Source organism: Notamacropus eugenii, chromosome 7, assembly GCF_028372415.1.
Source record: "Notamacropus eugenii isolate mMacEug1 chromosome 7, mMacEug1.pri_v2, whole genome shotgun sequence".
Lineage (NCBI taxonomy): Eukaryota > Metazoa > Chordata > Mammalia > Diprotodontia > Macropodidae > Notamacropus > Notamacropus eugenii.
In genome coordinates this window covers 28,308,087-28,520,811 of record NC_092878.1, presented here as the reverse complement: position 1 = coordinate 28,520,811, position 212,725 = coordinate 28,308,087, and the positions used below count along the sequence as shown (strand labels likewise).

The 212,725-nt window shown below is 40.7% G+C and overlaps 2 protein-coding genes, 1 long non-coding RNA gene and 1 pseudogene across 6 annotated transcripts; 3 read left to right on the top strand and 1 right to left on the bottom strand.

The window, feature by feature from the left end:
- Positions 1-15,404: 15,404 nt before the first annotated feature.
- PLA2G4D (phospholipase A2 group IVD) lies at positions 15,405-61,265 on the top strand. 2 transcript variants are annotated; one of them, XM_072625059.1, is made up of 20 exons: positions 15,405-15,547; positions 25,829-25,901; positions 28,228-28,364; positions 29,917-30,048; positions 30,848-30,888; positions 31,739-31,781; positions 33,007-33,070; positions 36,022-36,158; positions 36,811-36,921; positions 37,129-37,166; positions 37,357-37,492; positions 39,060-39,196; positions 39,791-40,013; positions 45,447-45,564; positions 46,803-46,940; positions 51,345-51,452; positions 51,654-51,845; positions 52,138-52,304; positions 54,632-54,818; positions 56,575-61,265. In XM_072625059.1, the coding sequence occupies exons 1-20, from the start codon at positions 15,503-15,505 to the stop codon at positions 56,781-56,783; spliced, it is 2,436 nt and encodes an 811-aa protein (XP_072481160.1). In that variant the 5' UTR covers positions 15,405-15,502; the 3' UTR covers positions 56,784-61,265. The 2 variants fall into 2 exon arrangements, with proteins under 2 accessions (XP_072481160.1, XP_072481161.1); XM_072625060.1 differs by lacking the exons at positions 15,405-15,547; positions 25,829-25,901; positions 28,228-28,364; ... (1 more) ...; positions 30,848-30,888; positions 31,739-31,781 and adding an exon at positions 31,891-32,265.
- Positions 61,266-70,387: 9,122 nt separating this feature from the next.
- Positions 70,388-80,283, top strand: LOC140513550 (uncharacterized). The gene is made up of 2 exons (XR_011970228.1): positions 70,388-70,709; positions 78,255-80,283. It is a non-coding gene; the product is annotated as an uncharacterized lncRNA (long non-coding RNA).
- Positions 80,284-82,708: 2,425 nt separating this feature from the next.
- On the top strand, positions 82,709-205,130 carry PLA2G4E (phospholipase A2 group IVE). Of its 3 annotated transcripts, none has more exons than XM_072624674.1 (20): positions 82,709-83,015; positions 144,089-144,161; positions 153,679-153,815; positions 161,683-161,814; positions 163,521-163,561; positions 165,033-165,075; positions 166,117-166,180; positions 170,976-171,115; positions 171,298-171,390; positions 171,910-171,947; positions 175,154-175,289; positions 177,638-177,774; positions 180,570-180,792; positions 184,151-184,265; positions 186,709-186,846; positions 188,901-189,008; positions 193,704-193,907; positions 196,639-196,805; positions 201,336-201,525; positions 203,544-205,130. In XM_072624674.1, the coding sequence occupies exons 1-20, from the start codon at positions 82,833-82,835 to the stop codon at positions 203,762-203,764; spliced, it is 2,583 nt and encodes an 860-aa protein (XP_072480775.1). In that variant the 5' UTR covers positions 82,709-82,832; the 3' UTR covers positions 203,765-205,130. The 3 variants fall into 3 exon arrangements, with proteins under 3 accessions (XP_072480775.1, XP_072480774.1, XP_072480776.1); XM_072624673.1 differs by having other exon boundaries at positions 82,711-83,015; positions 170,976-171,142; XM_072624675.1 differs by lacking the exon at positions 82,709-83,015 and adding an exon at positions 134,133-134,228 and having other exon boundaries at positions 170,976-171,142.
- LOC140514160 (endothelial differentiation-related factor 1 pseudogene) lies at positions 104,686-105,115 on the bottom strand (annotated as a pseudogene).
- Positions 205,131-212,725: the final 7,595 nt, after the last annotated feature.

The following is a 212,725-nucleotide window of genomic DNA, read 5'->3' as shown; positions in this document are numbered from 1 at the left end:
TTCCCTCCTTAAGCCATATCCCATAGGAGTAAGGCTCAATTATTTCCTTTCATCTCCCCCACTTCCCCTCCAGTGTAAAAGCTCTTTCTTCCCTCTTTTATGTGATATGACTTGCTGCATTCTACCTCTCCCTTTCTCTTACTTCTAGTACATTCCATTCAACAGTAAATTTTATTTTTTTTAGGTATTCTCTCTTCATATTCAGTTCACCCTGTGGCCTTTGTCTATGCATATATATATATATATATATATATATATATATATATATATATATATATATATATATATATATATATATATACACACACACATATACATATATACACACATACACCCATGTACATATATATACCTACACGTATATAATATAAACACACATACATACTCAGAGACACCTATATATATATATATATATATATTCCCTCTAACTACCCTAATACTGAAAAAGATCTCTTGAGTTACAAATAACATCTTTCTATGTAGGAATGTAAACAGTTCAACTTTAATGAGTTCCTTAAGGCTTCTCTTTACTGTTCACCTTTTCATGTTTCTCTTGATTCTTGTACTTGAAAGTCAAATTTTCTATTCCCCTCTGGTCTTTTCATCAAGAATGTTTGAAAGTCCTCTGTTTCATTGAATGGCCATTTTTTCCCCAAAGTATTATACTCAATTTTGCTGGGTAGGTGATTCTTGTTTTTAATACTATCTCCTTTGACCTCTGGAATATCATATTCCAAACCCTTTGATCCCTTAGTGTAGAAGCTGTTAAATCCTGCGTTATCATGACTGTATTTCCACAATACTTGAATTGTTTCTTTCTGGCTGCTTATAATGTTTTCTCCTTGCCCTGGGAATTCTGGAATTTGGCTACAATATTCCTAGGAGTTTTCCTTTTGGGATCTCTTTGAGGAGGGGATCAGTGAATTCTTTCCATTTCTATTTTACCCTCTGGGTCTTGAATATCAGGGCAGTTTTTCTTGATACTTTCTTGAAAGATGATGTCTAGGCTCTTTTTTTGATCATGGTTTTCAGGTAGACCAATAATTTTAAAATGATCTCTCCTGGATCTATTTTCCAGGTCAGTTGTTCCTCCAATGAGATATTTCATATTGTCTTCTATTTTTTCATTCTTTTGGTTTTGTTCTGTAATTTCTTGGTTTCTCATAAAGTCATTTGCTTCTATCTTCTCCATTCTAATTTTTTTCTGGGTAATTAATCAATTTATTAATAATAATTAATATGTAACATAATAAGAGAATTAATAATTGAAAATAATAAAAATAAAAATAATTTTGTTAGTCAAAGAGGTCAGTGGTGTTCTTGAATGCCAATGACCTCTCATGGCAGTGGGCTCACAGTTTATATGCCCTTGGAAGAGTAGGTATTTCTGAGGGTGGCACTCAACTCCGATTGGTTAACAATTAATGAGAGAATGAATAATACAACGAGAGGTGGGCTATATTATAATGAAGGTCTTAAGGTATGTGAAACTGAGTACCCAAATCTTGGCCATAGAGACTTATCAATTTCCATATTACTTTTCTGACAAAAGGAAGAATCCACACTTCCCCAGACCCATCTGAGTAAACACGATAAGCAAGAATCCACCCATTTGTCTGAACTTAGAATATCTTTTACTGCCTTTAATTAGACCTTAGCCATCCTGGCTGGGTAAGTCTTTGAGAAAGATTTCCCATACTGATTTCTGAATGAGGAAATAGAAAAGGGGGAAAACCTTGATTCTGATTCAATAATTGGTTATTAATACAAGAGTAAAATAATAATTTCTTTCAAGGTCTTGAATTCAGGTCTTCTGACTCCAGAGACTGGTGATTCTCCATGTTCTACAATCACTACCATAAAACTTAGATTTTTTTTCCTCCTCCCTCCCTCCCTCCTCCTTCCTCCCTCCCTCCCTCCCCGAGATGGCATACAATTCTCTATAGGATCTACACATACATTCCTATTGAATACATTTTCACTATAGTCATGCTGTGTAGAAGAATTAAAATGAATGGGAGAAATTATATAATAAACCAAAACATAATTCACACACAAATGATCTGCTACATTCTGCGACTGAATTCCATAGTTTTTTCTCTGGATGTGGATTACCTTAGAAGACCATTGGAAATTTTTCTTTTCAAATCCTTGAATCACTATGAAGTTCCAAGTCTACCAGAAAAAACTCTCACACACTGTGGTCGTTGCTGTGTACAAAGTTCTCGTGATTCTGCTCCTTTTGCTCAGCATCAGATCATATAAGTCCTTCCAGGCCTTTCTGAAGTCTTCTTGTTCATCATTTCTTATAGCCCAATAGTATTCCATTACATTCATATACCACAGCTTATTCAGTCATTCCCCAATTAATGGGCATCCCCTTGATTTCCAGTTTTTGGCCACCACAAAGAGGGTTGCTATAAATATTTTCCATTCTAATTTTTAAAGAACTATTTTCTTCAGTGAGCTTTTGAATCTCCTTTTTCTACTTGACCAATTCTGCTTTTTAAAGCATTCTTCTCCTCATTGGCTTTTTGGACCTCTTTTGCCATTTAGGTTAGTCTATTTTTAAAGGTGTTATTTTCTTTAGCATTTTTTGAGTTTCCTTTAGCAAGTTGTTGACTTGCTCTTCATGATTTTCTCACATTGCTCTCGTTTCTCTTCCCAATTTTTCCTCCACCTCTCTTATATTTCTTTCTTTTTTTTGAAACTTCAATTAATTTATTTGTTTTTAGTTTTCAACATTCATTTCCACAAGATTTTGAGTTCTAAATTCTCTCCCCATCTCTTCCCTCCCCCACCCCAAAACACTGCGCATTCTGATTACCACTTCCCCCAATCTGCCCTCCCTTCTATCATACCCCTTCCTTCCCTTATTCCCATTTTCTGTCTTTTCTTGTGGGGCAAGATAGATTTCTATTCCCCATTACCTATATTTCTTATTTCCTAGTTGCATGGAAAAACAATTCTTGACATTTGTTCCTAAAACTTTGAGTTCCAACTTCTCTCCCTTCTTCCCTCCCTACCCATCCCCACTGAGAAGGCAAGCAATTCAGTATAGGCTATATATGTGTAGTTTTGCAAAAGATTTCCATAGTAGTCATGTTGTGAATGACTAACTATATTTCCCTCCATTGTATCCTACCCCCATTTATTCTATTCTCTTTTTTGACCTTGTTTCTCCCCTAATGTGTTTACTTCTAATTACTCCCTCCTCCCATTTGCCCTCCCTTTCATCTTCTCCCCCACTCCACTTATTCCCTTCTCCCCTACTTTTCTGTAGCATAAGGTAGCTTTTCATACCAAATTGAGTGTTCATGTTATTCCCTCCTTAAGCCAAATGTGATGAGAATAAGCTTCACTTTTTCCCTCTCACCTCCCCCGGCCTTTCCCCTCCATTTTTGAAAAAGCTTTTTCTTGCCTTTTCTATGAGAGATAATTTGCCCCATTCCATTTCTCTCTTTCTCATTCCAATATATTCCTCTCTCACCCCTTAATTTTATTTTTTTAGATATATGTATATACTGCGAAAAGTTTCAAGAGTTACAAATATTATCTTTCCATGTAGGAATGTAAACAGTTCAACTTTAGTAAGCCCTTTATGATTTCTCTTTCTTGTTTACCTTTTTATACTTTTCTGGATTCTTGTGTTTGAAAGTCAAATTTTCTATTCAGCTCTGGTCTTTTCATCAAGAATGCTTGAAAGTCCTCTATTTCATTGAAAGACCATTTTTCCCCCTGAAATATTATACTCAGTTTTGCTGAGTAGGTGATTCTTGATTTTAATCCTAGTTCCTTTGACTTCTGGAATATCATATTCCAAGTCCTTCAATCCCTTAATGTAGAAGCTGATAGATCTTGTGTTATCCTGACTGTATTTCCACAATACTTGAATTGTTTCATTCTGATTGCTTGCAATATTGTGTTCCTGTCCTGGAACTCTGGAATTTGGCTACAATATTCCTAGGAGTTTTTTTTTTTTGGATCTCTTTCAGGAGGTGATTGGTGGATTTTTTCAATATTTATCTTAACCTCTTGTTCTAGAATCTCAGGGCAGTTTTCCTTGACAATTTCATGAAATATGATGTCTAGGCTCTTTTTTTCATCGTGGCTTTCAGGTAGTCCCTTAATTTTTAAATTGTTTCTCCTAGATCTGTTTTCCAGGTCAGTTGTTTTTCCAATGAGATATTTCACATTGTCTTCTATTTTTTTATTCTTTTGGTTTTGTTTTGTAATTTCTTGGTTTCCCATAAAGTCATTAGCTTCCATATGCTCCATTCTAATTTTTAAAGAACTATTTTCTTCAGTGAACTTTTGAGCCTCCTTTTCCATTGACTAATTCTGCTTTTTAAAGCCTTCTCCTCATTGGCTTTTTGGACCTCTTTTTCCAATTGAGTTAGCCTATTTTTAAAGGTGTTATTTTCTTCAAAATTTTTTGGGGTCTCCTTTAGCAAGCTGTTGACTCACTTTTCATGATTTCTTTTCCCAATTTTTCCTTCACCCATCTTACTTGATTTTCAAAATTCTTTTTGGGCTCTTCCATGGCCTGAGATCATTGCATATTTTTTTTTTTGGAGGTTTTGGATGTAGAAGCCTTGACTTTTATGCCTTCCTCTGATGGTATGCTTTGTTCTTCCTCATCTGAAAAGATGGAAGAAAATGCCTGTTCGCCCAAAAGTAACCTTCTATAGTCTTATTTTTCCCCCCTTTTTTGGTCATTTTCCCAGCCAGTTACTTGACTTTTGAGTCCTTTGTCCTTTGTCAAGTGTAGGGTATACTCTAGGGATCTGTAAGTTCTCAGTTCTTCCAAAGTGGCACAATCAAGAGAAAGGAATTTCCTCTGCTCTTGTCCTGAGTTCTGATCTGTGAGCAACCACAAGCACTATTTTCTGCCCTGGATCTGTGAGTAGGGTTCCCTCTCCAGAGCTTCCACCAGTTCCACCAGGCCAGAGCTCCTCACCCCAGGACTGCCACTCAGAACTGAGATCCAGATCAGTTGCTTGGTTTCCCCCAGGGTCTTTAGGCTGAGGGCACAAAAATGGACCCTGCTGCCTCAGTGGCTGCTGCTGCCCTGGGGCCAGAATTGGGACCAAACTGAGCTTCCCTTTCCCCCAGGTGAAAGAACTTTCTTATTGACCTTTGAAGCTGTCTTTGGTGTTTGGAGGTTGAGAAATCTGGGAACTGCAGCTGCTACCCATGATTCTGTTCCCGAAAACATGCTCCACTCTTGTCCATGCTGCGTGGTCAAGGCTGGGCTGTGCTTTGCTCTGAGCCTGGTGTGATAGACCTTTCCTATCAGCCTTCTAGGCTGTCTTGGGCTGGAAATCTCTTTCATTCTGTCATTTTGTAGCTTCTGCTGCTCTAGAATTTGTTTAGGGTCATTTTTTATAGGTATTTTTATGGGTTATGGGGGCAAAGCTCAAGCAGGTTTGTCCTTCTACTCCACCATCTTGGCTCCATCCCCTGAGGGCTAGATTTAGGGCAGTTGGATAGTTTAGTTTGGTGCAATGGATAGAGTCCTCAACCTGGAGTCAGGAAGATATGGATCCAAATGCTGCCTACGATAATTCTTAGCTATATGCTCCTGGGCAAGTCACTTAACCTCTGTCTACCTTAGTTTCCTCATTTATATGAGGGGAGCAATAATACCTCCCTCCCTCCCAGAGTTGTTGTGAGGATCAAATGAGACAAAATTCGTAAAGTCCTTTGCAAAACTTAGAGTGCTATGTAAATGCTAGTTATTATATTTGAACCTAAGAAAAAGGGCTTGTCACCCATTCTTTATATCGGAAACTTCTAAGAGGCTCATTTTAAAAAGAGTTTTTATTCATTTTAAACTTAAATACAAAATAAGAAGAAAAAGAACATTTCCATGTACTCAGTAGAACATGAGAAGATTCAATTTAAAACAATAAATTTCCATTTCACAAAAACCTACGTAATAAATCCTATACATTGTTTTCAAAGCAGACCAGCTGATCTGTGCTTCTTTTTAGGTTTTTCTTTGTTCTCTGCTCTACACTTTTTATTTTAATATATTTTTCTCTCTCTCCCCTTCTGCCCTAGAGAAAGCTACAATTAAACATGAATATATATGCATATCTCTAAACATACACATATCTGTAAACGTATACACACATATACATTTATGTAAGACCATAATATGTATATTTCTATTTGTCAGTTCTTTCTCCGTAAGTAAATAGCATTTTCCTTCATAGGTTCATCATCTTTAAAAAAACAAAACAAAAACTGCTCAAAGTCAGAGGATAAGTTACTTCTATGACCCTTCTCAGAGAGGGGGGCAGTACCTGGCCCTGTTTCTCTGGTGAACAAGAAATTGCAAACTGCTCTAATATCTCTGCCAGGAAAACCCTAAATATGGTCACTAAGAGTTGTGACCTCTTAACTTCTGATAGACTCCACAGAATACTCTGTGTTATAACTCCAGGAGGTCATAGGAACATCGGTTTAAAGCTACAAGGAGCCTTAGAAGTCATTTAGGCCACACTCCTTCTTTTACAGATAAGAAAACTGAGGCCAATAGAGGATCAATGACTGGCTCAAAATCACACTGGTTGATAAGCATCAAAGGCAAGACTTAAACCAGAATTCTCTGACTCCAGAGTGAGTGTTCCTCCCACTATATCATATTAACATAATATTGCGTTGCTCAGGACTGTCGCATCTTTCCTGGGGAGTAGGTGGGGCCAGAGAAGAATGGGAATTCCATACCTTCAGAAGTGGGAGAGAGTATTCTTCCTCTCCTCAAGCTGGTGTGTTAATAGCCCTCTTAGGGTGAGGGTCATGGGGGTGATTGTTCCATTCTGTTGAATAAGGAACCAAGAGCTTGTCAGACACCGAGGGAAAGATAAAATTTCTTTTCAAAAAAATTTATTTAGTCTTTTATTTTTCCCCAGTTACATGAGAAACAATTTTTAACATTTGTTTTTTTAAGTTTTGAGTTTCAAATTCTCTCCCTCCCTCCCTCATTGAGAAGGCAAGCAATTTGATATAGGTAATACATAGGTAGTCGTACAAAACATTTCCATATTAGGTTGTAAAAGGAAAAGAGTTCATCCAAAACCCTCCAAGAAAAATAAAGTTTAAAAACAAAGTATGCTTCAATCTGCATTCAGACTTCATCAGTTCTTTCTCTGGAGATGGATGGCATTTTGTATTATAAGTTCTTCAGAGTTGTCGGATTGTATTGCGGAGAATAGCTAAGTCATTCACAGTTGATCATGGTACAGTATTACTATTTACTGTGTCCAGTGTTCTCCTTTTTCTACTCATTTCACTTTGCAGAGGTAAAATTTCAATAAGGCATATTCTTTGCCCCACAGTTTAGTAGTGAAATAAAACAAGTACAGAGCTAACTATAATAAGCTACTTGGCCCAGTGGATAGAGCACTGAACTTGGAATCAGGAAGATCTCCCTGCAAATCCTGCCCTAGGTGATCACTAGTTATGTGACACTGGGCAAGTCACTGTCTCTGAGTTATGTGACACTGGGCAAATCATCTCTCTGAGCCTCATTTTCCCCATCTGTATAATGGGGATAATAATAGCACCTACCTCCTCGGGTTATTGTGAGTGAACGAATGCATGAACGAATGACATGGTATATGAAAATGACTTAGCCAATCTTAAGTTGCAATAGAAATGGTATTTATTCTATTGTTAGTAGAAAAGCACAAAACTAAGTGCCCTGTGAAGTCTGAGGCGGAGAAGATCATTATAGGTTGGGAGGATCAAGAAAGGCAAAGAACAGCCAAAAGGAGAGTATTGGTTGTGTGGCACAAGGAGATGTCCTAGTATGTGTGGGGGAAGAAGACGGAGACTGGTCTGGGGAGGTGGCAAAATCCAAATTGCAGGAGAAAGAAGTGAGAGGAAGAGGTGAGAAAATACTCCCTAAACAGATAACTCCTTTCTGGTCCACTAGTGCTTGGGGAAGAACCTCAATCTCCCCCGCTGGCAAATGGAGGTAAAAATAGTCACCCCATTTTCCTTGGGTGGTTGTAGGGAAAAGACTTTGTGAAATTTAAAGTGCTAGAGAGATGAGGAGTTGTTCTTTTTCCAACCATTATCCTCTCCTTGTTTTGGGGTGCCTTGGGCGGACTTTCATGAGGCGGATCTTGTTTCCCCTTCTTTATCAATCACAACATTTCTGGACTGATTCATTCCTTACCTTCCTCCCTGGATCACACTCAAAGTACCACAGAGCACCGTGGACTTTCAGATCCTAGGATTACAGCTTTAGAATTGAAAAGGACCTTAGAGGTCATCAGGCCCAACATATTATAGATGATGAAACTGAGGCCAAAAAGGTTAAGTGACTCGCCCAGGGTCAAACAGCTATCAGAGACAAGATCTGAATTCAGGTTTTACTGACTCCAAGTCCTGCAGTCTATCCCTCTGCTACCTCTCTCAGATCCCATGTCCTTTCTCTGTGGCAGAGGTTAACTGTTTCTATGTCACAGACTCCTTTGGTAATTTGGTAAAGCTGATGTACTCCTCCAAATAATGTTTTTAACGTATAAAATAAAATACATAGAATCACAAAGGAAACCAATTATATTGAAATAGTTATCAAAGTATTTTTAAAAACCAACTTTACAGATCCCAGATTAAGAATCCCAATTTTTATGGCCCCCCCCCCCCCCGCCTCCTTTTTCTCAGCTTTGCTCCTTAAATTGCCATTAGGGCAATTTTTAATGGCTTACTCCAACCTGTTGGGAGTCCCTGCCTAATTTAAGTTCCAACTTGACTGGGGGAGGAATAATTTCAGTATTTCTCTTTGTAGGCAGCTTGTTGTAGTGGAAAGTGAGCTGGATTTGAAGTCAAAAGTTTTGAGTCCTAGTCATTGCCACTTGCTACCTTTACGACCTTGGGAATATTACTCGACCTTTGTGGGCCTTGATTTCCCTATCTGTTAAATAAGGGGGTTGGACTAGATGATCCCTAAATTCTTAATCCTATAATCTTTCCTTTCTTCCATATGTCACCCATCCCAGCTGAGGTCCAAGATATATGTATAATACATACATATATTATAACTAGGAAAAGCTTCCAAGGGAATAGATAAGTCAAATAGCCAGTCCAACAGCTTTGCACAGGTCACATTTGCGCGGCCCTCAGCTGTCCAGGAATGTGGTAGGAATGGCTAAGTCCTCCTGGTGTTTTCACATTTTTTAGCCTCAGCCCCTCCTAGATTATCTGATCACTAAGGAAACCTAGGCCCTGTCACTATCAGATAATCCTCCCAGACAGCTGAGGGATAGAGTGAAGATGAGAAAACCAGAAATCCTGACTTCCAATTAAGTTGATCCATCAGAACATTCCGGTTTTGTAGAGCTGAAATTGGGTGTTGCCTTAAAGACTTTAGCTTTATAGGCCCTGGCCAAAGGGATGAGCACTGTGCAGTGGATTGAGTCCTGCCCAGATCTTAGGTGAGTCTTAGGAAATGAATACTAGTATCTGGACCCAAAGCCCTGGGCTGCATGCTTGGGTTCTCTTCTCTAGTGCACTATTCCCGTCTCTGATTCCCAACTGAGTGCTGCTTTGTATATTTGAAGCAAAGGCAAATTGTAGATGGCAGCTGCCTCACAGGGCAAAATGATAAACGGACATTTAAATAGATCCTATTTTCCAACTTGCAGCTTTTGAGGAATTGTTCTTTTATTATCCCTTTGAAATAAAGTGCCCTTCATTTAGGACCAGTATAGACATCCAAGAGGTTTGGAGATCTGTTGACCTTGGTATGTGTTAGAGACCATTCTCACTGAACAAGAGTCAGAATTTTAGAGTCATAACACCTTAATGATATTCTAGCTCAACTCTCTCTTTTTGCAAATGAGGACAAGGGGCTAAGAGAGGCTGAGTTACTCGAAGTCATAGTTATTTAGGAAACTAGAACCCAAGTTTAAGGATCCCTACTCCAGGGCTCTCCTCTCTACATAACTCTATCTCCTCATTCTTTTGGTTGGGACTGATTTGGTCAGGGCTTCCTTCCTGGCAAAGGTTTAAACTAGTGGATCCCCAGAACATTGCCATCAATCCAGGCGTAACTTGCCCACTTATTGGGCATTTGGCTTGAGGAGTTGACTCGGATTCCATGTTGCAGGGTTCTGCCTTCAGTAGTTCCATCCTTTGGCACAGAAGAAACATCTCAATTTGACTGTCTCCAGGCAATAACATATTAGAGACAAAGGCAACTTTCCATCTCCATTCTTTGGTCTTTTCCATTCTATCCTTTATTCCAATGCCAGAAGAATCTTTCTTATGCATTAATCTCTTTATGTCATTCCTCTAGTGGTTCCCCATTACCTTCTGAGATAAAACCCTTTTACCATGCATGTACCACTTGGAACCACCTTCACCTTGCCTTCAAGCTTTATTTCATATTACTTTCCTGAGCACTACCTGGGGCAGCTAGGTGGGGCAGTGGGTAGGGTTCTGGATCTGGAGTCAGGAAGACTCCTCTTCCTGAATTAAAATCTGACTTCAGACACTTACTACCTCTGTGGTGATGCGCAAGTCATTTAACTCATTTGCCTCCATTTCCCCATTCTTCAAATGAGCTGGAGAAGGAAATGGCAAACCACTTCAGTAGCTTTGCCAAGAAAACCTCAAATGAGGTAACAAAGAGTCAGATATAACTGAAATGCCTGAAAAACAAAAAGTGCACTATGTGTTCCAACCAATTAGACAATTTTCTGCCCGTAAGTATACACTGTGTCTTTGCTCAGCTTGTGTCTCAGGCCTGGAATGTTTTTCCTCTTCTTTGCTTGTGGAATTTCTATCCACCCTTTAAAGTCCAACTTGGACGGCACCTCTTCAACCAACTCTTCTCTGTGTTAATGTAAACCGTAAGTTTCTTGAGGGCAGGGATCCACTTTACCTAACTACCTAACACAGTTTTCTGTAAGTAAGAGTTGCTTCCTAAATGCTTTTTGAAAGGGTAATCTCTTGGCACACCCAGAACAGAAACAGAAATAAAATAAATGTAGCAAAGCAAGATATTGGTTGCTTTGGTACATGACTGCTGGAGTGGACTAAGGAAAACTAATCCCCTTGGTGTGAGGGCTTGCTGAGTCCTCTTCAGGGCTGTTCATTGACCTTTGGTGTCTTCCTGGCACTCAACTCTCTGTGACTCCAAGAAGCTGCAGCATTTGCGGCAGCCACACTCGGGTAAAACTGTCTCAGCAGATGGGCTGAATCAGGTTGAGGTTAACTCGTGGCCTCAGGTCTGTCAGTGAGTTAGTGGGGTGTGTACCCCAAACACATGAAGACTTCCCCTGGCAGAATGACAGATGTGAACAATTTATTCCAATGGCTGTGAAGGCAGTTGAAGTAGTCTCTGTCCTTGGTCAGACATAGGAGATGATGCCAAGGTGATCCATTGCAACCCAGGTCATGGCCAATCATCCTGACTTTTGTCTTGCCACTGGACTCTGATGACTCTGGAAGAGAGAATGGCACTGATGACTTCATGCAATTCTGCCTCACTTAAATCCAATTTATGCATGAGTTAAAAGATATTGCCCACGGCATTTTTGCCATTTTTACCTACCTCAAAGTCCTGTGGTGACAGGTAAGTGATGAAGGAGCAGGTATGAGCACAGTGAGAGCTGTAATCACAATCCTGAACACAGGCAGCCCAGATCATGGGGCTGTATTTTCACTGGACTGAAACAGCAGTGGGATTTGGCAGCCCCCTTGGTGTCTGAGTGGCCTTTTTAAAGGACTGCATTGTACACCTCCTGGTATGAGGAAGAGGCTAGAAAAGGTGGCCTAAAAATTGTCTGTTTTACCCAACCCTAGCAGGAATGCTACCCTGTGGTTGAAACACACAAAAAAATATACAAAAACTTTTGTGAAGATGATTGGTACATGGAATGAGTCCATGCTTATGGACAACAAGAAATCTAAAGGATCTGAAAGTTACATAGCTCTTGTTGTGAGAGAACTCAACTGGTATCACATCCAAATAGCAGCTCTGAGTGAAAGAAGGCTGGCAAAGGAAGGCCACCTTATTGAAGTTGGAGCTGGATGCATGTTTTTCTGGAGTGGCCGCAATGATGGGGAGTACCATGAAACTGGCATAGACTTCATAATCAAAACAGTCTAGTCAATGAGCTTGAATGAATTCCAAAAGGAGTGAATGACAGTCTCATGACACTGCGATTGCCACTTGCAGGAAATTGCTATGCCGTCATCATTAATGTGTATGTTTCTACCATAATGAGCCCTGAGGAAGTCAAAGAAAAATTTTATGAAGGCCCGGAGACCTTCATCATTAATGTGCCAAAAGAGGACAAGTCTGTAATTCTGAATGACTTTAATGCCAGAATAGGTGCAGATTATCAGACATGGCAAAGAATCCATGGGAGGAGGAATGGAGTTGGAAACAGCAATAGCATTGGTTTAATACTGAAGACTTGTGCAACTCAGGACTTTCTCATCACCACTACTATCTTCCATTTACCTAAATGTAATAAAACTTCATGGATGCACCCTGACAGCAAACATTAGTATTTACTAGATACAGTATGTTATTGTGAGAAGAAGAGACAGACAGAATGTGAGAATAATGAAGGCGGGTGTGTGGCATAGAGTGCTGGACTGATCATAGACTTATCCTCTCCAAGCAAAATAGTTGCATTCAATAAAAATGGGTCCCCCAAGACAAGACAACCACCAAAAGTCTAAATGTCAATAGATCAGAGTGCTTGTCCATGTGTGAGAGTAAGCACAGGTAGTTCAGTTTTGATCTCCTTATTTCTCCATATTAATGGGGCCAGTTTCTCAGTGGTCTAGGGCAAGAGAATGAATTAAACAGATTACAGTTTCTATCACCTCCAGTTCTTTTGTTTGGCGCTTCAAGCCCTTTATAAACTGTCCCCTTCTTACCTTTCCAGTCTTCTTATACCTTACATTCCCATTTGTAGTCTGTGATTCTGTAACACTGGTCTCCTTCTTGTTTCTCCAACATGACTCCATCTCCTGACATCACTTTATCGTCTGTCCCCCATCCCCAGAATTGTCTCCTTCTTCATCTCTGCTTTTCAGGTCCCCTGGCTTCCTTCAAATCTCAGCTCAAGTCTTGCCTTTTGCAAGAAGCCTTTCCCGTCTTCCTTCATTTTAATGCCTTCCCTTTCAGATTGTCTCCAATTTATCCTAAATATATCTTATTTGTACATGGCTGTTTGCAAGTTGTTTCCCCCATTACACTATGAACCTTTTTAGAGTAGGGACTAAATTTTGCCTTTGTATCTCCAGTGCTTAGCACATAGCTTGTGCTTAATAAATGATTTTGACTGATCATTATTATACAGACACAAAAACCAAGGTCTTAGAAAGTCATTTCTTTATAAAGAAATTTTGGAGAGAAGCAGATAGTTACTTCCTTTTACAAACAATTTTTTACATATGTTTACTTTTATTTTTTCAATTTAAATATTTTATTTTTCTGATTACATATAAAAAATTTTTAATACTTGTTTTTAAAATTTTTGAATTCCAATTTTCTCTTCCCCTTTCTCTTTTCGCTTCTTCTTGAGAAGTAAAGCAATTTGATATAGGCGATATACATGTGCAGTCATGCAAAACATATTTCCGTATTAGTCATGTTATGAAAGAAAACACAGATCCAAAACAAATAATTAAGAAAAATAAAGTTTAAAAACAAGTGTGCTTTGATCTGCATTCAGACTCCATCAGTTCTTTCTCTGGAGGTGGATAGCATTTTTTTATCCTCAGTCCTTCAGAATTGTTTTGCATCATTGTATTGTTGAGAAGAGGGGCAGCTAGGTAGTGCAGTGGATAGAGCACCAGTGCTGGAGTCAAGAGGACCTGAGTTCAGATCTTACCTCAGACACTTGACACTCACTAGCTGTATGACCTTGAGCAAGTCACTTAACCCCAATTGCCTCATCCTGGGTCATCTCCAGTCATCCTGATGAATATCTGGTCACTGGATTCAGATGGCTCTGGAGGAGAAGTGAGGCTGGTGACCTGCACAGCCCTCCCTCACTCAAAATAAAGTCAAGTGCAAGTCATGTCATTATTTCTCTGATGACATGGTCTTCTTCAGCAACATAGGATGAACACACACATTGCTGACAAGAGCTAAATCATTCACAGTTAGTCATTGTGCAATATTGCTATTATTGTGTATGCTATTCTGGTTCTGCTAATTTCACTTTTCATCAGTTCATATAAGTCTTTACAGGTTTTCTAAAAGTGTCCTGTTTGTCATTTCTTACAACAAAATAATATTTCATCACAATCATACACCACAACTTGTTTAGCCATTCCCCAACTGATAGGCATCCCCTCAATTTCCAGTTCTTTGCCACCATGAAAAGCAGTGCTATAAATATTTTTGCACGTGGAAATCTTTTTTATTTTTATTTTTTATCTCTCTAGAATATAGACCTAGTAGTGGTACTGCTGCGTCAAAGGGTATGCATGGTTTTATAGCCCTTTGGGCAGAGTTCTAAAACTGTTCTCCAGAATGACTGGATCAGTTCACAATTCTACCAACAGTTCATTAGTGTCCCAATTTTTCCATATCCCTACCAACATTTGTCGTTTTCATTTTCTGTCACATTGACCAATCTGATAGGTGTGAGACGGGTTGTTTTAACTTACATTTCTCTAATCAATAGTGATTCAGAGCATTTTTCAGATAGTTACTTCCATTGGCAGTGACAGAATGAAGATGGTTCCTATTTGGAACTATTGGGTCACCATTCATCAGGACTCCTGAGAACCCTGGATTCATTTAGGATTGGCCCAGACCCTCTGGACCACAGCTGATGGGAAACATCCTCTTGGGTGAATTCCAAAATAGATTGTCCCAATGGGACCAAACTCAAAAGAACACTGGAGTTAGAATGATAAAGAGCTACTCTACCTTTGGCTCACCAAGCTCAGGACAAGGGCTAACTAGCCACTTGATCTCCAACTGGATAAAGCAGCCAATGTCTCTCCTCAGCTGGTCTGAGGGTTATCAAGATTTCAAGTGTCTTCACATTTACAGCAGAGATGCCCAGAGTGGCTCACATCAAGGGCCTCAGTTTAGAAGGTTGCTTCAGAGGCTGCTACCAGAGTGATCTTTGCCCTCCAATTCCACCCAGCACAGGCCTTTCCTCATCTTCTAGGGAGCCTAACTAATGTGGACAGTTTTCTGGTTGTACATATTTCCCTTGTCAGCTTGGCTTTGGAAGCAGCGCTCCACCCTGGAGGCCTAGGGTGGTACCTTGACGTATAGGCAAATGAATAGTAATGAAGCAAGGGGAAAGGCTCTCAAATGTGGGAGTCACCCTAAGGGTGGAGCCCCAAATTTGTTTATAGGACTCTCGATCCACTGAAGCCGTCAGATTAAAGGCACCATCCCTACCAAGATTGTCATAGTGAGCCAACCATCTGGGGAGCAGCTGTCCATGTCAGGAGCTGATTGAAGAGTACTTTCAGCCAGAGGGATTATTATGCCATGGAGAGCCTGGTGTCTGAGGGACTGTCCTGCCATCCTCAGCAGGTAACAGTGCCTACTGAGCTCACGGGCAGACCCAGTGTGGCTTCTGGAAGTCTGGGCTTGGTATAGACCAGGGAGAATTTTCAACTATCTGAAGAAAGCAGACTATGTGTCTTTGTCTGGGCTGGGGGGAGGTGTGGGATGTACAACCCACTGGGTTCTGACCTTGTTTGAATACAGTCACAGTTGCTGGTGGTACTATGTCCAGAGAAACAGAAGTGAGAGATTCAGAGACAGAGAGATATTAGTATTAGTTACCCAGTAGCTTTAGCCTGATAGTCACATCCATGTTGAGATGACTCCTACTTGCTGGAGAAAACCAGGATTTGCCTCAGGATGGGAGGTCAGCCTCTCCCATTGGAGTAGAGCAGGGAACAGGCCAGTAGCCCGTGAATCCCTCTGTGCCTCCCAAGGACTCATGAGATTCTATGTAACACTCAGTATTAATCACCCTAGCATTGAGTAGTGGACAAAGAACTAGACCTGGAGTCAGGGAGAACTGGGTTGAAATCCCACCACTGACATTTACCAGGAAGGTAATTGTGGGTAAGTCACTCAGCCGATCTGAGATTTTTTCCTAATTTGTGAAACAGGAGTGATAGCAAGAATCCCTGTAATACCTACCTTACAAGGGCATTGCGAGATCCAATAAGAAAATGTGTCAGGCATTTTGCAAACTTTAAAGAATATTGTAAATGTCAGTTATCACTATAATTCATGGAACTAAAGTTCCACTGGAGTGCCAGGGCACAACTCTCCATGGTGCTTATGTCAGATCTGACTCCATTGTGGGAAAACTGTCATCTCCCTGGCTGGTCCCAAACCGGGACCAAGGTGGTGGGCAAAATCAAATGGTAGGTACAATGGCATGGTACAAGGAAAATAGCATTGGCTCTGAGGCCAGAGGGCCTGGGTTCAAGTCTTGTCACTCATGTTTTACTTATTACCAATGTGACCTTGAGTAAGTCATTAACTGTCCTGGGTTTCAGCTTCCTTATCTGTAAAATGAGGGTGTTGGATTAGAGAGCCTCAGAGTTCAAGGTCTATGATCCTATATGTAAAGTTACTGATAATGATGTATTCTGTCTCATCCCTCAATTCTGGGCTGTTTCTGGAGCCTTTGGGGCCATGGAGGCTGTGTTCCAGGGGTCTGGCTCTGGAACTGAACTGATTAGAGACAAATTTCTCTGTTATGGAGATGCTAGAAGTTTTGGTCTTCTGGGTAGGAGAAGAATGGGGAGGTATGTGGGGATCTCTTCCTGTGATATGTGGCCTTTCTCTCCCAGAAGAGAAATCAACAGAGTTAGAGACGGAAGAACATCAGACATCTGGTTGAACCCTCACATTTTACAGGAAGAGAAAGTGAGGCCTGACTTGTCTATGATCACAGAGGCAAGTAAATGTGAAACAAAGGATTCAAACTCAGGGCTTATGACTTCAGAACCAGGACTTGTTCTACCATAATAAGGTTCCCCTAGAATCCATCCTGTCCTAGGCTGGGTCCCTCTGTATTAGGGAGATAGGAGGTGGCATCTTTCTCTAGGATTAGAACTTTAAGTGATCCATGTGGGATGAGCCCAAGCCCTGATTCCACCCCTTCCCCAACTCAGATTCCAGAAGAAAGGCAAAGGAAGGAGGTTGTGGCCTCCTCAGGATATGATCGACATGATTTCCTGCCACAGCAGTGCCCTCTAAGTCCTACCTGCCCCATCTCAGAACAACAGTACTGACCCACCTTCCTTCAATGACTTCATTTCCTACTTCACTCCATTCCCAGTCCGTATAGGCTCCTTGGACTGGGGTGCATATAATAACAGCTAGCATTTATAAAGTGTCTTAAGGTTTGCAAAATGCTTTACAAATGCTCCCTCATCTGAATCTGAGAACAATCCTGGGAGGCAGATGCTTCCATTATTGGGGCAACTAGGTGGTGCAGTGGATAGATAGGTGGACCTTAAATCAGGAAGATCTGAGTTCAGGTACTTACTAGTTGTGTGACCCTGGGCAAATCACTTAACCTCTGCCTCAATTTCCCCAGCAGTAAAGAGGGGATTTGGGGGCAGCTAGGTGGCATAGTGGATAGAGTTCTGGGCCTGGAATCAGGAAGACTCATCTTTCTTAGTTCAAATCTGACCTCAGATACTTACTAGCTGTATGACCCTGGACAAGCCATGTCTGCTTCAGTTTCTTCATCTTCAAAATGAGCTGGAGAAGGAAGTGGGAAATCACTCCAGTATCTCTGCCCAGAAAACCCTAAACGGGATCACTAAGAGTTGGACATGACTGATCAATAACAAAGTGGAAATTATAATAACACTTACTTCCCAGGGTTATTGAGAGAACTGAATGAAATAATGATTGTAAAGTGCCTAGCCCATAGTAAGTGCTGTATAAAAGTTAGCGGCTGGGTAGCTCAGTGGATAGAGTGCTGGACCTGGAGTCATGAAGACCTAAATTCCAATCTGGCCTCAGATATTTACTAGCTTTGTGACCCTGGGCAAATGGTTGAACCTGTTTGCTTTAATTCACTGGAGAAGGAGATGGCAGACTGCTCCAGTATCTTTGTCAAGAAAACAACGTGACAGTATTGGTGTGCTGGGATGTATGGGGTCACAAAAAGTCAGACATGATTCAACAACATTATTATTACTATCCCCATTTTGTAGCTGAGGAAACTAAGGTAAAAGTTAAGGGACTTGCTCAAGGTCACATTGCTAGCAAGTATCCGAGGTGGAATTTGAACTCAGGTCTTTCCGACTACAGTTTTGGGGCTCTATCCACTGCACCACCCGGTCCCTCTCTAGCTGCTTTTTATCTGCCAGGTACCATGGTCTTGGAATAGCAAGCCTCTGTTCCTTCCTGTTCTTGGATCTGCTTCTGTTGTTGGAGCATGAGACTCAGCCTAGAATATGAGTTTGAAAGCCAGGATCAGGTCTCCTACTACCTGTTCATTCAGCAGTTAGCAGAAGGCTGTACATATGGCAGTCACCCAATGGATATTTGACTACTTCTTTACTAAGGAAGCTGGCCTCTCATAGGATCATAGATTTATGGCAGCTAGGGTCCTTAGAGCCCGCTAAGCAATGCAGGTAGCTCGGCTTCAGATTTGGAGTCAGGACAATACGAATTTGAATGCTGCCTGAGGCATTTCCTAACTGTGTGACCCTGGATAAGTCACTTTATCCCTCTCAGCCTCAGTTTCTCCATTTGTAAAATGAGGGTAATAATAGGACCTAACCAGATTGTTGTGAGGATCAAATGAGACAACTTGTAAAATGCTTTGCCCACTTTAAAGATATGTTTTTTATAGTACATATAATATATCCTTTGTAATATATATTAGGTAGCAATACATAGTATACATGTAATATAGAACACCTGTACTACATATACATATATTCCTAATATACAGTATATATCATATATGCGACATATTTAATATATGCTATGTATCACACAGACTTCGTACATACGCTGCATAGTCTATATAATACCTAGCACATATATATACCAGTGTATTTACTACATAGTATACGTTATGTATAATATATGTGCATATACATATATTTAATGTGAACTACACAAATCCCCCGAATCCCAGTTTGAAACAGTCTGTTCTAGGAAAGAGACAAATGAAATTAGGAAGCATGTGTCCACGGTTAATTTCCCTCTAGCTGGCTTAACATGCATTGCATGGGAGTTACAGTACAAAGCCAAGCCCCGCTAAGGGGGCCAGTTCACAACTGACTTGATTTGGGGTTTGGGGGTACAGGTTATATGCCCTTCGAAGAATAGGTATTCCCAAAGAATGCTGATCAACTCTGATTGGTTGACATGCTAGGAAGTGAGCTATATTAAAATGAGGTCTTTAGAACTTGACTTAGGTCACTTCATTCTGATCAAAGAAACATCAATTTCCATATCCCCTGTTTTAATAACAGGGAGGAATCAACATTTTCCCAGGCCAGTCTTGGCAACTTAAAGAGTAGGATCCATTTAAATTAGATCTTAAAGTTCTCCAGAAGAAGGACTGAACTTTGAAAAAAAAAGGGGGGGGGGGTGGGGAAACTCTGAATTTCCAAGAGAATGATTACTAACAAAAATCATTTTTCACAATATATATCATATGTACCATTATTTTAGCTCCACTCTTTCTCCCCCATCCCTTATTTTAGATATGAGATAATAGAGGTCCAGAGAAATTAGGTGAATTGTCTAACATAAAACAGGTAGTAAATGGGAGCGTTGGGATTTGCACCCAGAACCTGGGACTATAAAGTCAGCCTTTCTTCTATGGTGCCATGTTGCTCTCCAACCATACCAGCCCAAGGAGTAATAGCAACTGCACTAGAATAGAAGAGAGTTAGTCTTGGAACCAGGAAAACTTGGTTCAAGTCCCACCCCAGTACATAATGGTGGGCAAGGCTGTGGGCAGAAGATTCAGTAATCTTTATTCTGTTTGTTCAGTCATTTCAGTTATGTCTGACTCTTCATGACCGCAATGAGGTTTTCTTGGCAAAGATACTGGAGTGGTTTGCCATTTCCTTCTCCAGCTCATTTTACAGATGAGGAAACTGAGGCAAACAGGGTTAAGTGACTTGCCCAGGGTCCCCCTGCTAGTGTCTGAGACCAGATTTGAACTCAGGAAGAGGAGTCTTTCTGATTCAAAGCCTGGTGAGCTGTCCAGCTGCCGTACTCAGTGCTCTAGGGAACTTTATAACTATAAATTGCAGAGTAGCGCCATCTGTATTGGTAGAGAGAGTTCCTTCCTTAGACCTCCCAATAAAATCCCAGGTCTAGTCAGAAACAAGCACAACTATTTACATTTCTATAGATTTCCAAGCACTTTCTTCAGGATAAGGGGAAATGGAGCAAGCATTTAAATCATGCCTACTGTGTGCCAGACATTGGTCTAAGCACCTTACTAACATTATCTCATTTAATCCTCACAGCAACCTTGGGAAGTAGATGCTATTATTATCCCCAATTTACAGTTGGATAAATTCTGGCACCCTGATGTAAAATGACTTGCCCAGGGTCACATAGTTAGTAAATATCTGAGGCAGGATTGGAACACAGGTCTTGTGATTCCAACACAGGTTTTGTGATTGGACTCTACAACTAGATTCTCAAGGAAAGCTTACACATTGAGCAAGACTCAGCATTAAAGATGTAAAGGAGGTTGCAGCTCCAGAAAACCCAGATCCATTGACATTCCAGGGGAAACATATTTAGACCTGTAAGACTTCTTGAAGGTTTGGGTTAGGTTCTGTATTGGTATTATTACTTAGGTATATTTTTTAGTTAAATGAACTAATCTGTCATATATAATATTGCACTGATGGGAAATTACACAATGAATTCCTTTAGACATTTCCTAGCTCCTAGACTGGTTCCTGCTGTGAGTTGAGGTGTCTTGATGATTTCATCCAACTCCTTCCTGCCAGAATGTGATGATGGGATCCTGCCCTGGCTAAAAGAACAGCTGGAAAATCAGGGAGAAACCCCAGAACTGACTGTATCACTGCAGTGATACAGGATGTCTGCTCTGCCTAACTTGGCCAGAGAGTGGGTTCAATCTTTTCTTTCCCAGTTCATTAGGGTGTGGCTTACCAATAGTTCTATCCAATGGTCTCTCCTCCCCAAATATCCAAATATGCCTAGAGAGACCAGACAGGGTAGGGTAGTAGTCATGGTAGGTTCAGGAAGAGTTATAGCTGGGCTCAGCTGGTTACTGGGAAGAGGAAGTGGTGCAGAGTAGATAGAATATCCGATCTACAGTCATGAAGATCTTAGTTCAAAACTCAACTCTAACACTTATTAGCTGGATAACTAGTCTGTCTGAGCCTCAATTTCCTTTTCTGTGAAATGGGGATGATAATATAAGTAGTTCCTATTTCATCAGGGTTGTTATAAGGATTTAATGAAGGGGAGGCAGCCTGTTTTAGTGCAAAGAGTCCTCACTGCCTCCAAGACTGGAGGGACCACTTCTGTGTTCCAGCTCTAGATCTACGATTGTAGGATTCTAAATAATGGAAGTAATCAGTCAATCAGCAAACATTTATTAAGCACCTACCATTTGTGCCAGGCACTGTACTAGGTTTTGGGGGATATAAAGATAAATAGAGGGGAAATAACATGTGCGCATATAAACAATAACAAAATTAGGGGCTGCATGGGGAACAACGCATGTGCCAAGCACTGTGCCAAGGGCTTTATGGATATCATGGGAGTGGGCATGGGGAGGGAAGATATCAGGGAGGAGGAGATGAAAGACTTTATGTAGGAGGTGGCCCTTGAGCTCAGTGTTTTGGAAGGAAACCTTTGCAAACCTTAACATAAAGTAAATGTCAGTTACTATTATTCTGGGCCCCAGGGTTTCCACTCCACTGCTTTCAGACCTGTCTCTGCGCCTGGACTCAGGCTTTCCTTGCCTTCAGTGTCTCTTAGACCTACTTGAGAACAAGAGTTTTTTGAGTTGTCCGTGGTAAAGCCCTAGCCTCTCCTAGAGCCCAAGACTCTGAAGTGTCTCAGGATTCTTAGTATGGCTCTCTCTCTCTCTCTCTCTCTCTCTCTCTCTCTCTTTCTCTCTCTGTCTCTCTCTCTGTCTCTCTGTCTCTCTCTTTCTCTCTGTCTCTCTCTCTGTCTCTCTGTCTCTCTCTCCCTCTCTCCCTCTGTCTCTCTCTCCCTCTCTCCCTCCCTCTCTCTCTCTCTCTCTCTCTCTCTCTCTCTCTCTCTCTCTCTCTCTCTCTCTCTCTCTCTCCCTCTCTCCCTCTCTTTCTCTCTCTCAGTTGTAGTTGGCATGGTGAATAGAGTGCAAGTCTTAGAGACAGAACGGCTCAAGTTAAAATCTTGCCTCAGCTACGATTACCTGTAAAACCTGAGACAGGGCACTTGGTTGGTATTCAGTCATTTCAGTCATATCCAACTCTTCATGATCCCCTTTTGGGGCTTTCTTGGCAAAGATATTGGAGTAGTTTGCCATTCCTTTCTCCAGCTCATTTTACAGATGAGGAAACTAAGCAAACGTGGTTAAGTGACTTGCCTAGGGTCACACAGGTAGTAAATGTCTGAGGCCAGATTTGAACTCAGGAAGATGTTTGTTCCTGACTCCAGCCCCATTACTCTATCCTCTGCACCACCTAAGGGACTTAACCTTTTTCAAATCCACTTGTAAAATGGGGATAAAGGTACTGATGAGACAATGTATTAAAGCTCTTTGCAAACCTTCGCGGCTATATAAATGTTAGCTCTTATTACCGAGGGAGAAAGCTGAGTCAGGGGACTTTCCATAGGAAAACCTCATGGAAGTCAGTATCAATGATCCACCATTGATTGATCCAGCAGTTTAGTTAAGTGAGGATCATCCCAGTTGAGGGGACCAGGCTATGGGAAGAAAACAGCTTAGTTCATAATTGTTTATTAGAACCCCAGAGAAGAAAAAGCAATAGCTGGGCAGCTAGGTGGCACAGTGGATAGATAGAGTGGCAGGCATGGAGTCAGGAAAACCTGAGTTCAAACTGGCCTCAGACACTTACTAGCTGTGTGACCTGGGCAAGTCACTTAAACCTGTTTGCCTCAGTTTCCTCATCTGTGAAATGAACTGGAGAAGGAAATAACAAACTCTTCTGGTAACTTTGCAAGAAAATTCCAAATGGGGCCAGCAAGAGTCTGAAACAACCGAACAACACAAAATGGAAGAACAAGAAGGAAGTGTTACAGAGGCAAAGTTCTGGTCTCGTTGCTAACTCCCTAGAGCTGGAAGAATGCTGGGAAGAGCAAGTGTCTGATGCTAAATGAGGATGACTGAGGTTCCACTTAAAAAAAAAATATCTTTCCAAGGAAAAGCTTTCTGAGGCAGAGCAGAGATGGAGTCAGAGCCAAGCAGCCCCAAACTCAATGTTGAGATTGATGGGTTAGGAAGTGGCACCAAGAGAGGACGCCATGTTGTCCCAGCATTCCTAAAGGGGTAAGTGGCCACCCAGCAGGAGAGGGAGCTGTAGAGCCCTGGGTGGCAGGAGTAGGGGTCTGTCAGGCTGGACTATCTCTGACTGAGGAGTGGCTCTCTGAATGGGTCTGGACTTTGCTATGTCCCTTCTCCCCAAGTGAATCTGGGTATTCCGGACTTTACTAATCTTAATTGTCTCTTCTCTAAAGGCAGGAAAGGCTTTTCTGATCCTGTCCTGCTAAGGCAGGCACCTCTATGTGTGCTCAGCACCTCTGACCAAGCTACCTTGGAGCAGGGTTTTGACCTCATTTTCCTTAATGAGTTTTAATTCTCACGGACTCTTTGGAGCTCTTGAAACAGACTTCTTTCTGATGCGTTTGGCACTGAGAATCTGTGAGGCTGGGAGGGGATCAAACTGAGTATTTTTTGAAATCAAGAAAACTGGGCCACCTTTGGTTGAGGGCTCATTCATGGGAAATGTTGCTCAGTGTCTTTTTGGATCATTAATCACCACAAATTGAGGAAGGAACCTACCTCATTAGGGTGTTTTCCTGACCACCCTAATGGAGCAGAAAGCTGGTAGGGACACTCCCAGGGCCACATGTTCCTGATCTCACCAGCCAGAGGCTCTCCTGGATATTGATCCATGAGCCACACAGGGAAGCTCTTCTGTTGTCTTTGCAATAGAAGGGAAGGTGCAACGTGCCCAGAGGAGGGAGGAGACAGCAGTCACTGCAGGGTGTACAGCTTGTGTTGGGACAATGATTGTTTTGTCTGGGCATGGTTCTCTGAGGGAGCAGGAGGGTAGTGGTAGGTGAAGAGAAAGGCTGACACATTTGGAATTCAGGTTAATGAGGATGCAACACACAAAGGGTGACCTCAACAGGTCTGACTGAATAGAGAGAGAGGGCCAACGATGGCTGATCGAAAGTGATAAGTGTATCAGGCAGTTAGGTGGCATAGTGGATAGATTGCCAGACATGAATTTAAATCCTGTCTCAGGTACTTCCCAGCTGTGTGACTCTGGGCAAGTCACTTAACTTTTCTCTCAGTCTCAGTTTCCTCATTGCTAAGTTGGGGATGATAATGGCACCTGCCTCACAAGGTGACTGTGAAGCTCAAATTAAGTGACATGTAAAATGCCTTGCAAATCTTAAAAGCGTTTACGTCTTCCCTTTCAGTCTTTTTCTCAGTTGTGTCTGACTCTTGGTTTTATTGGCAAAGATGCTAGAGTGATTTGCCATTTCCTTCTCTAGCTTATTTTACAGATGAGGAAACTGAGGCAAACAGGGATAAATGACTTGACTGGAGTCACATAGCTAGTCAATATTTAGGTCAGATTTGAGCTCAGGTCTTCTTGACTCCAGGCCCAGTGCTCTATCCAGCTATCTGAGACATGTATTAAGTGTCTGCTATGTGTCGGGCCTCGTGCTAATAAGTGGTAGGGATACAAAAATAGGCAAAAGACAGTTCTTACCCTCAAGGAGCTTACAATCTAATTGGGGGAAAGGGAGACAACATGCAAACAAATATATGGAAAGCATATATACAGGGTAATATATAGGGTAAGTAGGGAATAATTAACAGAGAAAACACTGGAATTAAGAGGGGTTAGGAAAGGCCTTCTGTAAAAAAAGATGGGATTGTAGCTGAGATTTAAAAGGACCCAGGGAAGTCAGTAGGTGGAGTTGAGGAAGGGGAGCATTTCAGTCATGGGAGACAGTCTGAGAAAATTCAGGAAGCTGGTATGACTTGCTCACCTCTTTTATCCTCTCCATCTCTAAACCCATGTTCTTAAGAGTCAAAGAGACTTATGGAATCATATATCTAAGAGATGGAAGGGACCTCAGAGACCCCATCTAGTCCTCATTTTACAGATGAGGAAACTGAGACCCAGGGTCATGACCTGCCTGAGGTTAGAACTCAGGACCTCTGCTTCCAGAGTCAAAGTGCATTCCTCTTCACCATGCTACTCTGGGTGGTTACTATAATGCTCTCCCTAGCTACTCTACCTGAGTTCTAATCACCACTAGTTTTTAGGACTCCTTTTTTACAGTTGAGGAAACTGAGGCAGACAATGATTAAGTGACTTGCCTGGGATCACATAGTTCATAAGTGTGTGAGGTCATATTGGGACTCAGGTGCAGCATTCTATCCACCAAGCTACCTTAGAGGTCTCAGGACAGAAGTCTCAGGAGATCTCCCGGAGCAGCTGCAACAATTCTGCACCCACAAAGGCCCCACAGAGAACAGAGGACCTCCTGGCAAGCTTTGCTGCTTTCTTGGCTTGGCTTTGAATGTTATGGTAAGGAGCCTTGTTCACGTTTCCCCTTCAGGGTGAAGCCTCTCCTTGCTGCCAACTCTCTGTGAAGATCCTGGAAGCAAGGAACTTGTTCTGGACTGACCTGTGTGAGTAGCTCCCAAGGAGGTATAGTCATACTCAAGTCTGACCTGCCCACAATTCATGGAAATGATCTAGTAGGGTATCTCTGGGTTGACACTGTGTTATTTTCCCCCCTTCAGATACAGTTCATTTTCCTTAATTTTTATTGTTATATTTCATTCATCACCTTCATTTCTGACTCTTTCCTCCACTACCCAGCAAGCGATCTGTTGTCAGTCAACCAGCATTTGTTAAGAAGTTACTATGTGCTAGGTGTAGGGACAGCTAGGTGGTGCAATAGATAGAGCACTGGGCTTGGAATCAGGAGGACTTGAGTTCAAATCTGAGCAAGTCACTTAACCCCTATAGCTGCTTGGGTGCTTGTACTTGAACCCCACACATTTCTCCTTAGCTTCAAAACACTATTCCATGACAGTTTTCTCCCCAGGCCAAGGATACTATGCCTAATAAAACTCATGAATGGGCCCCAGTAAGACAAATTACGTTTCCCCATCACAAGAACAAGCTGACCTTTAAAGAAATTCTTTTGCAAAAACAGGACTATCCTGTAACCACAGAATATCATGTATTGATCCCCAAAGTTATCAGATTCAATCCAGAGGTCAAACTATGGATGCCAACTCTCAAAGCTAACTGTAACAGACCAAAAATATACCCCTGAGAAATCCCTTCCCCTGTTTTCCAGTAGTGAATGATGCCAATGACCAAGGTGGTAAGTTATCACCTAATTAGCATTTCTGCTAGGTAATTCACTGCTTTTCCTACATAAGTTTTAGCATCATTCCTGTTAAGATGCAATTCCTTAAGGAAGGCAAGTTCTCTAAGGAGCTCTGCCCACTATATTAGCGTTACAATAAACCTTTGCCACCTTGGCTTAGAGAATGCTTGAGTCCGTGAATTCATTCCAGATGACCTCCAATACTTCAGTCTTGGAGGGGGGGTATCCCTGAACCTCTCAAACCACATCATTGTCTCAGTTTCCTCATCTGTAAAATGAGTTGGAGAAGGAAATACACACCATTCATGTCTTTGTCAAGAAAACCCCAAATGGGGTCATGAAGAGTTAGATACAATTAAACAACAATATATTCCAGGCCCTGTGTTAAGTATGGGGGTGGGGGTGGGGGTGGGGGTTACAAAGAAAGACAAAAACATGCACCCTGCCCTCAAGTAGCCCACATTAAGAATAAGAGAAAGGGGAAAAATCAGTTCATCAAAACTAACCAACACGCCAACTGATTTGGATAATATATGATGTTCCATACCCATAGTCCATCACATCTTCCATGAAGGGATGGATGTGCATTTACTTCTCCCTTTAGGGACAAACTTCAAGGATTTGTGATTTCACCAATATCGATTCTACCTCCATAGATCATAAGTCATGGTCCTTCTTTGTCTCAGCAGACAGTCTTTGTAGGGCACTGCCAAGGAAAAAATTTCCCTTCCTGAGCCAGTTTGGCAATGCACTTCTCTGATCTTTCCCAAGCTGAGGATAAGACAGCAGGCCCAATCTATTGCTAGGCGTGTGCTCTAAGCCTTCCTAAATGGTTGACAGAACTTTCTCTCTTCTGAGACAGCCTTTGGGAAGCCAGCCCCATTTCTATGCCACAGTGAAGCTTCATGATAAGACTAGACTACTCAAAGGACAATAGGCATCCCAATAAAATCATAATTTATTCATTCAACATACATTTTACTAAGTACTGGGTCTTGGGATCAAAGCCAGAAGGGACCTTGGGGTCATCTAGTCTACATCCTCATTTTACAGATAAGAAAAGTAAGACTCAGAGACTTGAAGTGATTTGCCTCAGGTCATTAAAGAACAGTCAGGATTTGAACTCTGATCCTTTGAAACCAAATCCATCACACTTTCTCACTCTACCACATTGCCTCTCTTTTGCTAGTGAAACAGAAGATACAAACTTGAGGTCCAGATTGAAAGGAACTTCCAGTCCAGTGAGCTAATAATCACGGACTCTGAGAAGTAAAGGTATCTTCAAATGGAACCTGGGAGAGGCTGCCCTCAGGCCAATAGGATATGGTTGCACTGGGGACAGCTAGGTGGTGCAATGGATAGAGCTCTGGGCCTGCAGTCAGGAAGACTCATCTTCCTGAGTTCAAATCTGGCCTCAGACACTTGACCCTGGGCAAGGAATTTAACCCTGTTTGCCTCAGTTTCCTCCTCTGTAAAATAAGCTGGAGAAGGAAATGGCAAATCACTCTATCTTTGCCAAGAAAACCCCAAATCAAGTCATAAAGAGATGGACATCACTGAAAATAACTGAAGAACAACAATACTTGACATCTTCTTCTCTCCCTTTGTGGCAGTAAGTGAGGCTGACCCATATGTGGTCCTGCGGCTGCCAACAGCATCAGCTATCACATTTAAGACCAAAACTGTTTCCAATTCGAGTCACCCCATTTGGAATGAGACCTTCAGTTTCCGGATCCAGAGGCAAGTCAAGGTAAAGACCAGGCCCCAAAGAAGGGAACTTGGCTTGTAGCTTTTTCCAAAAAGTGGGTGTACCCCCTTAACATTCCACTGCTGGGGTGGGGGGAAGGGAGACAGGGGTAGACCTTATCTAGGGTGGAGGTGGAGGCTTCTCAAGGATGGAGAGAACCTCTCTGTAGAGATCTGCCAGAAAATGAGACTCATTAAAAAAAAAAAAAGGAGATAGTTGCCATTTCTATCTCTAATAATATCACATAATACTTTAAGATTTTTAGAGAGTTTTACATATATTTCTTCATTTGATTCTCACAAAACCCCACTGAGATAATTGGTATAGTTGTTCTTGTCCCATTTACCAGATGAGGAAACTGAAGCTGAGAGAGGCTAGGGTCCATATGGTCTCTGTGTGTATGTCTATGTTTATATGCGTGTCTCCACAGAATTTTTGCACATAGAATTTTTTTGCACATAGAATCGTGAACTTTATAGTTAAAGGAACCACAGAGTTCATTTAGTCCAATCCTTTCATTTTTATAGACTGCTGTACTGAGTGTCAGGAACACCAGAACTTAAAATCCTGCCACACACACTTATTAGATGTGTGATGCTGGTCAAGTCATTTAACCTCTCTGTAAAATATAAAATCTGTGGCAGGTTCCCCACCTCTGAATTCTAAACTTATGTTCCTAAGAGATAAATGGTTTTTGGGATCTAAGAGCTGGAAGGGACCTCAGAGACCTTTACCTTCCTTTTATATATAAGGAAATGGAGATCTAGGGTTATAATCTGCTCAAAGTTAGAACTCAGGACCTCCAAGTCAAGAGCCAAGGCTTATTCCTCCACACTATGCTAATTCCCAGTGATTACTGACTGCAATGCTCTCCCCAGACAATCTACCTCAGTTCCTATCCAGAGTTCCTCCCTTAGGATCCAGCCAGCCAACCAGGAGACAAGCTCTGTTATCCCAAGAGAGAACAGACTGAGTCTAGGGATGCAGCCCGAAATGGACAAGCAGAGTATCAGTAATATATCCCTGGTCAGTTAAATTGAGAAACTGGGAGTTCAAACTAAGTGTTACCACTATTGGACATGGCTGAACCAGTGATTCTGCAAGGGAAGCTTTGTCCTCATCCCTGTCCTTTTCCTTGTCCCTATATTTGACCAAGATCATCCAGCTAGTTACAGGTTGTGTGTGTGTGTGTATACACATATATATATATTGCATATATATATATATATCACCATGCATCATTATCTATACATTTATTCATCTGACCTTCCCTCCTTATTTCCTTTCTTCCTTCCATTTATCCATCCATCTATCCATCCATCCATCTATCCATCTGTCTATCTCTCTCTCTTTCTATCTATCCATCCATCCATCTATCCATCTGTCTATCTCTCTCTCTCTTTCTATCTATCTATCTTTCTATCTATCTTTCTTTCTATCTATCTATCTATCTATCTATCTATCTATCTATCTATCTATCTATCTATCATATTCCTTCCTTCCCCCCCACTCCCTCTCATTTGTATCTCCCAAATACTGGCTCCTGGGTCTCCAGAATATCCTTGAGTTGAAAGTCTATGATGCCGATGTAGTCACAGAAGATGATGCCCTCTTCACTGTCTTGTTTGATACCATTGAAGTCAATCCTGGCAAGCCCATCCGAAAGACTTTCTCTCTGAATCCCCAGGTAAAGGGGCATTGGGACTCTTGGGGAAAGAATTTCCAGGGTGAGGGGGATTAATAACGCCATCTCTGCTTTTCCCCTTCTGCCATAAGGTAGAAGAATCTGCCCTTGGGAAGGGTGAGCTATGGAGTCATGCAGGGTCTTTCCAGAGACATATGTATATAGGATGTATCTGATGTGCCCACAGACCTTCCTAATATCTCAAAGGAATTAATATTATGTGACTAATTTTTGTCTGTTTTTAAAGTTTAATTATTAATTTTTTAAATTGTCTAAGTTGTTTTTTTTTTAGTTTGGTGAATAAAGATAATTTGTTTTATGTTTGAAATGAGAGGCAGTTGGGGATGGAGAATTGACTTCAGAGGTAGGGAAAACTGACTGCCTCTGAAACATGCTGTGTGAGCCTGGGCAAGTCACTGAACATCTCAGTGTTCTAGGAAATTCTCTAAGACTATAAGTTACAGAGAAGACGATGACCTGCCTTGATAAAGCTAATTTCCTTATCTGGGAGTTCCCTATATTAGGGAAATAACAGATCTAGTTTCTATTTTTGTTACTGAACATTCAATAAATATTCACCTTAATTTTTTTTAAAAAAATTAAATTTCCTAGGTGCGCACCCTAAGGTACATACCTGTGGGTCCCTCTCATTGTCCTTTGCTTGGCTCTAAGTGATACCACCCAGCACCTGGCACATAGCTGACACCTAATGAATGTTTATTAATTGCTAGATATGGGGTTGAGCATCCAGGGAGAGAGAAGGAGGGTTCCTTCACTTGTTCCTTTCCTCTTGGGATTTCAGGGACAAGAAGAGCTGTATGTGGAGTTCCATGCAGAGGAGATGTGAGTACATGTGGAAAGCAAGGAGGGTGGAAAGTCATGGTTATGTAACAGAACAGACGACAGAACCTGTTTCTGATTGGGGTTCACCAGGTCCTGTCTAGCTTCCTATTGTCCAGCAGATGGCAATACTGACATCTGGATTTTCCCAAAGATCTTATTCCCTTGGAATCCCTGACTTAAGCAAAAAAAAATTTTTTTTTAAGAGGGAGAGAGAGTAAGTAGTGTTGTACATAAAGCATTAGACTTGGTATAAGGAAGACCTAGGTTTAAATCCTTCCTCTGACACTTACTAGCTGTGTGGCCTGGGCTTTTCTCAGCCTTCATTTTCTCATCTCTAAAATGGGTATGATAACACCTCATAGAGGTGTTGTTAGGATATAATGAGATATGTATAAAGCGCAAGACTTAAAGTGCTGTGTAAATGCAATTTAGCTACTGTATGGGGGTGGGTAGGAGAATTGTTTCAAAACCACCTATTGTTCACATAGAATTCCCTCAGAATGTGCTCAGTATTGAGCCTTCCTAGTCTAGAACCCTTGACCACTCAGGTAGCCTCTCACTAAGGGTCAGTGAGACCCTATTGGATTTATTTCCTAGTTGGGGCAGAAACTTATCCCAAGTGTTTCTGGCAGTTAGAAGTTGTGTGTGTGGGGGGGGTGTGTGTGTATGTGTGTGTGTGTGTGTGTGTGTGTGTGTGTGTGTGTGTGTGTGTGTGTGTGTGTAGATTGGGTTGGAACTCTGAGCTCCCTCAGTCTCTAGGAAATCTTTGACTCAGGCTAGGACAAGATATGTTTACTTTGCTTCCCATTTCCATTTCCTCGTCTGATTCTAAATGCTTTGATTTCTACAGATCGGATTCTCCAGAACACCTCATCACCAACAATGTCCTTGTGGTAACCAGATTGTGGGGACTTTCTCTAGAAAGAACAGAAATCAGAACTGGGGGTTTGAGATATCAGAATAAGGGGACTGGAGGGTCAGGGCAGCAGAGTGAATCTGGTGCCTAAAATGTTGTCTATCCCATCCATCTAGCAGGGCCTGAGCAGGTCTGTTCACTTGACACTAAGGGCATGCTGGTAAATGTTTAACAAGCCTCTCTCTGGTGGAAAAAAAAGTACTCCTTATATACTTTTAAGTTGAATCTGAATTATTAACATTTTCTTAAGTTTAGACAATCAACAAAACAATACATCAAGCCCTGATATGTTGTGTTTGCCTGATATGTTTGTGCATGCTCACAGTGAAAATCAGTTTTGTGTTTTGTTTTTTGCATACCCCTGCCCCTGAGGCAGGTATGGAGGGAAGAGACTGAGACACTTACAGACATCCCAGTGAGAGCTGTAGGAAATGGAGCTGGGAATTCCAACTGGCTTCCAGGTCTCTATCCTTCCTTGATGAAGTTTAAGATTATACATAGATTGGGAAAGGACGTCAAGAGATAATCTGGCTTGGTCCTCTTCCTTCAGGAATCACAGGATATTTTATCCCTATGTTGCAACTGGGCCAACTGAGGCCTGCAGAAATTTCAGTGACTTGCTAACCTACTGTACCTCCATTCTTTTTTTCTTCTTATTGTTAAAAAGATTTTAATTTAATATACTTTATTTTTACCCAATTACATGTTAAAACAATTTTTGAACTTTTTTAAAAAAAGTTTTGAGCTCCAAATCCTATTGTACCTCCATGCTAAGAACTTGGGGATTAGGATGGTGACCTAACTCCTCTCTATGCTAATTTGGGGTTAGGGCAGGAAGCAGGACAGACTTCCAGAAGGTTCAGTCCTAAGAGACCGCCACTAGGTGGGAGTGTAGTTCCATCTACAACTGCTTTGAAAAATGATTGCCTGAGAACTGGGGATGAGGTGTTCTAAAAGACTTCTCCTCGAACCTTCCAGAATACTGAGGGCAGGAATCTAGAGGCAGTTTCTGGGTTTTTTATCCCTCAGGTCCTGAGGAGAAACTTGGAGATTATCCAGCAAGGCTAGCTTTCCTTCCCATTCTCATTTTCATTACCTGGATTTGGACCAGGGAGGGGAGTACAGTCCTCAGAGTTGGGTGATGGGGAAAACCAGGTCTTGAACCCCATCAACCATCTCTCTCATTACACTATCTATTCTAGACTCGGGAGCTATCCTGCCTGACTGTGCAGGTGGACAAGAAGGGGAGCACAGCAGCGGTCACAGGTGAGCCCCAAGTCATGCCCAGAACCAACCCCATAAGCATGGCAAGAGATAATTCTACCATCTTCCTCCACATTTGGAATATTGAATTCGAGTCAGGGAGTGACATTTTAGGGAGGCCATTGATAAGCTCAAGTGCACCCAAAGGAGAATGACCTGGAATCAATCACTAAACATTTATTAAGAGCCTTCTCTGTGCCAGGCATTGTGTAAGCACTGGGTATACAAAGAAAGGCAAAAGACAGTTTCTGCTGTCAAAGAACTTAGTCTAACGGGGGAGATAACATGCAAGCAACTATGTACAAACAATCAACAGAGGGAAGGCCCTAGAATTAAGAGGAATTGGGGAAAGCTTCCTGTAGAAAGTAGTGTTTTACCTGGGACTTGAAGTAAGCCAGAGAAACCAGCAGGTGGAAGTGAGGAGGGAGCACAGCCGAGGAACAGTCAGTGAAAATGACAGTTGGCAGATGGATTGTCTTGTTTAAATAATACCAAGGAGGTGGGTGTCACTGGGGCAAAAAATGTGCGTGTGGGGTAACTGTAAGGTATAAGAAGACCTAAAGGGGGAGGGGAGGGCCCAGGGTGATGACAACCATTGCCTAAAGTCTGGCTGAAATATTTTAACCTGGAGAAAAGTTCTTTGGGGGACATCATAGATATCTTTACGTATGTGAAGGGTTGTCCCACCAAAAAGGACATAATTTTTTTCCGTTTGGCCCCTGAGAGCAAGAACTAGGAGCAGAAGGTATGGAGAGGAAGATCTTGGCTTGTATAATTAAAAGCTCCCTGACAATTACAGCTGCCCCTTAATGGAATGGGTTACCTTGGTAGTAGGTTGCCCCTCACTTAGAAGACTTCAAATAGAGCTGGATGACCACTGGTCAGGGATGTTGAAGAGAGAACTCCTGACCAGATCTAAGTTGGGCTTGATGGTTCATTTGTTCATCCACCCATCCACCCACCCATCCATCCACCCATCCATCCACCCATCCATCCACCCATCCATCCATCCATCCATCCATCCACCCACCCATCCATCCACCCATCCATCCATCCATCCATCCATCCATCCATCCATCTATCCATCTAACAAACAATGATTATTAATAGCAGATTTAGAGCTGAAAGGGACCTTAGAAGTAATCTAATCTAACTCCTTCAGTGTGAAGGACCACACATTGGAGAAAGAAATGGCAAACTACTGCAGTATCTTTGCCAAGGAAAACCCATGGACAAGTCCGTGGGGCCATGAAGAGTCAGATATGACTGAAACAACTGGACAGTAACAATAATACAACATATAAATTATATATACAGTAGCGTAATAAAAGCATATACAACATACGTAATATACATACAATGTACTCTGTATATACTTCGTACATGTGCAATGTTACATGTATTTTATATATGTAATATTGTGTATTATTATACATATTATCGTGTATCATATGTATTATCATACATGTTATACATACAATATGTGATAATACAATAAATATATTGACCATGCAATAAATACAAAGTCATTTCTTGGGGGAGGGCACTAAGAGAGGAGGCTTGGGAGATGACAGTTGAGTTGAGTCTGGGCTCATAAGAGGCAGAGTTGATGAAGGAATCCATTCCAAGACTAGGGAACAGTACAGGTAAATGTGTGGCCAGAGGAGTTTATACTTTTCCCTTCAGGCAATAGGGAGCCACCGTACTTCTAGTAAGAGAGTAAGATGGTCAGATCTGTACTTTAGGAATATTGCTAGTCTCTGAGGTTCCTTCTTCCAACTCTGAGATTCTGTGAGTCTGTCATCCTGGAGAAATGGGGTTGACCTGGCTGGGGACAAGAAACCATGCTGAGGGGTGGGCTCTATGTTGGGATGGATTTCCTAGTTTTAATTTACTCACCATTTACAGTGTTAAAGGGGATGTAACACAGCTTTTCTAGGCAAGGAGGTCTCTGTGGCTCTGAAGGAGACAACATAGGCCTTGAAACAATACTATTGTTTTGGCGTTAGTTACGTCTGACTCTTCCTAAGGCATTTTTCCTGGCAACGATACTGGAGTGCTTCACCATATCTACCTCCAGTGTGTCCCAGTTTTACAGATGAGTAACAGAGACAAATAGGGGTTAAATGACTTGCCCAGGATCACTCAGTTAGTATATCTGAGGCTAGATTTGAACTCAGATCTTCCTGACTCCAGGCCCAGGGCTTTCTCCACTGCACCACCTAGCAGATCAGTTGAGAGAAAATGGTAAAAGAGCGTGTACTTAAGCCTTAAGATTTTACAAAACATTTATGTACATTGTTATTTGATCTTCACAAAAGCCTTATGAGGTGGGCACTATAAATATAGCTAGCCCCGTTTACAAATGACAGACTGAGCCTCTGAGACATTAAATGCCTTGCCCATGGGCAGACAACTGGCAGACCTCAGAAGCCAGGTCTTATCTTCCTCCAAGCTACTTATTCTTTACATTATATCATGTTGTCTCTCTGTCTGACTTGGGGGATCTGAGGTTGAGAAAAAGGTTCAAATTTCTAACATGAGCAGTACTGGGATGGGACTCTGTTACCTTATCAAAGGTTGTTGTTGTGTTTGTCCTTTGCTTTTGAAGACCATGACATCAGAGAAATGATGACATCACTTGCACTTGACTTTGTTTTGAGTGAGGAAGGGCTGTGCAAGGTCAGCAGCATCACTTTCCCCTCCTGAGCCATCTGGGTCCAGTGACCAGTTATTCATCAGGATGACTGGAGATGCAGTGGGAGACCTTGGCCTTTTTAGGCTAGGCCTTTTCAGGTGCTCACTTAGAGGGAGGTAATGGCCATTGAGTGAATAGGCCTGTTTAAGAAGTAGTCAGGGAATGGCCCTTTTAATGAACAGAAGAAAAAAAACGTTCTTATTGAAGGTAAGGAGCATTGTAGACTCAATCTCTGAATCTCGCCTTCTTTCCTCAGAGGGGGATGAACTTGAGCTGACACTGAAGGGATCCTATGAGGACACTCAGAGTTCCACTCTGGGTTCTGCCATGGCTGACTCCTTTCTGTTCCACTATATAACAGCTCAAGAGACAGAGATGAGGGGGTACCTGAAGGTAGGTCCTAGTGTCTTGAAATGTCTCCCCTGCCACCAACACCTAATGTATTAGGAGGTATAGGAGAGAGAGTGCTGGACATATAGTCAGGAAAAGCTGAGTTCGAATCTTTCCTCAGACCCAGACTAGTTCCATGGCCTTAGTTTTTTCATCTGTAAATAATAGCTAAAATGTGTATATAAGGTTTACGAAATGTTTTATATATTATCTCACTTGATTCTCACCACAACCCTGAGAGATGAGTTCTCTTATTATACCCATTTTATAGATGAAGAAACGGAAGCATAAAGAGGTTAAGTAACTTGTGGCCAGGGTCCCATAGTTAGTGTCTGAGGTAGGATTTAAACTAAGGCCTTCCTGGCTCTAAGTCTATCCATGACTAAGGTCTCCTCCTGCTCTAAATCTATGATTCTCTCATCTCTCTTGCCTTCACACTGCTGAGGCTGCTCTGAGGGTGTCTCTCCACTGGGTGGAGGGGGTGGCAGCTATTCCCTACCAGACATCTTCCTCGTCAAAAGTGACTGAGGTGGTGGAGGGACCCAGTGGTCCTTCCCAAATGGTAATGGGGGTTGAAGAGACCTTCTTAGAAATCTGGTGTAGATGGGGTCTTGTCTCCTCTTGGCAGCTGCTGACAGGTCCCTTTTCTTTACAGAGCCTTGCAGTTGATGGAGAGGGTGAGGGCAGCCCTGGCAAGAATCTCACTGTGCCCCTGAAGTACCTGCCTATGGGGGAGGAGATGGCAGTTGCTGTTCCTGCCCCTGAAGTATGCAGCTTCTTGGATGTGATTCACTTGCTGGCTGCCAGCCTGGGGTGGTCATGGAGAGATTGCTACATGGAGGGTGTGAGGAGAAGGGGGAGGGATCCTGAATTTTTAGAAGAAAAGCAGAATTGTTGGAGCATATTTACTGTATCAATGTGGTCCAGTGGGATGATTTTTGCGTATGAGAAAAATTCTTCCTCTTGTTTATAGGCCACAGCATTGAGGTTGAAGCTTAGGACCAATTCTTGGTAAGAAATCACCTTGGGGGTCTGTAGAGGCCAGGGGAAGGGCTGTGGGGTTCAGAGACTGAGGATCCCTATGGCAGAGGATGGCCAGCAGGAGGATGGACACAAGGGCCTCCCTCAGTAGGGGCTCAGAGGGGCCCTGGATCTCTCAGAGGTCCCATGATTTATTTTCTCCTCTCCATCCCCATCACAGCTCTGAGAAGCTGGCTGTACGCCTGGGCTTTGGGCTGTGTGATGAGGAACACGCATTCCTGAAGAAGAGGAAGCAGGTGGTGGCCAAGGCCCTGAAACGAGTTTTGCAGCTGGAGCATGAGCTGCAGGAAGATGAGGTCTGAGGGGTGAACTGGGGTGGGTTTGGTAAGAGGCTCCTGCTTTTCTCCCATTATCCCAAGCTCTGGTAGATGTCCGTTAGGGACAGAATACTAGGCTCAAATTTCAGCTTTGCTCTTAGGATCATGGGAGCCTGGATTGAACATCAGAAAGGGCTTTGTTAGGGCATCTAATCCAAACATTTCATTTTTTAGATCAATCAATTAATCTATCCAGTCATGAAAAGGCATTCATTAAATTCTTAATACTTGCCAGGCATTCTGCTAGCTGCTAGAGACAGCTTGCTAGTTTGCTATGAAGACAAAAATGAAAGTGTTCTCAAAGCATTTCCATTCTATCAGCTTTTATGCTATCTTATTTTCTCACCTCATTCTTACAATATGCCTATGAGATATATAATTTATAAAATACATGAGATATATACCATATATCTACACATATGTGTTATATATGTGTATATATTATATATCCTATACATACACATATATCAGATAATATTGCTTCCATTAAACAGATGGGGAAATTGAGGCAAAGGAAAGTTAAGTGACATAAACGCTCATTGACTTGACATGGCTAACGAGTGTCAGAGTCATGTTTTAACTTTAGATCTTGGCTCTTTCCAGTCTGCTTTTTCCTACAAAGTAAAATGAGAATTCCATGGGTATTTGTTTCTTAATTTCCAGGCTAACTGCCTTCCTCTCAACCCTTGGGACGTACGTGTAAAACAACCCCCCCCCCCCCACAAAACCAGAGGAAACAACAACGTACACATAGAAGTAAGCCAAAATGTATATTAAATAATTTGGCAGATGGAGCACGAGCAGCTGGGGATGGGAGTGGGCGATCAGACGAAAAAACAGAGATTCAGAGAAATTATTTTTGTATTACAATTTAAAAAAATTAATGAGCATTTACTTTTTCTCCCTCCCACCTTCCCCCAATCCTGGCAGGGAGAAACACACACACACACACACACACACACACACAGATGCACACACATACACACATATACCCCACTGTCCTTGGAATAGATACGCAGTTAAGCAAAACAAATGTCCACGTGGACCGTGTTCAAAAAATGTAGGTCTCATTCTGCATCTAGGATATGCAGGTAGTACTAATGTCATATGAGAAGTGACAAAAGGGACCCTTTCAGGGGAACACTTGTATGAGCTCATGCAGACCCAGAGGAGTTAAAGGTCACGTTCAAGGTCACACAGGAAAGGCCCCAGAACTGGGTTTCCAGCCCCCCTTTCTGACTCTGGTTCCAATAGACTTCCTGATAGGCCTCGCTTAATTCTTCTGCTACTATGAGCAAATCCTGATTGAAGTTTTAACACCTGTGTGACTTTGGGCAAACTCATTTTAACCTTCTACCTCAGTTTTCTTATATGCAAAATGAGAGGGTTAGTCTCTTAGAGGCCAACTCTGCATTTATGATCCCATGATCTAGCTTTAAATACCATCTCTGATACTTAACTATCAGTGTGACTGTGGGCAAAGCACCCAGGCTCCCTGTGCCTCAGTTTCTGATTGTGTTGTGTCTGTTCTTAATGGTGGACACAGGTTCCAGTGATTGGGGTCATGGCCATTGGTGGAGGGGCTCGGGCCATGACGTCTCTGTATGGTCATCTCTCTGCCCTCAAGAAATTGGACCTCCTGGACTGCGTAACCTATATAAGTGGTACTTCAGGATCTACTTGGTGAGGTCCCTGTAGGGAAGCTGGGGAGCCACATGTAGAAGGGTAGCATGGGACATAAAGAAACTAATGGGAGATCTAAGGGGGATGGCCTAGGACATAGAGTGAATGGACACAATAGTGTGATCTGAAGGGCATTTGGGAAGAAAAATACCCAAGTCCTCTCCCCCAAGTATCTCTCTCACTGTTATCACAGGGTCTGAAATTTTCTTGTTTAGAGATTCATTCCTTTGGAAGGAATTGCTAAAGGATTCTTATAGCATTTTCAGTCCCTTGTTAAAAACACAAATATTAAGGGGTCTAACCTTAAGCTCACAGTCAGTTGACACCAAGAGGAGATTAGTTGTCAGCTAGCTAAGAGCAAGACTCTAGGAGAGTGGGATATAGGAGAGTCATCCTCAATGTGGGGAGAGGGAAAGCAGGAGAGCAGAGAGGAAATTAAAGTCTGTTTACAAAGCAAGAGAGTCATAAGTTGGGGCCATGTTGCTGTTTCCCCCAGTTTGGGGGCTTCATTTAGGGGTCTGGAATGAGGAGGAGTTGGGTGAAACCACCCAGTCCCTGGTGGCTTCAAGGCGTGCCTCTCCCCCTGCCCATCAGGACTTTGGCTAGCTTGTACCAGGATCCTGACTGGTCACAGCAAGACCTTGAAAAGCCCATCAGCCATGCCCGAGAGCACATGACCAAGAGCAAGCTGGATGCCTTCTCTCTGGGGAGCATGAGAGGGTACCAGCAGGAGCTGAGGCAGAGGGCTGAGGAGGGGAGAACCCCTTCCTTTGTTGACCTGTGGGCCCTTGTCCTGGAGTTCCTGTTACATGGCAAGGTAAGATCTAGCTATGGGTTTATGTATGTACATGCATCTCTTGGAGTGTGCATGTGTATGTATGCATGCATGCATGTATGTATGTATGTATATACTCATTCATAGGTGCATAATTACATGTTTTTATGAACTAACTGGACTATCAATCAATAAACTTTTATTAAATTCTTATTGTTGAGGTTTAGAGTTGGGAGAGCTCAGTACAGGTGTGAAAGAATTCACTTAGACGCCAATGGGAGCTTTTGGTTTTATGTGGAAAAGCATCATGGGCCTCCTTCGCAAGAACGTTAAGTGAGACTCCGCTATTTGGGGGAGTTATGCTTATACAGAAGTTTCAGAATGATGATGTAATTTTAGAGGTTTTTATGGAGGTTAAAGATTAAAGACAAGACAGGATGGCATAGGATGAAGGAGACAAGGGGGATGCTTTATGGTTTAAGGATTTAAGGACAGGGCAGGGGGACACGGGTTAAACATTAAAGGACCCAGAGAACACAGGATAAGGGAGACAAAGGCAATTCTTTGGGTACAGGTTCAAGATAAGGGGGGAAAGACTTTAGGGCACCCTCAAGTTACAGAATAAGCTACAGAGCTTCACAAAGTATTGGAAAAGCAGCCCTTAATATTATTTTTAACCCTTAGAGCACTGTTTGTATCCCCTTCATTTCCCAGTAGATCTGTCCTCATGGTACATAGGGAAGCAACATATTGAGGGAATACAAAATATAAGCAAAATAAAGGCAATTTTAGGAGGAAGAGGCCCCAGCAGCCAGTGGAGAGCAGGAGAGGCCTCACATAGGCTGCGGCAGCTGAGCTGAGCTTAGAAGAAAGCTAGAGATTCTAAGAGGCAGAGGAGAAGAGGGAGGCATGGAGGTGGGGTGCTGTGTGTAAGGAATGACAAGTGAAACAGAGAACATGAAGGAGAATAAAAATGTCCTAAACCTGCAAAGATAGATTGCATAGAGCCAGATTGTAAAAAAGCTTTACATATTTTACATAAAATTCAATCAGCGGCACCCTTCTCTGCAACGCGCCCCCCCCCCCCCCTCCCCAGACAGGAGAGGCTGCTGGGCTACCTTGGCCTTTAAATAGAGGAAGAGCCAGGCAGCTCCACTGTCAGAGGGAATTGAGTGAGTGAGCTGGAATGAAGCTGACAGAATTTTACTATTTTGGTAACTTTAACATTCTATGAGACAATTTTTTTCCTTTTCAAATATTTTACTTTTTCTTCAATTACATGTAAACTTTTTTTAACATTCATTTTAAAAAAATTGAGTTCCAAATCTTTCCCTCCCTTCCTGTCACTGAGAAGGCAAGCAATTTGATATGGGGTATAATTGTGCAGTCAAGCAATTAATATTTCCATATTAGTCATGCTGTGAAAGAAAACACAGACCAAAGAAACAAAAATGAAACAAAAATCTAAGCAACAAACACAACAAGGAAAATAAAGGAAAAAAAAAAGCATGCTTCGATCTTCATTCAGACTCCATCAGTTCTTTCTTTAGAGATGGATAGATCTTTCATCATGAGTCCTTCAGAATTGGCTTAGATCATTGTATTGTGGAGAACAGCTAAATCATGCACAGTTGATCACTTTATAATGTTTCTGTTGCTATGTACTACGGTCTCCTGGTTCTGCTCATTTCACTTTGTATCAGTTCACATAAGTCTTTCTAGGTTTTTCTGAAAGCCTCCTGCTCATCATTTCTTATAGCACAATAGAACTCCATCATAGTAGGAGACAAAATTTTAAAGGAACACATCAAGATAGATGGAGGCCCCTACTTTTGGCAATAATGATCAAATTCAACAAATTAAGCAAACTAACAAAAGATTTGGATGGGATAAGAAGTACTCTAAAGAAATCAAAGGAGAACTCCAGGAAGTTAATAAGGATAAATATCCATTATAAGAGATCAAAACATCTCCAAGAAAATCTCTCCCTGAAGTAACAGGGGAGTCTCAAAATGAAGGAAAAACAGATCCATCAAAATCCCCCTCCACACACAGATACATCAAATCCCCCCCCCAAAAAGATCCATCAAATACACCCCCCCCAAAAAACAGATCCATCTATGTTAAAGACTTTTCAACAGATGGATCCCTTGATGCCATAAAAGAATGGTTAGAAGGTAAAGATCAAATATAACATATTAAAATGAGGAGAATATTAAAAGCACGAAAAGGATCAATATTTGTTGTGTTTGACAGTGTTGAATTTGCCAAGGAGTTTATAGAACACCATGGACAAAAATAATCAAAAATAAAGAACTGCTGATGCTTTTTAAGCAACATTACTTTGCAAAAAATCAATCATTCAATCAATCAACATTGATTAAGTGCCTACTATATGCCAGGCATTGTGTTAAGCGCTGAGGATACAAAAATAGACAAAAGACAGTAAGCTCCTACAATCTAATGGGGGAGACAACAGGAAAGCAAATCAATACAAACCAAGATATATGCAAGATAAATAGGAAATGATTCATGGAGGGAAGGAGTAGAGAATGAAGAAAGGAAGTAAAATGAAATGGAAGCTAAAGGAGAAGCTAAATGTGGAAGAAGAAAAACAAAAGCATGTTTAAGATGGTAAGTTGAAATCTTTGAACGAAAGAGGGTTTGGGTGATTTAGATGACCAGACCTGTAGAGAAGATCTCCATCTACTTTTCTGTAATTGTGGAGAAATAAATGGATAGACTTCATAAGAGTAGCAAAAGAGAGAATAATCCAATTTAAAAGAAAGATAAATGCCCATAGGGATTATAAAACTATGCATACCTTGTGACCCAGTTACATTGTTACTAGGTCTGTATCCCAAAGAGATCAAAGAATAAGGAAAAGGACCTATATGTGCAAAAATATAAGAGCAGTTCTTTTTGTGCTGGCAAAGATTGGAAATCAAGGGGATGCCCATTAATCAGGGAGTGATTAAAGAACTTCGTTATATGATTGTTATGGAATACTATTGTGCTATAAGAAATGATGAAGGGGATGAGCTCAGAAAAACTTAGGAAGACTTATATGAACTGATGCAAAGTGAAGTGAACGGAGCCAGTAGAACACTGCATATAATAATAGCAATTTTGTAAAAATAATCAACTGTGAAACGCTTAGCTACTCTGATCAGTTCAATGATCCATGGCAGTTCCAAAGGACTCATGATGAAAAATGCTATCCACCTCTAAAGAAAGAATGGATGAGCTCTGAGTGGAGATTGAAGCATATTTTTTTTCCTTTATTTTTCTTGCCTTTTTTCCCCAACATGGCTAATATGGGAAATATGATTTGGATAGAAGGGAAGGAGATAATTTGGAACTGAAAATGAAAAAAAATGTTAAAAATTTTAAAAAGAAATGGCAAAAGAAGCATTGGTAAAGCCAATGAAGCAAATAATATAAACTTAACATTAAGAAACAGATGTAACATGGAAAATATTAGAAGGAGAAACAGAGAAAGAGGCTTTGAAAAAAAATCATTGAAGATGCAAAGAAATTCCTAAATAAGTTGAAGTCAAAAGGTTGCAAATTTAAAGGAAAATAAGGGGAAATAAAACTGCTAAGAGTATACCTGAGAAATGAAATATACCATTCCAAGTAAAGAAAACAAAATTTGATAGTGAAGAATAGGAAAATGGTGATGCTGGATAATCCCTTGGTGGTGGAAGTGGTTATCCTTTGTTCTTGAAGAGGACCAAAATGACATCACTATATTCCAGCCAACTTACAGTGTGTTCAGCTATAGGTGATCAGACCTATATGAACTCAGAATGCTCTACCACAGATCATGTATAAATAGTCCCTGTGAACATTTCGAGTGGAGATGTCTCTAAATTTGTGAATTTCAAGTTTCTTTTGAGCTACTGCAAGAAGGGCATGAGAAGACTCAAAAAAGAACTTTTGTCAAAATAATTGAAAACAGAAAGTGAAGCCAGAGATCAGGAGCTTGACACATTTTTATTCATTTTCAATAAGTTTTAAGCTCTTTTAGATTTGGAGGTCTTTAAAAAGAAAACCAAATTAAATACACTTTAATGTCCATCTTTTAAAAAATTCAATTCATAGTGCTGTGTGGCTAACACTGTGTTAAGTGTGGGGAGGAGAGATACAGAATAAATACAAGACACAACCTTTACCCTCGAAGACCTAACCATCTAGCTGGGAACAAAAGACTAGGACTCATGGAACAATATGAGGGCATAAAATGGCAGTATATTCCTGAGACATGATACAGTAAAGAGATGATTGGACTGGGCTTCAAAACACTAGAGTCTTTGGAAATGAACTAGAGTTGAGTTTCTTGAACTCAACTAGAGTTCAAGACTAGACTGGAGTCTCTTTATCCCAGCTCTTCCAAGAACACTGGAAGAGGAGAACATCCAGAGGAGGGCAACCAGAATTCTGAGGAGCTACAAATTCATCCCACATGAATGGTTGTTTAATGTATGGAAAAGAAGTCCCGGGAGATGTTATATAGCATAGCTATCTTGAAATATGTGAAGGGTCATTACATGGACGAAGGACTAGATTGATTTGTCTTTCTTGGTCCTAGATAGAACCTAGATAGAAGGTAGAACTAATGGGGACAAAATATAATGAAATGAATTTAGGATTGATGTCAGGAAAAGCTTCCTAACAAGTACAGGTATCAAAATTATGGATTGGGCTATTTGGGGAGCTAATGTGTTTCCATCCACTAAAGCACAGGCAAGATGACCACTTGTCAGGAACATTGCAAAGTGGAATCTTATCTAGAGTCAGGTTGAATGAGATAGCCTCTAAGGCTCCTTCCAATGCTGAGATTCTGTGGTTCTTTGACAAACTTGATTGGGCAAATCCCTTTACTTCTCTAGAAGTCAGGTTCCTTATCTGTAAAACGAGAGACTTGCAGTAGAAACCCCTTCTTGGTCTAAATTTTGATTGTATCTCAAGTGGTGTCATCCTCCTATAGGATGCTTGGAGGTTAGGAATAAAAACACTTAGGAGTTGAAAAAGGTCTTCCTATTTCAGGATCCCTCAGCTTCCTGGAGGAGGTGAAATTTGAAGGATGGCGAGGATTTGATAAGGGGAATGGGCATGTATTTAAATCAAAAAGTGCAACCCTATCTCCACACAGAGCTTACATTCTAAATTAGAAGCATTTCCCTAAACACCAGGGGATGAGGAAGAGAGTCCATTTTGGGGTGAGGGATCATAGGTATCTTTCAGTGCCATTCTGTCCTGGGGATTCTGCTCTTCAGACTAAGGGAGAGTGAGGATTAATGCAATAGGGAGGACCCCTCCAACCAAATCCTACTCTCCAATCTTATCCTTTCCATAGTTTGAGAGGAGATCCAGCAAAGGTTTCCATCGTAGATATAGGGGCCTTGTTCTTCCTTTTGTAGGGTTGACTCCCCAGCCATTTTTTCATCTCAGCTACTCTCCCCTCCCCAGGTAAATGAGCACAGGTTGTCAGAGCAGAGGGCCTCACTGGAGCAGGGCCAGAATCCGCTTCCACTATACCTTGGTCTAAATGTCAAAGAGAACAACCTGGAGACTCTGGACTTCAAAGGTAAAATGTCCCCAATTAAAGTTTTTGCCTCCCCCCAGGTCCAAGGAACCTGAGATCCTCCTCAGAATCCCACATACACACAATCAACAGTCAGTCAGTCATTCAGTGTCGATCAAACATTATGTGCTGAGCACTGACCTAAGTGCTGGGGAGACAAAAAAATGAAGTAGTCTACATTCAGGGAGCTTATACTCTATTGGGAGAGACAATATGCATACAAATTAGTATGCACAGAGTAGATACGCAATAAATACAGGTTAATTTTGGGAGGGGAGCTCTGGTACTGGAGGGAGGGGATGGGGAGAACAGAGACCAGGAAAGGCTTCATGTAGGAGAAGGCACCTAAACTAAAACTTGAAAAGGAAATGAGGGCTCCAAGATATGGGGGCGAGGAGGGACTGCATTCTAGGAATGCAAGATAGTCTGTATATAGGCAGGAGATGGAGTTCTGGGGGTGAGAAAAGGCACGAAGGCCATTTTGGCTGAACCATAAGAGTACACGAAACAGAGTAATACATAATAAGGCTGTAAAGGTAGATTGGGCCTGGCTGTGAAGACCTTCAAATGTCAAATAGAGAAGTTTACATTTGATCTTAGAGGCAATAGGGAGCCACTGAAGTTTATTGATCAGGGGACTTACACAGTCATACCCATGCTTTAGAAAACCACTTTTCCAGATTTGTGGAAGATGGATTGGAGATGAGAGGGATTTGAGGCAGAGAGATCAATTGTGAGACTATTGTAGGAGTACAGGTGAGAAGTGATAAGAGCTTGAATTAGGGTGATGGCCACACCCACACACATATCCACATCCTCCTCCTTCCTGACCACTCCCCTCCCCCCATAATCCATACACACACACACACACTCATTCCGCAAGGTAGGTCATTTATTATAAATTATATATTTTGTATGTAATTGTTATGCTATAAATTAAATAATTTAAATTAATTTATCAAATACATTAATTAAAAAATAAAAATATTATAAATTATAAAGCTTCCGATGGCTATGGGGATGCGTGTGGAGATAGATAGAGTGTTCAACCTTAGGGTCCTCAATATCCTTTGAGCAAATGCCAGTTACCTAACCCCTGTGAGGCAGGAGGAAGACTTTGGAGGGTGGGTCCTGCTGGCTCAATAGCTCTTGACATTGTCCAACTCTGCTTAGCACCTCCTTCCTCTCTCCTTCCCCCTGCCCCCCTCACCTTTCACATCTGTCCCTCCATCTTTGTGCAGAATGGGTGGAGTTCTCCCCCTATGAGATTGGTTTCCTGAAGTATGGAGCCTTCATCCCCTCTGAGCTCTTTGGTTCTGAGTTCTTCATGGGACGGTTGATGAAGAAACTCCCAGAGTCCAGGATCTGCTTCCTAGAAGGTAAGGAGGCTTGAAAGTTGAAGTCAGGACCACTTTAGGTAGGGAATTCTTTCCAGGTATAAGGGGGAAAGCTACCTACTGGTTTTGAATCAGAATACAACTTAAAAAAAATTATTTTATTTGTTTTCAGTGTTCTACAATCACTTCCATATATCTTAGATTTTTTCCCCGCCCTCCCCCTGCTTTCCCCCTCCCTTCCCACTCCCTCCCTGAGACGGCATGCAATCTTATATAGGCTCTAGACATACATTTCTTTTAAATACATTTTCACCTTAATCATGTTGCACAGAAGAATTAAAATGAATGGGAGAAACCATAAAACAAAACAAAACATAATACAAAAGAAAATGGTCTGCTTCATTCTGCAATCCAATTCCATAGTTCTTTCTCTGGATATGGAAGGCGTTTTGCCTCGAGTCCACTGGGAACTTTTTAGGTCCTTGCATTGCTACAAAGGACTAAGTCTACCAGAAAAATTCCTCTCACACTGTGGTTGTTGCTGTGTACGAAGTTCTCCTGGTTCTGCTCCTTTCACTCAGCATCAGTTCATCTAAGTCTTTTCAGGCCTCTCTGAAGTCTTCCTGTTCATCATTTCTTATAGTACAATAGTTTTCCATTACATTCATATACCATAATTTATTCAGTCATTCCCCAATTAATGGGCATCCCCTTGATTTCCAGTTTTTGGCCATCACAAAGAGAGCTGCTATAAATATTTTTGTACTTGTGGGAGGGACCCTTTCCCATTTCTATGATCTCTTTGGGACCCAGTGCTAGAAGTGATATTACTGGGTCAAAAGGTATACACATTTCTGTAGCCCTTTGGGCATACAGAACACAACTTTTAAGACTGCCTCTGGAGAGCAAGGCTATTGACTGGGGCAGGATGAGGAGGTCAGGGAAGGAGGCTTTCCAAGGAAAAGGTTACATAAAACTAGGCACTTTTCCCACCACCGAGTCATGGTCCTAGGCACAGAGAGTGGAAGGGGGTCGAAGATGGAGCCTTTCTTGGTTCTCCAGCCATGACCCTGCTACTGTTTGCAGTACAATGAACATTTGTTAAACCTCTTATGTGCTGAGCACTGCTCAAGGCAGTATGGGAAGCTACAAGCTTCTCATCTAGCAGGATGATAAGACATTAAAATATCCAACATTACATGTTAAGTGCATTAAAGATTAAGAAAACAAGATGACATGTGGAGTCTAAAGGGAAGGTCATTATGGGTCAGAGAGTTCAGGCTTCCTGAAAGAGGTGGCCTAGGGACTAACATTTATTGTCTCCATCAAACAATGGAAAGAGCTCTGGAGTCAGAAAGTTTGAGTTCAAATCCTACTTTTGAGGCTTATTACCTGTGTGATCTTGGGCAAGTCATTCACTCTCTACAGGCCTCAGTTTCCTTATCTGCAAAATGAGGATTTGGCCTAGATGGCTTCTGATGTCCCTTCCAATGCTAAATCTCAGATCCTATGTACTGGGCACTGAGATACAAAAGATATTAGACACTTGGGACGGAAAGGATATAAAATAACGTCCTTTATTTAGTGGTTGCCATACACAAAGCATTTGAGGGGAAGGACAGTGTTTTAAACTCTTTGTTGAATGACTGAATGAACATACAGAAAAAGTGAACAGAAATATCCGAAATATCTATGAATGACATTCATTGTAAGTGTTATAGGAGCTCAAAGGAGGCTGAGATCATTCCAGGCTGGGGTAGCTGGGGAAAGTCTCAAGGAGTAGGGACTTCAATTGGGTCATTAATGGACTTAGACAAATAGCTAAGAATGGGGAAGGCATTCCAGGCAGGGGGTCCCATGAGCAAAGGGATGGAGGTGGGAATTTGTATGACATGTTCAGAGAATGGTGAACAGACTAGACCACTCTGGGTTCCTAGAAATAAAGAAGCACAGTTTGAAGACGCAGGGGAGAAGTGGGAGATTAATGTTGGGTATGGGAGGCCAGATGTGAAGGGTCTTTAATGCCAATCTAAAGGATTTCAGACTTTATCCTGTACCTTCCTCTAAATCTTGGTGGGAAGCATGTGTATGAAGATTTGCAGGGAATCTCAGTGATTACATACTGTAAGAAAGGAAGAATTTTACTCTTCTTCTGGGACTACTTCAGTGAAGAGTCATCATCAGACACAGTGTAGATAAGCAGGTAGAGCTGGTGATCCTGAGCCAGGAAAGGTTTGGTCACTCATTAAATCTAGGACATGCAAGGCATCTCTTTTTTCTTCCCGAGACAATAAACAAAGGAAGCAACTTCATTAATCAATCAATCAATTAATTCTTTCATTGATTCAATGAATGTTTGTGTTTGTTAAACCCTTGCCAAGGTTATGCTGGTAAATGTTTAACAATGAATTCTTTCCCAAATATATGCATGGTACACTTTTAAATTTAACCAGCATTAGCAACATTTTCTCCATCACCTTCTTAAATCTAGACAATTAATGAAATAATAAATTAAGCCCTGATATGTATTGTTATGATTTCTAAGGTCTAAATCAATACTCACACTGAGAATTTAACAACCGGCTCTAATGAACTGGTAAGAGCTGACTCCAGCATACCCTTGGCCCCCACGATATGTAACGTACTAGTCTAAGCCCAGCTAAGTGGCACAGTGAGTACAACACTGGGCTTAGAATCAAGAAGACTCATCTTCCTGAGTTCAAATCTGACCTCAGACACTTATTAGCTACGTGACCCTGGGCAAGTCACTTAACCCTGTTTGTCTCAGGTTCTTCAACTGCAAAATGAGTTTGAGAAGGATATACCAAACCACTACAATATTTTTACTAAGAAAACCCCAAAATGGGGTTACAAAGAGTTGGATATAACTCAAGTGACTGAACAACAACCAAAAAGCCCTATTTTAGTGAATGGGCTGAAAGGAAGCACAGATTTTGAAACAGGAAAAGATGAGGATCTCTGTTTCTGGTTGAGTGAGGCAGTAACACTCATGCTGTAAAACTCAAGAGATGTCTCCAGAACAGTTAGTGATAGCTAAGCTAGGATTCTAGCATACAATAGCAGGAGAGAGAATGGAGCTTCATCAAAAGATTGAGCCAGGCTTTACAACCAGCTAGGGAATATGCTGCAAACAAAGCAAATGACAAAGAAAAAAAGAGGAGCTAGGAGGGAAAAAAGGACTTCCAGGGTTATAGGGTGATAAAGATCTTCATAAAGGATAAAAAGACCAACCACAGTATCACAGGAGAATCTTTATTTTAAATTTTATTCATATATTTTATTTTCCCATCATTTACATTTTCTAATATATTTTTGCCCTGCCTAACTCCCTTCTCCAAGAGGATGTCTGTCTTTTTCAGACCCAAATAAGACAAAGCTTTCTTCCTCCCATGGTGAGGGGTGGGGGTTGGGGTGGCAGGGCAGACTTGAGATCTGTGGACGACTTATGGTCAGAAATGCATAGCACAGCCTGGAGCCAAAGGGACAGCTTTGGTTGTTGTTCAGTTGTGTTTTTCAGTCTTGCCTGACTTGTCACAACTCCATTTGGGGTTTTCTTGGCAAAGATACTGGAGTGGTTTGCCATTTCCTTCTCCAGCTCATTTTACAGATGAGGAAACTGAGGTAAACAGAGTTAAGTGACTTGTCCAGATGAATCTTCCTGACTCCATGGCACTTTATCTACCGCACCACAGGAATCCACAACCAGACAGGAGACAAAGAAAAATGTTCTGGAGTAACTAAGAACAATGAGGCATGTTGAGTAGACTTCTTGGTCAATTACAGGTTGGATTAGATGTTCTCTGAGGTTCCTTCCAACTCTGAGACTCTATGGTTCAGGAATCAGAGAATCTAGGGACAATACTGCCTTTGATGCTTATTATTGGGTGACCTAGGGATGGTCACAATCTCCTTGGGCCTCCGTTTCCTCATCTGTAAAATGTGTCATGTGACTAGATGGCTTCTGAAGTCCTTTCCAAATCCTATGATCTTGTTTCAAATCTCATCTCTGACATTTGACCCTGGGCAAGTCATTTATTTTCCCTGTGCCTCAGTTTCCTTATTTGTAAAATGAGAGGGTTGGATCAGATGTCTTCTGAGCAGGCCTTCCAGAACCTACATCTATGACCCTATGGTCCTATAACTCTCTTAGCTCAGGTCAGGAAAGGTCCCAGGGCCCAAGGATAGCAGTCTAGGCAGAAAAGGAATAGTCCAACATTTGCCACTCCTACTCTTTCATTGGAGTGGCAAAGCAGAAAAATATGATGGTGGGCCTATTTCCCATTAGGCCACTCTGAAAGCTTGCTCCTAATGGCCTGGGGTTAGTGGAGGGAGGATGGTATTCCCTTGCTCTTGCTTGAAAGACTTGGAGTTTGGAGCTAACCTTCCTTTCTCCCTGGGGGTGGGTGGGTCTGGGGCTTCCCTCAGGCCTATGGAGTAACATCTTCTCTGTAAATTTGATGGATGCCTGGTATGACCTCACCAGCTCAGCAGAGACCTGGAAGCAGCATATCCGGGACAAGACCAGAAACATTGGTAAGAAACAGAGATATTGAGGGAAAGCCTGGGATTTTGGGTGGGCACTGATAGGATAAACAACCTATTGGCACATGCTTCTGATAAACATAGGGGCAGGGCAAGGGAAGAGATGGAATTTGGAAGGTTCACTGAAGTAAAAACCAAGAGCCCCAGAAATATTCAGAGGATCTTTCTTTCTCTGTATGTCTCTGGCTATAGAAAAGGAACCCCCTGGCTCCCAGAAGACCTCCTGGATCGAGATGTCATGGCTGGAGCCCAGAACTGCTCTCACCCAAGGTCTTCAGGGTCTCTTGACAGGACGGCCTCTTCATCACCAATGTCACAATTTCCTGAGAGGCCTTCATCTGCACCAGGACTACTGTGGCCAGAGAAATTTCCGCACCTGGGGTGGTGAGGGCTGTTCTGCTTCCTAAGGAAAACTATCAGGCTGGGCTGGAGGGGGCCAAAGTCCAAGTTCCCTGTCAGGGTTGGGGGATTCCCAAGTTACAAAAGTTCTGGTGATATCTGGCCTCTTGCTTGTGGGGTCTGAACATTGGGGTATTGCTCAAGTCAAGGAGAGCCCATGTTAGACCAGGTGAGATGAGGAGGTTGGGACAGAGTTAGGATGAAAAGGGAAGGGTCTCTGGGGCAGACTTGGGTCATGTTTCTTTGTTCTTAACTTTCATTGCCTTCCCCTGCCTAGACTTCCAGCTAGATTCTGACCCCAGCCAGCTGACCCCTCTGCAACCCCAACTCTGCCTGGTAGATGCTGCCTACTTCATCAACACAAGTTGCCCGCTCTTGTTGCGGACAGGCCGGAGTCCAGACCTCATCCTCTCATTTGGTTATTCCCTCAACTCTCCCTTTGAGGTGCCTCTTCCTACCCCCTACCACTCACCCAGAGACCACCCCCCAATATTTCTCTTGCCTCAGCCTATGTTAGGCTTTTAAGGTCCAATTCTAGTTTCAACTGAGCCACTGATCAAGAATCTACCCTGCCCTTCTGAACCACTTGATACCCCAAGAGGAGGGAAGGGCCATTTAGACCCTCTAACAGGGTAGACAGTGAGTGCTCAGACACATAGGAATGGATGTGGTATGAGAAGCATCACCATATAGATTTTACAGTGGTGTCAGACTCAGAAAATGTCCTCTTAAGGCTTCATATTGACTTAGAAAATCATGAATTAGCATTATCTATGTTGTATTGTATTTTTATTTATTTTGGTAAAGCGCTTTACAGTTTCATTTTAATCTGGTTGGGCCAACACTTGGGAATTTTATAGGCTTCTTGCCACCATCAGGTTTCTAGTTTGACACCTCTGGTGTAGAAAATAGGGCACTAGGCTGGAAGATAAGAGTTTATATCCAACCTTAGACACTAGCAGTGTGACCTTGGACAAGTCACTTAACTTCCTTGTCCCTCACCTTCCTCATCTGTGAAATGAAAGGGATGGACTTGGCATCTAAAATCTCTTCTAACACTAAATCAATTCTTTTATGATTCTATGAGAGTGTAATTTCCCCAAGAGTCGTAAGGTGAAGAAGGGCAAAGGACCTTAGGAATCATCATGCCCTGATGTACTTAAGGTTGGAGCTGGGAGGGAGGAAATCATTTAACATCCCACTTTGTGTTGTACCCTGAGGAGGTGCAGTAGATAAACTACTGGGCCTGAAGTCAGGAAAACCAGAGTTCAAATTTAACCTTAGACACTTACTAGTGTCTGTGTGACCCTGGGCAAGTTGCTTTACCTCTGTCTACCTCAGTTTCCCTCACTGTAAAACGGGGGTAATAATAGTATCTACCTTCCAGGGGTATTGTGAGGATCTGATGAGGTAATACTTCTAAAAAGTGCTTAGTAAAGTGCCTGGCACATAGTAGGAACTTAAAAATGCTTCTTCCCTTGCCCCTCTCCTTCCCCCTTCCCCTGAGAAGGATGGTGGGTATGTGTGTGGCAAAGTGGCAACCCTGGTCTTCAAATCAGGACGGGGATGATTCCTGGCTCTCATCCTCACTGGCTTTGTAGCATTGGGGCAAGTCATTTTAACATTTCTAGGCGTCGTAGTAGTCACAAAATCTCCCTCCCAAAGTTCCTATGAGGAAATATCTTTGCAAAATTTCAAGCCTATAAAAAATGTGAAATATTCTTGCCTAGTGCTAGAACTATTAACTAGAACAGGAAATAGATTGCACTAATCAATAAAGCTGAAGTGATCCGTCAAAAAGTGAGCAACAGCCCAGACCCCAGTGGTTTTGTTTTAAACTGGGTCATGTTGCATAATGATATCTGGTATTTACATACACAGAGATTTAGGGTTTATAAAGCCGGTTAGCCAACTTTATCTCACTTAGTCCTTACCATAGCCCTGGGATTAGACAATACCCATGATTATGCCCATTGTGCAAAACTGGAGGCTCTGGTGTCTCAGAGAGAGTAAATGATACATTCTCTGAAAAAGAACCAGTAAATGAGGCAGAATTTGAACACTGGTCTTGCGAGTCCACATCAAACACTCCTTTCCCACTGTACCACTTGAACTAAACCGAAGGAGTTTTTGTTTGTCTTTAAACCAAGAGAACCAGTTTGAGCTGCAGTCTAAACCTAAGCATTTTCTAAAATTGTTGAACTAGAATGAAACTGGAATATCAATGTGTCCAAATCCAACCTGAAATGGCATTGATAGTTTCTGATGTGAATCAGGGGAAATGGGTTTGAACTCTAGCTCTGCCTTTTATTCCCTGTTTTTATTTATTTATTATTATAAATTATTGCAACAAATTATTTATTATAAATTATTATAATAAAATATTATAAATCATTAGAATAAGTTGTGAAATATTCTAAAGTATTATAATAAATTGTTTATTATTCTAAACTATCATAATGAATTATTTATTTCTATAACCTTGGAGAAGCCACTGGCCCTCTCTGGGCCTCAGTTTCCTCATTTGCAAAATGAAGGAATTGAGCTAGATGCCCTATGGTATAGTGGGAAGAGTACAGGCTCTGAAACCAGAGGACCTGGGTCCAAATCCTACTCTGACACCCCTGTATTACCTTGGACAAATTACTTTATCTCTCTGGACCTCAGTTTCCTTACTTGTAAAATGAGAAGTCTGGACCGGTTGGCCACCGAGGTCCCTTTTAGCTCTCATCCTGTGTCAGCCCTGTCTCCAACACCACTCTCTCCTCCAGGCTCTGGAGCAGATGGAGACGTACTGCCGAGGGCAAGGCATCCCTTTCCCCAGAGTGGAGCTGAGCCATGAGGAGCGCCTGCAGCCTAAGGAGTGCCACTTCTTCTCCGATCCCGATTGCCCTGAAGCCCCGACTGTGCTGCATTTCCCCTTGGTCAACCTTTCCTTCAGAGAACACTCAGCCCCTGGTGAGCCCACCCACAAACCTCCCTGCCCCGTCGGTCATCCCCAGCCTTGCCTTACCCTTGACCTGAAAGGCATCCTCCCTGCCCCAGAGCAAGCTACTCTTTTACATGGTGAAGTAGAGGAGGCAAACTGGTCTGGAGTCAGGAAGACATGGTTTTGAATCTTGCCTCTACCAGCTCTGTGTACCTGAGAAAGTTACCAGAGCTCTCTAGCTTCCTCAACTAAAATGAAAGGGTTGGCTCCAACCAGGTCTCTTCTGGCTCTAAATTTAGAATTCTCTGAGCTGAATGGAAGAATTTGGGTCAGAAACAAGGGTTCAGACTATAATATTCTACCCTGGGGAGAGGGGCTGGCTGCCTCTTCTGGTAGGCTCGGTAAGTACAGCCATAGTGCAACAGATCAATCAACAAGCATTTATTAAGCACCTACTACATGCCAAGCATTATGCTTGTTATTGGGAATGCAAAAGTGGAAGCTGCTCTTGTCCTCAAGGGATTACAGTTTAGCTGGGGGAGACAAAATATATGCATGCGTGCATGCATATGCACACACAAATAGGTACAAATCCACACATGTGTACATGCATGTACATGATAGAACATGTCTGTGACATTGGTGTATATATGTGTTTGTACATCTAGATATACACACTGGAATAGCTGTTTAGGTGCCCACATGTGTTTGGCACACATGTGCACACAATGTGTACGTATATACACACACGATATGTACACAATGCATGTGTGTGCATACACATTTGCACACATGTACATAGACCCACATGAAATATACAAAGACACACATTTATGCCTACATACATACATATGCACATATAAAATATGTATGTGTGTATATGCATACATTATGCTTACATATACATATGTAAATGTGTGTATATGTTCACATGCATACACGCATGAAATACAAAATAAGTGTGAGATCATTGGGGGAGGTGGGGCACTCCATTATGGAATCAGAGACTTAGAGTTGGAAGGGGTCTTGGAGGCTATGGAGTCTAATTCTCTCATTTTTCAGAAGAGGCACTTGAGGCACAGTGAGATGAAATGACTTACCTTGGGCCACACAGCTAGGAGGTCAAGAAGGACCTCAAGTAGAAGGGGGCACTAAGGCTAGCCGAGAAGGCAGCCATGGATCCCAAGAGAGACATGAGAGCAGTTGGCAAGGGCGTGGAGTGCCATGGATGAGATACAACCTAGAGTAAACTGCATTGATAAGGACCTGAAGTAATAAGACTGGGAAAGGGGATGGAGTCTGGGTTTTGAAGGGTTTTCAGTGGGAAACAGAGGAGATTATATTTGGTCCTAGAAATGATAGGGAGCCATGGAGGTTTCTGGACTAAAGGAATGAGGTCAGATTTGTCCTTTGGGAAAATCAATTTGACATCTATGTGAAGAATGGATTCAGTCTACAGAAGGGGAAATTGATGGGATAGTGATCTATTAAGAGCAGTATAGAATGATTACCTTGCTGGACAAAGGAAATTGGGGAAAATGCAAGGGGTTCCTTGAGTATGCCCATGGAATTAGGCCTGGTTCTGAGAAATCTTGTTTCTCTGCTCCTTAGGGTTTCCTAATTGGATTCCCAGGTGTCTTATCCCAATTAATTCTATAGTTTTTCTAATTGGATTCCCAGGGGTCTTATCCTAACTAGCTTTCCAGTGCCCAAGAGCAGCAGGTAGGGCTTGGGAAAAGGTCCCTGTCCTGCTCCTCATTTTCCCATTTCTCACCCATGGCACAGGGGTCAAGCGCAGCCCTGAAGAGCTTGCGGGAGGCCAAGTTGACCTCACCGGCTTCCTGTCTCCATATTCCCTGGCTAATATGACATACAATGGGGATGATTTTGACCGACTGCTTTACCTCAGTGCCTACAATGTTCAGAACAACCAGGGTGAGATCCTAAGGGCCCTGAGGACAGCACTGAAGCATCGCAAACAGCGCCAGCCCTGAAGGTGTTGAAGAGAGGACAAACCTAGGAGTGCAGATAGCTAGGCTGGCCCTCTACGACCAAAGTTCTTCAGCCTCCATCTCCCCTCCTCAAGTCCCAGTAGGCTGGACACAGTCAAAGCCCCCATCTGGCCTGGCTTTAACAAAGCCTCCCAGCTCCAGGGTGTTGTCTGGGCAGCTCTGTAATTGCTCCATTGGATGGAGAGGCATCTCCCTGAATCCAAACCAGTCTTTCTTGGCCAGATGTAGTAGGTAAAGCAACTGACAAAAAAAAAAAACAAAAACCCAAAACTGTTTCCTTGTCCCTCCTCAAGTAGCTCAACCCAGACCAGTTTTCCATCTGGTCATTTTCATCCCTGCACAGAATGAATTTTATGTGAAGATTGGGGGAGCTGGACTTAGGGTCTGAGCATGGGAACTACAAGACTAGAGAGTTGGTTGGAGAAGACTTGCACCTAGGGGAAGGGGATCAATGCTTTGCCCCAGGGAAATGAATTTAGAAGGTACTAAATTTAGAACAGTGTAGAAACTAGAGTTTAACATCTAGTTAGATTCATTGTGCGTGTGTGTTCCTCCTTCATTGCCGAAGACCATGCCATCAGAGAAATGATGACATGACTTGCACTTGACTTTGTTTGGAGTGAGGGAGGGCTATGCAGGTCACCAGCCTCACTTCTCCTCCAGAGTCATCTGAATCCAGTGACCAGATATTCATCAGGATGACTGGAGATGACCCAGGATGAGACAATTGGGGTTAAGTGACTTGGCCAAGGTCACACAGCTAGTGAGTGTCAAGTGTCTGAGGTGAGATTTGAACTCAGGTCCTCCTGACTCCTGCACTGGTGCTCTATCCACTGCACCACCTAGCTGCCCCTAGTTAGATTCATTAGTTAAAATAGGAAACTACCAGGAGGTGTACTGGTATGCTTCCTTTTCCACCCTCATTCCTCCTCAAAGCTACCTTATGCTAAGGTCGTTGTCTCCCCACAGTGGGACAGCGTACCAGCCCTCTGGTCACTTGTGAGTACATTTTGTTCTTCTTGCCCATAGGGTACATTTGTGTAATTATATTCCTTGTTTATACTTGCCCCAGCTGCATAAATCCCTGATTATGGCTCTGAGTCAGATACTAGTTAGTCAGGCACCAGGACTTCACTGGAGTTCCTATGAATCAATCAAATAAAAAGCATTTATTAACCATCTATTATGTGCCAGTCACTGGGCTAGGTGCTGGAAATATAGGCATAAAGAAGAAAATAATCCTTATCCAAAATGAGCTTACATCTTAACTGGGGAGACGAGAAGTACATAGGAAAAAGAAACAGATTTCAGTTTAAGGTAAAGAAAAACTTCTTAATTATTGCAGCCAACCAAGCAACAAGAATTTATTAAGTGCCTACTATGTGCCAGACACTGTGTTAAGGATTGGGGATATGAAGAAAAAAAAGAATTAAATGGTCCCTGCCCTGAAGGAGTATATATCTTATGGAGGGCAGTGGGAAAGGAGAGCAACATATACCTAAATTAGAAACTAAAATAAATAGACGGGAGTAGTGAGGGAGGAAAGGCACTAGCTTTGGGAGGAGGAAGGAAGGGGTTCATGTGGAAGATGCTGTTTGATCTGAGTCTTGAATGAAGTGAAGAATTCTGTCACAAATTGGAATGGGATGCTTTGGGAAGTGGTGGAATTCCTACAATCTGAGATCTTCGAATGAAAGTTGGGTGATTATCGGGGATATTGTAGAAGTACCTGGTCTGAGACACCACAAACATAACATCTCTAAAATTAAACTCATCTTTCTCTCTCCTTTCTTCCCTCTCCGTTTCTTTTCCCCCCTCCTTCCCTCTCTGTTTTTCTTTCTCTCTCCTTCCCTCTCTCTTTTTCTCTCTCCTTCCTTCCTCTCCCTCCTTCTCTTTCTTTCTCTCTTTCCTTCCCTCTCTTTCTCTCCTTCTCCTCCCTCCCCCTCTCACAGACACATATATAGCCTCAAATCATAGGTAAGATGACTACTTGTTTTTGTGTTTTGTTTTAATTTTTAATTTCTTAATAAGATTTTGAGTTCCAAATTTTTCTACCTTCCTCCTGCCCTCCTCCCTAAGACAGTAAGCAATTTGATATAGGTTATATATGTGAGAAACACAAGTTAGCAATCGCAGGACTTCCCAGGCAAGGTCAGGAGTTAGCCTGGGATGAGCTGCCACTGCCCATTGCTTCCCTTCCCAGAGTGCCCTCTGGAAGATCCATGGGATAGACCCATTCTCACTGAAAGAATTCAGAGACAGAGTGGCCAGAGGAGGACATTTACTATTACACTCCTCCAGAGGAAGTGGGTGTGGTGCTCACTAAGAACACCCACACTGATATAGAGGCAGGAGTGAGGTTACACAGTTCTGTCCTTCCTGCTAGAGTTATGGTTAGTTCAAATTCTTCACTTTATTTCCCTACAATCCCTCCTTATGCAGATTATGTAGGCATTGGTAGTGCCTGGGCATGACCTCTAGGATCTGAGCTGTCTGTCACACCCCCACCCTTCTAGTGTCTCCCTGAAGTCAAGATGTCCTCACCATCATCCTTGCAAAACAGATTATGCACGCTTATTTTATCACAAGCTCCCATCAACCTAGAAGTTTTACTATTTTTCAAGAACATTTGTGGAAGCAAAACAAGATACCATAATATCCCTTCTTACATATATGTGCAATAATGTAAAACATTTCCATATTAGTCAAATTATGAAAGAAGAAACAGAACAAATGAAAAAACTATGAAAAAAAGTGAAAATAGTATGCTTTGATCTGCATTCAGACATCATCAATTCTTTCTCTGGATGTGGACAGCATTTTCCATCATGAGTCCCTTGTAATTATCTTGGATCACTGCATTTATTGTTGAGAAAAGCAAAGTCAATCATAGTTGATCATGTCACAATGTTGCTGTTACTATGTACAATGTTCTCCTCGTTCTGCTCATTTCACTTTGCATCAGTTCATATTGTTCTTTCCAGGTTTTTCTGAAATCCACCTGCTCTAGAAGATGATTTGTTAAGGAGCTGGGATAATGCAATGAAAAAAACCCCACTGGATTTGGGTTCAAATCCCACTTCTTCTTACAACCTATATGACCTAGAATAAGTCACTTCTTCCTTGGCTTTATTTTTTTTAATCTGTAAAATGAATGGGCTACTTAGAATACTTCTTAGGTCTTCTTCTATATCCTAAATCCATCATCTCTCATCTGTGGAAGAAATGATTCTTGGTCAGGAATAGGTTGGACTAGATGGTTTCTGAGATCCTTTCTGATCCCAAGATTCCATGATCACCTGTCAGCAATTTTGTAGAAGAGATTCCAGCAAGAACTATGCCCCCTAAAGCTATTAAACTATGTATGTCTTTTGACTTGTTGATTCCGCTACTAGGTTTATACCCCAAAGAAATCAAAGAAAGAAGAAAAGGATCTATATGTATAAAATACATATGTATAAAATATGGCAACTCTTTCCATAGTGGCAAAGAATTAGACCCTGAGGGGATGCACATTAATTGAGGAATGGCTGAACAAGTTAATGGTATGTGAATATGATGGAATACTATAAGAAATGATGAAGGGGATAGTTTCAGGGAAATGTGGGAAGACATGTATGAAATGATGCAAAGTGAAGTGAACAGGACCAGGAGAACGACTTATACAATAACGATAATGTTATAAAGACAACAGAAACTCTGATCAATGCAGTGACCCACCACAATTCCAGAGCACTCATGATGAACCATGCTGTTCACTTCCAGATAGACAAGTGATGAACTCAAAGTGAAAATTAAAGCACTTTTTTCTGGATATGGCTAATACAGAAATTTGTTTTGCTTTACTATACAAGTTTGTGATGGGTAAATAAAACCCGTTCTTGCTTTCTCAGTGAAGGGCAGAGGTGGGAGTAAGTGAATTTGGAGCAGAAACTAAAATATAATAAAATTGAATTAATAGATTAAAATAGAATTTGCTAAATGAAAGAGGAAGAGAGAGAGAGAAAACAGGAGAGAGAGTGATAGCGATAGTGAGAGAGAGAGAGAGAGAGAAACAGAGAGAGAGAGACAGAGAGACAGACAGAGAGAGAGACAGAGAGAGAGAGATTCCAGTATGGCGCTAGGGGCTTGGATTAGATGGTTGTCTAATTCCCATCTCATTCTGAGTCTCTGAACTTCCTCCTTCACAGACCCTGTGATGTCGTTCTTCTCAAGACCAGTCCTCAGGGCTCCTCTCCTCCAGAAAAAAAATCAAAACCCTAGTTCTATAGACAGAGGATATCAACATTTTTTCATATTCAGAGTTAGTAGGGATCTAGGTTTCTTCTTTTAATTTAGTCTGTCCATTTAATTTTTTTTTTTTTACATACTGTCAGATTGTACCACTGGTTGGGCATTTTAATTCATGTTAATAAATCACAATTATGTCAGTTTAAAAAAATAAATTTGATCTGTCTTTCCTTTGCCTTTGTTTCTGTTTCTTAATATCTGTTCTCCTCCTCCCATCTTAAACTCTTCTTTCTTTCTGTAGGTATACATTAAGTGTTTCTTATTTGCCCAGCCCTATCTTATGAGTTTCAGGTAAAGTGAAGGTTAGAGGCCACAAATGTAGAAGAAAAAGTCTCTGATTTCAGGCTTTTATGTCAGGGAGGGGGCTTCTTGACTGTCCTCAGTCTTGGGTTGGACTCTCCGAACAATGCCTGGGGCTAAGGCCTCTCCTAGGCAAAGCTGGCTCTGGGCACGGGCAGGTGAGTCAGAACCCGGATTAAAGTTGACCAACTACCAAGAGAGGGTGTGTTTATTGGAGAGATTTTTTTAGAGAAAGTTTCCTGAATATAGTGCTTCTCTTTAGGTATCCTCTAATGACCCTGGAGTCTTTTTTTCTGGGCTTTCTCTTTGCTGCCCAACTTTCCCAGCTTCTGGGTCTTGGCTCTTTCCTGTGGCTTAGCTATAACACCCTAGATCCACCCCGCCATACTGAAGGGTGTGAAATGTTGCAAACCCTGCCCTGTTCAGGGATGAAGACTGCTATTCCATGTCCCCATCTGAACCTGCCCTCCCCTAAGGGGAATGGAAGATGATTGCATAAGGTACTTCCTGCAGCTGTGAGGCCCAGAGCTAGCCAGAACAGTTGTAATTATGGGAAGAGCCAGAAAGGGCCCCAGCAGGTTGTTCAAGCCTCTGTGCCAGGCTAATCTGCCTCTCCTGCACACTTCTCCCTGGTGTGAGCAGGTGGTCTGGGTGAACAGGTGCCATGTTTTCTGGGTGATGCCCTTGTCTCAGCTCTTGAAGCTAGGGTCTTCAAGGGCAGAACTGGAGGGATGTTCCATAAAGGATTTATTGAGCATCTGTTATGTCCTGGCACATAGCAGGTGCTTAATAAATGTTGATTGATTAATTGGTTATTGTAGGATTTAGAGCTGGAAGGAATTTTACAGATCAGCAAGTGTCACCTCCCCATTTTACTGATGAGGAAACTGAGGCCCCAACAGAAAAAGTGTCTTGCCTAAGGTCACAGAGGAAGTAAGTAGCAGAGTTGGGATTTGAACTCGGGTCTTTGAATTCCAAATCCAATTGTCTCATGCAGAAGAGTGCCTATGCTAGTCTGACAGACACCTTGGGGTTTCAGTGGAAGAGGGTCAGATGGTCACAAGACATGGTCCACGCCACTAATGAACTTTTATTCTAGCTGGGAGAGAACAAAAACATGTGAAACACTGAGAGGACAGCTAAGTGTTAAACTGTTGGATAACACTTTAAAGCTGTTAGGAATTCAGAGAAGGAAGATCAGTGTAGGTTCAAATTATCAGAGAAAGCTTCATGGAGGTAGTGGAAACTGAGTTTGAAAGTTAATACACGTATATACACACATGTGTATACATATACATACACATGTATGTATGCATGCATAAATACATATACACACACATATATGTGTAGGTAGGAGAAAAAGGAGGGCATCTCAGGCAAGGGAAACAGCATGAGCAAAAGCATAAAGGTGGGAATGAACATAGCCTGTGTGGAGAATTGTAAAGAGAGCAGCTTGATTTGAGAACAAAAAAGTAGATGTTGGGAAGCAGTGGGCAATGAGATAGGATAGGAATGGTAGTGTCAGATTATGGAAGAAAAGCCAGGTAGAGGCGCTTGGATTTGTGTTAGGCAAAGGGGAGCCATCATGAGTTCTTAAGGAGGATAGCAACATTATGAACTAGCAGATGTTTTGTAGGAGAAGACAGTCTGGAGACAGGGAGATGGAGGAAGAGGCCATTGCTTTTTAATTCAGCAGTGTGAATGTGGTGACCACCTTAACTAAACTGATGGTGAAAGTGGAAAGAAAAAAGGATAAATCTGAAAGACATTTTGAAGGAAAACAAATTGAGAAGAGTCGGTGACAGTCTGAATATAATGGAAGAACAGGAAACAATCAAAGATCTATTCAATAGTCATTCAAAATATGTGCCAACTGACTGGTGCGTGACAGAATATTGTATTAGGCAACAGGAGAGATCTCTAGATTCCTAACCTGTGAAAATAGAATAATTGGTGGTACCTAATTCATATGAACAGAACAGTTGGGAAAGAAAACCAGTATTAGGGACTGGGGCAAACTGACAGATTCACTTTTGGACATGCTGAATTTCAGTGCTGGACCTACACGCTAAACAGCCCCTAATAAATAGTTTTGCCCTAAATGAAAGATACTCTTGTAGTATCTTGCAAAACTTGCAGATGTGACCTCAGAGCTACTATTTATAAATCTTTCAGGAAACTTGGAGATAGAAGAGCTCCTAGTAAAAGAAAATGAACAAATGTCTTTCTTTTCTTAAAAAAAGAAAAAGGAATGGATCATGAAAACATTAATGTTAGTTCCTGGTAAAATTCTAGAACAGATTATTAAATGTGTGCTTTCTGAACACTTAGAAATTCAGGCAATGACCACTAGGATTCAGCATGGGTTCACTAGAATTTACCTCATTCCTTTTTGGATAGGTACACTAGACCTTTCCCGTAATAAGAACTACTTTTGGACTTTGAAGAGCAAACTAGGCCATTCACTCTCTTTCCTTCTTCCTTTAAAGGGCTTCTCTGTTCTGGACCTCTCCCTTCCCCTCTATCTTGTACACCATCCTGTAACAGAAAGAACTCCAACAGGTGGCCTGTTGTGCAGGTTCTTAGATCTTTCTAAAAGAAAAGCAACTTTTGGGGGGGTCAACAATCATTTTAATCAAGCATATATATCATTCACTTACTTCAGAGGAAAAAGTCAGCACCCTGAACTTCAGAGAAAATACAAACAGAGAAACAAAGCTCAACCAACAGACAGGGCTTCCAACTATCTGACCATAAGCAATACATACATCACAGATCAACAGACAGATCCAATTGTCTGACCATGACATACTTACACAGTTAACACAGAAAGAAGCATCAACATCTGAGTTTTCAAAGCTGGGGGGCTCCTTAGCTGCTTCCCAGAGTCTCATCTGGGCACAAGCCTTCTTCCAAAATAAGTCCCAAAGTAAAACCTCACCTCAGAATATTTATATATGTTTCAGAGGTGGAGGGCAGGACCCTCTGACCCAGTGCCTCAATAGAAATTAACAGAAGGTACTTGAGGTCTATTAATGGGTGGGGAAGATCTAATTAACATTACACACCCAAATGGGCTTCTTGTGAGATGCTAAGCACTTAGAAGGAGGGAGACCACAGACTCTTTTCCTCACACTCTTTGATTCACTGGCACCCCAGAAAAGGTGGGGGAATTGCTTTAAATTTGGGTTTTAACTCATTTCTAGGGTTTCTGCAAAGAGAGGAAATAAAAAGGTACTCAATGTACAACATAAACCAGTTAAGCAACGGCTATTTATTTCCTACACACAAAAGAAATGCTAAAGAATACAAAAGACTCATAGTATACAGTGATAAGACTTAATCAGTAACTGATAATCTAGATAGTATTGTGTTGAAAATACTGGAACATTAAATAGTTTATGAGATGGCTGACTTGGCATGGTTACATTTTTCCCTTGGTTCTACATTCTCGTCTCAAAGTCCATGTCTACTGGCCAGTCAGGCCAGAGCTTGGGCTCTTCCTCTTGTCAGTGGTCATCTCTGATGCAGAAACTTCCCATACCATCGGTCAGCTCCCCCAGACCTCTGGATCTCTTGAACTCATAAGATGACCTTCAAGCCTGGACACAACTATCTCAAGTTTGATGTTCGGTCATTTTCTCAGCAAAGGAAACCAAATTATTTTTGATTCTAAAAACCTTTATTTGAGGACAGAAAAAGTCTAAGTAGCCTTAGAGTCTGATTAAATGTGAAGGTGTAAGTGCCCAGGCCATAGGACCATTGAAATGGAATAAGGGCAAAATGACCCCTAGATGGGAGCCTCCCTCTAAGTTACTCCACAACACTGTGTGGAACCCTGTGCAGCCTGGGGCCCAGGTGTAAGCTCATCTACTTGAGTCCCCCCTGTTCAAGCTGCCACATAGGAACAGTTACCATGATGCCCAGGGTTGGGCAGAAGGAGAGAGGATAGTTTTTCACACCCCCTCCCCTCAAAAAAAAAGGAAGTAAAATGAAAAATAGAACTCCTTATGCATGAGGGACTTGAAGGAAGGGTAAGCCAGGGCAGAGTCATTCCCTTTTTACATCACTTCATTTTAGTCACTCCCTTCTAAATCTTTGGCCCTTTGTCCTCAGCAGCCAATAAGGGGGTTGTCATTTCAAAGTGCAAGCCTTTCGGTACTGAGTCACATGTGGTTTAAAACAATCTCCAAGGCCATCAAGTGTTTAGCCAGAATCAGGAAGGGGGACTTTGCACACTCCCCATTTGGCTCCCATTTACACCCTTTCCCTCTGTTAAGTATTTGCTGTCCTTAGCCAATCAGTTGGAGTGACTTGGCATAGCTGTTCATATGCCAATTCTTCTGAAAAGTTCTCTGGGATCACAGGGAGGCTCGAGCACCAGTGTTCCAAATGCTTTCTCCCAGGTTCCTTGTCCTAAGGAGGTTCAATAAGATCTTGTGGCACAATACTTAATTGTCTCGTGTCAGGTAAAGCATCTCAGCAGTCTATTCAGCTCCATCCTTAAGCAATCCCAAACTTAATCCCAAGTCTTTAAGGAGGGCTTGGAGATCTCCATCATCCCCAAATACAAAGTGATGCAAATCCAACAAACAATATTTTTCAAAGCTTGGCAGAAACAATTACCTGTTTAATAGTTATAGAGGGCCTGTCCTAATCCAAGGAAAGAAAGAAAGAAAGAAAGAAAGAAAGAAAGAAAGAAAGAAAGAAAGAAAGAAAGAAAGAAAGAAAGAAAGAAAGAAAGAAAGAAAGAAAGAAAGAAAGAAAGAAAGGAGGAGGGAAGGAAGGAAGGAAGGAAGGAAGGAAGGAAGGAAGGAAAGGAAGGAAGGAAGGAAGGAAGGAAGGAAGGAAGGAAGGAAGGAAGGAAGGAAGGAAGGAAAGAAAGAGAGAAAGAAAGAAAGGGAGGAAGGAAGGAAGGAAGGAAGAAAGAAAGAAAGAAAAAAGAAAGAAAGAAAAAAAGAAAGAAGACTAGAATAAAATAAACTTAATAAAAATGACAAACAGAGAGAAAAAAGGATAAACTGAATTTCCCCTCTCAAAAGGAAACTCTAGTCCCAAATGAGCTCCCAAAACATTTGGGGGCATCTCTCCTAAAGAAATGGGGTCTTAGAGTTGAGTGAAGGTCACTTTTTCATGTGCAGGTAAGAAACTGAACAAGCTTGGGTGTAAATTCCCCTGAGTCCTTTAAGCACACAGGACAAACCATGTATTTCTCCAGTGGATCCCCTGCCAAGGTCAAGATGGGCATACAGATGGGCATTCAGACATTTCTCCAGGGGTCCCTACAAAACACAGGCTACTCAAATCTTCCACAATCATAGAGATCCCTGCCAATGCATAGGATAAATCAAATAGAAGCTCTGGAGTTACCTGATGGTTATACAGTCAGGTTTGTTTCAAAAAGATAGAAGAAAAGCTCAGTTGTGCCCTGAACACCCTCTAAAAGGAGACTAGAGCACCCAGGGTTGATGGGAATCAGGCCCTCCCTCAAACAGCAGAGTTCTCCACATCTAACAATAATAACCACTGTTGAGTCCAAGGGGCTGGTGCACTCAACCTTTTGGTTATTTCTTCATCTCAAAGCTTAATCCTTTCAATGCTAGGTGATACCAGAGGTGTTGGTCATTTCCCAAATACCCAAGTACCAAAGAAAGATGAACATGATCTTCTGGAACTGGAAAGGGCAGTTTTGCTCATGCCTTGTTCACCATTACGCAATCGCACTATTACTTAGCTATAACTTGCGATAAGAGGTGGCTTGGAATAATGGCTTGATAGTTAGCCTCTGTCTGAGTCAAGAAAACCTGGATTCTGCTCCTGCTTTGGGCGTATGGTGGCTTCATGATTTTGGATAAATCCCTTAGCATGCCCATGCACCAGGCAATTCTCTAGGAACAGAAATTGGACACGGGAACTAGTTGGGGGAGTTTCCTCCTCTGATCACAAATCCAGACACAAATGATATGTCAGGGTAATGCCATATAGTATATGAAGGTGCTTTGGGTATTATAATTAGAGGGGAGACAGGGAGTATCTTGGATGACACTCTCCAGCAAGAGGCAAAATTAGTCTGGGTACATCTTCATCAGTGGTACCTCTCTTGAGTTGACTGACTAGGGGCTGTTTCCCAGTTCCTTCCATTTACCCACAAGTATATATAAATAAAGAAGGTTTCCTTTGAGAAACAGAAATGAGACAATGCATTCAGGACTCAAAGTTGAATGGAGAATGCCTACAGGAAAATAATCACAAAAATCAAAGAAGGATTCCTACATTGAGGACAGAGCTTCCTGGTTCACAAAATCATTTAAATATTCTCAAGAGCATCATATCTCTTACTTTGGTCTGACTTGTGGTCAACACTATGATTAACAAAATGTTCAAACATGATTCCATGGGGTCCATGATAAAACATGCTACGTACCTCCTAACAGACTATTGATGGCCTCAGGGTGCAGAAAGAGACATATTTTTTTTAAACGACATTAAATTTTTTTAGTGAAAAAAATGGATTTGTTTTTCTCTGTCCCACTCCCATCCTACCATGAAAGTCTTATAACAAACATGTAGAGTCAAGTAGAACAAATTCTTGCATTGGCCAATCTATGTCTCATTTTTTGGATATGGCCAAGGCAGAAATTTACTTTGCTTGACTATGCATATTTGTTACGAGGTCTTGGTTTTTCTTTTTTCATTATCACCAGCTGGGGTGATGTGGAGAGGTATGAGGGAAAGAAAATAGATTTTTGTTCTTGAAAAACTTAAATTAAAAATTTCTCTGAGAGCAGCTAAAAGCTCAGCCTTGGCCTCAGCCATCATCTTTAGAGGTTAATGGCTCTGAGCAAGGGAGAAGGGTCATTTCCTATTTCCAAATATACCCAGATACATATTTGTTAATTGATTATTTCCTTCCCTGAAACAGTGCCAGGGAAACATTATTTTTCTTTTGGCTCAGTCTGACAGACATCTGGCTTTGCTGCTTATTGCATGTGGGACATTCCTCAAGCAGCTCTATCTCCAAACTTTCCCTTCCAACTCTCAGTACTTCCAAGAGCACTGTAGTTAAACATCATTCAGCTGAAAAAGTTTTTTCAGCATTCTCTGTGTGTTATGCACTATGCTGGGTACTGGGAGGAGATATTAGCCAATCCTTAACTTTTGTGTGTGTGTGTGTGTGTGTGTGTGTGTGTGTGTGTGTGTGTAACACTCCTAGAAAATGGTATAAAAGTAAAAAATGCAAATGTTGATACATTGAACCTATGGGAAATAAAGGGTTAGGTTCCCATGACCACAGAAAATTATAATTTTTCACTAGAGATTGCTGAAAATAAATTTTTCTACATATAATTCTTTATAGCAAAACAATAATTTTGATAATGTGCACTTTTCCTAACACAATTTCCATGAAATAACCCACAAAATGCAGCACACAAAATAAAATTGGTAACATGCAAAACATTTTTTCACTAATAATTCCCTAGAATTATTTGATCTTTTGTGCTAACATCTCAATAAAAAAAAACCCCAGAAACTATTTATTTCAAACAATATTCACTTTTCAAGACACATGAAATCTATAGTACCATAAACACTGCACAACAAATGAGATTCTTAAAACTAAAATATTTTTAACCTGAATTTGATGTTCCACTGTGTCATGGCAGTGTGAGGCCATAGTACTGCACACTATGCCAGCTTAAACTTCTCTACCTTGGTCGCCCTCTGAAAACCAAGGGAGAGATTGTTGAGACTAGTAGTTGCTGTCAGAAGACACCCAGGCTTGATTGACATCGTCTCTGGCATTGTCTTTCACAGACCATGGATGACTGAGGATCAGGAAGGATGCACCAGCTTGAAATAGTATGTTCTAGTAAGATACCAGTCACTCCACAAATTTGTGTACATTGTGCCATGATATGCCCGGGTGCCAACTCAAAAGTGAAAATAAAGTTACTAATAAAATCATGTGAATTCTTGAAGTCAAAATAGTTAAACGCATGAATGTTAAACATTGAACGGACAAAGCTTAGGAAAAAATGATGCCTGTTTTCATATAATTTACAGTCTGCTAGCAATGTAGATTTATGTAGTCCTGTAAGATTTATCAAAAAATGAGAAGAGGCTGGCACCCTCAGAAAAAAAAATACTTCCCTTTATTTCTCCCCCTACTTTTTATTCTGAATAGTGACAACATTAATTAAGGAAGCCAAGTTTTACCATAGATGAACATCAGGGTAGAGGGTCTGACCTTCCTCTACCCTAGAAAATATAAACACCTAGCAAGTATCTTCTGACACTAAACTTCAACTGTTAATATATCTCTGCTTAATTAAATGCTGACTTTCCTTTCCAGGGTTAAGAAGAATATATTCTTTACAGGTTTTGCAGAATCCCAGTCGTAGAAGAGAACTCAGAGTCTAAGAAGAACATGGCACCAGACATAAAAATTGATTACGAAGTTTTGAACCTTAGAGTAGAAAGAGTATTGGTTCTGAAGTCAGAGGTTGTTGTTGTTCAGTTGTTTTCAGTCATGTCTGATTTGTCGTGACCCCATTTGAGGTTTTCCTGGCAAAGATATCGGAGTGGTTTGCCATTTCCTTTTCCAGCTCATTTTACAGATGAGGAAACTGAGGCAAACAGGGTAAAATGACTTACTCTGCGTCACGCTGCTAGTAAGTGTCTGAAGCTATATTTCAACTCAGGAAGATGAGTCTTATTGACTGCAGGCCTGGCACTCTGTGCACTATGGTGCCATCTATCTGTCCCTAAAGTCAGAGGATCTGGCCTCAAATCCCATTTCTAATAGTGCAGGTGTAATCTTGGCTGCTAGATAGTGCAGTGAATGGAGTGGCTCAGTGAATACAGTCTGGAGTCAGGAAGACTTTGTCTTCTTAAACTCAGATACTTGCTAGCTGTGCGACCCCAAGCAAGTCACTTAACCCTGTTTCCCTCAGGTTCTTTATCTGTAAAATGAGCTGGGAAAGGAAATGGCAAAGCTCTCTCAGTATCTCTGCCAAGAAAACCCCAAATGGGGTCACGTAGAGTCGGATGTAGCTGAGATGACTGAACAACAAGAACCACCCTCCTGTACCCTGGCATCCATAGTGAGTCTAAGGACCTTTTAAGTCAGAGCTGGTGAGAAGATGCATTCCTGCTTTGACAAGTCAGAGCAATGGACAGAGGGATTGTGGAGGCAGCAACCATGTTCCTCTAGCATGGAATCACTTTGGAGGGAGCAGCTTGATATTCAGCCTTATGTTTACCTCACTGTCAAGTGGTGAATGGTGTAGCCAGTTGTCTGATTCTGTATCAAGAAAGGTAAATGACCACTATCATCTCCATCACACTGATGGTGATGCTTTTAATAGATGGAGTGAGGATGAGAACTGTATATAAAATAACAAAACTTCTTGACTTCTCTGTAAAATGAGAAGAGTAGAAACAGACTCCAACCTGGAGGTAGGTTTTTCCTTGAGGTTGGAGATGGAAAGGTTTTGGAATGTAACATTTCACAATATGAGTGACTAATGCTTTTTTATTATGCTTTTACTAATCAAATTGAACTTTTTAACCACTACCATGAATTAACTGACACTGAATCTGGAAGGAAGGAGAGTGATCAGTACTTGCAGACAGAATGATGAGTCACTAATCAATCAGAAAGCATTTATTAAGGGTCTTCCATGTGCCTGGCACTGCACTAGGTTCCCCCTCCCCTCCTGTCATGCAAACAGGGCAATTGCATACTTAATCAACTAACTGTATCTAAGTGGGTCCCTTGATAGTTGTCCAAGCCTCTGCTACCCACTTGAGTAACTGAGCATGTGTGAGCTAAACCTAGTTAAGTTCTAAAGGAACTAATAAGGATGAGGTTTTTTCTGGGCTCTGCACAAGGGTAAACTGGATCTGTTGGGTCTTCAAGTCTTTTTCTTTTAGGGCTTTTCTGGGTTCTTATCTAGGGTAAAATTTACTCCTATTATAGTTTATAATTATAGTTCAGTTATGTCAGAATAGGTAAGAGTGCTGAACTTGAAGAGTTAAGAAGACCTCAGTTCAAATTCTACCCCAGACACTTACTAGTTGTATGACATTGGGCAAGTCACTTAATCTCTGCCTGACTCAGTTTCCTCATCTGTTAAGTGGAGAGAATAATAGCATCTATCTCCCAGGGTTGTTGTGAGGATCAAATAGGATAAAATGTCCAATTTGATAAGCTTTCAAGCTCTGTATAAATCCTAGCTACTATAATTCCAATCTCTTTTTTTCTCTTTCTCTTATATGTAATCCCTATAAGATGAGCTCAATTGGGCATATTGGTTAGACAGAATCTTTACTTTAAATGAAATGGAACGGCAATGTTTAAATTATCAAGCAGCTAGCCGTGAGGAAGAGATGAGAGAACACACCTCCCTGCTTTCATTGGAGAAGTGGAGGTGGCGAGCTACCGGTGAGGAACATTAGATGTACTATCATACTCAGCTGATGTGTTGGCTAGTTGTGCAGGAATGCTTTTCTCTCTCTTCCCTTCCCTCTTTCTTTTTCTCTTTGTTGTAGGAGATTGTTCTCTGAGCAGAGGAGTGGTGAAGGATATATTAGGGAAATAATAGTGATATAAAGACAAAATTTTTCAATGAGAAACCCTACGCAACAGCAGGAATTCCTCATTACTAGTAAGGCCTGAAATCTCGCTTTCCCCTTATTTTCTCTTCTGTGCCTATTTTTCCACAGATAACACTTGATTTTTTTTAAGGGAAGCCCTTTCAGGATCACATTTTCAAAGTCACAGCCAGGGGGGAAACGAGTAGATTCTCTTAACTTACCACATTTACCTTCCATTGTCTGCTTCTCCCATGATGCTTTCCTTCTTGAACTCCTGAGTGGTCCCAGGTGAGTCCTTGGCTCATGGGTCAGTTTTTTCCTCACTGTCCTCACCCAGAGGTGCTTTGTTCCATTGGTCATTCCACCAGCTTCAACCACCTGAAGTCTCTGAGAGTCAAATGGAACCTGGTAGAGACGTGGATCTCTGGCTACCTCTTTATATCTCCTTAGAGCAAGGACTCATAAGTTGAGATTTGTCAGCTTGTTTGAAATTGATGAAAACTATTTTGATAGCTGTATTTCAGTATCATTGGTTCCCTTTGTAATTCTGTGTATTTTATTTTATGAATTTTAAAATATTATTCTGGGAAGGGGTCCATGGACATCATCAGACTCACAAAGGAGTCTGGCATGAAATAAGATTAAGAACTCCTGCTTTATGTAGAAAGAGAACACAAGATGCAAAGTGTTGCCTGGGCCATCTCTTTAAAACTTTCTCAGTCTCACAATGTCTTGTGTAAACTGTGCTGCTCCATTTGCACTCCCCCTCCAGGTTACTCCAGTGGTTACTCAGTCCCACATTTCCCATCTCTTTAATGCCTCAAGAAGCAGAGAGTGTAGGGCCTAAACAACAGATACCTATGACTCCCCACACCCAATGGGCTGGGCAATAGAATCACCCCCTCAAATAAGAGTGAGAAAATCGGTCTTACTGGCTGAGTTCCCAGGTTGGCTCGTTATACAGAGGGCCTTTGTAAATGTTTGAGTCCCACTCCTTAGGGATCAGAGATTCCCACAAATTGCTGGCTCTAATCCTGGTTAGGCCTCGTAGATAACCATTAGGAACATCCTTTTTGGTCCTTCTCTGATTAATTGCTAGAGTTAAAGCCAAGAACACCCCTGCTCCCTTGGTCCTTTATTAGTGGAATTATATCTACTGCAAACAATGTGTTAAGCCATTCACCTGGACTTAGTCCAGTTCCCATAATATTTCCCGCAATAACTGGGCTTTCCAAATGTGCACAATTAGTTAACAAGCATTTATGAAGGACCTATTCTGTGCCAGGTCTTGTGGTAAGTGCTGGGAATGTAAAAAAAAAAAAAAAAAGACAACAACAGTGCTTGCTCTCAAAGACTTCACAGTCTAATGGGAATCAGTCAACCAATATTTATTAAGTTAAGAGCCTACTGTGTGCCAGGTACTTTATTAGTCACTGGAGATACAAAGAAAGGAAAAAATCAGTCCCTGCTCTCAAGGAGCTACTAGTCTAATGGCAGAGACAACATGTGAATAATGATATGCAAATAATATAGATATTGGATAAACTGGAGATAATCTCAGAGGGAAGGCACAAGCATTAATTGAGGGCCAGGAAAGGCTGCTAGGAAAAAGCAGGATTTTCGCTGAGGCTTGAAAGGAGCCAAGGAAGTCAGAACATGGAGATCAGGAGGCATGAGAGATAGCCAGTGAAGATGCCCCACATGAAGCTGGCAACATCAAGAATCCTAAGCTGCCAACCCAACAAAATGGAACAAAACGACTGATCTCTTCAACAGAATAAACTGGGTCAATGGATAACTTTTGACCCATTCCTTTAATTAACATATAATCAACCAGATTTAGGAGCAGCTAGGTGGTATGGTGAATAGAGCCCTGGGCTTGGAAACAGAAACATTCATCTTCAGGAGTTCAAATCTCACTTCAAACAATTAGACACTAGCTGTGTGACCCTGGGCCAGTCACTTAACTCTGTTTGCCTCAATTTCCTCATTTTTAAAATAAACAGGAGAAGAAAATGGCAAACTACTCCAATGTCTGCCAAGAAAACCCCAAATATGACCATGAAGAGTTGGAGAAGCTTGAGGAACCAAAACCAGATTTAGGTCCTGATATGCAGGACCCTACACAACAGCAGGAATTTCTATTTAATATTTCATTTGATTATCTCAACAACCCTAAGATGTTTATCACGGTCGTTCATAACCCAGCCCCTTTAAGTCCCAGCTAAAATCCACCTGCTGTAGAATGCCTTCCTCAACCCTTCTTAATTCCAGTGCTTTCCCTCAGTTATTTCCTATTTATCCTACGGGCATATATTTTTACATGTTGTCTCCCCTGTTAGATGATGAGTTTTTTGAGGGCAAGGGTTGTCTTTTGCCTCTTTTTGTATCCCTAGCACTTAGCACAGTGCCTGGTACATAGTAAGCAGGCACTTAATAATTGTTTCTTGAATTGAATTTCCATTTTATAGAAATAAACTCAGAAAGATGAAATGACTTGCTCAGGGTTCCACAGCTAGTGTTTGAAGCTTAATTTGAATTTGAGTCTCCTTGATTCCAACTCCAGCATTCATTATTGATTATATTCATTCATCTAGTAGGGCCTCAAATGTAACATTACTAATCCAAGCTACAGAAGACAAAAGTTCAAAATATATCACCCAGATTCATTACTGGATCAATCAACTGAACTTACGAAAATAAAAAGGCAGGAGAAGTCTCTTCAACAATGTTTGCTTATTTGTTTGTTTTGTTTTTTGATGCCTCTATCTTACTAGACAGCTTCCCAAATGGAAGGGTAGTGGCATTTCCTTCTTATCAGGGGTGTTGGCGTGGTTAGGTGTTTAGACTTGGTCCAGGATAAATATGGATGTCACTGTGCTGGCATGTTCTTTAAAAAGCCCAAACCCCGCTTGGTCTTTCTCTGGTGTCTCCCCTTTGAGTTGTACCTGACCTTATCGCCAATTTTCATGAGAATTCATCAAGAAATAGAATGATTTTGCTCTCTCAGGGAAACTTGAGATCCTAGGATTCTTGTGAAAAGACAAAGTAAATGTGTGTGTGTGTGTGTGTGCGTGTTCATCCTTCATTGCCGAAGAAGACCATGCCATCAGAGAAATAATGACACGACTTGCACTTGACTTTGTTTTGAGTGAGGGAGGGCTGTGCAGGTCACCAGCCTCACTTCTCCTCCAGAACCATCTGAATCCAGTGACCAGATATTCATCAGCATGACTGGAGATGACCCAGGATGAGGCAGTTGGGGTTAAGTGACTTGCCCAAGGTCATGCAGCCAGTGAATGTCAAGTGTCTGAGGTGAGATCTGAACTCAGGTCCTCCTGACTCCTGCACTGGTGCTCTATCCACTGCACCACCTAGCTGCAACACTTCAGTGGCTAAAAAAGGGCCTAAAACAATTTTTACTGAACAAAGGTCGATGATGTCAGAAGAAGACAAATAAATACTAAAATAAATATAGATGAAATAAAATGAAGAATAAAATAAAAAATGAAGAAAAAAGAGAAGGAGCTGAGGTTCTTAGTAACATGCACTCACCAGTGACAAGGAAGGCACTTTGTCTCCTAAGTGTCCCTTTGCCATAGGGCCTATATCCACCTTAGGGTTTTCCCCTTTTTCATCTGAAGGATGACTTGTATAAACGACTTCCTGCGAGGAGCTGGCATCTCAGTTCCTTCCACATACCAGCCAAGTACAATGACACAGTGGTTCTCTAACAGAAGACCTTGAAGGACCAAGCAAATTGTCGCATCAATGGATGCTCTTGATCATTTTTAGGGAAAATGGGTAGACCCTCTCTTTCTTTTGGGGTTGTTGCTCATTGCTTTTTTAAAAATCAATCTATTTGTTTTCAGTTTTCAACAATCACTTCCATAAGTTTTAAATTTTCTCTCCCTCCCCTAGATGGCATGCAATCTTATATGGGTTCTACACATACATTCTTATTAAACATATTCTTGCATTAGCCATAGAAGAATTAAAATGAATGAGAGAAACCATGAGAAAAACCAGACCAAAACAGAACACAAGAGAAAGCACAAGAGAAAATAGCCTGCTTCCTTCCATGCTATGATTCCATGGTTCTTTCTCTAGATGTGGATGGCATTTTGCATCAAGAGTCCTTTGGGGATGTTTTAGGTTAGACTCTCCATCTGTATAGGAGATAACTAGTTTAAAGGATGTGTTTGCCCTTGTTTATTCATTGTAATACTTGACTCCCAGTCAGAATTCAGAGGGATTAGTGGAAACGGCCCTGGGTTTGTAGTTCACATCCTACCTATGAGCTATAATAACTTGGGCATGTTATTTGCTCCCTTTAAACTTCACTTTCCTTGTCTACACAATAAGGTGTGGGAGAGGAGAAGCAGAGAAACTGATTGCTAAGAGATCATAGAAACTAGTCTCTAAGATCCCTACGTCTACAGTTCTACATCTACACTGGCATTTGATACACTTTCTTCATGGAAAGAACAAAATATTAACCTCAGTGTATTTTCTCAAGGTCTGTTTTTGAGAGGAAACTTAAAAACTCTCCAACCAATTCTATCTCTACTTCTATTATCTGGAGAATGGGAGATTTCTGGGCTCAGAAAGAGTTGTAACTAGGGCCGGGTAACAGAGACTTTGTCCCAGGTGCTGACAGGCAGGGTTGGGATGGTGAATTCTTCCCCATAGTGGTCCAGAAACTGCCATTCCTGAACTATGAGATTCTTTGCCAGTCCACCCTCCACCTTTCACATGCTGAAGTTAGAGGGAAACATGGAATTCAGGAGAGGGGAGACAAGGACAGTCTGGGCCAGTGGAGGATGGGGGAAGGAGTGGGTGAGAATAGGTCACTCTTTCCATCTAGAGTATCCTCTGTGCCATTTCCTTTCCTTCCCCTTCCCCCAACTCTGTCCCCCAGAGTGCCCTCTGCATGGCTGCTGTTTTTGTCCTAGGTGAAAAAAAAATTCCAGTTATGCCTCTGCTCCAAATTCCTTGTCGCTTGTATCCCCAGCCTTCCCCGTTCTCTTTTCAATGAAGCACAGAGTACATAAAAGCATTTACAATGTCCAAATTATTTTTACTGCAGCAAATGGTAGGGCAGGTAGATGGCACAGAGGATCCAGTGCTGGACCTGAAGTCAGCAAGACTCATTCTTATGAGTTCAAATCTGGCCTCAGACTCTGATTAGCTGTGTGACCCTGGGCAAGTCACTTTACCTTTTTTTACCTTGGTTTCCTATTTGTAAAGGAAATGGCAAACCACTCCAGTACTATTGCCAAGAAAACCCCCAAATGAGGTTGCAAAAAGTTGGACACAACTGTACAACCAGCTACAACCACCGTGAATGTTCACCTTGGCACAAATTAAATACCTATAAGGCAAATTACAGGTACACAATCCCATTACTCAGTTTGACTTAGCTAAAAATATTAATCCCATCTCTTCCAGACATTTCCTATTTAATCCCCTTCAAGTCATAGATTTGTTCATTAGCCTTAAGTCTCACTAAATTGATGGCTCACAAATTACTTCCATCTAGTGGCAAATAGAGTTACTGCAGGTCTTAGTTGTCCCCACATCTGCCTCCCCTGTCCCTTACTCCCACCTCAACAAAAAAGTTAGAGGACATGGGTGAGAAACGCTGGAAGATCTAGGTCTAGAAGCTCTATGTGTTTGCGGTCAATGTTGAAGGGAGGGGAGGGGAAGCTGGATTTGACCCACAGCTGGCATAAATTAGAGCTAATTACTAACTCCAAAAAGATTAGCAGACGTTATCATTGACGGGAAGAGGAATAAACAGACTGGTTGAAAGGTAGAATTCCTAGGGAGTCTCCATGCAATTGGAGGCTGATAGTTGAACAGGTAAAGCAGACTGGCAATTTGCCACAGCATCTTCCAGGAGAGGAAACAAAGGACTTGGTTCAATTTAAGACACAGGAAGTACATATGCCAATAAGAAATGTACCTGTGATTTATGGAATATGTGCTGTCTTTGTCCTACTCCAGATGGCACTAACCAATTGCAAAATGGTCTTCCTCATTGGGTGAGATGAAAGAAGTGAGAAATCTCTCCCCTTCTTCTCCCTCCCCCTCTCCCCCTCCCCCACTCCCCCCTTCCCCCTCCCCCTCTCCCTCTCTCCCTGTCTCCCTCTCCCTCTCCCCCTGTCTCCCTCTCCCTCTCCCCCTGTCTCCCTCTCGTCTCTCTCCCTCTCTTCCCTCTACTTACCCAGTGCTATTGTCATTACCTTTGTTCTCTTTCAGGGCAGCTAGGTGGTGCAGTGGATAGTGTGCTGGGCCTGGAGTGAGGAAGACACATCTTCCTGAGTTCAAATCTGACCTCAGACACTTTCTAGCTAAGTCACCCTTGGTGAGTCACTTAACTCTGTTTGCCTCACTTTTCTCATCTGTCAAATGAGCTGGATAAGGAAATGGCAAACTACTCCAGTATCTTTGCTAAGAAAACCCCAAATGTGGTCATGAAGAGTTGGGCACAACTGAACAATAATTGTTGATTTTCAACAATTTAAATAAGTCTTCGATCTAGTTCTGTATCCATGGTTTATCCATATACTATAAATATATAAAGTGGACCCAAGTACACTGAGAATTAGAGCTGGAATATTCAAAAGCTATTCTCTATTAAAAACACTGCTACACAAAAAATTGGAAATTGAAGAGATGCCCATCAATTGGAGAATGGTCAAACAAACTGTGGTAGATGATTGTGAGGAAATATTACTGTGCTACAAAAAATGATAAGCAGGATGATTTCAGAAAAACCTGGGAAGATTTACATGAACTGATGCAAAGTGAAGTGAACAGAACCAGGAGAACATCATATACAATAACAGCAATGCAGTTCAACGAAGAACTCTGAATGACTTAGCCATTCTCAGCAATACAATGGTCCAAGACAATTTCAAAGGACTAATGATGAATTAAACTATCCGACTCCAGAGCAAGAACTGATATTGTTTGAATGCAGACTGAAATATGTTATTTTTTCACTTTCTTTTTTTCATTCTAATCTTCTTGTACAAAATAACTAATATGGAAATGTTTTACATGATAGCATACGTAAAACCTATATCTGATTGTTTACTGTCTTAGGGACAGGGGAGGGAAGAGAGAGAGGGAGAGAATTTGGAACTCAAAAAATTTTTTTAAATATTTAAAATTGTTTTAACATGTAATTGGGGGAATATACATATACACACACACACACACACACACACACACACATATATATATGTGTGTGTGTGTGTGTGTGATTTGTCCTGCATGGCTGAGGGGTGAGAAATAGGAACAATGATTTATCATTGCAAAGGGTCAGACTTACGCTTATTGTACAGAAAAACATCCTAATAATTAGAAGTTTTCAGTGCAATAAGGTACTGTGGAAGGATGTGAGTTTTTCTCACTGGAGGTCTTCAAACAAATAGCTGGTGACTTGTCCAATTCACCAGAGAAAATTCTTATTCAGATACAGATTAGATTGGATGACCTCTGAGGTATCTTTTACTTCTAGATTCTGTGATTCTGTCCAGTTCATCTCTAAATCCTAAAATGTTTTGCCCTTTCAACAAGATAATTTGGATTATACTTACATAAAAAATGTTTTGAACATAGTAGGTGCTGAGTATCACGGATTTCAAGTTGAAAGAGTCCTTAAAGTCCATATAACCTAATCTACCATGCTTTACAAATGAGGAAACTGAGGAAGTTTAGTGATTTTCCTACAGTTATACAAGTATTAAGGGCAGAGAGAGTATTCAAGCCCACAGTGTCTGACTCCACAAGGCTCTTCCCTCTGTACTACTCTGCTTAATACATTTTTTTAAATATATGAAACCAGTGAACCTTTATTATATATAGCTTGCTTTTTAAAAATTATCTTATTTTTAATTTATGGAATAAAACAGATATTTCCATAAAATGGTATAATAAAAAAGTGATGAAACTGCAAATCCATTATATACTACTTGTAAACCTCTTAAATATATAAAAAAGTCATTGTGTAAATTTCTTTTTTTTCGTTTTTTCCCCTCTGCCCTTCACCCCAGAGATGGCTACCATTCTATTTATAAATTCTTTCTCTAAAAACAGATAGTATCTCTGTCCATATAACCTTTATTTTTAATTTGTATATTTATAATAATCAAAATGACTCAGTTGTTCAAAGCCAAAGTTATTCTTAAAACAATATTACTGTTACTGTATACAGTGTTCTCTGCTCACTTTACTCTTCTTGCTTGATACATTTTGATGAATTAAATTGAATTTCTGTCCAGAGAGGGATATTTTCTGACTTTATTCCCTACTCCTTGGGATGTGCTCACACTATTTGTATCCCACTGGCCCCTACGTACTGACTACATTTAGTTTCACAAATCCACCTGAAGCTGGTCTTAAAAGAAAAGGCATAGTCAAGCCAACAAGCATTTATTAAGTCCTACTATGTGTCAGGCACTGTGCTCAACACTGGGGATACAGAGAAAGGCAAAAAGCAGTCTGTGCTCTCAATAAGCTTCCAGTCTAATGGGGGAGACATGAAATAACTAAGCATAACTAAGATATATCCTGTATAAGCTTCAGATAACCTCAGAGGGGAGACATTAAGGTTGAAAAAGGAGATTGGGAAAGGCATCTGATAGAAGGTGGGTTTTAGCTGAGAATATGAAGGAAGCCAGGAAGTAGAGATGAGGAGGGAGGTGTTCCAGGTGCAGCCAGCCAGTGAAAATGCCTGGATTTGGGAGATTCTGTGTTGGTATGAGGGACCACAAGGAAGCCAATGTCACTGGATCTCTGAAAATATGGGAGAGGTGAGGGGTAAGATGTAAGAAGACTAGAAAGGTAGGAAAGTGCAGGATGTTATGAAGGGCTTTAAAAGCCAAACAAAGAATTTTATATTTGATCCTGGAAGCAACAGAATGTCACTAGTGTTGATTATCTTTCTTTTGGACCCCTTGCCATCGGGACTAGCCTGGTTTCTTTTTAGTCCTGAATATGAGGGCCATTTTATTTCTCTCCTCCTCAACCCTTTTTTGGATTAAACCTGTGATTTCATTGGCATATGTGATGGGGTGCTTGTGCTTGGACCCCAATTTCAAGATTGCGTTTCTCCCTAGCTTCAAAACACTATCCCTGACAGTTTTCTCCCCAGATCAAGGACATTATGCCTAGCAATAACTCATGAGTGGGCCCCAGTAAGACAAACTACCTTTCCCCATGACAAGAACAAGCTGACCTCTGAAGAAATTCTCTTGTAAAAACAGGACTGTCTTGTAACCACACAATTATCATGTTATCAATTCCCAAAGTTATCATATTCAACCCAGAGGTCAAGCTATGAATGCTAACTCTCAAAGCTAACTGTAACAGACCAAAAACACACACCTGAGAAACCCCTTCCCCTGGTTTCCAGTAGTGAATGAGGCCAGTGATCAAAGTCGTAAGTTATCAGCATATCTGCCAGATAATTCACTACTTTTCCTATATAAGTTTTAGCATCATTCCTGTTAAGTTGCAAGTTCCTTAAGGAATGCAAGTTCCCTAAGGAGCTCTGCCCACCACCATATGGGCATCACAAAAAGCCTCTGCTACCTTGACTAAGAATGCTTGAGTCTGAGAATTCATTCCAAATGACGCTGTCCAGTACTCCAGTCTTTGAGGGGTCCCTGAACCTCTCCAACTGCATCATAGGAACATCTCTGCAAGAAAACTTTCTCTACCATTCAGATCAGTTCCTTCTCTGCAATTTATAGTCTTGGAGTGCCCTCCAGGGCAGAGTTTAAGCACGTGGCCAAGAGAAATTATTTCCTGGGCAGCACTTCTATCCTCCCTAGCACAGTGCCTGGCACACAGTAGGTGCTTAATAAATACTTGTTGATCAATCGAGGCAATTTATCCAAAGTCACACACCTAGTATGTATCAGAGGCAGGATACGAATCCTAGTCATACTGACTCTGAAACCTGCCTCCATTTACCAGGATGCATTTCCTTTCATTCATTTATCTATTCTCAAGAGCTATTTGGAGTCCCAAAAAGGAGCCTTGGGGAAGGTCCATGTCCAGTTAGACAGATACAGCCAGCCATTCATGTAATTTTAGATTTTAAAGGAAAGTGGTTGTACCCAATAATCTTGTTTCCTTGCAATGTGCCCAAATATTCCTAATGTATTGTGGGCTCCCTTCCCCCACACATCTCATGATGACGTTTCCTGAGTCTGGAGTTTCATACTTTTTAAAAATAGCTTATGACTGAAGAACGGCTATTGCTGCAAGCTCTGCAGCATCAGGATGGAAACATGACCTGATGGTTTCTGTCAATGCTCCTGGCCTTCTGTTGTCCTGAATTATCTGGATCTGGAAATAGAGCTCTAACCCAGGGGACTGTGTGACCAAGGAATGCCCTAGAGTGGGGGTGGTGGGAGGCTCAGCCTTGCTTCCTCTGACCTTCTCTCCAGGATAAAAGGCTCAGATTCTTTTATTAATGAAGAAACTGAGGCCCAGATTGGTTGTGATTTCTCAAGATCACTCAAGCAGCAGAAGGAATTAAAAATACGAATGGTCGCTTAGCTCTTTTCCTTCAGTCTGACTTCGGTTTCCTTCTCTCTTCTTAATAATTAATCAGATTTATCTCCAGGAAGAATCTTGGTGGTGTTGCTTTCTTATTCTAGCACAGTTCCTTTGAAGCTGTCCTTGTTTTCTTTTCAAATGTTCTCTTATGAAGGCAATTGACTGTTCTGTTATTGAGGAGGGTAGTGTGCCCAGGACATTTCCCAGGTCTCATTTCTAGCGGGACATAACTAAGCAGTGTGGAAGCAGACCAGGCTGAAAATGAGCCAGCAGGTTCCAGGAGGTAGTCCAGACCTCGGAAACAGTACGTCTGTCCCCCAGAATCTCCAGGGGGCTGAAGAGGACAGTTGGATGGGAAAGGAGCTGAGTGACTCTGAGGACATACAGGACCTGGGGTCACCTGTCTGCCGACCTTTGCTTCCCACCATATCCCAGGATTCTCAGGTAGGTCATTGCAGTCTTGTACTTGGAAAATGTAATTCTTTTTTCCCCACAGCATTTCTCATGATCATTGTGAGAAGAGGGCAGGAAGATTTCTTTAAGAATGTATATCTCCTTCTGGCTTCATGTAACATTTTGTTTTGCCCCTCTATAAGGATTATTCATTTAGTCATGGAAGGGATGTAAGAGGTCATTGAGTCCTACCCACACCCACCTTCCATTCCCTTTATACTGAGGAGGAAACAGAGACCCACATGGGTTAAGTGACATCCAACACTACGCAGATGGTAAGGATTCCCCCAGTGCTATAACATCTAATCCAGCACTTTCCTTTGTACCCCAGTGTTTCCCAAGGCATTTATCATGAAATAATGTGTTGCTTATAACAGTCTATGTTGGTACCCATCCAGGGATATACTAGAGACAACTTGAACTAGCTTGTGAGAGGTTTGCTAAATTTTCAGTGTGAACATTTATACTTCTGAAATCAGAAAATGCTATAAATTAGGATTAGATGTACTATTTTGTTGATTTGTCTACACTTAAGAAAGTGATGGAGAAAGTGTTAACATGCAGATTAAATTTCAAAGTGTATCCTGTGTACATTTTTGGGAGGAAGGGAGAACTGGATGTTAAACATTTATCAGCATACCCCTGTACCTATCCCTCAGTAAGATACATGAGAGCAAAGACTGTGTTTTGTAAATGTTTTGCTTTCCCTTATCCTCCCACAGTATGCTGCACATAGTAGATGCTTAATAATTATTTATTGAATGACTGAAAAATGATCTTATCTCTTCTTGCCTGGATTATTGTTTTTGTTATTTTTCTGTATTAAAATACAAAACCAAAAATGAAATGTACAAAAATATTAAGACAAAATTTTTACCAATACATTACATTTTTAAAAATCATGTGTTTCCAAACATATCTTTGTTCCTTTCCCCTTCCCAGAGAACCATTATTTATTACAAAGATGGTCTTGAAAATTACTTCAGCAAAGCTGTCCACCACATTTAAAAACTCTAACTTCATCTGTATTCTTCCACACCCACAGTTCTTCACTCTTTCAAAAAGAGGGAAGTGCTTTTTCAAACCCTTTCTTTGGCGCCATTCTTTTTTCACAGCATTCATTTTTAATTCATTTGTTGTTCTTTCCATTTAAATTGCTGTGGTCACTATGATACTCTTCTGATTACAGCTACTTCATTTCAAATCAGTTCATATAATTCTTCCCACACTTCTCTTTCTCATATTAATCATTTCTAGAAGCACAGCAATATTTCCTTACATTTATTTATCACAACTTATTCAACCATACTCTATTTGATGGGCATTTACTTTGTTTCCAGCTCTTTACTGCTGCATAAAGTACTACTATAAATATTTTGGTATATATGGTGCCCATCTTTTTATCATTGACCTCCTTGTGTCATATGTCTAGCAATGGTATCTCTGGGATGATAGATATGGACATTTTAGTCACCTTCTTCCCATAATTCCAAATTACTTTTCAGAATGGTTAGCTCAATCCACAGTTCCGCCAGCAGTATCATCTGGACTATTGCGATAGCTTCCTAATGGGTTTTTCTTCCCCATGCCCATCCATCCTCCATATAGCTGCCAAAATGATTTCCCTAAAGTGCAGATATAACCATTTCACTCAACAACTCTACAAACTACAGTGGTTCTTTATGATCTCTAAGATCTAAAGTAGACTCCTGTGTTTGGAATTTAAAACCTTTCGTAACATCTCTACACACCTATCTTTCCAGTCATATTATGTATCAGTAACCTTCATGTACATTTACAGTCTGACCAAACTGGCTTTATCTCCTAGTTCCATGATTTTTACATTGGGTATTTCCTGTCCCTGGAATCCACTCTGTCCTTACCTCCATGTCTTAGAAACTGTAGTTTCCTTCAATCCTCAATTGAAGGGCTTCCTTTTATATGAAACCCATCCTGATTCTCATAGCTACTAGTGACTCACCCTCCCTGCCCCCACTGCCACAACCATCCTGTATCTATTTTGTATATTCCTGTGTTCTGGTCCACTCTCTAAGAGTCAGGTCCCTCCATTTTGCCCTCTACGTTCTAGGGGTGCTCTTGAAGGGTTTGGGGTACCTTTTCTCTAATGTAATCAGTTCTTGCTACCATTGGTTGTATTTTCCCCTGAGGTTAGTACCTCAGTATTTCATTTACAAAGGATATAGGCTTTGAAACTATAACAAAAACAAAAGGACGAACTTTTCCTAACCCATCCCCCAAACCTCATGTTCATATTCTTCCTTACCTCACCTCCATCTCTGGACTGAGGGGTAATGAGTTCACATTTAGCTATGTTTTTATGTGATATTCATCCCATCATTGTTCAAATGCATTGCATCAGTTGGGTCCTTGTCTCAGCTAATGCTGGGTAGGTTCTGAAGGCCATTCCTTATCCTTAGGGTACCGAAGCTGAGCTGCCTAAAAACACTCAGACTTTAGGACACTGGGATGCTGGGACATCAGGATGCTCACTCCTTTGAGCTTTCAAAACTCATAAAGTTGGGAGTCTCCAATAATTTTATCTAAAATGGAAAAGAATAAATGTTAGTAGGCCATACATTGAGAGACGATACTGGCTGTCACTGGATGTGGTCAGCAAAGGAGATGCTGAAGGGACTTAGGTCAGGAGTGTGGTCACTGGTACCTTTTTCATAATAATAACAACTTGCATTCATATAGTCCTTTAAGGCTTACAAAACACTTTGTAAATATCATTTCATTTCCTTTGCATAGAAAATAGGTGCTTTTATTGTCCTCATTTTATAGCTGAAACTGAAGTACAGAGATGTTAGGTGACTGACCCAGGGTCATACAGTTTACAAACATCTGAAGCTAGGCTTGGACTCAGGTCTTCTTGACTCCAGGTACAGAATTTCTCCTTCTAGCTGCCTTTTGCAGGTATTTCTAGTTCTAGTTCTGTAGCCAACATTATGGTGGGCTTAGCGGACTTGAACTAATCATACAATGACTATGCTCAAAAATTTCGAAGGCATTTTTATTATATAGCATCACCATTTTTCTGGAAGCAGATTTTCTTTATCAGAAGAAATATCATCAGAGGCTTTTGTTCATGAACCAGTCTCCACTACTTACCTATATATGTACTCGATGGCAATAACTTTCACCTTCATCTTTGTATGCCCAGAGCTTGACACTGGCACAACTGTTTAATTTATGCTTGTTGATGGATTGATCTGGTTAATATAAGGGATTGCACATGCACATGCATGGCAAACATGTATGTACACACGTGTACATGTGCACACACACATTGCTCAATATGTTGGTGTGATATAAGACTTTGTGATGGTATTTCTGTATCAGCAGACCTATGCAGGGTCACAGAGTTGGTGGCTGCCTACATGTTATGCCTTGAAAGAGTCCCAAATACCTGCCTCACCCCAATAGCTTCCCTTTCACCATCACTTCAACGCATGAAATTCCCACCAGAAGAGATCCTCCTTTATATTACTACATTATTCCTGGAAAGTCTACTGTTAAAACGCAAGTCACCTGGGTAAGTAACATGTTAATACATTATCATTACATTACCAGAGAAAGTAGTGACTACCTAGGAAAAAGAGTTTGCTGACTTGGATTATTATTGACCTTTCCTCACGTGTACTTATTGGCTTCTTGACTAGATATAAATTACTTAAGGCTAACTAAGGTATCTCCCAGGGAGGGATGTGCATATAAGCTCCCAAATTGTTAAATTTTCATTGTGAGAATTAATTTCAGAAACTGGCAATGCTACAGATCAGGGCCTGGTTTATTGTCTTGTTGATTATCAACAGTAATGGAGAAAATGCTAATAATACAGATTAAACTTAAAAGTATGTTGTGGGCCAAGATGGTGTAGGACAGAAGTACTCAGCCAAGCTCTCCTAACATTCCCCTCTAAACCACTTAAAAATAATGCCTCAAATGGAATTCTGGAATGACTGAGCCAACAAAAGGTCAGAGTGAGACATTCTTCCAGCCCAAGAAAACACAGAAGGTCAGAAAGAAAGATCTGTGATATGAGGGAGGAGGTTGATCTGGAATTCATATGATGAAACATTAGTGGTGGGAGTAGGAGGCAGTGACAGAAGTAGCAACATCTTTGGGAGCTCTTAAGTCAGAGATGACAAGGGAACCTGGCAGTTGAGGAGGAGAAGATTGAGGAAGGACCTCCTCATCCTCCCATGCTGGGAACAGAGCTCAGCATTAACATAAAGTTCAAAATCAAGAAATGTGCTGGAAAATGAGCAAACAACAATAAAAAAGAACCTGACCACAAAAATTATTATGGTCATAGGGCAGATCTTAAGGTACAAATCCAGAGGAAAATAACGAGGTCAAAACAACTACAAGTAAAACTTCCAAGAAAAAAAAAGCAAATTGAACACAAGCCTAACAAGAATTCCTAGGACAGTTCAAAAAGAATTTTCAATATCAAATAGGAGTGGTAGAGGAAAAATTAGGTAAAAAATATGAATGTAAAGAAATTATGAAGAGACATTAAAAGAGCTTGTTAAAAGAGGCATGAAATAACTGATGAAATCTCTAGCCCCTTATGTGAAAAATAAAAGGCAGGGGCATGGTAGAGACAGATGAGACCTGGGGGACAAAGCCTGAGTGTATGTAGCTACACTCCTTCCACAAGGTAGGAGAAAGCAGATAAGACAGAATACTTTCCACACTACTGCCTATCCACTCTACTACTAGGCTGACTAGTAGAATTTTACTAGATGGGATCCTCCTTAATCTTCATATGAATTCTTGGAACTCCTTTCTAAAACTTAATATAATAGGAAGATTGGCCAATGAACCCAGTCTTTATGAGCATGTGGAAGGTGCGATATTCATGTGGATTTGGGAGCACATAGAGATGTTCAATAGATCATTTTTATCTGCTAAACATGTGATGAATCTGATCATTTCTGTCACTTTTATTCTATATTGATGGTCTATACTCCAAAAACATTCTGCAATTTCACAACTGAGAATAGGTATTCCTGTTTCTCCACAAATTTGAGTGTCATTTAATTATTTCTGCCATTTTCATTATCTTGAGTTGATTTTTCTTTATTGTTTAAATTGCATCTCTTTTGATTATTAGTGAGATTGGAGATTTTTCCAAGTGATTACTTACAATTTGAAAATTGTCTGCCCATAGACTTTAACCATTTGTTATGTGTGTGTGCATGTGTGTGTGCATGTGTATTTCTGCTAATAAAATGCACTTTTAAAATGTCAAAAAAAAGGCATGAAAAATATTGAGGAAAAGGAAGGGCAGATAAAAGAAGGCAGTGGTCAGAAACAAAATAGAATTTAGAGGAAGGACAGGATAAAAAAGAGAGAGAAGAATAAACAGAAGAAAATAGGATAGAGGGAAATACAGTTAGTAATCGTAACTGTGAATGTAAATAGGATGAACTTACCTAAAACCAGAAACAAATTGTAGAATGGATCAGAAACCAGAAACTAATAATATAACATTTGCAAGAAACACAGTCAAAACAGACACATGCAAAGTTAAAATGAGGGGCTGGAGGAGAATCTATTATGCTTCAGATGAAGTAAAAAAGGCAGAGGTGACAATCGTGATCTCAAAGCAAAAGCAAAAATAAGCCTAATTAAATGGGATAAATTAGGAAACTACAACTTGCTAAAAAACAAACCAACCCGTAGACAATGAAATAATGTCAATACTAAATATATATGCACCAAATGGCATAACATCCACATTCTTTTTTTAATTAATTAATTTATTTTAAGTTTTCAACATTCATTTCCTCAAAATTTTGAATCTCTCCCCTCCCCCCACCCCAAAACACCGAGTATTCTAATTACCTCTACCATCAGTCTGCCCTCCCTTCTAACATCCCTTCTTTCCCTTATCCCCATCTTCTCTTTTGTCCTGTAGGACAAGATAAATTTCTATACCCCATTACCTGTATTTCTTATTTCCCAGTTGTGTGCAAGAACAATACTCAACAATTGTTTCTAAAACTTTGAGTTCCAACTTCTCTTCCTTCCTGCCTCCCCACTCATCCCCATTGAGAAGGCAAGCAATTCAATATAGGCTATATGTGTGTAGTTTTGCAAATGACTTCCATAATAGTCAAGTTGTGTAAGACTGACTATATTTCCCTCTATCCTATCCTGCCCTCCATTTCTTCTATTCTCTCTTTTGACCTTGTCCCTCCCCAAGAGTATTTACTTCTAATTGTTCCCTCCTCCCATTGCCCTCCCTTCCATCATCCCCCCACCCTGCTTATCCCCTTCTCCCCCATTTTTCTGTATTGTAAGATAGGTTTTCATACCAAAATGAGTGTGAATTTTATTCCTACTTTGAGCCAAATGTGATGAGAGTAACCTTCATGTTTTCCCTGTCACCTCCCCCCTATTTCCCTCCATTGAAAAGTTTTTTTCTTGCCTCTTTTCTGAGAGATAATTTGCCCCATTCCATTTCTCCCTTTCTCCTCTCAATATATTCCTCTCTCACCCCTTAATTTTATTTTTTTAGATATGATCCCTTCCTACTCAACTTACCCTGTGCACTCTCTCTCTCTCTCTCTCTCTCTCTCTCTCTCTCTCTCTCTCTCTCTCTCTCTCTCTCTCTCTCTCTCTCTCTCTCTGTGTGTGTGTGTGTGTGTGTGTGTGTATGTGTGTGTGTATACAATCCTACCAATTACCCAGGTACTGAAAAAAGTTTCAAGAGTTACAAATATTGTCTTTCCATGTAGGAATGTAAACAATTCAACTTTAGTAAGGCCCTTATGATTTCTCTTTCCTGTTTATCTTTTCATGCTTCTCTTGATTCTTGTGTTTGAAAGTCAAATTTTCTTTTCAGCTCTGGTCTTTTCATCAAAAATGTTTGAAAGTCCTCTATTTCATTGAAAGACCATTTTATCCCCTGAAGTATTATACTCAGTTTTGCTGGGTAGGTGATTAATCCTAGTTCCTTTGATTTCTGGAATATCATATTCCACACCCTTTGGTCCCTTAATGTTGAAGCTGCTAGATCTTGTTTTATCATGATTGTATTTCCACAATACTCAAATTGTTTCTTTTTAGCTGCTTGTAATATTTTCTTCTTGGTCTGGGAACTCTGGAATTTGGCTACAATATTCCCAGGAGTTTCTCTTTTTGGTTGTCTTTCAGGAGGTGATTGGTGGATTCTTTCAATATTTATTTTGCCCTCTGGTTCTAAAATATCATGGCAGTTTTCCTTTATAATTTCATGGAAGATGATGTCTAGGCTCTTTTTTTTGATCATGGCTTTCAAGTAGTCCCATAATTTTTAAATTGTCTCCCCTGGATCTGTTTTCCAGGTCAGTTGTTTTTCCAATGAGATATTTCACATTATCTTCTATATTTATTTTGGATGTTTGGGATACAGAAGCTTTGACTTTTATGTCTTTCCTTGATGGTAAGCATTGTTTTTCCTCATCTGAAAGGATGGGAGAAGATATCTGTTCGCCAAGGAAGTGACCTTCTATAGTCTTATTTTTTCCCCATATTTTTGGCATTTTCCAGACCAGTTACTTGACTTTTGGGTCCTTTGTCAAGAGTAGGGTATATTTTGGGGATCTGTAAGATCTCAGTTCCTCCAAGGTGGCGCAATCAAGCCTGTACACTGGTCTGGGAGCAACAAGAAACTTTTGTGCCCAGAATCTGTGAGCAGTAGAATTTCCTCTCCCCAACCACCTTAACTCCAGTTCCACGAAGCCAGCACTGGGGGCTGAGATTCAGATGAGCTGACCAATTACCCCAGGAGCTTTAGGCAGGGGCAGGGCCACCACACAGGGTTCAGTTCCCCCAGGGGCTTTGTGATTACGCCTTCAACAATGGATGTAGGCTGCTGCCTGCCTTGGGAGCCCCCACCTGCTGCTGCCTCTGCTGGAGGCCAGAGCTATGAGGACACCCTGTTCCCTTCTCAACCAGCCAAAAAAACCTTCTCACTGACCTTTGGCACCTTTGAGTTGAGGGATCTGCACTGCTTCTGGAGATTCTGTCCCTGAAGCCTGCTTGGTCCTGCTCCTCCTGGTGCCATGAGGTCAAGGCTGGGCTGTGCTCTGCTCAGTATCCCATGAGACAGACCTTTCCTGTCCGCCTTTCAGGTCACCCTGGGTTAGAAATCTCTTCCATTCCATTGTTCTGTGGCTTCTGCTGCTCTAGAATTTGTTGAGAGTCTTTTTTTACAGGTATTTTATGGGCTGTGGGGGAAGAGCTAGTGTATATGCATCTTTCTACTTTGCCATCTTGGCTCTGCCCCTCAACATCCAAATTCTTAAAGGAAAGTTAAATGAATTATAGGAGGAAATAGAAAGTAAAACTATACTAGTGGGGGATTTCAACTTTCTCCTCTCAGAGATAAATAAATTTAACCATAAAATAAATAAGAAAAAATCAAGAAGATGAATAGAATCTTAGAAAAGTTAGATATGATAAACCTCTGGAGAAAACTGAATGGGAATAGAAAGGAGTATACTTTTTCTCAGCAGTTTATAGCACCTTCACAAAAAATGACCATGTATTAGGGAATAAAAACCTCACAATCAAATGCAGAAAAGCCGAAATATTACATGCACCCCTCTCAGACAATGATACAATAAAAATTACATTTAACTAAAAGCCATGGAAGCATAGATTAAAAGCTAATTGAAAACAAAATAATCTAAGCCTACAGAATAAATGAGTTAAAGAACAAATCATGGAAACAAGCAGCAATTTCATGGCAGCATGACAAAGACAATGGCAGCATTCCCAAAGTTGCAGGATGCAACCAAAACAGTAGTTAGGGGGAAATTTATTCCTCACAATGGATACATAATGAAACAGAAAGAAGAGAGTAATGAATTGAGCATGTAAATAAAAAACTAGAAAAAGAACAAATTTAAAATCCCCAATTAAGCACCAAAAGAGACATCCTGAAAATCAAAGGAAAGATTAATAAAACTGAAAGCAAAAAAACACAAAACACAACCATTGAATTAATAAATAAATCTATGAGCTGATTTTATTTAAAAAATCCAAATAAAATAGATAAATCATTGGTTGATATGATTTTTTTAAAAAAGAGGAAAGTCAAGTTACTAGAGTAAAAAATAGAAAGGTTGAATGTGCTCCTGATGAAGATGAAATAAAAGCAATTAAGATTTTTTAGTCATGTCTGACCCTGTGATCCCATTTAGAGTTTTCTTGGCAAAGATACTGGAATGGTTTGTCATTTCCTTTTCCAACTCATTTTACAAATAAATGAGGAAACTGAGACAGACAAAATTAAGTGACTTGCCCAGGGTCATGCAGCTAGTACATGTCTGAGGTCAGATTTAAACTCAGAAAGATGAGTCTTCTTGACTCCAGTTTTGACACTTTATTCACTGAACCACCTAGCTGCCCTTTGGCCCAATTATATGCTAGTAATACTGACAATCTTAGTGAAATGTATGAATATTTACAAAAGTACAAACTACCCAGTTCAACAAAAGAGGAAATAGAATATTCAAATAACTCTATCTTAGAAAAAGAAATTGAATAAACCATCAATGAGCTCCCCAAGGAAAAATTGCCCAGGCTCAGATAGACTCATGAATTAATTCTACCAAACATTTAAGGAACAACTAATTCTGATACAATTTAAACTACTTGAAAAAATAGATAAAGTAGTTCTGCTGAATTACTTCTATAACGTGAATATGGTTTTGACAGCTAAAGCAGGAAGAGTAAAAACAGAGAAAGAAAACTATAGGTCAATTTCCTTAATGAATATTGATGAATATTTTAGAATAAAATAGCAGCAAGGAAATTATAGAAATATATCACGAAGATCATACATTATGACCAGGTAAGATTTATACCAGGAATACAGAGCTAGTTAAATATTAGAAAAGCTATCAGCATAATTAACCATATTAATAATAATAAAAATTAAAATAATATGATTATATCAATAGATGCAGGAAAATCCTTTGACAAAATATAATATCCATTCCTATTAAAAATACTAGAAAGCATCAATTAAGCCTTTCTTAGAATGATAAATAGTATATATCTACAACCAAAAGCAAACATTATCTGTAATGGAGATAAACTTGAAGCCTTCCTAGTAACATCAGGAGTGAAGCACAGATGTCCATTATCACCATTATTATTCAATATTGTATTAGAAATGATAGCCATAGCAATAAGACAAGAAAAAGAAATTGAAAGAATAAAAATAGGCAATGAAGAAACAAAACTATTATTCTTTACAGTTGACACAATGGTATTCTCTAAGTATTGAGAGAACCCTAAATAATCAACTAAAAAACTAGTTGAAACAATAACTTCAGGAAAGTTGTAGGATATGATATAAATCCACATAAATAGTCAAAATTTCTAGATAGTGCCAACAACCCTTCAGGAAGATATAATAAGAGGAATTCCACTTAAAATAACTGTAGACAATATAAAATACTTGGGAGTCTACCTTTCAAGACAAACCCAGGGATTATATGACCACAATTAGAAACAGTTGCTCATGGATAGGTTGAGTCATTACAATTAAAAAGACAATTCTACCTGAATTAATTTACTCACTCAGTACCACACAGATCAAGCTACCAAGGAGTCATTTCATACAGCTAGAAAAAAACAGTAACAAAATTCAACAGGAAGAATAAAAGGTCAAGAATATACAGTGAATCAAGGGAAAAAAATGTTAAAGAAGGTAGCCTACCAGTTCCATATTTCAAAATATATTACAAGATGGTAAAGATCAAAATAATCTACTTCTGGCTAGGAAACAGAGTGGTGGATCAGTAGAGCAGTCAAGCACACAATACACAGCGTTAAATGACTATAGTTATCTAATTGATAAACCTAAAGATCTAAGATTTTGGGACAAGAAGTCACTTTTTGACAAAAATTGCTAGGAAAACTGGAAAACAGTTTGGCATAAACTAAGTATGGATCAACATCTCACACCACATCCCAAAATAAGGTCAAAATGGAGAAATGATTTAGACATAAAGGGTGATATCATAAGCAAATTAGGGGAGCATGGAAAAATGGACCTGTCAGAATTATGGATAAGGGAAAAATTTATGTCCAAACAAGAGAGAGAGTGGGTTATGAGAAGTAAAATAGATAATTTTGATTATATGAAATTTAAAATCTTTTGGACAAACAGAACCAATGAAGCCAAAAAGTAGAAGGAAAACATGAAACTGGGGGAGAAAATTTTCAGCAAGTTTCTCTGATAAAGGTCTAATTTCTCAAATATTTAGGGAACTGAGCCAAATTTATAAAAATAAGAGCCATTCCCCAGTTGGCAAAGAAGAAAAAAATCAAAGCTATCAATAGTCACATGAAAATATGCTCTAAATCACTACTGATTAGAGAAATGTAAATTAAAACAACTCTGAGATACCCCTTCATACCCATCAGCTTGGCTACATGACACAAAAGGGAAATGACAAATTCTGGAAGGCATGTGGAAAAAAATTGGGACACCAATGCACTGTTGGTGGAATTCTGAACTGATCCAATCATTTTGGAGAACAATTTGGAACTATGCCCAAAGGGCCATAGAACTGTTGATACCCTTTGATCCAAAAGTACTCTTCCTAGGTCTGTATGCCAAAGAGATCAAATAAAAGGACTTGTTTTTTTACAAAAATATGTATAGCAACTCTTTTTTGTGGTGGCAAAGAATTAGAAATTGAGAGAATTTTCATCAGTTGAGGAATGGCTGAATAAGTCGTGGTATATGATGGTGATGGAATACTATTGTACTATAAGAAATGACAAGCAGTATGGTTTTAGAAAAACCTGGGAAGACATATGAACTGATGCAAAGTGACCTAAGCAGAACCAGGAGAACATTATACACAGTGACAGCAATACTGTAATGATGAACAACCATGAATGACAACCGATCAAGACAACTATCCAAGATGATTCCAAAGGACACATGATGAAAAATGTTATCCACCTCTAGAGAGAAAGAATCAATGAAATCTGAATATAGGTTGGATGCAGGACCAAGGGATGTTCTAGGGTGAGAAGGTCATAGGTGTTGGGGGAACTTCCAGGATAAGAAGGTAGTTGAGGTAAGTCTTGCCCAAGATCATGTGACTATAAATGGTAGAGATGGGATTTGAACTTAGGTCACCTACTTTCGAATCCATGGAGCCTCCTCTGCATACCCCAATCTTTACTAGCTTCTCTGGACTATTATAATGGGTATCTAATTGTTCTAAATTTGTGGCAGCAAGGTGGCACAGTCTATAGACTTCTGGACCTGGAGTCAGGAAGACTCATCTTCCTGAGTTCAAATTTAGTCTCAGATAATTGCAAACTGTGTGGCCCTGGCCAAGTCACTTAACCCTCATTTTCTCATCTGTAAAATGAGCTGGAGAAGGAAATGGCAAACCACTCCAGTGTCTTTGCCAAGAAAATTCTGAATGGGGTCATGAAAAGTTTGGATATGAGTGAAATGACTAACAACAATTTTCCCAAATATTTTAGCTTTATTTCCCCTACATGATGAGAGAGGCTTGCACTCCTTTTGTATCTTCCATACTACTGGGTACAAAGGTTGTGATTAATAAATATCTGCTGAGTGCATGAGTGATGGAGGGAGCTGCTGGAAATGCCCTTTATGCACTTTGCAATTTTCTGCTGGGTTCCTTCCTAGGAAAACCATCTAGGGTTTGAAGTTACCTGTTGGTGTTGGTTTATACAGGAGTTTAGGGGATGGTTCAGGATGGCAAAAATAATGGTTGAATCAACCAGTCATGGGACTAAAGAACCTTTCCTTCAGTCCATGGACTGCGGTAATGTCATCTCAAGAGGGAAGATTTGAGCTTGGACTCCAGGGCTGCTAGGTAGGTAGAGTAAGTGCCTACCTATGAAACATGACTTGAGGGAACCTGAAGGCCTTCCTGTACAAAAATATCTGTCATTTCTGACCCAACCCTTTTCCCTTACCTGGTAGAGGAGTCTGAGTAGGTAGAGAGTCACTACTAGGTAGAGTCACTAAGTAGATAGTCAAGGTGAGGTAATATTATCGCAAGAAGGCCACTGTTAAAATGAAATCAGGTCAAGTTGTCAAAAAGCATTTATGAAAGTATTACAGATAAAAAATATGGCAGAATCAGTTTGACTTGAAGGAGCTCATCATGTAATAGGGGAGACATGTGAACATCTATGTACAAACAGGATACAGACAAGACAAATTAGAGATAATCTCTCAGGGAATACACCAGTACCGAGAGATATTAAGAAAAACTTCTTTCAGAAAGTTAGATTTTTAACTGAGACTTGAAGGAAGAAGCCAGGGAAATCAGGAGTCAAAGGAGGTTGGGTGGGATGTGCTGGATGAAAAGATCGAATGCCTGGGATACAGGATGCAGCCTCTACAAGAAGGCAGAGATGGATGGGACCTTGAGTCATGGTAAAGTGGAGCTACGTAGATGACATTGCACTTTTTCCTAGGCTTGGACTTCTGAAATAACCCAAGGAAGTTTGTATTCCTGTGTGTGGGGTGATACTACTTCCTCCCTCCTACATCTTCCTTTAAGAAAGCTGCAGGGACAGATAAGGAACTCAGCATCTCCCCTGAGATAACTCTGAAGATGTACCCAGGGTCCTCTTTCTCTATTGTTAATATTGACCAGTAAGTTTCATAGAAACATGTGACCTTGGTGAATCGATAGGGTCTCATACTGCCTTCTGAGTCTATTACAATCAAGCTATGCTGGCCTGATTTTACATTTCCTGGAACATGACATTTCATTTCTCATCTCTATGCTTTTTCAATGGCTCCCCTCCTCCCTCTGGTTCTCTGGCCCTTCACTTGGACCTCTTAGTTTTTCTAGCCTTCTTCAAGACTCAACTCAAACACTGTCTTCTGCAGGATGCCTTTCTTCTCCCTTTCCCCTCCCTCTGTACCCCGCCCCCCATTAGCCTTCTCCTTTTCAAATTACCTTTATCCATTCTGAAGATGTCTTGGATGCACCTATTGACATGGTGTTTCTCCTATTAGACTGTGAGTTCCTTGAGGACAGTGGATATGTTTTTCCCTCTCTTTGTATCCCCAGTGCTTAGCACAGTGCCTGGTGTACATGGTAAGTATTCAATGAATGCTTATTGACTGACTGACTGCCTGACTCCCGTCTGGGAAGGGCTGCTTATGTCATGCTTACTATCTGGAAGTAAAGATTACTCGGTCACCAGATATGCAACATTTACCAGAATGACCTTATCCTGTTTGACATAGGAAATGCTTTCTCTGTTTCCTCATTCTTAACCCTTCCAGGAGTCTTCATGAAGCATATTGTGAACTCCACCCTGTCCTCAATTTTTCCTTCTTTCTTCCTCTTTCTCCACTCTTTGTAACATCTTGAAGTGTTCCTCTCTTGGGAGTTTTCCCTCCCCAGAGGAGACTATTGGCTCCCTCTGTATCCACAAGACACCTGGGCATATGCAGGCGTACCTCATTTTATTGCGTTTTGCTTTCTCGCATTTTGCAGATAAAGTTTTGTCTTTTTAAATTACAAATCGAAGGTTTGTGGCAGGCCTGTGTCGATCAAAGTGCCATTTTTCCAATAGTGTGTGCTCACATTGTGTCTCTGCGTCATATTTTGGTAATTAAGTATTTCAGACTTTTTCACTATTATTATATCTGTTGTGGCGATCTGATAGGCAATCTTCGATGTTACCATTTTAGTCATTTCTTAGGGTGTCACAAACAGCACCCATATAAGATGGTAAATTTAATCAATAAATGTGTGCGTTCTGACTGCTCCATAGATCAACCATTCTCGCCTCTTTCCTTGTCCTCGGGCCTCCACATTCCCTGAGATACAACAAAATTGAAATTAGGCCAGTTGATAACCCCACAATACCCTCTAAGTGTCCAAGAGAAAGGAAGAGTCAATTTATGCGGCAAACTTTATTGTTGTTTTATTTTAAGAAATTAGCACAAGTCAACCCAACTTTCAGCAACCACTACCCTGAACAGTCAGCAGTCAGCAACATTGAGGAAACACCCTCCACTAGCAAAAAGGTTACAACTCACTGAAGGCTCAGATGATGGTTAGCATTTTCTAATAATGAAGTATTTTTTAACTAAGGTATGTACATTTTTTAAAGAGATAACACTATTACACATTTAAGAATAATAGTATAACTTTTATATACACTGTGAAACCAAAAGCTTAGTCTGATATGCTGTATTGCAATATTCACTTTGTGACAATGGTCTGAAACAGAACCTACAACATCTCCAAGGTATGTTATCAAGGCTTATGCTCTTGCCCCACTGCAGTTTCCAGGGTGTTGAAAACCAGTGGAGCAGGTGCTGACCTAGAAGTCCATCGAAAGGCCTGAGGTCAGGGGCCTTAGCTGGTACTCCCACAAAAGGGAGAGACCTTATTTTGAATGAGAAAGCCACAAAGGCAGCAGAGGGTTGGAGGTGTGTGTCTACAACTGCAGGTCTGTGAGATGCTTATTAGTCAGTAAGTGTTTATTAGATGCTCACTATGTGTCAGGCACTATGCTAAGTGCTAAGGAGACAAAGAAAGGCAAAAACACAGTCCATTTTCTCAAGGGGCTTACATTCTAGTAGAGGAGACAACAGGAAAATAAGTAGGGACGTACAGGATATGTAGAGAGAGGATGGAAGTGAACCTAAAAGAGGACGGTGTGAGTGTGCATGTGTCTATATGTTTGTGTATGTGGCGGGGGGGGAAGGGGAGAGAGAGAGAGAGAGAGAATGTAAGCTTCTCCATTAGATTGTAAATTCCTTAAGCACAGGGTCTTTCATTTGTCACTTTTTGTATACCCAGAACTTAATACATGTGGTAGGTGCTTAATAGATGTTTCTTGGTTGATTGGTTTTAGAATCACTATATCATAGGATTTAATACTAGTTCCCAACTTGGAGAGCATTTTTTTTCCAAGCTCCCCTTTTTATAGATGAGGAAATAAAGGTCCAAAAGGGTGTAGTAGTCGCTTGCTCAGGGTGAGTCTGACAGCCTATAAAGCAGAGCTGGGGTTTGAACCCAAGTCCCTTCCCAACTGCAGATCCAGCAGTTAAAAGATTGTTCCCTTGGAGTCAGGAGAGCTCTGGGTTGGAATTCCATCCTGGACATTTGTTAATTGTTGGACCTTCCTCTCCCTTTGTCAAAACTTCCTTTGATGACGACCACCATGAAAGAATTGAGTTGGGCCTTGAAGGATTGGGGGTTGGTGGTGCAATTGAGAGAAAAAGGAAAGTGAGAAAAAGTCTTCCCATAACTTTGATCTTCCCCCCATACCCACCTCTTCTGTCCCTTCCCCACCAACAGACCCTCAGTTGTTCTGGGACAAAGGTCTGACGGTGTGGCTTTTGCTGTGGTCTGACTCTGGAGAAGTTTGTTTCCCCAATCTGAAAGCTTGGCACCCCTCTTCTTCCTCCCCCATTTCCAGACATCAGGGATTTGGTAGAGGAGAAGAGCAAATGTAGCACTCCTCCCCACCCCACCGTGCTAAAGTGAGAAATATGTCCATTCTTAGAACTGTCATATAGCTAGAGTCAGGAAGACCTGAGTTCAAATCTTACCTCAGACACCTGACACTCACTAGCTGTGAGACCTTGAGCAAGTCACTTAACCCCAATTGTCTCATCCTGGGTCATCTCCAATCATCCTGATGAATATCTGGTCACTGGATTCAGATGGCTCTGGAGGAGAAGTGAGGCTGGTGACCTGCACAGCCCTCCCTCACTCAAAACAAACCCAAGTGCAAGTCATGTCATTATTTCTCTGATGGCATGGTCTTCTTCGGCAATGAAGGATGAACACATACATACACACAGCACCTAGGTGCCCCTTTTTGATTATTCTTGTTCAGTCATGGCTGACTCTCTGTGACCCCATTTGGAGTTTTCTTGGCAAAGATACTGGAGTGCTTTGCCATTTCCTTCTCCAGCTCATTTGACAGATGCCTAGATATGTGTTATCTTCCCCTATTGGAATATAAGATCCCTGAGGGCATGAACTCTCTTCAATTTTTTTTTAAATTCCCAGTTTTTAGCACCATACTTGGCACATAGCATGTACTTAATAAATCCTCCGTTCATTCATTCATTCACTCGTTCTTTCATTCATGTCACTCTTGGCCCTAGAGAAGGAAATCTATAGCTCCTTCCCTTGAGTAGAGAGGTGTGGGAGAGAAGTATGAATGTTGAAAGTTGCATATAATGTGACATCAGATGAGATCACTGTGTCAGTTGGATTTATTTAATTGTTTTTCTTTGTTTTAAGGAAGGGCTCTTTGGTAGGGAGGAGTTCATGTTGTGAAATGACTACAGTGTTTAAATCAAAAGACTGATAAAACTTTTTTTAAAAATTTAAAGAAAGATCTGATAGCACCATCGGAAAAAGAGGAGAAAAACTCAAGATACAGAAAGGCACAATCATTTGTGGATGTGGCCAAAATGGGGATCTTTTTTGCTTGACCATGCGTATTTCTTCCAAGGGTTTTCTTTCTCTTTTTTTTTTTCAGAAGAGGAAAAGAGAAAAAAAAATATTTGTTAATTGGACAAAAAAAGAATGAATGGATAGGATTTTAACAACAGAGACTGAGGTATGGACAGGATGATCTAGGGGAATCTGCAGACTCAAAGACTCTGGGCAAAGGTACAATGTGAGAAAAGATACAGAGATGGGACAGTCAGTGTTCCACTTTGGCTGAAGCCTTGGCTAAATGCGAAAAAAAATTTGAGACAAAGCTGTTAAGGGTAGCTCAACCTTTAGATTCTGAAGGCCAAGATCCTGGTTTCTGGCTTCATTCATTGTGTGAGTGAAGGATTTTGAGCCAGGGAATATTATGATCAGAGTTGCATTTCAGGAAATTTAATCTGCCAGGACAGTAGAGAGGTACCAAGGATAAGTGTATAGAGAGGCAGTCTTGGTGTCAGAAAGACCTGAATTCAGGTCTTGCCTCTGACACATGTTATCTGGGTAACCACAAGCAAGCCTCTTAATATCTCAGTGTCTAATGACGCATTCTGAGATTATAAACTATATAGGGGCGTTATGGTATCAGTGGACCATCAGGTAGGAGGATTTGGAGGTCAAAGAGATGAGAGGCAGGAAGACCAGTTAGGAAACAAATCTTCCTTTTGCATAGGCTTGAACTTGTGACACCCTTGTGCAAAAATTTTCAGTGGCTCCCTATAGTGCTTACACTCTTTTGTGGCATTCAAAGCCACTATGATCCAGTACCACCTTATCTCCACATGCTTTTCACATTCCACTCTCCTTAATCTCTGTATACCAGCCAAACTGGGTTATTTTCTGGTCACTTAACATGACTTGTGCTCTCCTGTATTACTTTATACAGTTCTCAGTGTCAAAAATATCCTCCCTGCCCTTTGTGAATCATACCCACCCAATTTTTTTTTGCATTTTATTCTTTTATAAAATTTTATTACTTATTTATAGCATTATTTTCTTTTAAATTTCCAAATTCTCTCCCTGCTTTCCACCCCCTCTTATACTCACTGAGAAGGCAAGCAGAATGATATCAACTAGTTATACATGTGAAATCAAGCAAAATATATCTCCATATTAATCATCTCACAAAAAAACCAAAAAAATCAGGAAAGAAAGTGAGAAAATGATGTTTCAATTTGCACTTAGAATTCGTCAGTTCTTTTTCTGGAGGTTTATATCACTTTTTATCCTGAGCCTTTTGGAGCTGTCTTGGATCATTATATTGATCAGAGCAGCCAAGCTTTTCACAGTTGATCTTCATCACAACATTATTGTTTCTATATGCACAATGATCTCCTGGCTCTTCTCATTTCATTTCCCATCACTTCATATGGGTTTTGCCATGTTTTTTTTCTAAACCCACCCCCCTCATAATTTCTTATAGCACAGTAGTACTCTATCACAATCATATGTCACAACTGGTTCAGCCATTCCCCAGTTGATGAGCATCCTCTCGATTTCTAATACTTTGCCACCACAAAAAAGGCTACTATAAATATTTTTGTACAGATGGGACTTTTGGGGTACAGATCTCGTAGTGCTATTGCTGGATATGCACAGTTTTATAGACTTTGGGGCATAGTTCCAAATTGCTCTCCAGAATGATTGGATCAGTTCACAATTCCACCAAAAGTTTATTAGTCTACTCATTTTCCCTCCTCTTCTCCAGCATTTGTCATTTCTGAAAGATGCAAGGTAGTACCTCAGAATTGTTTTAATTTGTATTTCTCTAATCAATAGTGATTTAGAATATTTTTATATGACTATTGATAGCTTTGATTTCTTCTTCTGAAAAGTGCCTGCTTATATTCTTTAGCCATTTATCAATTGTGGAATGGCTCCTATTTTTATAAATTTGATTCAGTTCCCTATATATTTGAGAAATATATGTATTTTTATCAGGGAAACTTTTTTTAATATTACTTCATTTTCATGGTACCTATTATAAAAATGTAGTTTTCCTAATTATCTCTTTTAATTAGGTCTATTTTGGCTTTTGATTTTTTTTTTTTTGCCTTTTTATTTTTTTGCTTCAACTATATCATAATAGATTCCTCTCCAGCCTTTTATTTTAACTCTCTGTGTCTCTGTTTCAAGTATATCTCTTGTAAATAACATATTGTTGGATGCTGACTTCTAATCTGCTCTGCTGCCTACTCCCATTTTATGAGTGAACGCCTCCTATTCACATTCACAGTTATGATTACCGTGTATTTCCCTCTATCCAAATCCCCCCTTATCTCTTTTCTCTCTCTTTTTATCCCCTTGCTCTTCAAAAGCCTGTTTTGCTTTTGACCACTTCCTCCCTTAATTTACCCTCCTTTTTATCATTCCCCCCCTTTTCTCTTATCCCCTTCCCCTCTTATTTCCTTATTGGGTAAGATGGATTTCTATATCCAATTGAATGTGTATATGTAAATTTTCCTCTTTAAACCAATTCCAATGAAATTGAGGTTCAAATATTGTCCACCCCACCATTTTCCCTCTGCTATAGAAAATCTTTCTTGCAAGCCTCTTTTATGTGAGAAAACTTTCTCTATTCCACCTTTCCCTTCTCTTGTCTCCCGCTGCATCTCTCTTTCTCACTCCTTCATTCTTTTGCTTGTTCATCTTTTTGGAGATTATCCCTATATAAAAGACTTACACTTATTCCCTTTGTCTAGATAGACTTCTTCTAACTGCCCTAAAAATGATAAAGCTCTTAGGAGTTACATGTATCATCTTCCCATATAGGAATGTAAACCATTTAACCTTATTGAGTCTCTTATGAATACCTTTCATGTTACCTTTTTATGCTTCTCTTGAGTCTTATGTTTGAACGTCACATTTTCTATTCAGCTCTGGTCTTTGCATCAGGAGTACTTGAACATACTCTATTCCATTAAATATCCATTTTTCACCCTGAAGGATTATTCTGGGTTTTGCTGGTTAGATTGTTGGTTGTAATCTTAGCTCCTTTGTGTTCCAGAATACCATATTTCAAGCCCTATCATCCTTTAATGTAGAAGCTGCTAAATCTTGTGTGATCTTGACTTTGAATTATTGAATTATTTCTTTCTGGCTGCTTGCAATATTTTCATCTTGATCTGGGAGCTCTGGAATTTGGCTCTAACATTCCTAGGATTTTCATTTTAGGATCTCTTTCAGCAGATGATTGGTGAATTCTTTCAATTTCTATTTTATCCTCTGAATGGAAGATATCAGGGCAGTTTTCCTTAATGATTTCTTGAAATATGATAAGCAGGCTCTTTTTTAAAAATTGTGGCTTTTAGGTAGTCCAATAATTCTTAAATTATTTCTTCTTAACCTATTTTCTAGGTCAATTGTTTTTCTGGTAAGATATTTCACATATTCTGATATTTTTTCATTCTTTTGACTTTGTTTTATTGTTTCTTGATATCTTGTGGCGTCATTAGCTTTCACTTGCCCAATTCTAATTTTAAAGGAATTATAATCTTCAGTGAGCTTTTGTACCTTTGCTCATTTGGTCAGTTGTGCTTTTTAAGGAGTTCTTTTCTTCAGTGAATTTTTGTTCTTCTTTTGCCTTTAGGCTAATTCTGTTTTTTAAGTTGTTATTTTCCTCAGTATTTTTTTAAGGGTAGCCAACTTGTATTAGTTTCTCTTGAAAATGCAGACTAGGGAGAACAGAAGTCACTTAAGTTGGTGGCACATTTGCACTCTTTGAAAAACAAGGAATAAGATCCCTGGATGCCAAACAGATGTAACCCCCTCCATGCTAACCCTCCCCTTAAAACACATTAATTTAAATTGATCCAATTTCAACATATGCCCCAATGCTTCAAAAAATTATAGCTGCTTCTAGAGAGAGAAACATTTACTGACAAAATTAAGAAGATTATTAGTTCTGGCTCCTCAATCTTCAGAAAAAGAAGGGGAAAAAAGTCAGGAGAATCATTTAATTTGCAAAGTTTGGGTTGTTTGTTTTTATTACAGCAGGTATAGATCTGGAAGATTCCTCTCCCAAACAAGTGTGATACCCATGTGTTCAGCTTGGCAATGTGAAGAGACACATTGATTTTGGTGGTGAAGGAAAATCTGCCAGACTTGATCAGTCTGAATGAACTGATTCCTAGGCTTTTTGTTCATTTCTCCTTTGGTCTTGTCTCAAGTGGCTTTCCAAAGTCCTTCCCATGAAACTTGAGACCAATGGCTTTTTCAATCTTGCCCAAGACCTGGTCATTAGGAATGGCCCATCCACACTCATAATCAGCAATAACTTGGGACTTTTCATTTATTTTTGTGACCAGATTCTTCTGTGTCATTCCCTTGCTCTGCTGACCCTGTTGAATTACTTTGCCCACTTCTAGAGTGACCCTGTCATGGTGAAGTTCCTCAGGCATTCGGTCCAATTTGGCTGTATTCTTTGTGATGGAGTCACAGCCCATTTCTTGGGAGTCTCCACATCTTCTCCTCTTCTCTGAGTTGCTAAGATGGCTTGCATAGACTTGGCCTGAGCCACTGTGGGCCCTTCTTGCACAGCACCATCATGGTGTCCCAGTTGCTCTTGGCCATAACAGGGGTATGAGGAAGGAATCTCCACTTTTGGGGAAGCTGGACTTGGAGAGTAATGCAACACTCCTCCCTCCTTGATCACTTGCTACTCTCCTCCTTCTTCAGTATTTTTTGCATCTCTTTTTACCAAGATATTAATTTTCTTTTCATAATTTTCTGTATCATTTTCATCTCTTTTCCCAGTTTTCCCTCTAACTTTTTTATCTCTTTCTTTACTCTTCCAGGGATGCTCATAGGCTTTGGGTCTAATTAGCATTTTTCTTTGAAGCTTTGTTTGTGGCTGATTTCATGTTATTGTCTTCTTCTGAGTTTGTATCTTGGGCTTACCTGCCATCACAATAGCTTTTTATGATCAAGTTACTTTTCTGTTGTTTGCACATTTTACCATTTGCACATTTCCCTATTTCTTGTTTTTCAACTTTATGTTAAAGTTAGGCTTTGCTCACCAGAGAGTGAGGAGACACTGTCCCAAGCTTCAGACTTTTTCATGCTGCTATTTTCAGAGAGAGTTCAGGGAATCTGCAAATTTTCAGTGCTTCCAAAGTGATGTGATTCAGGAAGAGGTGTGGTCATTGCTCTCCTGGTCTGTGCTCTGGTTTTTACCTTGGAAGAGCCCTAGCTCCCCTGTAGCTGCACACACTAGCATTCCTCTTGGACCTGGAACTGTGACCTGGAACAATTTAGGGGCAATAGAGTTACCAATCAGTGTCAATTGCACCCAGTGCAACTGTAATCTCTTTCTGTAATCTCTTTCTGACTAGTTGTCCAACCCTGCTTACAGTCTCCAGACCAAGAGCTCCTGAAGATGCTACTGCTATTGCTGTGCCACTTCCTAGTCCCACCTCTGATGTGCCTGCTCTACTCTTGGCTGGCTCCTACCTCAGTGTCACAGACCTCCCCTGCCTACCTCCCAAGTTGTCTTAGGCTGGAAAAATGTCTCATTCTGAGTTTTTGTTGGCTTTGCTGCTCCAAAATTTTGTTTGAGGAGTTATTTTAAAGTTGTTTGGAGGGAAATGTTGGTATAGTTTGGCTGGGTTGCCACCCATACTCCACCCTCTTGATCGGAAACCAAACCTACTCTTTAATTCTCAAGTCAAATGCCACCTTCATGTTGCCTTCCCCACCCTGATTTCACAAATTTCTTAGTTCTGTAGCATCTGTCAGTGATTATTTTGAATCAGAGGTATTTGTGGATGTCAAATTCCCTACTAGATTACAGTTCTATGAGGACAGAGACCTTGTCATTTAAACTTCGGCTCTCCTCCAGAACCTAGAATAGTGCTATATGAGGAATAGAAGTTTAATAAATGTTTGTAAGTGACATTAAACCCAAATGTCTAAATGAGAATCTGTTGCACTAGTCTGGGTGAGAATTAATGAAGCCACCTGACTAGGGAAATAGCAGTGGGAGCTGAAATATGAGATAGCCAGGGCATTGTCAGTGACTATTGTCAGTACATGTGTCCTGCTTCACCACCCTATGGCATTATGTCCTGAAATAAAATCTATCAACTCTGGTCATAGACTGTCAGAGCAGAAAGTGACTTCAGAAATCATCATCTGACTTCCTCATTTCATAGATGAGGAAAGCTGAAGCCAAGAGAAGGGGCTCATAGTGCTGGATATGGAAGAAACCTTATAGGTCATCTAGTCCAACTCCCTCACTTTAAAGATGGGGAAACTGAGGCCCAGAAAGCTCTAAAACACAGATGATCTGAGTTTATGTTCTATGTTTTCTATTATTCCAAGATGGTTCTCATGAAGGTTGTCTATACCTTGCCATCCATACTCCACTCCAAACCTAGGGAAGTTAAGCAAGAATGTACTAGTTATCCCCTGAGTTTGTCAGCAGTGAGGTGTAGTTATGGATAAGGCACTGTCCTGCTTTGGACCTTTACTAGGACAAGTCACTTAACCTTTATGTGCCTCAGTTTAAATGGGGGAGCTGGACTCAGTGATCTCTAGGAGCCCTTCAGGTCTAACTCTTTGAAGGTCCTATATCAGGTAACTGATGAATACAAAAGAAGTAGAAGAAATTATTCCGGAACCCAAAGAACTCACCATCCATTGGGGAGGATAGGACTCAACCACCTGAAACAGAGAACTATTACATGGCCATTTTTTTAAGAAGACATTTATTACAAAGGACTTTGAATTTTGCTTGATATATGACAAGGAGTCACTGAAGATTTTTGAATAGGGGAGTGACATGTCTAGAGCTGAGCTAAAGATGAGTTTCCTCACTGGTGTTCCTGCCTCTTTCCTCTCTGCCTCCCAAAACCTCCCTGACCTTGCACCAAAGACCATATGATCATTAAGCCAGTGACAGAGGAAACACTCTAAAAATGAGTATGTTATCAAGTAATGTGAGATCTGTGTTGATGCATCCCAGGATGAGGAGAGGACTAGAGATTATGCCATATAGTGATAGGATGAAGGAACTGATCATATTTAGCTTGGGATAGATAAGGCTGGCATGAGGGAGACCTGAATTCAAATTTAACCTCAGATAATCACTAGCTATGTAACCCTGAGCAAGTCACTTAACCCCAATTGCCAAAGAAGAAGAAGAATAATTAGGAGGAGAAGGAGAAAGAGAAGGAGGAGAAAGAAGAATGAAGAAGAGGAGAAGGAAGAAGGAGGAGGAGGAGAAGAAGAAATTGGTAGAAGCTGAACAGAGATAGATCGAGGCTTGGTATTTGGAAAATTTTAACAATTGGGGCTGTCCAATGGCCTGCCTTGGGAGGTAATGGGTTTCCCGTCACTGGAGATCTTCAAATCTAGGCTGGTTGGCCATTTCTAGGGAATGTTATAAAAGAATTCATATTATATAAGTATATAAAATACATATTTAATATATTGCAATGTTTATTATTGTTACTATAGAGGGAATTCAAAAAGTAGGTTATGCTTTTAAATTTCATCTGCATTATTGACAGTTTCTCCATCACTTTAAGTCTAGAAAACCAAGAAAACACTGAATCAAGTTTAGATGTGTAGCATTTGCACACTTCTGAGGTGTGAATGTTCATACTGGAAAATTTAACGATCAGCTTTAGTCAGCCTGTAAGACCTGTCATCTCAGATGATGTCCGAGGTTCCTTCCTGCTGAGGTTCTGTGATTTTTATATCTCTACTGCTGGTGCTCCTTTTATTTCTTTTCCCCCTTTCCACCAAAGCCTACTTCTCTCTCATGCAAATCCCACTCATTCCCAAGATGCAGACCAAGTCTACCAACTGGCCCCTGTGACCCCACTGATCAGAACGATTCTACAACATTTGATGTCTGAATCGCAGAGTTTAGTAACTTCGTTCTTACTGTTCTGCCATTTTAGCCACGTTCAACACTCTGTGACCCCATCTGGGGTTTTCTTGGCAAAAATACTACAGTGGTTTGCCGTTTCCTTCTCTAGCTCATTTTACAGATGAGAAAACTGAGATAAATGGTTAAACGACTTGCCCAGGGTCACACAGCTAATAAGAACCTGATGTCAGAACTCAGACCTTCCTGATTCCAGGCCCAGTGCTCTAACCACTGTACCACCTAGCTGCCCTGGTATTCAGTTCTATTTTCTCTTATCAATATAAGAGATGTCATTATTAGTCTGTCCTTTTATATAAAACCCCTCCAGGACAGGGAGTGTGTCCTTTCTGTCTTTTTACTTAATCGTAATTGTTGGCATTTCTATGGTTCCTTAAAGTAACAAGGTGTGTTACGCATATTAGCTTATCTGATTCTCACAATAACTTGGCCTAGAACCTCACACATGGAAGAGGTTCAATAATTGTGTGTGTTGCTGCAGGTCCTTTCTGTTTCTTGTGGGTCAGAATCCCCAAGCCTCAGTCAGCTTCTCCAAGTTGTTTGCTGAGATTGTAATGTCAGCCTGGATTATAGCAACACTCTGGCGTCAGTCTTGGGCAGACAGATCCTCTCCTGGCAAAGTATCAGATGCCAATATCAGAATAATCTGACAACTGGGTCATTTGCTTATTACGAGATGGTGGGTCAAGGTTGTGGAGAGCTTGGGCAGCAGTTGACATCTTGGGCCATGGGACCAAGTGCAATAAAAAGGGTAGGCAGGATGGTTGCCTGTGAGGGGGAGAGGTTCTGTGAGCAGTGGATGAAATTCGAATGAGTATTAAATGAATGAATGAATGAATGAATGAATGAATGAATGAATGAATGAATGAAAAAAGTATTTATTAAGTGCATACTGTGGGCCAAGTGCTGTGCTAAGTGCTGGGGGGGTACAGACAGAAAATGAAGACAATCTCTCGTTTCAAGGATTTCACACTTTAAGATGACAGGAAGAGGTCAGCTACAGGTAGACAGAAATGACCAGAGTCCTATAAGACTACAGGATGAATAAGAAGACCCAGGAGTCTTCTCTGTAGAGAGTGTTTGCCTCAAAGGAACATCCCACTAGTAAGCAGGTTAGAGGGGTCTAAGGGTCAGAGTGGAGAGGAGATTTCCTCCAACAAGAATGGCAGTGGATAGAGATCCTACTAGGAAGAGAAAAGGGGTAGGGGATGTTGGTAGGAAGGAGGTTGGGAGTGAACTTTGGGATAAAGAAGGGGAGAAAAGTCAGAGAGCATGGTCAGGCTTGGAGTCAGTTCTGCCTGGGGTGCTCAAGAAACCTTAATGGCACCTGTGGTGATCTGGAGTAGAGAAGAAGAGAAAAGGAGGGTGAGATTGTAACCCTTATATCCCAGGAAAAATTCAAAGCTGTGACAGACATTAGTTCAGTCTAGGTAAGGTAGGAGTTTGTTCCCTGGATTCTGACAGAAGGACTATTTATCCAAGTTCTTGAACTCCAAGGAGAAAAAGAATATAAGCATCCCTGCCCTTAATCTTCCACAAAGTAGGAGGATTTGGGACTGTTAGTGAATGGTCCTTCTGCTTTAAAGGACAAAAGGAATCTCTTGTGGTTCCTGAGCTCATTTTTCATACAGACATCTGTTTCCCTCTCATGTCACACACACCTCATTGCCTTCCCCTCTGAAAATAATCTGTCCTTAATTGTTAATCTTTGCCAGAATAGCTCCTCTCTTCTCTAGTTATGTAGCAATGAATTTGGGACATCAGAAATTCTTTTTAGTTTCTGTTATCTTTATTACATCTGATTATTACACATCTTAACCCCACCCATGAATCATTCAGAGTTTCAGAGTCTTAAAATATGATCCTCACCTTAGAGAGTCATTGTTGCATAAGGCACAGAGTTCTGGGGAAGAAAGACGGGAAGGCCTGGGTTTGATTCCTGCCTTATTAGCAATCTTGGACAAGGCCTAGATTCATAGATTTACAAGGGAAAGGAACCTTAAAGGTCATCTTGTCCAGATTTCTCATTCTAAGTAGGAGGAAACTAAAACTCAGAAAAGCGTAAGGAATTTGACCCTGGTCACAAGGGCAGAAGGCAAAACTAAGTTCTGATCCCACATCTTTTTTTTTTTTTTTGGTTGCATTAAAGTCAAATCAAATTTTATTTCAAATGATTATCAGTGGCCCATTATATACAAGATACTGAGCATACAAAACTAGGTGCAACATAGACCTTTTTTAAAAAAAGTCTGTCATAATCTAATGAGGACGGGGGAAAGCTGTAGACACAAAAAAATGTGGATACATGGAGAGTGTGATAAGTAAAAGGGAGAGGTTTAGGAAAAGCATTCAGAGGTATAGAAAGATAAGGAGTTCACTTTTATTGTGAGTGGGGAGATGGCCTTGACAGTAGAGAAGGACTTAAGAGACTGAAAAAGGGAAACAAACATCATTCTGTCAATTGTTTTACTTGATAATAACTTCTAATGGTAATAGTTAACATTACTATCGTGTTTAAGGTTTACCAAGTACTTTCTCCACAACGGAGGCATTTGGTCCAATTACTATTATCGCCCTCATTTTGACAATGAGGAAAATGAGGCTTAGAGGATTTAAGTGGTTTTCCTGGGTCACAAATAGGGAGTGTTACAGCTAAGTTCCAACCCAGGTTGTCTGACCCAATGACTAATGTTCATTGCATGCATAGCTAGGTGGCACAGCGGATAGAGTGCTTGACCTAGAATCAGGAAGACCCAAGCTTAAATCTAGCCATACACTTACTAGCTGTATGACTCTGAGCAAGTCACTTAATCTCTTCTACCTCAGTTTGCTCTACTGTAAAATGGCAATAATAACTCCCAGGGTTCTCATGAGGATCAAAGGAGATGATATTTGCAAAATACTTAGTCTAGTGGTTGGCACAGAGTAGGTGCTTAACAAATACTTATTTCTCCCTCAATAGACTGGTTTGTCTATGTTTTTTATTGAATTAATTGATTTTAACCAAGATCTGAACCCCATCTGGAAGTAGTCTAAATTAATGAAATAAATTCAATGTGGTTAAATTGGTGCCCAAAGAAGAAGATGAATTCAGTGAAAGCTATGAGAAGAAAAGGGGGAAGTGTAATATCTGATAGATCTATGATCAGACACATTAGGAAGATATATTAGTAAAAATTAATATTTTAAATATTAACCACCATGATCCGACATCTTCTGACTCTAAATCTAGCTCCCTCTTTTAATAATATGCACCTCTCAGCTGTAAATTGTGGGGGTGAAACTCGCAAAGTCCTGAGGATCTGATGAGATACTTATAAATGGGAGCTATTATTTTTGTCTTGGTCCATGCCTTAGAATTGTATCCAAACTATTTAGAGTGATTGGGTGAGAGAGTGCAGGCCCAAGGAAGCTAGCTAGCAATATGGAACTATCGATCAGTTAGTCAACCAATAGAAATTTATTAGGTGCCTATTCCCTGGCACTGTACTAGACATTGCCAATACAAAGAAAAAAGGGAAATAGCCCCAGCCCTCAAAGACCTTACAATCTAGCCAGGGGAGACAAGATCTACATATACAGACAGGTATGTCAGATAGAGGATGTTTCATGTTAAACCAAGAAGAATAGATACGATATTTGATCTTAGCCAAAAGACCAAGAAGGGTGTGTGGGGTGTATGGGTGTTCAAGAAGGCTTGCCAAACCCTTTTCAGGGCTGCTTATCCTCACTTAGTGTACACCTGGTACTCAACTCTTACCTGTGTGGCTCCAAGAAACTGTAACATGCCCAGGGGCCACACCCCCTGTAAACCACCTCAGCAGATGGGCTAAATCAGGTTGAGGGTAACCGATGGGTCAGGGGGATGTCTACTCCAAGCATGTGAAGACTTCCCCGGTGGAATGAACAGGTGAGATCAATTTGTCATGAAGACGGGAGAAGCAGACGCCAGGGAACGCTTAGAGCTTGGTCACACGTTGAAAACTCCAAGGTCATCCACTGAATATCAGGCCATCATCCATCTTCTTGGGTTTGATCTGGCCCCTGGAATTCGATGACTGGAAACTGATGTCTTTATGTATTTCTGCCTCACTTACCTGCAATTGACGTGCAAGTTAAGACATCACCTGGGATGTCGTTAGTTCTCAGAAAATGAAGGAAAAACGAACAGCTACATATATACGTATATATATACATATATATACATACATACATACGTATATATATGGGTAGCTAGGTGGGGCAGTAGAGATTGTGCTGGCCCTGGAGTCAGGAACATTCACATTCATCTTCCTGACTTCCTGTCTGGCCTCGGACATTTATTAGCTGTGTGACCCTGGAGAAGTTCCTTAAGCCTGTTTGCCTCGGTTTCCTCATCTGTAAAATCAGCTGGGTAAGGAAATGGCAAACCGTTCCCATATCTTTGCCAAGAAAACCCCAGATCGGGTCATAGAGAGTCAGATGTGACTTAAAAGACTAAACATCTTCGAAAAGGACTGTGTGGATGGACTGCACCGTAAATGAAAGGAAGTAATACGTAATAAGACCGGAAAGGTAGGCTGGGGCCAGGTTGTAAAAGGCTTTACATGCCAAAAAGAGCTTATGTTTATTATAGAGGTAATAGAGAGTCCAGGGAGTTTACTGAGCAGGTGAGTGACATGGTCACCCATTTGTTTTAAGAAAATAAGTTAGGCAGCTAGATGAACAGAGGTGTCATACTCTTAAGGATCTCAGAATAGCCAGAGCTCCCATTTGTCTATGTATCTAGACCTTTATAGTTTACAAAGCTTTCTTTCAAAAATCAATGTCTTAGGGATGGCTAGGTGGCTCAGGGAATCAAACACTAGCCCTGGAGTCAGGAGGACCTGAGTTCACATCCAGCCTCAAATACTTGACGCTTACTAGTTGTGTGACCTTGGACAAGTTACTTGGCTCCAATTGCCTCCCATCCGCTCTCCAAAAATATCTCACTATCTTTTGTTTTGACAACATATTCATTTCTGGATATATTTCTTCTGCTGCCTCCCCTCACCCTGAGAGCCCTTTCTTGTAAGAAATATTAAAAAAGAAAAAAATAAGTTAATCAAAACCAGCACATCAACTATATCTGACTGAGACTATGTGCATTATTCCACATTCATACGAATCACTTTCAATCTAGCAGTCCCATGAGGTAGGTTGTATAAGCAAAATTATTCCCCTTTTTATTGCTGGGAAGACTGAGGCACAGAGAAATGGAAATGCCTTTCCCAAGCCACACAACCAACAAGTGGAGGAGCCAGAATTTGAACTTTCTGGCTCCTAGACCAGTGTTTATTCCTTCTCTCCCCAAAGGCGACTTTACTGTTGACCAGGTAGTGTGCAGGCATAGACTAGGCTAGGGGTGAAGGGCAGCATAGAACTCTAACAGCCTTATTTTAAAGATAAAGAAATTGAGGCACACCATTGGTAGCCAAGCTGGGATTAGAGCTCACATCTCCTCATTCTCAAATTAGATGTCCTCCACGAAGCAACTACAATACCTCCCCGAAACTGCTTCCCGATGGCAGTGACACTTGTTTTTGTCACCAGGGTCCAGAGGCTGTTCCTCACCAAACCTGGGGCTTGTTCCTTGGCATGAAAAGTCTTTCCAGATCATATGCTCCCCCAACCCTCCATAAACAGATTGATGTGGGTGAAGCTACATGGGGATGGTTGGTTGGCTGTTGCTCTTCATTCTCAAAAAGGACCAAAATGACATTACTATGTTGGAGTGAAGGTACCGTGTGTCCGACTGTGATTTATTAGACCAATGGGCTCAGAATGCTCTACCACAGGTTAGGCACAAATAGTCCATATGATCATTAGGGTGTAGATTGCTCTAAATTTGTGTATTTCGTGTTTCTTTTGAGCTACTATAACTCTACTTTGCTCATAGAGCACAGTGCCTTCTTTGATACAGGCATGCCATGCTGGATGGTCCCATGCCAATGTCTCCCATGTCTCACAATTGATTCCAAAGGTCTTCAGAGAGACCTTGAGAGTGTCCTTACATTGCTTCTTCTGGCCTCCATGTGAACTCCTGCCTTGTGTGAGTTTTCTGTAAAACAGTTCTTTAGGCAAACGTATAGCATTTGAACAGCATGGCCATCCATCCGAGTTGTACTCTCTGCAGCAGACTTGGAATGCTTGGCAGTTCAGCTTGAGAAAGGACCTCGGTGTCTGGTACGTTATCTTGCAAGGTGATCTTCAGAATTTTTCTAAGACAATGCAAATAGAAGCAATTCTGTTTCCTGCCATGGTGATGGAAGACTACCCAGGTTTCACAGGCATACGACAATGAGGTCAGCACCATGGCTCTGTAGCTTCAATTTGGTAGGTAGTTTAATACCCCTTCTCTTCCACACTTTCTGGAGCCTCCCAAACACTGAACTAGCTCAGGCAATGTGTGTTTCAACCCTATCCTCTATGTGTAACGTCCTTGGAAAGAATACTGCCAAGGTAAGTGAACTTATTCACAGCATCCATGGAGATCATAGTGAAGATACAAAAGGAATAAATTATAGACATTTGCACAATACTTTACACACATCATCTAATTGACCTTGTGGCAACCTAGTAGGAGTCGGTAGTACAAGTATCCCCATTTTATAGATAAGCAAAATTAGTTTCAGAGAAATGGGATAACTTGTCTATGGTCATACAACTAATAAGAGTCATAGAGGGGATTTGAACCCAGAGCTCTTCCTTACTCCACATCTACCATTATTTCTATTATATTTAATTCTCCCTGGTTTGAAAACCCAGAAGCCTGTTCTCTCCCACTTCTCTTAACTATCTGACCAGTTCTTCTCAGTCTCCTTTACCAGATCACCATCCATATCCCATTCACTATGTTCAGGAGTACCCCGGGTTTACCACCCCTGAGCTCACTCTCTCTGGGAGATCTTATCAGCTCCCAGTGATTACCTCTCCTACATATCTAGGCTTCCTCTCCCTCCTGAGTTTTAGTCTCACATCTCTGACTCCAGGCTGGAATCTATACCTGGATGTCCCATATACATATAAAATTTGATATGTCTAAAATAGAACTCATTATCTCTTCCCCTACTCCCACCTCCCATCTTCTACATGTAGCAGAAGTGAATTCTGTGCTCACTCTCTTAATTGACACACAGACTAGCAGGTCAAATCCCCAAGCGTGGCTAGCTACTTATCCCTTTAGAGTTCTAGAGGTAACCCTACATAGTTTTAGGGAGAAGAGTTCTAGTACTATAGGTTTCGAGTCTCCACTGGTGTGTTTTTCATTGATTTTCAATGAAAATCATAAAACTGGGGGCACATTCTTCCACAAGTATATTCTGAGTTCAGGGGAAAGTGGAATCAAGCTTAGAGCGTTCATATGGCAGAGGGGTAAATTCAGATCTCCTGGCTACTGGAAGTCCTTTTCTCTCTTTTGTGGGGTATTCAGGAAGTTCTTCTTAGGTGTGGTATCACTTTCTGCTGGGGCCCTTGTAGAATTCTTTCATCAGTGTGTCTATTTTGTCCTTGGTTCTGGATGCAGACATTGCTATCAGTCACTGCTATTCTGAGGATAATTCTAGGCCATCCATGGGAAGTCAAAAATCTTCCAATCTTTTCAGAATTGGCAATCTACTTAAGATGAGGAAATATGTTCTCTCTTCCCCTCCCCAAGTGATTCCTTTCAGGGGCTTGGCTGAAGCTTTTCTCTCCTCTATTCTGGCCAAGCACTGGAATTCTGGGTCCAAACTGGCTTGCCATTTTACTTAAGAGCTACAAAATGTGATGAAATCTCTTCAGCCAACCTCAATATACTTCCTGTGTAGCTTCATTTTGCTTTGTTCAATGACTTGTTCCTCCCACATTCACGATCTTTATGCCTAGTTTAATGCCTTTGATTGGTTGATTCAGGTGTTCTGACCTGATAGAGGTGTCAGGGCTAGAACATCTTATTATTTATTTTAAGTAGAGGGATTAACCAGTTGATTTGATCAACTATCCACATGTCAAGCCTTCAGTTTAATATGTTACCTTTAGCTAATCTACTGAAGTATGGTCAGCTAAGTCCCAAATCCCAAGGAACTCTCTTGAGGTTTGGAGAGATTATGCATTCATTATGATTTTTGAATGATTTTCTCAGTGCCTCATACCAAACAGTCTTGAGAAAATTTTATCTTCCAACTTCATGCTTGGCACAAGCTGCTCCCTGTACCTGGTATGGTTTCTTTCCTCCACTCTTTCCCAAGGAGGTCAGTATTGAGTTCATAGTAATATACTAAGGAATTCCAACACATGTGCTGATGTCCCCTTTAAGAGAAATTTGGCTGGCCAGCTGCTATGACCTATTCTTCCACTTTATCTTGGGCACACATAAAACATTCACACCTTTGACATAACCATCACCCACAAGTATTCTATCTGAATCATCAAGAACTCTGGAATTGCTTTTATCTGATGATAACCTCCCATCATTCACCTTTCTCTAGACCTTACTTCTCTTCTATGCCTGCTCTCCATCCTCGCCATGACTTCTATCCCTCACAATTCTCCTCAACCATCGTCACCTACTCCAACTTCATTTTCCTTCCTTCCCAATCTTTACCCTATTGGTTCTAAGCAGTTCAATATTTCTTTGTCCTCTACACTTGAATCCTTCCTTCTTTCTCCTATCCTCACTCATGCTTTGCAATAACTCTGCCCTGGATAGCTCCCATCTTCTGCCTCTTCTGCTACTGCTTACGAGCTACTCAGTAGAACTAGAGGAAGACATGGAATGATGATGATTAGAGCCATGTTTAATCTCAACTAAGCCTTCACGGAAGCGAAGCAATCCTTTCCGTTATCTATAAATGGTTCTCTATACCATACCTCCCGTTGACTGTGTGGTGGGTGAAATATGAAATGATTGAGAAAATAAGGATTTGAGCTTCTAAGCATATCGATTTCTTAAGCAATACATGCCAATTGCATAACAGATTGGGACAAACGGCCTTCTTCAACTTTGGCACATGACCCCGAATACAGGGAGAGACAGATTTTTATGCATTAAAGATGATCAATTAAATAAGAACAATTAATTAAAAGAAAATAATTGATAAGGGTAACAAACTTAAGTAATCTGATTTCCAGTTGGAGGAAAGATTAGGGACTTTCCAAGTTGTAAGGGGGAAGAATGAACAGATGCAATTCCCTGAAATCAGAAAAAGAGGCGCTCCATTCCCCTCAGCTGTCTGCATTCAATCAATAGAAGCAATAATTGATCAACTGGTATGGAGCCTGTTTTCAGATAAGATATATGGGTTTCTTGAGATGGTTAATCATGAGAAATCTTCTTGCCTCAATATCTGGATCTGACTGGGTTTTTGGTCAGTTAGTTAAGGGTCTCTAGGCAATATGTAGAGGTGATTCAGCTTCCTACCCACATAGGGCTAGATTTAAACCAAGCAATCAAGTTTTCTCTCAATTCCCACAATTAAATAAAATCTTCTTACAAGTTAGAATTGGACTAGACTCATGATTGAATAGAAAGGAAACTGAGCTAGTTCCAGAATTGTGTCACAAGATGGAATCACTCTTTTTTTCTCAATTCCCACTACCACTTCCTGTTCTTATTCTTCAGCTGTTCCAAATCTTCTTTTTCCTCCTCAAATCTCCCATTCCACCCTTCCTCCAACCTCTCCGTGGAAGAACTAATCTCATATTTTACTGAGAAAATAGGTCCTTCCACTGTGAACTCCTCCTTCTCCTCTTTACATTTCAAAACTCCTTGACAACTTCCTCCCAGCCCTTCCTTCTTCACTCCATTGACCATGAAATGGTTCTTTTCTAATCCTTGTTGTAGTTTTAATACCATTACTTCCCATCTCGTTCAGTAATAATCATCCCTTCTCCCTGTCTAATTCAGTCTTTCCTTCTCTGCTTTTTTCTCAGGTCTTCTTCACTCCAAGCCTTGCACTCCATCCACTATAACAGGAATCAAACACACCATCTACACTAGGGATGGGGAATCTCCATCCTCAAGGCCACATGTGGGCCTCTAGGTCCTCAGGTATGGCCTTTGACTGAATCCAAACAGTTCTGGGAAATTTGGATTCAGTAAAAGGGCCTCACTTGAAGTCTGAGAGGGTCATATGTGGCCTTAAGGCCACAGGTTCCCCACCATTGGTCTACATGTTTTTGGCAATACTCCTAAGTGGATTGAAATATAATTGGAAAATATTTCCCAAAATAAAACATAAATTTTAAAACTAAGTCAATATGCAGTCAGCAGGGTTCCTTATGTAGAGATCTGTTGAGTTTGACCCCTCTGTATTATACCATGTTGCCTCTTAAAGCATAGTACTAGCTTCCAGGTTATGTGAGCTACAAGATGGCAGACTGGACATTTTCTCTCATTTCCATGAACTCTCAAACTTCTCCAAAGCAGAAATTAAGGGTGAAAGATAAAGCAAGTCATCAGTTTCCATAGTCTAGGATGCCCCAAACCCAAAAGAAGGTTAAAAAAAATAATAAAAAAAGGTTAAACCAAAACTGACACATTAAAATCTTTGAACTAGAGCAAAACTAGCGCACCACATCTTCCTCAAATTGAACTTGAACAGCACTGATATTTCAAATGGTTTGAAGCGTAGCTTTGAGAATTTCCTACATCTTTTCATGGTGCCTGTCTCCTACAGAAGCATCTCAAGTGATTCTAGCCTAGGATGGCTGTGGCTATAAGGAATGGACTTCAAACCAGAAAACTTGCATCTATATCTACCACTTGCTAGAGGGACCACAGGCAAAATCAAATAACTTCTGGAGCCTCAGTTTCCTTATCTGTCAAAAATGGAGATAATTATACTTCCTGTACCTATCTCTCAGGGCTGTTACAAAGATTGTGTGAGATAATGTGTGTGAAAGCAGGGTTGGTCCCTTGATGAATATAAGATATTACCATTATTGTAAATAGGGAGGGCAGGGACCTTACTTCTTCTTCTCATTTACCTCTTGAAATCTTTCACTATCTTTCAAAATTCAGTTCAAATGCTACCTCTTACCTACTTGAAATTTTTCCTGACCTTTCAGTTGTTAGGGTATACCCTGCCCCCCCTTCCCCTGGAATTTCTTAGTATTTACTTTGAAGGAAGGAAAAAAGAATTTATTAAGCACCTACTATGTGCCAGACAAGCAGCTGAGTGGCTGATAGGATGCCCAGCCTGGCTTCAGCAAGACTCATCTTCATGAGTTCAAGCTTGGCTTAAGACACTTATTAACTGTGTGATCTTGGGCAAGTCACTTAACTGTTTGCCTTGGTTCCTCATCTGTAAAATGAGCAGGAGCAGGAAATGGCAAACTACTCAGTATCTCTGCCAAGAAAACCTTAAATAGGGTCATGAAGAATTGGACAAAAACGAAATGACTAAATAACAACAAATGTACCAGGCATTGGTTTATTCACTTTACAAATGTTATCTCATCTCATCTTCACAACAACCCTGGGATTACAATTGAGGAAACTGAGGCCAACAGCAGTTAAGTGACTCACTTGGGGTCATACAGGTAATAAGTATCTAATGTTGGATTTGAACTCAGGTCTTCCTAACTCCAGATCCAGTGCTCTATGATCTGGGTTAGTTAGCTTTTGTCCTTTTACCTTTTTAATGTTACTCACTTCTCAATGACTTTCCCATCCCCGATAAGATCTTCTCTTGTAACAAGTAAGCATAGACCAAGTAAAACATCTCTTGTATGTGTCCCCTCCTCTCTTCTGACACTGCCACCGCCCTGATCCATGCCCTCATCAATTCATATGTGGATTATTGCAATAACCAGCTAGTTAATCTGTCCGCCACAAGTCTCTTCCCACTCTACTTCATCTTCTACTCAGCTGTCAGGTTGAGTTTCCTAAAACACAGGTGTGACCAAGTCACTCCCATTCAAATAAATTCCAGTGGTTACATATTACCTCCAGGATCAAACTGAAAATCCTCTGTTTGACTTTTAAGACCCTTGCTGCCTTTCTAGTTTTCTTACACCCACTCCCCTTCATGAATTTGGAAATCCAGAGATATTGGTCTCCCAGATGGTCCTTGCACAAGACTATCTGTCTCCAAACTCCATGCATTCTCACTGTCTGTCCCCCATGCCTGAAACTCTATCCTTATCTCCATCTCCTGGCTCCCTTCAGGTTTCAGCTAAAATACCACCTACTACCAGAAGCTTAATCTTAGTGCCCTCTTTCTGGAATTATTTCCAGTTTATTTATTTTGTATGTGTGTGTGTGTAAACAAGTTAGATATAGAAAGAGAGAGGGAGGAAAAGAGACAGACAAACACAGAGAGACAGAGACACACAGAGAGATAGAAAGAGAGACAATTAGGCAGAGAGAGAGAGAGAGAGAGAGAGAGAGAGAGAGAGAGAGAGAGAGAGAGAGAGAGAGGAGACCTGGTTTGTACATAATCTTGTCTCCCTCATTAGACTTTGAGCTCCCTGAGAGGAGGGGCTGTTCATTTTTTTTTTTTTTTTTTGCCTTTCTTTGTATCCCCAGTGCTTAACATTATCTCATTTGATCTTCACAACAACACTGGGATGCAGGTGCCTATCATTGTCCTCATTTTACAGTTGAGGAAACTGAGGCATGTACCTGGCACATAGTTGGTGCTTAATAAATGCATGTTGACTTGATGAGCTTGTCTATGTGTGAACATTCTGTGGTGAGACAAAGGGTATTTCACCATCAATTGTACCTACTTATCTGTATACATATTGTTTCCTACCCGTAGAATGTGAACTCCTTGAAGATAGGAAACACCTCATTTTCATCTTTGTCATTGCCTAGCATGGTGCCTGGCACGTAGTAGGCCCTCAATACATGTTTGTTGAATAATTGAATTAAATTGCATTATAAATTTATTTGAGTAATTAAATTGAATTGGAATTAAATTAAATTGGATTCAAGGTATGAGACAGGCCCTACTATGGTGGTCACATTTTATGGTAAATGGAAAATGTGCTAGGTTTGGAATCAAAGGACCTGGGTCTGAATCTTGATTTTTGCTCCATGTTTGACCTTGGGCAAGTCATTAACCTCTTTGAGTCTCAGTTTTTCATTTATAAAATGAGGGAATTGGACTGACTGACTTCTGCAGTCCTTTCCAGCTCTAAACTGATGATCTTACAGTAATAAAGGAGAGCACAGTGTCCTGCCTTTCCCCCATCCCATGGTAGAGACAGTCTCCACAAGCTAGGACATCAAAAGCAACTGAGGTAATAAATGAAAAGTGCTTTGAAAATCTTGAACGTGCTACATAAATATAATGTATATTATATAAATGCTATATAAAAATAATATATTATATATAATATAATATAAATATACTATCTGGGAGATGGCAGCTCCTGATACTCAACTCTGCTGGTATATGTACAAAGAGTCCTCAGGGAACCAAAATGAAGAGGTTCACTGTACGTCTCAGTCTGTCATTTAGTTCAGCTCTCTTTATACTCAATTGACCAAGTATTTATTGATGGATTATTCACTAGACTTTGAGTTTCTTGAGGGAAAGGACTACTTGTTCCTGTTTCAATTCTTTCAACCCTCAGAGTGCCTGGGCACAGTCCCTAGCACATAATAGGCACATACTAAATGTTTATTGAATGGCTGCATCCAGCATTGTGCTAGGGTTGAATAGGATACAAGAAAAAAGATGTGAGCTCAGTGTTTGTAAACTCCCCCAGGAGCTTACAGTACAGCTGATGAGACAAAATTACTACTCAAGAAATTATTGGAATACTAAGTAGATCCTCTATGGAGAAATTATTGGAAGGATTTAGCCAAGAATGTCACAAGAATATTGATATAGGTTCTGATCTGTACTCTTGGAGGGACTACCCAAATTGATGAGATTGGAGTTTCAGTGATGTATGGGATCTTAGAAAATAACTGCTAGTAACTCAGGTCAAGTTGATAAAAAAGGCATATGAGTAGAAAAGATTTCTATTGCCATCAATTTCTCTTACTAATTAGTATAAAGGTTTACCAGGATAAACTGAAAAAATGTGTTGACTGATGACTATTATTTTAAAACAAAATATCATTTGATTAAAGTTGTTCAGTCATTTTTGAGCTGTGTCCAACTCTTCATGACTCCATTTGGGTTTTTTTTTCTTGGCAAAGATATCAGACTACTTTGCCACGTCTTTCTTTAGCTCATTTTACACTTGAGAAAACTAAGGCAAACAGGGTTAAGTGACCTGTCCACAGTCACCCAGATAGCAATTGTCTGAGGCTGGAGTTGAACTCAGGTCTTCCTGACTCCAGGCCCAGTGCTCTATCCCATGCATCACCTTACTGCCTCTGTAGAGCCCCACATCTATAAAATACAGACAACTCTAGACAAAAAAAAATTACACATGTATAGAGAGCACTGAGTTTCAGACTTTAGATATGGTACAGAATAGCAAGATCTTAGAACTGGAAGACTCAACTGGGCTAGCTTATACCTTAGTCAATAGTCAACATGCATATATTAAGCACCTACTGCATACTAGGCACTGTACTATGTGCTGGGGATACAAAGAGAGATAAAAGACATTCCCTGCTCTTATGAAGCTTGTGTTCTAACAGACAACATGTAAACAACTATGGATGGGTAAGATAGGGACAGAATAAATTGGAGATAAGAGAGGAAAGGCACTAGCATTTAGGGGTGAGGAAAGGCTTCCTGTAGAAGGTCCCTAACTAAAAAAAATTCCTTCCGCAGTGTTCTCAAGAAGTGGGCATTTAGCCTGTACTTCAAGATTTCTAGTAAGGAGAATCTCACTATTTCCCGCAGCACTTTCTAATTTTGGAGAGCTCTTGTCATTCAGAAGCTTTTCCTCATAGTGAGCTGAAATCTGTTTCTCTGCCACTGCTCGCTGCCCATTGCCTTCAGAACCCAAAGGGAACAAATCTAATCCCTCTTCACATGATCAAGGACAGCTATCAGGCAACTAGGTAGCACCAAGAATGAGAGTGTCAGACGTGGACCTTAAATCCTGAATCTCATGGTTATGGCTGAAGTCCTTTGTCTTCAAAGAGGACCAAAATGACATCACCACGATACAGTGAAATTCAGTGTGTCCGACTGTGGCTGATCAGACCAATACGAGCTCAGAATGCTCTACTACAGGTTGGGCACTGATAGTCCATGGGAAAATTTGGGGTGGATATCCCAAATTTGCGCATCCTGCGTTTACTTTGTGCTGTCTCAATTCTACTTTGCTCAAAGAGCACAGCGCCCTTTCTGATGTGGGCATGCCATGCTGAGCAGTCCTGTGCCAGTGTCTCCCATGTTGCACAGTCAAATCCAAAGTTCTTGACAGAGACCTTGAGGGTGTCCTTGTATCACTTCTTTTGACCACCATGTAATCTCCTGCCCCATGCGAGTTCTCCATGAAATAGTCTTTTTGGCAAGCATACATTTTGCATTCGAACAACATGGCCAGCCCATCGGAGTTGTGCTCTCTGAAGCATAGTTTGAATGTTTGGCAGTTTAATTCTAGCAAGGATCTCAGTGTCTGGTACCTTATCCTGCCAGCTGATCTTAAGAATCTTCCTAAGACAGTTCAAATGGAAATGATTCAGTTTCCTAGCATGGCATTGGTAGACTGTCCATGTTTCACAAGCATATAACAATAAGGTCAGCATGACGGCTCTGTAGACCTTCAGTTTGGTAAACAGTCTAATACCTCTTCTCTCCCAAACTTTTCTTCGGAGCCTCCCAAACACTGAGCTAGCTCTGGCAATGCGTGCATCAACCTCATTGTCAACGTGTACATCCCGGGAAAGTATACTACCAAGGCAAGTGAACTTATCCACAGCGTTCAAAACTTCTCCATTTGTGTACTACTAGCTGAGTAACTAGGTGAGATGGGACAAGTCACCCTCTTTCTACCTCATTTTCTTCTTCTGTCATTGGGGATGATAATAATAGCACCCTCCTCACTGTGGAGGGTCAAATGAGATAATATATACATAAAGCATTGTATAAATGTAGTCTCTTGTTCTGTCCCCTGTAAGCGCTTTTTCATTATTTTTTTTCTTAATTCCATTTTATTTTCAATTCTGAATTCTCTCCCTTTTACATCCTATTCTCCACACCCCATACATACACACCCCACCACTATACACATTGAGAAAGCAAGAAAACCGAAACCCATGACAATGGGCATGGTCAAGAAAAACACAGTCCCACATTAGTCCTCTCTTTTGTAAGCTAAACATTCCCAAGGCTAGCACTCTAACACAGGTCCTGAGTAAGGACCCCCTAACAGGTTTTCCCACTTCCTCTCCATTCTTCAGTCAATCCACGTTGCATAACATTCTAAAACTAACTTTCTTATGTACCAATATGGCCAAAAAAGCTTTTAAAAAGTCTTCAGTAACTCTACTACCTCCTGAGTAAAATTCAAATGCCTTTGCCTGGCATTCAATGCCCTCCTCAATCTGACATCATTCTACATTTCTTTTCTTATTTTGTCATACTCTTATATGTCAATAAACTTTGCAGATTTCAGAAAAACCTGAAAAGACCTACATGAACTGATGCCTATTGAAGTGAGAAGAACCAGGAGAATATTGTACACAGTAATAACAACACTACAGTGATCAACTTTGATAGACTTAGCTCATCTCAGCAATACAATGATTTAAGACAGTTAAGACAATTCCAAAAGATTCATGATGGAAAATACTATTCACATCCCGAGAAAGAACTATGGAGTCTGCATGCAGATTAAAGCAGCCTATTTGCTTTCTTGTTTTGTTTTTTCTTTCTCATCATTTTTCTCTTTTGTTCTGATTCTTCTTTCACAACATGACTAATACGGAAATATGTTTAAAATGATTGTACATGTATAGCCTGTGTAGGATTGCTTGCCATCTAGGTGAAAGAGGGAGAAAAAATTTGGAACTCATAATCTTAAAAAAGTGAATGTAGGAAACTAAAATAAATATATATTCTTAAAAAATGGGACATTCATGGGAATGTTAGACGTGATGAGGAGAGAGAATAATGATAATCCCAAGATTACAAATACGGAAGTTTGAGCAGATGGTGGTGCCAATAAGTCATTTGGGCATGTAAAGTTTGAGGTGCCAGGTGGTTGGAGATGTCATAGAAGCAGCTTGAAAATGTGGGTCTGGATCCCACTTGTTAGCTGTGTGACTGTGGATAAGTCACTTAAACTCTCTGGGTCTCAGTTTCCTCATCTGGAAAATGGGGATAATAAGAGTACCTCACTAATTGTAATTTGTAGGTCATTAATGACTTTTGGGAGAACAATTTTGGTAGAGTGGTGAGTGTAGCAATAGAGGTAATGGGATACGAAGTTCAGAGAATGGTACCCCTTTTCTCCATCCCTTCCTTCCCCTCCCCTCCCTCCTCTCTCCTCCTCACTCCTCCTCTTCTTACCATTTTTTTTTAATTTAAAGGAAACTGTCTTTGATTTTTATTGATTTTTATTTTTTCAGGTTTAAAAAAAGAGATACTTCTATTGATATCACCTACATTTTCCAAGTATTATTCCCCCTTTCCCTCCCAGAAATCAATTTATAACCAAGAACAAAAAATACTTCAGTAAAACTAGCAATATTTTTTAAAAGTCTGACATTATGTGCAGTGTTACACACCTGAAATTCCCACATTTGCAAGGAAGATGAAAGGAGAAGTGTCTTCTCTATACCATGATACCTTCATTCTGGTCATCATCCTCATCTCCTCCCACCTCCCCCTGTCTGCCTTCCCCCGTCCCCTTAGTCCCCCACCCCAGCCCCTTAGACTGCCTCTGGGATACCTGGTTTTCCTAAGTGAGATTTCACCTTATCTTGCCAGGAATCAGGTGGTTTTCCACTTCCCAGTCATTCCTATCTACATCAAGCCTCCCTCCCCCTTGCACCCCAACTCCCACCCCCATTTCCAGCACCTTTTTATGTGTTGTCTTTCCCCGTTAGATGATCTCCTTCAGAACAAGAATTATTGCACTTGCTCAAAGGATAAACTTTCTTGCTTGAATTTGTTGGACCAATTCCTGAAACATAAATGCTTAATAAATTATGTGTGTTATCTATGTCTGACTGTTCCTCTATCTATCTACCTGTCTACCTGTCTATCTATCTATCTACCTGTCTATCTATCTATCAATCTATCTATCATCTATCATCTATCTATCTTTCTAACTGTCCCTCCATCCACCCATGTGTCTCCCTATCCATCTTTTTCTGTCCCTGTCTCTTCTCTTTGTCTCTATGTTGTTGTCTGTACCTCTCACTCTCTCTGTCTCACTCTCTCTGTTTGTCTGTCTCCTCGAACGGGACCAAGTTGGTCATGATAATCTCACAGCATTGGGTTTCCATTGGTTTTTGTTTGTTCTTTCCATTTGCATTGTTGCAGCCTTTGTGTACATCATTAACCTGTTTCTGCTTCTGTCACTTTGCATTAGTTCATATAAGTCTTTCCAGGCTTCTCTGTCTTTATCATATTCATCACAGACTCATAGATTAAGAGTATCATTTCTTACAGGATGGCAACATTTCAGTCCACTCAGGCGCCACAAACTATTTAACCATTCCCCAATGGATAAGCATCTGTTTTGTTAAAGAACTCCTTTTCTGCCTTGTCTACTAGCTTTCTCAAATACAAGAGAATGGAACCTTATTTTTTTGGTAGAGAATCAAAAAGTCTGGGGAAAACCAGAGAAAAAGGAAGCGGAGGAAGGAAGAGGGAAAATCAAGGATGAAGAAGGGAAGGAAAGGGGGATCAGGTAAAAGCAGAAGCAACTAGGGAAAGGAAGGGGGAACAAGCAGAGGAAAAAAGGAGACACAAGATCAAGGGAGGGAATGGTTTGTTTACTAAACTGTATATAGGACACCTTCAATGGGCTGAATGTTAAGACATATCTGCACCCACACCCACCACGTGTTTTGCTTTCCCTATTTAGTAAAGCCAAGCTGGATGTCTAGAGTTAGGAGGGACATCACTCCAGGTAACTTTAGTTCAGCTCCTGGTTACGCCCTCCAAAATCTGACAACATCAGTAAGATATTTCTGAACAGAGGGAACATCCCTGTTAAACATGGAGATTGGAAGATATAAAAGGAATACATTATAATAAATCCACTTGTTCTGCGTTTACACAACCAACATCTCTGTGATTTCACAGAACATCTGAAGCAAACTTCTCTGGAATTGGAAAGGTGCCAGGAGGAAGAATCAGCTGGAGACAGGATCATGAGGCTCTCCACAGTTCTTTCAATGCCCTTGTCTTCCTGGTACCCAGTACTCTAATAATATTACTAAAAGGTCACTTTAAGGTTTGCAAAAGGCTTGTCTAACAGTGGCTCTTGACGTAAACATTTGTTCTGTTTTAAGACTTACCACGACCGAAGAATTCATCACCTAGCGTTTAACCCTTTGGTGACGAGACAGTTTGAGAAGAAGCTAGTGAGAGTGAGTCCAGGCTGGGCTCAACTGGAGGAGGGACCTGACTTCTGATGGGGACAGAAGATGTACAGAGATGGAGAAGGGGCGGCCAAGAGAGGCCCTTCACAGCTAAGACAGCTGCTAAGGGAGAGAGAGGAGGACAAGTGGAGGGTCACAAAGAGTCAGACACAACTGAAAAAACCGAACACATGAGCCAACAACTAAATGCTTTATAAATCATATATTTTAGCTTGTCTTCATAAATAGTGATAACAATAGGCTCTTACTAATTGAGGGAGGAGACAATTGTGTGGTAACATCCCAGAGAAGAAAGATTTAATGCTGAGATGTTTTTTCTAGAGTTCTATTTCTATCTAAGGACTCATAATTTTTTTTTTAAATAGAGAGAATTAGAGATTCTTTTGTACTGCTTCCCAGAACAGAGAAAAAATATTATATGGTGGAACTCATCTGAGCAATGAGCTTACCAGTGACTAGGAGTGTCCAAACCCTGCCTCAACAGAGCTGAATCAGCAATGATCCTGTGAGGAGGGCTGTATCACTATTAGGATCTTCATGTTATAGCTGAGGGGACTGGGGCTCCAGAGGATAAGGTTTCTTTGGTTATTACGGTTGTTTGTTTTTCAGAGTATAGTCATGAAAGCAGTGAGTGGCAGAGGTGAAATGAACCTGGGGTTTCCTGAACCAAGATAGAGTAAAAGTTGCCTAAGCAAGTATGTGGTCATGTGGTTTAGATTCTTAAGCTATAGGGGAATTTAGAGAAAGGAAAAATTTATGTGGTTTGAAGTTAGTTACTGAAAGGCATGGTGGCACCCTGGGAAGGGTCCTGGACTTGTAGCCAAGATCAAGTCCTGGCATATTGGCGGCATGACCTTGAACTACTTACCTAATGTTACTAGAAGGAGAATGATTCTGTGAACTATGAACATAGGGAGTGAGATGGGTTGTGAAGGATTTACATTGAAGATGGAGAGAATTCTAGGTTAGATGGACTCCATCCATATAACAGCAGAGAGGTAAGAGGAGGAGCTCCAAGATGATGCTCAGAGGATGCCTGCCCCCATCTAAACATTGAACCTTAGAACTGGAGAAACTCAAGAAGTCATCTATCCATCAGAGACACCCAAGGAATTGAGAAGGAAAAAAAGGCAGAGGAGTGTGGTTCCTGACATAGCTTGTTTGTACTTAGTTGTTTGCAAGCTATTTTCCCCATTAGACTGTGAGTGCAGGGACTGTGTTTTGCCTTGTACTCAGGGTAGGGGATGTATGAGGTCTTTCAAGAAGACTAGTTCTTCTGGTGTGAGGACTTGCTGAGCCTTTCCAGGGCTATACATCCACCTTTCACCCAACTCTCACCTGTGGCTCCAAGAAGCTGTGGCATGCACAGTGGCCATACCCCAGTAAAACTGTCTCGTTGGACATGCTAAGCCAGGCTGAAGGTAGCTGACAGGTCTCAGATCCATCAATGAGTGAGGGGGATGTCTACTCCAATCACATGAAGACTTTCCTTAACAGAATGGGTGAATGAGAACAATTTGTTCCAAAGACCATGACACAACTGAACCAGGTGCTAGGGAATGCTTAGTTCTTGGTAAGACACTGAAAATGCCAAGGTCATCCACGGCATCCCCAGCCATTACCAGTTGTCCAATTGTCCTGACTTTTGCCTTGCCACTGGGGACCTTGGTGACTCTGGAAGAGAAAGTGAGGCTGATGACTTTGCACAGCTCTGCCTCACTTAAATGTAATTCACTCATGAGTCAAGACATCATTCATGAGGTCATCGATACTCTGAAAACAAAGGACAAAACACAACCACTTAGTATGGTGCTTAATAAATAGTTATTGACTGAAAGATATTACCCCTCAGTTGGTACTTGGACCTATGAAGAGTGGGGCCCTGGACTGGGGAGATGGAGTGACAATTCCATAGTTCTTTAAAGTCACAAAGCCTTTTGTATCCATGACTTTATTTGATCCTCACGACAACCCTACGAGGTAGGTGCCATTATTATCCCCATTTTCCAGATGAGGAAATTGAGTTATTAAGTGTCTAAGGTAAGAGTAGACCATACTACTCTTTCAACAATGAACAAATCCTGGTGTGTGTGTGTGTGTTGAACATTAATAGGAAGGCCCTTGGGATGACCCAGGATGGAGGGAAGAAAAGGAAAGGAAAAGGAAGGGAAGAGACGGATAAGTATTTGTACAATATCTACTATGTACCAGTTGCTGTGCTAAGGAGAAGAAGGGAGGGGAAATAAGCACATTATAGCATCTATTACATAAGAGGCTTTTAAAAAAATCAATGTTATCTCATCTGATCCTCATAACAACCCTGAGAGGTAGGTGCTGCTATGATCCCCATCTTATAGCTGAGAAAACTGAAGCAAACAGGCTAAGTGACTTACGCAGGGTCATACAACTAATACATGTCCAAGACCACATTCGAACTGAGGTCTTCCCGCTGCCATGCCCACCACTCTATCCACTGCACCACCGGCTGCCTCTGTAACACCGGACTCAGCTCAGAAAGTGCCTGCCAATCACCTTATGGATCCTGCAAGCAGACCCAGAGCCTGATAGCTTCCAAGCTTATTGAAATCTGTGCACAGGGCTCACAAATGATAATTATATGATCTCCTTACCACCACTACCCCCTCCATCTTTTTATAGGATTAAATAATTATCAAGAGAATGACAAAAGGACAAAAGAGGAGGGAAAATGTTTCCAAAGTATTATTTAATAACAAGGACAGTCAACATTAAAGTCAGCAGGGACTTCAAGGGTCCTCTAATTCAATGACTCCTTTTTCATTGGAGAAAAGTGAAGCTAGAAAAGGAGAGATGACGTGTCCAAGGACACACAGGTAGTAAGTGGCTAGGCTAGGATTAGATCGAGGGGCTCCCAGGTCAATCTCTCTGGAAATGTGGATTGATTATCTAGAAGACTCAAGTCTTTATTGATTCATTTATGTGTTTCTTTCTTTCATTGTTTTTAGCCCTACCTAGTGGGACTTCCCTCCCTTTTCTTTCCTGCCCCCATTTCCAAAGCTAAGAACTCTGGGAAATCATCTCAATTCATTGTGCCCTTGGGAGATGGTTGGAGAGCTGCAGAGCTGCTGAAGGGATGCAATGAGACTCAGCTGAAATTCTAACGATGTGGGGGAGCGAGGGACTGGTAAATAACTTTACTACAAGGGTTCTTAACTTTTGTTGTATCACAGGCCCCTCTGGCAATCTGATGAAACCTATAGAGCCCTTCTCAAAACGATGTTTGCAAAATAAATTCATAATGGAAAGAAATGATAAATTTCAGTCAGTGGTTAGTGAAAATAAAATTGAAAATTTTCCTCATCCGAGTACATAGATCCCCTGAATTACATTCAAGGACCCCTTGGGAATTTGTGAATACCAGTTTAAAATTTTTACTATCTGTCTATATGGGTCCTTTTGAATGAGAGGAAAGTCCCTGAGCCTCAGAGCTCAGGTCACCTTTGCAGGTCTCAGAAGCTTTTTGTCAGAGAAGACAACCTATCACTCACTGGGTATGCCTTTCTAGTAGGATCTATCTCTCCATCTCTGGCCTTAAATATTCAGGAGACTAGTAAGGTGAAAACTTCCCAGGAAAGACATAATTAACACACCTAAGGATCTTACTGTGGTGATAGGGAGGAAGGAAGAAAAGTTCAGAGCTGTGGGATGGAAGAAAGAAGAGGTAAACCTGAGTGACAAGCTTTGGTCAGTTCTCCTGTCTCCCCTTCATCTCTCCTAATTTTACCCATTCTTCAAGTGTAGATAAATTATCAGCTTTTTTATAAAGCCTTCTCTTAGGGTCTCAGGTCATGCTCGCCTCTCTCTTCTCTGAACAATTCCTTTTTTTTTAACAGCTTAAACTGCATAATTCAGCATTTAATTATATATGGTCTTGTATTATCCTCTAATAGTTTCATGTTTATTAGTTTTGTCACTTCAGTTAGGCTCCTTAGAATTAAATAATTTAAAAGATATTCTTTGCTCGCAGTTGGGCTATACCACTTATAATAAAAATTATATTACCTAAATTAGTTTACTGATTGAGTGCTATATCAATCAAATTACTGATGAATCATTTTATTAAATTGGACAAAATGGTTGTGAAATTCATTTGGAAGAATGAAAGGTTTAGAGTCTCAAGGGAAGTAGAAAAGAGTAGGTAAGTGTGCTATGAAATAGTAATGATCAAGCCTGGCTCCTAAGAAGAAATAAGAGAAAATATTTCTTCTAACTTCTTCACCAAGGTAGGGGAACTATGGGCACAGGAAGACTTCCCCAACACCTCTTTATTCTAGTGCCTTTCCTTTCTTGATTTTTCCTGGTTTATTTCATATATCTCTGCAACTTGTTTGTACGTAGTTGCTTACCTGTTGACTCTCACTAGATGATGACATCCTTTTGGGTGGGGACTGTCATTTTCCTCTTTTTATATCTCCAACATTTAACATAGTGCTGGCACTAATAAGTATTTACTGCTTGCGTGACGGACAGGTGGAACACTACATATAATGCCAGACTTTTTGGATATGTTGATTAGTTTTAGCTGAACTTTTTCCTCTCCTTTTCATTCTTTGTGGTAAGGGATGGCTCTCTGGGAGGGGAGGGGAAGGACACTGGGGAATTCAGGTAATGTAAAAACTGAAGATATCAATAAAATTGTATTTTTAAAAAGTAGAAACACAGCAAGTTATAAATGCCATATCTTGTACATTTTTGTATAAGTGCCTCATCGTGCCTCGCATGTAGTGTTCAGTAAGCATGGTGCTTGTTCACTGATTAGTTGATCCTTAGTTTCATCTCTCCCATGTTCCTTGACCCTGAGTAGGAAGCACTAGAAAGGGATACGACTGGAGAGCAAAGTAAGCCTCTTTTTTGGGGAGAGGGGGAAGGCGGACAGAGTACAAAGTGAATTCCTATGGGATGGAGGAAGGAAACTCTAAGCAGGCTCCTGGACCCCTGAGCAATTCCTGATGGTCAAACTACCTTAAAAGTTTGGGTTCCAGTTGCCATGGCAATCATAGGTGATCTGTGGCTCCCTTAATTTCATGGGGTCAGTTTAGCTGTGTAACTTTATCATCACAACAGCAGAAACAGTACAATTTAGAGAGCACAAAGAATGAAGCCAAGACAAGAAGGCCATCCATTTCTCCAACATAGAGAGAGGACTTAGGTCCTGTCCACTCCTTGGCCCAACTCTAGAGGATAAGGCTAAGGGCAGCAGCAGGCAGACACAGTCACAAACAGTACGGCCAATCCCATCATTTCAGCATCTTGGTATTAAGGTTTTCAGTCAGTTCCAAGTTCAGAACTTGATCTCATACTCATCAGACCATTTTCATCTACAGGCGAGAAAAGCCGGTTGTGTTGCCCTTGGGCAAAAACTCAGGCCGGAAACTCCCAGTGTTCCCAACTGGGTGTGGAGCCATGTGCTGCCTCCCCTCAGTAAGAGAGATATAGAGATAGGGATCATCCAAGTTTAGGATCTTGGATAGTACTAGAGATTCTCAGAACTTCCGTGGAAAAAGAAGAGTCCTATGTTTTCCCCCATCCCTTCGGTTGGGCAGTTGCTTAGCTCATCCTCTTCTCTCCTGGTACCTCACTCTCTACTTATTTAAAGTCTATGTTATCTTCCTTCTCTCAACATTGAATCTGGTGATCTTCGTTCCTTGGATCCACCATGGACAACTCTGTCTACCTAGCACCACCTATCCCCAGGAGTGATGACAGCAGCTCAGTGCTCCTTGGGGGTGGTGTATGTGTGTGTGTGTGTGTGTGTGTGTGTGTGTGTGTGTGTGTGTGTAAGTTCCATAGACCAGAGCCAGGCTGGACTCTGAGTCCTTCATTTTTCTCTTGTGCTATCTCATCATCATACCTGCAAAGCACCACTTTCTTATATCCCCAGGAATCCCTGAGGCTCTAAGACTGCTCATACAGCCCAGATGTTGCTGGGAACTGGAGCCCCTGGCACATATCCCTGAATCATTGAGGTTGAAGATTCTGTTCCTAGAAATCCTGCTCTCCTTACCATAGTGGTCCTCTTCAGAGATCTCAGTGTGGGCCTTAGGTCCTTGACTCTCCCTGCACACGCTGGTCTGTTCACCTAAGCATCCAAACTTGACTTCTGGGAGGGAGCTGGGAGGGTGGAGCTATGAATCAGTGTATAAAGCAGCTCATTCTGCCAGGACAGAACTAGAGCAGCAGCGATGTTTCAGAACCAGCTACCTGTCTGGGTTCCCCATTTCCCATCAGGTGGGGGAGCAGATGCAGTCCCTCCAGGCACCTGTACCTCAGAGGTGAGGGAACCATGGGCAACATGGGACTGGGAGATGGTGTTGGGGAAGGGGAGGTCCTGTGTGTAACAGTTCCAGAAAGCAGCCAGGACTCAGGTTGAGAAGAGGTAGAAGCTAGGAGGGCAGGTGTTGGGAGAGAGGAGCAGCAGGGATTAAAAGCTTGAGATTTGGGGCACCTCAGATTTGGCTTTGTTCTTGGGTAATAGAATTTTTCTTAAAGGACTTGAGATCGGCATCTGGTATCAGTCTTGAAACTGGGATACTTGAGGGAAAAGGGATATAGCTACGAGAGATGCTAGTGCATGTGTAACTATGATTTAAAGGTGACACAAGATTATGTGACTAAGAATTAAAAGAATCAACTGTGAACCCAGAAGTAGGTCAGTTTTGTACCAGTCAAATACTTTGGGACCATGCTGAGACCAAGCTGGTATTCTGGGTGGAGAATATTTTTTTGGTAAATTTTTTTTAAATTTTAAGCTTGAATACAAAATGAGAAAAAAAAATTACCATGTACAGAGCAGACCATAAGAGAGGATTCAACATGAAATGATTGATTTCCATTTCAAAACAACCTATATAATAAATAGTACACATTGTTTTCAAACTTGTCCCACTTTGTTTCTTCGTTAGTTTTCTTTTGTCCTCTGTGGTGCCCTTTTTACTTTATTTTCCCTCCTTTCTTCCCCCAAGAAGGCTCCAATTAAGAATGGATATATATATATATATATATATATAGACACACACATACAAATGTATATATACAAATACTAGAAAAATTTTAATTTAAAATAATTGAAATGATCCTTTTTACACTTTAACAATGCTCTCACCTTATAAATATAGTTTAAGACCTGATACTGCTGAATCTACTTCCTTGTGGAGAATATTTCTTAAAGAGTCAGTGTGATTGCTAAGCATACATCACTGACCCAGAGAACAGTCAGGTATTTCTCCTAGGGAGTCACCTGAATTTTGGGTGTGCATATGTGTTTCTGTTGAGGATCAATTATTTATTTCCTCCCCCTCTCGCTGCTTCAAATTCTCCCCACCATGGAAATATGCCTTCATTGCTTTGTGGACAGCTGTGATAGATTGTAGGAAGACCTCATGGCCTAACGAAAAAAAAGCTTTAGACTTGAGAATGAGAACTTTCTATCCTAGTCCTTGTCTGATTGAAGCTATGCATCCCAAGTTCACTCTATGAATCTTCCTGGACCTGTTTCTCCATCTGTAAAACAGGCCATCTCTATGTCTCTGCAGCTTTGTGAAGTGGACTGTAAATTTCTTCAGGGTAGATACATCACGTTATATTTTCTTAACCTGTAAGACCTATGGTAGTTTTGAGCATTGTACATGCTTAGCAAATAATTTTTAATTCGATCCTTGAATAAAACTGAATAACATACTGAGAGTTCCTAAAAATATAAATGAAGACCTTTAGGTGATACTAATACTACAGTTTTGGTGTCAAGGGTTGAGAGTATGGGAAACCCTATGTTGAATGACTGCTCAGATCAATAACTAGAATAGGGAGACCAGTGCTTTGACCAAGGGTGTTGACAGGAGGGGGTGCCCAGTTCTGCTCCCACCCCTCCCCCAGCAACCGCTTCCCGTTCCTCCAGTGGTTCCAAGCATACAACAGACCTTGGCTACCACCATCATGGCCCTGTGGTAATGGTCAAGGTCCTCTTTTTCCCTACACCCTCCTCTAGAGCTGGATTGTCTGGACAGCCCTCTTTGAGTAACTGCCTTTGTGTTTTCTACCCCAGCTGGATTTTTCCCCAGGCGTAACTAGAGTTAGTTACGGCTCTGTGACACATGCTACCACTCCCTTCATGCCCCATGATGTTGACACATCCATGGGTTTGAAAAGATTAACATTACTGCCCAAGATTCTGGGCAAAGATGATATTCTTTTAGGAAACTGGATATTCCCTTCCCTGGGGTTCCCCCCTTTCTCAGAAAACCCCCCCAAATCCCAAATATTCCCTAAAGAGGCTCTGGGGTAGGGGATATTGATGAGAGAGCCACTGCCAAACTAAATCACTGGTCTCCAGAAGGCCCAATTCTGCAAAGAGGAGAGAATAGAAAGGCTAGAGAATGGGGAAAAGGTAGAAGTGGCTGTCTGAGAAATTACCCAGAGAGGTTAGCTAGCTCATTAGCCCTGTGTCAGTGTCTAGGGTTTGATTACTGATAAGATTAAGACTGACTCAGACCAGGGAGTCTTTCCCTCAGACTCTGCTAATGAGGTCTCTTGAAATAAGAAAAAAGAAGAATCATTGGGTAAGATCAAGATATGGAACTAGATGATTCCTCAGAAGTTAAATCTCCAATTATGTACCCACATTTTGAAGATGAGGAAATGGCAGCCTAGAGTGATAAAGTGACTTGTCCAAAGTCATACAGAGAAGGAAGTAGCGAGGCGTGGGTGTCAGAACTTGAATCCAGATCCTCTGACAGCAGAACCTTTCCTTCATTTCACCATTTGGCCTCTCCTACTCAACTTACCTACATGGCCTCTGAAGGATGCCAAGCCCCATGACATCTTGCTCCATCTGATAACATCCTTGCAGTGGGAAGCCCTCGTGTCCCAACCAGGAATCGCAAGGCTGTCTCAAGGGCTGACATGAATGTTGTAAGGATCTGGTGGTTACACCCAACATGTTTCTGAGTGTGAGGAAGAGGTGGTATCTTTGGCCTGGGTTGAGACATATCTTTTCAAGAAGCCCGAGGATGGAAGTTTCCTTCAGCCTCTCTAGAGAGCTATCTGCCTTCTCAAGGGGGAATCCTGGCATTGTGGAGGCAAGCAGACTTTGATAGTGATCAGTAGGGGACAAAGCAGATTCTGAGCCTCAAGGAGGGTTGCTTTAGTTTCACGGGCCCAGTCCCTCAGCTTTACTCCCTCGAATGCTATTATCAGTCATATCCGAGGTGACCCAATCTTGGTGCCAAGTTCATGCTGATCTATAATCAAAACTCCCATTTGTTCATTGACAGTGAGAGTCAAAGCTAAGAAACCATGTTTGTGGTGCCTGATAAGGCATATTTCTCTAGCAAGCTTCCTAAAGAAAAACCAAAATAGGGTATCTATTGCTCAAGCAAATAATCAACAGATATTTATTAATTTCCTACTCCATGTCAGGTGCTATGATAGATGCAGGGATACAGACCTAAGGAGGAAACAGTTTCTGTTCTCAGAGCTTATGTACTGTCTGAAGAGACAGCATGTACATAAATAAGGAAACAAACACTTATTACATACCTATTATGTCCAGGCACTGTGCTAAGTATTTTACAAATATTATCTCATTGGATCCTTACAATGTTAGTAAGGAGGAGTTATTATTATCCCCGTTTTACATTTGAGGAAACTGAGGCAGGCAGAATTCAAGTGACTTGCTTATTGTCTTTCCTTTTTTTTCCAAAGTGAGTAGTAAGTAGACAGATTCAGACAGAGCTCCTCTGGACACCAGCAACCAGGTCAAAGGCAAAGAGAAAGCACTTTCTTGGATTGAAACAATCCTAAGTGTTATACCCTGGAGGTAATAAATGCAAACTGAAAACAAACAAAATAAAAAGACTGGGAAGATGTAAACTAGAAAATGCTGTGAGGAAGGTGCTATTATCCTCATTTCACAGCTGAGGAAACTGAGGCACACAGAGATTAAGTGACTTGCCTATGGTCATACAGTTAGTCTCTGAGGTCAGATTTGAAGTCAGATCTTCCTGACTTTAGGCTAAGGATTCTATCCACTGTGTCACAGCTGCCTTTGGGATAAGGCAAGGTTCCTCAGTTTCCCCTTGGAAGTGGGGTTCAAAACTTCCAGGTGTTTTGATAACTGCTTATAAATTAACTTCAGTCTCTGTATTCATCTATGAATGATAGGATATGATCTGAGGCTTAGAGCAGATCACAAGCTAAGGAGTCAGGGACCCATAAAGAACACTGAATATGGAGTCAAAGAATCTTGGCTCAAAATTGAGGCCCGGAGAGGTAAGTGATTTATTCAAGGTCATACAATTTCAAAATATCAAAGCAGGGATTTGGCCCCAATTCATTTAACCACAAATTCAGTTCTCCCCCTCCCTCTCCCTCCCCTACCAAATCAATGAGACCGATTCTTTTTTCTCAGATAGGGAAAATGGAAAGGAAGAATCTGTAATAACTGTCTTTGAGTTTCTAATGGGTTCTTCTAGAAGATGGAGGCCATCTTGGCTAAGGACAGAACAAGAGAACATACTTGCTTCAGAAGCAAGAGGTATTTGAGTTAGACAACAGGAAAGGAGGCTTCTTTGAAAGGATGGGGTGGGGGGCTCCTTTCCTGGAGAGCTTTCAGAATAGACACACCTGTCTGGTCTGTTTGAAGTAAAATCCTCACTGGAAGGTAAGAGCAAGACGATGCAATGGCTAAGACACTGATCAGGGAGACCTGGGTTCAAATCCTGCTCACTATGTAATCCTGAGAAAGTCACCTTTCTCTGTGCCTCAGTTTCCTCATCTGAAAAGTGAATAGGTTGGATTCAGTGGCCTCTAAGGTTTCTTCCAGAATTAAATCTGTGATCCTAATATATCGTGACAAGTAGAGGCTTAAATGCTAACAAGCCACATTTCTAGAGGAGAGAAGAGTGGTTAGGAGATTCTCAGAGGACTTGACCCATTTCTCAGGCTGAGATCGGCCACTGTTTTGGCTTGAAATCTTGCCAAATGGACCATTAATTACAGTTTTTAAAAAGCAATAGGGAAAGCAAAAGATCTTCTGGGTATAAGTTTTTACCCAAATTTCCCTAAACTCTTCTTGCTATTCAGTCATTCTTCATGCATGTCTGACTCTTTGTGATCTCATCTGGAGTTTTATTTTTTTTAATTTAATTTAGTATTTTATTTTTCCTCCAATAACATGTAAAAAAATTTTCAACATTCATTTTAAAAATTGAGTCTTAAAATCTCTCCCTGCTTCCCAAATCCTCTCATTGAGAAGGCAAGCAATTTTATATAGGTTATACATGTGTAGTCATACTAAACATATTGATCATGTAAAAGAAAATATGGACCAAGATAAAAACCCAAGAAAAACAAAAAAATATGCTTCAGTCTGTATTCAGACTCCATCAGTTCTCTTCCTGGGGAGAGATAGCACTTTTCATAAGTCCTTCAGAGTTGTCTTGGATCTTTGTATTGCTGAGAATAGCCAAGTCATTCACAGCTGATCGTCATACAATATCACTGTTACTGTGTACTGTGTCAGTTCAGTTAAGTCTTCATTTGGAGTTTTCTTGGCAGAGATACTGAAGTGGTTTGCCATTTCCCTCTCCAGCTCATTTTTCAGATGAGGAAACTGACTCAAATAAGGTGAACTGATTTGTCCCCCAATCACAAAGGTAGTAAGTGTCAGGCCAGATTTGAACTCAGGAAGATGAGTCTTCATGACTTCAGGCTCAGCACTGTATTCAATGCATAGCTGCCCCTGAGCTCTCTGGATCACTGCTTATGTTTTCTTGTTTTTAAAAACTGGCCCTCACCTTTTAGCCTTAGCAGCCCTGACACTAAGCAATGCAAAATCAAGGAGATGGTACCTGTTGTCTGATTCTGGCTTCCTTAACCTGGCCAGACCACCTCAAGAGGAGGATCAAGTGAGAATTTGATTGCTTTTTTGCCAAAGGCTTCTGGAAAACTTTCCAAAGAGTAGAAACCACATCTTCCAGTGTACATGTTAAAGTGAAAGGAAGGACAGAGCGGATTTCTGAGCAAATAAATAGATATCATTTCAGAGTTCATTTTATAAAAAAGAGCAGCAAACTCATTGTTCACCTTGTGGTTTTAACTAGAGCATCTCTGATAAATTTTGCAGTGATTTCAACTAGTGTGTATGTGTGTGTGTGTGTGTGTGTGTGTGTGTGTGTGCGCGTGTGTGTGTGTGTGTATGAGACAGAGAGAGAGTGAGAATAATTTACTGTGTGTTTCAGATCCACCTTTTCCAGAATTTTTATGGAGTGAAAATTACCCCCTCCCTCCCAAGAAACTTAATATTGGGTAATCATAATGACCAACCTTTGCTTTGCCCTTGGAAATTGTAGAGAAAATATACCTCCCTCCTTTTCTTGCAGAGGTGGGGATTATGGATGTGGAGTATTGCATGTATTGTCAGACATAATTGACAAGTTTATTGGTTTTTGAGTTACTTTTTTTCTTTCTTTTTAAAAATCTTTGTCATAAGGGATGGCTTTGTTATAAAGGAAAAGGGTAAGGACAAAATGGAAAGGCCCTGGAAATGCAAAACTGGGTAGAGGAGTACACTGGCAGTGAGCCAGTCTGCTCTCCAACATGTGCTAGCTGAAAAGCATATGAGAGGAAGTAATTTGACCACATTCACTAAATTAACTGTCTTGAATTGATGCTAAATAAAAGCCCTGGGAGGAAAGGTGGTCTACTGATAAAATTTGGTATTTAGAAGTATCAGAGACTGTATGGAAAGGGTCTGATATGAATGTCCCACCCTAGATTCTCATTGGAGGTTGAATAATTTCTCTAGAGCCATCAACCCTAGAGGAGGCCCAACCTTAGAGAACAGGGACTGAATGATTTCATTGGTATGGAGAACTCCTAGGTGAGGGCACTCCTTCACCAATGCAAGATGACACCTCTTCAATTTAAAATCAAAGAGTGTTGGCCAAGATACTAAGAAGTTAAGCGATCATTCTGAGAAACTGTCTATAAATTTTTCCCCCAATTTTCTGCTTTCCTGATGATCTTGGCTACATTTGTTTTATTTGTACAAAACCTTTTCAATTTAATGTAATTGAAATTATCTATTTTACAACTAACTTTGCTCTTTCTCTCTTGTTTATTTATAAATTTTTCACCTATCCATAAGTCTGATAAGTAATATGTTCTATGTTCTTCTAATTTTCTTGTAATATCTCTCTTTATATCCATTTTGACCTTATCTTGGTAAATGGTTAGTCTATGCCAAGTTTCTGCCATACTACTTTCCAGTTTTCCCAACAATTTTTACCAAATAATGAATTTTTATCTCCAAATTTTAAGTCTTTATACTTGTCAAATACAAGGTTATTCTATGTATTTGCTCCTGTCATTTGTATGTCTCCTCTGTTCCGTTGATCTACCTTTCTGTTTCTAGTCAGTATCAGATAGTTTTGATGATTACTGCCTTATAATTTAGTTTAAGATATGGTATTACCCTCTGAAGCTAGTTCTGCACAAAGCCACGCAATCTCTAATCCAACTAAAAATCCAATAAGTGAACAAACTTTTGCTAAATGTGTAACGGAGTGCAAGGGAATTAGAGATTGTCATCAACAGTGCTCTCACTCAATGAGTGCTATAGGGTCTTGTCCCCTGTTTATTTCAGAAATTCTGGTACCCTGTCCTCCAACCAAAACCATCCCCCCTCAGGCCTCCCAACATCATAGGACAGTATTGTAGTATTTTTATGAAAATGGCTTTGACTTCATGGATCCCCCAAAAGGGGATTCCCTGCATTACACTTTGAGAAGTGCTCTTCGAGGCCAAGTCCAGTGGTCCTAGGACCTGCATAGGTAAAGAGAGTGGGCAGAAAAAGTAGAAGGTGATGAATCCACACTAGAATAGACTGCCAGAGCCCTAGTGAATGAGAGGTTGTTCCTTCATATAAAGATGGTACTAGAAGCCTGAGAAGGTATCTGAGGAGCTAAGAAGGGAGATCATGTGGTCAAAGACCACCAAAAAGAAAGATTATTTGAAGTCACTTTGGAACTAAGAAAAGGAGAGAAACTAGAAACTTGGGTGGAGCAGATTTTAGAGTGTCTGGGAAGCAGATGACAAAGGTCTGAGCCAGAGACCAAAAGGAGGAGGATGGGTGAATCCTATAGGGAACTAATGATAAAATATGAGAAGAGCAAAGGAGTGGAAGTCCTGGGTGTCTATATTCTGGGCAGGGGAAGTAATGGGAAGGGGTGGAATTTTGACCAAACATGTTTCAGACACAAAGGTTACATTTTGGTCATGGAGCTTAGGTCATTATCATCTAGGTTCATTGACCCCACCATAAGAATCCACACTCTCCTTCATGTGTGGTCTAGAACCCAGACAAGAAACATTGAGGGTAGAATGGAGGAGTGGTGAGGGGTGCCACCCATCCAGGATAGCCCACACCTGCTTGTAGGGCTCTTTCCTCCCACCTCCACCCCAAATTTGCTGTCTTAGTCACTCTTTTGTTGATTTTAATTTGAATTTTTTTCACTTTTAAAAAAAAAGAGAGAATATTTTGTTTATATGGGGCAACATGGTAGTGCAGTGGATAGAGCACTGGGTTTGAAGTCAGGAAGACCTGAGTTCAAATCTAACCTCAGACACTTACTAGCTGTGTGGCCTTGGGCAAGTCACTTAACCCTGTTTGCTTCAGTTTCCCCATCTGAAAAATAAGCTGGAGAAGGAAATGGCAAACTGCTCCAGTATCTTTGCCAAGAAAACCTCACATGGGGTCACAGAGTAAGACACAACTGAAATGACTCAAAAACAATTATTTAGACAGGAATTATACAAGAAAATATTTAGTTATTTTGGTCATTGTTTCACATCACTCCCCCTGAAAGATCTCCTGTTTTCCTCCGTCTCCCCATGTCCCACTGTTTGGAAGATGATACTTTAAAAAAAAAAAAGAACATCAATGAAACATCTTTTTAAGAAAATGAGTTGAAGAGAGCAGAAGGAAATTCAGAAGGGGACACAGAAAAGGAGGGGCAATTCTATTTCTACTAGTAATGGCTACTATTACTACCACAATTCTATTAGTCGTATTAAATTTAATATTCATTCTATTAGTCATATTAAATTTAATATTCATTTAAAAACCCTCAAACTGTACATAACAGAAGTCCACAGTTTCCTACACAACCCTCTTTTCAGCTCTTTTGGGGTTTTTTTTGGCATATTGAGAGGTGCTGACTAGACCATTAGTATGAACGTACCGTGGAATTAAGGTACTGGGCAGAGTCTTAAAAATAGGACATATAGGAACAAAGAGAAATTTATCAAGTCACAAGTACTCGAGATGAGAGAGAGGGAGAGAGAGAGAGGGAGAGAGAGAGAGAGAGAGAGAGGGAGGGAGGGAGGGGAGAGAGAGAGAGAGAGAGAGAGAGAGAGAGAGAGAGAGAGAGAGAGAGAGGGAGGGAGGGAGGAAAGGAGGGAGGGAGGGGAAGAGAGAGAGAGAGAGAGAGAGAGAGAGAGAGAGAGAGAGAGATTCATTGCTGATTCAGCAGAAAATGATTAAAAGTTTATTCAGAAGCGAAATGAGATCATCAAAAGTGAAGTCTGAGTCAATATTTTATGGGGAAAAGAATCAGGAATAATATTAATATAAAAAGAAGGAGGAGGAAGAGGAGGAGGAGGAGGAGGAAATAACCTTACAGTGAGCTGAACACTTTCTTTTCCTCAGGGTCTTGTGAAGTAGATAACCTGAGTTGGATTATTCATATTTTAATGATAAGGAAATTGAATCAATAGAATGTAAGCTTCTTGAGGCCAGGGACTTTGGGAGCTTGGGGGTACATTACACATCAGTAGGAGCTTGAGAAATGTTGGTTAACTTGAACTGAAGAGGTAATAATAATAGCAAATAATATTAGCAAAAGCAATCATCACCAACATGTATGTAGTGCTTTGTTTGCAAAGCACTTTGTGTTAGCTCACTTGACCATCACACAGCCCTCTACTATACCGTAAGTACTATAAGTAGCCCTACTTTAAGTAGGTGCTATTATCTTCCCCCCAGGATGGTTCATTATTAGGAGAAACATACTTGTCCCATGTCTGTGTCCCAAACATCTCACAATATCATCTTTGATCTCTCCTCCTTCTACAGGACCAGTTATTTCCCTGTCATCTGCTCTCAGTGAAGATCATTAGGATGAAAAATGTCCGTCAGGCTGATGTGTGTGAGTATCACCTCAATAGACTCCTGCATCTCTGAGACGTCCAGATGGTCAGACCTGGCCTAGACAAGTCCTGGCTAGAGAAAGAGTTAGGATGCCTCCAAAGTCTAGCTTTGTGCCTTGTCTAGATTTCAGTGACATTGAAGGTTCATGGTTTATTTTTCTCTTCCCCCTTCCCCCCCACCAGAGAAATCTGTGTGGTCCCAAGAACTCAGACCTTAAAAGGATTTCCTTCTGAGGAGTCAATCCTTGGGAGCTCTCCAGGGTCAGTTAGTCAACTAGCATTCATTTATTTTTGGAGGCAATTGGGGTAAAGTGACTTACCTAGGATCACACAGCTAGTAAGTGTCTAAGGTTGGATTTGGACTCAGGTCCTCTTAACTCCAGAGCTGGTGCTCTATCCACGGTGCTGCCTAGCTAGCTCTCAAACAGCAGTCATTAAGCGTACAATATACTAAGTTCTGTATTAAATGCTGGTAATACAAAGAAAGGCCAAAAAAAAAAAAAAAGCAGCCCCTGCTCTTAAGGAACTAACAGCCTAATGGAAGAGACAAGATGAAAACAATCATGTATAAATAAGATAGATAGATAGATAGATAGATAGATAGATAGATAGATAGATAGATAGATATACATACGTATGTATATATACATACATATACATACATATACATATATACACATATAGCTATGTACACACACGTATATATACATACACACAAAGTATGTATGTATATATAGACGTAGATCTATATGGCTATCTATAACTATGTAATTATATATACATACAACAAATTGAGAGCAATATCAAAGGGAAGGGACTAAAAGATGACTGGGAGGGGCTGCTTGCTGAAGGTATGACTCTAGCCAGGGCTTGAAGGAAGCCAGGAAAGCTAGGAGGCAGAAATGAAGAAATCGAGATTCCAGACGTGGGGGATGGCCAGTCAAAATGCTTGGGAAATGGAGTGTCTAGTCTAAGGAGTAGCAAGGACAATTCACTGGATCTGAGGGACTGAGGGGAGTAGGGGGAGAAAGGTGTAAGAAGACTGGAAAGGTGTGTGTTGGGGGAGGGGGAGAGGGCAGGTTATGAAGGGTTTTGAATACCAAAAGGAGGATTTTATATTTGATCATGAAGGTGATAGGATGTCATGGGAATTTATTGATTAGGGAGGTGATATGGTCAGACCTGTGATTTGGGAAGATGAAATTGACAGTTGAGTGGTGGACAGGTTGGAGTGAGGAGAGACTTGAGGCAGGGAGACTGACTGGGTTATGGCAATAGTCTAGGCATGAGGTGATGAGGGTTTGCACCAGAATGGCGACTGCATCAGAGGAGAAAAGGGGATGCTTGAGAGTGATGTCGGAAAGGTAGAAAAAACAGGACTTGACCACTGATTGGATATGGGAGCTAAGATGATTCAGGATGGGAACACACACTGTACCCTTAGTCCTGAGTAAGTATTCTGCCACTATGAATAAAACTTATCAGGGTAGAGTGCACTGAGATTTTGGTCTCTGTCCTAATGGAATCAATGAATAATCATTACATTCTCGGGACCTCATATTCATTCTCTTTGAAAAGAAGGAGCCCCCTGCCACTGACTGCCATGTTCCTAGATCATAATTCCCTGGGTTGTCTTTTTTTTGTGTGTGTGGGGAAAAGAGAAAAGATGACTTTAAGGATGATGCAGAGGAATGTGTGGTAGAGGAGGGGCAAGGCCATCTTTCCCCTTCACCACCTGCCTCAACTTATCCTTCTGCTTCATTAAGACATCTTCAAGAGAATAAAAAAGCTCTGACCGCATCCCATATGTTGTCCTCATCACCTCCTATTCCAAAGGGGAAATCCCTTGTGTCAATCTCCCTTAAGGCTAGTGCCTTCCCTTTGTTGCTTATCTCCATGTTATCTTATCTTGTTTGTGTATGTTCTTTGTATGTTTGTACATAATTCCTTCCATGTTTTCTCCATTTGATTGTGAGCTCCTTGGGAATAGGATCTGTCTTATGCCTTTTTTTTTTATCCCAGGGCTTAGAATGTGTGCTTGTCATGGTAGTAGATGCTTAAGAAATGCTAGGTGACTTATTTGACTGACTTAGGGACCAGAAATAATTAGAGAGGAGAGGAGCAGTTATAGAGCAATGGAAAACAAGAGACAATTCCCTTTGGATTTCACCCATCAAATTAAAAGTGCCCTAAGAATTACAGTAAGGGAAAAATCCATTTTTCAATTTTCGATATGGGCATTTACATCACAGAAATCAGAAAACACTACAGATTGGGGCATGATTTGTCATTTCTCTACCTAGATTTGAGAAAGTGGTAGAGAAGATATTACGACTGCAGATTAAACTTAAAAGTATGTCATGGGTATATTTTCCCCCCTAGACAGCCAGATGTTAAACATTAACCACCATGCCAATGGAGAGATATCATGGTAGTGAGTTTCACTAAAAGGGAAAAAGGGATTCAAGCTAGGGCTTGAAATGTGGGTAGAATTTGGATTAGTGAAGAGAGAAGGGCATTCTGGGAGAGGATGTGTAATAAGCAAACTAGATAGGCAGGAAAAAGCTTGTCGTGCATAAAGGACAATAAGAAATGAGATTACATGCTGGGGAGTTGTGAGATAAGGCTGAACACCGTTGAGAGTGTAAGGTGAGGATCAGATTATCGGAAAATCTCAAAGGCCAAGATGGAGAATTTAAATTTGATTTTACTACAGGTTCATGGATAGGAGAAGTGAGCTGATGAAAGGAGTGTTTGATGGCAGTTGCGCCACAGTGTTCAGAATGAATTGGAGGGAGAAATTAGAGGTAGGAAAAGCAGCTCAAAAGCTGGTACTGTAATCCAGACATGAGTTGACAAGGGAAGAAGAACAGATGATGAGGGAGGAAGGTGGTTTAAAAAACAAACAAACAAAAAACATTGTGTCTCTGAGCTCATCCTGAGGGTGAAGCTGCCTGAACCAGTGTCAATGAGAGCTGTTATGGGTAAATTATAGGCTTAATTGATCTGTTGGGGAGAGAGGCATGAAAGGAATAGCATTTCTGGCAGGCTTGACATTAGCGGTATTAATTGGACACAAGTTTATTGGCCTGCCCCATCCCCTAAACAGCATGTGGGGAGACAACAGCTAATATGAATAATGTTGAAGTTATCCATCTCTCTGTTGGAAAGCAGGAAGAAGACCATTGCTAGTTCATTCATTCAGTCAATAAACGTTTAAGTGTCTACTATGTGCTGGGCACTGGTCAAAGACTTAACCCCTCCCTCACTCTGATTTTGCAGGCTCATTACTCTCTGGGCGGCAGGATCATAGATTTATAATTGGGAATGACCTTAAAGATCATCTAGTATAATTCTCTAGTTTTACAGACAAGACAAAATGTGCCCAAAGAGGTAGATGGACTTATCCAAGGTCACGTAATAAGTAAATGGCAGGAGCAGGATTTGAAAGCCGGTTTCTTCAGATTCATCTCAGGTTGCATGGTTCTTTCTATTGCATCAATTTGCATCCTGGGTATTATGCACCTGGTGGTAGTCTGTGACCTGGATTTTCTTCCTTCATTCAAATGTACTTGTGACGTAGCCTGTTATTCACTGGGTACTCTGCCTTTCAGATTACATTTGGCATCTTTCTCCTTGGAGGTAGGACAGGGACAGTGAGACTCAGAAAGACCTGAAATGTGAGTACTTTAATCATCAAGGGCCTAGGATATCATTCATTGTGAGAATTCTAGGTATGAAAACGCTCTCCATGGAGGCAGATAGCATAGCCTTTACAGAGTTACCTGAGACACAAAACTCAGCGAAGTTAAGGGACTTGCTAGGGGGTAACACAGCTAGTTAGTGTCAGAGGCAGAATATGAATACAGATCTTTTAAATTCCAAGTACTATTCTCCATACCGAGGCTCCCTCTCTTGAGGTGCTAATATACAGCCAATATATATTCCAAACTAGTAGTATCAAACTCAAATAGAAACAGATTCCTGAAGGAGTGTATTGAGTTAGAAAACCACAAATTAACATCATCTATGTTGTATTGTATTTTTAAACTTTGTTAAACATTTTCAATCTGATTCAGATTATACTCAGGAGTTTGGGGGAGTACAAGTTTGTTCTAAACCAGCAGTTATCAAAGTTTAGGTGTGTAAATATTCCTTATACTCTTAAAAATTGAAGACCTCAAAAACTTTTGCTTACATGGGTTATATCTATTGATATTCGGCATATTAGTTAGAAAAACTGATGTTTTAAAATATTTATTAATCCATCAAAATAATGATAATAAACACATTGTATGTTAACATAAATAACATTTTAATAAAAAAACTATATTTTCTATAACAAAAATGTAGTGAGAAGAGTGACACTGGTTTACATATTTTTGCAAATTTCTTTAATGTTTGCCTTAATAAAAGACAGGTAGATTCTCATATCTGCTTCAACATTCAGTCTGTTGTGATTTGTGGCTTTGGTTGAAGTATATGAAGAATATCCAATCTCACACAGATATTGTGTAATTGGAAAAAAGAGAGAATCATTTTAATAGAAAAAAACATTTTAATATTATGAAGATGTTAAGGGGAACTAGCTGGCACAGTGCATAGAGTGCTGGACCTGGAGTCTGAAATACTCATCTTTCTGAGTTCAAATCTGGCCTCAGACACTTATTAAATGTGTGACCCTGAGTAAGTCACTTAACCCTGTTTGCCTCGGTTTCCTTATCTATAAAGTGAGCTGGAGAAGGAAATGGCAAATTGCTCCAGTATCTTTGCCAAGAAAACTCCAAAATGGAGTCATAAAGAGTTGAATATGACCTAAACGACTGAACAACAGCAGTCATGATGAAAATGGTTTTGACCTTAAGGATCCACTGAAAGGGTCTTAGGGACTCCCAGAAGTACACACACAAAACTTTGAGAACTGCTGCTCTAAACTAAGCTGAGGTCCAAGGACTCATGGAAAGATATCATGGAAGGTTTATGAACTCGAATGGAAAAAAAAATTATATCTTTACTTTTTCTAACCTCAAATCAAAACTTAACTTTTCCTTCAATTATTTAAAATAAGAAAGGCTCCATAAGCTTCACTAAATTACTGAAAGGGTCCGTGACACAAGACAAGTTAAGCATACCTGCTTTAAACCCTCTTAGGACCGTCTTTCCTCTCCTTCCAGATACACATAGTCACACATAAGGGTGAAAGTTCACTGTTTTGTGGCATCTCTACATTACTTTTCCTAAGATATCCTGAAGGTTCACGTTAACCTAAAGTCATCCAAATGAAAGTATTATAGGTTACATCTTGTAGTTTGCCCCATGCTATGGATGGCTCTGTGTGTGTGTGTGTGTGTGTGTGTGTGTGAGAGAGAGAGAGAGAGAGAGAGAGAGAAAGAGAAAGAGAGAGAGAGAGAGAGAGAGAGAGACCACATCTATATATTTTACTCACATATGCCAGATGGGCAGAGTTACTTTATGAGATCACAAGTCTTGAAATCTATTAGTGTCTTCTAGATACTAGGCTATTCCTTAAACTTTCTTGCTGTTCCACCCAAAGAAAAAGCTAATGAGTCTGACTATGAAAGCCTCCATCCCAAGGAAACACACAATTGAACCTCAAGTGTGTCAGCCAAAGAGGCTCCCTATGGAGGTCTTTTGTAAAACTTCAGTTGTTTTAGTCATGTCTAACTCTTAATGACCCCATTGGAGTGACCTTGGCAAAGACAATGGAGCGGTTAGCCATTTCTTTCTTCAATTCACTTTACAGATGAGGAAAGTAAGGCAAACAGGGAGAAGTGATTTGCCCCAGATCACACAATTAGCAAATGTCTGAGGCCAGAATTCAACTCAGGAAGATAAGTTTTCCGGACTCTAGGCCCAGCAGCCAGTGGACTGTACCACTAGCTGCCCTTATAAAACTACTGATCAGCAAACAGTTATTAAACAGAGTTAGTGATGGCAAAGACCATAAATGGTGAAACAGATCCTGCTGTCAGAGCTTATAATCTATTCAGAAGAGACAGCATGGATATATATATATACATACAAAATAGATATAAGATCAAAATAGTTACATAAGATTCAAGATTGTTATATGCAAAAATGGATACAAGATCACTTGGAAGCTCATTGGAAATAGTGAGTAGAACACTGGGCTTGCAGCCAGGAAGGTCTAAGTCTGGCCTCAGACACACACATCCTAGATGTGTGACCTGGGCAACTTCACTTGTCTGCTTCAGTGCCTTGAACTGCAAAATGAGGCTCATATTAGCACCTATATCCCAAGGATCAAATGAGATAATATTTGTAAAGCATTTAGCGTAGTGCCTGGTATATGTGTGTGTTTGTCCTTCATTGCCGAAGAAGACCATGCTATCAGAGAAATGATGACATGACTTGCACTTGACTTGGTTTTGAGTGAGGGAGGGCTGTGCAGGTCACCAGCCTCACTTCTCCTCCAGAGCATTCTGGGTCCAGTGACCAGACATTCTTCAAGATGACTGGAGATGACCCAGGATGAGGCAATTAGGATTAAGTGACTTGCCCAAGGTCACACAGCTAGTGAGGGTCAAGTGTCTGAGGTGAGATTTGAACTCAGGTCCTCCTGACTCCTGCACTGGTGCTCTGTCCACCGCACCACCTATATAATAGGTGCTTAATAAATGCTTTCTTTCTTCCTTCCTTCTAAGGAGGTGAGAAAATGCCAGTACCTGGGGCAGGAAGCAAGGGTGGGGGAGGGAAGGGTGGAGAACCAGGCTTCATGTAGAAGGTAGTGCCTAAGCTGAGCTATAAAGGACATAAGGGATTCTAAGATGTGGAGGTGAGGAAGGCATGCATTCTAGGCATGGATCAAGGCCAGTACAAAGGCATGGAGATGGGAGATGGAGCATTGTGAATGAAATACAGTGAGAAGGGCACTTTGACAAAACCACAGCATGTATGAAGGGGAGTAACATATAATAATGCCAGAAAGATAGATTGGGCCAAGGTTGTGATGAGCTTAAAAATGACAGAGGAGTTTATATCTTATCCTAGAAGATCTTGAGAACATCTCACATTCAAATGAAGTCACCGTGTTCAGGTTTGGGTCAGACCCAGCAGCTACCTAGAAACTTGTTTGACTTCTTCATGGGGAAAACCATGCTTGAGTCAAGTGTGAAAGGAGCTGCCTCTGCCTCTGACTGTAATCTGCAATTGCTGAATCACTTCCTATCACCCACTTCCAGGAAAGAAAGCTCACCTTGATGACCCAGCCCTCAGATAGTCACCCTATGAGAAAAAAGACTTGCAAACTGAGTATGACTTAGAATACCATCCCCTTTCAAGCTGAAGTCATTCCTGTTTGGCATTCCATTAGCATCTTCCATCATCATCGTCATCGATGTCTAACTCACAGAATTTCAGATCATAAATTTAGGATTGGGAGGGACCTCAGAGATCATCTAGTCCAATTCATCCAATTTTAAAGATGAAGGAATCTAAGCCAAAGAAAAGTGATATCTTGTCCAAAGTCTCCAAAGGGTCAAGTAGAAGAGCCAGGATTTGAATTGTAGTCTTCTGACTCCAAACATGTTACTTTTTCTACTGAACCACAAAATGTCAGAGGTGGAAGAGACCATGGAAGTCATCCAATTCAACCTGTACCTAAACAAGAGTTCATTACACACTTATAGTGTATATACTTAAGTAATATATATACTATATATTATACTACAATATAAATATTGGTATTATAATACACTTCTAATATATTATAGTATTTTGTATTCCCAGAACTCAGCACAGTGTACAGCAGATGTTTTTGTTCAGTTGCTTTAGTCATGTCCAGCTCTTCATGACCTCCCTTGGGGTTTCCTTGGCAAAGATAGCGGAGTTTGCCATTTCTTTCTCCAGCTCATTTTACAGATAAGGAAACCAAGGAAAACAAGGTTGAGTGACTTGCCTAAGGTCACACATTTAATAAGTGTCTGAGGCTGGATTTATACTCAGTTCTTCCTGTCTACAAGCCCAGGGTATCTACTGTGCCACCTAGTTGCCCACCTAGCATATAGTAGAGGCTTGATAAATGCGTATTGACTGACTCATGACCCTTATCATTGACTTAACTGTCCCTCCTCTTGTGATCAAGGCATTTATAACAGGCTCTTCTCCAGGCAAAGTTCATGGCTCTCCACTGAGGTTGATCCTGGACTCTTGGACATCTGTTTCTTCTTCTTATACCCAAAGAAATTCTAAACCTTTCTTCAAACCTGTGTTGCCATTAATGTCAATGAGGCTGCAATTCCTGATTCTTATCAATTCCTACTGAGAGTCTTTGCTTGAGCCTACTATTATAGGGGTGGGGTGGGAGTGATGCTGATGATTGGAGGTAGGATTTGATTGATGTGGGATTATCTCAAAGATGAAGCTCTATCTGCTAATGCACATCAGCCACTGTTCTGAAACATATAGTTTTAGAGTCTTCAGGATACTGTTTGGTCAAGTAATTTGCCCAAGGTTACATAACCAGGTGGGACCTGACAGGTCTTCCTGAATCTGAGATCAGCTCTCTACCCATTAGATGTCATTGCCCCTCTTACCTCTCATATAGGTGATACTCTCCCCATCCCTTCTACCCCATGGCCCCCAAAAATAAAACACTTTTTGTGCTGATCCAAGTATTGTTGAGTACTGGGTATTAGTGTTTGTATACACATGATCTAAGGGAAAGGATTTTTAATCCTCTAACTCTCAGCTGCCACATGTATAATAGTTATCAATACCTACTTTCCAGGGTTTTTGTGAGGACTAAATGTGATAAAGTGCTTCACAAACCTTGAGGACCTATACAAATGCTAGCTATTATTATACTTCTCTGTCTAGATCACTATTTTCTCATCCACATTCTACCTTGCTTCTATTTCCAGTCCAGGCTAGGATCTTCTTTCCAAATTCCTCTACTCATTAAAGGAAATAAAGTCTTATTGGTCTCAATGTAGAGATCTTATCCTCAAAATCAGGCCAAATTGCACGTTGCTGTTCTAGAATAAGCAAAGATTTATTCCAAATTTTGGAAACTTACTTTGCCAAAGAATCAAGGGTATTGTACCACAGAGTCAATTGGAAACACTAGATGAGTCTTCAGGTCTTAGAGGTAATGTTGGGGCAATAAAGTTGGTGCTCATGTTCAAGAAATTCTCTTGCCACTTCAAAAGAAAGTCAGGCAAAAAGTATTCATTTATGCAAAATGCAAGGAATACAAAGAAAGACAAAAACAGCCACTACCTTCCAAAAGCTTCCATTCCAATGGGAGAGACATGTGAAGTGTCAATAAGTCCTAGAAGTTTGTCAAGCAGACCTGGGGCTGAACTGCACATTCAATCTTACCTGTTGGAGTTGGGGTGGGGTGAGAGAGGTAGAGATCGAAGGCTAAGGGACCCCTTTGTCTTGAACCAACCTAATTTGGATTCCATATTTTTTTCCTCTCTGGACCCTGATCTCTCTATCTCTTTCTCCTCCCTCCATGTCTTCCTTGGGCAGTGAGTCTGACAGACTGTTTCGTAAGTCTCTGGCTCCCAACCGCCTCCCACGAAAAGCCAAGAACAAGGACTATTTCCAATTGCCGCAACCCAGAGTGGAATGAAACCTTCAACTTCCGGATCCAGTGCCAGGTTAAGGTAAGGTAGGGTCCAGAAGATTGCAACTGTCTAACCAGTCTTTCTGCTACCTTTTAGTGTCCCTGTTCACTCCTTTGTCCTTGTACTTCTGACTAAGTGTTTCTTGGCCATTTCTAAATGTGCTTCTGGAAGTTTCGACAGAGAAGCCATTTGGTATAGTAGAAAGGGCGTGAGTCTGTTGTTATTTCTCCTTCATTCTTGAAGAGGATTGTGACATCAAGGAGGTGATGCCATGACATGCAGGTGGGAAGGGGATGAGATTGTAGTCAGAGTTGGTTTTCAGTCATCTTCAACTCTTCATGATCCTATTTGGGGTTTTCCTGGCAAACATATTGGAGTGGTTGGCCATTTCCTTCTCCAACTCATTTTAAAGATAAGGAAACTGAGGCAAACAGTGTTAAGTGCCTAAGGTCACACAGCTAGGAAGTATCTGAGATCAGATTTGAACTCAGGTCTTCCTGACTTCAGGCCCTGTGCCACTTAGTTCCCTAGTCAGAGGATTTGGGTTTAAATCTCAGCTCTCTTACTTACCTATGTGATTTTGTGCAAATAAATCACTTATCCTCTCTGGGTCTCAATTTCCTTATCTATAAGATGAAGGGGTTAGATGATTTCTGAGGTTCCTCCTAACTGTTTAAATTTTGTGAGGTAGTCTTGGGTAATGAATGGAATGTTGAACTCAGGAAGACCTCAGTTCAGATCCTGCCTTAGACAGTTACTAGCTATGTGACCCTGGGCAAGTTACTTAAGCTCTCTAGTCCTCAGTTTCTTCATCTGTAAAATAAGGAAGTGACTTCCAGTTTCCCTTCCAACTCTAAACCTACAATCCTTTGACATGACAGTGACAGATGATAGGCTGGTGGACAAGGATGGCTAGATGTTTCCCTGAGGTAAAAATCAGATGAAATGAGGGATGTTACCATATTTTTGTACTGTGAATCTAAAGCTGTTTAATTTCTAACACAAAGACTAAGGTCTAGATCAGGATTCCTTAACCTAAGATCCATGTACTCTCAAGGAGTTCAAGGATACATTACAGAGGGGTCCATGAACCTGAATGGGTAAAAAAAATGTCATCTCCATTTTCACTAACCTTTGGTTTCCTTTGTAATACTAGGTATTTTATTTTATTAAATTTTATTTTTTAAGAAGAACCATTATGGTGAGAAAGTATTCATAGACTTCACTGGACTATCAAATGGGTTATGACACAACAATGATTAAGAACCTTTCCTAAAGATTGATGTGACCAAAGGTTATCTTGTATCTCAAGGACTATGGGAAGATCAGGTTTCCTCTAGAAACCACCAAAGCATTCAAGGAGGGTCAAATAGTTACATTCAGCTCAGGACCCCCAGATCTATATCAAATTCATTGGAGGGAGAGCCAAGATGGAGGAATAAGAAGAGGCTATACAGTCCGGGTCCCCTCTGTCCTTCTTATCCCCCTCACTATTACTCCAACAAAGGTCTAGAAAAGTACCAGGCCAAGTTCTGACTGGGGCATCAAGGAAAAAGCTACAGTCACTTTTCAGCCTAGGTTGGCATAGGGAGATTCTAGAGGTCTTCAGACAATGGGACCAACTCTACCCAGGAAAGTGACAATGTGGAGGCTTACAGTGCAGGATTAAATGGAGCCTGGAACTATCCACTAGGTCAAGAAGAATTAATGAATTCATCATGAAGGGGCTTTGACCCAGTGCTGGGAACAGAAACAAGTGCCAACTGGCAGTTCTGTTGAGTAACAATTAATAGGAGATTAAATAACTTAATTCCAAAGAATGGGTGGATTGAAGCGGAAATCATAGAAACAATAAATTAAACAATTCATTAAAGATGATGATGACAACAAGACAACATGGCATTCAATCAAAGAAGTCCTCTACTGGATAGAGTCATCAACAAGAAAAAAGAGATCAATGATTTGAGCACACAACTAAAAATACTAGAAAACCAACAATTTTTTTAAAAAACCTAATTAAAAGTAAAAATATAAATTTTAAAAATCACATAGGGAATTAGAAAAAAATGGAAGTAAAAAAAACCCTACTGTATTAATAAGTAAAAGTAGGAACTGTTTTTAAAAAAAAGATAAACCATTACTTAATTTGATTTTCAAAAAGAAAGAGGAAAAACAAATCACCAGAATGAAAACTGAAAAAGGTGAATTCACAACAAATGAAGAAGAAAATTACTAGAAATGATTTTGCCCAATTACATGCCAGCAAAACTGACAACTTAAATGAAATGAACACAAAAACTTAAATGCTCAGATTGATAATAACAATAAATATCAAGGTAATAAATAAACATTTTAAGGTATCAGTTATAATTTCTAATATAGTAAATATTAATAGATATGATCCATTTAAGCAATATCACAAAAAGAAATTGAACAAGTCATAAATGAGCATCCAGGATTAAGTGGATTTGCATGTGAATTTTATTAAGCATTTAAAAAAATAGTTTCAATATTACATAAATTTGAAAAATGGCAAAAGGAGAGGACCTACTAAATTTCTTCTATGGGACAAATATGGCTTTAATAACAAAACCAGGAAGCGTCAAAGCGGAGAAAGAAAACTATGGACTAATGTTCTCAAAGTGTGATCCAAGGACACTTGCAAGTCCCTGAGAATCTTTTATGGGGTCTGTGACATCAAAACTATTTGTTAAAATACACCTCCCTTTTCCAACTCCATATTTGTGTGAGATCATATTTTCTTCATGTAATTCAACCAAAATAACATGTTGTGATGGATTACATGCAGTAACAGATATTAGAATCTAGTTGTCTTCTATTAAGCCAGACATTAAAAAGAGTGGTAAAAATATGTCAATCAGTGTCACTCTTCTCACTAATTTTTTTTGCTTTGGAAAATGTAGTTATTTTTATTTAATATATTATTTTTGTTAACATGTAACAAGTTTATTATTGCTATTTTAAGTAGTCTAATAAACATTTTTAAAGTATCCGTTTTAATTTCTAATATAGTAAATATTGTTAGATATGACCCACATAAACAAAATTCTTTGGGGTTCTCAATAATTTTAAGAGTGTAAAGGGGACCTGAGAATAAAAAATCTGATAATCATTGCTATAGGTCAATATTTTAATAAACATTGATGCAGGAATTTAAAACTAGCAAAACGACAACAGCAACATGTCACAAAAAAATACACTATGATCAGGCTAGATTTATACTAGGAATGTAGAGTTGATTCTAAATTAGCAAAATTACCAAGATAACAGATTATATTAATAACTAGAACAATAAGATCATATGAGTATATCAATAGAAAGGAAAAGAAAAAATTTTGACAAAATATAACTATTCTTATTTTTAAAACACTAGAAAATGTAGGAATAGGGGCAGCTAGGTGGTACTGTGGAAAGAGCACTGGCTCCTGGAGTCAGGAAGATGCAAGTTCAATTTCAGCCTCAGAAACTTATTAGCTGTGTGACTCTGGGAAGTCACTTAACCCCAATTGACCCCAAAGAAGAAAAAGTAAAAAGAAAACATAGGAATAAATGAGCCTTTCCTTGATATGAAAAGTAATATTTATCTAAAAGCAAGAACCAGCATTATATGTAGTAGGAAAAAACTAGAGACCTTTCCAATAAGATCAAGGATAAAGCAAGGATGTTCATTATCATTATTACTATTTGATATCATGCCAGAAATATTAGCTGTAGCAATAAGACAAGGATTAAATTGAGAGAATAAACAAGGCAAAGCATAAACAAAATTGTTGCTTTTTGCAGATGATATGGTTTACTAAGAGAATTCTAGAGGGTCAAGTAAAAATGAATTTGAAACAATAATTCCAGTTAAGTTGCAGATATAAAATAAATCCATGTAAATCATCAGCATTTCTGTATGTTTTTCATGGCAACAAAATCCAGCCAGAAGATATAGAAGGAAAAATTCCATTTAAAAATAACTACAAACTGCCACCTGGCAAGGTACAGGAACTATGTGAATATAGCTAAAAACACTCTTTACACAAATAAAGACAGACAAATAATTGAGAAAATATTAGTTGCTTATGGGTAGATTGAGTCAATAGAATAAAAATGGCAAATTAACTGACATATTCAATGTCATCCCAATCAAGTTACCCAAGGATTATTTCAGAGAGCTAGAAAAATAATAATAAAATTTATCTGGAGGACCAAAAGGTCAAGAATCTCTAGGAAAATATTTTTTTAAGCCGATACCTAATACCAACTATAAGACAAAACAATAATCATCGAAATTATTTGGTCATGATTAGGAAATAAAGAGCTGGTTGAGTGGAACAGACAGATCTCATTTGACCATTGTTTGGATTCTGTTGACTCAGAGTGAGTGTAAATAGCAGTTTTTTCTGTTTTGGTCCGAAACTCTGAAGGTCTTCCCCTCCCAAATTAATTTTTTCTTTTGTTTTTGACCAGGTAAAAGAGGCCAGGTCAAACAACCTGGCAGAAACTAGCCATAGACCAATATCTTGTTAAGTTGTTCAATCACAATCTTCATGACCCTGGGAACCATATCATACCAATACCATCCATGGGGTTTTATGGCAAAGATACTGGCATGGTTTGCCATTTCCTGCTCCAGTGAACTGAGGCAAACAGAGGGTAAATGACTTGTCCTCGGTCACGCTGCTAGTCAGTGTCTGCGCCTGGATTTGAACTCAGGTCTTTTTCACTTCAGGGACTTTGCTCTATCTGCTGTGCCACCTTGCTGCCTCAGTATCTCATATAATACATCAAAACAAGTTCCACATAACTTAGATAAGAGTCACATCACAAACTATGCCTCTGCTATCTGTCTTTCTGCCTCTCTCTATACCTCTGTCTCTATATCTCTGTTGTCTTTCTATTTCTCTATCTCTGTCTGTCTCTGTCTCTTTCTGTCTCTCTATATTTCTGTCTTTGTCTGTCTTTCTGTCTCTCCTATCTCTCAGCACCAAAACCTCAGTTTCCCCTACTCTGGGCCTCCTAGTGAAAGATCTTAGGGCCATGAAACCTGTTACATTCCTTCCCTGGGTGGGCATCTTGACTGACTGCTCTTTTCATCCTGATCCTCCCACATCCCACTCTCTGCCAGAGGAAGTGGTCCAGTTTAGGGTGATATCATAAGCAAATATCTTGGGAGCTCACAGGATTGTGTTCCCAGCCCCACCTCCTCCCAACATTCTGACAATGCCTGACATCCAAGGTGGAGGCAGGCTCTGAGTGGGAGTCTTGGTGCAGAGGAATAACCAGGCCCCAAGAGACTGATAAGAAAGGGGAGGAGACATTTCCACTTTTTGTGCTAGCTCTCTCCTATCTCAGGAGGGACTCTGTGTCAATCATCCCACACCCACACCCATTCTTACTCACAAATCCTTGTGTCTTCTCCTAGCAGTAATGTAATACAGTAGAAGCTCTTAGCTGTGCCACTTACTATAGTGACCTTATATAAGTCACTAAGCTGCTTTATGCCTCAGTTTCCTCATCTGTAAAATCATAGGATTACAGATTGAGAGCTGGAAGGGACCTTAGAAGTCATCTGGTCCAACCTCCCACTTCATTTTACAGATGAGGAAACTGAGGCCCAGAGAGGTTAAGTCATTTGCCCAAAGTCACACAGGGAATAGCTGAGCCAGGAAATCAATCCAGGTTTTGTGATTCAAAAATCTTAGATGTTGAACTAGAAGGAACCTGAGGAAACTATATAGTTCAACCCCCCAATTTTATGGATGATGTTTTTCAAGAATTCTCAGATCTGAGGTTGAACAGAGATTCAGATCCAAGTTTTCTGATTCCAGATTCTCTGCTCTTTCCATTATACTACACCTTTTCTACTTCCCCTCATAAGACAGTTAGATTTGATAGTTTCTAACAACCCTGTCAACTCTCTATCTGATGCAGTTTGGTGTTGCTGGGAACCCTGAAATGTCAGGGTACAGGGAGAGTCTGCCTGGAAAGAATTCAAGCACTCAAGCCTTCTTCCAGTCAGAGCTGCAAGGTTTATTGTAACTCCAATAGAACAGGCTGGATTCTTTTTTCATCATTATTATTATGATTTGTCATTTATTATTCTAGAATATAAATGGTTCATTACTATCATATTCCTCACTACAGATAACACTAAACTTTATTATCATATAAGATATGCTATATATTATGTAAGGCAACTCGGTGGTGCAGGGGATAGAGAACTTTGCTTAAAATATGGGGGACTCCTCTTTATGAATTAAAATCTGGCATTAGACACCAACTGTGTGACCCTGGGCAAGCCACTTAATCCTGTTTGTTTCAGTTCTTCATCTGTAAAATGAGCTGGAGAAGGAAATGTCAAACCACTCCAGTATCTTTGCCAAGAAAACCCCAAATGGGTCACAAAGAGTCAGGCATGACTGAAACAACTGAACAATGACACCATAGATCTAGGCAAGTGCCCATATGTTAAAGGCCATCTTAATACGCAGACACCCTTACAAAACAAGTTCAGATATCATACTGGAATTACACTGTTAATGATTTTCTTTTTTGTCAAACCATGTAAAGGTTACCTAAGCATCCCACAACATACATATTCATGGGCTAGATATTCAATGTGGCTTAAGGCCCAAAATTATTGATTTGCATAAGAAAAATAGCAAATATGAATTTCTTTGTTTATTATTATTTTATTTGTTTTCAGTGTTCTACAGTCACTTCCATATAACTTAGATTTTTCCCCCTCCCTCCCCCTCCCTCCCTCCCTCCCCACTCCTTCTCCAAGACAGAATACAATTTTATATAGGTTCTACACATACATTCCTATTAAATACATTTTCACTATAGTCATACTGTGTAGAAGAATTAAAATGAATGGGAGAAATCCTAAAACAAACCAAAGTGTGATACAAAAGAAAATGAGCTGCTACATTTTGTGATCAAATTCCATAGTTCTTTCTCTGGATATGGAAGGCATTTTGCCTTAAAATATCATCGGGAATTTTTTAAATCCTTGCATTGCAATGAAATTCTAAGTCTACCAGAAAAAATTCTTTCACACTGTGATTGTTGCTATGTACAAAGTTCTCCTGGTTCTGCTCCTTTCACTCAGCATCAGTTCATATAAGTCTTTCCAGGCCTCTCTGAAGTCTTCCTGTTCATCATTTCTGACAGCACAATAGTATTCCATTACATTCATATACCACAATTTATTCAGCCATTCCCCAATTGATGGCCACCCCCTTGATTTCCAGTTTTTGGCCACCACAAAGAGTGCTGCTATTAATATTTTTGTACATGTGGGACCCTTTCCCATTTTTATGATCTCTTGGGGATACAGTGCTAGTAGTGATATTGCTGGGTCAAAGGGTATGCACATTTTTGTAGCCCTTAGGGCACAGTTCCAAATTGCTCTCCAGAATGGTTAGATCAGCTTGCAGCTCCACCAACAATGAATTAGTGTTCCAACTTTCCCACAGCTTCCTGTTTTGTCATGTTAGCCAATCTGATAGGTGTGATGTGGTGTCTCAGAGTTGTTTTGATTTGCATCTCTCTAACTAATAGTGATTTAGAGCATTTTTTCCTATTACTATAGATATCTTTAATTTCTTCCTCTGAGAACTGCTGAACAGGCTAGATTTTTAAAGAATCTGTGCCTTAATAGGGCTAAGATTGATACTTACGTATAAAAAATGGAGCAGTGAAAAGATCTGAATGGGATTAAGGAGTGGTAAGTAATCTGGGGTGAGCTAGGTACGGACAGTGAAAAGATCGTATCCTCAGAGAGGCCAATGTCTGCTCATATTCATTCTCTCTTTCAAGAATTAAGGCAATGAAGTTCTGGTAATTGAAGATTCTCCTTTTCCGTTATCCCTTTTCTTGTCTCTTTCCCTAGAATGTGCTTGAACTAAATGTCTGTGATGAGGACTCACTCACACCAGATGATCGCCTCTTAACTGTCCTCTATGACCTCACCAAGCTCTGCTTCCGAAAGAGGACCCATGTGAAATTTCCACTCAACCCTGAGGTAGGTAAAGGTATTAAATACACATTGTAGGTCCTTTATAGTATCACAGATACAGTGTTGGAAGGGACCTTAGAGGTCATCTGGACCAACTCGTTTTTACAGATGAGAAAACTGAGGCCCAGAGAGGTTAAATGACTTGCCCAAATTTCCCCAGGTGTTGCCTCTTGCTTCAACAGATGAACAGCCTAATTCCACCTTGAACCCACTCAGTAGGAATGTTAGACTGGTTGGGCAGACAAAATTCCACTAAGCCAAAGTCTAGATTTTTACAGTAGGCCTAATTAAATAGGGACGGACGTGGAAGGGGAGAGAGATCTGGTTAAATCTCTCATGTTCTTGAATTATTGCTTTTGTTTTATGAGACTGGGTCCCTTATCTTGCTCAGTCTGGAACTACAGAGATCACTGGTGACCCAAGGGCCTGTACTGGTTGGCATGGCAACCTTGACCTGCTAAGAGGGGAAGACAAAACATAAAAGGATGCTGAAAGAGAATAGGGAGAAAAGAGGGTACCCATATTAACCAGTGACCATTGTGGAGACTTGAGTAGATCAAAAGGAACCTGAAGTGGAGAATAAGATAAGTAATTAAGAAAAGTAAGTAAGGGTAAAAAAGTAAGTGTGGTTTGGGCCTTCTCATAATAGAAATTCCATGTAAGGATTCACCAGTCATTGAGTTGGCCTCTAGATGGAGTCCATACTCAAGTGGTCTAAACAAGGCAAAGTAGAGCAGGACAATTGCCTCTCTAATCCTGGAAGCAGTGCCTTTCTTAATGCAACCTAATATCTTATTAGCATTTTTTCAGTTGCCATGAGGCTAAATACTAAATACTGTTTAGCTTTCCCCAACCATCTTGTACTTGTGAAGGTGATTTTTTTTTTGGACCCAAGTGCAAGTGTGTTTTGGACCCCCATCCCAAGAATCGTAGAGATTATTCCCTTTATTACAGAAGAAGAAACTGCTTTAGAAAGGTGACATGATATAACCTTACTCACCTTTATGTGCTCCATGACCAAACTCAAATGCCAGACTCAAATGTTGGTGTACCTGTCAGGGTCAATGACTGGTATAGAACAGTAACTGGTGGAGATATCACAAGTAAAGAAAAGCTTTGGGATTTATTATGTGTCAGAAAAAGAGGCCTCAAAAATCACGATTTAGAGCTAAAGAACTTAGCTTTGAACTCTGGTTCTGCTACTTGTATAGCCATGGACTTAACTTCACTAGGTTTTTGAAACAGAAAGGCCAGACAAGGTGCTCCTTTAACATTTCTTCTTCTTCTAAGTCTATGATATGTAACCTGTGGGACCTCTCTGGGTCTCAATTTCTCATTGATAAAATAAGGACACTAGATTAGATCATTTCTAAAGTCCCTTGCAGGTTTAATTCTTTGTTCTCTGCCTTCCTCTGGGGCCTTAGGCAAAGAACCTCACCTTTTTTGAGATAGTTTCTTCAACTATAACATGAAAAGGTTAGAGTAAATAATCTCAAAGGGTGCCTCCAGCTCCAGATCTTACAATAACCATAATCAGTGCTCCATACTTCATGGACTTCAATAGCAACCCTTACAAAGAGGATAAGAGGCATTTAGGTATCTTAAAAACCAATAGTGTCTGTGTTTGCAAGAGCTTCTCTGGGGCAGGAGGATATCAGATGAACAGGGTCATAACTGAGAGGTGATTTCTTTCTTTCCTTTTTTCCTCGTAGGGCATGGAGGAACTAGAAGTGGAATTCTTGCTGGAGGAGAGGTGAGTGAGCTCCCATATCACTCCATGTGGTTGCTTCCCAAGTCTAGGCCCCTACTAGTTTCCATATAAGTACCAAAAACAATGCCTTAAATATAGTAAGTATATTCAATAGATATGTTGAATAAATAAATGAATGTTTAGCAGGGTTTAGGAATAACCTCCCCATCTCACCCCTGCCCCATTCTTCCATCTCCGGTAGCCAAGATGGGGTGATCGTATTTCTCTTCAGTTGCTACTGACTCATCTCATTAGCTCTTATTCTAAGTCCTAGGCCAGTCAAGATATTACTATTTCCTCATAAATTAAGATAAATACATAATCTCTCTCAGTAATAAATTAGCTCTGAGCTCCCACTCCAGATCATTAATCAAACCAGTGCCTTCTTTTCTCATAAGCTTTCTCTCATTTCTCTCTAAATATCAAAACTCCTTTTCTCATAGACATAAATGTCAGGTGGCACAGTGGTGCAGAGTACCAGGTCTGAGTTAGGAAGACTTGAGTTCAAATTTCGCCTCAAACACTTACTAGCTGTGTGGCTGGGCTAGTCATTTAATATCTGTTGGCCTCAGTTTTCCTCCACTGTAAAATGGAGAGAACAATGGTGCCTTCTTCCCAGATTTGTTCTAAGAATCAAATAAGATAGTAATTGTAAAGCACTTAGCACATGATAAGCACTATACAAATGTTGGCTCTTATTATTATATCAGTGTTATAAGCTATGTAGGGTTGGTTTATATACATAACCCATATATATATATATGACGTAATGTCAGTGTTATGCATACATGATTTTAATTGATTCGCACGATGACATACAATACAAAGATATATTTAAATATTTCAACATTACATCACAATGAGAAAAATTACAGTCAGTCACCTCTAGTTATCACCTGTCATTGTAGGCTTTTCAACTCTGGACAGATAGTCTCTCTGTTCACCTCTCTCTGACTTCACAAAATTTCCCAATAATTTTCTTTAGGATCCCTTCACTATAACATAAGAGCTAAACTCTGTTGTCTCAGGAAATGTCTCTAGCCTTTCTCCTTGATCATTAATTCACCAAGTTTCTCAGGAAATAAGTCCTCAGCACCCCTTGGCACCTCACACAATCTCTGTCCCACCATGACAGTTAAACTTTTCAGAATGATAGTTAAATTATTACCCTCCCAAAATCTCTTCCATCTGAAAGATACTGGAAGAGTATCCTTAATTTCAGTGGGAAGGACTATGAAGCTGGGTTTACAAACAAATGACTCTTTGAATTCATGTATCCTTGGTAGTCCTTAGGCTGATACACCAGATGCTGGTGCTAGGTGTGGGGAAGGTATTGTAACCACTGTAGAAATCCTAGCCAAGATCTGGGCTCCCAGGGTCCCTTCAGAGCATCCTGTGGCCTGACTGACTCTGGGGAAAGGGGTGCTTCTGCAAGAAACACCAGCTGACTGGGGGATTTAATCTTGTTTTTCAGCCCCACTCCACCTGAAAGCCTCCTCACCAATGGCGTGCTAGTGGTAACTATTTCTCCCTGAGCAATTCTAGCTGAACAAGTTCCTGCAGCCCTGAAGGGGTATGGGGCTGTAAGAGAGGAAACTGACCACATATTGGACTCTACTGGTCCCACTGAAAAGTCACACCCGCTGCAGCCTCCAAAGTGGGATTTTTATAGGACAGGTTGGAAGTATGAAAAAATAAAGTAGATGGTTGGGGTGTTGGGGATGCACACTTGAGGGGAGATCCATGCTTCTCCTTGCTGATTATTTCATTGGTATTTCAGACTTATGCTCTGTAGGATCCTTCAACTACCCCAATGGAGCAGAACCATGCTCAGCCCTACTCTCAGCTAATTTCCAGCAAAGGGAACACCCTTCCCTGCAGATGTATGCATACCTGGCCCGTTTGCTAACTCCTTAATCTTGAAGATCTTTTGTTACTGAAGTAATGACCTCTTTTTTTACCAACCCCTCACACCACAACTCAAATTCTCTTCATCCCAAATCTCCAAAAGCAAACAAAGCTTTCCAAGCTGCAGCTGTCAATCCAGGTGTTACAAGCAAATTTATGCAATAACCCAGTATTCTAGGGCATCACAAAGAATCTGAATAGGCCTTAGGATCTTGTTGTAATGGGATCTGATTTGCCTCTACCTTCTCATGATTCTCCTTTCCACGTAGCTCCTCCAAAGTCTTGTTTGTTTGCATAGGAACACAGATATAAATAGCTACCCATTTCCTCTGTAGCCAAGGAAAGGCCTGCTTCCCAGGCCTTGTTCTCCAGATCTGGATAAAGCCTCTGGTTCCTCTGAACCGTTTCCTTCCTGTGGTGGCTCTGTATTTTAACCCTGCCTTAGCCTTTTCTGGGACCCATTTTGCCCCAACACACACACACACACACACACACACACACACACACACACACACACACACACACACACACACACTTGCCCTGTCACTTTGACCCCTTTTTCCTCCTGTCAACACCCTCTCCTATGGTCAGGAGCAGTCAGGGATAGACTGTGCCACAGAGGATTTTTATAGGGATTTCCTTTGTTACAGTCTAGACAAGTTTCCTGCTTGGAAGTCCATGTGAAGCATAAAAAAGAGAAGAAGGCTCGAAAAAGTAAGAAACTTGATTTCCTTTGATGGGCAGGGGTGGGGTATGGGAAAGCCACTCCAAGCATTCCTCTATCTGAAAGATCCAGTCAGTTCTAGCTTTTCCAAGGTTTCAGAAGCACTGTTAGAATTTGGAGGGTGGTGGTGGGGAGGAGGGGTGTGTACTGGAAAACTCACTCAAGATCCTCAGAACAGCCTCATCCTAATTAGATTTAAATTTGCCCACATTGTCTTAGGACAGCTCTGAAATCGACTTTGTACTCAAGAGCCCACAGATTCCCTGAGAGATTCTTAGAGCTAAACCAGCAATTGTTAAAGGACTTGGGGTTAAATCTCATTTCTGGGAAGTCCACAGGATGGCACATTGCATCTATTTTCAAACATTTTTTGATACATGTGATGTGGTTTAAAGGGATTCAGGGACCCCCCTCCCCCCAAAGATCAGGGTACTGGAGAGGGTCATCTTGAATGAATTCATGGACTCAAGCATTTTTTAAGTCAAGTTGGCAAAGGTTTATTGTAATGCCAAAATTTTCATTCTTTAAGGAAATTGCAACCTAACTGGAATGATGCTAAAGCTTATACAGGAAAAGTAGTGGATTATCCGGCAGATATACTAACTAGGTGAAAATTTACAACCTTGGTCACTGATCATTTCCTACTAGAAACCAGGGAAAGAGATTCCTCAGGGTTGTATTTTTGGTCTGTTACATCTGTAGCAAGATAGCTTTGAGAGTTGATGTCTGTAGCTTGATCTCTGCATCGAATATGGTAACTTTGGGAAGCAATACAAGATTAACTCTGTGATTACAAGATAGTCCTGTTTTTGCAAGAGAATTTCTTCAGAAGTCCACTTGTTTTTGTCATAGGGAAAGATAGTTTGTTTTACTGGGGCTCATTCATGAGTTATTGTGGGGAAAGGTAGTTTGTCTTGCTGGATTTCACTCATGAGTTATTGCTAGGCATAGTGTCCTTGGGCTGGAGAGAAAACTGTCAGGGATAGTGTTTTGAAGGTAGGAAGAAATGTGATCTTGGAATTGGGGTCCAAGTACAAGCACCCAAGCACCCCATCATTTTAATTTGTTTTACTGATTCCACATCCCCTTCTTGAAAAAAATATGGTTATATGAGGTGGCTTTCTGAGAGTTGAAAGGGAAGAGATACTGAGAGATGTATCTTTCATCACACTGATGATGTAAAAGAACAAAAGAAATCAATAAAAATTCATAAAACGTTAATTGCAAAGTTAATTCTACCTCTGCTACTTACCATCTGTGTAACCATGGGCAAGTATCTGAAATACTTTGAAAGTCTTAATTTCTCATTTGAGGAGGTTAGACAAAATGTCCTGTAAGATCCTTTCCAACTCTAAAATCCTGTGACCCTGAGAAATTTCTCTCCTCAAATCCCTAGCCCTTAACTTCCCTGTTCTTTAATTTTCTTTTTAAAAGCAACTGATATTTTTTGTTTTACATTACTTTGTTTCTGAATCTGAACATAATCCTCTTTCACCCAGGGAGTCATCCCATATGACAAAGAATAAAAAATTTAAAAGGGAGAAGGGGGAACAATTCTGCAAAATTAAGCCATCACATTAACCACATCTGAAAGTACATGCAATATTCCACACCCATCTTCCCCACTTCTGCAAAGAAAGTAGGGAGATTCCTTTTTCTCATCTCTCCTTGGAGGCATCCTTATCTTTCCCTTTTCATTACAAGACTATCATATTTCCTTTACTTCTTTTTCTTTCCTTCCCTCTAACCTCCCCCTAAGTTAAAGGATCAAAGCCTGTTTCTGCATGGGTGTCTTTTGCCTTCAGGTCAAATCTGATAGACCCTTCCCTTTTCTGAATAGCCTTCCAGCAGGGAACCTGGGTTCAGTGTCTTACTCTTTTCCTCAAAACTTGTACCTCCCACTTGTATCAGTCCCTTCTGTGTACCTTCTAGTTTTTCTCTTCCTTTCTCAATATTTAGGAGAAATCTCTCTCATGATCAAACTGTAGGAACTACTCCTAAAAAGGATACTCAGGGCTCTCTCTTACCCTCCTGGGGACTTCCATAGATCCCACTCCCTATCCTCCTGATGATTTAGGAGATTTGGATATAGCTTGGCAGAGGTCCAGGGTTTCATAACAAATGTTCAACGTTGGAAGAAGGAAGTGGGTGCTATGTAGGGAGTGGAGAAGGAACTGAAGCATCACTTTGGGGTGTAGAGAGGGAGGATTCCATAGGCAATCCTGTCACTTCTTTGCATGTGATAGTCTTGGGGGGGGGTGGCATTTGGGGTTAAGTGACTTGCCCAGGGTCACACAGCTAGTAAGTGTCTGAGTCTGGATTGGAACTCAGGTCCTCCTGACTTCAGGGTGGTGCTCTATCCACTGCACCACCTAACTGCCCCTAATTCTGCCACTTCTTAAGTCATAAACTGTCAAAGCTAGAAGGGATTTCAGAGGTTGCAAGTCTAACCCTCATCTGCCCAGCATCCTCCTTGACAACATCAGTGTGGTGCTGTGGGAAGGGTGCTGGGTTCAAACGCCAGCTTTGCCATTTAATACCTGTGTCACTTCACCTCAGGAAGACCTGAGTTAGGTACCTTAACTCTTGGTGCCTCAGTTTTCTCTTCTCTACAATGAAGGTGTTAGACTAGCTGATTTCAAAGGGCCCATCCAGCTTTCAATTTGTCCTTTCTGAAAAGTGGCATCATAATGAGTTTGTGAAGGAACATCTGGGGACTTTCTTCTGGTGATAATCTTAGCCTTATGAGGTAGAATCAGGAGGAAGATTATCCAGAGACACCTCTGAGCCTCCAAAAAGCTCTTAAGCAAGTCATTGCTCTGCTATTCTATTCTATTTGTATTTTGTATGAGGCCACAGAGCTGTCCAAAACCTGTTTTCTTACTGGGTTTCCTAACGTCAGTTAATAAACATTTACGAAGCACCTATTATGTCAACTTGGCAGGAGGTAACAAGTAGGATTCTTCAGGGATCTGTTCTTGCTCTTGTGGTTTTTAACATTTTTATCAATGAATTGAACAAAGGCAGAGAAAAAAATGACACAAAGCTCAGAGAGGTAGATTGGTGACAGATACACTGGATGACAGAGTTAGGAGCCAAAAAGATCTTAACCATCTAGAAGAGGTCAGCAAACTAGGGGCTAGTGGTCTGATTTCAGCCCACCATGAAATTTGTTTTTTGTATGACCTGCAACCTAGCAATGATATTTATATTTTAAAATCCAAAATGTGAAAACTCATAGGCCATACAAAAACAGATGTGGAGCTGGATTTGGCCTGTAGCTGAAGTTTGCCACTCCTGACCTTATCTGAACCTAATAAGATGACATTCAACAAGGATCAATGTAAAGTCTTCCACTTGGGTTTAAAAAATCAATTCTACAAGTATAGGATTGGGCAGGCATAGCTAGGCAATAGATGGTCCGAAAAAAATCTAGGGGTTTTAATGGGGTACAAGCATAATATGAGTCAGTGTGATGATAAGGAAGTGATCATTTGGCTATCCTTTGCCCTGGCCTCTCCACATCTAGAATATTGTGTTCCATTCTGGGTAAAGCAATAAGGATGACCGCTAACAAACTGAGCATGTCCAGAGGAGAGAAGCCATAATGGTAAAGAGCATCAAATCCCTATTGTGCATGGATTAGTTGAAGGAAGTAAGGATAATTAGCCTGAAGAAAACTAAGGAAAGCAGAGGAAGAAGAAAATAACTCCTAAGTATTTGAATGGCTGTCTTGTAAAAGAGGAATTAAACATGTTCTGTTTGGTCCCAGGAGTCAGAACCAAGAATAGTAGGAGGAAGTTGCAAAGAGAAATATCTATCCTCATGTCAGGAAAAATCTAGCAATTATTGGATCATAGATTTAGAGTTGGAGGAGAAGTGGCTATAGAGTCTAACTCCCTCATTTTACAGATGATAACACTGAGGTTAAAGAAACAGAATTCATAAGCATCTGAGGTGGGATTTGAACTTAGGTCTTCTTGACACTAAGTACAGGATCCAAGCCGCTGTACTGCCAAATGACCTTAGAACTATCCCTAACTGGAGTAGGCTACCTTAAGTGTGATAGTTTCCCCTCACTAGTGATCTTCAAGCAGAGGTTAGGTAGATAGACAGACAGACAGACAGATAGATAGATAGATAGATAGATAGATGATAGATAGATAGACATAGAGAGAGATGGAGAGATGGAGGGATGGAGGGATGGATGGATGGATGGATGGGGATGGATGGACAGACAAACAAGCAGACAGGCAAACAGATAGATAGATAGATAGATAGATAGATAGATAGATAGATAGATAGATAGATAGATAGATGATAGATAGATAGACATAGAGAGAGATGGAGAGATGGAGGGATGGAGGGATGGATGGATGGATGGGGATGGATGGACAGACAAACAAGCAGACAGGCAAACAGATAGATAGATAGATAGATAGATAGATAGATAGATAGATAGATAGATAGATAGATGATAGATAGATAGACATAGAGAGAGATGGAGAGATGGAGGGATGGAGGGATGGATGGATGGATGGGGATGGATGGACAGACAAACAAGCAGACAGGCAAACAGATAGATAGATAGATAGATAGATAGATAGATAGATAGAGGATTGGTAGCTGTTTGGATAGATAGATATTATGTGAATATTATTATGTGGATAGCCACTTATTGAATAAGTTGTAGCAGCGATTCTTTGTCAGATACAAGTTGGAGTATGTTGTCATAATGTCCCTTCCAACACTCAAATTCTGTGACCTTCTGCCCTCTATTCGTAGAAAAGCAGCTAACTGTGACAGTGAATGAATCCTATGAAAACACCCAGTATATCTCACCCTGCTACAACTCCAGCAACCAATGCCCAGATCTTGCCTTCTTCCACTGCACCAAATACTTCCAGCCCCAAATGCATGTGGAGGTACCCAGGAACCGATGGATCTGTGGGGTAGGAAGCACTGGGTGTTTATAAATAATCTGTGGGCATGGGGAGCTTCAGAGCCTAACTGGCTCTCAGACAATTCCATTGGGAAATGAGGGAGAGTGGGTACCAAGCCTATTGGAGAAACCTTATTCTCTTTTTTAAAGAAACTTCTCTCTTAGCTTTCCTGCTGCTGTGGTACCCATAAAAGAAACCGTTCTGTCTGCATGTCCCTGGACTGCCTCCCAGATAGACAAGAGCTGATAGTACCTATGGTAGGTATTAGGAATCAGAGAAGCATTACCTGGGCTCCCTAGCCAGACTCATTTGAGTCAGAGAGCTGCTGGCAAGAGGTGGTGTGGAGATGGGGTAAAAGAATTAGGTTTATCAGATCAGATTGTGAAGGTTACTTGCGTATGCTCACATGAGAGGCAGAGGAATGGACAACATTGTTTCAGGGTGCAGTGGGCATTTATCTAATAGAAAAATATAGGAGTTATGTCTATGGGGGCAAGATGGTGTCTAAGGAGTTGTTTGGTGATACATGGGGGCTACAGCATGGTAGGCAAAGAGGTGCTGAAAGGCTGAGTAGAAAAACCATGCACAGAAGACAGAATGTGAGGAAGGTGGAGGGTGAAGGTGTGTAGAGGATGATGCTTTGAGCTCATGGGGATGGTGGGCAGAGTCGGGGGTCAACGAGCATTGATGAGTGAATGTGTAAGCCTCTGGTGGGGGCTATTTTGCTTTGAAATATCACAACACTCACATGATTCTTCCCCTTTCTTGGTTCTCAGAATGAAAACTGTGATTTACATGTGACCGCCAGAGACTGGTAAAGTACCTTCCACAGTTCTGTCTTCCTTTCTCATTCTTCCATAGTTCCCACTATTTTCCATAACTTGGAACCACTATTTATACAAATCCTTTTCCAGCTTTTTGGGGACTCTAGGTCCTGTTAAAAATGTTGAGGAGCCCAAGGGAATGGCAGAGACATAAGAAGAAGAAAGGGAAATGGCATTGAGAAGTGGAAGTGGGAACTTTTGATGGAAATTCCTACCCCTGAGCATTCAACTATGCTCCCATTTCCCTTGCCATACTTTGAGGGATTAAATTCAATAGGAGCTCCTGGTTAAGGATAAGGCTTTCAGGAATGGCTGACATTTCCCAGACAGTGACAGAGAGAGCATGTAGTAAATGAACTCAACAAATACTTGCTGAGTACCTGCCAGGTACCCAGCCCTGTTATATGGGCACCATGGGAGAGAAATAGAAAATAGAAATATGGTTGATAGAACATTGAACTGGAATTCAGGAAACCTTGGTTCTACTCTTAACCATGACTAACTAGCCATGTGATTTTGGTTAAGTTGTCTCTTCTCTCCAGGCCTCAGTTTCTGCATCTGTAAAATGGCTACCATATTGATGAGTTTGGACTTGTTTAGCTAGGCGATAGGAAGACTCTTGAATAGGGTAGTGATAAGACAAAAAAAAAGTTAAGTTATGGGGATAATGTTACAGCATGGAAGTGGGAAGATGGATGAAGGAATGAAGTAGTATTGGTAGTAGCAGTGATGTGCCCAGGGCTGTGCAGGTAAATTTTTAACAACTAGCTTTCCAAGAAAAAATATCCACATAATACATAACTTTAAGTTTAATCTGTCTTATTTAATCTATATTATCAGCATTTTCTCCATCACTTTCTTAAGTCTAGGAAATCAACAAAACAATAAATTTAGTCCTAATCTGTAGCATTTGCTGATTTCCTAGGTGTAAATGCTCAAGTTGCCTCCAACTATACCCCTGTCACATACCAAAAAAAAAGGCAAATTAAGTTATGTGGATATTGTTGCTGCGTGAGAAAGGAAAGAAGGAAATGAAAAAGCATTTATTAAGAGCTTATTATATGCAAAAGACTAAGAATACAAATAGACATGCAAGATAATTCCTCAAGGAGCTCACATTCTAATAATTGTAGAAGGTTTCAGCTGCAAGTCAGAGGAAAAGGCCTTATGATCCTTAGAGTGCAACATCAAAACAAATGGTAATGCATCTTCTTTACTGTTATTTCTACTGATAGAATCATGACCATTTTGAATGACGAGTCATTTGACAGTACCAAGGACTTTGGTGGTAAAAAAGGACTAGATGAGTAATGTTTCTTCCAGAAGCTCTAATATTGACGGTTTCTGTGAAATTCTAAGACATAGTTCCTGCTTTCCAGGATCTTACAGACCTATAACTTAGAGTTACAAAATAACTAAGGAACAATATATGATAGTAAATAATAAAATATTGAACTGTATAGTACTGATCCTGTGCTGAAGGAGTTCAACCAAGAGAGAGATCAGTGTGGGCTGGAGTAGCTAGGGAAAAGTGAGGTATTTGAATTGGTCTTAAAGGATGGAAAAGATTAGGAAAAATGGAAGAAAGGCCTTCGACATTGGAGAGAATGACTGAGTGTGACTGAGCAAAGTCACAGCAATGAGGAGTTTGATCTGTGCTAGAGGAAGGGGCTTGCCTAACTGGAAAGTAGAAGATAAGGTTGGAGAAGAATGATCCATGAGGACCAATTGTACAGAGCCTTGAGTACTAGGTTGAGGAGTGTGGTTTTCATGCAATAGACAATAGATAGTCAATATAGGTGCTTAACTAAACAATGAAATAAAAATAGAAGAATCATTAGAGATGCTGTAAGTTGCAAATAAAAGGATGAGACCTTTGTCCTGGGATATTTACATGAAGTGTCCTGGACCTTTCTTGCTCAGGAAAGAAATCCCAGGATTCAGACTGAGACCTTTCATTCATTCATTCAAAATTTCTTAAATGCCTACTATGTATCAGGCCCTGTGCTGACTCTAGGCATATAAGAAAAAGATGAAATAATCAAGGAAATTGTATTCTATTGGAGGAAGCTCATATGAAATAAGTAAAGTAAATACAAAATACTGGGAAGGCAAGACTAGAATTCATATAGGGTTGGCACTTGAACTGAGCCTTGAAGGAAGCTAGGGATTTTTATAAGGTGGAGGTGATAAAGGGGTACATTCTAGAGACAGAGGGCAGTCTAGCAAAGACTTGGTGATAGGAGATAAAATATCATGTATGAGGATCAGCTAATATACCAGTTTTGCTGGCACATCAAGTATATGAAAGGAAATAATGCTCCATAAACTTGGAAAGGCAGGCTGGAGGCAGACAGTGAAAGGTTCAAAAAGTCAACCAGGAATCTATATTTTATCTTGGGGGTGATTGGGAGATCCTTTTTGAGCAGGGTAGTGACCTAGTCAAACTTGTATTTTAAGAAATATTCTGAAAAAATCTGGAAAGATTTACTTGAACTGACAACAATATTGTGTAATGATCAACTGTGAAAGACTTAGCTATTCTCAGAAATGTAATGATCCAAGACAATTCCAAAGGACTCATGATAAAAAAAAAAAAATGCTATCCGGATCCAAAAAAAGAGCTGGTGGAGTTTGAATGCAGATTGAAGCAAACTTTTTTTTTTTACTTTTTACATTTTTATTGCTTTGTCTGTTTTCTTTCATAAATGACTAATATGGAAATACATTTTGCATGATGGCATATGTAAAAGCTATATCAAATTGCTTACTTTCTCAAGGAGGGGGAGAGGAGGAAGGGAGGGAGAGAATTTGGAACTCAAAATTTAAAAAAAATTAAAATTTTTTACATATAATTGGAAAAATAAATTTTTTTAAAAAAAGAAATATTCTGGAAACTATGGTTTGAAGAATATTTTGGAGAAAGGAGATAGTGGAGTCAGAGAGATCAATTACAAAGCTATTGCAATAGTCCAAGAATCATCTGGTTCACCTCCTGAAGCCCAGAGGTCAAACAGGTAGTAAATTCCAAAGGTGGGATTCAAATCCAGGTTCTCTGCTCCCAATCCAGTGTCCTTCTCAAGGCACCAATTTCTTTCCTGTTCAAGCTGAGGAATGGGAGAGTTGGCCACTAGAGCATGTGGAGATAATGGCTCTGACGCATTGTGGGTGACAAGTATCCTCTCTTTCACCACAGTTCTGATGAGCTGAACGTGAGACTGGGTTACAATCTGTGCTCAGAGGAGCTGGAGTTCCTGCAGAAACGGAAGGTGGTTGTTGCAGAAGCCCTGAAGCAGGTGTTACAGCTGGAACAGGATCTGCAAGATGATGAGGTCAGTTGGCTTGGGAGTAAGGAGGTTAAAATATGTTTTGAGATAGGTTCTAAACAGGGTGGGCTGGGTATTCTCTCTGCTTTTCATGGACAACTTATCCTTTGCCTTCCCTTTGAAGAATTCTTGTTACCGTACCACCAACTCCCACTCACTGTCTCTATCTATGCCTGCCATGTCTCCCATCTGTTGTGTTCGCCCATGGGCTGCCTTTATAGCTCAGCTATCCCTATAGAATTTTCAGGGAATTTAGGACAACCTAGGAGGCAACAAGATCCATCCTAAAGTGTTTTATAGTGTCCTGTATTACATCCGTTATTCCCAGCTAAGTGTGTATAATAAGATCTTCCCACCTTCAATCATGTTATACAAAAGAAGTTCCTTTCCACAACCCAATGGTCCAGTAAATCCTTTTTTAAGGGCCTCCTTCAAGCACTGTCCATATATCTTAGGATCATGACAACAAGAATTCAACAATTGAAGATACAGTGCTTTGTCCCTCCTTCCCAGGGGCCCTTTCCTTCTATTCTCCTGAGAAATATGACAGTCATTGGGGGGAGACAGTGGAAAATAGGGTTTCTGCTATGGGTTTGGAGGGTTTTCCCCCTTTTGTAATTTAGCCTTAGTTATTGTCTAAGGTCCACCTTTCCTAGGGGCTGGAGCCAATCCTCAGAGACTCCACCTTCAAATAATTATGGTGATGACGATAATAATGATTTTTGTTACTGAGTTGTTTTCAGTCCTGTCTAACTCCTTGTGACCCCATTTGGGGTTTTCTTGGCAAAGATATTGGAATGGTTTCCTATTTCTTTCTCCAGCTCATTTTACAGATGAGGAAACTGAGGCAAACAGTGTTAAGTGATTTGCCCAGGGTCACACAGCTAGTACGAATCTGAGAACAGCACTCCATCCATGGCAGCACCTAGCTGCCGCAATGTTAATTTTAAAAAGTTACACTTATCTTAATGACTTAAGGTTGCAAAGCATTTAATATATGTTATCTCATTTGATTCTTACTGTAACCTTATGAGGTGAATTCTACTATTCACCTTTTACGGAAGAGGAAACTGGAGGCTGAAATATATTAGGTGACTTACCCAAGATCACATAGTTATTAAGTGCAAGGGCAGGATTTGAATTCAGGTTTTTCTGATTCCAAAATCAGCAGTCTCTCCACTATGCCACCTAGCTGCCAAATGATCTCTGTAGCAGATAGATTAGTTTTCAAGTTGGGAGGGAGAGTAGATGAAAGTTCATTAAGCCCCTCCCCACTTTCATTTACCAAGAGGAGGCTCTCTGGAAGAGGTAGGATTTGGAAAGAACATCCTTCCCTTCCCTTCCCTTCCCTTCTCTGCCTTTAAGAAATATTTTACCTCTCAAACATGCCAGCCCAAAAGACCTTTCCCATGCCTGAAAGCTGCAGATTTTGGCTTGATCACTCATCTTATTCACCAGCATTGGCTCCAAATGACTTACAGTTATCTCCAGAAATCAAATCCATCCTCAGAGATAAAAAAAAAAAAAAAGTTGTTATACAGAATATTTTTTAAAAGCCTCCCACTTTAAAAGTCCAGGTCACCTGTGTGACCTTGGGCAAAGGATTTCACTTTTTTGGGCATCCGCTTCATTTGGTTATAGTAGTTGTTCTTCATTTTGATAATAAAGGAATTGGGATAGATGCTCCCTAGGATCCCTTCCAGCTCTCAAATTCTGTGGTTCCATAAACTCAGACCCTTCCTCTCCAAGCAGTGACAAGACCAGGATACAGAGCAGCCCTTCCCCTGGATCCTTGTTTTGCCCAGACCCTCTGGAGTTCAGATTAAGACACTGACCTTACATCTCTTTTCTCCACATTGTAGTTGATTTGCAGTTAGTTTGGGTAAGCTAGCACCTGGAACCCAAGTCCAGGTAGATACAACTTAATAACTGTATGGCCCTGAGCAAGTCACTTAACCTTTCTGTGCCTCAGTTTCCTCCTTTGTAAAAATGAAAGCAATGGATTTAATGGCCTCTAAAATTCCTTCCAGCTATAAAATCCATGATCCTATGAGAGAGAGAGAGAGGGAGAGAGAGAGAGAGAGAAGGAAAAGGGAAAAGAAGAGAAGAGAGATAGGTGGAAAGATAGAGACATCTTTTTGTTTGTTTTTGGTTAAATCCAATTTTTGATTCCTCAGTTTTCTAGACTCCCTCCTCTCCTATCTAGTTTTTTTCTTCCAACTCTCTACTCCACCCCATCTCCATTCCATCCATTCTACTTTCTCTGTGCGGTGAAATGTCTTCTGCTCCAGGGTCTCCTCTGAAGCCCTGTTGCCCAGCCTCCTTCTCTCTAACTCTGCCTTTGTGTCCATCAGGTGCCGGTGGTGGCGATCATGGCCACGGGAGGTGGCCTGAGATCCATGACCTCCATGTATGGCCACTTGTTGGGGCTTCAGAAGCTGAACATCCTGAACTGTACCAGCTACATCACAGGCCTTTCAGGTGCAACTTGGTGAGGACTCAGGAGTCTCTGACTGACTTAAGCCTTGGAGCAAAGCCTTAGAGTGTTTGGTCTTGAGGGGAGAGGGAAGGAGTCTCTTGTGTTGGCCCCCAAAGTTAAAACATCCTTTGCTGTTTCCACTACCTTCTCTTGGGTCCACAGCAGTGACCGAATTGATTTCTAATATCATTGATGCCAAGCCATTGAACATCCAACAAATATTAAATCCTGCTTCAGATACTTCCTTGCTGTGTAACACTGAGGTGACTTCACTTACCCTCCCTGTACCTCAGTTTCCTCATCTATTAAATTAGAGGAAATGATTCTATGGCCTCTAAGAACCTTTCCTGTTTTAATTGTATGATCCTATGATCTCATGGGTAATGCAGAGGCAGTATAGCATACTAGACAGGCGTTGCTCTCTGAGTCAGGATGACCTGAGTTCAAGTCACATCTCTGATACTGTAAACGCTGAGCAACCACTCAATGCTTCAGACATCTCTGTAAGTTGCAGAAAAACAACAAGGGTAATGTACTATGTAAGCCCTGAAGAAAATACAAAGTTGAAAAATAACCCAACTGTTGTGTGTATGTGTGTGGAAAGCACTTGCATGTACACAATAGCTTATAAAACAAAATAGAATATTACAAGTGCATAAGGGGACTGCAAGGTGATATGAATTAGTGTCATGAGATCACTATTAAATGTTATGCTAGAGAAATGCATTCAGCCCCCGCCAATTGTATCATGTTGACTGAGCCCAGAGTGCAAAGGTGTGAACAGTTACTCATGCTTTGATCATTGCCCATCCTTCCACTCCCATACTCCTTCGTCTCACCAGTGCTTCTTCCCACGTTCCTGGAATGTGAGGAGAATAAGTGAATAAGAAGGCTGACCTGGAGTCAGGAAGACCTGGGTTCAGATCCTGACTCTAATGCATGCTGGCTTTGTGCCTCTCACTTAATCTTTCACCAATTTAATCCTTCAGTACCCCCAAGCAATTCCCTAAGAGTCTAAGTTACAGATGAGTTGTAAGCCTACATGGGTATAAAAAGTTTCCATTTCATTCCTTCTTTCATTTATTCATTCAATGGATATTTAATAGTAATAATTGCTAGCATTTGTGTAGAGCTTTAAGATTTGCCAACCATTTTACACATATCTCATTTGATCTGACAGCTACCCTGGGAGGTAGGTTATTATTATCCACATTATATATTATTATCTCCGTTTTATAGATGAGAAAACTGAGGCATACAGAGGCTAAGTGACTTGTCCTAGGTCACATGGCTAATAGGAGTCTGAGGCTAGATTTGAACTCAGGCCTTCTTAGAACCAGGTCCCCAGTGCCATATACTTTGCCTCTGCTGCCAACTGTACAGGAAGTTCCCTTTACTAGTTCTTTCCCATAATGCCTCTACTGATCTCCCCAACAGCTAATGCCTTCTCTTCCAAGCTACCTTGAAGTACTACGTATTTATTTGTATTGATTCGCTATTTATTGGCTTTGGATAAACTCATTCTGTACTTGTTTTCTCCCCCCATTAGAATGTAAACTTCTTTAAAGTAGGGTTTCATTCATTCAATTTGTATCCTCAGCACTTAGCTCAGTAATTGGCACACAGTAGGCATGTAATCAATGTCCGTTGACTGATGACAATCAAAAGCTAAATCCAGACTAAAAAAACCAAAATATTCAAGCATCTGTTCTGGGTATTGGGGATATTTATTACCTATACCCTAAATAGATACTCCTAAGGCCTGAACCTTCCTAGGATAGGGTGCCATATGAGGGATCGGGGACAAAAGCTTTGAAGCAACCTGTGCTGGGGATGAGTTCACTGTCTCAGTGGTCTCTATATAGGCATGGGATGTGTGTGTGTGCTATCTATATATTATATTCTACGAACATAACATATTAAAAACACATATATACATACATATACACAAATGTGTTTATAGATACATATATATATATATATATTCCAGTGCTTTAACTCTTTTAATTATTTCCTATTTGTCCTGTATATTACTTGCTTTGCACCTATTTGTCTGAATGTTATCTCCCCATTAGATTGGAAGGTTCTTGAGGGCAGGGGCTCTCTTTTGCCCCTTTTTGTATTTTCGCCACTTAGTGCCTGGCACATAGTAGATATTTAAGCAATGTTTACGGAATGACTTTTTAAAAATAGGCGATCCCTGCCTTCAAGGAGCTTATACTTTACTAAGTCCTTTTAGGAGAGAAATAGCTATGACATGGGAACGTGGGAGGAGCTAGTTATTCTAGCCACTTACACAATTATACATAAACTACATGTTTAGGGGAGCTCAGACCTATAAACCGAAGGGAGAATCTGTTCTTTTTGATAACACGGATGAGAGAGGCAATAATGGAGAACGCTAGGGAAAAGTTTCCCTTTGTTAATTTTTTCTTCTCCATTGCTTATTGGAGCAGGCTTGCAAAATTTTAAGATGACAGCTAAAACATTTTTCAGCTGCAAAGACTTTTGCCAGCCTATAACATTAGCGATGCTCATCCCCTTGTCTCTGATAGCCCTCACCCAGCCTACTTCTCATGGATACAGTTGTTCATGTGCCACTTAGGATGCAGAAGTATAAGGTTAATTGATTTGGAGGATGTGAGTTTGGATCCCTTGGACAAATCACATCTCCTTTCTGGGACTCATTTTCCTCATTTGTAAAAACAGAATTGGATTAGATGGTCCCTGGTAACTCTATGAGCTAACTCCCTCCCCAGCCTAGAGGGTCTCTGGATGTCCTGTAACATGTGGATGCCTCTTCCCAGGACCATGACCAACTTGTACAAAGATGCCGACTGGTCCTCCAAAAACCTGGAGAAGGCCATCCAGGAGGCTCGGAGACATGCTGTCAAAAACAAGATCCCTTCGCTTTACCCTGAACAACTCAGCTACTACAAGCAGGACCTGAAGCAAAGGAGCCAAGAAGGCTACAAAGTTTCCTTTACAGATCTGTGGGGTTTATTGATCGAGTCCTTTTTGGGGGATGAGGTAGGTTCTCTCCTCTTGGGTTACTCTGCTGACTTTGATTGTATGAGCATCGTCTTCTGCATGAAACCTTTCCTGATTCCCTCAACTGCTGGTGCCCTCCCTCCCAAGGTGCCTTAAATCTAACTACTTTGTATATATGTGTTTGTACTTATTCTCTTTATGGTTAGTCTATGTATATTTATATAATAGCAGCTAGTGTTTAGACAGTGGTTTCAGTTTGCAAAATGTATATGGTATCTCATTTGACCCTTACAACCAGCCTGTGAGGTAGGTGCTCCATTATACGGATGAGAAACCTGAGGCTTAGAAAGGATGAGTTACCCAATGTCTCACAACTACTAAGTATCTGAGACAAGATTTGCAGCATTTAACTGAATAGTGTGAGAGGAGGAGGGGGAAGGGTGGGGACGATGAGAGGATTATGGGAGTGGTTTTCCCCTACATCACTGCCATTGTAATACAGGAGTGCCTTTCTAACCACAAATTCAGATGTAGACTAATGCTTTTCTTGCTCAACCCTGTAACGTTTGACTCGGTTTCAAACTTTCTCCCTTACACAGGTACAACTAATGACTCATCTAACTTGTGGATGAGTCTCAAGAACGTATCTGCTGGTAAATCTGTCCCCCTTCTACCAAATGTTTCTTCCCTGACCTTTTCCATCCTTACATAGTCACAAGGCCTTAACAGTCTACAAGTATGTGGCCAATAGTGACCTGAAGAAAGTCAACATTATTTAAATGAGGACCAGTCAGCATATGTATATGTTTGTATATGTTGGACATGGTCTTGGGAAGAGGTATCCACATGTTTCAGGGCTCTGGGCTTTCTCCTTGCAGATTTGAGACCTCTGGGCCAATGCTGATCCATATGGCTAATTATTTTGAATTATAACTCAGATGATAACTAGGTCGATCTGAATTAGTAGAAAGAGTTTTCTGACCCAAGAGTTCCCTGTACCAATTACGCCACAGGTCCTGTGCCTCTTCCTATCCCTACCTCTATGATAAAGAAAATGGAGCACCCAGAGTGATAAACGTTAATACCTACATTCCCTCTCATCCACTGCAGGGAAAAAAAATTATATTATGTTTTTTAAAGTCTGACTGATGTAAACTGAAAGTCTTAAGTTTCATCTGAAACTTGACATTTTAAGAAAACATAATGCCTGACATTTAGATAGCACTTCAAAGTTTGCAAAGCAAACAATACTTGATCTCACATAAGCCTCACAGTAATCCTTCGGGCTGGTAGCCTAAGCATTCTCATTCTCATTTTACAGATAAGGAAACTGAGTCCCAGGGAGGTAGCTTATGACCATATAGCTAGTACACATCACAGGTGGGATTTCTTCTCAGGTCTTCCTGACTCTGAAACTACCCATTTTACCATGCTTCGTTTTAATATATGAGTAGCATTTATATAATATGTATCAAGCACTGTGCTAAGCATTTTACAAATACTATCTCATTTGGTCCTCATAACAAGTCTGGGAGGCAGACGCTAGTATTATCCCCATTTTTACAGATGAGGGAAACAGAGGCAAACAGGAGTTTTTATTAGTAGTTACAATTTACAAAATACTTTGCCTATATTATCTGATTTGCTCTTAAAACCATCCTGTAATGTAGGTGCCCCATTGTACAGGTGAGAAAACCGAGGCTTAGAAATACAGCTATTAAGTATCTTGAAGTAAGTTATGAAGCATTTAATTCAATTCTGTGTGTGTGTGTGTGTGTGTGTGTGTGTGTGTGTGTGTGTGTGTGTGTATGACTTGTTCAGGGTCACTCACTAGTAGGTATCTGAGACCAGATTTGAATTTAGGTCTTCCTGACTCCAGGCACTCCTTCTACTGCCTGGTTCTTTAAAAAGAACATTATTTTCTCTTAGTGAATGACAATTTTTACTTTCTTTTAAAATGAAAAATAAATCCCACAATACATTGTTATATAGTCCAACAAAAGAAATCCACACATTGTCCATGTACATGTAAAGAACATCTCTAAGCCCATATATTTTCTTTTCTTGTTTTGGGAGGCAAATGGGGTTAAGTGATTTGTCCGGACTGCAATTTGAAGTCAGGTCCTCCTGACTGTAAGGACTGTGCTCTCATTCATTGCACCACCTTGATGCCTGATCCATTGGATTTCACAAGGCTATGGTCATCCCTCAAGTAAGGCCCAATCTGCTGGGTCTACACCCAGCCTGTTTCTACATCTGTTTAGTTTGTGTAATTGACCAAATCCTGGTATCAAAGATTCGGATTCAGCAAAGTGAAATTCTCAGCACCAGGCTATTAGGACATTAACCTGGCAGATCAGTAGAGACAGATAAAATCAGGAGTGTCTTGATAAATGTTTAGCAACCAACTCTCTAAAAAGGCACAACAGGCTTTTTAATTCAGCCTGCATTGCTAACATTTTCTTTATTGTTTTTTTAAGTCTAGACAAATCAGCAAAACAACAAATGAAGCCCTGATTTGTAGTTTTTGTGATATCTGAAGTATAAATGCTCCCACTGAAAATTTAACAGTTGGCTCTCAAGACCTGATTCTAGCACATACTCTTTTTTGTTACTGTTGTTGAGGCAATTGGGATTAAGTGACTTGCTCAGTCACACAGCTGGAAAGTATCTGCGGTCAGATTCCAACTCAGGTCTGTCCTGACTATTCACTGTACCACCTAACTGTCCCTCTATCACTTCCTACATAAAAGTGACTACTAGGTAGACTTTTCTCCCGGAGAGTAAGGGATGATATTGCACATAACAGTTTGGTTGTGCCAATGGAAGGAAAGACTGTTGGGAGGCTGTCCTGGTTTTCTAACTGAGCCTGAAACTAATTCAGTGCCAGCCACTACAGAACATGCAGAACCATGTCTGTGTAGTGTGGAGCAATCAGGATTTTGCCTCAAGTTGCTGGACATCTGCAGGCTTGGCTTCCACCCCCCACCTTGAGATTCTCCCACAGCTCACTACAGCCCCTGCATCCACAGTATAATAGCCTGCACTGCCTGTCCTGAAATCAGACTCCATAAAAACTTCCTGGTTATGTGATCCTGGGTGAATCCTTTAGCCTCTCTCTCTCTCTCTCTCTCTCTCTCTCTCTCTCTCTCTCTCTCTCTCTCTGCCTCAGTTTCCCCATATGTAAAATGAGGGTATTGGGTCTGACAGCCTTGACTTTGATCCTATGATCCACCAGCAGCCTTGAGATGTCTCGATGTTTCTGTCCTCATGGGATTATGTCCTGTGGAGTTGCCCTTCGTGGAGCCTTGTTCCAAAGATTTCTCACTGATCCCTTCACCCATGCTCCAGATATAACCCCATAGTTTTCCTTTAATTCCTTCTTTTCTCCAAACAGAAATATGAAGGGAAATTGTCATGGCAAAAAGAAGCTCTGTGCCGGGGTCAGAATCCCCTCCCAATCTACCTCACCATCAGTGTGAAGGATGATGTAAGCAACCAGGATTTCAGAGGTAATTCTGGCATTTCTTGGACAGTTAACGAACTTAATTTTGGTGGGGCCAACCTGAGATTACAGATACATTTCCTGCCCCAGCATTCCTAAGAGATCCCACTGCCATCTTTCTTATCTCCACAACAAAGATTAAATAAAAGACAACTTTCCCTGGACTCAGTTTCCCTCATCTGCAAAAATAGAGGAGGGAAAAAGGTTGGGCTAAATGACCTTTGCCCACTTGATCCTATGAAACCTTTCTTTATATCCCCAATGCTTAATTAACTAATTAAACATATTAATTTGCTCTCCTCCTGGCTCTCATGACTCTCCTGCCTTGCTGGAATCATCTGTTACTTTCCCAGCTTTGAATGATAGAGAACAGAAAGAATGGCAACTTCTGCACAAAGAAGGAATGCTATACGTTCTTTACTGTTGGGGGGCAGAACTCTTCCTTTTGCAGATACTTAGAGAGCATCCGGTTTTCCGTTTTCAGTCTCATTTTATTAAACTGTGGGTTGTAACTTTCTCTGGGCTATTTTGCTCAGTGTCTTTAGCGTCATTGACAAGGAGCCAGAAACTGGCGAGTTCTGGGCATCTGTTTTTGAGTAGATATTGCCCTCTCCTGTCATGTGTTGGAATTGCAATTTCTTCGTTCCTCCAGTACTCGAGCATGTCTACTTAAAACAGTAGTTCTTAATCTGGGGGACCATGGTTAGATTTCAGTAGTAGTCTATGAACTTCCATGGGGAAAAATTACATTGTTATTTTCATTAACCTCTAATTAACTGGAATTTAGTATTTCTTTAATAATGAATGTAAGCAGCATATAGTAGGATTAGCAGTGTGCTCATCCTTTGCTACCGAAGACCATGCCATCAGAGAAATGATGACATGACTGGCACTTGACTTTTGAATGAGGGAGGGCTGTGCCGGTCACCAGCCTCACTTCTCCTCCAGAGCCATCTGAATCCAGTGACCAGATATTCCTCAGGATGACTGGAGATGACCCAGGATGAGGCAGTTGAGGTTAAGTGACTTGCCCAAGGTCACACAGCTAGTGAGTGTCAAGTGCCTGAGGTGAGATTTGAGCTCAGGTCCTCCTCACTCCTGCACTGGTGCTCTACCCACTGCACCACCTAGCTGCCCCAGTGTTAGCAGTACCTGTGACTTTAGTAGTAGCAATAGTTAGCATTTATGTACCACAAAGGGACTGGGTCATCTCCAGTCATCTTGATGAATATCTGGTCACTGGACCCAGATGGCTCTGGAGGAGAAAGTGAGGCTGGTGACCTGTACAGCCCTCCCTCACTCAAAGCCAAGTCAAGTGCAAGTCATGTCATCATTTCTCTGTTGTCATGGGCTACTTCGAAAAAGAAAGACAAACACAACAAGAACCAGAAAGGGAAAGGATTCTATGTATTCTTCTCTCTCTTTTTTTTTTTTTTTTTGGAGGCAATCGGGGTTAGTGACTTACCTGGGGTCACACAGCTAATATATGTCTGAGGCTATACATTCTTTATTGTCTAGGGGGCAGGATTTTAGATAATGTTTGTATATTATCTCATCTGATCAACTCCTTGAGATTGGTGCTATTATTATCCCCATATTTGTTACCAATAAAAATCACAGATATTTTCATATTGCATTACAGTTGTTACAGATATCTCAAAATATCACTTATGGTGATTATTCTTTGAAATTAAAATGTTTATTAGACCCCAAAATAAGTATATTTTATCACAAATTTGTTTCTTTAATATTTTGATGACTATTTCAATATAATTGATTTTCTTTGTAAATGCAAATAAAATCTGGTCTCAGACTCTTACTAGTTGTGTGGCCCTGGGCAAGTTACATAACCCCAATTGCCTCAAAAAAAAAAAAACCAAAGAAAAATAAAATAAAATTGGAGCATAGAGGTAAATAAAAAGTAAGCATTTAGAATGCATTTCTGAGAAGGAGCCCATAGGCTTCCCCAGGCTGACAAAAATTAATCAGGCAGTAAATATACATTTATTTAAGTGCCTGGTAGGTGCCAGGCACTGTGCTAAGTGTTGGGGATGCAAAGAAAAGACAAAGATAGCCCTGAAGGAACTCCCAGTTGAATGGGGGAGCCAGCATGCAGAGAACCATGAACAAACAAGATGGGTAAAGGATAAGTTGAGGATTGCCAATTTGAGGGAAGGTATTAGAATTGAGGAGCTACAGAAAGGATTCTTACAGAAGGTGGGATTTTTGGGTGGGACTTGAAGGAAGCCAGGGCAGCCAGGAGGTGGAGGTGAGGAGGGAGAGTGTTCCACAAGAAAGGTTAAGAACCCCTGACTCAGAGGGAGCAGAGGGTTATGCTTTGTCTTCTTAACACCACTGCATTCTCCATCCTCCTAACTCGAAGCTCTCCTTTGGAGCCCTCTGAACAGAAATGGCTCCTCACTCTTTTTCTTTTGCTGTTTTGTCTGCAGAATGGGTGGAGTTCACCCCCTATGAAGTGGGATTCCAGAAATATGGAGCCTTTGTCCCCACGGAACATTTTGGCTCGGAGTTCTACATGGGACGATTGATGAAGAAGATCCCAGAGTCCCGGCTATGTTACATGCTAGGTGACTTTTTATCCTGGGACATCTATTTGGCTAGTAGAAGGCTCCCAATGGAAAGACTATGTGTTAACTGTGGAGTCGGTGGTCTTGGGTTCAAATCCCACCTCTGACTTATTCTCTGTGTGGCCTCTGTTAACTTCTATGGGCCTCAGCTTTTCCTCATCTGTAAAACAGGGTTGGGCTGAGTGGCCTGTGAGGTTCCTTATAGTTCTAAATCTGTGATCCTATGACTTTAGACACCCTGGATGCTCCATTGGTTCTAGGTCACATCACCAACTTGGGCTGCAGTTTCTTTGTCTACAAATGAGAGGGTTTGGCTCAGGCCAGTTGGGTGGCACCGTGGATAAAGCACCAGGTCTTGAATCAGGAAGATCTGAATTCAAATTTGACCTCAGATACTTACTAAATGTATGACCCTGGGGAAGTCACTTAATCCTCTTTGCCTTGGTTTCCCCATCTGTAAAATGAGAAGGAAAGGGCAAACTCTTTCAGTATCTTTTCCAAGAAAGCCCCACATGGGGTCCCCAAGAGTCAGACATGATTGAAAAATGGCTGAGCCACAGCAACTTGGCTCAGGAATGTTCCGGAGTCAGCTCTAATCAACCCATTGTTACATTTTCAGTATGAACATTTGCACCTTGGAAATCAGCAAATATGACAGACCAGCACTTGATTTATTATTTTGTTGATTCTCTAGACCACGAATGAGGAACCTGCAGCCCTGAGGCCACATGTTGCCCTGTAGGACCTCAAGGGCAGCTCTTTGAATTCAATCTTCACAGAACAAATCCTTTTATTAAGAGGATACATTCTGTGAAGTTTGGATTCAGTCAAAGGGCCACACTTGAGGACCTAGAGGGCCACACTTGAGGACCTAGAGGGCCATACTTGAGGACCTAGAGGGCCACATGTGGCCTCGAGCCTGCAGGTTCCCCACCCTTACTCTATACGTAAGTACATAATGGAGAAAATGTTGATAATGCTGATTCAATTTAAAAGAGTATCGTGCAGACAGCCAATTGTTGAACATTTACCAGCACGCTGCTGCTCAGGCTCATTGACCCTAAGGACCCCTCTGCTAGCTTTAAATCTATGTTTCTATGGTCTTGGATTTAGGTGGAAGAAATCTGAGAAGATTTTGTGTTGGAACAAGAGTCACTTCATAATTTTGTTCTCTCCATGGTTCCCTACATGTTGTAGGTGTACAATAAATGCTTGATGAATGATAAGAGAAAGGACCAAAGAATTACAGAATATAGATTTAGAGCAAGAAATGACCTTAGTAACCGTCTAGCCGAATTCCCTCATTTTATTTGTAGGGAGACCAGAGAGGCGAAGTCCATGGACGTTAAATGACTCTAACCCAAGGATGCACATGCAGCAAATTGCAAAGCTGACTTTAAGTTATGAATCATTCTCCTTATGTAGAAGCCAGGCTGCTGTAGGGGGAGAGGGGTTGGGGTCTTGCCTTATTTCTCTTTCATATTTGACAGAGACCAGGCAGGGATTTAGCCCTCCTCTTTCCTCTGCCCCTGCCTTCTCTCCCCTGGAGATTTAATGGATTCAGACATTAGCCCTAGGAGCTATTGGGGAAGGAAGGAAGGAAGGAAGGAAGGAAGGAAGGAAGGAAGGAAGGAAGGAAGGAAGGAGGGAAGGAGGGAGAGGGGAAGGGAAGGAGGAAAGGGAGGGAGGGAGAGAGGGAGGGAGGGAGGAAGGAAGAAAAGAAGGAAGGAAGGAGAGGGAAGAAAAAGGAAGGGAGGAAAGGAAGAAGGAAAGAAGGGAGAGAAGAGGGGAGTTACAAGCATTTATTAAGCACCTACTATATGCTAGGCACTGTGCTGAATGCTTTACAAATATTATCTCATTTGATCCTCATAACAACCCTTCGAGGCAGGTGCTATTATTATCCCCATTTTACAGTTGAGGAAACTGAGGCAGACAGAATTTAAGTGATTTGCTCAAGATCACACAGCTGATAAGTATCTAAGGCCAGATCTGAGCCACTGGAAGGACCTTGGGTTTGCTAAGAAGTTCACTGTTGCCTTCTCTACCCCTAGGCTTGTGGAGCAGCATCTTCTCCCTGAACATGCTTGATGCCTGGAATCTGTCCCACAGTTCAGAGGAGTTTTTCCACAGGTGGACAAGAGAAAAAAAACACGATATCGGTGGGTAATGAGTTGGCTTCCCTTTGCAGAGGGGATTTAGATACTAACCACATGCCTAAACGACAACATGGCTCACTGAGAGGCTGGGGCAGCTAGGGAAGGAGACACCAGACAGAACTCGGAAGGGGAGAGGCTTATCTAGGGATGGTGAGGATGATGATGTCTGGAGTGGAGGGTGATTGCTTTGGAGTGAGGGAAAGGGCAAAGAGGGATGAGGCCAGACAGAGTGGTATGAAGCAGCTTTGCTGTACTGCAGTAGTAGAATGAACACTGAATTTGGAGTCAGAAGACTGAGGTTTGAATTCCAGCTTCATTTATTCATTCAGTCAACAAGCATTTATTGAGCACCTACTGTATGCCAGGTACTTGGGATACAAAGGGAAAAAAAAATCCGGTTCCTGCCCACAAGAAGCTTATATTCTATTGGAGTGGGAGGCAGTAACCTATATGCAGATAAATCAAAACAAAAGAAATACAGATTGAATACAAAGTAATTTCTTGGGGAGGGCACTAGCAACTGGAGAAGATCAAGAGAGGCTTCATGGAGGAGGCAACGTTTATACTAAACCACCTAAGAATGCTGGGGATTTTTAGAGGTAGAAATAAAGAGAGAATGGGAGGGATTGGTTACCAGGCTATTCGATCAGAGAAATGCTAGAGATATGGTTTACTGAGGTTTTAGCAAAGCATTTGGTAAAGCATCTTTGTTATTCTTAGGGAAAAGATAGAGAGATGTGGGTTTGGAACTGTCTAATGACGGTTTCAAACAATGGTCAGCTTGGAAAGCTGTCTTCACTAGAAGACTCTAGGTACCTCTTCTCAGCTCTGGGTTTAACATTTTAATCAATGACTTGAATAAAGATCTAGATGACATGCTTATTTAATTCTTAAGCATGCAGAAGTAGGAAAGATAAGGATGTTACATCACTCACTGGATGACCGCCAAGATCCACACAGCATCTGTGTAGCATTAAACTAAATCTAATGAGATGGAATTGAATAGGGATCAATATCAAGTTTACACTTGGGTTCAAAAAATTCCACTCTGCAAGTAAAGATAGAAGAAGGGAAAGATGAGTGGCATGGTAAGATAGTTTGTACAGAAAAGATTTGGGAGTTTTCAGTTGGCCACAAGCTCAATATGATTCAATGGTATGAGGTGGCAGCCAAAATAATGAATGTTTCTGGATTAAGAAAGACAGTTTCCTAAGGAATAAGGAGGTGATAGCCCCACTGCACTGTGCCCTAGTTAGACCACATCTGAAGTTTTGTTATCAGTCCTGAATGCTATATTTTAGAAAGGGCTTAATGGGATGTTCTGGAGACAACCCCTTCTGGTCAGCCAATTGTTAAATCAGCGTGTGTATTTACACCTTAAAAATCAGCAGACACTACAAATCAAGACTTGATTTATGGTTGCTGATTGCCTAGACTTCAGAAAGTGATGGAGAAAATGCTAATACAGATTAAATTTAAGGTGTGTCCTGAATTTTCAGAGGTAAGAATTTTACCAATATACCCTGGGAATAAAGCTAGAAAGTACCCAAGGAAAGATGGTAAAGCGCCTTGAGTTGACGCCTTTTGAGGATAAATTGAAGAAATGATATATTTAAGTTCACTTGTGAAGAGAATGCTCAGTAAAATGAAACTTAAAAAGAACAAGAAGAACCTATTTATTTACATGTTGTCTCTCCCATTTAGAATGTGAGTTCCTTGAAGGCAGGGACTCTCTTTGACTTTCTTGGTATACCCAGATAGCAACATATTCAGCACAGAATAAACACTTTAAAATGCTTGTTGACTGTTCAATTGATTGAAAAAAAAAAAAGAAATGAAGACTTAAGAGGACATGATAACTAGCACTGAGTATTTGAAAGGTTGTCTTGTAGAGGAGATTAGACTTGTACTTCCTGGCCCCAGATTACAAAAACAGGAGCAAGAGATGAAATCTACAAAGAAGCAGCTGTTGCTTTGATATAGAGTGAAAACCTACCTGTAATTGGAGCTGTCCAAAAGCAGAATGGGCTGCCTTCAACAGAATGGTTTCTTCCTCATTGGAGCTCTTCAAGCAGAGACAAGATGACCACTTGTTTGAGTACACAGGGGAACTATTTAGAGGGCGTGGGTTGGATGAGAGGACTACTGAGGTCTCTTCTGAGTCTAAAATTCTGTGATTCTGTGGTCCTGGGAATCTGAGAGGGAATGTCATGTATGGAAAACAGCAAGTGGATCATTTGTCCAGCCCTGGTAAGAAGGAGAGGGTTTCTTAAACCAGGTGGAAACGTATGCTGGAGATGATGATGGATATTCAATGTAAATTCTGCTATCTGTGTGACTTTTTGCTAATGACATAACCCATGACCTTTTGTGTCCTTAGCAGTAAGATGAAGACGATAATACTCACATTGCCCGGCTTGTGGTATTGTTGGAAGGCAAAGTACTTTGTGAAATGCTTACAAATGTGTGTCTAGTATCATTCTTCCATTGAATTCCCACTCCAACCCCTGGGTCCTTGAAATCTCTTCCGGGGAGCACAGTCTCTGAGAGGTCCTACCATTCTGGATAAGTGTTGAGGAAGGGAAGGTTTTCAGTGGGACTGTATGTTTCAGCTGTCTGAGTACCTGCTCTGCTAGGTGGAAAGAGGTTCATTGAAACATGTCTGGCAGCCAAGATCTTATAAGAACTACATTTAGAGCTGGAATGAATTGCAAAAGTCATCTAGTCCAAACCTCTTATTTTACAGATGAGGAAACTGAGACCTGTAGAGGTTAAGTGACTTGCCCAGGGTCACACAGGTGATAAGGGGTCCAGCCAGGATCTGAACCAAGATCCTTTGATTTCAAATCCACCCATTCTTTTTTTTTTTCAAATACCAAAACTCATGAAAGGTGAGTGCCTGAGGTTCAAAAGATTTTTATCTGTGTCAATGGAGGGAAAGCCTATAATGATGAAATCACAGATGCTTGAGTTTAGACAAATAAGCAATTGAAAGGAAGGCTCAGAGAAATATGAAAATTGTCTCCAAATATTTGAAGGACCATCATATAGAAGAGAAATTGCACTCTTTCTGTTGGCCCCCAGAGGGAAAACTCAGGATCTACATGTGATCTATACGTGCAAGAGATTAATGTCCAGAAAAGAAAACAACTGACTAGATCTGTTTAGGAGTGGAATGGGCTCTTTTGAAGGACTGTGGAGTCTTCAAGCAGAAGCCAGATGATCCATCACTTATCATATATGAGAGTAGAGATTGTTTCATCCTTCATTTTTTTATCCCTATCACCTAGCACAGTGCCTGGCACATGGTAGGGGATTAATAAATGCTTGCTGATAAATAGATAATTATAGTAAAGATTCCTTTTCTGGCATAGGTTGGATAGGTGGCTGTTTTTTCTTGTTCTAAATTCCGTGACTTTGTCACATAGCTGTAGTGGCACCCCCAAAAGATAACTTGGATAGTATTCTATTATCCCCTCTTCCCACCAAGACCAGCCTAGGCAGGACCTGGGTTGGAACTACAGAGGCTTTGGTTAATTGCAGCAAAGTTTCCAGAAGAGGGAAAAAGGGAGGGGTAGGGAGCAGGGACATACCAAAGGAACCTTGCCAAAGGGTAAGGGTGGGGCAGAATTGTGGCATGAGCAAGGCAGAAGTCAGCAGCCAAGGGCACAAGTTTGTGAACTGGAAAAAGTCAAACAGCAGGGGTGTGTTAAGGAAAATCCAAAGGCAGTGGCTAGGCCTGCTGATCAAGAAGCTGAACGGGTTTGAGAAGGTAGCAATATTCAAAGAGGAGCCTGTGTTGGAAGCGGGAGCACAATTTAGTGGGAGTTGGAGAGGGAGTGGGAGGTAAAGTCCAAGGTCCTGAAATTCTGTGGTTAGTAACTTTCAGACAATAAGCATTTACTAAGCACCTACTGTATGCCAGGCACTATGCTAAGGGGCATTGAACTAGATGAGGAAAATTCTAATTCTCTATACTTGCCATTTTCCTCTCCATCTTGACTGTGTATTATAGACCTCTACCCTCCAACTTGTGAGTTCCCTGTGGCTGGAGAGTACGGGCTGTCACTGTCTTACACACACTTAAAGGAATGCATGAACCTTTCTTTTAGAATCTCTTTTCTTTGAGTCTCTCTCCCTTCCCTCTATCTCTTCTGTCCTCCATTCGTGGTCCCTTGGCCTCTTCCTTGTCTCGGTCCCCAATCCTGTGGTCTTGGGTTCTTTCTACCTCTAGCCTGGGGTGTAGAATATTAGCTTACTTGAGTGAAAAGACAGCTTTTTGTCAATTTAGAATAACAACAGCACGCGTTTACATAGCACTTCTGGTTTACAAAGCACTTTACAGTAATTATTTCACAACAAATCTCCTCATCTCTGCCTCTTGGAATTCCTAGCTTTTGTCAGTGATAAATGCAAGCACTGCTATGAAGTCCTTCTCCCTATCCCCCAAATGATCTTGGATTCATTACATACGTCGTTCATTCAGTTACATCCAACTTTTCATGACCCCATTTGGGGTTTTCTTGGCAAAAATACTACAGTAGCTTGCCGTTTCCTTCTCCAGCTCATTTTACAGATGAGGAAACTGAGGCAAACATGGTTAAGTGACTTGCCCAGATGATGTCATCAGGTTCCAACTCATTATCTGGAGAAATTCTAGTTTCCTCATCCTGCTCCCTCTCCCCTCTTTTCTTTCAGAGGATGAACCTTTATTGCCTGAAATCCCCAAGTGTGAAGCAAACGTCCTGGAGACAACAGTGGTGTTACCTGCCTCAAAGCTATCTAATACTCTCCGGGATGTCTTCACCTACAGAGCCTTCGTGTCTCAATTCCACAACTTCCTCCAAGGCCTGCAGCTTCGCACAGATTACCTACAAAATAGCCAGTTTGCTACCTGGAAAGGTGAGCTTGGTTCTGGGACATCTCTATTTTTGCCTGTGTCCATTTGGAATAAATGCAAGTGGCTTTTTAGTTTGCCTTGTAGGTGGACAAAAATCCCCAAATTTGATTGGCCTTCAAGTATTTTATTTTGTTTTGTTTTTATCTGAATTTTAAAATTTCCCTCCTTGCCTCTCAGTTCACAGTGTCAAGAAAAGTGGCGGGTCTAAAAGCGAGCAATCAAGTTGTCAATCAATCAACAAGTGTTTTTAAAGTCCCTACTATGTGCCAGGCAGAGACAGCGCGCGCAAGAGAGAGAAAGAGAGAGAGAGAGAGAGAGAGAGAGAGAGAGAGAGAGAGAGAGAGAGAGAGAGAGAGAGAGCCCCTGCTTTCTAAGTCCTTACATTCTTGGTACAACAGAAAGAACCTTAGCTCTGGAGTCAGATCCCACCTCTGACAATAACTACCTATGTGACCTTGGTCAAGTAAGAAGGAAAGGGAAGGGAATCAGTATTTATATAACACTTACTATGTGGTAGGCATGATACTAAGCACTTTTTACAAAATATTATTTCAGTTGATCCTTAAGATAGATGCTATTATAATCCTCATTTCACAGCTCAGGAAATTGAGGCAAAAAGAAGTTAGGTGACTTGCCCAGGGTCACACAGCCAGCAAATGTCTGAAGCCAGATTTGAACTCAGGTCTTACTGATTCCAGACTTAGTGTTCTATTCACTTCACCACCAGCTGTCCTTACCAATTACTGTGATGTTGGTTAAGTCACTTCATTTCCTTGGTCCTCAGTTTCCTCATCTGTAAAAAGAGGGATGGAACTCTGAGGTCTTTTCCAACTCTAAGCCTTTTTTTTGATTGGGGGCAGCTAGGTGGTACAGTGGATAGAGCACCAATGCAGGAGTCAGGAAGACCTGAGTTCAAATCTCACCTCAGACGCTTGACACTCACTGGCTGTGTGACCTTGGGCAAGTCACTTAACCCCAATTGCCTCATCCTGGGTCATCTCCAGTCATCCTGATGAATATCTGGTCACTGGATTCAGATGGCTCTGGAGGAGAAGTGAGGCTGGTGACCTGCACAGCGCTCCCTCACTCAAAATCAAGTCAAGTGCAAGTCATGTCATCATTTCTCTGATGGCATGATCTTCTTCGGCAATGAAGGACGAACACATACAGGTCTTTGGTTGGTTGGTTGGTTGGTTGGTGTCCTTTGTTCTCAGAGAGGACCAAAATGACATCCCTATGCTGGAGTCAAGTTACAGTGTCTTCGACTGTGGCTGATCAGACCAATACGAACCCAGAATGTTCTACCACAGGTCAGGCACTTGCACCTATGAGCACAAAGCAGCAATAACCTAAATCGTGAATATTCTTCCTCATTTCCTCATCCTGGCTCCCTTCAAGGCTCAGATCAAATTTCACCTTCTAGAAGAGTGCCTTTCCAGCTCCTTCTTCCAACCCCCAGCCCCAGGTCCTTCCCTCTGAGATTACCTATCATTTATACTATATGTACAGTGTATTTATATTTGTAATGCACAGTTGTTGACATGTGGTCTCTCTTTCATTACAGTTTAAGCTCCTGAAGACAAGGAGCATGTTTTTTGACTTTCTTTGTATCCCGATGCTTCAACACCGCCCTTGTCATATAATAGGCATTTTAAAAACACTTGTTTATGTCAGAGAGAAGGACCAAAGCTTTGAGTACGACTCTATTTTAAAAAAAATTAATTCATTTTTTATTTTTATTTTGAACACCAAATAGAAGCATTTATATATGCATGTGTGTGTGCATGCATGAGTGTGTGTGTGTGTTTGTATGTGTGTATACATACATACATACATATATATATACAATGCATTTAGGAAAAGAGAGTTGTCCATGAAAATGCTTCACTCTATGATACATAGCTTGATTTTCTTTTAATGTACATAAGACCAACCTAAGCAGTCCTGCCTATATAGTTTTCTTTCTAGACTTCCTTTGGCTCTTTTCTCTCCATTTGAAGGAAAAAAAAAGAGAAATCCTCAAAGATCCACATTTCTTTCTTTCCTTCATCTCTCTCTCTTTCCTTTCTCCATCCTTTCTTTTCTACTCTCTCCCTCTTTTCTACTCTTTCTTTCCATTTTTCTTCCTTCCTTTCTTTCCCTATCCTCTCCCTTCACCCTCCCACCCACCCCCATTGGGAAAAAAAAAAAGAAACAAAGCCCTTGTATATGCCTCTCCATTTTCACCAGCTTCTTACTTTGCTGCATCCTGCTGGGTTCGAGAGCCTGTCCCAATGATTTCAATCAACACGTACTTACTGAACCGGGGTGTACAGTCACATGCTTGGCCCTGAGCCAGAGCAGCTCCATGAATTTGTCAGGGCTGTGTTGAGCCCTTCCCTTTCACTGAGATCTAACGGGATGATATAACTGGTTTTCTCTGCCCATACTGTGCAAGATCAACCAAAATCCCTAAGAGAATGTGATCTTTCAATGACCCCAGTCAGAAAGGGTCAGCTCTTTTAGAACTACAATGCACATTGGTGGAGTAGATTGCAGAAGTAGAGAATATACAAGGGACAGTTGGGTTCTTTTTCTGTTCCCTGGGTCTTCTGCAGAAGAATCCAGCCTGTGAAGGATCAGACAGAACAACCAGTCCCCACTTTGTGCCCCTAGGTATTCGCTGTTGCTAAGGGAGTGATGGTGTTACAATTAGCAGGGGTGTATTAATAACTGCAAGGGCTTGGCTTTCAGACACAGTGCTGGATTGTTTCCCAAACCGATTGACACAGTCTGAGAATCATCTCTGCCTACTGGATACTGCATTCTTCGTCAATTCCAGTTACCCACCCCTCCTGAGATCCGAGAGGAAAGCTGATATCATCATCCATCTCAATTATTGTGCGGGTTCCCAGATAAAGGCAAGTGATGGAAAATAATTAGAGCAACAGTGTGATGAAGTGGAAAGGGTGCTCATTTGGAGTCACAGGATCTGAGTTCAAATCTTGGTTCTTTCTTGGGCAAGAAAACAAACAAAAATAAATTTCCATTTAAATGGGACTTTCTTTTTAATTTTAAGAATTTCTTAGTCCCTAAAATTCCATGTTTTAGAGGGGAAAAAACATCATGATGTGCGACCTTGGGCAAGTTACTTATGTTCCTTTTTCCTCAGTTTCCTAATCTGTAAAATGAGAAACTGGCTAGAGGAGATGACCTGCGTGTCTCTCAACTGTAGATCTTTGATCCTATGGATGAAAACTCAGTCTCCTCTCATGTTTTAAGGCTTCCAAAAGTCTTTCCTCACATCCCTGTGAGAGAGGTACTGCATGTGTGCTATGGACAGAATGCTGAGCCTGGAGCTGGAGGCCCCTAGGTTCAAATCTCTCTTTTTTTTGTATTTAGCTAGCCATCTGTGGGACCATAGACAAATCACTTAACATGCCTGGGTCTCAGTTTTCTCAACTGTCAATCGAGAGAGAGTTGGACTATGTAACTTTTATGGTCCCTTCTAGTGGCAAGACTACTTATGATTCGTATACCCCCATTTTATAGATAAGGAGTTAACTAGGGAGATCAGTGGATAAAGCACGGGGCCTGGAGTCAAGAAGACTGGAGTTCCAATCTGATCTCAGGCATTTGCTAGCTGTTTGATCCTGGGCAAGTCACTTAACCTCTGTTCGCCTTAGTCTACTACAGTAGAAAATGGCAAATTACACCAGTATCTTTGCCAAGAAAATCCCCCACGGAGTGCTGAAGAGTCAGACGTAACTAAACAAGAACAACAACATGGATGAGGAAACTCTGACTCCAAGAAATGAAGGGACTTACAAACAGTCTCATAGACAGAAAAGTATCAGGGCTGGAATCTGAACTCTAAGATATACAATCACAGATTTAGAGCTAGCAGGAACCTCGAAGATTGTCATATACTCCAATGTCTTCTTCTTAAAATGAGAATGAGGCTCAGACAGGTTAAATAAAGTTGTCCAAGCCTCTGACTCCAAGTCTGGAAGAGAAGCTGCTCTGTTTTTAATGTTTTAATCAGGTCAGCCTAAAGCAGATTCTGCCTGTGCAGATTCACACTAAATCCTTGATCCGAGCCAAGAGTTTTGGATTCTCTTCCGAGACTGATTCACTGGGGCATGTAATTTCTTTCTTTTATTTTTGGGGTCACCTGGGAGAATATATGAGCTCTGAACTGGGAGGAAATAATGGTGTCTGGAATCCTAGACCAAGAGAGGCAGAAGTTTTATTGTTTTCCATGAATAACATGAGCTCAGCCATCCAAATGACTAAGGAGGCATCCAGCTGCCAGTGACGTTCATCTAAACATCTGGACTAGAATTTTAATCAGCTCCAATAATAGACTCTTATCCTAGACACTGATTTGAGTCTACTGCATTTGGAAATTCTTCCATAGCTTGTGCTGAAGAGAAAAATTTTAATAATTAAGAAAATAAATGGATCTTAATTCTGTACCTTTATACCCTTCAAGGGCACCACAGTGTCTTCATTTTAAAAGGAAAAGGGAGAGAAGCTTATACAAAATTACCCCCCCCCCAAAAAAAGGATGTTACAAGTTTCATATTTATTTTGATTTTACTTTTCATTTATTCAATCAATATTTATTATCTCCTAGTGCCAGGTACTAATGAAGATACCAGGATGTATAAGGCACAGTCCCTACCCGCAAAAATAATAGGGTCATACTTGTACAAAAATATCTATAGTAGCTATTTTTGTGGTGGCCAAGAATTGGAAACTGAAGGGATGCCTATCAATTGGGGAATGGTTGAACAAATTGTAGTATATGAATATAATGGAATACTATAATGCTGTAAGAAATTCTGAGCAGGCAGACTTCAGAAAAACCTGGAAAGATTTATATGAACTGATGCTGAGTTAAGTGAAGAGAACCAGGAGAACACTGTATACAGTAACAGCCAGATTATACAATGACTAACTTTGACAGACTTAGCTCTTCTCAGCAATGCAAGGATCTAAGACAACTCCAAAAGACTCATGATGGAAAATGCTATCTATATCCAGAGAAAGAATTATCGAGTCTGAATGCAAATCGAAGCATACTATTTGCTCTTTTTCTTTTTTGTTTTGTTTTGTTTCTTCTTTCTTATGGTTCATTCCATTGGTTATAATTCTTCTTTACAACATGACTAATGTGAAAATATATTTAATGCGAATATGTATGTAGAGCATATATCAGATGCACATCCTCTTAGGGAGAGGGGAGGAGAAGAAGGGGGAGAAAATGTAAAACTCAAAATCTTATGGAAGTGAATGTTGAAAACTAAAAATAAATAAATTAATTTTTTTAAAAAGAAGAAATTTGGGAGGCACTTGACATGTCAAATACTTAGAAAACTTCATGAAAATAAAATTGATTATATTTTCACACCAAAAAAAAGAATCATAGGATCAGAAGCAACTAGGTGGTACAGTGGTCATGGAATCAGGAGGACCTGAATTCAGATTTGACCTCCAACCCTTGACACTTATTAGCTGTATGAGTCTGGGCAAGTCACTTGACCCCAATTGCCTCACAAAAACAAGCAAACAAAAAGAATCATACATAGGGTGCTGGGGCTAGAAGGGACCTCAGAGGTCATTCAGTCCAATTCCGTCACTTTACCAATGAGAAAAGTGAAGCTCAGAGAATTGAAGTAATTAAAGATCACATAGGAAGTGAGATTTGAACCCAGGACCTCTGAATCTCTAACCAATGCTCTTTCTAACAGTGCTTAATAAACGTTTATTAACAAATTGATCGAGTGACAATCAATTAGCTAATTATTGTCAACGTGGATGTAGTGCTTTGAGGTTTGTAAAGGGCTTTCTATACATTATCAGATTTAATCCTTACTATAATAAGTCCATGAGCTCATTACTACAGATAATGTGATTCTCATTTTTATAGAGAAAGAAGCTCAGGCTCAGAGAGGGCAGGGGTAGAGTTCCATGGAAGATAAGACACACATACAAAGAGCTCCAGGACAAAAAGTCCAGGAGAAATACAAAGGACTACAAAACTGCAACCATCATTTCTATTTTTACAGTGCTTTGGGGGAGGCCTCATTGAAAATGCTTTCATTCAAGTTACCTGGGGAAGTTGTTTTTCAGTCTAGCCTTCTTCCCTTTGCCTCTCCTTTATTCTGAAAATAATTGAAAGTGACCAGAACCATTTGGGGGAGCTAAGTTTGTTTGCTCCCAATTGGAAAACATGAAATTGGGTCCAGTAGGGTTCTTGGGCATTTCTCGGAGCAGAATCCTGTAAGTTGTGCTGGCAGCCCATTTAAACAACCAGGGTATATTTAATGACTACTATGTACCAGGCACTGTGTTAGGTGCTAGAAATACAGAGACAGAAGTGAAACAAGACCCTGCCCTCAAATATTTAGGTTATATGTGTATAGCACTTTAAAGGTTTATATGGGGAAACTGAGGCTGAGAAAGAGTAAGTGGCTTGCCTAGGGTCACACAGCTATTAAGTGACTGAAAATGGACTTGAACTCAGGTCTTCCTGACTCCAGTTTCAACGCTCTATCCTCTGTGCCAACTAGCTGTCACTCAACTGCCTCAGTTTCCTCAACTGTAAAATGGAGATAATAGCACCTACCCCACAGAATTATTGTGAAGATCAAATGACATAATATTTGTAAAGTACTTAGCACCATGCCAGGCACATTGTAAGTTTTAATAAATGCTTTAATCCTTTTCCTTTCCGTGTTCCCTGCTCAGGGAGCTTGGAGTCCTGCCAGGGGACATGTACTTAGGATAGGGAAGAAGGATTGGACTAGTGATTTTATTAGGAGAAGGAATTCCTCCCAGGTGAGGAAACACCTTCTACCAATGCAGGTAGACATTTTCTCTGCAATTTAGGGTGTTAGAGTATTGTCCCCAAACTGAGAGGTTAAATGACCTGCCTGAGGTCATATAACCACTCTGTGTCAGAGACAGGACTTTGAAACCAGGTCTTCCTAGCTTCAAGACCAGCCCTTTATTCACCACACCATGTAGCCTAAAATGTACATGTAACATATAGGTATATATAAAAGAGATACAGGATAATTGGGAGGGGAGGGGAAAGAAGGCATTACCAGGTAAGGAAGATTCGGAAAGGCTTCCTGTAGGAGAGGTAGCACTTGAACTGAGCATTGAAAGAAGATTCAAGCCAGTTGGATGGCACAACAGATAGAGTACAAGCCCTAGTGTTAAGAGGACCTGAGGTCAAATCCAGTCTCAGACACTTCCTAACCATGTTACCCTGGACAAGTCACTTAACTCTGATTGCCTCCATAAAAAAAAAAAAAAACCCTCCATAAAAAATAAAGTAGGAATTCTAAGAAGCAAAGTCACATGAAGAGCAAGTCTCCATCCAGGTGAGCACAGTCTCTCTTAAGACTCATGTTTTCTCTTATGAATTTTTTTTCTAGCCCCTAAAACAGACCTGTGAGTACTGCAAAGTGCAGAATATCCCCTTCCCCAAATACAATATAGAAGAAGAAAGTGAAGACAGCCTAAAGGAGTGTTACCTGTTGGTACCTGATGAGGATGCCCCAGATGCCCCAGTAATACTGTTCTTTCCACTGATCAATGGCTCTTTCCAAAAGTATAAGGCCCCAGGTAAGTCACTCTCCCTTTCAGAATCACCCCAGGTTTGATCTCAAGGACACTGATGACGCTTTGAATGAGAGCTCTAGAAATAGGAGGTCTTTTCAGAGGTGAGCTAACTGTAGTGCTTTGGTTAGAAAAAGAACAGACTAAGTGTAATGTTAATCGGATCTTCCCTGTCCATTAATAGACCTCAAGTACCTTTTGTTAATTTCTACCGAGGCACTGGGTAATAGGGTCCTGCCCTCCATCTCTGAAAAGTGTATAAATACTCTGAGGTGAGGTTTTACTTTGGGGCTTACTTGTTGGAAGTATTTGGCCAGAGGAGATTCTGGGCAGCCACTAAGGAGCCCCCCAGCTTTGAAAACCCAGATGTCAGTGCTTCTCTCTCTGGTAACTATGTATGTATGTATGGTCAGACAGCTGGATCTGTCTGTTGATCTGTGATGTATGCATTGCTTATGGTCAGACAGTTGGAAGCCCTGTCTGTTGGCTGATCTTTGTTTCTCCGTATTTTCTCTGAAGTTCAGGGTGCTGATTTTTCCCCCTGAACCAAATGAATGACATTAAAGTGATTGTTGACCCCTCAAAAGTTGCTTTCCTTTTAGAAAAGCAGATCTAAGAACCTGTACAGCAGGCCCCCTGTGTACTTTGGGGTCCTTGCTGATACTCTTTGTTGGCTACAAAGCCACACACTAGAGCTTTTAACCAGGGCAACCGGGGCTTTGCCCCACAGTATTAGAATGTAGGGGGCATTAATAATATTTAGTTAGAAGCACAGAAAAAACTGAGTTTAACACCTAGTTAGCAAGAATAATTACCTAAAATAGGAAAGCTTGTCAGTTAACTTAATGAGTTTAATTTTTAATATAAAATAAAATAGGAAGTTTGGTACTTCCTCCTCCACCCAAGTAGAGAGTCACACCCCAAGTAAGCTCCTCCTTGGCCTAGCAACAGCTAGGCCTTCCCACCAAAGCTGTTAATGCGTCCCAGAACTGCTACTCCATTGCCTTGCTCTGGAATGGTTACTGCAGTTTGGTTCCACGCTTAAGTCAGTTAGGTAACAGTGGAGAAAGTGCTGGACAGGGATCTAAGAAGTCCTGAATTCCAGTCTTGCCTCAGTCTTACTATCTGTGTGACTGAAATTCACTTAGACTTTCTCGGCCTCTGTTACCTCATCTCTAAAATGGGATTGACAGTTGAACCTACCTCCCAGGGCTATTGCAAGGACTAAATGAGATAATATATATAAAAGGCTTTGCAAACTCTAAATGCTAACTTTATTAGTGTAGTCCTACACAGGAAAAGCTTGCCTATGGTAAGGTGATAAAGTCATCTAACCCTCACCTCTGTAGCCCTAATGGTCTATGTACAGTTGGTGGAACAGACCAAGAGTATAACCAGTGAAGGGCAGCATCTTCTCAGGAACTTAGTCTAGGCAAGGGTAAGGAACCTATGGCCTCAAGGTCACATGTAGCCCTCTAGGTCCTCAAGTGTGGCCCTTTGACTGAGTCCAAATTCCGCATTCCTTAATTCCTTAATGAAAGGATTTGTCTTTAAAACTTGGAGTCAGTCAAAAGGCTGTCCCCAAGGACCTAAAAGGCCACCTGTGGCCTTGGGGGCTAGGGGGGAGGTTCCCCACCCCTGGAGCATTGAGAAGTAAAATTATTTGTTCAAGGTCACACAGCCAGTATGTTTTAGAGAAGGACTTAAATCCAAGTCTTCCTGACTTTGGGGTCAGCTCTCCATTCACCACACCTAGCATGTACATAAAGGGTAAGAAAGAAGCATGTCATTAGGAGGAACCTCAAGAGTGATCATCAGCTGAGCAGGTGCCTGTGTAGGAGGGTCAGACTGCAGTCCAAGAAATGTTATAAACTAAATGTTTTGATTGGGTTGTTCCTTATTTGGAAGGATTGATCCCAAATGCTCCACCGACACGGAAATGTTCCCAATCCTTAAGAGGGATATAGGTCAGAGGTTAGCAGAATTTTGAGAGTGACTCAAAGCTTCCTGTGTTCTTCCCTTAGGTGTGGAGCGTAGCCCAGAAGAGATGGAGGATGGACATGTTGATATCTACGGCAACAATACTCCCTATGCCACCAAGGAGGTAACTTATACAGAGTCTGCTTTTGATCGAATGGTGAACCTCTCTGAATACAACATCCTGAATAATGCAGACACTATCCTTCAAGGCTTACGCCTAGCCATGGAAAGGAAGAAGCAGTTAAAGAAAGCGTGTTCTTCGTAAACGTGGTGACCCTCATGAATGGCATTTCTGTCTCTTTCATCATTGCATCAGAATCAATACCAGCTGATGAGTTGGTAGAGGATGTTCTCTGTCACTGAGAGAAGGACACACTCAGCCTGACTTGAACATGTACCTGCTACCTATACTAGGGAGAGGGAGAGATGTGAGGGAAGAGGCAGAAAATTATAAAAGAGAAGGACATTGGGCTTTCATATCCAAGATGAAATCACTGGAGTTTTCTTAGCTAAAAAAAATTTTAAAAGCTCTTCCTGAATAACTCCCTGAAACAAATGGAGTACCATTGTCACAGGCTCAGGTATACCGTCATCTGAGAAGGCTGAGGGCCGTGACAGGGGGAAACCCCAGAACCAGAGTTTGTTTTAACTGAGAGGAAACTTGATACAATAGAAAAAAGAAAAAAAGAGTATTGTAATCAGAAGACCTGACCTCAAATCTTAGTTTGTCCATATGTATACATACACACACATATATGACATATAGTCATACATACTATTTGCGTGACTGTGAGGAAGTCATTTGACATCTCTAGTTGTAAAATGAGGAGAACTGGACCAAAAGATCATTTTTCCTCTATAAAGTGTAGATAATGACTTCAACCTCTTCTCCTTCTCACTTGCAAGGATGTCCCAAGGAAAAGGGGGATGTGATCTGTAAAGCAGTTTTAAATTTCTCTGGAAATTTACTATGGTCATTTTTATTGGTCAGAATAGTGACTATGTGAGTACAATGAAGCCATCTTGGCATCTTCAGTGATACAGGTGACCAGATTCGGTCAGTTTGCCACTGACCATTCAGAATTAGAATGGACTCGACTACAATGAAATGTTGTTTCATCCACATTCACATCTTAGCAAATGCTAGGCAAAGTTTAATTTGTTTGGATTGCTGATTTTAGGGAATAGCACTGATCAGGGTTAGAAACTAAGGTAAAGATTCCCAAGAACAGTTAGAACAAATCTGTAAGCCATGAGAGCCCTGCAGTAGAAAATTCTGAGCCAAGGTCATGGAATGCCATTGACTTCACAGAATAGGTGTTCTCGGGATCCAGAAGCCAAGGTCAAATGAAAGTGTACTCTCAGAGTACTTGACTTTGGGTCCTCTTCTAACTCTACCTCTCTCCTTGCCATTCACAATCAGGTCATGATTACTGTTATTTATCATGTAAACACAATCTGCTTAAATTATGTAAGAGTGAGCCAAATTACCAGGGCGTGTGTGTGTTGAAAGGAAAACAACAGTTACCTTGAAACTTACATGATGAGGTTTGTATACATACTGTACTGTACGAAAGTATGGATTCATTAATGGACTTTAATACTGAATTAAACTGATGATCTAACAAGTACGTTTGGTAATTCTTCTCTCACTGTCTGATAACATAAATGTTAGTCACACCTAAATGACTACAATAGCTTACTAACGGGCCTCTAATTCTTTCCCTGCCTCAGTGAATCTGTCATATCGTGGACATAGGAATCTCATGGGTTTGAATGTCATCTCAGGGTAGGTGACTCCCAGATCTATATTATAATAATATTATATTTATATTATATTATAATATATATTATAATAATATTATAATAATAATGAACATGCACGTAGTACTTTAAAGTTCGCAAAGCTCTTTTACACATCTTAACTTATTTGATCTTCACACCAATCCCATGAGTTAGGTGCTATTATTTTGTTGCAGTACATCCATCTTTCTTGAAAACGACCAATGTCATCATGAGGGTGATTCACTTGCAAGTGAATTGGATTTCAGTGAAGCGGAGTTGTGCAAAGTCATCAGTTTCACTCCCTCCAACAGAATCATCGGAGCCCAGTGGCAAGATGAAGATGAAGATGACTGGTGATGGCCCAGGACATGGCCCAGGATGAAGAGGGTGATCTTGGTCTTTCTAAATTAAAGTCTTTCCCAAAGGGTCACACTCATTTAATGACTAAGGGGTGGGTGAGAGTTGAGACAAAAGATGGACCAATTTACCATCCAAAAGATCTCAATCTGGGAGAAGACTCTCAGAGTTGTTTTTTTTTTAAGCAGAACAGAAAATAATTGCTATTTACACTCATTCTAAGCCATCAAAATCTAAACAATGAGACACAGAGGCTTGAGCTAGGCCAGGTGTGGGGAACCACATGTGATCTTCTTTTCCATTGAATCCAAATTTTAAAAGGATTTTAAAATGCTTTAAAAGGATTCATTCTGTAAAATTTGGAGTCAAGTTTTAGTAAAAAGGCTGCACTGAGGATTTAGAAGGCCACATGTGACCTTAAGGCCTGGGTTCCCCATCCCTGTTAGGTTTCTTATTGACCATTCAATGAAAGCTATAATGATTTGGGTTTAAAGTCATAGTCAAGTACCTCCATTTAAAACCCAATGTGGGGAGGCAATTAGGTGGTGCAGTGAGTATGGTACAGTACCGGCCCTGGAGTCAGGAGGACCTGAGTTCAAATCCAGCCTCAGACACTTGACACACTTACTAGCTGTGTGACTTTGGGCAATTGCTTTGTCTTCCCCCTCCAAAAAAAAAAATAAATTAATAAAGCACAATGGGCTTTTTTAAAGCCTATTTTTCAGAGCTATATTTCAAGAAATCATATATGAGGACCTCTTTTCAAAGAAGCTATCATCCCCATTTTACAGATGAGAAAACTGAGTCAGGCAGAGGTTAATTGACTTGCCCAGGGTCACACAGTGTCTGAAGCAATCTTTGAACTTGAGTCTCCCTGATTCCAAGTCTAGCACTCTATTTCTGAGCTTCCTTATTTCTGTCAAGGAGACCAGCACCTGTCCTGTGACTTGGGTTTGCAACCTCATAGCCATCCTTGACTCTTTACTCTCTCTTACATTTTTATTTTTGAAGCAGCTGGTGATTCAGTGGTTAGAGCACTGGGCTTGGAATCAGAAACACCTGAGTTCAAATTCAGTTTCAAGCACTTCCTAGCTACGTGACCCTGGGCAAGTCACTTAACTTCTGACTGCTATCCAAAATGGATCCACTGGAGAAGAAAATGGCAAACTACTCCAGTATCTTTGCCAAGAAAAACCCAAATGGGGTCACAATGGTTCAGATATGACTGAAAACAACTGAACAACAGCAACCCTTGTATCCACTCAACTATTGAATCTTGTCATTCCTATCTCCTAGCATCTGTCTGTTACTCTCTATTCCCATGGTCACCACCCTAGTTCAAGCTCTTATCACTCCTTGCCTGAACCATTCCAATAGCCTCTTATTGGTTTCCCTTCCTTAAGTCTTCTCTCTCCAATGTGTCCTCCATGGCTGCCAAAGAGATCTATCCTCAAGCACAGGTCTAAGTATGTCACTTCTCTGTTCAAGAGATTGTGATTGATGGGGTGCTTGGACCCCAATTCCAAGATCACATTTCTCCCTAACTTCAAAACACTATCCCTGACAGTTTTCTCCCCAGTCCAAGGATACTATGCCTAGCAATAACTCATGAGTCGGACCCAGTAAAACAAACTATCTTTCCCCATGACAAAAATGAGCTGATCTCATTCTGAAATTCTCTTGCAAAAACAGGACTATCTTGTAACCACAGAATTGTCATGTATTGATTCTCAAAGTTATCACATTCAATCCAGAGGTCAAGCTATAGACATCAACTCTCAAAGCTATCTTGCTACAGACATAACAGACCAAAAATATACCCCTTAGAAACCTTTTCTTCTGGTTTCCAGTGGTGAATGATGCCAGTGAACAAAGTTGTAAATTATCATCTAATTAGCATATCTGACAGATGTACTTTTCCTACATAGGCTTTAGCATCATTCCTATTAAGTTGCAATTTCCCTAAGGAATGCAAATTCTGTAAGGAACTCTGCCCGCCATATTGGTGTTATAATAAATCTTTGCGAATTGACTTAAAGAATGCTTGGGTTCATGAATTCATTCCAGACGACCCTCTCCTGTACTTCAGTCCTTGAAGGGTCCCTGAACCCTTAAACCACATCAGTAATGACTCCCTATGACCTCCAAGATCAAATATTAACTCTTCTGTTCTGCTTTTAAGTTATTCCATGTGCATAGTAATCCATCTCTTCCTTCCCTGCATTTATATTGCATGGCTATCCCCATCAGATAGCTAGATGGCATAATGGATAGAGCACCCTAGTCAGCAAGATCTGAGTTCAAATGTAGCCTTAGACTCTTACTAACTGTGTGATCCTGGGCAAGTCACAACCTCTATTTGCTTCAGTTTCTCATCTACAAAATGGGGACACAATGGAGAAGGAAATGGCAAGCTACTCCAGCATCTTTGCCAAAAAAACCCCATGGAGAAGTCCATGGGGACACAAAGAATTGGACATGACTTAACAATTCCCCATGCCTAGAATACGTTCTTCTCATTTCTTAGAATTTCTTGTTTCCTTTAAGATTTATCCAAGTACCACTTTCCACACGAAAACTTTACTGATCCTCACAAGTGCCTATTTTTTCATTGCCAAAAAAAGTACGTGTGTGTATGTGTATAGATAGAAAGATATAGATATGTACACACACACACACACACACACACACACACACACACATATCTCTGTTCTTAAGATGGGTAGGCATCTGGAAAGCAATTTGGAACTATGCCCAGCAAATTACCAAACTCTGGAAACCCTTTGACTTAGGAATACCAAAGAAATTGAATAGGAAAAGGATCTATATGTATAGAAATACAGCAGATCTTTTCATAGCAGCCCCAAATTAAAAACTCGGGTGGTATCCTCCTATTGGGGAAAGGCCAAACAAACTAGTACATGAATATATTTGAAACATTATTATGCCAGAAGAAATTATGAAAATGGACAATTTCAGAGATGCCTGGGAAGACTAACAAACCGATGCAAAGAAAAGTGAGAAGAACTAGGAGAACAATTTATACAATGAGAACAATTTTTCTGGAGTCCCCATTTTGTGAAGAGGCCAGAGCCCACCTGCCTTCATTCCTCTCCTGGTCCTGTTCTTTCCTGACTCTTTCTTTACTTTAAAACCATTCCCCACCTACTGCTGGCTCATCTTGGAACTTCCCTTGGTACCTAGGGCCTCCTAGCCCTGGAACAACCTACCATACCTAAGGACTCACCAAGGAATATCCCTCCTCGAGGCCTTCTTCCATTGGTGAGTTACTCCTGGATTTTGTGAAGTGGTCCAGGTTGGCCTGCCTTCATACCCCTCCTAGTCCTTTTTCTAACATTCTCTGGACTTTAAAAATCACTCCCACACTTCATACCAGTCTCCCCTCCCCCTACTTTTTAGCTCCCTTTTGTGTGTTTCTTTTCCTTTTAGAAAAGAAGTTTCTTGGGGGCAGAGATAGTCTATCTTTTGTTTTATATTTGTATCCCCAGGGCTCAGCATAGCGCCTGACAAATAGTAAGCGCTTAATAAATGCTCATTTCCTTCCTTCCTCTAAAATGAAGAAAAACAACTTTGAAATACTTTAGAACTCTGATCAATGCCATGACAAAATGAAAGTCCAAAAGAATGATGATGAAACAGGATAGTCACTACCCAATAAGTGATGAACTTAAAATGCAGAGATATATCTTTTTAGACATTACAAATGTGAGGATAGGTATTTGATTTTCAAGTAAAATAAATTTGTTCAAGTTGGGGGGATGCGAGTGGACAGATTAATTTTAAAAGATATTACTTAAAAAATAAAAATTATAAACTCTTTTTTATATATAATATTTCATTTTTCCCCAATTACAGGTTATAACAATTTTTTTATATTTGGGGATTTTAAAGTTTTGAGTTCCAAGTTCTATCCCTCCCTTCCTCCTTCCTTCCCTTCTCCACTCCTTGAACCAGTAAACAATCAGATATAGGTTATACATATGCAATCGTTCAAAACATTTTCAAATTAGTCAAATAATAAGCTAAAAGCACAATGTCCAATGTAAGTAAGACCATTTGGAAACCCTCACCATAAATAGGGAAAACTTTCATTATCTAGATTTTGTGTAGGCAATGTTTCCTAACACTGGAAGATGTCTTAGGTGAGGTTTCTCTAGTTTATAATATTGAATGCAACAAAATTCTAATAAGACAAAAGAATTTGGATACTTCCTTGGAATTGATTGTCATAGGGCCCTCACTTGAAGAATTAGGACTTTGGTGCAACTTGAATGAAGTTGGAGCAGTTTAGCTTGGAAAAGGTGAGAGGCATTTACTAGTCAATTTCCGAAAGATACAAAATTGTTATCTTGAGGATAAGGGCCAAACATTCTCCAACTCAAATGAAAACAAAACAAGAAACAAGGCCACACGGTGGAAACTGGCATGTTAGTATGACAAACAAGAAATGGAAATGATTGGGGATTTTGAACCTTGGACAGAATATTAAAGGTGAATGTTGAAAGTTCCTTATTTTTTAACTTAACTACATATTTTAAAAGAGAAGTAAGCTATACATAATAGAGATGTTCACTTTTATCTTCAATTCTCTTTTTCCGTTCTACTATGTATTTAGAAATGTCCATTTTATTTGGTGTAATGTTTTAAATATGAAACTAGAAAAAAAAGTTCCTGCTTTGACATTTATAATAGGTCTAGGACAGATTGCTGTTTTTAAACTAGAAAAGAGGAGGCTATACAGTGCCTGTCAATTCTATGTAAATATGAATGGTTATCACGAAAATAATGAACAATTTCCCATTATCGTAGAGGTCCAAGCAAGAAAAGATTAGATGACAGTGAGAGAATTTTGTGTTTAGTTGTTTTCAGTCATGCTCTTTGTGACTCTATTTGGGGTTTTCTTGGCAAAGATACTGGAGTGGTTTGCCATTTCCTTGTCCAGCTCATTTTACAGATGAGGACACTGAGGAAAACAAGATTAAGTGACTCATCCAGGCCCACACACTTAGTTAAGTATCTGAGGATGGATTTGAACTCAGGTCTTCCTGACTCCATGCCCCATGCTCTATCCACTGTGCTATCTAACTACTTCACGTGAAAGAATTTAGTTAAATACAATTCACAGAAAGTTAATCAACAAGTAGTTAGTCAATTAGCATTTAATTGGTGCCCATTCTGTGCCAAGCACTGTTCTAAGCTGCGAGGATACAAGGAAAGACAAAAAATAGTTCCTGAACTCAACCACATACAAACAAGATGCATGTAGGATAAATTGGAGATCATCAACAGAGGAATGACCGTAGCATTAAGGGCACTCTGGAAAGGCTTTTTCTAGCACTAGAAAATAATTTTCTGGTAATTTGATTGCTAGGGCACTGAATAAGTAAATTAATTTAGGTAGAATTGTCATTTTTATTATATTAGCTTGTCCCATCCGTGAGCAACTGATGTTTTTCCAATTTGTGCAAATTTGTAATTGTATTCATATAGTCCCTGGGTTTGTTTTGGCAGGTAGACTCCCAGATATTTTATAGCATCTATTGTAGCTTTAAATGGGATTTCTCTTTCTATCTCTTGCTGTTGGGCTTCTGGAAAGGTTTTTTGCAGAATAAGCTGAAAAGCTTCTGCTGAGACTTGAAGAAAGCTACGGAAACTAAGAGGCAGAGATGAGGAGAGAGAGTTACAGACAGGTGGAACAGCCAGTGAAAAACCCTAGCAAAATAATATGGTGGAGGGGACATTTGATTAGGAAATAACAAACTTGGACTCTAACCTCCCTCCTGTCATAGAACAGTTATCTGATATTTGGTGAGACTTAAGATCTCTGGGCTTTGGTTGTTTCATCTATGAAATGGGAATAATAATGCCTTACCTGCTTAGAGACTGAACCACATGACTTACAAAAAGGAAAAGATTTGGCCATTGTTGTTGTGTTTTTCCTTCATTGCCAAAGAAGATCATGACATCAGAGAAACAACGACATGACTTGCACTTGACTTTGTTTTGAGTGAGGGAGGGCTGTGCAGGTCACCAGCCTCACTACTCCTCCAGAACCATCTGAATCCAGTGAGCAGATATTCATCAGGATGACCAGAGATGACTCAGGATGCACTGGGAGACCTTGGCCCCTTTAGGCCAAGGTCTATGCAGGAACTCACTTAGGGTGAGGTAAGACCCATCCAGTGAATAGGCTTGTTTTTGGAACACAGGGATTGACCAACCACCAAATGCCTTGGACAATCAATGGTTCTAGAGGCAGGGGAATCATCTCTTGGGGCTTGTTCTACATTGTGGTGCTCTATGGGATAGTGGGGAAAGCACCGTATTGACCCCTCGAAAAGACTGGGGTTTGAGACTTGGCTCTGCCACTTACTATCAGTGTAACATTAGTCAAGTTACACTGAGCCTCAGTTTCCTTATTTGTAAAATGGCATAATAATTCTTCCATGGACTTCAGAGCTGCAAGACATCACAGAGGTAATTAATTCCAGCTCCTTTTATTTTACAGATGAGAAAAGAGGGGCACCAATCACAAACATTTATCACATACTCACCATAGGCTAGACACATGTTAGGCTCTGGGTATTCCCAGTAAAAATTTTCCAAAGAAAAAATTTTTGTCTATGCCCTCAAGGAACTTACCTTCTGTGGGGAAAATTACATGTATGCACATAACTAAATACAAGGTCATTGAGGGGAAGGAGAGGGAGAAATACTTACAGAAGGGGACATGAGGAAAGCCCTCTTATAGGAAGGAGGTGGTTTGAGCTGAGCTTTGAAATATAACAGATATTCTAAGGAGTGAAGATGAGGAGAGTGCCTGGGAAATTTCAAAGGCACTGAAATGGAGAGGAAACATCTGGTATCCTTGAGATAATATATCAGTGAGATCAAGGTAAAGTGCTTTGCAAACCCTAATGAATACATACATACATGCATATATGTGTGTATATTATATATGAATGATAGGTTGATGGTTTGGGTTTTTCTTTTTACTAGAAGATCAAATGGAGATATACATAAAGCAAACCATAAAACTACATGTGTGTGTATATATATGTGA

Bases quoted from the DNA above. Each gene is read 5' to 3' on its own strand.
- PLA2G4E (XM_072624673.1), top strand. From the start codon at position 82,833: ATGAGCCAGCAGGTTCCAGGAGGTAGTCCAGACCTCGGAAACAGTACG. The intron at 144,162-153,678 runs GTGAGTATCACC...TTCCTTGGGCAG, and splicing joins TGTCCGTCAGGCTGATGTGT to TGAGTCTGACAGACTGTTTC. The intron at 166,181-170,975 runs GTAAGAAACTTG...CTCTATTCGTAG, and splicing joins AGAGAAGAAGGCTCGAAAAA to AAAAGCAGCTAACTGTGACA.
- PLA2G4D (XM_072625059.1), top strand. From the start codon at position 15,503: ATGGAGAGCCTGGTGTCTGAGGGACTGTCCTGCCATCCTCAGCAG. The intron at 31,782-33,006 runs GTAACCAGATTG...TATCTATTCTAG, and splicing joins TCACCAACAATGTCCTTGTG to ACTCGGGAGCTATCCTGCCT. The intron at 51,846-52,137 runs GTGAGGGCTGTT...TCCCCTGCCTAG, and splicing joins AAATTTCCGCACCTGGGGTG to ACTTCCAGCTAGATTCTGAC.